The sequence below is a fragment of the Agelaius phoeniceus genome, chromosome 3 (genome assembly GCF_051311805.1).
Source record: "Agelaius phoeniceus isolate bAgePho1 chromosome 3, bAgePho1.hap1, whole genome shotgun sequence".
Classification (NCBI taxonomy): Eukaryota; Metazoa; Chordata; class Aves; order Passeriformes; family Icteridae; genus Agelaius; species Agelaius phoeniceus.
The window spans coordinates 57,312,636-57,600,993 of NC_135267.1; the positions used below are offsets into that span (position 1 = coordinate 57,312,636).

Sequence of the window (288,358 nt, forward strand, 5' to 3'; positions counted from 1 at the left end):
TTCACTATCTTAGATGATTAATATGAATCACTGCTGCTTGGGTTGACACAAGCCATAATGAAAGTGGTAGTATTATTTTGAAAGATATCTACTGCATCACTCAGTATCTTTGTTAACGTTTGCTCTCTAGGTATGATGTCCTTAATAAAAATTTACCCACTCTAATTTGCCATCATCATATTTAACTGTGGGGGCAAAAAGGCATTCAGTCTGCACCCTTGCTGATTGCTCTCTTAGAGATGCAGGGATACAATAAAGATACTGGAGTGTGGGCAACAGGAGCTGCAGTGTGAAGAACTAACACAGTGCTGTGCAGAAATGTTTCCTAGAGAACAATGGCCCAGATGCTGAGTAGACCATACAGCCATGTGGACCATGGCCAAACTTCAAATAAATCTGGTTATGTATGATGGAGTCAGACAGGACTGTCACTGGCCTCTGCATCTGACACCACTTCTGTGAAACCAAACACTTTAAGGAGAGCTTTTTCTCTATTTCTCCATTACTGGCAGCAGAATACCCCTATGGCACACTGTTACATTTTTTTCTTCCAGTGAAATTTTAGAGGTCACTGCTCTGGCTGATCTCAGACACCAGTCCAAGAATCTGTCCTGAGATATCTTTCTAAGTTATAACCTGGCTGCATTTGTTTTGCACACACAAAAATTTAGGTGCACTTCTATTTGTATCACCCTGTAACAAGAGTAACTTGCTTGAGACTGACACTGATTGTGTTGGTACCGTAAATATCTCAGCAAAATGACATTGCAAGCCACACTACTACAATGTGGTTTGCTAATCCAGCAGTGTGTTTTTCTAACTCTGTGATTTATGTCAAGGCTGTATCAATCAAGGATTGTAAATGCATAAATCTAATTGGTTTTGTGATTTGTTTTTGGAGAGTGCACTGAATACTAGCTGCAATAACACACTCCAGGCTACACATTTCCAGAGGATTACTGAACTTATTACTCTTCTTGGGTGGTTAAAGTCAGTCAGTCGCACAAATACCTTTATAACGCTGCATATAGAGGGCCATATTTTTATGGTATAGTATATGAAAGAGATAATTTCAACGGATAACGGCCTCACACCACTTCATAAATGCTGAGGACTTTATTGAAAAAGGAAATTGATCTCAAGACAATATTCTGTTGTAGTTGCTGAAGATCACAGCTATGTTATTGCAATATGTTCAGCCTACTATTTGACAAATGAAGGGGAGCTAGCTAGCTCTTGTGGACTTCAATCTGCAGAAAGAAGCCTAAGAGATGGTATATGTAAGTGCAACTGAACCAAAATACTCACGGTGCTGTGGAGATGAAGGACACTGGTTCTGTGTTAATAAATATCCTGCCATGGTGCTACTGTACTACTCCTGTGTGCAGCTGAAGGAGGAAAGGCTAACAGGGCGTTCATTTCAGTGGGACAGGCAGAATAGATACAATGGATAAAGTCAGAGATCCAGTGAAAAAAGGGAATTTTCTCCTTGGACTTTAACCTACAACTTTTGCTAGTTTCCACTCCTACAGATGCCTATTCGTGCCTTTCTCAGAGATAATGTCTGAACAAGAGGCAAAGGCAAAAGCCTGTTTATACTCTATGCAGACACCCTCACACAGACATGCATGGTTGTGCAGCACAGCTGGGCCAAGGCTTTGCACCTCTGGCAGCCCCAGTCCTGCGTGTGGGCTGCAGGAGCCAGGCACACTTACTTTTCTAACTTACTGTCTTCAGCTGGGCTGCCTGCATGCCACACAATTAGGGGCCAATCAATCTCAGAAATACATATCTGATGATGTCCTCCTCTTGAGCAAGAGGAGGGAGTATAGGAGCTGTTGCATTGGATCTGTGGATTGGGTCTGACCATGATCCCTGACAGGTGCTCAGCAGATGCCAGCGTACCACAGTTGGCAGATGTGGGCTAATCTCTGCTCCACACGCATTAGGCCTCATCCTGATCTCAGGCTTATACTCTGAATCAAGAGGTTTAATGGCTGGATTGCTTCCAGTGGGCCAGTATTATTTATGTAACTGAATTGGGGTTTGTCCACACAGCAAGATAAAAGCAGGAGGGCATCCTGTTTTGGAAGCACTGGGTTAGCACAGGGACTGCAGCCAGGTTGAGGGAGTTTATACTAAATGGACTAGACAGCTGAGTCAGGCCCTGACCCTGAAAAATAATGTGTTTGAAGCAATCCCACTGAATTTTCCCAAGGAATTGGAGTGTGTCCATGATATTTCCAATGTTTTAGCATGCTGGCCAGCTCAGACTATGATGCATGCAAATGGCGGGAGCCCTTCCAGCGCCTGGTAACAGGCACCTCCCTGGCCTCATGCCCTGCTGCCCAGCAGGACAGCAGCTGTGCCCCATCAGCCTTGCCTCCACTGGTGCACTTCCTGCTGGATCCAGACTGCAGGGAGGGACAGGATCTGCCAGTTTTCCTTGACACAAAAGCCCATATCTGGAGAATGCAGGGTCTCCAGCACAAGTTTTAGAACTGACTCAGTCTAACCCTGCAATGCATACAGTGATAGGACTTAGCAGGTTGTTTTACCAGGTTTAGGTAATCAATTATCTTGTTGGGAGAAGTCCAGTAGGTACAGTAATACCAGACAGGTGTTTATTAATACTAGAACCATATTTCCTCAGGGCATTTGATCTCATCAGCTCCTGATGTTGGCTCCTTAGCAGAGACAATTGTCAGCTGATATCCTTTGTTTGACACATGAACCCATTGTATTTCACCTCCCTGCTCACAGGTACTAAAATAAAACAGAAAGGGTAAAGTAGGGTTTACAAGGTTGTCCATGCTGAGCAATGGGAAAACTGTGTGAGGTTGGCCTCATTTTCCATTCCAAACACTCCAGAGCCATGACTGGGATGGGCACCTGGGGTGGCTGATACTAGGGGGAACATGGGTGAGGGGACCCCTAACTTCTGGTGGCATAGCAGGATTACAGGCCTTGGAGACTCCTTTTCAACATTGTTGGATTTGATAGAAGTGTCATTTTAAGATGATCTCTGGAAAGGCCCATGAAAAGAGCTTGAAACTGTAAGATACAGGAAGTATAGCCACTTGCAACCCAAAGTGGCAAAGATTTATCTGTGTGTTTGATTTTACACACGTGATCAGGAGGCTGGGGAGAGACTGGTGGACATAGAGGATTTTTAATGAGATGCATGAATGTTTCAAGCATCCAAATATTACAGGCATGGAGTCATAAATATTTGCCTTCTTTTTTTTTTCTTCATTTTTTCAGAACTTGGTATGAACAAATGAAATTCTTGTTCTTGTATCTATTTTATCAAATTAACCCTGTATGGATTTTTTTATGGTTGCTGTTCTCCAGTAATTAAACTGTTCTGCTATCAATATGTGTTCAAAGACAACTCCCTCTAGATTACCCAGATTGTTTGGGGTTTTTTGCCACAGTGTTATGCTACCCTTTACATACATGTTATATATTAAAACATATGGATCCTTGAGGAATTTGTCCTTATGTCTTCCTTCCTGTCTAGTTGAGGTATTATTGAATGCTTGTTTGTTGCTGTAATTAAGTGGAATTTAGGTTGGCTCTCGGGGTGATTAATGGTAGAAGTAGATGTTTTGTCAATACAAAGGAGAGAACTGGAATAGTTTTGTGGTTTGTAGGGGTTTTTTTTAATCATTATGCATTCAATTTTGCAAAATTTAAGTTATTTCCAGAGAGATAGAATGGAGGGAAGAACAGAAATATGTTTGTGCCTTTGGAGGAAAAATACTTTTTATTCATGATGCAGTAGCTTGGTGAAACTTCATCATAGGTCGAAGTTTAAGGAGAGCTCTTAAAGGATAAAAAATTTTCAGGCAATGTGCATCCTGGAGCAGTGCTGAAGGGAATACCAGTCATGTCAGCTGCTCACTGCCACTGTAAAGCCCACCTAGGCTTGGTGAAGAGAGACTTCAGGATGGGATGGTTACTTGGTGTGACATTCAGTGACAGCAATGCTGGTTCTTTTCGGTAGGTGTGTGGCTCACCAAGTCCTTGCCTGTTATTGCCATGTTTGGTGAAGGCTTGAGTCCCACAGGCTTAAAGCTAGACCCTAAAGGATGGAGGAAGTGAGCCCCTCTTCCCCCAAATAGCAGCCAGCGTGTGAGTTACCAGAGGTGTAAGGCAGGTGGGAAATTAAGTAAAACCAAAAAACCCAAACAAAAACCAAAGAAAGAAAAAAAAAATCACTGTTTTTCCATGCACAGTGACTTCCAGCAGATTAATCCTGAATGCACAATTGTATACCTGCATTATAACACAAGAAGCCCCCTTCTCTCAAGTGTCTGTTTCACAGCCTTCAGGAGGAGACTAGCTCTGTAACCTAGAAGTCTGCAGCCATGAACCTATTCCGCAAACCTTAGGAGAAGGATGTGAAATTCTCCCCCTTTCATGGCTGCAAAGAGAGCAGACATTTGTACCTCTATGTAAAAATCCTTTGGATTTCTTTATGTATTCAGAGCCTGCAGAGCCTTTATTCTACTCTTAAAACAAGGTCAATAGAAGAAATGAAAATGATAGGTGTACTCATCTGTTCCTTGTGTTGTTATTCTTCTTATTTCTACTAGATCTCACCTCAGAAATTATATCTGGCTCACCCACTTGACAAATCTGCTTTCCTAGCTACTGTGTTTGGTGTGTTGACTATGTGATAATATTATTTCTTTGTAAATCTCATACAAATTGACTCCATTGTAGTATCAGAAAAAATGTCTGAAACACTTTCATTGACACAGGAAACTTTCACAAGACCTTTCATAAACAAGGAAATTAGTTGCAATTTTTAAGTATGGGCCTTTTGTGAGATTAATTTTTTCTGACTTCGTTCTGACACTGCTTCTAAAGTATCTCGTTTATCACTAACCTGGTAGAAATTTTTTTGTGTGTGTTATTTTAAAATGATATATGTATAGACATAAATAATTTCAGGAGCCAAAAAAATGCCAGGAAAATTATTACTTCCAGTGCTAGTGTTGAAACAGTGCCAAGACTAAAGTTTTGTAAATTGGGCTATAAGTGTGAAATCCCTCCAGCTGTTAAAAGTATTCCATATCTAATTATATGTACAGTTTTTCAGACTATTCTCTCCATTTGGATAGCCCTGAAATTACATACTGTATGCCTGGAAGTGAGGGCCACATGTGTTCTGTGAAAACATCCAAAAACATAAAGAAAGCAAATAGTCAAAACAGATAAGCCACATTTTTGTATGGTTTTGTATGGTTTTGTCAGTGTTTTCCTATGTGGCTTTCTTTGTTTTCAAAACATTTCTTTCTAAACACCATTTACTGTAATGTGCCTACCCTGTCATTCCAGATGGTGCCAATAGTTATATGTAAGGAAGTGACTATTTTTTAAACCTATTTGTACAGGAGACTAAAACAACAGCTGCATGAGAGCAGAGAAGCAGCAAAAGAAAAGGAACTTTTTTGTAGTCAGTTCTCTAGCCTTCAGAAACCAACTGTGAAAGCTCTTTGTGAGCAACAAATAGCATAGTCAGAAAGGGGGCAAGATGTCCATTTCATGGAATAACTTAATCAGACTGATGGGAATTGCATTTTTTAAAATTAGTTGCAAAACTTTCTGGTTGTATCTGACCCTCTGCATTTTCATATTGCAACAAAAATTATCAATGTTTTTGTCACTCAATAGCAAAGATACTCAGTGCAAAAGTGGGGTGCCAACCTAAAAATTTGCAAACTTTGCTGGATTGATCCAAAACTAAAGCCGCCACCAATTAGGACCAAGCATGCCCTTTCAGTACCAAACACCACCTCTGAGCTGATACCCAGATCCTGGGGAAATGACTTTTTCCCATGGAAAATGGCCTCTGTTTGTGGCCACTCACACTGGCCAACACTAGGGTGCCAACCTAAAAATTTGAAAACTTCACTGTGTTTCTCCAAACTAAAGATGCCAGTAATTATAACATAATGGCAATTATGGCAGTTGTGCCAGCAATCTCCTGAATAGGAGCCTAGTGACAGAAGCATTAAATAAAAACTGAGTCCTCCTTTGCCCAGTGGGGAAGAGTAGGGAGCAGAGGCAGATGTCAGCAAGGAAAAAACAGTGTAAAGGGGAAGAGCATGTGTGAGAGACAGCCTGTGGTGTCAGCAGGGACTCCAGAGGCACAAGGGACAGAGACTGTAAATTTTGGGGAATGTACCTGAGAACACAGGAGTGCTCAGTTTTTATTTTAAGGAAAGACAAGTATAGGCATTTAGCTCAAACAGGTTTTGAAAATCAATGCAGATAGTAAAAAAAAATAATGATATTTTCAAGATGCTAAAGGACAGGGCTCTGTACAGCATATCTTCTCTCCATATAATGGTCAGGTGTGGAGTTGCTGTGCTGTTTCCATGGACTACTGCTCTCCTCCTTGCTGGAGTCTGCACCATCTGGAGCCATGCCAGACAAACCTGAAGATATTCTGAAGCTCAGTGAAAAGTATGATGGTTACCTGCACTCCTGATACGTGTTAAACGGAGCTGGAAAGCATTTTGAATTTTCCAGAACTTTCTGCCTCTGGCAAGGCCAGGAAGTGTCATGACTAATATTCTTTGGAAATCTCTGATCTGCAAAGGCAGGGCTCACCACAACCAGAAAGCAGAGCAGTATTAAGAGTTGGAGGAGCAAAAAACACTTTTACAACCTTCCATGACACATCTATGGGTTTGCACATAGCCAAGGTTGTAGCTAAGTCAGAATTACTGATGTGCCTACACATGTGAACAAATGGAAAAGTTTTGAGGGTTGAAATGTTCTGAAGTAAAAACATTTGTCACGTTGACCCAAGGGTCCACTTATTATTCAGGTTCTTCTCTTCTACCAAGTGTGACATTGAGTTGAAAATAAAATTCTGAATAATGTGTTCACCCTGGACTTGGTTTTATTTTTTGCTGCAGTGTAGTAACTTTTGAGCAATCCTGTTGATGTATCTTTTTAACCCTCAGAACACTGCAGAACTGACCTAGCTGTTTTCAGCAAGACCAAATTGTTCTCAACAAAATCTCATGGTAATTAGCATATTTTTGTGAAGGATTTCATTGTTAAGTCATTTTCAGATAGAAAATATTCAAATAATAATTTAAAAGAACTGGACATAGAATTTTTTTCTTATTTTAATGATCTTATCCTAATTTAGAACATCTCACCCGTGTTTTTACATGCAGTCACAGTATTTATTTTGCTTTCCATGATTCCCATTCATTACAAAAAAAGAAACAAAAAACCAAAACCCCAAGCCATCACCAGCCTATACATCTGGACTGCAAAACCACAGCATTCCAGGCAAATCCAATGGTGTAGTCCTGCCAGAGGGCCTCAGGAGTGCACGAGTATGCCGTGAAGTCAACATAAAATCACTTCAGATTTCATGCAAATGAAATTTGCCTGGTTGTTGACAATCAGCTCTATCTAACACATGGTATATTTAGTAGTTTTGGTTACTAACCTATGAAAAAGATTGTTGGAAGTGTTTGCTGGTTGTTTTGATTTAATTCCAATACATAAGAACATCTTTGTTTTGCTGCTGCTGTGGTTAATCATTGCCATATTGTAGGAGTTCCTTGATTGGTCTATATGTATTGCATTTCAGCTTTCTAATTCTAAGAGGGTGTTTTATTTATTTTCTTGCCACAAACAATAAACACCCACTATATGTGTAGACAAGGAGAACTGTACAGGACAATACCCTGCTATAAACCAACAGTGAAATAAAAGTGCATAGAGATAATTAAGACTTAATCCACAGGAGCTGGGGTAGTTAGGCACATTAATGCTTTAATCTGATCAAGCTCCCATCCAAAAGCTGTGTTTTAGAACCCTGGCAAGATGATTCAGGGTATTTTTACCAGATAAAGCATCAGGCCTTAAGCATTAAAACAAGCCTGCCATTTACAGCAGACTATGTCAACAAAAGTTTTCCAGAAGACCTAAATAAACCAGGGATGTCGGCAGGAGCAGGAGGAATATGAAAATGTCTACTAGGCTAAGTGTCAGGGGAGTCTGAAACTAGTTAGGTTGCTCTTCACCCATTCACTGCCATGAGTGGAAAAATTGACATTTCCTTGGATCAAATTCCTTTCATTTCAGATATTAATCTTTATATTCCAATATATAAAGTATAAAATCAAAACCGACTTTTTGTGGCAAAACTCAAAAGCACATGTATCTTGTCAATCACTTTGGAAACAAAATGTTTTTAAAATCAGCACATTCCTCAGAAACTTTTGATCTTGACAGAGCAGCATATCTATTAAAAATTTATAGCAAAAACCACTATGTAGCTATGTGTAGCCAGAATAAAAACTCATTTGACTTTGCCTTTTGCCATGCATGTAAATATTTTTCCCTTCTGTAGCATATGTTTATGCCACTTTCTTTAAATTTGAAAGTGTTACATCCCAGTCCTGCCACTTGCTCTGTGTGAATGTGTTATTGCACCTATGTTTCCTTTGAAGTCATGCCTGTTTAGTAGATTAGTCAAGCATATGTGACAAATAGATTTTCTTTGTGAAATATTTTATCTAATAAATCTTTGATATACTACAAAATCATTGGTGTGTTTCTGGTTGCCTTTAGTCTTCCTTTGAGATCAGAAAAGGAATGTTGTGATAAAATAATCAATCAAATACATCATAACTTTTTCTATCAAACTTTAATGTTTCAAGTGTGTATTAACCTCTACTACAGTAAAGGATAGCAAAAAATCTTTTTCCAGATTTTATAAAATTACTTTCAGCACCAAAGAACTGCAGCCATCTAAATCTTACAAGTCCATTTTTCATGGGCAATGAAAGTGTAATTGCTGCAACATTTACATATTTGGCAACTGCCACAGTGAGTCCTTAAAGCTCCAGAAAATGGATAATGTAGAAGTTCTCAAAAAGAACATAACTAATCATAGGATAAACAAAACTATAAAGCTACTTCTCTCAATTTGAAACATGGCAGTTAACTTTAAAGGAAAAAGAAAAGCAGAAATTTATCCTGTATATTGTGATGATGTTCATATAGAGTAGGTTCTATACAGCTTCTATGAAATAGGTTCTGTTGGTGCCAATACATTCTATATGCCCTTAATTCAATGAAATTCTTGTTTCCTTGATGATTTTCCTTTTCTTATGCCGGAAGTAAAGAGCTGTAACAAACTTGGAGACAATAGCATGGTCCTTCCTCTGAGGCTTACAAGTGTCAAGTTGGCAGGAGATGTCAGGAGCTGGCAGATCCTTTATAATGCTAGAAACTGGGAACAACTTTCTTTTCCTAGCTGCATTCAGTTCCACAAGTCCTGCCCCAAGCTTGTACCAGAGTTGTAGGTGGAGTCCAAGGATGAGATGCTGAGCACATTCTCCTGAGGGTCATGTCTCCTCCTGTCACACAGGGCTGCCCCAAAGCTCTTTCTGTGTACCACATGGTCTGGAGCCAGCTCCTCACCTGTTGCTGAGTGTATGCAGAATTGTACACGTAGGGCAGAGATTGACTCTCTTCCCTCGAGACACCAGAGCTCACTGGGTACGTCTAAGCTGCTTAATGCTCCTTCCAATTCATCTTGTCCTGAGATCCCTGTCTCAGATAAATCAGATTATTTGCCTCTTTTTTCTTTCTACTGCCCATAAAGGATGCTTGATAGGGTCAGCATTAGAAAATAAATTGAAGTATTCTCTTGCAAGAGTAGCAGACCAGGAGAACAAAGCAGTTTTGGTGCTCAGCCCCCAGCATCAGTACTGCATGCTCGCAGGATTCACTTCAAAACCATGCTGCTTCAAAACCAAACCTGCAACTAAAATGCTGATGTAGGCACAGTCTTAACCAGCCAATTTGCATAAGTCTAAAATTACATCAGGTAAATCTTGACCAATTAACATAAATTTGGACCTTACCTAAACACCTGCCTCTTCATGGATGCATTTTGAGACAATCTAAGCTAAAGGAAAAGAACATCACCCTTATTTTAGGTTCAGGTGCAGCAGTTAAATGGCCTGCCCTTGTCTTAATCAGCAGAGGGAATGTAGAAGCCATATACTTTTTTGGGGGACCTTTAGGACCACCAATATTCCTGATGGTGAAAGAAAAGCAATGGGGAACTGAACAGACTATGTAAAAATAAGAATTTATTAAAAATGCAGCATTACAGTTTATAGTACCTGTTCTTACAATCATCTGAGGGGAGGGGAAAATTTAAAATTATATATGGAGCACAAGTCCTTAATATACAGGACAGCGTACTCTCTGAGTAAACCATGGAGTTGAGCTTAAATTGCATAAGCCCTTGAAGTAGCAGCTTTAATTTCTTATTCATCCTTCTCCACTGAGTAAGACATCTTAACATAACTACAGAGTAGCTGTGAAAAATAGTTTGCTGGAAGAGACAGGCAGTTAAGGTAGTGATATGCAGCCTTTATCTGGCTAAACTGTACTTTCTAAGCCTATATGCCAGCAACTTCCTTGGAAACTGTGCATACATTTGTGTCTATGCCTGCATAGCCGTGTGTAACAGAGCCCTGGAGATTGGATTACATCTGCACATCCTTATTTGTTTGCCGTGGCTTCTGCATCTTCAGAGGAGGAAGATGTATGTCTTGTATCTCTTTCTAGTATAATTTGCAGGGCTGCTTGGTCATAGGAGAAGGGCTTTGATTCCACTCGAATCATAATTTTTTAATTGGAAAAAAATCTCTGAGCACGATTTCATCTGCTCTAGCAGGCAGATCAGCTATTTATACACACAGACATACGTTTCCCTTTATCTAATGAGTATGCCATGTTGTGGTCTCTGGCTGCATGGCCCAGCCCAAGATTCTTTGAAGCCAAGGGAAAGACATTTGTTCATTTGGCAGCAGCAGGATTGGGCTAAGACATAAAAAATTGTGTAAAAAGACCTTTCCTGTAGAATTCCTGGTTTCGTCTGAAGGAAGTAGTGCTAAATATTTCACAAGAAAGCCTGATCCTGCAATCTAATTTTAGACATGATGTAATAGGAGCATGTACTAAACAACAGGAGAGAAGGAGGGGAATTAAGGACAAGGATAGAAGTAACAACAGCATGTCTTTCTCCAGCCTAGATATTTGTGCATATTGGCAGCTCTGCTCCATAGGAAGATGTAGTTACTAACTTATTTATTTAGGAGTTATTTTGTCTTACATAGTAACAATACGTGGAGACTATGCCTGCTGTTGTGAAATTTATTTTCCCCTTTCCTGAGGGACAGTTTCTTTACAGGTATAATGAATAATATGTACAATGTGTAAAGTGTTCTGGACATTGGTGCTGACTCCCTCTGCCAGGCCCTGTGCAGCACCCACCACCCAACAACATTTGCTTCATGTACATGGCAGATAGGAAGGAGTAGGCAGAGCAGGACCAAGCTTTTGAGAGAGCTTTTTTTCCCCTCTCACATACCAGCTCACAAATCACAGCCTTCAGCTTAGTCCTGGAGGTGGGTACTGGGAGCAGTGGTTGCAGAGGACCTCACAAAAAGCCTGTGGTGGCTGGGAAGAGGGCAGGCTGTGGAAACTGCAGGTGTTTGGGGTGCAAAAGCACAGTGACTGCAGCACCCTTGGTGACCAGTAAGACCACTGTTATCATGTCTGCTACAAGTCTCTGTTTCCATGGCTTGGGAGTGAATAAGTGCCAGTTTCCACTTGCAAAATAAACCAGTTCTTTCTTCAAATGAGCCCGCGTTCCCTGCCCACACCTACAGCAAGTGTGAATGCTGGGTTAAGCGTGGTTCTCATAATGTGGGAGATGCTGCTTCACACAGAAATCCATGGAATGGCATTCTTTTTTCAAGTGAATTTTGCAGTTCTCTGCAAGCCAAATCAAACATTAATAACATTCAATCAACATTTCCATATGTAGATATTTTTATCAAACCACAGTCTCTTTCATTGTTATTTTTCAGTATCGCTTTGGTCTCTTGCACGTACTATATATTGACCAAAGTAAATAGCAGTGTAACTTTATGAAACATTGCTTCACATTTATGGGTATTTTTAAAAGTTTCTGATTTTGTTACTCTTTCCAGTACCAGCAAATGTGTTTGAAGTCCTTCACATGTTGCTTTGTTTATAGTAGAAACACATTTTGCTGAGGAGCACATCTCCCTATTAAAAAAAAAAAAAAAAAAAAAAAAGAAGCTGAAGTTTTATTAAATAAAAGGATTCAGAAGACTCAGTTGCTCCAAAACATTTGTGTGCAGGAAAAAAAAAGTTTGTGTCCATTTTCGTTAATGATCTCATGAGTTTTACAAGTTAAAACTGAAAGCAAAGAAACCAGGACTGATGCTTAACTGGCAAGAAGCCAGTACAATGAAATTAATAACATATGTTGAAGAATCCATTTGTAACAATTTTTCCATTTAAAAAAAAAAAGAAGTGGCAGCTTAAAACCACTGACAAGACTGTCTTTTATTTTTTCCTTTCTTTCTCTTCTTCCCTTCCCCCTTTCCCTTCACTACATAGAACACTTTGGCTTATATCCAAGTGTGCAGTACCAAACTTGTCTCAGAGTTCAGATTAATGCTTTATGCAATTTTAAGTGATCCCCTTGCAGCTGCTGCTCAGGGAAATATTGTACTGGACATGTTTGCTCTGAGGAACTGGTGGCAAAACCACAGATGCAGCAGCCATCCCTTGGCAAGTAACAGATGTGGTGTGTGCTGTGTTCAGCCCATCCTCGGCACTTACCTTACTCCTGAGCAATGTGTGGGGCACTGACCCAGCTCACTGCCATCCATGCACAAATTCAGCCTCAAAGTCCTTGGTTTGTGAGACTTTTGTCTTGATTGTTCTCTTGTCACATGTAAGCAAATCTTATTTATTGATACCTGAAGTTAAGGTTGAGAAGTGAGGACCTTGGCCTAAAGAAGGCTGCCTCTGTCATTACCATCTGGGATATGTCACCTCCCTGTATTTTTATTTTCCTTCTCAGCCATTGTGTGTTTTGGCTGCTGTTGGGTTTGGTTTCTTTCCTCACTCCATCTAGAGACTGTTGTATGTCCTTTTGGGCAAAGCATTCCCTTTTGCTGTGCTCCCCATCACATTTTCTATGTGAAACTCCAGGGTCACCAGGGCTTCCTGGCTGTGCTGGGATTCTCCCACTGAGAGTCTTGAGTGCCTTCAACAGGAAGCACAAGGACAAATTGTTTTGGTCACTAGAACTGACAGGAGGAAAGCATTGTGATTTAAGAAATCATTGCTTAGCATAGGGGAGACACCTTGGGTTTCAAACTGGCTAAGGGAGTTGGGGAGGTTCTTGAAGGATACCCTGGTGGTTTATAACCAGGGCACAGGGAATTACAGGAGAATTCCCAGCTGTGGGAGTGCAGTGAGATGCCTGGAGATAGCTGGGTTTTGGGAAGTGAAGTGAGCTCATTAGGTAAGGAAGTTAATGAACCTGTAGATGTCCAACAGGTTGGAGGCATTGAATAGCACTGAAGATTATTTGGGAAGTGAAGCATTATTTGGGAAGTGAAGTGGGTGGAGACACAAAGCAGTCAAAATAAGGGAAAAGAGAGTTAAAATTGCCAGATACTATAAATGAAATGAAAGCTTTCAAGGCAATTAGTGTTCATAGTGGGCTGGGAAAATAAGTTAAAGACTTTGTAATACTGAACTGAAATCCTCTTTGTATAATTTCACTGACTTTATTGGCTTGTACAGGGTGGTACTATTCTGAATTTGGCCCAAAAATCAAAATAAAGTTAAATGCAGCTATCATGCTGTGCCCAGACTTGGAAAGAAATTGCAAGGATTGTGAATAGGAAAATCTTCAGTCATCAGTTCATTGTATGACTTCAGTAGAAAAGGAAAACAGGTGTAGCAGAGTGGGGAAAGAAGACTGACTGTATGAATGAGGAGAGAAATCCAAATTAGTTCCAGTGTTTGGAGACTGTATGAGGTGCTAGCTCCATTTCCTCCACAAAACCGGACATTTTGGGTCTTCTCACAGAAAGCATACTATTGCTCTGGAGATGGAACAACGCTTGGAAAACACTGGAGACTGAAACTGTTTTCCACTGGAGAAGTAAAAACAAGATAACAATGTGCAGTATTTCTATATTTTCATGTGTTATAGTGTCTGGGCATAGAAAATCACCTTCTATTCACTGTGACTTACCACAAATATTCAGGTTTAAGCCATATTCCTATTAATTTTCACCTCTTTTTTTTGTTACTTCATGGGTTTATTTCTGAATCTATTATTCTGTCTTAATCTAATGTCTGACTTCAGGAGTCTTTTTTCCCAAGTTTCAGCAGTAAGTTGAACAAACCACACTTCTAGGTGCTTGTGCATTACTATATCTAAGTTGTAAGAAGCTCTGTGAAATCAAAAAGAAAAGTGACTGAAATCTGGACCTTATTTGAGTCATTGACTAAAACTTCACTGACTGCAACGTAGTCAAAATGTTGTTTATGTGGTGAATTATTCACAAGAGCTCAGCTCAGTCATTATCTGTTCTCGTGTCCTTCAGCTGGTCACAGAAAGTGCAGGCACCACACTTGATTCCTAACAATTGACTTCCAAAGTTAAATTAACCCAACTTTTAAAAAGAACTCTGTAGAATAGCCTTTTCATTTTCAGGGTAGCTAACCTGATGAAAGTGAAACTGAGGCTCCATTATTTTACATTTTACTTTGGCAAATTTTAGTCCCTCTTTTTTTCTCTTTACTTGAAGAATGCATAGCATTAACTTATATTCACAGATTTGCAAATCTCTCCTTTTCTATAACCATTAAAACAGTTTTTCTTAGACTTCTGCACATTACATAAAACTGTTTTTATAACAGTAATTTATTAGGTTAAGTTGGAGAGCTTTTACTGCTCTTTATATAAAAAGACTGGGCTGATTTTGGATCTCTTTAATGTGGCCCTTTAGATGTAAGAGCTCTGACATTAGAACTTTCTGGGAATGTATGCCCAGTAGCTTGGTAATATGCAAAATATTCCAAAGAAGCACCATTCCCTTAAGGATAAAAGGGCATTGTTCTCATTCATTACTGTACTATGTACAGGAGTAAAAATGCCACTGTGAATACCCACAGAAAATGGGTCTGATGCCCAAAAGACAATTTTTGTGGTCTTCTGTGCTGAGATGGATCTGCAGGCCACAGTAAAAAGGTTGGGTCAAACTGGAAAATGATCTGCTGAGCAGAAAGGCTGACTAGATTGCCTTTAACAGTGATGTTGGCATACAACTTCTCCCTTTTAGGAATTTCTGTAGTATTCCAGGACCCAACTTTCTTGGTCTCCTTTCAGTTGTTTGTGGGGTTGTACTCTAAAGTTGGGTCAGTGATGTGATATTAGTTCAAAGAGGCCCTAAACTTTAAAGTTGACTGAGCTGTACTTGACTCTAGTCAAGTACTCCCTGCTCTTACGTTTTTGGGAATCTGTTTAACCTGGATTTCGAAGACACAATGTGCCATCACCTTTTTTCATGGAAAACAGTTTGAGAGCTAAAGTTGTGCAGGGAGCTGGAAAATGCAAGCGAGTAGCCATGTTTCCAGCTTCTGGTGTTGTGTGTGGAATGATTTAATGAGATGTTTGTGGGTTACTTTAGCTGGGGCTGAATTCTGGCTTGCACTTCTTTGTGGTCTGGTTTGTAAGCATGGAACCAAGCTGTCCAGAAGCAAAAGTCAGCACTGCACAGCATGCATGATCTAATATTAGACTCAAGTCATTTTAACTTTTGCTGAACTCTGTTAACTAGCCACTTCAGGGCAAACCCGCTATAAATAATACAATTTGCAAGGTGTAAATCAAAGCTACAAACACTCATGTTAGCCATTCAACCTAACAAGGAATCAACTACTTCATACTGTAACTCACATGAATAACTAAATTACTTGGAATGTGCCTATAGTTCAGCCTTATGGATGAAGTTGCCTGACAGGTACTAAAAAACAAAGTGAAAGATTGAGATAAAATATAAGTATGCTCATTCTTTCTGGCTTTTGAAATTGCTGAAATTTTGAAAAGTGATAATGAACTATATAAGCACTTCCTACAGTATTTCACAGTCTGTATTTCATTTTTGTGTTACAGTAAGTCTTTCAATACAAAACATTTGATTGCTTTTAATTGGTAATTTATTTGTTTTTAATGTGAAATTTATGACTTGACTAATACACATCAATATGTATTTCTGAAAAGTGAGTTGCCCTTTAAAGAAGCACAGGAAGATTTATCACAGAAGTTGTGAATTTTTTGCCTTTTAAAAACGAAAACATAGGGTGAGGGGTTTTTAAAAATTAAAATTAAAAATATTGCTACCTAAGTGGAAAAACACAACACATACTTAAAAAGAATTACTAATTTGGGTTTTGTTGAGCTTTTTTTATGCCATGAAGTTACATAAAATATATTAAATATATTAAATTGAATAATAATTTTAAATATTAATAATTAATATTTAATTACATATATTTTTGGATCCTCTAAATTCCTTATGCAGGAATTCCTTGAGGAACTAAAGTGTGGTAACAAGGATATTATAACACTATCACTTTAGTGCCTGAAATGCTAACTACTATTTCTCATAGAAAATCCATTACAGTCATGTAAAGTGCCATCAATTTGATTTGATTCTGCCTCATATAGTTCAGACCAATAAAAGCTGTAGTTTTATTAATACTTTGTTCACATAGGTAGGCTGAGCTAATCCTGTCTCCCAAAGGGGTGTCTTGGTGCTTGGTGTCTTGCCTCCCACTGTCACAGAAATTGTCCATGCAACCCTTGAATGTACCTGGGGTGACTTGTGAAATTTCACATAATTTTCAGACTTCTTCTTGAATCCTAGAGCAGCAAAACGGGCCATGAAGAGGGGGTTCCATTTGACAGCTCTGTTGTACATTACACAAGGATTTACATGGACAAAATATGTAACAAAAGAGTAGTTTCTGAACTCAAAGCTATGAAAAAAACAAATGTCAGAGCTTTTCTCATTTACACCTTTGATGACATCCAAAGACTTGTGGCACAGTTTCAACAAAGCACTTTGGCACATGGTCAGTTAGAAGAAGGCAAGTCCCTCTGTGCTCAGCCAAACATTTGAGTGTATGCTTAACTTCAGCTATGTTAAATGGCTTCACTGAAGTCAAGTGAAAGCAAAATGATTTAGAGTGAGACTTAAACTTCATATTTCACAGATTGATAGCATTTAAAGTCAGGAAGAATCATAATAGTCATGCAGCCTGACCTCCTATGTAATACAGGACCAAAGAGTTTTGCAAAGTGTTCCCAGTATGAAATCCATCTCTGCTGCCTGAACTGTAACTGTGCTTTCTGAAGGACAGGCCACTTTGATCTAGGAACTTCACAGGAGAGAGAATACATTGTATTCCAAGATAAGAATTAATTTTTTTAATCTGTGAAGAATCTTCATTAAAAATGGCTGTGTCCTTGAATGCTGACCTAAATTTGATGAGATCCAGCTTCTATCCACAATAACCTTTTCTGTTTAGTTAAAAAGATTCTCCCATTTTCTTTCTACAGAAGTATCATCAGACTGTCATCATTCAAATCTTAATCTGAACTTTTCAATTATTAAATTAAGATGCTTTTTTCTCTTGCTTCTGTGACTAAAGCTTTGTTTGAAAATCTCTTCTGAACATTTTTCAAATAGCCAAAATGCCTCCAGTCAAAAGTGGAGAGAGTTATCCCAATAATAATCTTACTAGTTTCAGTATTCCCCAGTAGTAAAGCTCCTTTGTTTCTATCTGATAGTCTCCTCCCATATGTACATCCAGGACAGCATTTGCTGGCTCAGCCTCTCTGCTGCCCTGGGACCTCTTGTTCCTCTGTTTGTACAGCAAAACCACCAAATCCTTTCCTGAGTCACTTTGTGCCTAAGGACTGTCAACCATTCTGTAAAAACAATCTGTATTTTTCATTCTTAATGAGAAGTCTTTTCATGTAGGCCAGCATTACATGTGGCATGTAACAGTGATACAGGTCAGGCCAACTTACCAATCAGCTCTTATTTCTGTGCAGTGCTGGTATGTCTTCATCATTACCCATATTTTCCAATTTTGGTATTATTTGCAATGATTTTATATTTTCTTCCATATATTTTTAAATAACTCAGTCCTATTGATTAACAAATTTCTGCTACATTTAATAATTATTTATTAAGTATATTTCCTTTTTTGAGATGCATTGCCTATCAGAGGGGAGGAAGAGAGAATAACATTTTCTATGCTCTTTGCATAGGAATAAAATTAACTGGTCAACCCTATTGAAAGAATGAGCCAAAAAAGTGCACAATGAAAAGTAAAATAGACCATAAAAACATCTTTCTTATGAATTAATAATGTTGGTGGCAAATTTTTCATCCTGAACTTAGTTATTCTGCTTTAACATATTCTGCTTTAACAGTAACTATTTCCTTTGGCTTTCATCGCATGGCTTTCCATGAGAAAGTGAATTGGGCGATTGTGGGTAAGTTTTCCAGATTTAGGGACTTCAGTTCATATCACTGAGAAGGACTCTTAAAAAAATGTGGAGATTAAAGATTCACTTGATTTCACTGCAGATTGCTGATTAAAAAGAGACAATGTGACAATGTAGCACTGAGGCATTAATTTTAGTTTAAGAAATAGTTATGTCCCAATTGGTTCATTTTTAATTGCCTTTCTTAAATGTGATTATTTCCCAGCTGGCTGCTTTTCCCTTTCATTTTCTTTCTAAATTAGAACAATTGGCACAAGAAATGAAATGGACTCTTACATCATATGTGAAAAACAGGCTTGAGCCTGACTGACTCAAGACTATTTATGCAATCCCTCTTTAACTGGTGAATATCATCACCATCAATATATGAACAGTAAAAGCTCATTTCTAGTTGAGATATTTAGTAGAGCACCTTCTAAATACAACCCTGACACTTGAGAGAAAGGAGTTTTATAGTCCTTTAAGTCACTCGCCTCCTTGCACAATTTGCTTTTTCTCTTTGTGACTGAATTTTCCATTTAAAAAACCTAAGAATAATAATCTTACCTTCTTATATGAAGTGCTTTGAGGTCTGTCATGGAAAAGTGCTTTGTCAAGCAGAATTATTATGCAGACCCCCTGTAGCTTCAGTTTTTTTAGAAGACAATTTTAGTTTGGCTAAGGACACTTGTGTGATGACACGTCATGCCATCCTCTATTGGGCATCTTCTGGATGCTTCTGACCATTTACCTCAGCCACACAGAGGGAAACTGGCCTAGGGGACTGGCAGACAGGTTTGTAATTTAAAAGATTAATTTAAACACAGAAGCAGTCACTTATTTCCCTTTCCAGGAGGTCCAAAACTGAGTGCAAGGGACCATGACATGCTCGGCTTAGTTTTTGTACAAATCCCCTCTATCCCTGAGTAGGTGTGTTTTCAAATAGCAATTATTATTCACTGAGGGGGAAGGAAGGAGTGTGAAGTAGATGAACACTGGAGACTCAAACAATGTCCAGAGAACTTTTATCACTGTAGGAGTGCAGGGTGGAAAGCAATAAAGGTTGAAATCCTCAACTTTTACATTAATTGTAACTTACCAAGTAATACCTTTATCACAATCACATAACCCCAAACTCCCTCCCTGCTTCCTGCTGTTCCTACAGCCTCCAGGGCTTCAGTGGCCTTTGGGTTTTCTTTTTTATTTTTCTTTTCTTTCTTTTTTTTTTTTTTTCCTTTAGAAACATATATCTTAATGTGTTTTCTTTCTTTTTTAATATAAATATCAAAGACATACTTATCAATGACTGAGTAGGGAGAGCTGCGGTGCAAGCTATTTTTTAACTGGAACACGCACCATGCTGTGACACACTCATCCAGGAGCAGAAGATTGATGGCTAGACATGTGGAGAGAACTGCCACTGATTGAAATCAGACAACTGCAAGCTGTGAGGGAGATCCAGGGGAAACCATTTTAACCACAGCAGTCCAGTCTTAGCACACTTGGACAGGGGCTTTCCTCTGTCTGAAGTCTGCGCTGCAGGACACAAAGAAGCTAGGCAGTACACTGAGACCAAAGGCAAAAAATAAAACTATGACAACGTGGAAGATATATGTGTACATCTCTATCTATCTCACCTCGGCAAATTATTTCCTTCACTAACAGATAATAGATCAGAAATTTCATTTCTCAAGTACCAGTCATCTTCTTACACCCTTCAGGTTCTTTCTCAAAGACCAGAAGAAAGGGAAAAAAAAACAACAAACCAAGCTTTTAAATCAGAAAAAAAGAATGGGAATTGTACTAGAAATCTGATTTTCAGAAGTGCTAAGCACCTGGAGTGTCAATTACAATTCCTGTGAACTGGAACTGTTCACCATGTCTAAAGACATCAGATTGCTGCCGCACAAAATCGTGGTTTATTAATTCCATTTTGGAAACATACCTCTTATTTGCTGCAAAACAGGGAGAAGTGAAAAGCGTGATGCTGGGGAAGGGCATGTTCCCCAGCACCCATCTCCGGGGCTGCCAGGGTGGGTGTTGGTAGCAATTGCACAGCCGTGCACTTGCACCGAGACATTTTTATTTCATTACCGGTGTCAGTTTACAGCCATTAGCTAAGCAGATTGGCCTGGACCAAAATGCCTCCTTTTTGTGTGCATGCATGTGTCTTATCGCTAGATCTTACTTCCATTATTCAAGTATTTAAAAAAAAAAAAAAAAAAAAAAAAAAAGGAAGGAAGGAAGGAAAGAAAAGACGAGAAAATAAAAGGGAGAAAATAAAGGCTTTACTTGCATTATATTTTGTGGCTTGTCCCTGTCCTCTAGTCAGAACAGTCTGAAATAGATTTTATTGGAAATCATTACCTAAATTCCAGCACTGAGAAGAATATTGATCTCTTGTACGTAATGGTTACCAGACTGCAGAAAGTAGCAGAGAGGGCTCCAAGTGGGCTGACAGAATGTCAGTGACAATTCATTTTTTTCACTAATTAGGATGCTGGTTTAATATCCTGTAAAAGGCACTTAATGCCAGCCTTTCCACAGCATCTGTCCGGCCCTGGCGGCGGCGGGGGGCTGCTCCTGGGGTGGTGGGCTGGCAGATCAGCACTGGAGATCAGCTTGGCAGGGCCCTGGCATTCCCCCGGCACCCCGCACGCGCTCACCAGCTGTCCCAACTTTCCAAGGCCCTTCTCAATTTTCTAAATGTGTGTCACATAAAAATAAAATTTTGGACAGTGATGCTCTGAGGAGCCCCGTGCCTGCAGTGCATAATTCATTCACAGCGTCCATAGCCCATTATTCCCACATTCCTCCTGCAGAGCTATCAATTTCATCTCTGGCCAAGCTGGAATCTGAATCTTGGGAGAGCAGTGAAGTGGTGGTGGTGCGGGTATGCCACTGTTCTTTTTTTTTTTTTTTTGACCCACTCTTTTTTGACTACCCAGTAAGAAATGTTACATTCATTTCGTGTTTGCACACATGAGTTGCTTAGAAAGAGACACATAAGTAGCTCCAGATTCCCAGATTTCGTAGATTTCAGGGGAATAAAAATATGTGACTATCCAGGAGATGCTGAACCACACTGGGAAAAATATGATCTTCTTCCCAAAATAAAACTGCCAGTTGTTCAGTGCATCTCTCATCCACTAACTCTCATGGGAAATCAGTGCTCTGCTAATGAGGTTTCTGCTCATCTCTCCAAATGTGTGAGGATTCCTATAGATTTCCCTGTGTTAATCATTTCAGTAACCAGAAGCATGCAACTTCGCAGAGATTTCAGTGGCAGTTAATTAACACAATGCCTAGAACACCTGTCCCAGTGCTTCAATGACCTGTGGAGAATGGTCTGTACTGCATTTAACCAAGACAGCAACCAGTGTGCTATGAGCACACTCAGAAGGGTAACAGCAAACTACAGTGTAAATTTGTGTCAATTCTCCTAGATCTTTTATCCCTCATCAGCCATCCTGAAAATAGTTGTCAAAATACTGTCGCAGAAAGGCTAATCCACTGCACTGCACAAAAAATAGCAAAAGGCTGCTCATATGAAAGAAATTAGGACAAAGAGATTTTAAGGACTAATGAAGGAGCTGGTAAAGCAATGTCATAATGGAATTCAAGTCTGTTATCTGTACCCTGATCAATTCTCTATTTGCTGTGTTTAGCAAAAAAACCCTCCTTTTTTCTGTCAAAAATGAACATTCTTAGCTTAAATTGTTCTACCTCTTTTTTCAATTGTGGTAACTTAAATATTAAATTAATTTATATTAAATTTATTTATGTTAAATTTATATTAAATATAAATCACTGTGATTAACCAGTAATAGAAAAATTGACAGCAGTAACTCTATTGAAAATCCATCTGGACACTGTCCTGGGCAGCCAGCTGCAGGTGGCCCTGCTTGAGCAGGGGAGTTGGAACAGATCACCTTCAAAGGTGCCTTCCAAACCATTCTATGATTCTGTGAGTCATATATGTAAATTAGTATTAAAGTGTTTACATAGAACTATACATTTCTGACACAAGAGCACTAAAAGGTCACAGTTAAATGCTAATAATTTAAGGCAGAAAAAACATTATTTTTAGTCCTATTTGTCAGTGTGAGAAGCATGTAGAGATGCAGTGTTAGAATTCATCATGTCTAATATCAGCCATCTCAAATTTGGGTATGTAGTCTAAGACAGTTCTTTTGTAATCATGCCTACAGAAATAACAGAGGCTGCTGGTGTGCAACCAAACACCTATTGCATGGAGCAGACCCTGAGGCAAAGCTCTCCATTCATTCATGCTCAGGGCTTGTCTTAGAAGGAGACTGGGAGAAAATTAGCACTTATACAGAGTATCAAAGGCATACAGCTAGATGAGATACAGTCCATGCAGAATCTAGAAAGGGCAGTGAAATTTCTTCTAGCTGTAGAAAGACAGAATGTATGAGTAGGTACAAAAACTAACCTGGGGAAGAAATTCCCTTTTGTGCTGGTTTTGGCCAGAGTAGGTTTAATTTTCTTCATAGTATGGGGCTGTGTTTTGGATTTGTCCTGAATACAGGGTTGATAACATAGAAATGTTGTTGGTTTTCTTTTCTTTTCTTTTTTTTTTTTTTTTTTTGCTGAATAGGGCTTACACAGAGCCAAGGCCTTTTCTGCTTTTAATACTAATGTATGCGAGGCTGGGAGGAGACACAGCTGGGACAGGTGACCCAAACTGATCAAAGGGATATTCCAGACCATATGGAATGCTCAGTATAGAAAGTGGGGCAAAAAGGAGAAAGAAGGGGCATTTGGAAAGATGGTGTTTGTCTTCCCAAGTCACTGTTACATGTGATGCAGCCCTGCCCTTCTGGAGATGGCTGAACACCTGCCTGCCCAAGGGAAGCAGGGAATTAATGCCTTGTTTTGCTCTGCTTGTTTGCATGGCTTTTGCTTTCTTCATGCTTTCTTCTGCTTTATCTGATCCCATAGGTTCTTCAGCTTTTACCCTTCTGATTCTCTCCCAGTCCAGCTGGTGGAGAAGTGAGCGAACAGCTGTGTGGGTCTTGGTTATGATTGGGCTTAAACTGCAACACCATTCTAGACAACAAAGTCAGGTGAGATGGATCTGAATCTTGATGTCTTGCTTGAGACAGTCAATTGCTTAGAAGGTCCAGGGCAGAAATAAAACCTGCAACTACGTAGAAGGTCCAGGGCAGAAATGAACCTGAACTATGTTTTCCACATTCCAGTCTGGCAAGACAGACCTTTTGCTACCAATGATTCTCCACTATGAATATCTATAGGTTCTTTCTTATCATTTTCCAAAGAAGAAATTCAGCAATTTAATGCAGTCTTTTCTGGTTTCTCTTTGAATTTTCTTAATTGTCCTTCTGAAACTGAGAGGCATATAGAACATGTAAAGAAGAACCCATATGCTATTTCCAGGAACAAACATATTACAGAATCAAGACACTATTAATGTCTCTTGAGTAGTCCTCTAAAAATCATTACAGCTTTTAAAGAATTCTAATTAGGCATGTCTGAAGTGCCAAATCCAGGTGGATTTTCACCCACTTCCAATAATATGGCCACTCTGAGCCCTCACTGAAATAGATCATATCTCTGGAATCTAACTGTAATGGAGATCAGGTTCTGACTTATCCCATAACCTCCCAAAATAAAGTTAAGTTGCTCTGATGCAGCATGTTTTAAAGCTCTGTGGGGGTTACAGCTGCATGCCTGTTAACATATCCTCCAGTTGCTTTCATTTAGTAGCTACAAAACATAGCACTAAAGAAGAGAGGAGAATGGTGAGATGGGTCATTCTTCTCCTCTCTTTCCCCTGATTTTCTGGGTTTTCTGTGTACTCACATGGTACTTTCCTGCACACATCTATGGAGTATTGTCAGCATCTGCTTCTCACCTGAAGTAGTATGGGACTGCAGCCGCAGCATGGAGGGGGAAGAAACATGATTTCTATCCATGACTTTGTTTTTTCTTAACAACTGTTCCAAGATGAATATTTTAAGGTAAGAAAAGTGCCATTTCCATAAAAAGGCCCTGCCTAATCTATATTTGGTCAACAAATCTCTGTCTCTACAACATCTTAGGAGCTAAACTGAAGAAGTCTAAGCACTTCAACATGGCCAGGTGAAAGGAATTCAGTGAAACAATCTCAGTGGATTTGTATTCTTTTGTACTCAATGTAAAGAAGAAAAGATCCATTTCAAAAATCTAAACCACTGCTTAAAGTTAGGCAAATTCTACATACCTTGCCAGTCAGATACAGTCTGCAATATTAAGCAGGTCCTCATTTAAAAAGATATGTCAGTGCAGATGATGTCAATCAAGACACAATTTCAAATATTACTACTATTACTATTATTTATTATTGTTATGACAAAATATGAAGAAATCTATGACGTTTGGTATTCTGAATTAGGTACATCTTTATATAGAAGTCATCTCAGGTAGACAAGAAGACATAAGCGATTTTCTTTGGACGATCATTGTCTGATCTGATTCTGCTGTTGCCTTGCTACAAGATGAACTGGGTGTGGGCAGAAACAACTTGTTTCTGAGCTCACCAAGGATGTTGCAGTTTGGAAGAAGCTGTGATGGTTCCTCCTGACCCTGTCCCAAATCCCCTTCCTATGTTTAAAGAACACACATTTTTAAAACTCTCATGTATTAAAACTGATGATAATTCTGCAAAGTTAATTTCAATAAGGCAATGAAATTTATAGTATATTCATAGATATACTGTGAATGCACTCATCATTGTTTGCTTAATAAAAACAATTAAAAGCCAGAAAAAAATTACATTGGTTCAAAGTAGTTTTGGTCAGGACACATAACCGTAAATATGATAATGCCTCTTTTTTATTCACCAAGTTGACTACATGATACACACTGAAGGTGAATTTCAAAAATTAAATCTTTACTTAGTGAATCATTTGAAGGAATGAGAACTGCCTAAAACCTGGCAAAGGCTACATTGTTGTTCACATATGCTGTTCACAGTACTTTAATGAGGATTTTTAAGTGTTTGGAGGTTATCAAAACACCTGTTTGTGGGTCAGGAATAGACTGTCTAGTCTGAAGACATGTGAGCCTTTACCAAGCAATGCTTGCAGGACAAAGGACAGCATGGGGAAATATCTGTGTTCTAAAACTTACTTAGATATTAAACTTTAGGGGGAAAAAAATAAAGCATTGAAATTATACCCATCTGAATGCTCTTAAAATGGCCCTGTAATGAGCACAGCTTAACCAGGGATGCATACTGGATCATATTGGATTTGATTTTGGAACAATTTAGTCATTAAAGGCAATAACAATGATGATCATTGTCACCAGATCATCCCATGCTATTTTTCTTGTTTCTATACTGTACAAGAGATACATATTGAACTAAACCCCAGTGCAGAGAGAATCAATGCTGTAATTTAGATCTGTGTGGCCAGCAGGTAAACAGGTTGAACTGCTGTGGGTACAGCCTGTTTCCCTGGAGGAGCTGAAATAAATTTCATGCATCCCTGTGCAAACTGAGATTGGAAATGATTTCAAGGTTACATATCAAGCTGATGTCCATGCTATAATCATTCTATGAGGCTAAGCTGTACGGCCTCCAGGACTTCAAAAATGGAGCCCATGGTTTTACTCTCAGCTCTGTGACCACGCTACTGAAATCCAAGAACCAGCAGGAATTACAGTAATTGCAACAGGATAAACAGCTCCCCAGTGATTCTACTGAAAGGAGAGTCTATGTAAGTGCAAATGAATTAACATTTCCTGAAGATAAGGCTCAAGGAGTTAGAAAAAGATACTCTTCCAAGGGTAAAGATTTGAATAGGTAAAAACAAAGCTGGTGATATATGATCTCAGGGGTTTTTTGACTGAGATAAAGAATGATTTTTAGGGCTGTTGTCTCTCTCTATTGCTCCAAACACTATTAACCATTTGATGCAAAAAGGCCCAAATAACTAATAAAATATGGTTTCTAGTGTATCTAAATATCCAGTCCTATCCAGCCTTTTTTATTACCTTGTGAATAATCATTAGCTGAAATGGCATCACTGTTTCTAGGAATATTATAAGAAGAACACCTCAGATTCCCTTTGCATATGAAAGTAGCTTGGCAATTTTTAGAAGTTCTGTCAGAAAAGATCAGATGGCTGCATTTTACTAATGAAGGGTCTCTGGATGTATAGCTTCACAGTCCCAGGTCTGAACAAATAAAAACAAACAAACAAATGCTTTTTTTTCCCCTAAAATTGAGGTAGACTTTTGCATGTGTCGTACATGTCAATGAATTCCAAAGGACGTTTTACCACTTTGTTCTGTGGGAGTAGAGCTGGTGCTCAATTTTCCCATTACTCTGAGGGATACCTTGTAAAATATTACCATGCTTATGGTAAAAAAACATGTGATGAAACATACTGCCTTTGCCCCTACCACTTCTTCCACTGAGAAGAGTCAAGTGAAAAAATGACAAAGCAACAATATTCAGATTTTCACTTTAGTCTTTGTTTCTTACAGAAAATTGTGTTAATGTATTCTGAAAGATTGGGTTTTCCACAATAAGACAAAAGAAACATTAAAATGAAACAGTGAAAATAGTATTTTCTCTCCCAGAATTGTCACAAAAAGAGTTCTCTAGGAAAAAAAGTGTTAAGTGAAAGTGTGTTATCTTTGAAATAAAGACTTTAATGAAACAAAAAATTTAATCAAAGTGGGTTTTAATAGAACAAGTAAAAATTGAAATAGGCTTCGAAGGAAAATTTGCAATTGAATGAGAAGAGTATAGGCAATTCACAAAGTTACATTAGATGGGATCAAACTAGACTATGTGTTCTGAAAATGTGCAAATCATTGTAAATTCTTCCCACCAAGAGATAAAAGAAAGTAAATGAATATCAAAGGCTACATAAACACTTAGAAGAATAAGGTACCTATCATCCTGTTTATAAAACACCTATAGGTTGGTGTGTTAAGGTTAACCTTTATTCTTTCCCAAATTTTCAGCACCTGGAGCTTCAGCCAAGAAGTGGAGCTTCTGCTCACAGAGATGATGCTTTAATGAGGCATCTGATGGGGCAGTAAGACAGCTCTCACTGCTGTCTTGCTGCCTCTTGACGCTCCAAGAGTCATGCAGCCACATTACCACTCCTTCACCTGGATCACTCCTGGATTGGGGAAAAAATCAGAAGGGTAAAAGCTGGAGAACCTATGGGATCAGATAAAGACAATTTAATGAAGAAAGCAAAAACCCTGCAAACAAGTAAAGCAAAACAAGGCATTAATTCCCTGCTTCCCATGGGCAGGCAGGTGTTCAGCCATCTCCAGGAGGGCAGGGCTGCATCACATGTAACAGTGACTTGGGAAGACAAACACCATCATTCCAAATGCCCCTCCTTTCTCCTTGCCCCCACTTTCTATACTGAGCATTCCATATGGTCTGGAATATCCCTTTGGTCAGTTTGGGTCACCTGCCCCTGCTCTATCTCCTCCTGGCCTCCTGTGCACCCCCCACCCCCTCAGCATGGCAGTATGGAAAGCAGAAAAGGCCGTGGCTCTGTGTAAGCCCTGCTCAGCAATAAAAAAACAATATCTCTTCAAACCTTTTCAATCCAGCACAAATCCAAAACACAGCCCCTTACTCACCACTGTGAAGAAAGTTAACTCTACCCCAGCCAAAATCAGCACAATCCCAAACTAACTTTCAATGCAAAGTCGCCTAAGGATTTGCATAAGTGACTGATTTTCTTCTCCCTCTTTCTTCTCTTCTATTTGGCCCACCCATTTGGTGGATCAAATAGGAAAATGTGAGCTGTCACTAGAGCTGGAGGGGTCCAGAGGAACCGACATGGGCATGTGGTCTAGCACTATGAGGTTAAGTAGTCAGGTCAAGGTCCATAAAATCCAACCAACCAAAAAATCATCCATTAATGAAACATCTCTTCTACCCAGTGGACAGGCTGATCCAAAATCTGTGTAAACCTGGCTTCAACAGGCTTGAGAGCAAATTTTCATGAGCTTCCTAAAACCCTGCCTTATAAAGCCTCTCTTGCAGGTCAAATTCTTAAGGGAAAGATACTGGGAGATTTGATCAGCAAGAGCTTTAATCAGATTTCCTAGATGCCAAAATGTAGTGAATTGGAATATCAAGAATTACAGGTCTGAAGAGCTTCAACTGACGTCCTTGTCTACTCACTTTACACTGTATATTTCCCATAACATGAGCTCTCATTGGAACAAATCACTGCTCTTGTCAACAGCATCCTACAAAGAGCCTCTTATAAAGTGTGAATTGAACAAAACCCATGAGTACTCTCAGAAGTAAGAAGGCACATGGCAAATATTTCTCATTTCCTTGCTCTAAATGTAAGTTAAAATAATTTACTCTGGTTTGCTTTTAAGATGTATTTTGTCTTCAAGTCAGAAAAAAAATCTATTTTTAACACTGCATTTCTAGTGCTTTTTTAGCAAGTGGATTTAAAACTTCTTTATTGTTGCTTTTAAATGGAATGATTTATGTTTAAGAGCACTACATTTGAAATACATATTTTTAGACATCTGAAGTGACATGTAATGCAAAAAAATAGCTGTCTGTTTTCAAATGAGCTCCAGGTTGGAGAAAATACTCCATTGCCTGCCTATGAATCAAGCAGTGAAAGAATAAAAAATAAAGTACTTTCTGTCTCAGCTTTGGAAGCCAAATCTTGGATGCATCTCTGTTGCACACAGCACCACAGCAAAAGAAGGAATAGAGTGTCTCTGTGTATTAGGGAGCATTTTTCATCTCATATATCACTGTCATTTTGGTGTTGTAATTCCAGAGAGTCAGCTAATCTTCTTCTACATTCACATCAACACAGATAATTTAAAATAATAATTTGAGGTGTTGGGGTTTTTTTATGATTTGTCTTCCCAACCTCTCCTGCCTGTTCTTCCCTCCACAATAGATGGATAAAGCAGATGTGTCAGCAGTGAGCTTTTTTTAGCCAAATTCCTTGTTGAGTTCAACCCACCCTGTCTGCCTAACAATGAGTAGAGCATTCCTTGCAGTGGCCTTGCATTACAAAAGGATTTAGTGTCACCACTTTCCAAGCTGCATAACAATTTCTTATAAAATATTACAGCAAATAACAAAAGCACTTTCTTGTGCACACCTCAGCTCAAAAGCAGTCATCCAGAAGTAAGCAGAATGACTGAAAGAGTTACTTCAATGAAGCATTTTCTGAGATTTTTTTAAAACACCAACCAAAGTCCACTTGTCACTGGCCATGCACAACTTACTTCTTGTGAAGATTGCTGGAAGAGGAAAATTAATATGAGAGTTGCTGGCAAGAATAGTAGAGAAACAACTGCTGGCTACAGAAATCTGCTTAGGACTCTGAAAACAAGAGGTAATGAAATGGAGAGCAAAGAGAAAGGGTCAGTTCTCTGTGGCTGGGCAAAGCTGGATTGAAGAGCAGGGAAAAGGGAAGAGTATTCCTGAGCAGTTTAGATCTAAGAGGGAAGATGTATTCTTAGATGCATGAGAAGCACCAGGTTTGTCAGGCAGACAAAGATGAACCTGGATATTTATAAGCAAAAAGCTAACAGAAGATTATTGTAGCTGGTGAATCAATTATCTCAGTGGGAAGATTTAGGCAGTGAAGAGCTGGAAGAGATGATGGAGGAATTCAGCAGTTTTGACACTGGGAAATTTTTAACTGCAAAGACTGGAAAGGTGAAACAAAGGAGTCTCAGAGCAGAGACTCAGTGGAATTATAGCAAGATGGGAAAATATGCACTGTTGTGCTCCTCTTATGTAGAGGTCTCTGGGCTATTTGATGCCTGAACACTTTGCATCTGATTTCCAGAACCCCGGTGAGTTTTACTTTGAAAACTTAACACTTTTCTAAACAGCACAAGTTAAAAACAACAGCAAAAACTTCTAAATGGAGCAGCAAATTTGAACCTTTCAGGTAAAGGGGACAAAATAAATAGGGGTAAAGGGTGTATCCTTGGAGTTGTGGAGCTTCCCTCAGAGCTGCCCTAAAATGCACAGAGTCTTTCAGGGTCAGCTTTCAGCCTGCACTGTGCAGAGCAGCTCTGCTGTACTTCAGGGCATGCAGGGTCTCTGCCGTGCACCCAGGCTCAGCCTGCAGCAGTGTGACCTGAAGTGACACCCTGATGATTAGTGAGCTTCAGATTATTGGACTCCTCAAGTGCCTGCTGTGGGCTGCAGGGGGTAGGCAGAGCTTGGACAGCACACATCTGTCTATGTGATCAGAACGACCAACCTACCTTTATGAGATTCTTTTAAAACAAAGAATGATCTTTGTTAGGCCCTGGGGGGCCCTTACCACCAGCATGAAGAGTACTTATTAACCATAAAAGCATGTTTAAACTGATAATATTCAATATTCCTGCAGGGGAATGAAAATCACCAGGCTTGCTTGGACAAAGGTAACTGTGACACAGAACTAAGAGACAGAACCAAACTCCAGCCTGTGGCCCCAGGGACTCCAGACATGACTGCTGACTCCTGGCTTTGCTAGACTGGCTGCATCAGAAGTGGCCTCCTCATGTATATTAGGGTAAAACTGGGTTCTGAATATTGTCAGTTAATTCTCTGATTTAATGCCCGCACAACCTCTCTAGGGGTATACCTGATTTTGAAATCACTTCTGTACTTTTATTTAGCCTCCACACAGATAATTACACCAGTGTGGTATCACTATGGCTAGCCACACCATATTGGCTCCCCTGTGTAAAAGGGAAGGAGGTTTTGTCCTCTTAGACTATTTATTTTTCCTTTTTTTTTTTTTTTTTAAATCCTGAGCTTTCAGCAGCATTGAAACAAAGAACTGAAATTCTTCTAAAAGTTACATGAAAAATTCAGGCCTTCTTTTACCAATTTCTCTTTGTTTTGTGATCTCTCAGAGTAGGGTGGGGTCATTGTGGAAAATATGGAGAAGAAATATTGCATTAGGAGAAAAATACAAACATGATAAAATTAATCTAGAAAGAGAATAAGAAACAGGGAGTCATCAAAATGAATGATTTCCAAAACATTTCTAAATGTGTACCTCTTTATGCCATACCATTGTCAATGTGTGTTGACACAGCCACCAGAGCAGTCTCTTGGGGATTCAATATTTTACAAGGTTAGAAATTCTGTAGAGAAGAGACTTGTGTCTGTCTCACTCTGCATTTCCTTTGAAGAGGAATATGAACATACAAGCTTGGATAGACTTGGATTCTCTTTAGAGGGAAGGAAGGTAAAGCAAGACACAAAAAATTATTTCACCCATCCCACTTAAATTTCTGATTATCAAACCTCCTATACCATAAGTTCTTGCACACTTAGTCCTACTCAATACAAGTAATCTCTAGAAGGGATTAAGGATCAGAGTCCCAGAAAAGCACATGATTTATCTGTATAAATAGGAATTAGGGAGAAGCCCCAGTAGCTATCCTCCACAAATCTGTGTGCAAAATAGTGAAACTCTTCTTCCTGAGCTCAGAATTAGAAGCATTGTGACATCATTTTACAGTACCTGGGAACATTTTCCAATAGACAGATCTGTATAATATTATTCCATTTAATCTGAACCAAACTTCACTGGTGGGCTGGCAGTTCTGTAGTAGACTTCTTTATGAGTTTGTGCTGACTCTGACATTTTGAATTTTCTTTCTTCACTGAGGTCATATAAAGGCAGACAGGAGACAACACCTACAAATTCCCAGCATGGAAAGGGAAATGATAGCAAAACTTCCCTTATTGTGTAACACTAGCAGTGAAGGAGTATAAATGCACAGATATCTGTGAGTCCTCCTTGAAAAATAAAGAATGTAATCTATAACTAGCAGTTTGCTTTCCTATGAGAGCGCAGTACAAGTCAGAGTCAGAGCTGGAGGTGACACATAGACATTTCATGCTTATCTGCATAGTTTAAGAGGCTTTTGAAAATACCTGAAGCGTCCTCTAGTACACTTTAAAATATTACAGAAAGCTGAGCAGAGGTGGGAAATAAAGTCTAATTATTAACAATTTAGGCACATATCTGTGTATGTGGAAGAATGTCTACACAGTTATTAAAAGAAAATGCTGTAACTATCAAATATAAAAGCACCAATCATAATAAAATCCAAGGTCAGATATTGAAAGGAAACCACAACAAAGGTCAAGGTTAACTGCCTAAATCCTAAACAGATAAATCACTGACAGACACAAAAAAATTACTTAACTTTAGGATAGCTCATTTAGTTGTCTTTGTGCATGTAGGAGATATCCATTTCAGTCAGCTGAAATACTGGCTACTCTTAAAGCCAATTTTTGCATTAGACTTCCTTCAAAATGTGGACAGTGCCTGCTATTGTGTCGTGGTGACACAAAGCGTACAGGAGAATGAAGATGCACTTTTTATTTGTGCAATTGCCAAACAAAGTCAGTGGCAGTGAAGCAGCACAAATTTAATACCAGGAGTGGCAAATAGTAAGTGAAATCATCTATTCATAATTAAAAAATTATTGGAGACATAGATTCCTGGTGGTTAAAATAAAATAAATCACTTCATGCCTAGCTGTGAATGGAGTTCAGTTTGGCAGTGTCTGAAGACTGTCATGTCATTAGCCCTTTATAATCCTAACCACATGCTTCCTCTCCTAGCTCCATCACAAAAACCCCAACTTGGTTAAGCATTAATTACCTCCTTCCTTCATTCATAGGTGCTACAAAGAAGCAGCGCCCACATTGCATTTTCATTGAACTGATGGAACTGGAAACTGAAATACATAAGCAGGAGATGCCATAATATTGGCACTGCACTGCAATGGTTCAGGAAAAACTAGAAGGCCCCCTAAAGATTTGTGGGATTTATGTAGGAGGTTTTATGGCAACACTATATCCCTCAGCACATGGTGAGGAGCTGGCAGAAGCTCCTTCACTCCCCAAGTGCTGGGCTGAGCTTCTTTATGCCGGAGACCTGGTTTTGGCCAGGGTTATGTGGCTGCAGGGCCCCCCATGGCTGTGGGCTGGAGTGTGGGTCACCTGGACACACCAAGCTCCTCATGGCTGCCATTTAGGAGAGAGATGGGGAACTGGGGAAACTTGCTCCCCAGAAATAATGGAGAAGAAAAATGCACTTTCACTTCTGGGTTTCTTTTGCATTTCCTTTCAATGAGACAGGATTTGAATGAGTCCTCATCATCCCTGCTTGCTCCTAAAATCTTTTCCACATGCCTCCCCTTTCCCTCCAGGGTTAGTCTCACCACTGTGTTCATATGATATAAAAACCTACCTTCACTAGTGCATAATTTTCAGATGTCCAAAAGGCTCTTTCTTTGCACAAATGCCTGCAATTAGGGTTAAAAATAATGAGGATTAATAATTTTATTCCTAAAGCACTCCCCCTGCTGATGGACTCTGAGAGAACCGTACTATATATTTAAGTATATGATAAAATGTAGGAAAACATAAGAATGGTCACTGAACAAACCTTGATAACCTGTAAGAGGGAGAAAATAAGAGAGTGAAAAGGGACTGAATCCCAAGAAAAAAGAGCAAAGACTGTGGTAGGAAGACATGAATGTGGAATAATCATATAAAAAATTAGCACTTTTTTTTGCTAATATTTTTTTAAGAGGTAAGAGACCTCACATTTCTCAGTTTGGAGAAAAATGGATCTTTGAATTCAGTGCAGAGCAACTTCAGTAGCTCAGGACCACTCCAGCACTCCTCACTGCTGGAGTGAGGCATTCCCTGAGGTGGCAGTGCTGCAGTGAAGGGCTCAGTGTCAGCTGAGGGAATTCAGTGGGAATGAGCTCAGGGAAGATGCCATGGATGCTGCCAGAGCTCAGACTGCTCTCAGCTCCTAAAAGCCCTTCCCTCCCTACTCAAATCAAGAAGTTTCTTCTTAGGCAGTCCATGTAAAACAATCCCGTAACACACTAATGGCTAGAAATGGAGGCCTGAGCAAGCATGCATGTTGACAGCTCTGAAATGCAGAGAAAGGAGTGGAGAGCATGGGAGAAGTGTGGAAGGGGCCCTTACTGACAATCATGATAAATGTTTGTGGCTTTTCTTTCACACTTGGAAGTGTAACAAACACCAGATTAAGTATTTGCAGGTAGGAATTTGGGCAGTCTTTATTTAATGATGCTCAATTCTATGTGTAATACTATTGTGTGGCTTTATTATTACAATCTGTTTCTACCTCTCCCTCTCCTTGCCTACTCCCCCCAGCTCCCAGTGCAGTCAGACATGGAAACTACGGATGACCTGTTCCTACTGACAGCCTTCTCGCACATCTTTAGAAACAATCAGGCACTTTTAAAGGGCTGTAAATATAGTTCTTGTAGTATTGCTTAAAAATCTATCCAGCTTTTATTTTCATAGGAACTGGTTTTTAACAATATCTAACAGTCCTTCCTGTTGGTAGCATTTTCAAAAGAAGGAAGTATCACAATGGTAAGTCACCAGAAGGGAAAAAAAAATAAAAAAGAATCGGAAAGCTTTTCCATGGCATTACCTAGATAATCCAGTCCACATGTAGCTCTGCACATGAGCAAGTGACCCCATGGACTGGAGCAGGTCTCCACACACATGTGTAAATCAAGGCCACATAGTTCTGTTTGCAGGATCTGGGTTCTGCTTCAATTCTGAAACAGAGTAAGATTCACATGGTTGTGATTCACATTGAATTTGAGCCTCAAATTTGAACATGCCAGCTTGTCATCAAGCTAGCTGCCTTTATTTTATTTTTGGCTTTTTCTTTGTCAGTGTGAGCTTCTTGTATTTCAGACATATATATATTTTGTGAGGCAGCTCAGTCTGTTGAGCCAGGATCTTTCATCAAGGAAAGAAAAGTGCATTGCTTGATTCCTAGAGAAAGAAGAAAACATTGCTTGCTTTTTGGAATACATCCAAACTGTCTGTGACACCTTAAAATACCATACAAGTAGTGCAATTTGTCATAAATTAAACTATAAATGGGCTTTAAAACACGCATAGTCTGATTAGCATGTGACCGAGTATAGCAGTCAATAACATATCCTGATACAATTCTACAGCTCTAGTGGTCTCTAGGCATTTTTACTGAATCTTCTGTGTTTAAAAAGAGTAATGGATTCACTGTTTTGCAGCATAATTCTCATTTTTATTGCAATATCCCTCCTAATTTTGTCCTCAAATCTTCTGAAAGCTGTGGTTTGATGTTTTTTCAGCTTTGTTCCTCAGATCTCCTCTCCAGGCAAAAACCCCAACACCACAAAAAGAATCCTCAATCCCAAATTTTGACTCTGTCACTAAGACATTAAACAAGCAACCAATCAATTAATATTTTCTTCTAAGGAAGCCAAAATAGTTCAGATATTTCCATAATGATGGATGAACAAATAGAAAGATGGTTACCATTTCCAGTTATGCATCATGTCCACAGTTTGTCCTCTCATTACAGGCTGAAGGCTGTGGCAGAGATTCCCATTTCAGGCACCATGCATCACTGTCATGACTGTGTGGCTTGGGGACAAGAGTAGGATCACATTTGGACAACCACATTAAGATTAGAAGCTGAGAAACTTGCTACCATCTCCTGTCTCCGAAGGCATGACCAGTAAAAGAAGGTGTATTTCTGCTTTTCTTCTCTATCACAGCCCTATGGAATAAAGTGTCAGTTAAGGGATGTGAACACAATGTGTGGCCTTGTTATATTCCAGAGTTCCAATCTGTGCTAGGAAAGCTTGCCTAGTTTCCTCCAGGTGGGGTTCTCTCCCCCAGATTCATATTGAACATCCAGGATTAGCCCTGGGGAAAACTTAACTCATATTTTAGTACTAAACAGATATTTTTCTTTTTACAAGAACTTTAAACTAGAGTGAAGAAAACTGAAAATTTCATCATGAAGCTGCAAACTGCTTTTCTGCAGAACTGCTTTTATTAAATTTGTCCATTTCTTACAATTACGGTAGAAATAAAGAAAATACTATGACTGCTATGTTTTATTTTATTTTACTTGAAGTTTCATGAGCAGTTTTCATTATCACTAGAACACAGAAAACTGAGATGTTCTTCTTAAGCTACACTAATGGGATGATGGAAAAATTGAAGAGTCAAAAGCAGAATCTCATCTTTGCATCTCCTAGTCAACAAAAACAATGCAATAAGTGCACATTAAAACAAGAACACTTTGCTAACTTAGTAGTATCTATGTGAAATGTCCTATGTGGTCAGAATGCTTTGAACTATGAAATATCTTTATGTGTTTAAAGGATAGAACCGTACAAGGTATTTCATGTAGCATTTTATAGCATACCAATATATCTTTTAATTCATGTGCCAGGCAATCAAAGAGATCTTTTGACTGCATACTATGTGATGTTTTCATTAGATACTTTTATAATGTGGTGGGTATTTTAGAATTTATCTCTCTATAGGATAGTCCATTGCCTGGCTCTTTTTCTCAACAGCTTCCTTATGGCTAGGTGATGGTTTGAAAACTTGGGATTACTTCCAAAAAGCATAAGCAGAAGAGAGTTTTTCTAACTGAAAACAATTTTACTAAATAAAGAAGAATGCTTCTATAAATATATATTAACTGTAGACTTCCTTAATTTATTTGTTTTCAAATTAGTTCTGCTTTTGTGTACTGGATACTGTAGAATACTGTACAAAATTCAGCCCTTTCATATGTCTGTATTGAAATCAACACAATGGGACAATTGTGAAGAGTTACCAGCAAATTATATGAGCTTAAATTAAATAACACTAGGATAAATCAAGCCCCTAATTAGATAATTGCAACTGCTCCTTCCCTTCCCTTCCCTTCCCTTCCCTTCCCTTCCCTTCCCTTCCCTTCCCTTCCCTTCCCAACCCATCCCATCCCATCCCATCCCATCCCATCCCATCCCATCCCATCCCATCCCATCCCATCCCATCCCATCCCATCCCATCCCATCCCATCCCATGTAGGCTGAGAGGATGATGATGAAATCGAAATTGAGCCCCATACAGACAGAAGCCTGTCAGTTATGGCTGAGTGATTTCACTACTTCCAATAGAAAAAAAAATAATGCAAGCTAAAGCAGGATTTGCACAGAAGAAGAGTCAGCAAAATTGGAAACAACTCACAACTTCTAACCACACTCACCAGGGAGAATACAAACAACAACTTTGTATTCTTTGGTTTGCTCTGTATTTTGCTTTGGGAGCTTTACAGACACCAGACTTTGATTTTTCCCAACCAGGAGTAGGTATATGTGGAGTTTTTTAAGCATATACTTAGGATATTTATGGATATCGCTTCCATTTCAAGTCAAAACAGCACAGATCCTTCTCAGGTATGAAACGCTTGTTTCAGAGAAGAAATGCCAAGTAACACTGGTGATTTTCAAGTCACATTTGGGATCTCTGCCACAGGTCATACAGCTGTCAAATTTATTGGTGCTCCAAATCAACAAACAAGGCACACATTTTCACATCTGTTCAAACCACCAAACCAATGGTTTTGTCTTTTGTTTGCTTTCAGACTAAGGCTCAAAATGCAGTTAAGGCTCTGTGCCCCAACTATGTCAGAACTGTAAGAGTTAAAAGCATATCTGATGGTAAACTGAGGAAAGGCTTACAAAGATGAAAACATGGGGCATCATTTTGGTCAAGCTCTGCTTCAGAAAGAAGAAATTCATGATCTACAGCCTGGCATCTGGCCTAAATTATTTAATCTGTGAGAAGGTTGACAGTTTTGGCATCTCTGTCTTTGATTGTTCTTTACAAGTTTGCAATGCCTGGGCTGCAGCCATTCCTGGTAGGCTCTGGAAGCCCTTCCCCACAAGGAGGCCGTTCATCATCCTATCTCTGGGCAGTCTGAGGTCTCCAGCTTCATACATAGAGCTGCCCCTGGAGCAAAACACAGACTGTGCTGTTAACTATTTAACTGTTACCCAAATGAAACTCATATATTACAGTCTTAGAGTAAAAGTAAAACAGAACAACACAGTTTTAATTGCTATTTCTACAATAAAATTGTGGCTTATTTATAAGTTGGGATTTTATTACTTACTGCAATTTATACACACTTTATCTGGAAGTTCATGGTGGGCAACAAAGGACTGCTCACATTTTTTTTTCGTGACTTTTCCATGAAAGCATAACTTCATCTTAAAATATGGTAAAGTAGTTTGTAAGTAAAATGAAAAAAGCTTACATGGAAGATTACATAAAATACATCTGTCTTTTCAAACCATTGAGATACATAAACAACTCATTAAAAATTGAAAAAGCCAAAGAAAAGGACAAAAGACCTTTTAATAAGAAGCCGTTTTGAACAGATTTTTTTCTGCTTTTCAAAAGACAGGATGTTACATTGTTCCTAGGAAGATGATCTCAAATGATTAGGAAAAATACCAAAAATTTCAGTAAGCACTGTCCCTGAGAGAGATTATGCTAGAGTTTGCAAAAAAAAAAAAAATGCAAGTGGAGATGTCATTTTAAATGGAATCCAGGCTCTTATTTTTCCATTGCAAAGAGTTTTCTTTTATGTCAAATGAAATTTTAAGATCACCTATGAATTTGCAACTGAACCCTTTACTGCCAAATCTGATTCCAATCCCTAAAAAATCTGTTTCTGTAATATGGCCAGCAATGCAGTAACTTCTAAAAGGTAGCCAGACATATTGGCAAAAAAATATATGTGGTTAATCAACTAAAACTATGTAGTAGTTTGGGAACAATCAATCAATTTCCAGAACCTTTAAGGCATGCAGTTGCTGTGAGGATATCCAAGAACAATAGTAATACTAATGGCTAATGTACACAGATGTTTTTGAGATGGTCTTGTCTTTATTTTTTATTTTCAAGATGCTTCTGTACAATTTTAGGCTCCACTGTTAGACAAAAAACAAACCCATCACAAATAAATTCCAGATAATAATACAAATGTAGAGGGACAGTAGGTGTCACTTTGCACCAATGTAAAATAAGCACTACTAAAAAAAGGTTTGTGTTCAACCAGGGGTGTTTTCTCAATCTGTGCTTACCCACATAATGGCTTGGAGACTTAAACAGAGACTTAGGCAAAAATGCAGAGAGCTGCATACAATGATGGGATACTGAAAACTCCCTGAGTTACTCCTTGAGGCATCATAGCTGGCAACTTGAAAGATGCTTCAGCAACTTGAAAACTGTTCTGTCTAAAAGCAGAAAATGTCTCATTTTTAGTAAACAAAGCTGAGCTGCTCACTTCCACCCTCACAGTCCAGCCTGCCTGGCATCCAGGAATTCTCTGCTAAATTCCTTGAGGGGGTCATTAAAATACGTTGCACAAAGTCACCCCTGAAACACGGCAGTAAGGAACAGTAACCCATAAAACACAGTAGCACTTTCTGAAGTTCTTTAGAATTGCTGGGGGAAGATTCCAACCTCTCTTATGCTCCCTTAATATTGTAATACTGTGGTCTGAGCTCTGACCAAAGAGATGTGTGACCAAGGTTTACCAAGGTTTACTTCCTGGCTATATCTCAGAGGATTTTAACTCCCATTTACCACTTCTTGACTCTTTATACATCAGGTTGCTGGCTTCCATCCCGAGAGAGGTTTATGTATGTATATTACATTAAACTCATCTTGGATAAATTAGCAGACTCAGCAGAGGAACCAAGAGATAGGCAAAAGCAGCATCCATGTGAGGACAGTACCCAACTCACTGTGTGTTCTACTGTAAATTATGGAATTTCCTTTAACCTCCTTAAAAACACTTTTAGAAATCTGTGATCAAAGTAGACATAATAGCCCTGTCACATGAAATGAAAGCCCAGATTTTTGCACTTAAACCACCATAATCCTATTTAGGTCATCTGAGAAGGAACAGTGTTTGGGGCCTACAGTTTTGCTTTCCCTGATGAAACCAGCTGCTTTTCCATTCTAGAATCCTGATGGGCTACTTGCTCCTTTGGCAACAAGTGCTGCAGAGATGGTCTTCCCTTGAACTGGCATCATCTGGTTGTTTTGGGCTTTTTATTGGGATCAGTACTGGATTGTGCCTAGCATGCATATGAACTGAAAATCACTGAAGTATTTTTGTTAAAAAATCCATTAAAAACTATGCAAACACATAGCTTTACTTTTCTGCACAAATTTGACAAGTTGCATCATTGTTAATATGATTCATTTTAAAATTAGTGTAAGATATTTCCAAAGCTACTGTGGTCACAAAGATCAAGAGGAAGATTGGGTTAAACTTTACCTGAGCATTTTGGAAACACAACTTTTATGGCATAGAACCAAATTAGTCTTTTTTCATGCTTTTTCTCTTGCCATAACTGCATTTGTTTCAGAGGTCACAGTGAAAATTTTAAAGATTTTCAGGTGATTTTGATTGATATTTCCCTGATAAAGTTTAATAAAGCAGATTAGATTACTCTGCCCCATGAGTCAGTTAACTATGCTCCTATTTATTTGAGAAGCAGTTCTTGTCTTCAGGTATGTAAAAACATTTTATAACCTCGAATATTTTTTCTTTTCTCTTAAAGGTTAGCAGCAATTCTCCTGTACATGGAACATTTGTGATCCCAAATCATTAACAGAATCTGTGTCTAGACTAAATACTACATTTTAAAGCAAAGTATTTAAAAAACCAGCTACTCCTCGATTTACATACCCAGGCTTAAATTTTAGGTGTTTGTTTCCACTGTAGCAAATGATGATGTCATTAACACCTAAATCAGGACAGAAAAATGCCTGGTTTTAGGTGTTAGTGACATCATAACTAATTCAGGGAGCACATTGCACCCAGAACTTCTAAGCCTGGCAAGAAAAAGAACTGATGTCAAAACACACTTACTTGTCTAAAAGATACTCATGTCTAAGACAAAAACTAACCAAGATCTTGCTGTGGAGATCTTAAAAACTTTGGAAAAAAAAAGTTAAAAAAATATATTTTGCTGTTCACAAAGAAAATGGTTGAAAATATGTGTAAAACATATGTTTTGGTGTTTTGAAGTGGTTTGCTTCTAACAATAGAACTGCACACTCATCACTGGTCATGGGATAAATGTGGTTTGGGGGATCTGTGTTATGCCAAGACTCAAAGCATTTAATATGAGCTTTGTTTTGGAGCAATGGCAACAGCAAAAGTGAGCTGACATGCAGACAGTGGTGACTTCAAGCTTCTGAAAGCTACATAATCACTTAAGATCCAGTGCTTCAAAAAGTCCCGTGTGACACGAAAACATCTGACCCATTAACCAGCTGCAAGACTTTCCCACACTCTCATCAGCACATGCACCTTTGTAAGATCTGCTAGAGCGCAAAGGAGAGTAAACTCTCTTCCTGCACAAGACTTTTGCCACTCTTAGGGCTGTGCTTTATCTCTTTGCATAAATTGACTGGTTTATGTCTGATACTGGCTTTGCACTGCATCTCCTCAGAGGAAAAGCTCAAGGGCTGCTGGTGCCTACAAGAGTTAGCTAACAGAGTGTGCCAGAAAACACAAGTACACAATTATTTTCCAAAAGCAATGTACATTTTACACAGACTTAAATATTGTCTGGCTGTGGATATAAATCCAAACACTTAAGGATATCTATTCTATCAATTACTTATTATATGTATTCTCCATTTGCTGTGCCCCTGCATACATTCACACACTCGCAGAGCCACCCTTGTTATTTGCACATTTTCCCTGTTCAGGGGGAACAGGGAAATAAATCTGTTGGACATCAATTTCTATGTCTAATGGGAGATGATCGACACAGACACAGAGCCCTCAAGAGTGTCTAACATCTCTTAATCCAGACCCATCTTTTCCTCTCTAAGGCTCCCTGCCCCTCACTCATACACCTTACAACTCTGCAAAATATGGCCACGGCTACAAAAGCTGGAATAGACTAAGAAGAAATTTAGGGTCATCTGAGAAAATGAAACAAAGATATCTAAAAGTCTTTGAGTGGCTCTGCTGCTGTCCTGTGTCACCCCTTAAAAGTAATAAAAGGAGCCAATGTAATCTTGTTTTTTCATGAGACTCACATTTTGCTTTATATTAAATTCAGTTAGAAATGCTAGAATTGACAAAACCAGCAAAAGCAGGTCATCAGCACAGCCTGAACTTGCTTGCCTTACTCAGGCAAGTAGATACCATAATGTAAACACATAGTAAAACCCCATTATTCCCCATACATCAACCGCTTACAGGCTTAGGTCTGCCACTGGAGACTCAAGTGCTTCAAAACAAATAAATAGTGAGGAGAGACAGGAAAGGAGAGAAAAAAGTTCTGATGAAGCATGAATGGAAAAAAGAGTGGCAATAACATCAATTGTTGAAGTACCATTTATGTTCATGATATAAGGTCTCACCCATCTGTCATTTCATTTAACAGCAGAAGGTGGGGGCAGCCCCTCCATGTCCAGTCCTGTACTCTGCATATTTCTTTAACCTTTAAAATCACTTCCGCAATTTCTTTTAAACAGGGATTACCAAACTGGCAACAAACTATAAAAGTAAATGCATTTACAATATGCCCTCTAGATAGCTTTACTGTCACGGAAATAGTTTTGCTCTGACCATGGGCTGTAGGAGCAAAAGGCTGGCAAAATTGCATGGTTTGCAATGATAAAATTCAGGTTTCACCAAACATTTTGCTTCTAACCTGCAGCCATCTCAGCTGTGAAGTGCTTATTAAGTTCCCTTCATGACTAAAGGACCTGCAGTTTGTAAATGCTGCAGGTGTGAAGGCATTGTGTGGCACTTTAAGGTTAGTGAAAGAAGATTGTTATTCATGGGTGAAATATTCTATTTATTCAGTGGAAGAGAAGTAATGTGTGTGGGGGTGGAGAGTGCAAAGCTGATGATAGAAAGACATAAATAGAAACAGACTTCCACAGAGCACCTCAGCCATTCCATCGTATTTGTGCTTCAAGCTTTTAAGTCTCCCCACAATGGCCAAGCACTGGGATTTTTCCCTTAATGACACAAATTTGCTGTATCTCCTGCCACTGAACTATTTTTAAAAGTTTACCTAATCTTACTTAATTGTCATGGAGTAATAGTGCCAGACCATACTAAACCAGTGGCTTTTATATCTTTTTCTATATCTTCCATAGAGTTGAGTGTGATTAGACTGTCAACTGCTCTCATTCACACAGGAATACATCCCCAGAAAGTTGTGACTGATAGTGGGCTTCATAAATACAGTATAATTTCAGAGTTATGTACTTAGAGGTTGGTGGAGGACTTCCAATGGAGTTTTTTTTACTTTGTTTTTTTTTTTTTTTCCTTTGTTTTTTTTGTGGTTTTCTGCTTTCAACGAGATCCTGACAGTGCCTCTGATGTATCACTATGAAATTGTTAAGATAGAATACAGGAATGTTTACTGAACTTTTTGTCAGGACAGCAATATTACATGTAAATGTACTACCTGTACACTAAAAAGTAGTTTTCGAGAGCTGCACTTAATCCCTCTTTTTTTAAATTTTCTTTTCTAATTTGACTCCAGACATATGGAAGTCTGAATTTTTCAGCTCCAGGTATGAGACATTTTTAAATCAACTGGGGAGGCGGGAAGCAAATATGCATGGGTTGTAATGCTGGCTGACATACTGCATTATTGACAAACCCTACCAAAAAAAAAGCTAGCATATCAAAGTAGATGATGTAAACAAACATCTAACATAAATTCTAAGACAATTTTTTCTTTAAAGAGAAGTTCAGAAAACTGAACTGAAGCGGGTTAACACTGGAACTGCTCCAAACTGAGTAACACAGCAGATTCCCTTGCTTACACCTCTTCTACATTACTGGCAGCTGCTGAGTAGACAGTAATATTTCTCATTACTAATATTAAATGGAGAATATTCTACCTCTGTGAAGCCAGGAGAAACTTAGGCAACATCTGAATTCACCTAGCATTCAAATTAAGCGGGGTGTTGTCTTGACCAGGGCACCAGCTTATTTTCTGCTAGATCATGAAATCTTTACAATTGTCATTGCCTCAACACCTCATTCGCAAGACATGGACATGATTAAGTACCGACTCAAGGAGACTAATACCTCCTCTCCAGTTACCAGCACACATCCCCCTGCACCATTTGCAAGACCCTATGCATTGAAGGGAGCAAATACTGATCAGCAAGATTCCAGCAAATCACCCACAATAGCACTAAAGTTGGTAGATAATAGTTATAGCAACAGGAACAAAAATGGCAAATTCATCTGTTTTTTAGCAAAGGGGTTTTTTTTTAGCATTTAAATATATAACAGTACATTACAAGCCTGAATCAAAAGACAAGTGGAAGAGAATTTTGAACCCGCATTTCTTTCAGGCACACATTACTTCAGGCATTTGAAGAAAGTGTCGAACAGCTTCCCCACCCACTTTCTCAAAGTGGAGGAGAAATTGCTCTCAAATGTTGGTTATAAACTTGTAATCTGAACTCCAGCCACTCGGCAGGGCTGCAGAAGAATTTACGATGTGCTAAATATTTCCTTTGTTCTTCCCAGTGGTAGCCTGCTGTAGCAATTAGAAAGCAACTGACTGCACATGTAAACCGTGGCTCTTTTCTAAAGAATTGTTCATAATTGTTAGAAGCCTTCCTAAGCAGGACTTGTTCTGCTAATACTGCAATACTTTAGGTGCGTCTGTATTAATCGTTTGTATGATTTTTTCTCATCCTCTAATCTTGGTCATGTCCTCTAGGTACTGGGACAGAAGGCAGACACAACTGTTGACCACTGCTATAATTTAGCCATTATCAACTGGGTACCTGAATCCCTCTGTCTTTATTGGGCACCTAGGTAGCTTCCATAGGAACGATGTGTTTTTCATGTAAATGATCCAAACCACTACCACAACATTTGTTTCCATTGCTGCATGAACATAATACAAAATAAAATGTAATTCTTCTTGATTCCAACAAAGAAAGCAGTCTCCTAAACCATTCTATGGCATGCTGAGAGCACAGGATGTTGAACCCCCCGGTGGCAAATTTGATGTAAGCTTGCTATGAAAGAAATTGCAAAGAAACGTGCCTTGGAAAGACTGCAGGTTTTGCAAATAGGAAAGATGGCTTTGGGAGCTATCCCACCCACCAGCATCCATTGCCTTAGACATAATTACAGACAAGGTAAGAAGCAGGGCAAAGTAGATCAACTGGTACAGCTGCCATAGCAGGAGCACAGGACATGCTGAATGTGGAGGCTGCTAGTGGGATGATAAACAAATGCACTAAGCAGTGACACCACTGCTCTCCTGGGAGTGAGAGCTCATGGTGAGGAATATGTTAGCCCTCCTGGAAGCAGCTTTAGCCAGCCTTTTGCAGTTGGTCACCTCCTGCCCAGGGCTCAGTATGCAGATGCTGGCCAGGAGCCAAGGGCAGCCCCACAACCTCGCTGCCCGTCCTGCTTCTGCAAAAGAGGTTGAGAGCAGCGAGCAAGCCAGAGGGAAAGCTTCCTCTACATGCCAGCAGCAGGATCCATGGGATTTGGCCTTGGAATTCCTGTGGAGCCTTAACCACTACATCAAAGTCAGCTCCTTGGCATTTGTATGCTATTGCTTAGCCCCCTGGCTTTCCTAATCCTGGGGATGGTGTACCATATTTTCCCTCTGAAGCCTGAGGGAAACACAGTTCCCTAGTCAAAAAGCAACCAACATCCATGGAAAAGACAGCAAAATACCACCTCTGGCAGGTGACCTCCAACATAAACTACCGGACATACAAATTGAAAGCAAGCTTTCGCATACAGGCTTTGATTCGAGCACACTCTCCTCTGTGGTGGCCTTCGCCCTGTTGCACCACCTGGCAATGTCTGGAATTGAGTTATTTATAGTCTATACAATGAGAAGTCGAATGAGTTGGATGGTTCAGAGTTTTGGTAATGAGATACAGAGGTTTCTGTTTTGGGCTTGCTGTGTCAGACTCAGGCTGGACTGGTGTAAAGGAGTGGAAGTCATTGCCATCCAGTTGTTTCTCAGCAATACATGTGAAATGGACTTTTGTTTGTGCACCCTTCCTTTGAAGGCTCTGCAGACAAGCGAAGAAGGAAGGCAGACTGAATACTCTCTTTCTTCCCTAGATTTGACCCTAACCAGGCAGAGTGAAGATGCTCCACAGCCAGTGCTTTAACACCTTCCTAAGAATTTGGTGAGACACATTTTCCAGAACAGATCCAAACTCCTGGTGATAAAGCTGGCAGAACGGATCCCAGCTTGTGCTACTGCCTCCTATACTTTAAATGTAAGCATGAATGAAGAGACTCTCCAGACAGCACTCACAGCCATACCTGCCACAAGAACAAGTCATGCTTTTACTCTATGATATTGCACTATGTGGTATTTCAAACACAGCCCTGCCATCAATTCTTTCATTCAAGACAACAACCAGTTTACTTTTTCAACTGGCCAGCTTCTTATCACTGTTATGAACTTGTATTTCCTTGGATTTTTAGGGCAAATTAATAACCTCTGAGATCAAGTCATCCTCTGTGCCAATGTGAGTGCTGAATATTGCTGTGGTTAGCTGTCACAGGACTAAAGGGTTCATCATCCTGACACTCTAGTCTCATAAGATGCCTTGAAGCATAACCCATCCCCAGCTCCCAAGTTACAGGGAGAATCCTGATGATCCCATCTTTTTACAGTTTTAGTAGTGATATGAACAAAAACTCAGTGTTTTCCTCCTTTTGTGTCATCAGCAAAATATTGATGTATGTGTCCTGGATTGCTTTTAATATTCAGCTTTCTCATATATAAAAATAAAGATACACCAGGTGATAGGAAGAAATCAGAACAAGGAACAAAATTCAGTGGGAGTTGAAGATAAAGGTAACACTTAGAGGCTATGTTCAAAAGACTGCAATCAACATATGGAACCAAGGGGATCTATTTGATATTCTTAGTGCTCATTTATTACTTGTTTTGTGGAGATGTATGCTTCTGTCTCAGCTTTGTATTGCAGGAGCACTGCCACCAAACACATTCCCTCGCTCTTTTTTTTTTTTTCCTTGCTTTGACCTACTGAGAGGAACACTTTTCTGCAGGCTCTGCCAGTGCAAGAGGATATCAGTTGTCTCCTGGACTCTAACTTTCCATCAAACTGCAGTTGTAAATCTAAGCACTAAATTGATTAATTTTTAGCACTATGTGTTAAGGCAGAGCCAACAAGGCCAAAATATGATTAACTCATTAGGTACCACAGGCACATTGCAACAGTCCTTGCTGCAAAGAGCTTCTAACTCAAACAGATAAGACCTGCCACAGATGTAAGGGAAAACAGAGGCAAAGTGAACAAGTTAACTCATCTAAATTCTAGAAGGAGCTCCAAATAACACAATAACATTTGATGATAAATCACCAAAAAATGTAAATGAGATCCTACATTTTGGCTCTTTTTTAGCAGAACTGCATAAAGATATCTGAAAGACATTGTGTTACATATTTCCTCTTATAAATGGATTCTCAATATCATAGCATTTATAGAATTAGTCTCTTACCCAAGGATTTTAAACAACTACCATTTAGTGCAAGCTCCTCATTGTCCAATGCTTGGATAAAATACTGATCTCAATTTACATATTGAAGCCTAGAAAGTCAGGAGACTGGCTTAGCATTCTTCTAGAGAATTCAAGCCAAGGCAAGATTCCAGGAGCAACATGTGTGGTTTTGCCTACTCAGTAGGTGACATTTGCTCTGCATTATACTGACCTATTTTGTAGTTATTCAGTGTTGGGGTCATCACTCTCAAGACTTAAAGTGTGTTGTTTTAGGCTCAGAGGTGCAGGAAAACTGGACGGAGACAGAGGAGGACTAAGTCACTGTCTTTCACATGAAAGAGCTATGGACAGTGGCAGAGAAAGCACAGGTTTTAGCATCAGTGATTAACAGCTTTTACAATGAAAGAAAAATCATTCCCATTAGTTTTTAAGGTGGCTCTGATAAAACATGGTCATACAGTTTATTTTTACCTCACTGATCACTGCATTTAGAACATTAGCAAGAAGCACTGCAAGAATGAAATTAAAGTTTTCAAAGTGCTGTTAAATTTCATCCACTTGAACATCAGCTAGAGTCACAGTAACTTGTGCCAACAGCCTCTGATTATTTTTATACTTTGTTTGACAGACACTTCTGGAAATGTCTTCTTGTTTTACGTCGTCAGCAGGGCTCTCAGGCTAAGTTCCTTACGTATCTCTCAATGCTGCTAAGCTGATTGGCATTTACTTGTACCCCCTCACTGTAAGAATCATGGAGTCTGACTTGGCAAGACTCATCTCCTCCCCTTTTTTTTCTTTATTTTGTTTTGAACAGAACAGCTGCCCTCCAAACTTAAGCCCATCGAGTCTTATTTGAAAAATGAAGGGGCAAAAATTAAAATCAGTTCTCCCTAATTAGAGGAAAGTTGTGCATAAACAATTGAAAGGTCTTTTCATACTTATGGCCTGACATTTCCACAAAAAGCTTAATTGCTTGCATGGGCCTAAAGGGTTATGTTCTTTTTTTAAGTTGCATATGCTCTCTGCCAAATACTAGCTTGGACATGCTGTGAGTGATTTTTGGATCACCAGCAGCTCTTGCTATTTTAGGCTCTGTCACAGCTTGAAATTGTAATTAATTTTGAGGATCCTGACAATCATAATTATGACCATCCTGGTGTCTGATAAGGCTCACTTTCCTTTTTTTTCTTTTTTTGGTAGGAAATCTTTGGATTTAATATTGGGAAAAAATTCCATACTGCAGACTATCGTGTTGCAATAAATTTTTAATTTAAAAATTAAACACCTGACACATAAAGTAGGGCAGGAAACATGGTTCTTGTACCATGAAACTTGTAATGAAACTTGTTAAGTTTTCATGAATGTTCTTGACATGAATTCAAGATTCTCTGAAGCTCTATTCATAACATCATGTAAAGGAAAAGACAATCAAAAGTGACATGTCATTGCAGTTTTGGATGTTTAAGATGCATAAAAGAGACAATTACAGGTTTATCTGGGAGGAATTATCTATATTTTTGTAAAAGTAAACACTAACTTGAGCTGACTCTTTAGACAACTACTTTCTCTGTCTCTGATTCAGTTGCTTTTTGCTATTCTGGGATTTCTATCACTCTCTTTTCATCATATCCTTCACTGTATCTCTAATTTTGATTAGGAAATCAAGTTTTGGACACAAGAGATCCCCAAAATATTGTACTGAACTGGTGTTCCAATTGAGAGTTTCCATTCCCCTGAATATTTTCCTGTGGGATAAAAAACATAAAGTTTTGAAAATTCCTCATCTGTTCCCTGAAACTTAAAAAATACTGTGTTCTTTTATGATAGATGAAAATTCATGATGCTTACAACTTCCAGTATGGCTTACACTTTGACTTCACATCACTGGCAATTTGTAATAGCAAGAATAGCAGGAGTACTTTTCCTTTCTGTATTTTAGGGATATTGAACTAAAAATTCACTGGAGTGAAACAAGTATAGAGTGAAAAGAAAATATTTATTGGACCTTTGGATTCACTTCTGATTGCCCTGGGAAATAATGATGTCCCTCAGCTGTTCTGTGGCCCTTGAAGAGAGAAGAAGCAGACTGCATTTGCCTAACTGCTTAAGTAAGGACATGCGTCATGCTGTGGTCACTGTTTTCTGAGATTTATCCTCCCTCTTTAGCAGCTCCCATTAATAGCAGAAGGAATGACACAGAGTTACAGAAGGGAGGATGTCCCTTCTGAAAGAACACTGTTGTGTGCTATTTGGAGTACAACACTCAAGGCCAGCTTGTACCTTGCAGGTTTTGGCTGATTTGGGATACTGCAAAGCCCCAGTATAAGCAGGGAAGCACTCAAGGACCTTCCTAGGGTATAGATTCCTAGCCTGAGATGACACTTGGTTAAGGAAGTGAAGACAGGCAGTTCTGTGCAATCCCCTGCCTGTGAAAACAGACAGCTTGGCTGCCTCAGAGTACAGGAAAGAGAGAAAAGCTATGCCTACCTTCTTGTCTGATCCCGGGGCATTTCTTCCATCACTGGCATCAGCACAGCAATACCAGTTCCATTCCCCCAGCACAGCAATACCAATCCTACCTGCTTTCGTAGCATCCTTTTGTTTTCCCTTGAGAAAGAGTTAACCTTTAGGACACAAAAAATAGTTCTGCTTTCCTATTTGTACTGTATTCAAACAGTTCTTCCAGGAACCTAAGCCCTAATATCATGCACATTTGAAAGGATTATTTTAATTTTTTTTAATAAACACTGGGAGTTTTCAGCTTCTCTTTCTTCACCAAGAATTTTCTGGTGTAAACTAAATAGATACTAATTGCTGGGGAAAAAACACCCTCAGAAACAAACAGGCAATGGATCCCATTACTTGTTAGGGCTTTTAAAGGAACTTTGTGATTTTGTTTGAACCCAGATTTTTCAATGCCCAGAACTAGTCAGCCTGGTTAAATATTTACTAAACAGAATTAATGCATTAAAAAACTCTCATAATTTTATTTGGAATGGGTAGGGAAGCTTCAAACTTACCATTTTTATTCAGTGAAAAACTCAGATCTAAACATGCCCAGCTTTCAGGTCTAAGCATAGATGTGAGAAATTCATAGGTGATGTCATGGATCCACTTCAGAGCTACAGCCATGAAGAACCTGTCAGAGAGATTTTTAACCTCCTTCTCAGTTTTTGCCCAATCCTATTTAAATGTTTTGTTTAAAAATTTCTAAACAGCCAAAAATCTGCCGCTGGATATGCCCAGGAACCTTTTTTTACAGGACTGAGCAGATTGCTATTTTTCTCATTCATGACGCTCAATGGGATTTGCAAATTAGTCGTAGCCTCACTGGGTTCTGAAATGAGATTTGCTCTGGTAGCCAGTTCTTTAATAGCATTAAATATTCAAGCCCAGCAAAACTATGACCACCAAAGAGATTTGTAGTGGTTACAATATTTATGCAACTTTGGTTCTATCCTTTATCTGCCTATTGCATACACAAGTCTACTGTTTGTCCTGGAACATGAATTCCCTCCTCTTAATACAACTCCAGGCTTTCAAATGAAGCCATCACTAGTAGTAATACTGGAAACCAAGGTTTCCTTTCTTATCTCAGGTGGTCTGCCAACATGTCTGATTGTACTCAAACTTTTCCTTTATTTAGGCCAGTATATTAAAATATTTATTTTTGTCTCCCAGTGTAGCTTCTAGACTGGCTGTTGTAACATTTTCTTGAGGATGAAAAAGAAAATACTGAACCCAGAGTGAGAAGCACTGGAGCCACTGGGTGACTAGAGATAAAGAAGGAATGAGATGCATGATAGTCATCAGCTCTAAGACTGTACTTATTGAAATGCCTCTTTAGATATTCCACTTTATTCCACATATAATTTTTACAGGGTGTACTGATTATGGAGCAAGATAGTGAAGTTTCACAGAGATACTTTAGCATCAACTTCTGGGTACTTTTCCTCTTCTCCTCTTCCTCTTCACAGCTGTCCACTCAGTGTAAATGTTCCATCAGGACTGTCACTTCACTCTGTTATACTTTGATTTCAGCCTCAAACTATTGCACTGCACAAAGATTAACGCACATTCTGAAATATCTGAGAAGCTTCTGGCATGCTAAACATCAGACATTGTGGATCTCTGCATATGTGTTTTGTCAAGCCTGCAGCAGATTCTGCTGCACACAGCCTCTGAACGTGACTTTGCAAAGCCTTTGGGGGCACCTCAGCAGTAACAGTGACAGATGTAAAAAAGAGGCATAGCTACACAAGCACAGCTCTGAGGGCAAATATCCTGTTTCTTGCACTTTCACATATATTTTCAGATTGGGGAATTCCTGAAACATAAGGAGTACCATCAACTCCTCCTATCAAATCTTCAGAAAGGATTAAACAACTAATCCTTGGTTGTCAAAAAAAGAAAGAAGATACCTTTTCCAGGTACCTCACTCCAGGAGGGGACACCACCAATCCTGCTGCCCTGCAGCCAGGGTAATGCATCTGAGCCCTGGAAAGTCCTGACACCTACCACACATCATGGTCCCTGCTCATTGTGCCATCTGCTGCAAATTCCTCCAGGCCCTCAGGCAGGCGGACACTGCCATGGAAAGAATTACAAGGCCAAAGTTTCTTTTTATGCTTTGGCCTGAGGATGCTTGAGATTAGGCAGAGCACCACCCTGTGCTGCCAAGGAGCCCTTTGCAGGCTTGCCTTTAGAGTACAATTTCCCTCCAGATGTAAATGTGTAACAGGCAACTTAGCAGGTAACCACTTAATTGTCCTTTAGCTAGTAACTCCCTGTCCTGGTCATTAAAACATTTTATATACTGCTCAGAGTATGTACATTGTAGTAGCAATTATACTGAAATAGATAAAATAAAACAGACTGATAAACTTGATTGTTTGTTTTCCCTTACTTTTCTTTCCAGACCTGCCGTAATTGTTTGCTATAACAGAAAGAGTAGCAATAATGCTGTTCACAGGGTTGTTGTTAAGGCATGGAGTGGATACTGCTCAAAGCTCACAACTAAATTCCCATGTATCCTGAAACAACACTCCCAGTCTTCTTGTAAAAAGAGGAGAACACTCCATTTTCTACCTATTTTATGTGTGCTTTGTCCCCTGAGAAGCATTGTTTTGGTGATAGATCTTCAGACCTGCTGTGGAAATCTTCTTTAGAACATTCTCTGGTTGTTCAGAGCTCTTTTTGGGCTCAGAACTTCACTTTACATTGCAACTCCCACCAGTACTTCACTGTGCTTGCACTGCATGTCCAAAATCCTTGTGGTACAAATCCAGATGTAAAGCCTTCCCTCCCCTATAGAAAGAGTCTGCTTGGTATATCCTATACCCAGTAATTCATTTCAATCTAAATTATGCTCAGCCTACTTGGAAAGTTGTGGAGAAATGCTAGCTGAGTAATCTAACATAAAAGCATTTAAAAAGGCACTCTATTTCTTTTACTAAACCAGTTTAATAAGATAAAGCAGTGCCTCAAACAAAACAAAACAAAACAAAACAAAACAAAACAAAACAAAACCCCTCAGTAGTATTAAATTTTTTGTTCTCACAGGAATCTAACCATTCACTAAAACATCAAATTATTTTTATTATTATCATCCGTATTATCACAAATGTGTCAGATTCGTAGACTTTAAATGTAGAAGGGAAAATGGTGGCTGATGACCTCAAAAGAATATATATATCCTAATTATATAATTACATATAGCTGTAATTCATGAGCAAAATAATGCTTTTCACTATAGCATTGAGACTTGTTTAGAAAGATGCAAAGAGATGGTGCAGGTTTTATTTCCTCAGGGAGTTTGTCCCAAGGACAAACATCCTTTACATATAAAAATAGGTGGGTTTCAACTTCAGTGCATTTAAATTTTACACATTTGTTCTTCCTAATTCTTTTTCCTACCACATGCAAGAGGTATCTAGTACTCCTCTTTATCAGAACATCACCAAATATCCCTGGACATCAACAACATGAAGCATACCACCAGTGATCTCCACAAATGCTTAAAACCAATTGGATTTTCTGATGTACTCCTGGAAGGAGATCTGTTTCCAACTACTTTAGACTGTGCCAAAGTCCAAGGCTCTTGAGGATAATGCCTTGCATGAAGTTAAGGACAACAAAAAAGTTCTAAGATTTGAAAAGCCACAACTGAATAGGAATTAATATCTTGAATTTATGAATAAGCAAGGTAAAGATTGGAAATGTATTGTAAAAGAGCCTGTGAAATCATTATTTAGCTCCATTATTCATTTATAAATGGCATCGCTCTTACTAATTTAATTTGGTCAAGTACTCTCGAATATTTGCAAAGAAAATGAAAAACTAATTCCTAAGTTCAAGCTGACACCAGAAGGCATCTAGTTTGTTCTGTGAAGAGAGATCAGTTACATGTTTATTTATAGCCTGTGAACCAGGATGACAAAATGTGGGCCCATAATTCGAATGGGCTCCCAACGCTTGCTGTCAGGGTATTGCACAACATCTCACAGAGAGCATGTGGTTGCCCTGCTTTTCAGGGTAAGAATGCAGCTGCTCCTCTGTGGCTGCCCCAAACAGCAAAGGCGTCCAAGCAAGCCTGGCATGATGTAGCAGTTCAACTTCTCTCATCTTCTGAGAGCTAAAGTCGAAGGTCTAACTGCAGTTATTCTATTCTATAAATACAATATTTATATTTATTCAGTTAGCCTTTTAAACTGATCCTCTTTTTCTTTCATTTCCTTTAGTTTCCTTCCAATACAGACTTTTTTTTGTTGGGTTGTATAGCAGCTTCTACTTTTTCAATCATCTGTATATCATGTAGTCACAGAGCAACATGAGAGAATCCCTCCATCCTCAAGACCCATGTTCCTTACATGCCTGTCTGGCTTTCAGCTATGATTTGCTTCCTATTTGCACTTGGGAAATAGGGCCATGGTGAAGATTAAAGGCTGTGCCATAGTAGAGACACACTGCCTAGATGAGACCCCATACTTAAAGAGGTCTTGTTAAAGGTAAATTCCAAACCAGCATCATGGGTCCTCCTTTTCATTTGATGTGACAAGGAGTACCTGAAGAATCCACATGTGATTCTTGTTTCTAACATCACCTGATGCTACCTTACTCCTGCCTAAGCTTTTGTCATCTCTTTGATCTTGGAACCAGAATCAGGGCTCAAACATTATAAAAGTAAGCAGTGGCCTTACTAACACTACTGTTTTCCAAAGAAAAAAGTTTGAGGTGCCACTACACCTTTATAAGAACACTGTTTTACTAAGCCATGGTTTTTCTAGTTGAATGAGGAATGAAATTAACTACTCATTTTGCAATCCTCACATCAGCAAAAGCCACATATTTAGAATTACCAAAATCATAGAATCATAGAATCATCAAGATTGAAAGAAACCTTTAAGACCATCGAGTCCAACTGTCAACCCAGCATTGCCACAGTAACCCCTAAACCACATCACCACACCAACCAGAGACAGATCCAGACACCTCTAAAGCATCTCCAGTTGTGCAACCTATTCCAGTGCCTGATCACCCTAACAGTGAAAATTTATTTTCTAATATCTAATATGAACGTCCCCTGTCTAAGGCCATTTCCTCTGGTTCTCTGGCAGGAAAAACCAGCCCTCACTGTAAACTCCTTTCAGGGAGTTGTAGAGAGCAATGAGGCCCCCCCTGAGCTTCCTCTTCTTGAGAAGAACTAAACAGATCCAGTTCCCTCAGCTCTTCTCGTACACATTTTCTAGACCCTTCTAGACCCTTAACCTCTGCTGGATCTATGTTACCTCATACTTGGATTGTGTGAGGGGCATGCTTGAGGAGAAAATCTTGGTATCCCTAGGACAGCTGCTTTTCCTGCAGCTTCATGAAAACCAGTAGTTTCAAAACCATTTGTTCATATTGAAAATTCATGATGCAGATTAGCCTGGATGCAGATTAACCTGGGGAAGGGATGTCAAAGGGTCCTGCTAGCATAAGGTGGCTCTGCTTTGTGATGAATGTGCTGTTATAGGCCTGTACAGTCCACCAGTCAGACTGGACCAGTGTGGCTGCAGTTCATTATTTTCCTAAATATTTCTGAGCCTATAAAAGTTGAAGAAGTTTCCTGGCCGGCTCTGGTTTTGGTAGTTGCAGGAAAGTATTCAGAAGTGATGACGGTACTTAATTTTTAAGGGAAGAGGCTAGAAAAGAGCACAGAGATATTTCTTCTTAAATAAGAAGTGGGCAGGATGTGTGATGGGTCCTAGCCAGGTCCTTAATAAAAAGGATGATGTCTGTGTTCCCCAGAGGGCTCATGACGCCACTTTGGAGTTTGCACTCAGCAAGAAGCAGCTCATGTTGCACACCGCATGACACTGGGATAGGACTGACAAACATCAGGAAGTCCCCAATGGCTGTGAATTTGGCAGTGCTGTCTGAACCGGCCCATTGCAGTCTTCATGGCCCTTGTGAGCATACTTGGGCCCAGTTTCAAACAGATAGCAGAACCCTGGCTTTTTGATTTAAGGCACTTCACTGTTTTCAGAGAATGTGGAAACTGAAATAATGCAGGTTGCTTCTGAAGCCCAAGGTGCACCGGCTAAATCATAGCGAGCTGAAACTTGTACAATGACTGTCTGGTTTAAATAAGACCATTAACATTCCTCACTAGCAATCATATGCATGCATTCATATTAAAATTCTAATAAAAATATTCAAACCACATCTGGGAACTAGTACTCTAGGTCGGCACCACTATTGTAAATTTTCAGCTAAGCCACTGACTTCTCAAAAAGAGTTTCTACTGGAAATGTTGACAGGCCATTAGCTAAGTACAGTGGTGAGAATGGCACTGACCATGAGGCAGTTTAACAAATTTAACAAATAATAAAATACTAGTAAACAGATGAGGCTTTAAGCCTATTCATTAGGCTCACTTTCTGATGAGTTAAAACAGACTGCTTATTTCTTGTCCATAAACACTGCCAGGCAGTGAAAATCTGTCATGGATAGGGCTGGTGTGACAAAGTTTGTTTAGTTCTAGAATACAGTAGTCAGAAATATGCAAGAAACCGCATATGGTGACACAGCGCCCTTAAGTCTGTAAAGTTGGAAGGAAATTTTCTGGTTAAAAATTCTGACATGTTATAATAGTGTGTGTTATCCCACTAAAAATTAGATATCTGTGGGACTAGTTTAGAACAATGGGACTGCTAAGAATATAATTGCTAAGAAGTGAAACCATTGCCTGAAACAGTCTCCGGCTGGAGGGTTGTGTGGTGGGAAAATATTTTAACGGGGTTTCCTATTAGTGTGATTGTTTTCAAGATATAACACTTGTACTGGAACACAGTGGAATGTTCACCATGTGTGTCTCTCTAATAGATGGTAAGTACTTCATGGTGATTTTGTTTTTAAAACCCCCCCTTTCTGATTTCTGCTCCATAAATTCACAGGCTAACACAGTGTGTGCTCACATGATGTATTTACACTAGAGAAGCAAATGTTAGAGAGCAGGATAGGCAGATCTGTTGAGAAAAGAGGAAGCCTCAGAGCTTAAGATATATACTTAGAGAAAAGACTGCATGGTATAGCTCATGGGATCCAAAACCAAGCCTACCCCTGCCAACAGGTCTTAGCCAAAACTTCTTAGCCTGCAAATCCTGACAATTTGCAATTACTCATGCAGAAAATATTTGCAGTACAGCTCTGCAAGTAGATAAAATGCAGGTAAAATCTGGCAAAAATAGGAGGAGAAAAGAAGTAAACTGGCACATTTTAATTAGTTCCATTCTTCTGTCACTTGTCTATTCGTCATAGTATATAAACTTGTAGCAAATATGGTCCACTAATAAGTTTATTTGTACAACAGTGTGTTCAAATCCCATTTTATATATGGAGTGGATTTTTATATTGATGGTGGATTTCTGTGCAACAAAGCAAATACATGCTATGATTTTGTAAGTTTTGGTGTTAATGAACGCTAAGATATTTCCATGTTACAATACTATATTTGTGCCTAAGGCTTCTTATACCCTTATATTTTTTCCAACCCTGTGAAAATAGTTTTTCCTTGAATAGGAATGGCAGAACTGACAGTTGCTCCAGTGGAGATCTTAGGTGTTACCCACTTTTAGCACTTGTTCTTACAAAATTAGTAGCTTTGGTGGGCTATCTTAATTACCCTTCTAAGACTGTGAAGTGGAGCCTTTTTGTTAAGGCGATCTTCCTCAAAGAGATCTCCTTTGGGATGACAAACTGAGCGGTTTCATCCTTTTTTCTGAGCACTGGTCTTCTAAGTGGTCTGCCTATACTTCTCCAGCCATGGGGGTATATTTAGGATAGACCACTATAATAAAGGACTTTGAGTTGTCTCTTACTATTGAGATTATAAAAACCTAGACTGCAGAAATGAATCATGCAGATGTTTTGCTACAGTTCTATCTTTACTTTCCCTTGCCTTCGATTTCACTGTTCATGTAATTTATGGAGGGATCTATGTTAACTAAAATACAAATGGTATTTGCACTTTACATATACCAAAGTATCAATGGCATGGCACTTTCTCAAGTGCAAATTACAGCATCTTGGCCTAGTTAGCATATACATAATTCAGTTTTGTTTACTCTAAGTTCATGCTGAGTGAAATTCTGATCCAGCAGAAGTCAATGGTAATTCTGCGATTTTTGTCAAGTGGCCCAGGACTTCCTATCCTGTGTTTCCAGTGGGGTTTTGATTTCTTTTTTCAGAGCTCTGTTACTCTAATTCCTTTTCTTGGATGATTGCTTGGATGATTGGATAAATGATTCCTGCTTTGGTTGTTTAATTTCTAAGTATTATGGATCATATGCCATGGGGAAAAACCCACTGTTTAAAGTATTAGTTTCTCCCATTAATTCAGGTTTCATCAGTATTAGGAAAACTTAAAAAATAAGCATTTTTTAAATGTGAAATGTTTCTCAGACTCCCTCCTGTGTTAGGACATCCTATTCTCCTTCTGCAAGTATATGCTAGAGAAATTGCCAAACATCTTCTCTAGCACCTGTCTTCATAATTTCAGTGCTTTTTACAATGTGAAATATATCTCCTTTCACAACTCAAAGCAGTTTTAGACTTGTTTATTAGAAAGAGAGAAGAGCAGTCCATCTGTGGCGAATATTTTCAACTATAAGGATACATCTTTGAAGTTTGTTTTCACAGTTCCATCATGGCATAAAGTTTCCTTTAATATAAATGTAGTCCTATGGTGTTAACATATTTCAAGAAGATACGAATTTAGCAATAAGGTAGAGATTTAAAAGAAATTCTCTCCTATGCCAGATTCTGCTTTGCTTCTGTAAGACTGAGGAGATTCACTTAAACCTAGGGGACTGTTTACAGAACAAGAGCTAATGTAACTAAAGCTATTGAGTTGTCTGGCCTGAGTTTTGGTAGAATATCAGACTGTCTTACTGATCAGTGTTTGCTCATATTCAAGTTGTATACTCTGTTGCTTTTTGAGTCCTGAGTGCCCTCTTCTCCAAATAGCTGGCAAAAGATGACTGGCCATCTCATTATGGTTGTCAGAACAGTAGCTCTGTGCCTCACTACAAAAAAGGTATCAAACCTTTTCAGATCTCCTGGTTTTGCTGAAACATCTACTAAAGATACCCCTCCTGAATCTTGGGGCCTGGTGGCAGTGGCTTCCACCAGGGACAGAAAGCACAATCTTAGGTTCTTATGCAAGGACCATATGAGATAAAAGTGCTCTAATTTCAGGACAACTGAACACTGAGGGCACTGCTTATGCAGAATTTTTACCCAATTGCTTAACAGGTGAAGAAAAACATCTTAAAAAAGTTCTTAGGATAGTTCCATTGTTTAATCCCATGCATTTTTTGTTTACACGCATACTCAATCCAATACAAGGACCACACTCTTTACATTGTGGAAGTGATTGAGATGCAGTTTAATATCAAAGCACTTTCAGAGCCACAGTATAATTTCTTCTATACTATTACTTTAGAGAGCCTGCCTCCATCATTTTTCCTTATTAAACAAATCCTTTGTCTTTAGCATCATGAATCCTAGAATGGCATGTGTTGGAAGGGATCTTAAAGACCATTTAGTTCCAACGCCAGCCCCTGTGCATGACTTATGGATAAGTGACGCTGTGCTGGTTGTCTTGGATCACCTCCTCGTCTTCCACTAGCCTTGTTGTTTCATCTGTTTTTCTGAGAAATAATGGCAAAACATGAAGTTAACAGTAATTTTATATATGTAAAAACATTAGCAGAGGCTGTTAAATAGAAGACTGGCTACTGTATGCTCCTTAGGCTTCCACTTCCTTAGGAGTTCTTTGCAAACTTCAAGCTTGTGTACATTTCCAACTCTTTACACCCTTGACTTTTGAACTGTCAGTTGTTTAAAGATGGCACTACCTTTCTACATTTAAGTGAAAAGCAAGTGAGAAAATTTGGTTTATTCATATTTTAACAATTCATGGTGACTTTACTAGATGTACTTTTTAAAATCTCTGACTTAGAAGGGAAAAAAAGAAGGTTAAGCACAAGAATTTATAAAAATCTTTTCCAGTTAGATTTTTCTATGCATGGATGGAAATTAAAGTGCTTTTTGTGCTGAAGGGCAAAATAGAGGTGTTGTGATGATGGAAAAAAAAAGAAAGCAAAAGGCTGAACAGCCTTGGTAGTAAAACAACTTTTCTTTGTTTTATAAAAACAAAATCAAGAATTTTATGGAGACTGAAAAACATCTTGGACCTTTGGTATTCATAAAATTACAAATGATTATTTTACCAGACAAAAAATTAGATCAAATCAGGAATTAGAATTGTATGTTTTCAAGAGTATTTTTCCACAACAAAAATTAGTAGTTCCTGTTTTTCAAATGGTTTTTAATCAGTCTGTAGAGGGCAACTCCAATGGGGAAAATGCTCAGCTTCAATAAGAATATTCGAGGATGTACTGAATAAATTTATCCTACATATAGAAATCAAATATAGCCTTTCTCAGTGCAGTATACACTTTAAGAACTAGAATTGCTGCTTTACAAGAAATAGCCACTAAACCTGTTGATATCTGAAAGATATTTTTTTTACACATCCGTGGCTTTCTTTTTTCTCTTTTCTTGACTTTTGACACGCTTACTACATACACATACTGTTTACCACTTGCCCAAGAAGTAGGGCAATTACTAACTTAGAATTCCCATGGAGGTGTAAGAAGTCTTGTTGACAGCATTCACCACCTGCCTCTTCTATAAACAGAGGATTTGTTTACAGCCTTATGACATGCAGTACCTGGGTAACCAAAACTCTGGACCTCTGCAAGGTTTGCAAACTCAGGTTTTGTAGTTTCCTGAAAATAATCTTTCTTGCCTTATTCCCTTGTTTTCCATAAAATAATGATAGAAATATTTATGCACATTGCAAGGGATACACTTTACATCACTGATGTATAATTGTTAGGGAAATATCTAAGAACTGTTAAATATTCCTTTAATTAAACACAGCTTCTACATTATGAAAGTACTCACGGAATTATGTTACAATGTGAGTGGAAGATGCCAAAACATAAAATGAAAAAAAAATCAGAGAAAAAAGACAGAAAATGAACTGGCTGTACTCAAGAGACTAAATTAGGGTATAAGGAATGGTGCCTTAATCTCAAAGGAAATCCTACTAAATGTGAAGTATTACTAAGCTATCGAATAATCTTGCTAAACTGACATAAAGTTCTAATTAAACTGAAATACAAATATAATTTAGAGAATTAAATGTAATAAGGTCTATAAATCTCTCAAGCATTTGTGTACAAACTACAGGTGTGATATTTGCAATACAAACATGATACATACTGAGTCACTTCAAAGAGAAGACAATTACAAGGGTAATAAGCATGGGCCAATGTCAACACCTTGTTATGTCAGCATTATAAATTTCACCAAACTCAGCTGCTACAAGACTGCAATTTCTTCTTCCATGGGCATTTCTTGCAGATAATATAATACAGTCTGCAAATACTACAGAACCTCAGCAGAATTCAGAGCAAGTCCCACCAAAGATATCTTTTAGTGTTCTCCCTTAGGCCTGTTTCTCCACCATTAAAATCTGCAAGAATGTAAATTGCCAAGTAGTTCCCGGAATTAAAATTATGAAGATCACTTTTTCTTACTCTAATTTTAATCCAAATATTAGTGACAACAGGGGAGAAACCCTCACCACATTTCTACTTAATGAGACTGAGAAAATTATTTTTTTTCTGATGGGGGAAATCTACCCCTTCTATAGGTATATCTATGTAACTAGTATGTAACTAGCAGGTATGTCAGGGCAACATTGCTTTGCTTTTTCGGATTGTTCTACTTGACAATAATTGCTGAAATAAACCCCTTTTTGTAATAAGTCCTTCCTTTAAGAAAGTATTAATTAATTCAGCAGTACTGCTCACTTTTAGAAATTCTGTTTCCCATTATGTTTCATTTAGAGCTGCATGCATGATACCAAACAGGACATCTAAAAAGGGTTCTAGACACCTGAGCACTTGCCCTCTCTTAATCTATTCCTCCTGAAAGTCTTTCATCACAGCAAGACTTTTTGGAACTTTTGAACAGGTGAAAGCAAATCTGATACAAGAACTTTCCTGATCTTCTCCTAGCACTCTGACATAGATACTCTTAGCATTCATCTTCAGAAGTAAAGGTTCCAGGAAGGAATGAGAGAAAACATGTCTGTCCCATCATCTGGAGCCAGGTGGATGAAGAAAGTGCTCCAGCACTGCTTGCCCTCCTTCTTACCAATTCATCAAAGTAAATTCATCTCTGACTTTGCATAACTAACTGCATGTTTATACAACTGAAAAAGCATCTCCTCTTGCTGCCAACCATGGTACTGCCATATCTTCTTAACTCTTACACTCTTAGAGCAAAGCCATGATACCATACATCTGAGCATTGTTAACTGTGGTTTATATTACCTAAGATAAGAAAGTATTTATTAATTAATTCCCACCCCCAAGTCAGTAATATTAAATTCTATTCATAGTACAGTGCAATTAATTTAAAAGATGTTGCCAGTTTTCAAAAACAAAACTTAAGGAAAATTGATACATTAAAAAAAAGGATAATATTATTAATAAGATACATGATGAGGAGGACTTCTATAAGGATTTACTATTTGTCTGCTAAGGTTGAGTAAATTGCCTATAAATTCTTCAGTCTTCACAAGCTCTGAGCAGTAAAACTGTTATTACACTTTGCACACTATGTACCTGTAATATCCAATCTGAAGCTCATTTATCATCAACTACTCTTGTGTAAACAATCCATGAAGAAGCCTGACTTGTTTTCACTTGTTATTGATGATCTTTCAAAACACAGAAATTGCCTCCTCTTCAATTTCCTACTGAATTCTTAGGTAATCACCTCATCAATAGTTCTCAACAAAAATAATTGTTTCCAGAACAAAACTTTCCCCAGAATTTAGGTCCTTTAAGCTGGTCCCTCTCAGAGCTTCAAAAGTGTGAATAACGAAAATGCATATTTAAAAAAAAATCTTAGGATGTGTATATGCTTTTATAAAGTCAGAAGTGAAGAAAAGTTCTCCCAGAACAGGATATGGGGCAGTGAAAATGAAACACAGGTCTTTTAGGATATGTGTTTAGGTTTTTCTTGTTTCCTTTTTTACCATGAAGTTCAATCTTCAGTCGCATTTACACAGGAATACAGGTCATTCAAATGCTAATAAAGCACTCACATTCACAGTCAGTCCCAAGTGTAGTCAGCTAATGGAAAGGTGAGGAAGAAAACTTTGTATGCCTTTTAATGAAGTGGTGTGTGCTATAGGGCAAGGAGTGCAGATTTACACTAACTGCTTTGTTCTCAACTGAGGTCCACTTCCCTAGTGTCCATTTCCTCCACTCTCTCTTTTTCACTGTAGTAACAAAGATGTTCCGAAACCAGAGCTGAAGGAGCCACTTGTAGGTCTCAGAACAACTCAGAGCTGTGGCAAAACCTGCACCATTTGGTTTTAATTGCTTAAAAAATGCTAAGTATTTGTTACTTCGGAAAAGAAGATTATAATGGGAAGGGTGAGGGAAGATAAAGGTATGAGAGAACACATTTACCTCGATGAACTTCTGCCTCCTGTTTTAAGCTACTCAGGACTGCTTTGGAGACAGTTGTTAAAAGCATCCTTTTCCTGTCCCAGAACAGCTGTTGCCCAAAAGCAAACTAATGGTGAGAAAGATGTGCATGTACCATTGCATCAATACTCGATCACACAGAGCCATCTGTCTGACAAGCTCTTTTACCCCAAACACTAAGGCACATAATCTCTATTCGTCCAATTTGGGAAAAAGTGCTGCTCAGGTAGCTCTCACAGCTCTGGATTTATTAACATTGTTATGTCAGCTAAACCAAAATTACTATGGCCTTACCTAGTTTCATATAAGTATCTTATCTTGCTTAGAATTAGGAGCTGGTGGTTTCAGAATGTGCATTGAACAATTAGCCACTTCTCTGCTGAAAGACTGTCCCCTCATCTGTGCAGTCCAGTAGTTACAGTAAAAATGCCTTCCCAAAACCTACAGATATACATCAAGGCATGTTCCAGTTAATACTAGAACTGAAGTGCTTCTTTACATCAACTTCAATCAGTGGATTACCAGACAGAGGCAATGATATTAGGAACCTTTTTTGTGTGGTTTACATGGGGCTAGCTGGTAGGATCCCCAGGGCAGAGACCATGCCTACCTCTGCATTTACCAAATGCAGTAAGGACCTCCCAGCAGAATATATAAATGATGAGTAAATGTTAATAAGTAACCAAATGAAAATATAATAACCACATTAATAACTACTAATATATTACATAAACAGTCTGGACCCATTGGAAGAATGCAGAAACCGTGAACATTACTGAACCATTCAGAGTACACTTATTACTTCACCACCAGGACAAAACAAACTTTCCTCTTGCTGGAGATGTTAAGATTTCACTGCACAAAGAATGATTTAATAGTGCAGAAGTGTAACCTCAGGATTAACTAACAGACATGAACAAAACAGACCTACAACTTCTGTTTAAATGCCCTTAAAATAACCACTTTATTTCTAATTTATATATCTGAGATTCAGTATAAGGTGCTCACAGAAACCAACACCTAAAGAGTCTGGTCAGGAGTATCCCAATGCAAGAAAACATTGCAATACTTGCTATAAAGGAAGGGTAATTGCCCCTAAATGCTATGCCTGGCTTTCTGCCTACTACCATTCTGACAGTGCAGCAAATAAGCTAGCAGTTTAAATCCATAAATGCTTATAGATTATTCTGGAGCTGTAACTTACACGTTCAGAAATGTCTGAAGACTTTGAACAGAACATTTTAACAGGAGAAAGGAACTTGTACTTTGAAATAAAACAGGTTTTCTGAAAATACTCTTTGACATAATTTTTTTTGAATCTCTGCTTTTCATTTTATAGTTTTTCTCTGTTTCCTTTCTCTGTTGCCACCACCTGCAAATAAATGAGTGAAATTGCCTGAGCTTCATTTAATCTTACACTACTAGGAGAGTTGGATGCAATCATGCTTCTGGAAGTAACAGAATTATTTTTAGTGTAATGGCAATATGTACTGTCATTTGTAGCGTCATTTGGCAACGACATTTTTACTTCTATAAAACATGTTAAAAAACTTTTGGCGAATCATTCCTTGCTGACTATATGTTATTATATTATAATGCAATACAGCAACAACACGGCGTTACAGTGTTGTAAAAAGATCTTGGTATGAATCTGTATTTGAGTTTATTGCATAACAAGCTCTATCCTGCTGACAAGGGCACTGATGAATGCTTCGTTATTGGTTTCACTGGAAACCTCAACATGCCTGCAAGTTGACTAACACACACAAATACTGACTTACATTTCTGATCAGTGACAGTAAAATGAAGTCTCTGGTTTATGCTACCTATATCTGTAATCAAAAAACATTTTCAAAATGCCAAGTTTTACATCCCACAGATTTTGAAGCTGCTTTAAATAGATTTTTAGTAATATTATGGTGGCTATCTCAGAGTTATTCCATTGAAGAATCTTGTAAATGGATAAAAATAACCAGAGAGAAGTTTTAAAAGATGGTGGAAATTCCTAGAAGCAATCAGAAGTGAAGAAAGTACATCAAACGTAAAACGGATTAAGAAAACAAATTCAAGGAATTACACTAAGCAGCAACATAAACATTTAATGGTACAGCTTAAAATGTTCACATTTTTACAAATCATCCAAGGATTGCTCTTCATTTTATTTGTAATGAAATGAAATCTGAAACAAGTTTCTACAGCCAGAATAAACACGGATGGATGTGGGGCACACCCTCAGTCCTCCCACCGTGCCAGAGGCTCTGGAGGTGAGGTAATGCCAGCCCTGACATTTCTTCTGCCTCCCCAACAACCTGACACGATTGTCTCTGGAACATGTCTGAGAGTGACTTTCAGGCTACATCTGCACAAGGAAATTTTCTGAAGATTGCTCTTCTGACCTAAGGCCATCTGTCAGAGCAGTGTTTCTGTAAGGCCAAAATTCTCGTTATCAGCTCTTTCATTCTCCAGCACAGGATAGATGCCTGGCCTAGACAAAGAACCAGAATGGTCCTTTACCCACACCACAATCTGAACTGGACCAGGGCATTTTTTAGGAGAATACTAACTGGTGAGAACAAAACTATGACAAGAAGTAGGCTAACAGATCCGTGTGCTAGCCCTGATCAGTGCAGACACAGTTTTTCTATCCCACAGTGATCAGGGAACACTGTGGGATAGAAAAACTGATGGATCATCAAACAAAAACGTATGGCCCAACGTTTTCCCTGGGTCAGCTCTGTAGATCACTTAAATGAACCTTCATGAAACTTCCATGAAACATGATGGAAAGGTATATTGCAGGAAGCAGAGTGGCTGTCTCCTAGGAAAGAAAAAAAAGATCCCGGTGAAATGGCAGGATACAAATTAAGATTATCAAGCACACCTCATTCCGCCTGCACAGGCAGCTGAAACAATGCAGATTTTTCTTTGCACTTAGCCAGCTTCCTTTGAAGCAAGCTTTAGAGACAAAACTTGCACTAATTTCAGTGGGGCCTTTGTCTGTGTACGGTGTGCAGAACAGAGCCCTCTCCTGGTAAGCCCTGAAGATAATTGAGGACATCCCTGGCACCGTATTTGGCACTGTCTGCAGCACATATCTCTGTGATGAAGTATTGAACGTAGGCACTCAAAATAAAATATTAGAAAAGCTAAGCTATTTGGAGCCATGGAACCTTATGATTGAGGTCAGATTTGTTTGGATTTAAAAATATATGAAAATCTAAGTAACACTGAAATGATGGCATACCTGAAAACTGAAACCAAAAAATAGGTTATATAACATACTTAAAGGCACAGTTGGCATTTCAAGATCACAATGACTAGCCAGTTATAACCTGTTTTTGAACCCACAGCTGAACCCTGCATGTCGAATTACTGAAAAGGGTGGGTCACCTTCTTTTTAAACCTGAAATCTGATAACCAGGTCAAAAGAACCCCCATTCATTCTTTCTTTTTATGACTATAAAGCCATGAAGCACCAATAATAACCTTAAGTATATAGATCAACACTCTTTGCTTAATTAACATGCTTTTGGATTTCATACTTGAACCTGAAAATAAGAAACCATATTTCAAAGCCCTGCTTTTGCAAAACAAAATTTGCAACAGGTACCTCATCTGGATGCAGGACATGGTAGGCACTTAAATAAATCATAATAATGATCCATTGACAAAATAGTGGCTCTCTGTCCTTAGCTTTTCTCAGAATAACTTTACCATAATTCCTTTGCTTAAACAGCAACACAACCTTGTTGTCACTGACATGCAATGCAAAACAATAAATAATTTTTAAATTATTTATTAATATTCCAAACCCCCTATTGTTTTTAGCAACATATGCAAACATGATTCTCTGAAGCCACACTGCTTATGGCTGTAACCTCACTAGATTTCACAAGGTAAGTAGGGTTGGCTCTGTAGAATTTGCATGGAAGACTTCCAAGGAAATTCCAGGTTACTCTATGAAATGGTATTTGTGCAGCGTGGCATTCTTCTGCTGACGCAGTATTGAACTAGCAGAAAGAATATGATCACAAGTGCTGTCTTTAATTAAGAGGTAAAACCAAGGATACCAAGCACTTGTGGGCATTAAACACCCTGTGGCAGTTTTTGCCAGTGTAGGAGTGCCTGGTCAAATACCAGTCCAGATAATTACATCCTGCCTACTTACATTCCCATGTTGCTTTAAATGGATAAGGCATTATTCTTCTATTCTGGTGTAAAAGTGGATCCTGCAGCCCTTCCTTGGGCTCTGTTAGGACTATTTCTAGCATGACCTTCTCTATGGTCATACAGAGTCATTTATGTGAATCAATGCATTTTTCTACATTTTGGATTTGCCACCTTCTGAAATCACTTCCACTGAGCTCATGGGAATTTACTTTGGCCTAAACATATTGATTTAACCAAAATCACCATTTAATTACTGCCCGTGAGTCATACTTACAATAAATCTCTGCAAAAAAATTGTCTGATTATCAGATCAGTTTCTGTAGGACTCCCTTCAGTACATGGGATGCTCAGTTTCGGTGTGACCCTGCCCACCCTCGCCAAAACCAACAGCAAAACAGCAGCATGGCTCAATGGCATCAAGATCAGGCTCCTTACTGGGAGATTTGCCTTGGGACCATACCATGTACCAGCAGTGCAGGCCTCCCACACCTCCTCAATTTGAAGCAAGTTACACTGAACAAAGATACAGACAATCTTTTCAAGTCAACTGTACATTTTAAGAGGGAGTGCAACAAATGGTTAAGAGCTTGCTTTAAAGTGATATGTCCATTAAAACAACCAATGTTACTGCAGGGCTGTTCCCCACAACAGGAATTGGCTTCATTGAAGTGGAAGGAAACCAGACTTCACAAAACCTTCATTACCATGTTCGAGTACCTCACAACAGACCACTGAGCTGCCACTCACCAAAGTCCCCTGGAAAGGAAGGAGTTGTTAGCATGTTTTCCCCACAGAAGGAGCCTTTTAGCAAGATGGGTGCTGGCATTAGTCACAACTTAGCCTATGGCAGGGTTGTCAATCATAATTATTCACAAATCTGAGTTTTCTCCCCTTCCAATTACTCTCTAAACTCTTATTTTCAAAATTCATTTCCTATTCCTGGCTTGTCCTACAGTATGTCAATTTGAAGGCTGGCTTTTGGACGCTTTTTTAGTTTAAAAGTTTTTCTAGCTGTATTTGTGTAGGTCAAAAGAGTTTTCCAAGTCTGCTCTCTTTATGAGTGGCGAGTCTCCCAAGACAGCAAATACAGGGTTTTTATAGGCCTGTTTTCATGAAGATTCAGTCACCTGAAATCTGAAATTCTTTAGGAGAAACATGACCATGTTAATAGAATTCATTGAATGCAAATTATGAAATTCATAGGCTTGAGTAAAGTTAAATAGCTTAAATAGTATCACCAAATGCAAAGTGAGAAAAGAGAAGGCAGGTAGGAAAGAATTTTCACAAATCCATACTTTTTTCCCCCTCCTTTCTGGTGACCTGCTGACCTCAAAAGCTTCTAACATTCATGACTTCTGAAGCCCAAGACTCTTCTCTCACATCTCTCTCCAAATATAGGGCCTGACTTTTGCCTCCTCTTTTAAATCTTTTACTTAGGACCCTTTGGAGAGTGAAGTTAACTTGACCGAAAGAGGGAGATGCATCTGGTTGAACAAGAGCCACTCAATCCACTCAGTGAAGCTATAGTCAGAAGATAATACAAGGCGAATAGTAAGAGTATGAAATGTGACTAAGCAATTAGGGATTTTCTTCCGCTTCCCCACACAATGGAGCAAAGAGGACCAAATGCAGCTGCTGAATTTCTTGCAGAGAAGAGTGTTCAGTTTCAGAGCAGGAAAGGACTTTGCCTTCATCCATGCTGACCAGCTTGAGAGAAAGGAAACAAATGTATCCTATAAAAGGGTATGCCAACCAGTCCTGTCATGTAGCACTCGATCATACTTGATCATTCAAACTCAGGATTACTTTATAGTGTTGGCTTCTTCTAGAAAAAACAAAGGGGAAAAATGGAGTGCGGACTTCACTACCTGTACTCCAGCGGATTGACACTAATCAGTCCTACCCTTCAGGGCCCCCTCCTTTGCTCCCATCACTACTAACTGCAGATGTCAGGGAGTAGCGAAGGCAAAAGGTCCAGGCCCCGGGCTGTGAGGCCGGGGACCGCGGGAGGGACACTTTGGAATTGTCTGGTGGCCGGGTCAGCCGGCGGTCCGTGCCCGCCGCGGTGTTCCGAGCCCGGGGCAGGTCAGTGCCGGCGAGCTGAGCGGGGCAGAGCGGGTGGGCAGCGGGGCTGCCGTGCCGAGAGGGGCCGGCACGGGGAGCAGCCCCTGCGGCAGCTCCCGGCACAAGTGCGGAGCGGCGCCCCGGGGCTGCGCTGGCTCCCGGCTCCTCGCCCCTCACCTCCGCGCTCCCGGGACGGCCTTTTTGGGCGGGAGGGCGGGAGGGGGTTACCTTTTCTTAGGGAAGTCCCGTCCCTTGCCAGGGAAACTTTTTGCGTTGCTGTGCGTGAGAGGCAACTAGTTGCACTCACTGAAGTGCGAGGAGTGTTTGGCTTCTCCCGTACCAGCCTCCTCCTGCAGCTACCCCCCACCCCCGCCCCGAATTTCCCCTCCCGTTTTGCTCCGAGTTGCTCTTTATTTGTGTGTGGAGAAAGGGGTGGGGGGGGACGACTTGCAGGGGGGATGTTCTGTTTTGGCCAGAGGAACAGTGCAAAAGGGGAGCCTTGGCTCGGAGAAGGTACGAGAATAAATAAATAAGGAGCGGCCCTAAAATAAAGGAAGCGGCATATCCCGGCAGCGAGAAGGTGAGTGTCTCTGACTTCCCCGTCCCTGCATCTCCCTCCCACCCCTTCTGCTCGGAGGTGGAGGAAACGGGTTCCCTGTCGCATGTGCATGTGTCCGTGGAGGGGGTGTGTGCGTCTCCTTGTATTTAGCGTTTATTTAGCACTGTTTTCATGTCGGTTCGATGACAGCAGCAACAACAACAACAAAGTTGCTGTAAAACAAGTGTGATGGGAGGGAGCAGCGGAGCCGTCCATCGCGGGGTAGAGACGAGCTTTTACCCCGGCCCCACGCGAGTTTAATTGCAAAAAAACCCCAAACTGGTTTTCCGTGCGGACGGGGCGACTTTTTTCAAGCCCAGCCGGACTTTCTGCCTCAGTCCAGGTGATGTTCCCTGCTATTTTGCCCTCACCGCTCTTTCGCTGGGGGACTGCTGGGGTAAGTCCCAAGACACAGGAGCAAGCCGCGACGGCTGCCGTCGCACTGTTCCCCGCTTGCGCCTCCCGCCCACTCCCGGTGCGGCGGAAGCGGGGGGCCCGGGCTGCGCCCCGCGAGCGGCCGGGGGCTGCCGGCCCGCCCGGGCTGGGCGACCGGGCTCTGCCGGCCGCCAGGTCGCTCTGCCGGCCGCCTGCCCTTGCGAGGGCCGGCGGTGGGGCCAGCGGCGGCTTGGCCGGAGGCTGTGAGGAAACAACATCTCTGGTGGCGGCGTCCCCTCCGGATAGAGCGGCATGAAAACACGTAGGGATGGCATTCCCTTCCCGAAACCCCCGCTCCTCCAGCGAGGGTCCGGGCAGCGCGGGGCAAGGCAGCCCGGCCGGGACGCCGAGGGGGGCAGGGGCGGCAGCGGCGGAGGAGCCGCTCGGTTCCGCTCGGTCCCGCCGCCCGCCCTCCGCCCCGCGCTGCCCCGGCCGCGCTCGGGGGTCTCCGCTGCCCGCCTGCCCCGGGGCGGAGCGCTGCGGGCGTGCCGCGCTCGGGGTACCGGCGGACGGGGCACGCTGCTTCCCACTGCCTCCGGGCCGGCAGCCGTCGCGGGGCTCCGGCGGCCACTTTTTCGAGTGTCCGAAGGGACCAGGGACAGAGCTGCCCGGCGTTTTTGTTCCTCTCCGTTTCCTCTCCCTGGGGGATGTCTCTTGCCGTTCCCCTCCCCCGCCCTGGCTTGTTTTTCTTGTGGTTTAAAGACAAAACGTTGCATTTTCGGGTCGTCCCACCGCGCCCCCGCCCCCGCCGCGGTCTCCGCTGCGCCGGCGGACGGGGCACGGGGAAGCCCCGGCGTGGGGGTCCCGCCGCCTTTTCCACCGGCGATGCGGGGACTTGTGTTTTGGTTAGAAAGCGTTTCCACGTGGGTAAGCCTTGTGTGTTCATGTGTGTGTGTGTGTGTGCGGGTGTGCGCGCGTACTTGATCCGCAAGGAGGTAACAGGATTCTTCGTGTTCAAAACCAGCGGGCTCTTAGCCATTAATCTCCTTCTCCTGCTGTCATTACAGACACTTCCAAAGTCAGATACCCGCGGAGAGCCGCCGGCTGCGTTTCACACGGCGGTTCTCCCCGAGCCGCAGGGGCTCCGCGCCGTGCCCGGCCGGACACAGGGCTGGCCGGGGAGCAGCCCCGCGGCGCCTTCCGCCGGGAAGGGAGAGCGGAATCCCACGGCATCGCCGCTGCCAATCGGTAGTTGGCATCTAAAGTTTCATTTACATTTATGAAAGTGGCGCTCCGAGCCAAGCAGGCGCGGTGCTGCCGGCTCCGTACCCGCGGGCAGGGCTGGCAGCCGAGCACACGGAGGGACGCGCTCGGTTCGCGCGTGGCGGTGGGAAATAGCTGGTGTTCACAAAAACCCTGGGACGCACGCTGAACCAGACAAGGGAGCGACCTGGCCGGTTCCAGTTTAAGTATGAAGTCATGCTAGAACAGTAAGGAACGAGTATTTGCAGTTTTCTGAGTTTTGTTTTACGTGTTTCATTTGCGGAGACTAGAAAGCGTATCTAAGGTAAACTAATCAGCAGTTTAGATTTAGAGGGAGTTATATGAAGAAGGTATCTTTTCTGTTTGGCAGATAGATTTTCTGGTCTGACCTCGGAGTTTGATGTTAGAAGCATGTACTTTGCAATAAAGCTCAGGCCGTATCTTTGTTTCATTTCCCTAACACTCAAAAGAAGTTTTGTAAAATTGCTGCGGGTTTGACTCTTCCCCTAGCATTTCTGAAAATGCTGCCGAATAACAAATGCTTGCATACTTGCAATATATATCATACTGTGAGTAAAGTGGAAATACAGACTGACATTTCTCTCTCTTCCTGGTGATTCTTTCTCTGTTTGACATCTAACATTAGCTGGGCTATGTCTGAAACAGCTCTTTTTGCCCTTTTTTTTTTTTTTTTCAAGAGCGGTATTTATGTTACCAAATGTTCTTCAACCAGATTTAATAGAAATGAAAGTGGAGTATGTTGACGAATCTTTTATGCATCTTTGTTCAGATAATTTGTATGCAGTTATTAATTGTTACATGTATATGGTGGTACTGATAATAAATTTAGTTGAAGGTTACTCTTGCTGGATTTGTATTTATTAATGGCCTCACAACGCTTTGCAGTATAAATTTATTCTGTGTGGATAATGTCAATGGAAGAAATAAACCCTAAACAAGCAGCGTATTGAGGAGGGCACTGGTTGGTTCTTATTTGCAGTTCCCAGTTAAAATATTTCAAACAAGGCAACTGTAGAAATACAGCTATAGATAGTATCATGTGGCATATTTTTAGCATCTGATGCAAGTGTTAAAGTTTAACTCTTTAAACTTTATGCAACTCTTTAAACTTTATGCAAGTCCTAGAATTAATGTTAAACATTGGCATTTGGTGAGGGAAAGGTACCTGTCTGTTTCCTTGGTGAACTGGTGGTATTGGACGATGTTGTGTGCAATCCTCCAGTGTTAAAATTTAAAAAGCATTTTACTCTCTTAAATACACAAGTTACCACAGAAAGAAAAAAGAAATTCCTGGAATTTCTGTTGAACGCTCTAGGACACAGCTATTCAATTTTTCCTGTGTTATCTTTTTCCTTCTTGAAAGTAGGGATTTTATGAACTCAGGGTAAAGCAGGTCTCCCTTTTTATAAGGAGCGTTTATTCAGCATACTTCTATATTGCAGCTGCTGATCATATTTCATAGAGCTGTTAAAGCACTTAAAACCTAAAATTAGGTACTGTCTGGTAGTAAATATTTCAAATCGCTCCTTGAAGAAACAGGCTTAAAAAAGAGACATTTTGAAATATATCGTTGAGTAAAAGTAATCTTCCATTGCTTTTACTCAGGGCAATAGCAATCTAAATCACTGATTTCAACACAGTGTACTTTTTCGTTAGGTTTTCTTAATCTCCTGGATTTTTATTGTGATTTTATGCTGGCTTTATTTGATATCATAACCAGCTACTTTGCTCAAGCTATGTTTATGATGGCAACGCTTGAATTAACAGGTGTCGAATTAACTTCTAACATACCTGTGCTTCCAGTGAGTATTCTTGTGATACTAAGAACTGAAATGTAAGTTTCCTCGCTTCCTGGTGTGCATGTTTCTGGCTGTTAGTTGCAGAAGGTGCACACTTGCTTTTTTCCAAATTTTGGATGAGTTAATTTACAGATTATTTACAGTATTTTCCAGTTGAGGGGTGGGGTTAGGTTTGTTTTTTAGTTGAGCATAGGAATACTTGCTCACTAGCTTTCATTTTTGGTACTGTCAGTGTTTGCAGGAAAAATGCAAGCACAGGGACGTCAGACTGACAGACATATGTCAAGTTGATCAAGTATTTTTAAAGCTTTTTGGAAGTTCACCACTAAACCAAGTCTGGTAGCAGCAACACTCAGATGTCTTTGCTTTTTTCTTTGTACATGAGAATCCAGTAGTATTTCTGCTATCTAATATATCTGTAATATTCTTGACATTTTGTGTTAAAAAATCCCAGCATTTATGGCATGCAACTGGAAGAAGAGTGTTGATATTCAGTCATTGATTGAGAGGTTTATAAGTACACCTAATAAGTGCTATTTTTCTTTTTTGGACTTAAATATTGTGTAAATGTGTGTCCAACTTAACCTTTTTCTGTCATTGAAAAGCGCTAATTGATCTTGCTGACCCTGACATAATAGTATAGTTTGATATTCGAAACCTTTCAGCTTTGGCATGGCCTTTTTATCACCCCTGAGATTTCAGGGCATGATTCTACTGAAGGTATAAACTGCTTCTCTTTGAAAAATTAAATAAAAATGGTTATTAAAAATAAATTATTGTCTTTTAAAGTTAGTAGATGTTTTACCTATCAAAGCCTCAGGCTTTACAATATACATAAAAAACTTTCTGAGGTACTTGTATGTATTAGGTGACATTTTAGACATTGCTGTACAGAAATCAGATTTTTATGAAATAATTTTTGGCCAATTCCACATTTCTGTGTTGCAGTGTTATTAAATCTGTCATTAAATCAGAAGTGGTTAAAGGAACTTGGACACAATTTGCAATGCAAAAGCTCAGATAAGAAGAGCGCTCATATGTCAAATAAATAATAAAATCTTTTTGAAAAGGCAGTAAAACTCACATTTTTAGTCTACATTGTAGTTTGCAATGCTGCCAGAAGGATTGCTTTTGGGATGCCTGTAATACAGGACCTTAAAGGCAAAAGCTATTTTAAAGAATTTTCTTCTTTTTATCTCCAAGCCTGAAAAATGTGTTGAATAGCTGGCTGCCTTTTCGTTTTAACGTTAAACAGTGAAAATTACTTTGATGATTGATTATCCTATATTGAAATGTATCACTGGGCAGTCTCAGTCACAGGATTGTATAGGCTAGTCATTAGGCTTTAGAGCAAAATGTCAAATGCTAATGGCTGTCTGAGGAATACTAAAGTTTAAGCATTTTATTTTCAATTTGTTAAAATTTTCCTTATTTCTCCAAGGGAAGATTATAATGACTGGTGATTATCTTCAGAGCTTCTCACTCCATAAGCCAGTCAGACCTTTTTGGCTTTAGGCTGTTAGGCTTGGGTAGTAGACACTAAAGTTTGCGTTAGGCTGCAGTTACCATGGGTTTGAAAATAATTAGTTTGGAGGATTTCTATGCATAAATTAATTTGGAGATCTATATCTTTTTCCTAAAACTAACTAAATAAATACTATTACAGTGACTTTTCACTGAGCAGCTCTCTGTAGAACTGCAGCGGAGGGCAGTTCTGTTGGATGTAATTTTAATGCTGTCTCTAAAGAACTCAGTCTGCCTGGGCGGACTGAATACTCTCTTTGCACTAGGGTTGTGCCAGGCTATACAAAATTTGACTAATTTGGAGCAGAAAATTACAGAAAAGACCTCCCAAGGCAACCTGAAAAATATTCGCACAAAGACTGATTTTTTTTGCATAGATGTTAACTTATTAGTTACGTGATTTAGTTAATATGCACTAGATTTTTTGGCAGCATTAAAATGAAATACTATTGTGATGTGACCCAGTATAAGCTCACATTCTCAGCAGTGAAAAATTACTGCTGCCTTTTTTTTTTAATTGGGTAGATCAGCAAGTAACTAGTCTACTCTTGACATATATATAATTAAACCACAAAAACCTACATTAAAATACCATGGAAGGTCTGATTTAGACCATAAAAGTAAAAGAAACACAGAGCTGAGTTTGCAATTTTTCAAATAATTCTCCTCTATGACTATGTGTATATAACTATTGAAATCAATGCTGGTGCATGAGGTAATTGGAAACTTAACTTGATGTTTTGTGCCAGATCCTTAGCTGTTGCAAATTGGAGTAGGAATGCTGAAATTATTGGAGTGGTCTCACATTATGCCAGATGAGTATCTAGTCCTCTATTCTTAGTTCAGTCTGCTCTTTTGGTGGGGTATTGCAATATACATTATATATGTGAGATTACATGCACAGAGAAGTGATCCTGCAATACTTAGGAAAATAAAAAAGAGAGTTAAGTGTAAATGTCCAAATTATTTTTTTTTTTCCTTTCAGGGCATTTTCATACTCCTATGTTTCCTATGTTCGAACTTTTTTTTTTGTTGCATTTTATACATGACGACAGAAATGTTACTTTTACAGTAACTGTACTTTTGAAAATGATGCGGTTAGAAATATTGCTATAATTGTCTGTATTTTTTAAAATTCTATTAAGGCAACATTGTTGCTCAAAGAAATGAATAATTAGGTTGTGCTTGTTCAGGGACATTTCATGAATTCCAAGCCTATTCAATGAAAGGCATGAAGTCCATATTAAATCCCATCTGGATGTTTCTTTTTATTCACTGTAGTATATTCCCAGAACATCACAGAAAATGAAGTTTACCTTACTCCTAAGAGAGAGCAGCTAAACCAGCTTCTGTACACTTCAGTTTATGCATCCTGACATCATGCTGCATATGAGGTCTTTCTTCCAGCTCTCCTGAGTGTCCCAGCATAGATGTGGTCTCACAAAACCAGGCACAGCGCAGGAGATTATGCACATTTCCTCGCCAAGCAATGCAACTCAGACTCAACCTAGCGTTTCTGTTCTGGTCCTCTTAGCACAGAGAACTAATAAGTTGAAAACTAATAGGGCTGAATGATGTAGAAGTTTTTGCAAATGCAGTGATTATATTCTGGGATAGGGTCTTGAAAATAACATTTCTTGTTACCCCAAGGCAAGATTTAAACTGTGGTAGGTTTTCTAAATAGGAAGATGAAAGTAATTTTCCACTCAGCCAACCCATTTTTTATGTTTATTCTAATCAGGCACGGTAGAAGGATGTAATATAATGATCAAATTAATTTTTTTTCAGTTAATTGCACCTTCAGAGAAGCAATTTTTGTGTTCAAAAAGTATCATCTGAATCCTGTGCTCACTGTGCAGCAGCATGTCTAGGAGTTACCTGCAGTATGAGGTGTTTCAGCTGAAATGGCTAGATGATATGTTTCCTAGTCATTTCTGGTATCTAGTTAGCTATGTTTCGGCTTGTTTTCCAATTTTCTGACTAAATGATAGTCTGATTTCTCCAAGGGCTAGATGAGCAGTCAAATTTTTGGCACAAAACAGATGAAATAGAAGAGTTTGCTCCCTGGTAGTTGTGAAACTGCCCAGCTTTTTGAAGGAAGTCCAGGATTGAAACAGCAGCTTGCGAGATGCTGTCAAATCAAGACTAAGTCTGAAATAGTTTGATTGTAAGGTCTGTAGGAACAGATCCAGCATTTTGCTCTGTTTTTGCATCATTATATAGGGGTATTGGTTCATATAAGCATCAATAGCAGTAACCTCATCTGAAGTCCTACCTCCATCTGTGGAAGTTTCCTGCGGCAGAGGACAGAAAAGCATGAAGCCATGGTTTCACATTTGGTGGCAGCACTTCTAAAGCAGCCCCTTAACCCGCCTCTGCTGGCCACTCGTTTAAGTTGGATCCACTCTTGCTGTGGTTCACAAACAGCTGTGCTGGCAGCGAGGCAAAGGTCGGAATGAGTGGCAGCACTCGAGCTGCTGAGCCTGGCAGCGGTGCTGCAGAAATAGCTGCAGAACCACAGACTCCGTTACCTAATCTGCCACTTCTGTTAACTGAACTGCAGGGTCAAGTCTGTGGGATAGGTGGAATTTTTCAGAATGAAAACATTGTCTACAAAATCATCCCTTGATCTTTAATCAAAAGGTTGTGTTGATGCAGGGATTTTTGACTAAAATTGAAGTAGCTGCAAATAATTGGCAGATACACGTGCAAGTTAAAACAATAGGAAAGTACTGGGGCCTTTGGAGGGGACAGCTGTGATTTTCTTGAAGGAAGTTCAGACGTGATACCAGACGACAGAACTTTTCCAGATCTTTGCACTGCGTCCAAAAGCTGGGAACAGGCGGAGCATAACCCCTCTAGAAGTGGGACGTCACTGCCAAGGGCTGCAGCGCTCGTGACAGGCTGCATTCTTTTATCACTATTCCTGGGGAAAGGAGTGCAATAATTTCTCAGAAGTGGCCATTACATAGCTGTCACTGTAGACAAGTGCTTAATTTATGGCAACTATTTTTTATTAGTCTCCACTGTCACAAAGTATTAACTTACAGGCTATCATGTTCCAAATGCCTTTTTTTATGTTGTTCCCATATAACACTGAAATATGCATACTGTACCGCATCATGGGTTTATGAACACTCAAGCAAGCCAAACCAGTGATATTATTTTTGATGTGAGTACAAGTTTGATTTCCAAAGATAAGTGTAATGATGTAAGAAAGTTCTGTAAGTCTGTCTTGAGTTGACATGACTTTTTGATTAATAAAGTTGAGGGATACAAAATCAACTTGGCACAAATGAAATGGATTAAACAGCAAACTAAAGCATAGATTTCACAAATAGTTACTTGTTAACGAGTCTTTAAAAAGCGTGTTATTACAAAGGGTTTTTCAGGGGGCAATCATCAAATCAAAACCTATTTATTATTTTACCAGTGACACCAAGATTAGTAAGTTCTACAAGAAGTAATACCCTTGATTAGAACAATTGCTGACATAATAAAAGATGTTTTTCTTCTTACAAACTTCCTTATACTTCTGTTGTTAGACTGTAATGCCTAAAGTACTGCTACTACAAAGACTGAGGGATGGGTAAATAATGATGAGAGCAGATTGATGAGAACAGTCTGGCTCATTGAGCAAACTGAGAGCAAGCAAACAGTATGTACTTCACTACATGCCAGCTGTTTATTAAAAAAAAGCCAAACCAACAAATAAACAACAAATGGAGGCCATAGAAAATTATAATGATGGTATTGTAACCATAAAAAGGAGTAGTAACTTAAACTAAGTACTCAGCAGAGTAAGAGGGATTACATTAGCTGTGTAGGTGGTATGGGTGCAACTACTAATGCAAAGCTGTACCCTTTCTTAGCTTTAGAAAGGAAGCTTTAAAAACTTGGAGGTTTCAGATTTAATACCGCAGGAGTAATTAAACATTGGAAGATGTTTCTCGCAGGGAATTAACAAATTTTAGTTGACTAGAATGTAACATAGTTTGATCACAGCTAATAAATATGTAAATGAGGAAATGTGGTAAAGAATGCATTGTCAAAGCAGTTGTTTTCATTAAAATCTGAGAATACCTGTTTTTTACAATTACTTTGTGTGGCACACTTACTGCTGGCTCATAGTAAAAAAGATTTGCCTGTAGGATTGCAAGCTGTTCCATGGATGTCACAACATTTCAGTTGCCTGTTGGTGCTGGATCCGATGGGGCAGGAGTCGAAATGTGTGGAGACAGCTCGTGTGAGGATCAGCAGCATAAAAATGTAGATTACACAGGACATCTGGTATGGGGTTTTGCATTTTCTTTGAGCTGGACAGAGATGGTACATAGAAAATTTTATACTTTCAATCATTGTGTTCTGATGGTTTCAGTTTGACTTGATGGCTGGGGTGCAGCAGTGTTAGTTTTGGCGAGTAATAATTTTTCTGTTCCATCAGAAAGCACCTGAGCTGCATGCTGGCACCAGAAGGAGTTCTGTATTCTGGGACAGTTCTGCATTCACACTATTTGTTTTCCACTGTTCACGGAATGAAGAAATAACAGTTTCTAAAATGCTATATTTTGGAGTTATTGTCAACTTCAGTTAAGAAAAACATTTCATTTCTTCTACCAAACTGGAACCAAAGTACCCAAGTTTATTTTCAGTGAGTTTACTTTGTATTTCTTTCTGACATTTCAAAATCTTCCATTCAAGAATTTCATGTGAGACACTTGGCAGTAACAGGGATAGCAGCTGCTGAGCAATGACTCTCACACCTAAAAAGGATGGGCATGCTGTAAACTTCCTTCTTCATCAGGATGTTTCTAGTATGCCTAGCAAGTAATTTGAACTACTACAGTAACTCTGATTGCATCATACTGCTGAATACACTCTTCAAAGTGTGGCATGATTTTCAAAGCAGGTAGGATGAGTAGATAGGATGCTGTCACAGCTTTCATGATACCATGTGGCTCAATTCTTTGCATTAAGTTTTTCAGCCTTGTAAAACGGCAGTTTGGTTTTACCATGTGGATATGCTCATTTTAACGTTCCCCTAAATTCTAAAATGTTTCTGTTTTAGAAATAATATTTATTGTTATTTTATGCTTATTTTGTGTCACAAGGTTTACAAGGTTTTTGAGGGGTTTTTTATATGTAAAAGGTAAATTAGACATGTGTTTTAGGGAGAGGGAATAAGAAATAATTAATATTTTCAAATTGACGGTGTGTCTTTAAATATTCTAGCTAACCAAGTATAGACTTTCTATTTTCAATGGCTTGTTTATAAATAATTGAAATGTTTTCTTTGGTTTGTTCACAGCTATTTTCTAAAAAAAAAGAGCAGAAAATTGTCTCAGAAGTTAAGCAAAATACTCTGTCTAGTAAAAACCAAAATTCTTCTCCCTAAAAAAACCTAGTTGTTTAAAATATTGAAATGGCCAGCTAGTAGGAAAATAAAACAAAAATTTTAATTAGAAAATTGGAAAGGGTATGATTCTATCTGTGGCATCTTTGCATTACTTGTTTGGGATTTGTTTCTTTTCCCTGGGAACCACCTTTCTTTTCTCTTTATTTTTAGGGGAATACTGTGGGATTCTAGATTAGATTTGTTTATAAACTGAGGCCAGAAACTGTATCAGCATTTGTTTTATTCATTTCTCTCTGGAAAATTCTGTAATTGATTAATTTGGAATGAGATAGATGAAGTCTGTGTAGCTGCATGCCTTATCTAAGCAAGAGTGAAGAGGTCTCTCACAGCTGAGAAGCCCCCAAACATCAGTGGATTTGTAGCTCTGGTCTCAATCTTAGTAATTTCACAGTGTGAAATTATTAGTATGTTGCCAGGATAAGGGATGTATTGTTGGGGCTAAAATTCTGTATTCTGAAATTCTCAAAGTTATTCATTACACAGTTATGGGATGGGAGGGGTAGGAAGAGTAGGGGAATCAGTTTTAGTCATATTTGGGTACCTGTCAAGTTGGAACCCAGAGCTGCAAAAGACAAATGCTGCACCAACATGTTCTTTTACAAAACTAAAGTAAATGAGATCCAGTGCTTGCAGTGGTTTGCCATTTGCCAGGAAGTCTTTCTGTTTTCCCCTTTTTTATTTGTTGTTGTATGATGGTAGAATCAGCAGGCAGATCTGTCACAGACCCTTTCTGTTTCTTACCTGGTTCACGTACCTAACTGATGCAGGGACCTCATGGTCTGTGTTGCTCTGCTTTTTATGTTTTGGTGCCAGCTTTTGGTACCAGATGGTTTTGTGGTGCTGTGACTTGTTTCTACTTTGGAAGTACCTGATGTAGAGTGGCAATACCATCTTAGTTTTTTTAATAAAATGTCCATAAATGCTACAAAAGCAATGCCATCTTCAGCAAAATCAGCTCAAGGAAGCAAATTACCCTAAACTGACAATTATACAAATATTAATTGAAGACCATGCAGAGTTTGCAAGACTGTGTCTAACAAATGTATAGTGACTTGCATGAAAGTTAAAAATTTGATTTGAATTTTGAGATGTTCTCAGTGTGTTGTGGTTTGGTGGCATGAATCATGTCTTTATTACTGTATTTATTGTCTGGCATATTTCACGTGCTCAGAAATGAAGATGGAAATAAATTATGTCACAGTTACAAATTTATTTTTTTTTCAGGAGAGGGAGAAGGTAAAAGGAAACTAGACAAGCTCAGAACTATAAATGTGTGGTGGATATTGACAATCCCATGCCTATTCTTAACATGCATCCTAACCCAAGATCTGAAAATAAATGTTGTGTTAGCAGGAGCAAACACTATTTCATCTCCAGCAGGGATTGTAGCAAGACTCTAAATCTAGTAATGATGTCTGACATCACACCTTGAAGCTTATTAATTTCAGAAGCACACTTTCTATATACATTAGAATATATACCATGTACCCAGGTTAAACATATGCATATTCTTATGCACATCCATGCTGGATATGTGCTGGGATGAGGACACTGAATGGATCCTAAAGGGTGTCCTGTGCAGCCCCCTCCAAGTAATCCATACACTGTCACCCAAGTATTTACTGTGAAAATGAGGGCTATTTGTAGAGAAAGCAGCTGGGTGGGCCCATTTGCTTGTCAGCTCATCCTGGAAATTGCTCGTGTATTCCTTCCCTGTTCACAACAGTATATGTGGCTAAAATAGGATGTTCATCTGTGTTAAGTTGCATTAATTGTTCTGTGAAATCCCAGCATAATTAAGATTATTCAAAATAAGGAGTAATCTACCTTCTCTGTTTAAGCAATGCATCTGCAAATGCAAGTCAATGTAGGCAGGTGCTCAGCAGAACACAAAACCCAGGGAAGACAATTCCATTCCATCAGGGCTTGCTGGAAGTGCCTGGAGCTAAAATTGGTGGTACATGATGTTATGGCTTGCTGCATACCAAGGGCTCGGGGTGAGGAAGGTGCTCCATTTTTTGGAAGTCACTAATATAGAAGTGGGAACTGGATGTGCTACAAAGGCTTCCAGAACACTCCAAAACTTCTCTGAGTGTAAAAGTCTCATCCTCAGCAAGCTAAAAGTGGACTGAAATCAAACTGATCCAAAGACAGCCATATTTAACCCGCTACAGAGGAGGCCCAAGGAAGGAAAAAAAGGTATTAGAAGAAGAGGAAGGAAAAGACTATATTCTCATAAATTCCCTAGTCTATGGAGCAAGATTTGTTTCTGTAATAAAATAGGACTTTTTCAGGAGGCTCATTTTACTCATATTGCTATCAGATAGTAGACATCAGCTAAGGAAAAGGCCTCAACTAAAGCTAAATAAACATACAAAATTCCTGAGCCATTTCTGCTTTCATCAAGAATCCTTCTGGAATAAGAAAAGTAAAATTTGAGCATTAAAATAATTTTAAAATTCTGAATATGTTTCTGTCCACCTGCCTGTTTTCCTCAGGGAAGAAAATGCATCCGTGAAAAGGTCATACTGTCAGGATGGCTTTGTTTGGCAGACAAAGTTGAAGTTCTAATAAATCAGCATTTGGCTTCCTTTTAATTTAGGAAATTAAAAGGATATTTTATCTTTTTCAAGATATTTTATCTTTTTCAAGGTACTTTATTTTATCAAGTATATTTTATCTTTTTTACATGAGACTTTCTGTGATAGGCATACAGACGACCAGAAGGATGTTTTCTTGGGTAGGAAATTACTGAATATTAGGTAGTGCCTGTTTGTTACTCCCCATTCCCTTTCCCCTGTTCCTTCAAAGAAGCAGGTTTCATGGGAAACAAATAGCATGAAATCATCTAATTTAATGAGATTGCAGTGTGTATGCACTAGATTCTTGTACTGATTCTAATGCAATTTTCTCATTACCTGCCTTGCCTAATCTTTCACAGTGTCTTGAATGTGCTTTATTCTACTCAGATGTTCTGTAGGAGCGGTGCAAATCCAAAGCAAGACTTGCCTGAGAGACTGTGAGAGTTTGGGCTCTGGAGCCCATCCTCACTTACTGGTTCACATCCTGCATTAATTCAGTGGCAGCTATCAGCACTAAGTACTATCACAGATTGCTGAAGTGGAGCACTAGAAAATAAGAAATTACTCTATTTGTAACTGCTGCTCTCTAAACATTTTGACTCCCAACCTGTGGCTGTGACAGAAATGAGTTTTTTTTTGAGGCTGAAGGAATTGTGTAAACCACAGCAGCATCCTTCTCCTAGGCTTATTACCAACACGTTTTAAAATGTGTAAAACAGTATAGCATATTTGCCTGGGAACATGAAATTTCTGAACTATATTGCCAGAGCATCAAATGATACAGCCTCGGAAGAACTAGGGAGCATCACCTGATATAATCTCAGTAGAAGTGGATATTCTTAAGATAAAACAGAATAAAAAGAATGTGAAAATGTGCCCAATACTATTATAATGTGAAAAAATGTGATAGAAACTGAGGACAATGCTCCCCCTGCCCCTGAATTTCATTTCAGAAGACCGATTCTGAAATGAGAGGACTTTTCTTCCCAAGTTCTTGTGTTGAAGTGAAATGGGGGAGGTTTGTTTTTTTTTTCTGATGGCCAAACTCCTCTTCCATGTGATGGATTCTTCTTGGAGATCCATATCCCCATCTGGCCAACTGCGGGGCCTGAAGCAGCCTCTGAGATACTCTTGGGAAACTTCAAGTGTTTTAAGGCTGGTTTTTACCTGTAGGTCCCCAAATTCACATTCTATCTTGAGCTTGTGGAAGTTGCAGCCCAGGATCATAGCAGACATCCCATAGAAAATAAAATTGCATTACATTTTCAGTCATTTATAATGCTGTGTGCAGCAGATCCTCAAGTAGTTTATTTTCTTTAACTTATGTGTGTATCTCTGGAAGGAAACACATGTTTCTCCTCATAGTCAAGTCCTGGAAGTTGCAGTTTAAATTTGATGAAGTGTTTTATTCCCCCAGATAAAAACAAATAAATAAAAAATTAGATTTAAATGCATTTGTTGATGAAGAAAGTCAGGAATCCTCCTAATTAAGACATTTCTTAGAAAGGTAAAATTTTTATCTGGGAGCATAAAACACTTCATCAGTTTTAAAGCCACATCTGCAAGGAGTGGGTAAAGAGGAGAAACAGACATTTTTCTTCATTCTGGCTTGTCTGTGAGTTTAAGACTTTTAACAACAGTTTTAAAAATATTTAAACCCAGTTAGAAACACTTGCAATAGAGTAGGGATAAAAGTGCCTTCCCTCCCTCTGTTTTTAATCTGGTTCTCTTGATGGAATAAACTACAAGGTTGAATTGGTAACTGGATTATTGCCTCATAAAACAGCACGAGGTTACTATTATCCTTTAATTTTATATCTTTATTAGGGAGTAATGTTGGTCTTATTTAAATCACTGACTTCTCTAATGGTTTTTCTCCCCTTTTACAAATTTATAAAACTAAACCCTAAAGGATTTGGTCTAAGTGCAGTTGGCATAACTGCCATTATAAAAATCTTTGTGTTAGCAGTTGGTTATAATCAGCTGCTTTAACTGGGCTCAGAATGAAGCAGAATTTAGCTGTTGATAGGTAGAATAATACTGATAAAATATTATTTCTGACTTTTATTTCAAAAAGCTCCATTTCCAGTAAGGACTTCTGAATTTTGAGGCAGCGTAAAGATGAACAGCAGTGCCCCAGAAACTTAAAATTTAGCACATTTGTGCAAATGATGTATGAAACATATTTTCTATTTCTACAAAGACATAAAGAAGCTTGTCTTTGTCTTGAAATTCAGTGAAGTAACTTTGAAAATTCATGGAAGTTAGTTTTTTTTGGAAGGTGACTAATACAAGTGGCTTATTTAATGATGTATTCAGTGAGTACACCCTCCTGAATTTTGGGACACAACACATACTGTGAGTGAATCATTGGCAGTTCGTTGTAGTAAAACTCCTATTGGATTTGTGTCATCATGGTGTATTTAAAATTTTGATACTCTGGGTTTATTTTTGGAAAAATGTGACATCCATTGGTTGATGTCAGAGTGCTTTGATTAAGCATCCATCAATAGGGAAAGAAACATGGGTCTCTGTTCTGGTGTAGCTCTGTAGCTGAGTTATAGTTGGGTTTTATACAGAAAGTGAAGAATCTGCCACCTTCAGTGCCTGACTGACAGAATTAGAGCATTTGCTATTTGAATGCAAGCCAGTTATATATATACTGACTTTTCAGCCAGTATACTTAGAAACTGGTCAAATAATTTTCTACAAATTTTGTATTTTGACCATTTTTTTCTGAGAGCAATCTTACCAGTGCAATAACATGAACACACTACAACCTTTTAATTAAATCAAAGCAGATTTTATGTTTAAGTTATTAATGGAATATTTTAGTATCAGTCAGAATCATCACTGTGTTTGCAGTTGCCTCCTTTGATTGGGACTGCTGCAGGCAATGCCATGTAGAGCTGTTTTCTCTTAAAATATTCACTGTTCATGGCAGGCTCCTTTCTAAAAATTGCCTATAGTGGGTATTTTAAAGAAGCCCTTCAATTCCTCTTTTAGCTTCATTGAACAAAGACTGAAGAAGATATTTACAAATACAGGAGTGTGGGCTCCACATTGACCAAAAAGTAATGGAAAGTGATTACAGTTTTGGTGAAGGCACTGTGGGGGAAGACATCGATGTCTTGGATCCTTCTGAAGTTGAAAGGAGATTAAAACCATTTTGAAAAGCATTAATTATTTTCAGCTGTGTGATATGGTGAAATACATGCAACATGATTTTCTTGAAATTTGTCTTTTCCTTATGTAACATCATAGCAAAAATTAGTGAAATGTGAATGAAATGAAACTTAGGCAAGAGGGAAGAAAGACAGAAGGGTGTCATTTGGTGTCAGGAAAAATCCAGGTGAAACTTGAAAGCAAAGTAGACTGAGGCTGTGCATTTGTGTGTGTTCTAGAAAATATCTATGTGAAACAAAATTACTTTTGGTGAGTAAGTGGAGGCATGGCAAGTAAGTGGCACTTGAGATTAGGAGAGGAGGTACTCAGACGGCAATGCAGGGCAGTGGGTGAGAATATGTGGGTTCCACATAGGTTCCATGGATCGAGTTCCTTTCAAATACTCTGCAAATGCCAATACAGCTGCCCATGTTATACCCTTGGTAGTGTTTATTAGTGTTTGCTGGTCAGAATTTAAAACAGAGATCCATAATATGTTTGTATTATTGAGCAGAGTCCCAGGGAATTCCTTGTGGTGCCTTCTTGATAAACAAATCTAGGTAATATTGATAAGCAATTCCAGGATGTTTGGGTTCTTTAACATATGTGTTTACATACTGGTTTTTTTTAATGTAACATGAGTTTTGGTTAATGATATGATTATTGCATATATTAAATATCTCTGTCACTTTTTTTTTGTTCTAAATGATGAAAATTTGCTTAACTCCAAAATGGATCTTTTCTGAGAATGGAGACTGTAAAATAATAGTGTGGCTTTTTAGTTAGGGCTACCATGATCATTCAGAGGCAGAACTCCTGGAAAATAGAATTTTCCTATTGAAGATCTCCATATTTGATGAGAATGATTCACCCTATTAGAGAAGGTATAGACATAGCAGATAATTAGGATAATGTCTCTCATTTAGCACTTTGTAGGGAGCCACTTGTTAGAAACCACTTTGTGTATTTAATTTAATCCCAAAGGAATTTAATGAACCTTAGAGAGGGGACTTCATGCTGATAATTGCATAATAACCTGTTTTTATGTCAGACACTTAATGGCTAAGAGGTTATCATTAAATGTGTATTAAGCAGTTCTGTTCTATAACTGTCTTTCTAAGATGTTCTCTCAAGGGTTATCATTTGTTGACTACTTAAACAGCTGCCTGTATTCAACATTTTAGCTTCTTTATTGGTTTGTTTTCAGAGCTATTTTTTCTCTTGAAGGAGTCAAAGAAAAGTCCCTGTTTCTGTTGGTATATTTTAGATAGTTCCCAGAATAATACTGAAAGTGTTGAAGCACTTTACATTAAAATAATCTTCATATGGGAACTTTGCTTCAGGTTTTAGTGAAACCACAACCTCAGTTAGGGTGTTTGTTTATTGCAGATTTGTCTTAGAAGTGAGGACCATAGAGTAACATGTTGTTTTTTAATCTTCTCTTTTAATTTAGACTGCTGAGCTGTAAATTGAAAGGAAGATAATTTCTGCTTGTGGAGGAAAAGAAAGGTGAATAACCTCAATGGAAGACTCTAAGGATCTAAGTGAACAGTCAGTAAGTATAAATGTTGCTAAATTGAATGGAATAAATTGAACTCTGTTCAACCAAGTTGTGTGAAAGGATTTTACTTTGGATTTGAAAATTATAGTAAGATCTGGGGAAATCATCCAAGCTCCTAGTTTTAAACCTTTTAGTTTGTACTTTAAATGGTAAAAGTGGTTTTAATCTTTTTTCCCTGTTGAAAGGAACAAGATCTTTCTTATGTAAGATTTTGCGGAACTGCGATTGTTAGAGGGATGTAATTAAGCTGCACTGGAAGAATAAAATGTTAGAAACATGCACAATGGTATGCCTTGTTCAAATAATTGCATTAAAATGTATCTCCATAGCGGTCTGTCAGTTTTTTCAAATCAAGGGTTACCAAAAACAGAAGCAAAATGTTTCAAATGGTCAGACTGGCAGATGACATACACTATTTTTTTCAGGATTGTGAGAATTGGTAGTCTATCCCCCATCCCATGTCAGAGACAGATTCTTCTTTTCACTGATTACATTTCTGGGAAAAATGGGGTGGACATTTCATCTCCTTTTCCTTTCTTATTTTTCCTTGCCTTTAAGGATATCATCTTCAGATCTCCTCACCACCAGACTGCAGTTCTGAGGGGACAGAAGGCTGTGAGCAAATTCAAAACTATCTGGGCTTGCCATCCAATGTTTTGGGCTTTTTAGCATCTTAATTTTCTGCTGTTTCTTACTGCTCACAACAGGGACATATTTTGCCAGTACCATGATTCCTGTGATTCTCAGCTTGGACTTAGTGTACTAAAGATGAACAAAGGGATTTAGTATTTCTATTTCTGACATGCTGAAGGAGGTTATCCATGCAATAAACTTGAAAAGTTTGAATATATATATATATTTATTTTTTTAGAGACTTTTATGGGTAACACAAGTGCAAGTAAGTGGGGGAAGAGTTGCAGTGTTTCTAAAATGTCAGTAATTTTCTTTAATAAGGAATACTTTGCTCCTGGCTGGGTAGCTCCTATCTGAGACTTTATCTTGGACTAGAGTTTTATTACCGATTTTAAATGGTACAGGACTGGAAAGTCTTAACAGTGTCTTAAGTCCCCATGGTGGCACTACCTGGGACAGCTGCACATATTTATGTATTTAAAGTGTTCCCAAGCAAAACTTTAGAGCCTGTAAAAGCTACATGGCTTCATAATTTAATAAAGTTTTATAAAGGTCATAAAAGATTAGGCAGAAGTTCATCTCTTGTAGTCTGTGAAACACTTTTTCTGTGGACTATTCATGGTGTGGTTATTAACAGGAGGTAGATGAGCCAGTTTAGCTTACTGCAAAAACATATTTCCATAGTAATTAAAATGTTTTTGCAACACTGGATGTGTGATAAATACATATTTTAGAAGCAATTTTATGACCCCATCATAGTATAATCTCTGTAGTATTTCTCATAATTCCTACATAGTTTTATGCTACATGTGAAAATGGTCTGCAGATTGCAAATTGGGGTGAAATCTGTGCTGTGTTGCCTATGAAGGTGGTGTTTGCTGTCTTTATGCTAGTATCACAGAAAGTAATGATTCCAGACAAGTTTATTCTTCTTACTCTTCACTAACAGTGTCAGAACTTGAAGGTAATGGGTGGGAGAGCCATTTCATCACTCCCTGTATCCAGGTGGGCACTGAGACTAAAATCTCACCTAGAGCTTGGGCACTGTCCTGGGAATTCTGTGAGGCCTCTCTGCCTAGAGCAGGCACTAAGCCTTCATTTCCCAACTTCAAAAGCCATTTCACTGTTACATCATGGTTAAACTCCTCTCTTAGCCAATTTTCAAAAAAGAAAATAGCACCTCTGGCTTAGTTGCTTAAAAGCGGCAGGGCATCTCTGTGGGCTAGAGATCTCAGGAAGCAGGAGGCTTTGGTGGTTTAAACTCTAAGGTATCAGATGTATCTGCTTGAAGTGCAGCTGTGCTGTTTTGTACTGGTTAATGTATTTTATACTGGTTAGCTCTGGGCAGTTTCTGCCCATCAGGCAGGATTTCTAATTCTTGATGTGCTCAGGGAGCATAAGTACTTCATGCCAGCCTCAAAATTTCTTTTGGGAGATAAATGCATAATATTTAGATCATGAAAATTCATGGAGCATAAGGATCTAGCCCCTGTTGCCTTTGTATTAGATTGTGTGAATAAGCATGAGTGTGAGACCTGTGCTCAAACTCGTTCTGGTACCTTGGCTTCGAATAGTCTCGTCCTTGGTTACTTTAAAGACTGCCTTTCTCTGCAGCTGGGATGGGTTAGAAGGTGTTTGCTTTTGCATGGTGTGTTTAATGGACAGCTGAGTTTTCTAAAGAGAAAGATTCCTTTATTGGATTAATTTCCCAGGGAATTCTGTCAAAGAATCTTTCATCCTTGGGAAAAGAAGCCAGGCACAGTTCCTTGGTATAGTGAACAAGAATAATTTTCAGGTTTTTATTTAAAGAAAGGAAATTATTCAAACTTTTGAGAGTAGATCATCCTCCTGAAGCATGATATACTGTAGTGTAGCTTTTATTCTGACAGTCTTCTCTGTAAGTTTTAGATTATTATTATTTTAACTCAAAAAATGCACCAATAAGAAATGATTGGTTCTGTGATTCCTATCCTGAAAGTATATCAGTTAGGTGAAACTTATATCATCATACCTAAGAGCAATTTCACAGCATTCCTGTTGCCACATGAGAAATAAATTATTTCCCTTTTGTCTCAGTGCAGTGACTGCATGACCACACACTGCTTCAGGAATCTGTGCTACCCTGTTCTCAGAGCCTCTGAAGAGTTGTTTTTGACTGAATTGAGCAGCTGCTGTTTTCTGAGATGCCAGCTTGATTAGATTTAATATATATATATATATATATATATACACACATATATATACATACACATTATGCCAGTAATTTATTTCTTTTTCCTATTTTTGACCAGAAGTCAGTATACTTGTCTAATTGTTGTACTGTAGAGCCTCTGTATTGGTAAACCTCTTGTGCCCCCTTTCCTCTGCCTTCTCCTTGTTGGCAGAGGTGGGGGAATCAAGTCTTAATCAAGATCATTCAGCAGGAAAAAGAGTCAGAATCAGAATAGAATTTATTATACTTTGGCTTTCCTGTCTCTACTCACAAGTGAATAGGTGAATGGCTCTATTTTGAAGACCAGTAGGAAGATGATGCAATTTACTATCTGATGCAGAGGTGAGCTGGGATCCATCAGGTGCAGCTGAGATCCAGTGGATCCTTGCAGCTGGCATGGAGCTGTCTGGAATGGGGCCTATCATGCTACTGTACTTTCTAGGGTGGGTGTGTGTCCAAAAAAGCTCATAACTCTCTTTTCCTTTCCAATTCAGATGCAGAATATATTTGTACATCCATGCATGGGATTTTCTTCTACTTTATGGGAAGGCTCAAGTAATAGTATTCTGAGTCAAAAAGAGGAAAATAGTAAGACAGGTATTGCACAGATAGAAGAAAATGGCCAAATGGTCCTTTTCATGTTCTGGTGTGAGGTTTGTCATCAGGTGCAGGCTACTACTTACCAAGTGAGAGAATACTTAAATCCACATCAATTGGTCTTACACGGACAGATGGAGCTACGTTATAAGTTCTATTTGTTTTGAAATGGATGAAAAGGAAATTTTACAGATCTTGTATTTATGAAGAGTCTAGCAATAGGGATACAAATGTTTTTCCAGACTGATCTTGGAGGTGATAAATAAAACTATAATTTTTTAGCACCTAAATAGTTATCTGCCATGCTGCAGTATAGCAGACACACTTAGGATTTTGAGAACTACAGGTTTACACTCTTTGTTTTGTCACTTTCTGTTCAGTCTGTACTAGTAGAAGAAGAACAATTTGGCTGCTAACTTGCTAGTTTAGGGTTTCAAAGGGCCTTATTAGAAACTGGTGTAATTTCATCCCCTGGCCCTTTTATATAACAGCCTGCATATTTAGATTGCTTCATTTTAACCTAGAATTAAACAATAGATTGCAATGCTGTAGGACAGGACACTAGCAGATGTGAAGCTAAACTTGAATGAACAGGTTTTTATTTTTGTGACATTTGGACAATCATCCCCCTTGTGCCCTGGGTAAGTTATTTGTTTTTTATCAGATTGTACAGACTGTTATATCTGTTACTTGCATTTATGGCCCACTTGCAGATGGACTTGCAGATGGATCCTTGGCAACCTTTTTTTGGACAGTGCTGTTTCCCTGTTTTTGTTTTGTTTTAATGTGTGAAGCTGTCAGATATGATCCCTTTGCAGATCAGTTTTCAGCTGCAGCTACTTCTCTGTTGCATGAGCCCTGTACCTGCAGCACTTAATCTTCCCCACATCTGGGGTGGGCAGCCTGCTAGCGCTTTGGCTGGAGCTCGTTGCAAAGAAATAAAAATTAGTTTTAACTCTTTACCTGAATTTTAAAATGCTTTCTTTCAATGTACTGCATTGCAGCACAGCATGTTGTGGTTCTTATCTCTGTTATATCAGTATTAGTAGGACTGGTATTATTACAGGCAATTTATCTTCTCAGGTTAGTGATGTAGCTTGAAAGAGTTATTTGGAAGTTACCTGGTCTAGCTGCTGGTCATGAAATGCTGGCAGTATGCACAAATACTTCAGTTATGAAAGCAAGGAACATTTAAGATAGGTAAGTGAAAAAATTACGGATGCACTAAGAAAAAAATAGTTTTCTTGATGAGTGATTATTTGCTTTTAATTAAAATCAGTCATTGAAGAAAAATGCCATAACTTCAACTCAGCTGTAATGGAAAGTAGTAGAAAACCAGCCTGCCTTTTTGAAGGTTTATTTCAGAGTATTATTGAGAATTGCTTATGTATTTTACTACCTCCTTTCTACAAACACAGTAACTGGCACAGAGAGGTGGTGTGCCATAGAGGATCCAAAATTGTCACCCAGTTTGAATTACAGTAAATAAAGAATAAAATGTAATACGATTATTCCTTGTCCCTCATCTAACAGGAATTTGAGGTAGAAACATCAATGTTGTTCTCTCTCAGCTGTAAGACCTTTACATATGACATTACAACTTCTATGAACACACACTTTTTTTTGCTCTTTCCTTTGTGCTCTACCACCTCAGCATTCTGTCATTTCTATACAAAAATTCACCACTGCTAAATTTGAAAGCACTTTTTTCAAACTACGTAGTAGTTTTATATATATTTTATTTCTATCATTTACCAAATGGGACAGTCCAAATGAGGCAGCACTCAGAAGCAATTAATGCATTTTGACATGCAGAATAAACTGAGTAGACTTGTGTGTGTGGTGTGAATTGCATATCATTGGAGAAATAGTTTGGCATGAAAGATACAAATGTTCACTGTTGACATGCATGTGATAGAAATATGCATTTTTTCTGAGTTGATTAAAATTCTAATTTGAAAGCACATTCCTTTAAAAGCTAAGTAAGCAATCTCTTAAAAATGTATCCAAGAGAATTCTACAGAATAAGATCCATGGCTTGTAAACTTGCAAGATGGGATGAGAACAGGGGCTGGCAAACAGAAATGCCCCTATCATTGTCGCTGTCATGTTTCCTCTGGTTCAGCTCTCTTCCTGTCTCCTGGAAGATGTTACTGTGTCAGTATCAGAGGTTTAAATGGAAAGACACTGTATGGGCTTTATTTAATAACAAGGAAAACCAATAAAAGAAAATGTTCTGCTGTCACACACTGTCCTTGGACTGCTGACAAGGACTGACACATAGCTACTATATAGTTTGTTATGGCTGGTATTTCTGGCTCCAGAGAGGCCCCAGACTAGAATTTTAGGGATAGAACTACATGGGAAAATTGCCACTGCCATAAGCTACATGAACTTTCCTCAAGGTAGATACCATCTTCTGCACAGGGGTCTCCAGGGTTCCTGGAGCATGAAATTCTCTATTACTAGTGATGTAACAGCCCTGATGTCATATGGATAGCAGAGGTGACTTCTATTGTATTGTAACAGATAACTTCACTAGGAAAAATAATGACAAAAATTTCCAGGTGGAAAAAAATTGTCGAGGCCTGAAAACAGGGCCAGCCTAGACCTTCTTTGAATCTTCCACAAGGACCCATTCACCTAAAAAAAGGTTTGTATCTGTGCATGCATACATGCATGATTTGGAACATATGAGTCAGTGTAATAAAACTATTATGTCTCTCTATAAATGTTGCTTTTCTAGAATAAATCAGAATGTGACAGACACACTCCAGGCTCTGCAGATGAATTTTGCTTGTAGGGTATTATACTTGTTCAAGCATTTAAAATACCACATTTATAGATCCTATACTTCTAATTGATTTTAATATTGAATTTTAACTTAGAATTACTCACAAAATTTCCAAAAGTGTCCACATTTGACATATTTGTGAATGCAAAATGGAAATACAAGTTTCATTAGCAAAGAGATTGTACATCAGCTTAGGCTTCTGATTTTGACAGTGTCCAGGTGAAGTTAACATGTTCAGAAATACTTTCTTCTTCAGTAAAAAGGGGTCAGGGTTTTGTAATGAAAGCAAAATATTCAACAACATGACAGTAAATCAATCTTCTCTAGCTTTTTCATTTTGCCAGGCTAAATGCCCAGTGCCTTCATGCCTATTAAATAACTAAGTCTACATTTTCACATGAAAAGCATAGTTTACACTGAACATGCATTAGGTTTCTACTAATTTGATTATTATAAAAAGTCCAGATGCAGCAGTGTGCTGAAGAATGTGTTGGACTTAGGGGATGTGATTAAGCCCACTTAAATCAATGGGATTTTTTCATGTGCTTTAAGTTAGGCATGTGCTTAAATACTTTTCTGGAAAAGACTTGGAAATACAGTACAAAATAAAGGCAATAATTTCAGAAATATTTTACTAGCAAATACATCTGAATGATTTGTGGCTGCGGCTAATATTTATTCAGCATCATGTAACAGTCACGGTTTCTTTCTTCTCCTTATAGTAGCTTTTATCTGAGCTCTACCTACATAGCCAAGTGGTTGACTTGCAAATCAACTTGTATTAAAAAAGAGAAGAATGACAGGGAGAAATATTAAATAATTTTTAACTAATAAAATTATGCTAGGCAAAGAATCTAATTTCCTATTTTATAAAGTATGTCTTAAACACATTGGGCACATGCAGACCATTAAACCACACTCACATCCTTGTCCTCTCTTATATTTGGTTACATTTTTAGCAAGGTGAAGAAGACATTAAAATCAATGAAATGTTTTGGCTGCAGTGAATGGAAATAGTTTTGCCATAATATAACTTAAGGCAGAATTTTTCCCAGAGGATCCCATTGGAATAACAATATGAAACTCATGTTTATTTATTAATTTATTAATTAGCTAAATAATTCATTTTAAGAATTGTCCATGCTCCTCTATGCTCTTGAAAGCAACACTTAATGCTCTGAGAATATTGTCCTGCAGCATCCTTTGCCTTGTTTTGCACTTGGACTTCAGAAGTGATTGTGCATTACTCAGAGAGGTCACCAACCCAAATATGAAGCAGGTTGCATCTGAGAGACCCAGAGATTTGTGTTGGAGTGCTACTTTATATTATAAAGGCAAACTCTAGCTGAGAAACTAAGAAACTAAGTGTGTTTGAGCGAAGGCTGAATGAACCTCTTCTTAAATGTGGCAGCAAATCTAGTTTACTGTATCTCTCACTTTCTTTTTTTTGTGAGGAATGAATGTTAGCTGACCATGATTTTTTGATTCTTTTTTTGTTGTTGTTGTTTGTTTTTGGTACTGGAAGCACTGGCTAATGGGATCTCTGTCATGAAAAAGAGCATCTTTTATAGTTCAGGTCTTTATTGTTCCTGTTTTTGTGAAACCTTACCTGGCTTTAAATTTTTAGTCTTTGGTCCTGGGCCACATTAAACTTTTCTTTATGTGATTCAGTCAAAGTATACAGGAGAAGGAGCTAAAGGAATCATCACTTATTTCTGAAATGAAAAAGAATGTTTATCCTATTTCAGTCAGCAATGCTGTTAAAAAATTATACAGGTTTTCAAGTTTCAGTTTGTCATGCAGTCACCTTCCCTGTGGGACTTCTTATGGCTTGCAGAGAAATGTGCTGGGCCACCACCTGAATTTTGGGGATTTACATAGTAACAGCCCGCAGCCTGATGTTGCTGGACAGGGCAGTGTAGATACTAAATTCCATCCAATAAAAAGTCAAACCATCCTTGTAGTCCAAAGTCCAGTAATCTGTGCTTCAGCTGTTTTTCAGGGATCCTTTTACTGACTCTGTGCAAGTAGGATTTGTGCATTTACCGGCCCAGATCGGATCAAGTGTGAGAAAGAACTTCTCACTAAATGGTGATCCTCACAGTGGCTCTCGAGCAGTTAGGAAAACCTCTTCTTATTCTTTTTTCCATTCATTCAAAGATTCTTACTCTGTAAAAATTCTTCCAGCATCCTGTGCCTTGAATGCATCAGGTTGCTTTCCCAGCAGTTCAGGCCTTTGCTTGAGTGGAATGGGCTGTCATTTCCTCTCCTCCTTTTTGGTTTGTTTTCTTTCAGTTGTGAAATAAACTTGATGGTACAAAGTTTCAAAAACAATTTTTGAAACAGTGAAATTAAAATAATTCTTTAATGAAATGTGTGGAGTACTTCTATCATCCAGTGGGTTTTACCATCAGAGGGAGCAATGTGTTCTCAAGTTAATGGTTAGTTATATTGGTATCCTCTGTTTTGCTTCAACCACTATGAACTGCATTTATGTAAATAGCCTGGCCCTGACAGGCCCTGATGCTTTAGGGGCACCTGAGCTTCCCTTGCTTTCCCTGGTTGCCATGGACCATTCCAGGAGGCTTTTAATTTCATGAAGTGGATTCACTCAGCCTTCACTGAACTGGACAGAGGAGCCTCTGTTCTAAGGAAGTCCAGCACACAGGAAGAGTGAATGCTGTGCACAGTCAGTCAGATGCTGCATGCAGGGGTACAAGTGTTCAGGACCTTGAATCCAGCTACAGTTTCCCTTTACATCCATTTAATCAGTTTCTAATATACACCCTGAGCTACTGGTTATCAGCTTCCATTATCTATCTATTATCTACTTATCAAGAGATTAGTTATTCAGGCTAAGCTCAAGTCATTAGCACATTCACAAGTTCAGTTTATGCTAAATAATCTTAAGAGCTGTATTTGTTTACATCCTTCTGTATGTAGTTTTTCTTCCATGTAGCAATAGTGGTTGTGGTGGTGCTGGAGCTTTGGTGGGCTCTGGACATGCAGATATTCTGCTGTTTATCCTGTGGTCTAAGTGCTTGTCTGCCATGTTCTGAAATTCATTGCCCAGGTTAAAAAGCTTTGATAATGAGTTTTTAGTGGGTTTTTACTGCATCAGTGTAAAACTGATGATTAACTTGTAGCCTCTCTAGTGTAGCACCTGCATCTAGAAGTTTCAAAAAAATAAAACTAATTTTATCCCCTTATCCCATAGCTTTGAAGGTGCAAGACTGAGTTTGTAATTTCAAATTGAATGCTTATTATTAACTGTAGTAAATGATAATTTAAACCATACTCCTTGGGGCATCACAAGTGAAAATCACAGGCTTTCAAGAAGCTGATTCCATATTGCATTTCATGCATAACTTGCTTTTAAGTCAAGGAATCCAGAGTTTAATTAATTGAAGGAAAATTATACATTTTCCTTGCAAGATAATAGATTTAATCTGAAGATGACTGCAAATTGAAAGTAGAAGTAGAGGAAATAGTCCTTGTAGGATCAAGGGCAGTCTTGTGATGCACCATTGGCTGATTGTTCATAAACTTGTCAGTTCTTTCTTCTTAGTACTAGGGTTCAACAGTATTCAATTTTGATGAAAGCAAACACATGATTGATCTGAACTTCCCAGGCTGAAATAATGCCTAATTTTAGATTTACCAGGGTAGAATTAGCTAGCATTTTGAGAACTGAAGTATTTACTGAAAATCTCTCAGTTCATGTAATTAAACTGTATTTTAAAGCATGTCTATGGAAGCAGATGTATTGCAATAATGTTACACTTCATCTGCTTTTCTGATGCTGCTGGATATCTTCTGTTTTGGACATTAACCATATAAAGAGTTCTGCTGAAAGTCCTGGTGTTGAGCTGTGATAAATAAAACTGAATACTTGCATAACAAGACATCCTACCAAGTATAATAGATTTGAAGAAGTGACTTGCTCCAGTTGATAGTCTATAGATCTGCTTTGTATTTTTGTCTAAATACCTGTGTATTGATAAAATAAGACTTAGAATTGCTTAAAATATAGGCATTTGGAAAATTTTGTAGCAATGCAGCTGTAGTTAACCACTTACATCTACAAAAATGGAATGGAAATCTAGAGCCTGATTCCAACATAGTTATGCAGCTGTAAAATTTACCTATTGTTGAAAGCCCATCAGTAGGGTATCAAGCAGAGCTGCCTTTCAAAAAGCTTATGTCAGCAATTTAAAATAATAGAAGAAAAAAACATATGTTTAGATTGTGCTAATTACTGCTTTCATGTTCTGTGGTGTATGGGAAATTGTGTATTTTTTCAGACAAGGAAATCTTGATGTGATCAACATGCTAAAATATATAATAATAAAAAACAGACTATAATGGTCAGGAAGCTTGTATTACATGCTCCTTAATGGATGAATTAATTTCTCATGCCTACTGTACAGATCAAAAAGACCCCTGTAAAATTTTATGTCTACACTGAGTTCCATTTTTAACTGGCCTTGCAATAATACTCAGTCAGTACTGCAGATATGACCTGATTGTGGATCTGCAAATCAGGCTGCAAAATTCAGCATGCTTACCTGTAGGAGTATGGAGCTGAGAAATAAATGTAATTATCCCAGGGGCAGTGCTATATTCCTTGCTGTCTGGTTTCACCTAACATGACGTGCACTGAAGAAAGTGGCTGGGAAAGAGCTGCAGCCCAGCTTCTTTAAAATCACCAGTTACAGAAATCCATCTGGCAGATGCCAAGAGCAGGAGCTGACCAACTTGCTGTCCTGTGATTTCCAGCAGTCTCAAGAGACGTTCTTGAGGTATTGAGTGAATATGTGATGCAGTGCCCAACCAGGAACACTGGAGCATTTCAAAACATCTGAAATTTTCAGCTGAGTGCTCCACAGTCTTCAGAAATTATACTTGCTCATAACATGGCTTCAGAAAAAGATAAGAAAAAATATCAACATCTGCAATACTTACCTCAGTTCTCTTGGAAAATTTACATTTTCACAGAGGAAATCATCAATGGAGAGTATACATAGGAATGCATGGGTTATGGGTGATTATCCTGCAAATTTTCACTGCTGAAAGAAAGCAAAAGATGGAAAATAGCATCCATGGGGAAAAAGATAACCAACTGTATAAAAGAGGAGTGTGAGGATACTTTGGCCAAGTATATACAGTTATGTAGAAAAGTGAAATGCAGCCATGCTGCCTGCTGGGGTGAATAATATAGACAGGGCTCCGTAGCTGTTGGTTTCACTAAGCCACTGTGTTTACTCTTCATTTTTTATACTTTTCAGTGCTTCTGCTGTACCAAAACATCAAAGTTCCATGACTGAGTAATACTTGAAGAATGGAGCATATGTCATCTAGGAGAGGCCATTGGAATGCTGTCTGATGTTTGGAGCTAACTTTGCTCCTAGTATTCACTTATCCTTTACTACTAGTTGCTGGGAGAGAATGGGAGAATAAGTCCCTGCTATTCTGCTGCTGCTCAGTGGTAGCTTTTGAGCTTAATCTTAACAAAAAATATATCTCAGGCAAGCAGACCATTATAAAAGTTTTGAAGTTCATTAGAGGCACAAATATGTTAGTATATGCAGAGAAAATCTCCAGCTGCCTAATCTTTATTTTAGGTTGGGTTTGTTTTGGTTTTTCTTCATATCTTTCCTTCTGTCTTTCTCAGGGGAGCATAAACAGTTACCCTTGTAATTTGGGGTCAGAAAACGGTCTTCAACGGATGCCACAGTGCGAAGCAGGGAGGGAAGGTTGGTGTGTACATTTGTGTAAAGAAGGGTGTTTTATGTGGTGATAAAGACCTCTGCAGTAATCTTTTCTTCTTTTACAAATACTACTACAGACATGAGGCCTTTGTATTTGGCTACATAGAGACTTTACTGTCATGTGAAGACCCAAAAAGTTCCTGCCATTTTCTTCTACTTCTTGGTCTACAGTAAGCTTTGTCCAGCTGGGGGAAAGGGCTGCACTGTCTTTTCATTTATAAGTGTTAGCAATGTCACCTGGTAAGTTTGCATGTATAATTTTTCTGCTTTTCCAGAAGAAAATGCCTCCACTCAAATTAGAGGAGCCCAATGAGTGATTTACCCAATTCCAGACTAAGGTATGCTTGTGAGTTTGAATTCATGAACTCCACTGGAACTTGGCTTTATTCCCAGAGCTTCCCATTTAACATCATATGGTACATACTGTGAAGGTATAATGCCCTGTAAGTCAGAGACTTAATGATGTCAGATTAAAGGGGAAAAGGGAGAAAAGATCCATCTTAGAAATTAAGAGAGGCTGTAGCTGCCTTCCACATGGAAAGCGAATTATGGAATAAATCATTCTTGCATTCCTGGAACAGACTGGACTATTCTGCATTAATAAAAAGTGAATACAAAAAGTGAAGTAATGGTATAGATGTTGTAGATGTCATGTGGGCTTGCAACCATCCTTCAACTTTTTTCTGCTTTTTGTACTTCTCTTAGCTGCCTGAAGAAAGCTACTAATACACACTATTCTAATGACAGTATTTACTAAAACACAGGAGATTACTGCTGTGCTTTTTCTGCTCAGTACTTAAACAAGGGATGTGTAGCCAAGAAGATGAGCCTTTTTGTTGCAGAGAAGTAGAAATCATTGTGACACAATTAGAATTAAAGGGTTCTGGTTTAGGTGGTATAATAAGAAAGCACAGAAAATATGTGTCTGCTCTACCCAACCATCTTTCTATCCCTATCTACCTCCGTACCATATAAAGAAATACATTTTTCACACTTGCTGTCAATGTAAATATTTTGATGTATAATATTTAGTGGAGATGGTTTAAAAATAGGTTTTTATGAATTGGTTTTAACATCTGTTACATCTCCAACAAAAAAAAAAAATCACTGTTTAATTACTGAAGTATGTTAATATTTTAAATATTGAATTTTGATAAACCAGTAAGCATCTGCTAACTCAGTAGAAAATTCTTGACTATCTAAATAACAGTAAACAAAGAAACAAAATACATGGCAACAAAAGCAAAACCTACAGATACTTAATTGTATTATGCAATGGAACTAGCAAATATGTGCACTTTATGTGCCAGTGTTTTGTAGTTCATACTGGAAATATTTGACATTTGAGCAAATTCAACCCAAGGATGAGAGAAAATCAGGCAAATTTTTTGAAATATAATCAAGCATTTTTGCATTGCAATAGCATGTGTGCCTAGCATGTTTCAGTAAATTCTTGCTAGTAAGAGAAATAATTGGTGCAAAGAATGAGTTGAAGAGAATCATGAAGAAAAACGAAAATCCAACCCAGAGTATTTGTAATTATTATGGCTGTAGGACATGATGGGCTTTGAGCATCACGGAAGGAAACAACCTCAAACAGAAAAGCTGTTAGACTACAGTCTTCATATTTAGAGAAGAGGAACTTCTGCATCCTTATTTGCCATACTAAAAGCACACAGTAAAGAAGCTGCTGCATGATTGCATGGGTTTATGGCTGGATACATGATCCATTAGAGATCCTTCAGGGATTGTGACATGATGTAAAGCCTTTGGAAATTCTAAATCAGACTGTGGTAGCAATGCATTAATTGGAACACAGACTTTGCAGCCCTCTGCTGTTTCTGTCCTACCTACTTGTCATATTGCTGTGACTTGAAGAGAATCTTGCTTTTCTCTCTGAAGTACATCTGCAGCCCTGGTGTTCTGCTCAGGTTATGCACACCTTTCCATAATACAGGGTTGGGTTGGCCATCGGGATCTCAGTTCATGAAGGCTGCCCATTCAAAAAGCTGTTGTGATGGTTTAGTTACATGATGTTATGATTTGGTAAGTGTAACTAAGAAATAATATCTCATTACCATGGCTTTCATCTTTCAAGATTCATTTGAATAAGTATGCTTAATAGCACTGCAACTGAATTGTACAAAGCCCTCTGCATTTTAATAGATGGACTGATTGCAAAAACATGTTAGCAATGTTGTGAGAGTTTGTGTAGCTTCTGGTTTGTGAAATACAAAGTTTAGAGTATCCAATACTTAATAAAATTTCTGCTGTTTTTCAGTGTTAATAAAAATTGCCAAGGCATGAAACTGCAGCATATATTAAAATTATATTTCTCTTGCATTGAAGGAGATTACAGATCTAGCCTTTATCTCTCGTGGGCAGCAGAATATTTTTGAAATTTGAAATTTGTGGCTCTTAGTGTAAAGTTTTGAATGGATCTGCTGTTACATACTTTTATTCAGCTTTAAATTATTTTTTAGTCATAGAAAGTCAGTGCGAACTAGGTGAAAAAGTTATTCCTTTTTAGCAAAAGAGTTATTTGAAACTAAATGAGGGGTCTGGTATTCCCATATATAAGCATAATTACCATTCTAAGACTTGGGTTTCCCCAGTGCAGACCACAGGGTTTTCCTGCTGGTTTATAATCACAGGCAGATATGACAGCATATCTAAACTTGGCGTTTTTCAGACCTTACCAGTGGCTCTTAGTCCATCTGGCCCCTTGTGTGTCCTCGGTCAGCTTCCCGCTTTGCCTGGAGCAACTGCTGAGCAACTTCACTTGCTGGTGACCACCTTGTTTTGCAGCTTTGGATTTCTCAGAGAGCAGGATTGAAAGGAAGGGAAAATGCAAAGTTTTTGCTCTGTACTGCTGCTAGTGAAAAAGGAATGTCCTTCTTGAAATCTTCCCTGTTGCTTGATCAAGACATCTGGACTTTTCTCTTTCCTTGCCTCCCTGTTTGTGCTGGCTCTAACTGAGTGTGCATCAGTAGATTCACTCCCTGTGACAAACAGCTCTTTGGCCACCAGCCGTTTATCCCCATTTTATCAATATGCCCAAAGATGTCCATCTGCTGGAAAATTAAACAATGTGAACAAAAGGGGCTCTGCATCTTTTCCAGCACTTTTCTGCAGTGGATTAGGTATGTAAAGATACTAAATGGGTGCCGGGATCTGATTATACTCAGGTCTCCTTTTGTCCATGCTGCATTTTACAGAGCAGTATGCTCAGCTGTTCTGCTTTAAGCAGCGCATCATATCTTAAAAAATATAAAGGTACATAAATGAAAGCTTATGCTCTGGAGCTAAGTTCCCAGTGACTTTTACTCATGCATTTTATGTCTGTTATACCCATTTCCTATGGTACTATGGATCTGATTCAGAAAAGCATATAAGCATGTGCTTAATTAAGTGCTTTCCTGAATAGGTATGCTTTCCTGAATTGGAGCCCATGAGTAACTGGCATGTGGGCTGTAATCTCCCACCTGGGACATTCTGGGGGTGGATATTAGAAGACAAACCAGGTTTTTTCTGCTTTTCCTGCTTTCTGGAAGTCTCCTCCTCCTCTAGATGATTTCAGATTCTGATAAATTACATTCATCTGTGAGCTGAATCAGGCTTCATATTTATGGTATTCATCATTTAAATCCCTTTGTTTTGAATCAATACAGGTTGTAATTGCTAGAAAATATATTTTCATTTCATGTTAGAAAGCTAGATACCATGGATACTCTTAAAAGAAATTAAAGAAAGCTTTCTTCTCAATTTGGAAATTACTTTCATAGCCTTAGTTTTGGTATTTAGTACAGCTTAGGGTTTTTTTACAACAAAATTAATTTAGTTATTTTGAAGATCATGTGATCGACTGCCCAAAGTGTGTTCTTTGGCACAGGTTCAGATTCTTGTTCTCTTTTGGAAGTGTTACAGCTGCAATAAATTTGATTTCACCCTTGATAATTTCTATAATGTGTAGTAATAATGTATTGCTGATTTAGTGTTGCTGCCTTTCTACTCAGGAAAAAAAAGGTCACAAATCACAAAATTTCAAATGTTATTATATTTACCACACTTAAGTAGTTGTATATACATGAAATTCAAATATGCTTCAAGATTTGTTTGGTGTCTAGTTTTGGGAGGTTATTCAAATAACATAAACTCTGCAGTTTGCATGTTACTTGTCACTTCTGAGAATTCTAGTAGGTTCCACTGTTTCCTTTGAGGTCTCTGTTGAGTATTTAATGGAAAAAAATGCAAAATAATCAAGAAGATTTGCCTCTATATTCACGAAACACATAATATTCTTTATACTTGGCAACGTAATAGAATATTACAAAGTACATATATCCAAAAGGATCTTTAGATGAGCGGAAAAAAAAGTTGGCTTTTTATTTTGGTAAGTTGTTTAATTTTATATATATATGTATATATATTTTGGTTTTTTGGTTTTGTTTTTTTTTTTTGGTAAAGCTGCTCTGTGGTCTTGGTGAGGTTATGCTCATTTCATAGTTGTAAAATTTCTTCCAAACTGCCTTTCTGTTGCATAGTTAACAATCTATTGCATTGCTCACACTGACACATCTTAACATTGTAAGATTTTTTTTTTCCTGGAAAAATGTTTAGTACTCTATAAACTTTGCTAAAGAGATTGTCTTAGAAGGGAAACTTAGCCTGGGAGCAGAGGGGAAGACTACAAAAAGGAGAGTGACCAAACCACCCCTCCCAGGTCCCAGTGTTCTCTGTGGTAATGTGGGACTTTCTCCATGAAGGCTGGTAGCACTTGCTGGTTGAACATTATCACCTCTGTGTTAGTCTCATTAAAGAAAATTTTTGGCAGGTAAGATGGATTATGTGCTTCCCCTGGTTAGCAGTTGTTAATGAGTGGGTTTGGACACTGCTGTGCAGCCCTCTGGAGCCCAGGTTGTTCAAGGGCTTGGCGCTGTCACTGGTCCTCCTGCCATGCCCATGTGCCACCCCTGTGTGGTCATGGACCCTTTTTTGGCATATTTAAACCTGTCCTCTGCTGAGACCCCTGTTTGTAGCTCATGTGCCTGGTAGCAAAGAAAGGGCTTTGGACTCCTCCCTTTTCATGGTATTTCTGCCTGCTACCTGTTTTACAGCTTTTTAAGAGGAGGTATCAGTAGAAAAGATACAATTTCCTTATTCAACCTTTCGGGCATGAGGTGCTGTGGTCACACTGCAGCAGTAGCCTCATTTTTGTAACCCTTGAGGTGCAAGAGCTACTAAATATGAAGAGGATCACGAGACATTATATGTCAACATAACCTAGAAAAATAGTGATTTCCTCTCAGGAAGAAATTTATTTCAAGACAACACCTCTGTGGCTTCTGTTCCACCTATTATTTTTTTTTTTATTTCTTTCTCTGTAAGTAGAAAAATAAGGCAAAAGGCACAAAACAACCTTTCAAGGGCATCTTTCCTCAGCTGCCCATTCAACCTGACAGGTTTTGCGAAACCAGAACTTTCCTTTGCTTCATTAGCTGCAAAGGAAGGTCCTTCTTTCCTTTGTTGTTCAGAGCACATTTTAAATAATTTAATACGCACAAGTGATTAAGGCATTAAGAATTAAAGTAGCTTCAGAATGAGACTGTGGTAATGGAGAAGCATTGCCTAACTTCCCAGCTGAGCAGAAAATGGGAAAAAGCCTTACCTATTCACCTAACTCCTGTAAGAGGGGCAAGGGATTAATGGAAAGGACCTGACTCAAAACCACATTTTTAGAAAAGATAATTCAGAACAATGCTTCTTGAGTTAAATTTTCATGCTCACTCCTCTGTGAGTTCATCCTTAGGAAGCAGGGCATATTTTTGGCAGCATATATTTTACTAGAAAATCCTAAAATAAAAATATCAGTCCTTACTTTTTCAAGATTTGGGTCATCAGTGTCACCCTAACGTACTTTCAGCTCTTCATTAATAATTAAGCTTTCTTAGTCTTCACAGAACATTGCTAAATAAGTAATAGAAAGACTGTTAATGAAAATGCTGGTTTTACTATTAGATGGATGCAAGAAAAAATTGGGAAAAACATTTACACCAAAATGTAAATTAATTATTGTTTCACTTTGTATCCAGTGGATACAGAGCAGTGTTCTCTCTGTAACACTGAATGTCAAAACCAACATCTACTAATTTCTTGATCTGCAGCAGAATTGAGGTAATATGAACAATTCTATGAAGATATAATTTGTATTAAAATAGTTTCATTTATTTGCTGAATTGCTGAACTTCAGGAAAGTAATTCAAAGAAGAATTGGTAAGAAGGCAATCTATTCTTAGTCGTGGTCCCATAACTATAAATAGTTAGAAATATAATTATTCCCAGGGAGACAAAATCAAAAGGAATCATAATCAATACCATAGGAGATGGAAAACTTCAGAGAGGTGAAATAAGCTTTCCTTTTTTAAATAGAGCTTTGAGAGACTGAGCAGAATTACAGAAGCAAGTGCATTCCCTTCCTTTCCAGTCTTTTCGCTCTTCCTCTTCCACCTCTGTTCCTTCTAATTTGTGACTCTGGCAGTGGAAAAGAGTTAAATATCTCATTTCAGTGGTGAGCACTGCTCTCTTGCCTCAAAGGGCCTGGGGGAGGTCCTGCGGCAGTGGGGTTGGAACCAGGTGCTCTCTAAGGTCCCTCCAACCCAAACCATTCTAATAATTCTGTGATTCTAAAGGAAATAAGGGCAGGGAATGCCTAACAAACCCAAATCCTTCCCAGTAAAGCAACCTGAAGTACCAAGCATCAACTGCTGTTGTCCTTGTCTGACTGGTCCAAGAAATCACTCAGGTGTGTTGTCTAAAATGTGGCATCTCTCTTCCTTTGAATTTTCCTTCAGTAATTATCAGTATAAAATGGTTTTTGTGCAAGAGAGAGCAATAATTGCAATTACTGATTTGAAGGCAGGTGGCTGTGGGGTCTGTAGTTCTTCTCCCTGTGTCTTTTGCATGCTTTCTGCTTGTGTTCAGTTGCAGTCATTCCTTGCTGGAGAAATGGCTTTTCCATCAGAAAAATACAAGTAGAGATAGAATCAAGAGTGAATGAGGTATGTAAGGGAGAAAACAAATTCAGATCTGCTCCACTTTAGTTTAATGACCAGAGTGTAATTTCTGAGACACCATTAGACTAGTGATGTCCAACCATTTTGATCTAAAATAATGTAGATTAGTAGTTGCTGCTCTCTTAAACCACTAGTACAGAATTCTAGAGATGGTGGGCAAAGGAGACCATTGGTTCATGCAGGCTCAAATAAATGGGATTAATGCACTTTCCCCTAACTTAACAGCAGTTAGGTTGGTGTTTAGGTATCATCATCTTTAAAACTCCACAATAATACCTCAAAATGTTTTCTTAGTTTAGTGTAAGGTTACCACAGGGAGCACTTGATAATTCTTCAAGAAAATAGGATGACATAGCCCTGAGCGCGCTACTATATATCACATTTTCATTTCTTTTTCCTACTGTGCCAGAGGAAAACCAGGTGTGCAATCTGGTGAGTACAAAAGCACTTTGCCAAAGGCTTCTTCAAGAAAGAGAAGAAAGAATATAATTTTGTCTGCTCATACTACATTATCTTAAAAGCACAATAAGATATAGAAAATCACTTCTCTGTGCGTTACCTTTATTCAACTGCTCTGTAACAGGTTTATTTTTTTTTTTTGTCTGGGTTTGGTGTCAATCCAGAATGTCAGTTTTGTTTTGCCTTTATTTTTTCTCCTTTGCAATGACACTTTTTTAGAGAAGTTACCTCTCGAAAGAACTGGGCGTGCCTGCACCATGCAGTGGTACAAAGCAGGAGTACACAGCAGTGTCTGGGGTACTTAAAAGGCTGGCAGCAACGTGCTGAGCCCTGCCTGTTAAGATGTGTGCAAAGGTAGATAGAGTGTGAAACTGGACACATGAAGAAGAAGCTTTAACAACTCTAATTGTGGTGAAAATCCCAGAAATGGAATGTTATGTTTTTTCTATAAAACTACTAATAACGACTAGTAAAATTTTCAATAAAATTATTGAAACCAGAAGAACAATTAAGTGGGATTTTTTTCCCCTCTCATTTTTCAGAGGAATAAAGCCATGAAGCCATGGAATTTCAGAAAATAAGGACATATCTGCCCCCCCCCTTTTTTTTTTTTTTTTTTTTGTGGTTAGTGTTTTCAGCAGAGAAGTTGTAAATTTGATAAAATTTTATAAAGAGATACATATTATCATATTATATTATATTATATGTATTATAATGCTTAACATTTGACAATTTTTGATGGTGAGATGTTAAATGAAAATGTAAGTGAAACCAGTCCTTCAGAATAACTAAAATATAGCTATAGAAAAGAAGATGCTACAACATGCAGCAGAACCATGGAACTGACAAAATTAAACAGTGATTTTCTGTATTTCCCATTTTAGATAGTAGTTTGTTGCTGAGAATCTAGTCAAAAGGTGTTAAAGGACTGATACATTGATTTTGCAAATGCTAAGAAAAGGTTAGAACAGATTTGTAGAACAAAGGTGTTTGTTTCTGTAATATTTGAAAAAAACATTCTGTATGAATGCTTTAAAAATTCATACAGATATTTTATGATTTAGATTATATATATATATGTATAAAAGCAGTTTCCAAAGCTGCTTTGTAGTAATGTAATTTCCCTTTTACTTTTTTTTAATAAGGAGGAACAGTTGTATGTTTTCCATAATTTTGATAAGGAACAAAATGGAATCTATGATATTTGCAAGAATACTGAAGATGTACCATTCCATGATGCTTCATGGAGCTAAACCAAGAGAGTTTATCCGTTTTTCAATTTAAGACATTTCTGGCTTTATGCAGAATAAGAGATTCAACATCAAGAAGAATAACACCTATGAAGTAGGGGTTTTGAGCAGTGCAGTTTTACATGTTGGCACTCACTAGCTGTCTCACTTTTGCATAAAAACCATAAGAAAGCTCCAAAGGAGGGCAATGGGGATGGTGAAGGGCCAGGAGGGGAAGCTGTATGAGGAGTGGCTGAGGTCACTTGCGCTGTTCAGCCTGGAGGAGACTGAGGGGAGACCTCAGTGCGGTTACAACTTCCTTGCGAGGGGAAGAGGAGGGGCAGGAACTGATCTCTCCTCTGGTGCCCAGTGACAGGGCCCAAGGGAATGCCCTGAAGTTGTGTCAGGGGAGATTTAGGTTGGAAATTAGCAGAAGGTTTTTCACCCAGAAGGTGCTTGGGCAGTGGAACAGGCTCCCCAGGGAAGTGGTCACAGAACCAAGCCTGACAGAGTTCAAGAAGCATTTGGGCAATGCTCTGGTGTCACACTCCGTGTGGTTCTGTGCATGGCCAGGAGTTTAACTCAATAATCCTTGATGTTGTTCCCCAGCTCCAACTATGACTTCATGGGGCATAGGATATTAAGGCCCTTGGGGGATATATCTGCATATGTGTCCAACTGTGAGGTTTTCTCATTCCTCTCGGACATGAGAATTGAACATACTTCGTGATAAATTTTTTGCTGCATATCAGTCAGACTGAAAGCTTAAATATGTTTATATCTATTACAAACTGTCTCTTTACTTTTCTATTTTTTTATGCTAGGAGTACACTATCCTAGCATAAAAAAAAAAAAAAAAGCCAGTCTTCCCTAGGCACCTTACTGGGCCAGGTGGGTTATAGATAAGAAGCCAAGCCACAAAGTGGTGGATCACTGATTTAACTGGTAATTACGAGGTTAACAATCAAGCCCATTTCACCTGACCAGGTAGATGATTACAGTGTGCTGACTGCCTTGGTCTCTATACCTCTATGGATAGCAGATGGAGCCCAAAAAGTAAATTAGGACTCAAGATTCTTCCTAATTCTGAAAATCTGAAATGGATATTCTAGATTTAACTCTTGGTTACAGTTTTGGTAACAGCCAAGAGGCTGTTCAGTAAGATTGTCTGGTGATCAAAACAGCTACCAGATCTATCACCAGTGAGTGAGTACTACCTTGCTTATTCCAAATAAGAAACAGAAGCAGTGGTGGTGTGTCTGCTGAGGGCTTTGTTAACAGCAGTCCTGTGGCAGAGTTCAGATGGTTTGAATGGTTCAGGGGCAGCCAAGGGAAGTACAGCTTCTGCATTCAAAGTGTTTTGGGTGGTTTCGTATCAGTACCAAAATATTTCAGTTCTGTGGGATAAGTTGCACCTTTATTTTGGAGCACTCTGGTGTGAACAGAATATTACTTCAAGTAGAGACTTTGACTGTGCCTTCTCTGTGCCCTACTCTCTGTGTCTGATATATTCAAAAATTCTTTGGTGATCAAAAATTCTTTGGTTTCTTCATTCCTCCCAAACTCACATAAACGTACCATAAGAGCAGCTGGACCTCATGTCGACTTAACAATTGCATTGAGCAGTGGAAAGAGCAGAAATGAATTTAAACATATGTGGTGCTTTTCATGTACTAAATTGTGTTTTGGTGGAGTAGTAATATGTAGCAGATCAAGAGCAGGCTGCTGGTCATGCCTTAGGAAAGTGCAGTTGCCTAAAAGTAGCACTGCTGGCCCACAAATGCACATATTGGAGTGGTGCATCCTAGTAATTCAGCTTCTTACTTCTTCATTTTTCCTTACACTAAGACTTTTTAAAAAGGTCTGTGAGATTTTCTGGAATGTAAACTGTCACTTTGACATATGGGACACTGGAGAAATAATAAAGAAAACACTTTTCCACTGTTTTGAACCTGCATTTGGTGTCACTACTTGCTCTTTGTTTTGTTTGCTCTGTGGTTTATAAAACACCTTCATTATCAAGCCTGTTCTGATTGTGCTGATTCACTAGCAGCTGCTATTCCATCAAATTATTTTAAATTTTTTTAGTTAATTATCAAGAGAAAAACTGCAAGCATTATGTAAAAGATAGTGGGAAGTTGGATACAAACAGGTTCATATTTCTCTGCTATCAGTGACAATTCTTGTTTTTGGTTGTCTGTTTGCTGCAGTTCTTGAGACACTGAATTTGCAAATCTAGAGTAATTTTCTATTAAACTATCTGAAATAGATTTATCTGCAGCTCAGCTGCTTTTTGGTACAAGGGAGCACAAGGGCTTACAATACTGATATGTAGAATCCTCACAAGTACTGAGGTTAGAGTTCCTTTGAACAAACTTGGAGCTGACCTTCTTATACTTCCTCCTGCCACACAGAGACATCCGTAGACCTTTGTTTATACTTGGAAGTGCCTGTCTCACCTCATGTGAATTATATTTCATGCTGTGTGCTTTGCTTATGAAAATTGCTATAAATCGGTCACATAATGTAGCTTTTCAGGTTAGGACTAAACCCTTATAAATCTGTGTCATCAGCAGCATCTTTTAAAAGATGGCAGAAATGGTGACATCTGGGAGCCAATTCATCATTTAATTAAATTATCCTGTAATGAAATCTGCCTTAATGAGATTAATTTTAATTATTAATCGGGAGCTGACATGGACACAAGGCACCATAAATAATAAATGGGAGCTGTGTCTGGTCTGTTTCTAAGAAAAGACCTATTTAGAAGAGCAGTGCTTTTCATGAAGCTGTTATGGGGGGTTTTTGTGCTATCATAATGTTTATTTTGTTGAGTTTGATTTCTGTTTCAAATTTTAAGGCAGAATGTTAGTCCTCTTTCTGTTGAGTAACTGTTCTTTTAATATTTCATTTGATTCAATACTTATATAACCAGCCACCTTCATTCTTTAAGAAATAAACTCTTATTTCTGTACCTAATTATCATAAGTATATTTTAGAGGTAACCAGGGTGGGTTTATTTTATTGAGGCTCTGCCCAAAATGTGTGAGGCTTTGGACTAGTCTGTTCTGTCACACCTATATTTATTCATGTGCTCATGTATGCAACTTCTCCCATCTTCTTGTCCATCTTCTTGTGGACTACATTTGTGTTTGCATTATGAATGCTGTTTATAAGGACTTCTGTGCTTGGCCATACCAGAATTTTATCAGGGAAATATGGATGGCATAGGAGAAATGGTCTTTAAGGGTACCAGCCACAAATACTCCACAAGTCTTGCATGAGGAGTGAACCTTTTACTTTTATCTCCATTAACAAGCAGAACACCCCTGTGCACTCACTTGCCAATTGCAAACTGGTTCCACAAGTCCAGAGCTGATTATTTGCTGCTCAGAGAGTGTTTTCTTCTTTGGTCTCCTGGGCTAGGCTCACCTGCCATCTGTATTTGTTTTGAAGGAACTGACATTTGTTTTAGTTCCAGCATTTCATGAGTATTTGGTTTCCCTTCATTGTCTCTTGTTGAAAAATCATTTTGCTTCAGAAAGAATCAAAAGACCAAAGTTAGAACAAGAGCTGTTGTTGCTGAGGAGTGTAAGTAACAGTCTGCCACATAGAGCAGCTCTTGATTGCAATTTTTGTATGCTACCATTAGCCTGATAGCACAACCCACATTTGGGCCTCATTGGATGAGACAAGGAGCAAATACAGAGTCCCAGAATGTTCTCAGTTGGAAGGGACCTGCAAGGATCATCGAGTTGTAGGCTAAGGTAACTGTCATATTCTTCAGTGGCACCCAGCGGTTGTCCCCAAAGAATTTCCCAGCTTTGTTGGCGGTGGTGACTGGAGAAGGCAGCGAATTCTAGTATCACCTTTATGTAGCCTTTCCTTCCTAGAAAACTGCACAGTCAAATGATAACTATGTGGCTTTTTAGAAAGGATAAAGGGATTTGTAATCAAATTCTTTACACTGCTAGGTACATGGTAGAAGGTGGCTTTGTTTCTTCATTCCTCCCAAACTCACATAAATGTACCATAAGAGCAGCTGGACCTCATGTCGACTTAACAATTGCATTGAGCAGTGGAAAGAGCAGAAATAGATAGAAATAACAGACTGAAATTACTTCCTTTTATTTTGGGACTGTTGAAAATGATTTGTAACAGGAGTCATTTGCATTCCAGAGATTTTCTTGTCTGCATCCCGTAATATTCTCAAGTGCCAAGGATTTTGGGAAGGACAGTTTTCACTTTTTCGTCAGCTTTCCATAGAATCTAAGGGGATATAATTGTTTACATAATACAGTTATGTTTGGGCTGTTTGTTCTGTAGAATCTATAATATATGATAGGAGTAATTAAAATTATTATACAGGATAATCATATTATGCTTTAAATAAGTAGAGTATGCAATGTGATTCAGAAAATTTTGTAAGATGCAAATTAGAGAAAGAAACATATCTCAGCCTAAAAGAATTCTTAAAGAATTCTTTGTCTCATTTAAAAGTAAATTGTAAAAAATTGACAAAAAACATCAAAACTCGAAGCATGCCAAACTCTTGGTGAAATTATTTTTATTTTTTTTAATTAAAAGAAGATTGGTTTTGTGTTGTTTTATTTTTTTAATTAAAATCTTATAAATTTCTCAGTATATGTGACATATAGTGTATATTTTGGTATAATTCAAAATGAGCTTTTCATCCAGTAAGAATTTTAGGTCTCCTCTTGCCCCCCCCCTCCCCAATTCCTCTTCTATGGATTTGTACAGAAGAGAATTAAAAGGTTTGCATGCCTCACTGATGTTTTAGATTCCTCTCAGGTGAAGGAGATCTCGCTGATCTGTTTTTCATGTAGTTTCAAAAGGCAAACAGAAGTGTTCTGCATGGAACTGTTTGCTGAGGACATTTGGCAGGTTTGGGAGGAGAGGGTAGGTTCTCAAATGGATGAAGTTTTAATTTGAAGATTAGGAAACTAGTGAAATGATCAAAAAAGATTGGGTGACAATGGAAAGAATTACTCTTTTTAAGTGTCAGTTAGTTTAAATAGTTAACATTTGAAGGTGAGAGGATTGGAGAATATTTTGGGCAAACATCACTATGTGATTTCCTTGTTCTTACACATTTTCTGAAGGCAGGATGTTCAGCTCAATGCATATTTTTTTGGTATCTTGAACATACCTACTTAGGTTCTTAAACAGAGTTGACTGCAGAAAAGTTTACATTAATTTGGATGATGTCTGAGAAGCTCGTGGAGCACAATGCAATAGCACAGTCTCCCAAGCAGACTGCAGGGAGATCACACGTTCTAGGAATGCAGTGTGACTCACCCTGCTAGCACAGTGTGTATCCATTTGGGATCTGCATGTGCCTTCAAACAGAATACCTTGTGCTTCATTAGAGGGGCTCATTTCACTTGGTTCTGAGCCACTGAACTCAGTGGCCAGTTGGCCCTTGTGTCGCTGTGTTCTGTTGAAATGCAGGATGTACCACTGTGTGTCAGCAGACAGGTTTATTTCTGCATCTGGTGGATTCCTGCATACATGCGTGCATTACAGTCAAACTTTAAGTTGGCTTTGTTTTCCAGAAGCTGATCCAAAGCTCACTGATGCTTAGAGAAGTCTTCCAAGTAACTGCTGTAGGGTTTGGAGCAAGTTGAGTATTATTATAATATAGGGCTGGGAACATTCAAAGAAGTCACAGTTTCACACATGCACACACACACACACAAATTTAGATTTGTTTAAAGGATTCATTATCCAAAGGCTGTGGAGACTATTTTGTTCAACAAACTGCACATAAAAATAATACTATCCAGTCAGAAGAGAGAGAATGCACTTCTGGCACAGTGGCTTGGCAAAATCTGGTTTGGAGGGTGGGTGTGCACCCACACCCAGTGTGTCTGTGTTTGCAAAGCTGTCTGCTGATCCAATTCATCTGCAGTGTCCAGGGAGAACTACTATTGCAAGATTTCAGTGATCTGTGGATTTATTTTAAAGGTTGTAGTTTTCTGTCCAGCTTCTCCCAGATGCATTCACTAGATGACAGATTTGAGAGTAATACTGGCTAGTCTTTATATATTTAACACTCTATCCTATTCTTTCGTCAGGCACATACTGAGATCCGGACAAATGTTTAATATCATTGTTAAGTTGCAAAATTAAACCTTGGCCAGTGGGACACCTTCTACTTGGAAGAGTGCAGCTCTGTAGAACATTCTGGTGTTCTTGGGCAGGACAGCCATAATGCTGTGCAGTCCCCTAAAATTGCCTTGGCTCAAAGTCAGAACGGTCCCCATGGTGTTAACTTAGCCTTCCCTTAACTGCTGAGAAGTGCCTGCTCCCCACAGGATGTGGACCTAAACTCTCTGCATTTGGACTTGTACCCATTTACTTTTTTTTCCATGTTCTGTAGTCCCAGTTGCCTCCTACTGAGTATAAAATATGGCATTTGAAACCATGTTTTCATTAGGCTTATCACGCTTGCATACTGATCTGCTTTTGATCTCACAGGGTCTGTGTCTGTTCCATAATTGGTTTGTCCACATTTCCTAATGTATAAATGGATAAGGAGATTTTAGGTGAGATATCTAACTTGCCAAGAAATTGGAATTTGTAAGTTCAGCCAATCTAGATTTCCACCCAGTTTCTGCTGTATACATGTGAATGTAAATTGGTTTCAGTCACTTTAATTTACATACCAAAGAGCCAGAAGGAGGTGTAAGTTACTATAGGAATGGATAACTAACCTATTAAGATGTGCTCCTTTTAGTTGCATTACCTGCTTATCCTTTCTCCTCACCCTACCTTGTATTAGCGACATTTTTATAAGCTGAAACATATTTAGTAAATTGAATTCAGAAATGATACATATGAAGATGTAATCTATAATCCGTGAATGAGTATGGATATAAATTTGCCTATTTGATGATTGTAGAGTCACTCATAGCAGTGTTAAGGCCTGTTCTGCCACCCCAAGAGTTAAAACAGGATCTGGCCTATGACATCCATGGTAGATCTGCTCTTGAGATAATCACATGCATATGCTTTTTAATAGATTATGTTGAATATTTGTATTGACATAGAAACCAATATTTTTAAAAAATAATTTGCTTAAATGTGTGTCAGGGGTGGAAAATCAGATGTTAAAAATTTTAATCTTCTTGTTTTTTTATTAGACTGTAGAATTAACTTAAGTAATTCATCTTCGCAGCATTGCCTGGTGTCAGTCAAAGTGTTTTAACGAACAATTCTAACTGCAGTTTGAACCACCCATTAGAAAAAAAACCCAAGACTTTATCTTGCTTTTTATGAGTATTTTAAAATTGGATTTTTCTGAGAAAGCTTCTTCTTGACAATATATTCAAGAAATATGTACCTGTCTCACATGACTCCTGAAAAAGAACTAATTTTGCAGTCTTACACAAACTCTGATTCTCAGTTTAAATATTGTTAAAAACCACGATACTACATTTGTTATTTTGTAGAAATCTAAATTTGAACTAATTATTTGGATCAACTTGCAATTTGGATGCAAATCAGGATCCCAAATGCAGGAAAAAAATATTTAATTTCTTTTATTAAAATAAGCCAGTTGTAAATAGTTTGAATATATAACAAAAATATTTTCATGCAAGTCTAAAGGATTTGTTAGAGAAGAGAATTATTAATGGCAGATATAAGTGAACTAATTATCATATTTAGACAGATTTTCAAAGCCATTTGGATACATAAAGGTGTTGAAAGATACACAGGAAGATTTTCATATGTTACAAATTAAGTTAATCGCTGATCTCTGAAAAAATTAGTTTGAATTGACAATTAGGGTTTTTTCCTGCTTAGATGCCTTTGAAAATCCATGTATCAGAAATCTTCAAAATATTAGTTTGACTAGTAAAGCTCAGCTCAGCTTCTAATTTTTTGTCCATTATATGGATTGGAAAAGGAATAAAGTTCCTGCTTTTGCATATCTTAATTGAATTCCTTTACTTTAGAGGTAGAAGGAATTAATTTCCTTTGCTTTCCTGTCAGTCTTCTCAAACTGAAATTAGAAGTCTCTAGGAAGGCTCATTTCTATGCAGATGACAACAAAATATTTTCTGAAAAAAACCCCAATTATAAGGTGTTATCCATTATGAATTGCAAAGCAATTACAATTATTGTGTGTAGTTAGATTTGTAATTTACTTCTTGGTCTTGAGGTATAATTTTTGTTCCTATTTGTGTCTGAGATTAAAAATGGAAGTTCTTGTTTATACGTTTAATAATGTCTCATTAACACTATTTTTTAAAATTATATTCACTCAGTAATTGTAGTAAGTTTTGTTGTTGCTATGGAACCATGTAATTACAAATATAATTTAACATACTCGAATGCAAATACAAAACATTTAAATGGTAGAAAATATCTGTACTTTGTAATGTGCCTTCTCTGACAGTTTTTGCATATGTTAGACACAAGTCTTTTAGAATGTTTTGATACCTTTCATTATTTCTGCTGCCTTTCTGGGTACTCTAATAGCCCCTTGAAGAAGCTGGCCACCACTTTAGCAAGACAGAGTTGCAGAAAGATAGCCATATCCAGATAGCCATATTCACCCTGCCTTTGGGCAGTTTGCATGAGTGATATCGCTGCCTCAGTCTTATCCTGGTAGACTTTCAGACCAACTTAAAGTTGGAGTGGCACGTGAATGAGCTCATGAATCAGCTCTTCACAACCTTCCAACCTTGCAAAATTTAAACATGAAGACAAAATCTAAAAGATGCTTCTCTGTAACCTGTTGTATATTGTAATATACCAACCGCCAATGGCAGCGTGTTAGGGGCTTGGTGCTTGCTGGGGTCCTTACAACTCAAGCCATTCTTTGATGATGGTTATCCTGATTTATGCTCAAAGTTAGTGAATTTTAGTTGTCTTTTGTCAAAATATGAGATCTTTGGGGTTTTAAGTCACTCTTCAGCTCTAATTCTTTCATGTCGATTAAATTAGTTGTATGTCCTTTTATTTAGCCAAGAAGCAACTATGAAAACTGTTTTAATGACTGAAATGTCAAAAACCTGTGATTTAGTGCCCAAAATTCCTAGGTAAGTTTAAAAAATCTTCCAGACTGTGACATTTTTGTAGTACCCATTCTTTGCCTTTTTACTGTTAGCACAGCTCTTGTTCATATTCATTCTTATTTTTATTCACTTTGAGTTGACTTAACCATCTGAATTTGCTTTCTGGCCTTCAGAAAATGGCTTCTGTTTACCTTAATTTTGATGAAGAACTCCTCAGCTTATTTATTTATTAAATTCTGAAATCAAAAAATCTGTAATATTTTATTAGAAAAACAGAGATGTAATAAAAATATTTAATTTTCCATCGTCAACTTTTAAGGCTCCCCGATTTCATCTTTATCTGTGCTGAGGCGGTACATACGATCAAGATCCAGAGAAAGCAAGACACAGAGGTTTTTTCATGCAGTAGAAAGTTGTATGATCTTTTCACGTAGTGTCAAATGGAAGGCATGAGTTAATGTTTTCCAAATGCTCAAGATTGATTGTTCATTCACACATATGTTCTTTGAAACAGTCCTTCAGCTCTTATTTCTGTTTGATTCCCTACATTCTGTTGGGGTGGTAGCTGTTTGAAGCTACTTGTCCCCCTCCTCCCCAGACCTCCTCTTCGAGCTGGTGCTTAGGTTATTCTTAAACTTAGTGCACCTCCAGGTCCTGTTTGTGTTCCTCTCTCAATAACTAGCTCTGAGACAATGTGTCCCTCTGAGCTCTAAAAACTAACATAGCAATCGGTGGCTGTCACTCTCTTTTTGTCTATATAGTAAATCTTATTATAGAAACCAGAACTTTAGATTTTGTTTAACTAAAAACTAAAGTATCAGCTGCAAGGTTCACTGTGTTGGGTTTCTTCTCCAGTAAAGAAAAAGATGAAATCCATGCCTTGTGTTCAATTCTATTTGCTCAACATGCTAAGGATTTGGAAGAATTACAAAATTCAGATATGGGAAATGGAAATTAATAAAGATATTCAAACCCCCAACTTTCCTTTATGGACTGTGACAGATATAGTTGACAGATGAGTGCAGTAATGTGTGTGCAATAATGACTACAATAGAGACAGTGGGTCAAGTGATGCAATATAGGGAGTATGAAGAGAAACTGAAGTACATTTCAACCTAATAAAAAGGAATATTTTTCTACCGACACATAATAAAGATTTGCAATTCACTGCCACTAGAGAAGATGGATGTCTCTCTGCCTGAAATTATTTCATGAAAAATAAAACATTCACAAATATTAAATAGTTTTGGTTTGGTCATACAGAAATATTTGTACTTTACAACAACAAATCCATATAGTATAGAAGTAAGTTTGAACTTCTTGTCCTGGCAGATTGTTCCATAACTTCACCAGAACAGGGGCTGACCCTTGGATCTATTTTAAAAATCATCAGTAACATCCACTTTCATAAGTATTTCAATGTATACTCTATTACACAAAGATCTTATCTGGTAATCTAATTCGTAATAAAGACTGAAGGCAGAGATATCACAGTTGGTATCTTCTAAACTGAGCTCTCAGCCATCTCTGGAGTGCAGCCCTCACTGAGGAAAAAAAAAAATAGGTCTATTCCTTTTCTGTTGGCCGTGGTTCCCACTCCTGAAACTCTCACACAGGAATTCTGGGCAGGAGGACTGCACTTGGGACTGTCTGTTTTCCTACCCTGCCCTTATGTGCAGGCATAGCCAGGCATTCATACAATTTTTTTTAAATGCACTTGGGAGGTTGTTTCAATTTTCCTTTTATCTCTCTGTTGCTTCAATACAGTGTTTGTGCATTCACAGCAGAGACAGAAAGCAGAGCTGGAGTTACACCCAGTAACAGAGAACTGGTTAGGGTTATGCCCTGCTCTGTCCACAGTTTTGGGCCAAATCACCATAAACCTTGCATACATGCTTTTCCCAGTCAGCCACTCTAAATAGGTGATACCATTTTTCTTGTAGTGAAATAGTTCTGCTTTATTTTAGCTACATATTTTCATTGCCAAGTTGCATATTTTCTCTCTCTGCTGTGCACCTCAAGTTATTTAAAATACTCTTTGGTATTTTCTAATATTCCCTTGAACTCTTGCTAAAACTGAAGATATTTATAGCTGATTCATTTTGAATTAATATATGTGTGCTTGAAATATTTCAAATCTCTGAAGTAATATTTTCATCCACTATGTACTTTTTTAGTAATATCTCAAGGTGTTTGTACATCTCTAGAAATAAATGTGAGCAGTTAATTCTCATTTCTAATTGCACTTGCACAGTGCCATGTCTTTTTTGTTGAAAACAAGTATTACAAATCTGGATAGACTGAAATTCCTGGTAGAAACTTAACACTTTTTCAATTCAGATTCCATTCTTGTGGTGATTTACACATATGTCCTAAATGCACTGTGTGAATAAAACACTTACTAAAGCCAGTGAAACAATTCACTTGTGAAGAGATAATCACATGCATATGCTTTTTAATAGATTATGTTGAATATTTGTATTGACATAGAAACCAATATTTTTAAAAAATAATTTGCTTAAATGTGTATCTCCAAACCACTTCCTTGTATCCTAAAAATTGTCAAAATACAGTTATGGATGTCTGAGGGAGAAGAAAAAGGTTTATTTGTACTCTCCTTGGGCCAATGACCAGAATCACCACATTACTTTCAAAGTTAGGAGAAATTGCTTTCAGTTACTATGAGGAAATGCCATCAATGGTTTTTACTTGTATAGACCATTTGGGTTTAGTGCTTGGCTCCCAGTTAGGACAGAAGTTTTGTTTGCATGCAAAATTTACTAGGCTTTATTCTTTCATTTTGTGTGTTCATTCTTTTGTTTCAGTTCACTTCTTCCTCTGCAGAATAGAAAAAAAAATGAAGTCTCTAAATTTTATTCTCAGTTTTTAAGTTTTAGGACAATATAAATTTTAAACTATACAATAAAAAACACTCATTGTGGGATTTTTTTTTTATTTGAAGCACATTTGTGTAAGTTCTCATGGAACTGACAGAAACCTGATTTCATTAAAGCTGCTGAATCATGTTACAAAATACTATGATTTGTGATATTTTATTCTTCATTTATATGTGCAGATCTAGCTAGTTGATAAAAGCAACTTATCTGCATTTCTGCACTTGTGTCCAGAAATAGAGATGATGATGTAAAACAAGTAGTTCTTCCAAATGCTGATGCTGAGAGATTTGTTATGATGATGGAGGATGTTTGCTCTCCAGCTCTAGTCACTTGTAAGATGATCCACCTTTGAAGTTGTGGTTGGGAAAAAACTCTGAAACTCTATATTTTTGAGGAGAGTGGTGTTGAAATCTGTATCCTGATCCAGATTTTGTTCTCACAACAGTGCAACCCCACTGACTGCAGCTGAATTGCAAGTGTGGTGAGAAGAAAACTGGATGCAATGAAATAAAACTTTATGCACAGGAAGTTAATTATTTATACACAGAAATACTAGGTAAAAAAAAACCCCGCAGCAAGAGACTAATTTTACTACTGTATCATGGATAATTTTAGATGGACACATTACTCAAGGAGAGTGTTGTCATAAAGGGTCATTAATACCATTGTATTTCCAATTGCAAATCTATATGTTTGAAAAATACTGAGAGACTGTAGAATTCCTAGCTGTTTTACAAATTTAAAAAGCTTGTAGTGTTTAGTAACACTAAGTTAGTTACTTGCTACACTGTAGTGATCAGTTTAATGCCATGATATTTTGGCAAAACTATCCACATTCTGCTCCTGGTTACTGGGGTGCATTCCACCAAAAAAATGATGAATGCCTCTAAAGAACAGAATATGACCCTCTGTTTTCCTTTGTTTCCTAGGGATAAAAAAATTAACTCAGGCTTCAGCATGGAACAGCTTAAAGCAAAGGATGACATTAATAAAATTGAAGAGAGGGAGGATTGTATTTTGTTTAAGCAGTATGCTGCCACTAGAAGAGAAGGGAATAAAAGGCTATAGTTTAGCACAGCAGAAAAAGGAGCAAGCTGCTGAAAGCTTGGATAATTTGGGGATATAGAGATGTCACTTCCTCCATTTGCCAGGCTGTGAAATTTTTTGTAATTCCCATTGGTAAAGTTGCCAACACAAACAAAGGCAAAAATGGAAACTTCCGTCCAAATCCTCCTTTGATGAGTAAAAAGACATAGACACTCAAGGGAACAAATTTGTCAGCACCATCTTACCCAGATAAAGAAAGAATATAGAAACTTTATCAATTATTTATGGTGAAAGATTGTTAGAATTACACTTTTTAAGAAATTATTTTAGTATCAGATGTATATCTAAAAGTTACATTGTCATCTGTAGCTATGGGAGAAAGACGGCTTTGTGGTATCAGAGGATTTTTTTTTTTTTTAAACTAGCTGTTGGCCTCTTTATATGAAAAGACTGAGACCTCAATAGTTATTAGGCTCAGCAGGACTTTCAGGGTATGGATTCTTTATTAAAACATTTGTAACATATCACATAAAAGCTATAAAAACATTGTACCAAAAAAATGTTACATTTATTTGTCTTATTTTTGATATAGCTTTTGTTCAAAATGCTAAAGGACATTGATAGGACAGTGTTTGATAATTGCCTGAGAAAAGCTGTTTCCAGTAAAGGCTGAATTAACCAACCTGTAAGCTACATATCCCCCTGGAATGTCCAGACATAGGGATGGAGAAACCCAAGAATTTTCACCATGTAACTCATGTTTGCTGCTACTTTTTACTTAAGGCTCCCTTTCAAGTGTTGCATACAGCAAAAATCATATCTTTATAGAAGTTGACTGGCTTCCCTAAATTTATGAAACATAAGCTTCATTCACTCAAAACCAGAGTGGTTTTGTTTCTCTGGTTGTGTTTAATAGGGTTAGTCTACTGGCAATTTTTTTTTCTTCTTTTTTTTTAAAATATTTATTATTTTTACCAATTTAGTTTTAGTGCATGCATAAATTTTACCTTGTTTCATTGAAAGTTTATATTTTTTAGAAAAGGAAAATTGAATTTTTAATACATACTTACATATCAAGGGAAGTGCCCTGAGTAAAAACTGCTGACTTTATTAATCCTTTAAACTGAAGAAGGCCTAAAAGAGTTTATTTGCTAGGAAAGAGCCATATAGCGGATCTTTTTCAAAGTCAGCCATTCCTTAATTCCCATGTCTCCCAAGTCAGAACTAAAACACCATCTTTTCCATCATGCAAAAAGCACTTCCCCTGCCACACTGGATTTTGCTCCAGGCACAAATAAACAGTGTGAGTCCTAGCACTGTGCCCAGAAACGTTGGGATCTATTGCTGCTGCTCCCGATTTTCCTTGCCCCAGCACAGAAGTACCACCTTGAGGTGGTTTGCATACCACAGCATAGGAATCCCTGCTTTGGATGTCTCCAACCTGACATTGCTACAGCTTTCTGTTGAGAGGGTCTGTGGTAATTATGGAGGTGACAGCCAGCTTTCAAAATAAACAGTAAGTTAAAGCAGGGATACAGCTCTTGTTTTATATGAAAAATCCATCATGCCATTGCTCAGACATTCATTTTGGTTCATTCTGTGTTCACTGTAGTAATCACTTGTGCATGGGGGAAGGGGGGTTGAGGGAGGAGAGCTGGTCCTGTCACAGAAGCAGAAGAAAAGCTGAAAGAGGTGCTCAGTACAGGTGGTGAAGATCGTGTACACATGTGAAAACAAGAGAGATGCAGATGGACTGTATTTTGTGTACTCAAACTGGATGTTACCTACAGCAGGAGGCTTGACTGAGAGCAGTCAGACACACAGACACTCTCACTCAGTGTCTTTGAACACTTAATGGTTAAAAAGAGAGAAAATGGGACCTGATGACAAGGACTTCAAGTCAAAGTCTCTAATGGTTCAACTTCTTCCTTCTCTTGCAACTTCAAAAATTGAAACTCCTGAACTTTCACATACAGTCTCTCCTGTACTTCCTTAAATAAACTTTTTATTTGGTCATAAAATAAACTTGGAAGATTATACTGGAGTTGACTCTAGAGCCATAAATAAAACTAACTTTAAGATTCCAGGGTTGAGATCATATTTGTGCCTAGCACTGATCACTGAACGTGTTACTCATTTTGATTGTAACCCTAGAAAATGTGATGATAAAAGCACATAATTAGCAGGGGTTTGAATGAATACTCTTAACATTTTTTTTTTCCCTTGGATGCCTTTGAGAGGTAGGGTGTCATATATCAACTTTCCCTAATGAGAATTTACATGAAAAATCTTTTCAGAAAGTCTGCACCTTGAACTTGGCATGCATTTTGTAAAGCTCAGATTTTTTTTTATTTGTTTATTTCAAATGAGAATTAATATCACAGACACTTAAAATGGTAGATGTAAATGACATGTAGATGAGTAATTTTTAGAAAAAGATTCAATGAGACCAGTGGAAGTGGAAGATGGAGGCAAAATACTTTGTTGCCAGTTGCAACAATTTTATTGTGTTAGTCATTAATGTTTGAAGTCAAAGGCTTGATATTTTGGTTTAAAGGCTGAATTGCAAAACTGCAGAAATAAATCAGAAATTGCAGATGCTGAGAAAACAGAAGAGAAAGACCTCTAAACTTTTATTTTATAAGTGGTGTTTTAAAGCTCTTTCAGGAATGTTATTTGTAAATATGTATTGTTTGTTGCTCTTATAAATTTCTGTTTACTATGTGTAATTCTTACTTATGTTTATAAACTTTTTCAGTTACCACTGAAAATCTTACATGATCAGATGACTGTTTTTTCTTTGAACTTAAAATTTAGCTGGCTTCCATCAGTTTTTCAATTTTTTTACTGAGATTTAGGATTACAGAATCACATATCTTTCCATCTGTTTTCAATCCCTTTTCTGAGATTTACTCAGTTTTTAGTTTTTGATAGCAGTTTCAGTTGTGAAAAAAGTGCATGTTCTTAAATCCATCTAGTATCCACTGTTTTGTTATTATTCTCTGTATCCAAGAAGACTGTCTGCAAGGCTGAGGTGAACAATAAGAGGGAAACTGGTGGGAACTATGATGGAACCACAGACTTTGCTATTAGAAGCCTCAGGCTGGTCAGTGTCCAGGCAGAATGTAACACAGCTTTAGTGGTGGCTGGAGAATCTAATAAATACATCATCACGTATAGATAGAAGTATTAGAATATGAATGATTTTATTTTGATCCCTTGATTTTACAGACAAGTCCTGGAGCAGGTCGGAGGCACTCATGAAATGAATTTCAAATAGTAGTTTTTCTTTCCATAAAGTCTGATGAATTGCCAGAAATACAGCTCAGATAAAACAAACAAAACAAAAGTCACAAGTCAACAAAGCCATCTTGGAGAAGGTTGTAAATTTAAATCTAATTTAAATTTCTTGGAAAAGCACAAGAGTTTGGATCTGGGAATTTATCATTTACCTTTGAACTAAAAATACAAGCTAACAAGAAAAGCAGTTGAGTTAGTTTTTTTGGAAAAAGCTAGGCATGTTGGAGGTGCAATTATTACCATTATCCATTCTGTGGCTAAAATTTCCCCCCCCAGGGCCTGTGCTGACTTGCCAGAGCCAGCCAGCCAGGGAAATGTGGACAGATCCCAAAGAGGGGAGAATCAGAGGGGGGTGCAGCTCACTGGATCAAAGCATCTTCAAACCCTCTGAATGCAAGATCCACCAAAGATTTCAGGAACATACCTACATGTCAGTGAATTTGATATTCAGTTACAAAACTGTTGACCAACCCAAAATCTCAGAGGCATCCCTTTCTTCAAAAGTATCTCTACTTACATTCTTCTTTTTGTGATTTTTGTCATTCTATTGCTTGAAAAATAGAATCACTCAAAACCTGAAGGTGATGCTCAGGAAGTATTAGAGAAGGTTGCTCAATAGCAACAAAATGCACTGCTGCTGTGTGTTTTTCCCTGCAACATACATTGAGAAGTACTTCACATCCTATGATGAAATCTGAAGGAATAGTAAAAAAGCAACTTACTTGCAATTTGGCAGTGTCAGTTCATGACATTTCTTAAAATGTAAAGGCTTGCTGATGTGGTTTTCTGTTTGGTTTGGTATTCTCTGTTTGGCAGGCAAACTGTAAACAACAGCATCTAATACAAAGTTTAGAACAGGAAAAAAATATCAGAAGTAATTTTCACTACTGTGGCTCTGAACGAAGCAGGTTTGGTTGCAGAACTAATTGAGAAATTCAAAATACTTAACATTTCATGCTTTCGTATTTTCTGAAATTACTGCAATTTTTCTTTGCTAATGTGTGCTCTTTTCCCTTCTTACATTTGTTTTGTAAGAAATGCCACATTTGTGTTGTTAGAATGGTGTTGTAAATAAAGAGCATTAAGAAGCTTCTGATTTATGTGTCAATAAAAAACATCTCCCTCTTAGTAATCTCAGTTTGCAGAGAAGTTAATCCATCTCAGGGATGTTGGGACCCTGTGGTTTCCCTGAGAGTCAGTCTGACAAAGGAGCACATGCTGTAGATGTAAATATTTTCCCTGGTCATCTCTTGACACTAGTGGTTTGTGCACCAAATTCTGGCATAGAAATTTTTTATTGCCGCTATGTGATAAACACCTTCACAAGTGTGTGGGACTGTCCCTTGCCTCCAGGCATCCAGACCTGAGAAACAATAAAATTGTCTTGTGTAGCGAGGAAAAAGGAGGAATGCTGGTGGTTGTTTCTTTGGTCCTTTCATTCCTGGTGTTTGTGTGTGACAGAAGACAGGAATACAGAGGTGAAATGGTGGCAGGGAGTGGCAAACAATCTGCTTTGGTTTGAAGCTGCTGAGTGAGGACTTCCTGCACACAGAGGTGGGCAGAGGGAGTTGTGGTGTGCTCCTTAACTGTTAGTGGAGTCCAAGCCCAGGCTGGTTTTTCTCTGCCTGATGCCTGGGAGAGGAAGAGACAAATTTTGTTCTTTATTTGCTACTGTGATGACTCTTCACTACTCTGAGAACTCTTTGCAATTCATTGAGTAGGAGTGGAGCCTTGGAGCCCCTGTTTGTGTACATCCTGGTGCTTTCAGTCTTCTTTGGCAGCATTTTCTGCAATTGCTTTTTCCTTTGTTTCCTATCTTTTGATGCCAAAAACCCCAACCAATCCTGATTAGCCACCTTCCACATCGGATGTGTTGTTTGAGCATTCAAGAACGAGTTTATGTCCAAAGCTAATGTCAAAAACAACATCTGAAAGCCGATTATGTTCTCCCCCGTACTTTAAATATGCTTCAGTGGGTTTTCATTGTCAAAGAAGTGGGCCTTCATTATACCACACAATGCAGTAAAATGAGGATTACTTGGATTTCAGTGCATGAGATTATAGCAGCTGACAGGCACCTGTTTAAGGAAGTGTATTGTATTTATAAGCGCAAGTATTTTATAAAAATTGAGCAAGATTTCACATGAAAAAAACTTTCATCTTTAAACTTCATTAGTAGCTTTAAGTACAAAAAAAAGGCATCAGGGAATCTGGATGGATGTATTTATTAGTGGCCCTTATAGTCCTGACAATCCAATCTAATAATAAAGCGTGGAACCTGTCAAATGATGGCACAAATATCCTAATCTGAACTGACGTGTCTTTCTAGCCCAGTTCATCAATCATGGTTTATTAGCTTTAGCAGAGCCAAGCTGCTATCTGTCATTTTGATGCTGCCGTGGTGACAAAAAATGGTGCCGAAAATGTGCTACAGGTGTAACTTTCACTCAAAGAGCATTTCTGTGCAGCAGTCAGGCTTGTGTTTGCATGGGGAGAGAGTGCCATCTTCAGTTTCACATCCTCACTGAAACAAGGCTGAAATTCCTAATGCTGCCCGATGGCTAAGGAGTGAGGAAAAGTACTGGTAGAAATTTGGAATTCTTATTTTTGTAAGACTCCTGAAGGAAAATACTAAACATCATTTCCTTGTCCTCATTTTAAGATACAGTTAATTTAGATCTATCTGTTATGATAAACAATTTTCAGGTGGTTTATTCTTTTGGTTTGCAGTGCTGTATAAAGAAAACAATTGCCAGTTGGGTCACAAACCTGTTGTAACCAGTAGCATTTGTATGCCTAAAAAATGAGAGCTAGGAGGCTCTACACTGCTGCAGATGTACTGTGTTTTGTAAGAACCATCAATTCCATGTATTCTTTCAGCCCAGAACTGACTTGGTGTTTTCACTGGGGTCCTGGCACTTGACCCTTGTTTTTCTTGGCTCTGTATCATTTTACAGCAGAGCTCAAGGACGCTCCTCATCTCTTGTTTCCAGCATGTTAACATATTCAAGTAAATATTATCTGGCACAGGAACATGCATTATCCTTCTGGGGAGTATTTGTAAAAGTTTTAAATCCAGATCAAACAATGACATCCATCTTCCTTCCTCTTGAATTTCTTTTATTTGCAAGATGAATGTTACTGGCAAAATTCTTTGATCTTTAAAAAGACTTTCTGTTGCTAATATTCACAGACAAGGTAAGCACTTATAAATACCTGAATTACTTGCAGAATATATGCCCAGGTATGACTTTTCTGTATATTTTAACACTTAATAGGGCTTTGCACAATAAGGAGCAGATGTGTCATAGCGACAGCAGGCGAGCAGGGACCAGGAAGGTGGTTTCATTAAAAGGGCCTTGGGATAAATGCAGCACATTAGATACCCACTGAAAGACAGGAGCTGTTGATGGGGTGACCTCTGAATGCAAGTCATCTTACTATAAACAGGAGGGTGTGGAAAGCCATTGGACAGAGCCAAGCTTGTTTACTATCTAGATCTCCTCCTAGTTAACTTAAGTAACTGGACTGTGCTAGGCTCGGCATGACAGTTCAAGGAAGAACAAACTGTCTTCAGTTTTCCCGAGTTTAAAAAATCGTAGCTGACAGATGCAAAAGCTTTTTCGTCCCGAGAACCTGTCTGCACACCTTAGCTGCTCTACAGTGGAAGTTAATTAGTGTGAAAAGAAACAGATATTCTCTCCTTTTTTTTTTGTCCTGGAAACTGACTTTGCATATCTGGTTCTGTTTGGTTTCTTTTCTTCAGAGACCACTAAGGTAAGGTTATGATGGATTTTAATTTGCAATATTGATGTAAATGTTGTTTAATGATAAAATGGGAAATATAAAATGAGTATTAATTCCCATTCAGATGTTGCTCTGAAAAGGAGGTTTGATTTTAATTTCTGTAGTAACAGTTTCAAACTTGGTTTTGGAACAAGGTATTTATTCATGGCTCTAGAGTGCAGGAGTTTAGATAGATCATAGGACTGGATTCATCAGGTTCTTTCAGGAGCAGCTTTTGTTTACTACAGTTTACCACTTGTTAAGTAGTGTAGGAAATAAATAGTGTCATTCTATAATGTGCTGCAAATATCACAATTTGGCAAATCTGTGAGCACTTCCTTGGTGTGTTATTTGATAATATATTTATAAGAGACACTTAAAGGCCAGTAGGCTGAGACAGGTGTCTAGATATAAGCCGAATTCAAATTAATTATCTCTAAACTACAAAAACTGTGGATACAACAAAATAAATCTATTTTCCTAATACTTAATTCAAATCCATTTGTTTAATTTATAAGTTGATTAGACATGCATTTGGAACAAATAATTCTGAAGTGTAAATATGTTAAAGCATCTGTCCTACCTCCTCCAAAGTTTGCTGTCTCTGTAATGTCATCTATAATTTTTATTGCACTTTTTGATTGAACAGACCTTTTTTTTTTGTGAATAAATTGTGATTAAAGCTTTCTTCAGGGAACCCATGTGCATGTGCTGCTGTTGTACTCAGATGCTGTTCCCTGCTGTGGGGTCTGTGCAGCAGCAAGAGCAGCGGTGCGGAGGCCACGGTGGGAGCTGGCATGGGGATTACTGCTCCTTAAATGTCTCTTTCATTCAGGGAAACTCAGCCGGGGCTCACTCTGGGAGTGCTGCTTTATTATCCTAGAGCAGCAAGCAAAGTCCCAGGAAAGAAAGAGCAAGGCAGTTTCGTTCAGCTGTAAACAGGCATTTACAGCCTTAGGGATTTGTAGTAGGTAGGGAACCTCTCTGGAAGAAAAATATAAATTCTTACAGCCAGTAAGTTCTTCGATTTTTGTGCCTGTGGTCTGGTAAGCAGCAAGCAGCAGGATCCAGTTACATCTTTCTTTTCTTGGTCTGTTCACTATTTTCTGAAATACATTCCAGCTAAGCAGCTTTCGACTGTCTCAGTAACTTTTGTGCCGTTACAATATCTTCTAAAGTAAATCAAATGTAAATTTGAAAAGGGTATATAAACCAAGTAATATTTTAAATTCTTGAATTGAAAAAATAGTTCTTGCCAAAGCATTTTTCCAAGATAATTTGAGATTTATAAAGGTATATCTTGTTAAATGGTACAACAAATCAAATAGCAGCAACCTTGTGTGAATGTGGATAGTATCAAGCAAAAGAACTTGAATTTGGCTTTGGAAAACATCTGTATGTTTGTATGTTTGTGCGATCACGCACGCACGTATATATGCGTGTCAGAGTGCGCACACAAGGAAGCTAATTCATCTATTACAGGAATTAGAAGTCAAGGTTATTTTCTTGAACAGAATGTGGTTAGTGAAATGTCTGAACACACTGTTAAATAGGAGAAGCAGATGAAAAACCACACTGCATACTGTCTAGTTCACATGCTTACCTATCAATTTTGTATTTTTTCTCTGTTGTTTTCTTTTTTCATAAATTTTATTGAATTTACATTTGCTTTGGGAGAATAGAGGAAATAATTAGCACTTTGTTCAACTTGTTCAGTTTTAAGCTTTGAATTGTAAAACTTATTTAGTAAATGTTCTTAACAAGGGATTAAAAACTTAACATGTTTCAGTATTTTTAAATAAAGGGAGAGCATGGCTGTATTAAATTTATATACAAAAAGTGTGTAAGCAGTTTTCAGAATTTAATGCTGTAGCTAATATGCTACTTGCTTCCTTTTATATTTTGCTTTATTAAAGATATTTTCAATCATATTTCTGGAAAAAATAAATAATATACATTTCAGTAATAGCTTAACAGGAGAGATAATATCTATGTGGTTTCTTTCTCTTTGCAATATTCATTCATTACTCTGAATCAATACATAATTAAACAGTATTCAATTATAAGTAAATATCTGCAGAAAAGGTGAAGATTTTTTTAAAAGCTGATTTTAAGATGGATCCCTTTTTAGGCCCAGAAGGATGCAGTTAAAAGTACACATTGAAGAAGAACCTGGATTGATTTAAAAAGCATAATTATTGTATTGTTTGCATTAGGTTGAACAGAAATCTCAGGCAGAATCCCAGGATAGTAAAATTCACATATTATTTTACCTAGGATTATTTAATCAATTATTTGCTTCCTAGATATTGAAGAAAAGTCCTTTGCTTGTTCTCATAGTAAATCTGTAATTGTTCTTCACATTAATTTCAGGGATAAGTCATGACTTATAAGTCATTAAATAACCCTTACAATCACATAAGTTTGGCTGCTCATCTGGCATAACTCGTAGTAAAACCTTTGGAAGGCAAAATAATCTGAAGTGATTTAACATAAACAGAGATTCTGTGTGTATTGGTATTTATTTGCACACAGAAGTTATTATATGCACCAGAAGTTGCTTTTGTGTGTTTACATGAATGATTGAACAATTCTTTTCAACAGGGGCGTTCTCGTAGATAAAATGAATTGTCCCATTATGAGATTTTTGCTGTACTTGACTTATTTATACTGCTATCCCAGGTGAGCTCTGCATTCAATTAGAGCCACAGCTAGGAACCAAATGTCCATGTTGCTCTGAACATTCAGACTGTTAGCTCCACTGAAGCACAGTTTAACTTGATTGATACTTGGATTTTAAAGCAAATAAGGACTAACTTTTGCCCGTGGCAAAATATCTTTGAAGTTTCGTGCCTGTGCCGCGGCTGGATTAGCTAAGTGATAGCACTGGGGCTGGGACTGTGACCCTGTTGTGCTTGGCAGGTTGTGATAAATGGGGGAATCTTTCTTAACCTCGTGGCCAAAACATTCCAGGATCAGGTTGGGGAGACAGGAGAGAAGGGAGGAGAGTCAAAAGATGCAGGAGATTTGGCATGTTGAGCCGGAGACAAAGGACACTTGCTCACTTGTCTGGAATAGGGGTGAATTCACAGAGTCTTGTGGGAAGAATGGCTGCAGATGCATTAAAAATGTACTTTATTGTACCTTATTGTAAGTCCTGGGCATTGCCCTGGGTACGTGAAATTCATCCATCACTATGAACTGTCTCTTTATTTTTGTTTTGAATGCTTTGAGAGTTTAGGGAATCTTGGTTGTTATATTTTCCTAAATTAAAGAGGTTTTTTTCTTTAATACTTGAGATGGGTATATAAAACCATCCAAAATAAATTGGAAGAATTCCTTATTCCAAGTAATTGCCTGCTGGCTAAAGAATTTACTGGAGGACAGCAAATATAAACAAAATGGTATGAATTTGGAAAAACAAACCCCAACAAGTTAATTGATTGCTTCTGGAAAACTAGTTCAACTATTTTGTATATAAAACACCTTTAAAATCAAAACATAGTTTCAAATATTTTCTAAGTATGAATTTTAATGTAGCATTAATAATAATAATAATAATAATAATAATAATAATAATAATAAGAAGAAGAAGAAGAAGAAGAAGAAGAAGAAGAAGAAGAAGAAGAAGAAAAGAAAATCTCTTTGGATATAATAAAGATCTATAGTGAGATATTACCAGTCAAATTTTCAAACCTGAAAAAAGAGACAAAATTGGCCTACATGTGAGCTGAAATGTGATCTGTCAAGTGGTTCCTTCTTGTGGCAGTATTTTAAGAGCTGTATTGCCTCTGATGTTGTCCCCCTTGGCTAATAAAGAAAAATATATTATTAGCTGATAGTTTGAGATTTATTTACATACCTTATGCTGTAGATACAGCTATTCTGACTAGTGCTAAGAACTACAGCATAATGCAAGTGGCAAAAACAAAATTAAATATTTTTGATGTGATTTCTAATTGTGGCTGTTGTTGTTACTAGTATACAACCAAATGCATGTTGTATTCCTGGATATAGATGCTATTAATCATTTATCCTTTTATGATTAATTTCTCTGAATGATATTTTAGCCCTACAATATTAACAGGGTTTTTGATGAAAGTTGTGTTGTAAATGTTCATTAATATTTCAACAATCAAATCTAAATCATATGTATAAAAAGTAGTCTCACTACATAGGAGTTTGCTTCTGTGATGCTTAATAGCATATAGTAACTATAGTGCATAGTATGTGCAGTATATTTTCCTATGTGTTTATTAGAAAGGATTTTATCTGTAGTTTGCCTTTGCTAAATTATTATTCTTTAACTTATGCCCCTTAAAAAAAAAAAAAAAGAAGAAAGGGAAAAAAAAAGAAGAAAAAATAGGGACTCTTTCCTAGCAGCATTTTCTTCATTTTTACTGACATGTTCCAAAGGCACTGAAAATTAAAGTAACGAAAAACAAAGTAAATTTGGTTCCCTGATGATACAAATGCATGTGAATAGGTCTTTAATTTAAATCCAGTGTTTGTGAGATTTTACACTGCAGCACTGTGTGTCCTTTCATCTGACCACTAACAAATTATTTATATCCAGTTGGATAATATCTGGGCCACAAAAAACTGACTATTTCATTTTCCTCATCAAGTAGTTTGGAATACAAATAATCTTTTGAGTCCTTACTATAAGAGGAATAGGTCACTGAAGTTCTTAGTTATCTGATGTAGTTTATAATTGTTAGAACAGCTGCTAGAAGTTGTTGCTAAAATTCTAAACAAATTAGCTTCAGTAATGTGGGAGAACAGAAATGTATGAAGCTAGGAAAAAGCACAGCTGTTCACTGTTAGTGAACAGGAGATTTACTTGGTAATTCTCTAATTAGACTATGATGTACATTTATTACCTTCTCCTTCCACTTTTTTCAAAAGTTTTGAACACACTTTTAAAAATTATTTGTAGCTTAGTCATTTGCATGCACTTAAAGCAGGTGGTTTTAATTGGAATAGCCTCAGTGCATTGTGCAAAAATACTATTGTTGTACAATTAGCTGATGACTTCAGCTTAGGCTGTTTTCATAGACCAAATCATTTGTTCATGATCAGATTTATAAATATTATCTGTGGAAAAGTCAGATATTTATAGCTGAATACCTTTGATCTACTACCAAGAGAAAAGCTACCACAGAAGAGCAGAACCCTTTTTATTGTTGGGGCTTTGTGGTAGGTTTTTTTTCCAATTTTATTTTATTTTAGTACTGTTTTAACATAATTCCCATCTTCCACAATGCTTACAGGACTCTGCCAGCTGTTAATAGGTAGACAGGTGCTGGGCTAAAATCATGTTCATATTACCTGCTCATATTACCTTGTTCATCTCCTTCCAACCTGTCTTATTGCTCTGTCCACCTGTTGCTTCTTGGCATTAATTGAGCCTCCTGTCCTACTAAGGCATATTCAGACTCACCTTCATTATTCTGAATTGTTGCACTGACAGTAACAGGCCAAACCACCCCAATCCGATTTAGGCCTAAGCTTAAATCTTTGTGGGCTTGTGCTAAGGTTGGCAACCCCTCTGCTCAGGGAATGTCTTTTGCTGGAGGAGTGAACACAGCATCACCTCAGGCAGCTGTTGCTGAAGCCATGCAGAATTTGGCAGAACTGGATCTCACTCTGCAGTCATTGCAGTTGGTCACAAAGAGCCTCTTTGCGTCCTCGGGTCTCTGCACACGCACTCAGCATAAATGTGCTCTTGCCTTTCAGGGTTGTGAAGGAGCACAGTGAATAACAGGTATTTTTACTGAAAAAATTATCAGTGTTTAGATAATGAAGAAGTCAGATGTTCTTAACTATCTGTGAATAATGCTCAGTTTAATTTTCTCATCGTTTTGGTATTGTGTCACTTAAAACACTGTCAATTGAATATGGTTGTCTCTCCTGAGAGATGAAGAAGGATCCAAAAAACACAGAAGTGACTTGAATCCTTCTTACTAGCTGCACACTGAGAAGTGTACTGAAAATCTGCAGTAGTTTCTCTCCTTTTCTGAAGGAGCTGTGCAACGTTACCTCTGATTTTGTATGACATACGTGTGATGGACAGGCCACACAGGGTGGATTATGCTGGCAGACACTGCAGGTAATAACTGGTCTTCTACCACTACATCTGGCTCATACAGCTTGGGTAAGACGAAATGTGAAGAAAAGTTGGCTGAAAAGTATCTGAGCAAAATTGGCACCAGTGAACAAGTGGCTAAACTTGGAAGAGCTCATAGGAAGAGCTTACCGTGTTGTCTGGAATAATTCAAACCTCAACCTAGGAACTCTGGATTGCCAATAAATCAAGTTGTCATGTAGCTGAATCCATATACAATGCTTTCAGTGTGCCCAAAGTATTCCATCCCATTCTGTCAGACCAGGATCTGAGTCAGGTATTCATTCACTCTTAAACAGGTTGTACTTCTATGAAGACTTCAGTGCTTGAAAACTAATTAGTACAAAGGTCGCATCAAGTAAGGGTATGGTGAACACATTAGAGCTGTTTTTCTCTTCTTGAGCTTTTTGAATATAGTTCAAAACCACAATCCTTGTCCTTAAATCCTTTAAAGTCCCTTTAGCTCTGGGATGAAGAATACAGCTGACGAGTATGCTTCTCCAAGACAGAGAGGATAGTGAAACTGGTGGTTTTTTAGACTTTGCTTACTTAATACTGGCCCAGCGTTGGTGGGTTAGCTCTCAATGGAGCTAAGAAACACAGTATATTTGACCAAGAATAAATCATGTTTTTTGGGGGCTGATCTCCTTTAACCTTGGCACATTGCAATATGTATATTAAAAACACAGAAGACAAACAAAAGAGTACAAGGAGAGTAAAATAAATTCTTTGCTAAATCAGAATATTTTACATGTATGTATTTAATCATCTGTAGTGGGGATGAGTATTTGAGAGATGTGAGATCATGTTGTTTACTGCACTGGGGTATCAATATGCTCCTTGGTAAAAACCAGGATAGTGAAGTAAAGAAAGGAGGAGATGATCGACAAGGCCATTTGTTTAAATTTCATCTAAGTGAGGGATGGAAAAATTGTGACAAGTGTTCTTTGATCTCAAGGGGAAAGACAGATTATTTTCTGATGAGGCAAACGAGTCAGGAGAGAAGTTGTCCTTTGTTCCTGTGGGGGTCAGTACGTAAGCTCTTGGGTGAGCTAAGGGGAAGCTGGATTCCAATGAGACACCAGCATTGTCAGAACAGAAATGTGCCTTGAGGCAGAGATACTTGACTGGTGGTGGAGAAGTCAGCATTAGCAGTAGAAATACACTGTACTGTTTCTCATACAAGTTGGTTTCCACTTGAAAAGAAAACAGCATGTTTTATTATGCTTTATGGCACAGTACTAAAGGCCTTTAACAAAATAGCTTGAAGTATTTGCATGATCTATTTGCAACCTGGCCAAGTTAACACAGCCATAGGAACATTAACTTTTGAACTTCCTGACTTTCATTGCTTTAAATTTCAGCTTCAAAGTTTACTCTTTTTTTCTTTGCATTTGTTGGCCCTGGTTGGTTTTGAAAAACAGGAGGAAAGAAAATAAGTTCAGGTTTTCTGAGAAGATTCTGAATTTTATGCATATAACAGGAGATGACTTGGTATTACTTTGAATATTAAATGATACCTCCAAAGCTGCTTTGATACACCTAGTTTGCTTACAATATTTCTGTGGAGATGAGGAATCACAAGGTGAAATCTAGAAAACACTGCACAGCATAACTGTTTTCCTGCATTTCAGTATATTGGGGGTTTTTTGCCTGAAAAGAGATCAATGGTATTTGGGAATGCTGATATTTAAAAAGCAAACACTTAAATAAAAATGATGCGATTGCAACAAAACTGGAGGACATCATGGGAACATAACTGAAGTAAAAGCAGTAAGCATTTTCCATGTCTAGATTAAGAATGGTATCTTCTAACTATTGCCAGTTTGGAGATACCAGGAAGACACCAAGGGTATACTTGCAGATTCAGCTTCACTGAGATATAGTGCTGACTTGAAAAGGCAAAAAAAAAAAAAAAAAGCTAAAGGTTTGTATTTAGGTTGGTGTGGGCATTTTTTAAGAGATGGTGTGGGTGGGGGGGATGAAGAGAGCTAGGAAAATTATGAGAGAAAGAAAAGAGAATGACAGAAAACCAGTGTTAGTGCATTAGTATTTTTTCATGAATCTGAATTCTCTTTCCTCTCCTCTCCTCTCCTCTCCTCTCCTCTCCTCTCCTCTCCTCTCCTCTCCTCTCCTCTCCTCTCCTCTCCTCTCCTCTCCTCTCCTCTCCTCTCCTCTCCTCTCCTCTCCTCTCCTCTCCTCTCCTCTCCTCTCCTCTCCTTTCATTCTTTTTTTTTCTTTTCTCTTTCAAAGGGAGCCAGGCCCACCCTCCCAGCTGCAGGGAAAAGCATTCTGTGAGCTCTGAGCTATTAGGTAACTCAGGCTGAAACAAAAAGTGTCATTGTAGTATGGCATTTGCCCTGCCTGACCCACCATTTAAGGGAAGGCATATTTCCTTCTTTCATTGTACACAAACAAACAAAAAGGAAAAGAGAATGCCAGTTTTTCCCACAGTGCATGCATAAATGCTTTTCAAAATGTACAAGTTAGTACTTTACAGGATCCAATCGCTTAAATTATGACTTGACTGTTACGCTGTTACACCCTCTGATATTTTTAGTGCACTTGTGCCAAAGGCAGTTTAAAATGTGTTTTAAAAATGTTTGCAGGTATAAAGGATTTTAAAAACGCTTAGAGCTCTGAACTGTTTGAACCCATTAGTCATGTTGCAAAAACAAACACATAGGAAACCTTTCCACAAGCAAGAAATTACCAAGGAAGGAATGTTTAGTCCCCAACAACAGCATATGGATAAGAAAATTGAGGAGTTAAAGTTGTCTCAGATTTTATCAATCATGTCACCTTAATGATACCTTCATTCTCTAAAACTTCTCAATAGAAACAGAGTTTTATGTTTTATTTATATAAAGCTTTCTGATTTATGAAAGGCTTGTGTCAATGGTAAGACCGTGCAGTGTGCCCCAAAAAAATGATCATTATAGTCTCATTAGAAATATGAAAAAGGCATTTACCTGGATTGATTAAATTCCAATTAACTTTAGTGGGTATGTAATGTGCACACCAGCAAGAGCTCCAGTGTGTTACTGCTCATCATTCCAGCCTGGGGAAATAAGACCTAAATGAAATGCAGTGCCTCTTTGCAGCTCTTTGGGCTGTCCATGGACTGGTTTCTGGTTTGTCCACACTGTTCTCATCAGCAATTTGTACAGAAAACCCAAAACATTGTGAGAGTCATGACGATTGTCATCTCAAGAAGTGGAAGCATTTAAGATTATTGTACGCTTTTTAAAACAGAGCTCCTTCTTAAAATTATTAAGTTCAGTGACTGGTTCAAAGGAGCTGAGGCTCTAAAGCATGTAACTTCCATGGGAGACATCCCTCTCCATTGTCATAATCAGTGTTGCCAACAAAGAAGACTTCATGGAGAATGTCATGAGGCACACAGGCTTTGTCCCTCTCTCTTTTGCAGCACCATTCAGTTTCCTCAGTGTTTCCCAACTACCTGCGTTTCAGCAGGTAAGTGGAGAGTAGAAGCCATTAGTCACAGTTAATTTGGTGTAATTCCCATCTGCCTGAAATGGATGACTACTCTAGGTCCAGTGAATACATCTGTATCTTTCTGTTCGGTGTAAAGGAAGCCCTTATGTGACAAGCCTAGACTGATTTAGATGCCTGAACTGTAGGTATTTAATACTAAATATATCCCTTCTGGATTAGTATTCCTTGCATGTTAGGTGTACATCTCCAAGTGGTTCTGGCCAGAGTTACTACTGTAAAAACATGCAATTATGCATTTCATCGAGAACAAACCTATCTCAGGAAAGTTTTGCATGGAAAACAGAAGTGATGGTGGAACAGCACTGACTTTTCTTGTTCCCATACCTTGCTCTCACCCCTTAGGGGCATGGAAACATATCTGATGTCTTTGAATATGAAGTCTCCTCTACTGTGCTACATAAAATGCAAAGGTCAGCGTCAGCAGACTGCTTTCATACTCAAAACTTTTAAATAATTTGCACTATACTTTCATTTAAAAAGCTCAAACCTTAATCTTGTTTTGATTAGAGTTGTCAATTGTAGTTGATGGCATAATGAATGATTTCATTACTTAGAAGAGACCACTGAATAGCTAAACCTAGTTTAGGTGGTGAGCAGACATATTGTTTCCAGTAGAGAACGAGCTCATATAGACTTTTATGAAGAAAAACCAAACCAACAACTGAAAAACTCCTTGAACAGAGAATTTTAAATCAATTTATGTAGCATATTTTTATTCATTCTTCCATTGCAGTCAGAACTCTTGTTTTCAGATCTGCTGAAATATGACAGACCTATTTCAGGGTGTGATTCAAATATGTACAGTCTTTGCACTGTGAAAGATAGGGGGAAAAATCAATTTTCTATTGCTTCAAGTTCTTTCATTCAACAGTAGCATCAGTGTTTGGGTTTTAACTACACCAGAAATGTAATTAAAATTTGCTTGTGCACAACTGTGTAGTCTTACATTTTAATTTACATTTTCATATGGATTTTAATTTCATTTAATATTGTATTTTAATATAAACTTTATAGAATTTTAATATTGTCACTAGGTTTATGGAAGTGTGGCTGAATAATGAATTACTGTGAAAAAATCAGTTCAGAATTTGGGATTATTTAGAATTCTTTTCATATGTTTCTCTAGGTCTACTCAGCATATGTTTGATTTTGCAGAAGCTTCACTGAGATTTTGTCTTCACAGGACATACATAGTTGGAGTATTATTTGAATTCAGCCATCAAAAACTGCTTCACTTTCAAGAATATTTGTTGTTCGGTTGTGGGTTTTTTTTAATTAAATCAAAAGCACATAGATTTTCTGCATGGTTACAATTTGTGACTCAATCCCAGAGCTGTATCTGTAAGCAAAACCTTCCCCTGTTTTTGTTGGTCAAGCAAATGACATTATTTGTTTTGTGGTATCAATGACATCATGGCAGCAAAAGAAATCTTTGGCAAATGATGTGTACAAAGGCATTGTAAAGACAGTCTCCATTAAGGGTTTTTTGTTGTCAAGATGGTTATAAAACTCCATGTAAACACTTATCAAAGTCAGCATCCAAAAAACATTTGAGGAGAAATACTTTTCTTTACTATTCATACTCATGACAGTGTCAATATCCTGAGTCATATTTTTCTACCTGGTATTACCATCAAGTTGTTCCCCTGCCTGTGCCATCCTCTCCTGGAGTTGTTCTACAGACATAGTCCCTTCCCTGGACAGCGAGCAGAGATGGGTCAACTTCCTCCAGAGTAATTTGCTGTAGGGAAACATCCAGGCAGTCGAAGTGCACTTGCTCTGCCCATACTCCAGAGCAATCACACAGGCTGAGGAAGCACAAAGATGTGATTTGAGGTTGTCCTTGGGTCTGCCAAAAGTATTTTCCTTTCTGCATTCTTGTCTCCGTGATGTCAGAGTCTCCACAGCTCCACCATGCATAGCTGCTTCCTCCAGGCCCAAAGCACTGCAGGCTCTACTCAGCCCTGTTACAGCCCTACTGATTTAGGAGGGACCCTCAAGGCCATAATTGGTGCAGTAGATGAGGGAACTCAGCAGATTCATTGCCAGAGTAATTTAGTGCTGATGTGGCAAGATTTTTCAGCTGTAAGTGTTAGAAAGGATTTCTCACCTGTGTTGCATTATGAGTTTAATACCACCAGTGTGTGTGTGTGTGTGAGAACACCTCATAGAGCAGGACCATTTCATGGTTTAACATTTAGTGTAATGGGGTCCAATAAAATCATGTTAAAAGATGTTAATGTTGCAAAGAAAAGCATCAGAAGCAAGGAAATGCCAGAATTAATATGGCCTGTGGAAATTCTGCTTCTTGCACATTATGGTGCAGATCTTATTACCTGACATCTTAGGCTTTCCAGGGGGTGTCTTTTTTTCCAGTGAATGCATAGTTAGATTTTTCTTTTAATGTTCCTCACTCTATCTTTGTTAAACATGAAGCATCCAAAGCCCAATTAATAGAAAATCCTTCATCATGTAAATATTTATCATATACCTTTATTGCATTTACTGCCTAATAAATGCATATCTTTTTTTGCTGCCTAATAAATGCATATCTTTTTCACAGTGACCTCAAATTATCAGACACTTTTAACAGTGCTCATATTTGAATTCTGATGTACCAAGTCAGGTGAAGGTAGAAATTGTATAAAACTTTGATTATTTTTAATAAAAGTTTAGGCCAAGTGAGACTTTCATTTTTCTACATAAAAATAACATTTATACACAATCATCTAAGGTCAAAGTATATTTTCCCAGCTTGGATCATTAATTAGGTCTTCTGTACAGCTCGAGTAGCAGAACTAGTCCATTACTCTGGGCAGACTGGTCACTAATGACTTTTGTAATGAGTTTCACAGGTATCTGATGAGTGCTTAGGCATGTATTTGTAGTGTTAGGCCCAAATCTAGAAGAGAGGAGAGCAAACTGTGGTGTTCCATCTCAGCCAGTCCCAGTGTTCTTCTGCTGTCCACACCACACCCCTACATCTGTCACATTCTTTTTTCACTTGGCTTCTGCTCTCCTCTAGTTTTGCCACCATGGAGAGCCCATTCTTCTTTTGTGCCCTGATTTCTGTTCCCTCTCCCTGTTTGGTTTTTTGGGGTTTTTTTTTCCTCTTTTTCCTCCCTTCACTTGAGTCTACAGGGTTTTTTTTCTTTCATCAGGGTACTGCCTGGGTACCCTGTACCCAGGGCACTGCACAGTGGGGGATAGAACTAAGCAAAGAGGGAGAGTTTTGATAATGTCAAATTTCCCAACAACATGGGGTTCTCCTGGCACTCTGAAGTAATCCTAAGGCTTGTTCAGCACCAGCATCTTTGAGATGGAGAGTATTCAATGCAGATAGGGTCTTCAGAAATTGAGGAGCCACACTGCAGCAGGAGTTCACCAACAGTGTGACAACAGGCCTTTTAGTATCTTACGAACTGAAATAAATGTGGACACCATTTCACAGAAATTATCATTTCTGGGTATTAGTAACTCTCCCTCTGCCCTTTCAGTTCTGGGATTTTGCCCCCAACTTTCAGGTGCTGAAGCAATTAGCAGCATAATGATGTGACATTCAAAACATGAACACAGCAGTTTGTTTTCACAAATTTTTGAAGGTTTTTAGCTGAAACTTTGCAAATATTTTGTAGCAGGCAACCAGAGTAGGCAAGATCAGTGCAGTTCAACAGAATTCAAACTGAAACTGGAATCTTACTCTTGTGAATGATTCTCAACATGCATTTAACTAAAATGGTGAGAAGACCTGTGTAAACAGAGAGGGGGGAAAGGAAAACAGAGCAAGAGTAAAGAAAAAGGTTCTTTTTATAGCATTTAACACATGAGAATGTAAATAAATGTGGTGTTAGTGAAAGTTAATTATTTTGAAAACAGTCAGCAAGGCAGATTAAGAGGTAAAACAGTGCAGCTGAAGACAAAGGAAACAATATTTAGTCTTTGATCAGACATTTTCACAGTGATTTTCTGTTCACCTTCAAGGGTGGCATAATTTTATGAATAACAGAATTTGTTTTGCTACTTGAGTAGCCTTGAACAGAAATAGTGTTGATTCCATATGGCCACTTGAAAGAAAATCCCATGCCTGTTCGTTCTTTAAGAAATAACATTTTTATTTATTAAATCTTTTTTCTCATAGAGGGACCTAAAGATACACAATGAAGTTTACATTTAGTCTCAGAGGACAAGCCAAATCTCTGTGCTTCTGCACATTTCTTAAGATAGTGTTCATGGATGAACTGCATCATCTATATTCCAAGTGTCAAACCTGAAATACTCTCACTTTTTAAGCATTTTGCTTTCATTGCAATATTCTTAAATAAAAAATACTCACTTTTTTTTCCTCCCCAAGTTTGTTGCATCACACAGGAAGTGAGTCTTTTTGATACAATTGATCAGTGGCTTTTCTGCTGGGACCTTTCAACTTTTATCGAAATTTATCAGTTGGGGCTTTTGTTGCTAATTTTTTGGTTCTTTTTTTTTTTAATGTTTAATGTTAATTTGTATGGATAAAGCATAACCTTTCAGATATTTAGATTGCTTTGTAATGTTGGTCAAAACAAAATGCAGTAGTCATGTGAGCTATAGTAGGAAAACTCATGTGTGAGTACCGAATTCCTGCATCATCCCTGCCCAGGAAAACCAGGGGTCTTAATATATTCTGTATATTAAAAGTGCTTGGATTATGTTAATGTGTGCTGGAACTATCTTTGGGCTGCTGTGGTAGTTGCCCACCACAGGGTGTTGGGATGTCTGGGTGACAGACTCTCCAGCAGCTGGTTAAAGTCAGTGGTTGAACTTTCCTGGGGAGTGAGATCTGAGCCCCAGTGCAAATGTGAGAGACAGTGCTTCTGGTGGCAACCACAGAACAGAAAAGAAATTGGAAAGGAATGTATAAATTCCAGTAAATTTAAGAGCAAGGAGATAATAAAAATATGCTGGAAGTGAGTATGCTAAACGGACATGGAAAAAGATCTACTAGGGTTTATACTATACAGCTACTAGGCATATACTTCTTTTTCTAATTAATTTTAATTATGTTATTGTATTTTATAGCTCTAAATACATTATGTTTTCAATAATTTTAAATTATATTTTATATATTAAATGAAAATATTATTTTTCTGGTCAAAACCTTTGTAACTCAGTTGAGACAAGCTGCTCCTAAATTAAACACGTCCTGTCAAGGAGAGGCTGTTGTAATTTCAGTGTCTTTAAATGATCTTGAATATATTTTTTGAACAGTTCCCTCTGACACTGACACACTCAGGAGACACAATAATCTGAATAACTATTTCTCATGTTTGTATATAATGCACACTGAAGGCATTTTTCATGGCAGATGGTCATACGCTTACATATCTGAAGTATTTTACTTTACTTCAGATGTTATGCTACTTTAATAACAATGTGGTTAACATAAAGCTATAGCAATGATGTTTGCACCTGAAATACTGCCTGTCAGGTTTGGGTTTGTGTGAGCCCTGACTGTGTATCATGCTCTATGAGTGGCTCATTTCTGTGAGTGATGTTCCATGGCATTCAGCTGAGGTAACTTATATATATATATAAAATATTTAGCATTAGTTAAATCCTTTTTTCTGTTGGGCCTGGTGAGTGTTTGGTCATTTGTCAATAACTTCAGTAGAAGTGAGTCAAAGTCACTTTTTTTTTCTCTGAAATATTTTTAAAGTAGCAAAAAAGTATAGAAGAGTTTCTTGATGCAAGGTATCCTGAAACTTGTCATTGAACTTGCTGGTTGTAAAGGGAGAGGTTTTTTTTTTATTGTGTCTCTCACACCAAGTGAGCCTCAGTGAGCGATATTTCTAGGTGGCTTTAAAACTGGAACTTCAAAACCTCCCACAGAGCCCTGGATTTTACATTAGTGAGCTAGTGAGCAAAATTTTTTTTCCTCTGCTGAAAATGCAAGTAATTTAGATTACCAGAAGGTACAATTAAATTTTTGCTGGAAATCATGAAGATCCCAAGGAGATACCTAGTCTGTAGGAGAACAGTTTTCTAATTTTTTTTGACAGTGATGGATTTTATCACCTCCAATCAGCCTACAGCAGTGTATTGCGGAGATCAAATTGGAAGCTAAAATTTCTTTTATGTACTTATGTATTGCAAATATGAGTGAAAACAGTGCATGTATTCATTGATGCAATAGGAAAATATAGTTAACATACAGTTAGCAGATTCACAAAATTAAAAATACCATATGAATTATTTAACTAATGGTGCGCTTTGTCCCAGAACCTAGTGTTTATTATTTTGAGCTTTAGCAGGAAACAGAAGCAGTATCAATTGGGGAAACATTTCTTGGCCAAGCTGAGAACAGTATGGCTTTCTCATTTCAAAGTGGGGAACCTGGTTCTTTGGTTTCTTTGTTCCTAGTTAAGACTACTCCCCAAGCTATTTTAGCTGAACATTTAACCCACTAATGGAGCCTGGGGAAGTGCAGTTGGCAGCTGTTCATGGGATAATAATGAAACACACTGTATAGTACAGCAAACCGCTGCTGTAAAGTGCGGGAAATATTTTATAGAGATCCCGGTGAGCAGAGCAGGATCCGCTTTAAGTTCTGCTGGAATGGGGGGGGGAGCAAGAGGAAGTTGTGTTTCAAGTGAGACTAACCAGCACTGCTTTGCTCCTGCAGGTGAAGAAGCCGTGTCCAGAGTCCGATGGTTCAGAGCCGCAGAATCCCAGGTATGGTGCTGGAGGGCCGACGCCGACTGACTGCGGTGTGGTGGCAGAGAGCGAGGCTGAGCTGGGCCGTGGATTTGTAGCACCAGAGCCATGGAGTTATATTTTGCAAAGAACGAATGGTTGGATCAGTTGTAATGGTTTTCACTCTAGAAAAGAGATTTTTCCCTTTTCCCTGTCAAAGATGCAGCCTAGAGTCTGGGTTGTTGAGTTTAGATGATGGCATAGCACTGAATGGTCACATTGAATTAAAAAACAATACCAACTCTTAAATAGTGTAGGGAAATCTGTGTGATCGGATCTCACTTTCTTCAGTTATCCCTTTACTGCATATCTGAGTCTTGAAGTTTATTGAAAATATAGTCTATTTCCATTGTGGAAAACAATTTATTTAGGAAAATTTGCCCTTGCCAAAACTTCATTTTGTTTTCACATGTGAAAAACATGCTGTGTTCATAAGCTGGAAAGAAGCCGTACATTCCTTTCCAGCACAGTCATTTCCAATATCATGTACATGGGGAAAAGGAAAAGGATTTAACTTCCGTGTTCCACACATGTATGTACCTGTATGGATAATTTTGAGCAAGTGAAGTAGTAGCTGTTTTAGATGTGCGTCTTCCTTGTGGTTAGTAAACTGGAGGATAGTTTTCTTCAGTATTTAGTGAGTGCTCCTTGTCTTTGTCTTGCTTCTGTATAGAAGACTATTTCAGAAAGCTTCAGTGTCAGAAGCTTTCGTTGTGAGGGGAGAGCTACAAAATAAACCTGACATTTCACTAACATTGTCACTAAAACTCAGAAAAGTTAAATAATTCAAGGTTTGTACCCCAAACCCATCCTTACCTATATCTTAACTATGTTCCTTAATTATTGCAGCAGGATCCTCTGGGGGTCACCTGCAGCATCCAAGGCCATTATAGTATCTGTGCCTTGAGCTGCACTATGTACCATCTGAATTTCTTTGATTAGCTCATGTCTGTCATTAATATGTATTTTCATTTAGTGTGATTAGAACTGAAAAGGGATGAGATAGTTCAGTGTCCAAATATGCTTTCAGCATAGTCAGTAGCAGTTTTGACCAGGACTTCAGTGGAAACCCGCTTTGCCCTTCAGTACTCGCAACTTCTAAATGAAAAACTTATCTGCTGTGCTGCTGCTTTGGATTAAAATTTATTATAAAGGTCAAATTCCTTCTGACTATTTTGACACCATGGAGAATCCCAGTGTAGCATAACACTCATATACAAGTGTGTAGTTTTAAGTGTTGTGATTGCCAAATGAGACTATTGTATCTCAAGCCTTTAAAATCTATGAATTCCAGACTGATGTTATTTCATCAAAGCATGATGAAAACAAACTGCAACAAACCTGAGGACCCTGAATGCAATGTAGTGTTACTATCTCTGCACATCAGGAAATTTCTTACAAGTTATAGTTAAATTCTTCATGCTGTGTCTGAGGAACAAGATACTTTTTTTTTCTCCTGAATGTGCAAGAGAACCTATGTTACAAATAGTTAATCTGGTAGTTTCATTTTTTGAAATGCATTTTCAAACAGAAATACTTTTCATTTTGAGCTCTGCAACCTCAGTTGGAGGTTATATCAGACAGAGTTGAAATTAGTGTTCCAAGCCTGAGCATATGCAGTGCTGTGTATACAGCCTGAAGTGGGATTTTTTGGTTGCAATGTGACTTTTGGTCTTAGAGGGGAATCTCTGACAGACCTTGGGCTGTAGGAGCACTAGAGGGCTCTGTGTGGCACATCACACTTCAGAGCCTGGAGCAAGGTAATTCTTCTCTAAACAAGGCTTAAGTGAAAACACTGCACATAAAATGAAACATCAGCATAAAAATGAATGCTGGAGACACGCAGCCTTACAGAATAGCTCCTGGCTTGGGACCTAAGGCCAATATCATTCATTTATTTAGCTAGCTTTATAGTCTGTTAGTTTTGGATTTGAAACTATTACAATAAATGCAGATGGAAAGTGTTTTTACAGTAGGGAAGTAATTAAATTGGGTGTGGGAACTTTGTCAGGAGAATTCTTGGAGTGACATGTGTGTATCAGCAGATTCTTTGTCTTGCTTGGCCTGGGTTTGTCTTTTAGAAAGAAGCAGTCAAACTGCAGATGTGACTACTAAATTTTTAAGGGGTATACTAACCTATGCAGCATGTTAAAAAATGCTTTCCACAAGTGACCAGCTATACATGCAATAAAAATCAACCTTCCTGGCATTTATTTAGAGAAAATGCTTCTCGTCTTAATGGACAAGTAACTTGCACAGAGGGAGAGGGATCTGTAGTTAAGAATTGAAGTTATGGTGAATAGGCAAGCTGTAAACACAAAAGGAAACATATGACTTGTCAATGTCACTGACAGATATTTTGATTCACAAACAACTGTGTCTTACAAATTCTGTCATAGTTTCTTGGGAGTTTTTTAATCATGTCCCTATGAAGGAGTTCTGAATACTTCCTTTTATACCTAGGTGATGGCATTACACCTTACAGTGGTGGTGTTGCGGCTGTATCAATATTATGGCATTGTTTCTTCATAATTCTGTAGTAAAAGTCAAATTCACCCAGCAACCCTGGGTAGTTATCCAGTCATGCAAAATGCTTTCTGGGGATGTTGGTGTGTGATACAGAGGCAGTGAATACTTGGGACTTGCCAACTGTTCCACCACAAGTCTGGAGCAGGCAAGAGCAGCATGATGGGCCATTTTGACATGCTGGCCCTGTATCAAATTCACTAGCAGGGTTAGGGAGAGAAGTTCCTGTCTTCAGAGCCTACAGACATATGTTGCTCTTAATTTTCTTTTATGACAGGCAACTTTAAAATGGTATCAATCCCCAGTGTGCTGAACAGCTCCTTCATGAAATTCAATGTCATACAAGAATTGCTGAAGTCTAGTGCAGTGCTTGAAAGTTAACTTGTTTGCAATTGTCAACAATCTTCCTTTTTACTTAGGCAATAAAAAAGCCATTTTAATTCTAATAAGGAATAATTTTGTTCCCCTGAAACCTGTAAGCTACACTAAAAACCTCATACCATATGACCTGTGGAAATGCTAGAATATATGTTATTCTGAAGTCTGGTAAAATGCTAAATAGGAAGTCTGAGACTCCTGCTCCCACTCAGTAACAGCATATTCTATTTGGCCACACATCCCAGGGCAGCATCTTTCTTTGACATAGCAGTCTGCTTAATGAATGCATCTCTCCTACCCCCAAATCCTCCTTCTCATACCACCAGGCCTGCCAGAGATTCCACTGTAAGACAAAAGTCACATCAGGAATTGAGGCGTGAGAGTAAGTATTGGTTTTTCTGGGCTATAAAATTAAATAGGGAGGAGAGAAATGAAATGAGGGAGTGGAAGTCATTGCAAATGGAAATTCAGCAGGGTCTTCTACTGTTGCCTCAAAGTTCACTGATTATAGGAAAAAAAATGGGTTTTTTTACCATCTGGAGTGGATGGAAGACTGCAGCAGAATGAAGAGATTTTTCTGACAGTTTAAACACAGTTTCTTTTTTCCTGGAAAGGTAAAGGAAAATGGCTGAATATCTCACATACTTTCCTTCTTAAAGCTATGATATTTATGTTGTGATGAACCTATCTATAGGAAGAAAGGGAAAACTTGAAGGTTTTGATGAGTACTTTTGTAAGTTAGGGATAAAAGCTGACAAAGCAACTTAGGAATACTTAGGATACATAGTGTCAAAAATACATTACTTGTGTATGTACAGAAGGGCAATGGATTTTTGTATTAGTAAGTTAAAATTAAGCCCCATAGAGCAGGAAGCCCTCCACTTTATTGCTTGATTTTTACTACAAACCCGTGTATCCAATATTTCCAGTAATATCCATTCTTCTTGACTTTTCCTTTACACACTTTAAAAAAATATCTAAAAGCAAAGTAAAAGGAAATTAACCCAGTTTTAAGTAAATCCTCCCATTTAAAACTTTATCAGATGCTGTAAGAAGAGTGTAAATCAGGGGCACTACAGTTACTGCATTGATACTGGTTAGATGGGGTTTGTCCCTATGTGTTACCAAACTACAAATTCACCAGTGATGATCACTGGTGAATACTGAATCCTATGCACAGATCAAGTTGCCAGATAAAGCAGTTATCCAAAAAAGTGCACAGGGATTTTTTTATGTGTTTAAAAAGGCCTCCAGTATTTCAATTCAGGGTGGGGTTCAGTGAGGTTGCTAGCATAGATTGCAGCTGTTCATCAAATGATTGCTGTTCTGTTTTTCAACACCCATGCTTCTATGTGCACCACAAAGTAAGATTTAAAATATATTAATTCCTGTTTCTGTTTCATTTTAAAAGTCTTACTTAAAACTTTTGAATGAGAAGTAGGCTTTCACATTTTCTCACTGGTCTCATTTTGATACCTACTCATGGTTTTTAATTGGTCAGGATACAGAGTGCACATGCACATCCAGAGACAATTATTGTCATTAATGCATTCACCAGTAAATAGATGGTATTGAATGTCAGTGAGAGCTACCACAGTTTTCCCATTCACTTCTCTTGACCAAAGTTTGTTTCCTCTGCAGTTTTGGGCTCACTGTTGTGAATGCAGTATTCACTATGATCACCGAATCTGAGCTATGCTAATGCTGCATGCGTGCATTACCGTACAGTGTTTTCACAACCATTCATATACTTTAAAAAAATTAAAATAAAAGTAACATGTATCTTCTGCATGTTATTCCAAACACCCATCTGCATCCAACAAACAACCATTGAACCATCATGTTTCATTCTTATAGGTTTCAACTAAAATACACCTGAAATTTCTTCCACAAACTAATTCCCTCAACAAGACCTTAAGAATCTTATCTCAGAATGATCATGGTGATGGTTCATTCTTTCAGTCAGGCATTGGCTGGCCTGTATTTACCAGATCTAACACTGAGCCCAAATCCAGGCTTTACAGGCACCTGACAGATTCTGTGATGAAGCTTTCATGCCTTCTCCATGACTTTGCAAACCGGTGACTATCTGCATACGTGTTCCTAGTAGAGTGGGACCAGCAGTACCTTGCCATTCATTTGCAGTTCAAGAGATGAATATTATTATTGTTACATAGTAAAGAGGAGTTGCAGTTGAGCTGCTGAGCAAGAAAAGCCAGCAATAGGTATGAAAATTGTGATTAAAGTTTCAGCAATTATAATACAAAAAATAAATCGTATTCATTGTGCAGTGAAAATGAGCAAACCAGTCTACCTGGCTTTCTTATATGTTGTTAAACACATTAGGCTTCCTAATTTTGTTCTCATCCATGTCTTAGAAGCATTTTTTAGAAGGTAAGTGTTTAGAAGGTCTTGTGAACAATATATAGCTTATCTTGACCAGAGGATAATGCTTTTCTGAGTCAGAAGTGTAGCTCCACTGTATCCCATATTGAATAATCTGTAGATCATTATGACGTGATAAATGGCCTTCATTTGAGGAAATTAGTTATTGGTAGGACTCTGATTTAGACTTTGAAGGTGAGATTCCTCTCATCCTGAAGTAGACATGTAAGGTAGGAAATTTGGAAATGCCATTTGTTTGAACTTCATTCTATTGACACCTTACTGTTTCCCTCTTCCCCTGGGAAACCATGGAGACTCCACCAGCAATCACCTGTTGATCTGCTGATTTATTGTAAAACCAGGGAGATACACAATTTGACCAAAGGCAATGAAAGCATTTCTTTCAATTTTACAGATCAAGCATTTCTGCATAACTGGTCAATTCCAGAAGGGAATAACCTTTAAAAATAAGATTAATCTTTAGCCAGGGGAAAAGACTTTTTGACTAGCTTCTGGTATTTCTTGGACTTGGAGCATAGTATAAGGAGAAACAGCAAAACAAATTTTCTATGAAAAGACAGGATAATTAAATTGAAAGATTGTCACAAGTAATTTTGGAGACTAGAAGAAAAAATAGTCAACAAGAGGCATGGTATATGCCAGAGTATAGCATTCATGTCAGTGAGGCCACTACAGTTACAAGCAATTCACCTAAGAGAAATGTTTGGCAGGATCAAGCCCAAACTACTCAGTCAAGACAGTGACTGACAAAAAACATACAACAATTTTCCAATTTTAAAATAACTTCATTGTGGAATAAGATTTCTCATAAAGACTACATTCTGGGACAGACAGACTTAGCTTGAAGAGAATGTTTTATACAAATCTGGTACTTATTAGAGTTTTGTGCACTCATTTAGTCTGCATGCCACTTAGGCAGTTGGAATCAATCAAAGTGTTTGGGAGATGATTCTTCACATACGTGTAACTGAGTGATACACAGCAACCATGACAATTGCACTACAGTTTCTGCAAGGAGTAGTGCCTTGCTACGTGAGTTTTATTGTCAGGCATGTAGTTTTCAGGCAATTCAAGTCTCTCCTTTTTTTTTAGATCAGTCTGTGTGGTGTCTCTCTGCCTTCTGAGCACTTATGTTCTCATGCTTTAAATTTAAAAATATCACTCTTTTGATTACCCAAGGCCTATTGAAGCTGGTCACTGTCTGCCCGCCAGGTTTTGTTGGCTCAGGATCAAACCCCCAAAGAGTTCTAAAAATGTATATGATATGTTTACAGAAATTGCAACAATCTATTTAGAGTGCAAATACATGGTAACTGATGACATCACAGGGAAGTATTTTAATGGTTTATATTAACAGATCCCTGTGGCTTATAACAATAAAATTAATGTATTTTTTTATATTTCATGTCTGTTAAAAATTCCTGAGGTTTTTTGTTAATATTGGACATAACATATTTTCTGTGATATTAATAATAATTTATCCCTGTGATCCCAAGCCAGATCATGTCACTGTTAAGGTCTCCATTAACCTGAATCAGTGATGGGTCAGAATTCGGAATGAATGAAAGCAACAAAACCTAAGGGATTTTTTTGTCTGTTTGTTTGTGTTTATTTTTGGGCTTTTGTTTGGTTTTGGGGTTTGGTTTGTTTTTATCACTACATTGAAAAACTGGATAAACAAGATTCTAACAGAAATGTTAGTGGAAGTAATCTGGAGATTTTGAAGATCAAAGTGCCTTGTGATTTTTGAGTTTGCTAAAGAGAGCAGGATTTCTGGATTAATTAATGTATCCATCAAACTTACATAATTGCTGAATCTGCAGGAATATCTTAGGGTAAATACTGGTTTTGGGTGAAAGAAGATAACCTAGGATTACACCTACAAATGTTTTTGCTTGATCCAGTAGTCTCTTAGAGCCTTATCCTAAAATTTTAACTGGATTTTGAACCGTAAAATAAGTGTGTTTGTTCTTCTTACGTGTGCAGCACATGTAATAACAATGAGAAGGAGCTCTGTTTCTTTCTCCTGTGGTCTATTTTTTGCTCTGTCATATCACATTACAGCAGTGCACAGGAGAACTAATTCAGACTCTGTTCCAACTTCTTTGACCTCTTGTATACTCTAAATATATTTTACCATTGGTGAGCCTGAATAGTAAAAGTATTTGATTCCACCTACTTTGCACTTCAAATATATCTGAAAAAATTCTGAGAAGAATGTAGACAATAAAAAGAAAATGCCCATTGAGATCTAAATCTCCTGTTCTGAGATTGGTTGGCTTTTTACATTAATCACATTTTTTCTCAGATATTTTTAAGTGTAATTTCTTGGCTAGATGTTTCACATTTTAAATGTTGTCAGCCAGTCCCATGTACTCAGTAAACAGTTAACTAACACCATTATACTGTGCTCATATTTACCATACCAGAATTTACCTCTTTACCATCCTACTAGGCCCTGATCAGTCATTAGAGAAAAAAAGTAGGAAATAAAAATAGAATTGTCATGGTTTATGCCCAGCAAGCAACCAAGCTCCACGCAACTTCACTCTCCACACACCCACCCCAGTGGAATGGGGAGAAGAATCAAATGTAAAACTTGTAGCTTGAGATAAGACTTTGTAATAATTGAAACAAAGTAAAATATCTAATTATAGTAAATAATAATAAAAAGAAAAAAAAAGTGCAAGCAAGTGATGCACAATAGAGTTCCTCACTGTTTGCTGACTAATGGCAGACCCGGTCCCAGAATTCAGATAATCCCCACTTCTGGGTAATTCCTCCAGTTCTTAAGATGGACATGGTAGTCCATGGTGTGGAATATCCCTTTGGCCCATTCAGGTCATCTGTCCCAGCCATGCTCCCTCCCAGCCTTTTTTGCATACCTCCTCACTGGCAGAGCATGAGACACAAAAGAAAAAGGTTCCTGACTTAGGATAAACACGACTTACCAAAACCAAAACATTCTCGTGCTGAATCCAAAACAGCGCTGCTACAGCTACTGAGAAGAAATTAACTCTATCACAGCTAAGGACAAGAATGAACAACAAAAAAATCCAGATAAAAAGAGACCACATGCAAATAAGGTGAGACCACATGTAAATAAGGTAACTGCAAGTTTACTTTCTTTTTTCCTACCACCTACATCTTCCACACATTACACAAATGCATGTTAAGCCTGCTGTCATATTTTAGGCTTTGCCTCCCCTCCTTATGCTAAGACAGCCTTATCAGAGAGCAGTTCTGTGCCTCAGCTCCCTCCACACTCAGCTTAGTCTGAGCAGCAGTCAGTGTTGTTCTCCTCTGGGAACAGAAGTCAGAGGACCCAGATGACAAGGAGGGAAAGAGGCTTCTCCATAAGCAGCATCTGGCTCTTTGTCAGATTTGTCAGGCACTTCTGCTAATGGGTTTGGATTTGCCCAGGGGTCTTTTATGTGGTTACATTGCAGATGGTCTGTCTGTTCTATCTTCTCCTTTTGAACACTTTTATTAAAAAAACCCCAAACTGATAAGGTTCTTTATAGGTCTCACAAGATGCCTGTGCAGGCTCCTTTCTGTTAGTCATTTCAAAGCTTTCCATATATCCAAATGTGTGTCTTGAGTTTTTTTGGCAATTCTGGACTTAGTTCTCCAGTTTAGCTGCCAAGTGATATAATTTACTGTGTTCTGAGTTCGTATTATTGTCAAATTTCTTTGGGAATTTCTTAATGTCATTTGTAGAGCAGAAGTAACTTTACCTCCTCTTAAAAGCATGAAATATACTTGCCTTCCACTAGCCATCCACCTTTGAAAACATAAGTTTAAATCTGGTTTTGGTTAAATGTGAAAATTAGCATGATGGTCTCAATCTAATTCACTGGGGATTTGTGTCTGCCATTTAAGAGAGGCCCAGGACTGAAGCAACAAGTCTGTGGGAAGGTATGTTTGGCAGAGCTATGGAGAAACGCACATGCAGTGCCCAAATAAATAAAGCAATTCCACGGATCAACTTTTTAACAGAATTATTTATTGTGTGGTGCGAGTGCAGAAGAGGGCAGAGAGGGAGGACATCCTGTTTGGTGAATTCCGTTTAAGTTCTGTTTCAATGTACAACTAAATCTCTGTCACTTTACTTTTTAAGGGGTTTGGGATTTTATTTGCTTTTCAGCGTAGAAGTAATTGGCAGGTGACTAGACATAAGATCATGTTTTATTCCTATGTTATTTCAGGCTTATGTCTTATTTTCCTTCTAATTATGTAGATTAAATTAAATAGAAAATAAACCCCTGTGCTCTCAAAGATGTAGTGCTTTTCATGACTTTCTCAAAATAGTACCAGAGAAGCACTTTCATCCCTCTTAGCATTTCATTATTATACCATGTTTCCCAACAGCAATATTTTAACATTTGCTGAGAAACAAGAATAAATGTATTCTAAAAAGCAGTCATGTTATTATGAACATCTCACACTCTGCCCTGTCTCACAAACCAGGTTCTTGGGGAACCAGCGGGGAACCTGTGCTAAATGCAGTGAAGTTAGAATCTTGCATCCAAAGTATGTGGGTGGACATAACCAACAGCACTGCAGGGCTTGTTTCCTTTACCTTGTTTTTCCCTTAGTACTTGGACAGAGGTGGACACCTAATGATTTTAAAAGGCTAAGCATTATGTCAGAAGTCTTGGTGAGGTCCAACCATTTGGTGTAAGCCATGTTTTGAACAGAGGGAGCTCTAAAGGTGGGTAGCCAACAGAGAGGCTGGTTCCCAGGGCTGCTGTGTGTGTGCTGGGGCAGCGAGGGCTGCAGTGGTGGCTCTGCCAGTGCCCCACTCCTGTGGCTCTGGCCAGGCAGGCAGGTATGCCCTGGCCTGGGGGCTGGCTTATCAGCATGCAGGCTGAGCTGGAAATGGAGGTGTTACAGATTTGCAGCTGCTACCTGCCCCTTCTTGTGGCCCAAGGGGATAATTCAGGGGAGGGGAACTGTGCCCCAGAGTTCTCAGCGACACGTATTTATTAACTCTTAGGAAAATCACCTACTTCACCCCAAATGAAAAAGGTGTGTACGCTTTAAGTTTCAAATTATAAAATAACTTGGGGAAATCAAACAGCAAAGCAAAATGAAGTGTAGTCATTTTATATCAGTTGTGAAGAACATCCAGCATCAGTGCATTTATCAGAGCATCATTCTCTCTCTTGCTCAGGATAATGGAATTTGTTTTGAGTGTAGTTATGTAAAATTCTTTTAGGTTCTTCCAGGTACTAAGGTCATCCTGGGCAAAATGACAAGGGATGTGTGTGTGGCACACCTATTTTACCTTGCCATGCAGAATGGCTGTGCCCAGCTACCCCTTACAGTGGTCAGATGCTGAAGCAGTTAAGGCATCAGGCTGTCAGCAAGTTGCATATATTTGTTTTATATTCTAAACCAAACTTATTGTTGGGACTGCGATTAGAGAACAGAAATAATTGCTTTTGACACAAACTGTTTTGGAGCCAAACATAATGTGCTCCACATGAGGTAAACTACAGAATATTTGTCTTGGGAGCCAAGATTCAGATCAGGTTTAACTTATAAGGGGAACTTCACTGTTAAAAGTGAGATGTGTTAATGTTTCCCACGTTAAGACTGCTTGCCAGTAATTCTCTGTATATTGTATTTACCAAGAGAAGTTTCAGAATGTTTGCATTAAAATATGAATAGAGCATGAAAACTACAAGTTTTTGGCAACTCCTGTATTCTACCTACTCTGTCATCAAAACTCATCCTTTCTGGAAGCTGATGAAGTTCTTGCCAGGCCCCTGTACTGGTGGCTAAAGAAATTACATTGAAGTGAGGTATGGTCACTCTTCATACAGCACAACTGAAAGAGGTTTTTTTGCTTTGGACATGCTTTGGTGAAGAAGAACCATGTTACAATAACTAGTTTGAAATATAACAGACATCTCAATTTAGGGTGAGTCACAACCCACCGTTGCTCTTTTTTTAAATGAAAATATGAGTTCGCACTTACATCATGCTGTCCAGGTTCCACTGAAGCCAACAGCAAAATTCCCAGCCCTTCATCTCTGATTTCTCAATTTTATATTTGCTTAAATATTGTCTGACATGAATACAGTTGACATTATTATATTTAAATTCATAATATTATGACTGCAATAAGCAGTGTCATTTTGGAGGCTGTGTTTTACAGAAGACAGATTAGCAACAGACTAGTAATTGGCAGAGCAGATCATCTCCACATTCCTCTGTATATATGAGAAACAGTCTGTTGCTCAAATCAGACTCAAAACCACCAAAGAAGGACTTTGTGAGATCTTCAGTCATTGGGTTTGTTACCTGTTCCTTATGTCCACCTGCCAGAGATGTGGAAGGGAGTCTGAAATTTCCAGCAGATTTTTCAGATGTGACTCTGAGCAGTCATTGTACAGAAGTAGTGGCACAGGGGGGAAGGCCACAGGCTTGCTGTTTGCATTCCAGCCATCTCCACAGAAGTGTTTGTTGCTTTTTTATGACACAGCACATCATGTTGTCAGAACCACAGCACATCTGTCACATCTGGAAGTGATCAGAAGCTGTTGGGTGAACTAATCTTTGAAAATGTCGCCCTGTGATCCAAAGACTTTCATTTAGATCTTATGTATCTGTAAACTGGTAGTTTATATTTCATGTAAGTTGGATACTTGACAGCTCCCCATGGAAGTGTGTTGTCATTATCACTTTTGATTTGCTTAAATACTCACATAAGGACTTCAAAACCTACTTTAATGTTTTGGGTTTTTTGTTTGTTTGTTTTTGTTAAGTAGCATGTGCCTGTGTACCTTTATGTGTTTTCCATTCACATGCCCAGCCTTGGGATGGTCTCTACGTGGAGTCAAAGAATTGACCACCCAGCCCCTCATTCTGCTATTCCTTCAGGCCCTTGACACTCACTGGTTTAGATGTTCTCTCTCTGGCTCCTGGAGTGGTTTTCTCCAACCAGCTGCCTTTTTCCTTGAGAAGATGGGAATTATCTATTCAGACACCCACATTGCCTCTTTCCAGATACTTCCTCCAGTAATTGGAGTGTAAACCCTGAGCTAAAATTGTATCCCATCAAAACTGTGGCTGTCACATTAGGATAGCCCAGAAAAGATTTCAGAAAGGCTGGGACCCAGCTGGCCAGAAGGTATTGTTCAGCATAGCTTTGCCTTTTGTGTGTACATTAGTGTATTATATCAGAATGGAGCAGTTTCCCATATAAAACTATTATTTGCTTTCATCAACTCAAACCTATTTTAAACTTGAGAGTGGAGACATGATGTGGAATAGGAGCATATGGAAAAAAGTACCTCCTGTTACTTATTTTTTCAGTGTCAGCCTCTTTCCCTACTCTGAATCTGTGTTTTGTAATTGAACAATCTCCTGAGCATAGAGCATGTGAGCTGGAAGTTTATGCTGTGGTAAATAACTTAGTAAGTTCCACTCCCCCTGATTTGTCTTGATTTTTATTTATTTATTTTAATCGTTGTTGGCTTTGGAGAAGTCGGCTACATGTCCAACAGGAGAGTGCAGAAATGGCTCCTAGGTATTCTATGTTTTATCCAAAAGTGTGGAAATCTGAATTAATTTTGCATTGTCTTCTTATTGTGACAGGGAAATGACATTCATTCCCAATAAAAGTCAGAAAGCAGTGAAAAATTATTGTAATGTGGATTTGTGGCTGACTGAACTGCACTAGAATAGACAGTTTTCTGTGGTTTTCTGGAAACCACATTAAATGACATTAAACTGAAATAAAATGTCTCAGTCAATCAGAAACAAGGGGAGCCATGCAGTTACTGGCTTTTAAGCAAATAATAGTTTCAGCAATTATGTAGCACAACAATCCAAGTTGTCTAAATTAATTGGTGTGTTTAATCATCATAAGAGCAAAGCTAAACTTCTCACTTTCAGGCACAAGAAGAAAATACCAGTTTTTCTTTTCCAACTAAAATAAGCTTGAATTTTTAAGCAATTATCTTTCACAGTATTTAGTCATATCTTCTCACTAGAGTCAGAAAGAACAAATACATATATCCTTTTCAGTAAAAAAAATTATTATCAGCTTATTACTAAAGCAGTAGCCATATACTAGATTAACAAAATCTTCAACCTTTGGCAATTGTTCCTGCGGTGAGAAAAAAGGGAGGCATAGATTTAATAAAGACAAAAAATATCTGACACCTAATTGTTAGGAAGCACGGAGAAGCTCAAGGTGGCACAGGGTCACAAAAAGGGAGGGTGATAGCAAAATCTTAACTGGGGAAGTGGGAATGGGGGCTGGGGAAGATGCTGCAGTGCTGTTAAAAGAAATGTCTTTTTCTTTAGCTGTGAATGGCGTAAGGAGGCAAGCGACAATGCCGGCCTTTGTCACCAAACCTGCTCACCCACTTTCTCAGCCGAGCCCTCTGCATCAAGTGCATCCCAGGCACTGACACTGTCTGCCGGTCAGACAGCTCCTGTAAAGTAATACTGTCTGCAGGAGGGTTTTTTCTCCTGGTATTAGGTTTGAATAGCCAGGTGAAGAACAATAGGCAGGAAAGCAAAACTGAGATACAATCACAACTTGTGCCCTTTTATACCCCAAAGAATTACCTAAGGAGTCCCATCCTCTGTAAGACAAGCAGTTTATTCGAGATCCAGAAAAGCTGTTAAACAAAATCAGGCACTTTTGGATTTTCCTCAAATTATTGTTCCTCTCCACAGTGCAGTTATTGCAATATCTGGATATGGGTTCTTTTCCTGTGAGCTTGAACTCATGTGCTGGGAAGCTGCATGGTGATATTCAAACTTGTAATGAGTATTCCATAGAGAGTCTAGTACAGCTCTTACTTCATACTTACAGTTTTGCAAAGCTCAACCTTGTGATATTTTTATTTTTTTATTACCTATGTGGAATTCCTTAACATGGCAGAAAGACTTGGATGTTTTAATTCTTTGTTTCACTAAGGTTCCCTCTCTTTGGTACCCTCTGTCTGACATTGGTTGTAGATTGATGGGAGTATTTTTATTCTTGGAATATGAATGTGACTTTACTTTTGCCTCTTTCCATTACTTTTTTAATATGAATGTTGACACTCTGCTTACAAACACATAAGAAACAGAAATTATACAGCTATAATCCACCTCCTATCCCCAAATGATTGCAAAAAGGTAAGCACTTGTTTTCTGTATTGCTAAAAAAAAAAAGTAATAAAATAAAACTCTGACGAGCATTTGCTGGCTTTATCAATATAACATTACATTATTTTACTGCTTCTCAGCATTGTATTGTTTTACAAGTTAAGAAAGGAGGCCTCAAGGAGAGCAAGAAGGAGGTCTTGCTAGTGTCCAGTACTATTATTTGTTTTTAAATCTGGCAGGTTTTCAGAACTTGTGTGTTGGAGGAGCAGCTTTTGGGATATTGTGCCTAGAATAGCAAAAGTTCTGCTATTTTGGCCATCTACTAAGCTTAAGATCTATAGGTGGGTTTGATGAGCCAGGGTAAACAAGAGGGGTAGTTGTCTCAATGGAATAGATTTATTTCATTGGTTGTGCTCTTCCTTCCTTACCTTTTACACTGACAAAAAAATTGAAAAATACTGCCACAAACAGTGCAAAAGCATCTGGAAAAGAAAATATTTACTTTTATTTTGGGGTTGATTAAATGATTGGAAATATTACTCATTTAAGGAGGATTTTTGGCTGCGTGTTTTGTTGCATTATTGGTGGAGGTCTTCTGTGGAAAGGTGTTGGGAAGTTTTTTGTTGTGTATACACTTAAATGCGTGTTTTTGTGTATATTGAGCACCAAAGAATTATTATAAGGTTGGATGTGTCTGTGTCAGTGTACATGAATTTGTATACAATTGTATATTCTCTGGCAACCTGTCCATCATCCAGAATCTCTCTCTCTTCACCTTCTTTCTTAATGCCCTCTATAACCTTTGAAGTGTTGATGTAACTTCTTTTTAATTGCATTATTTACAGTTCTTGTAGGTGCAAGTAAACATGAAAAATATCTGGTCTAACTATGAATGTAATTTAAAAGAAAAACAAAACAAAAACCAAAAACCCGCACCAAACAAACAAAACCAAAACCCCAAAACAGTGGGGAAAAAAGCCTTTATAATTGTGGTGTTATCTAAATTATTGATTGTTTTAAACTTTTTTGAGGATTTTATGAGATTGGACAAATGACATTTGTGTGTGTGCATCCATTTTGATTGTTTTTGTCAGAATAAAGGCTTGTATGATCTAGTTCAGTCTGCATATTAAGGAGAGATGAGCTCACTTGTCCTGTTCAGAACATGGCTGAAAGCTCTGCCTAAAAAAAACTATGTAGGAAATGGAAAAAAAAATAATCTACTTGTCTTCAAAACAGTGTAGTTGGTCTGAGAGCTGAGCTGATACCAGTAGGAAACAGATTTAGCCAAGTTTGAACAGTTCTGTTATCTAACTTTCGTATTGCACTAAAATTTAATTTGAAATAAAGGGAAAGTTTGCTTAATTTCAGAATCTCCAGGGTAGCTGATAACTTAAATGGACAAGACTCCACGTTTCTGTGAGAAAGTATGGAGTATTTAAGAATTTGTGTTACAACAGGAGGGATACTAGAAAAACAGGGGTGAAGCTAACCTAAAAATAATAGTAATAATAATAATAGTAGTAGTAGTAGTAATAAAAACAATAATATCCATTTTTGCCTCTGTGAAGTTTCATGAGATTCTACTAAAGAGATGTATGTGGTGAATTTCCTAGCAAAGAATTTTCAATATTTTAAAAATTTTTGCTATGATTATTTACAAACTAAATTAAATTATTCAATTTTAAATCGCCTCCATCTAGTCCTTCTTTCAGTTCTCCTCTAATTTGGATTTTGCTTCAAATTCTGCACAAAGGAAATGGTATTTGTAAAATGTTCTGGTTAGGCTGAGATTTGAAGTACTTTGTTTTCATGTTAGAATATTTATTCTTTTATAAATCTTTGATAAATTATTTCATACTTTTGATCTTGTTGGTAAAAAAAGTTTGAACTCAATTATGAAGCAAAAAGTTTACATTTTAAAACATCACCTCTTTCAAGAAAATTATATAAATATGTTCTACTTGTAGAATTAATAATCAATGGAGTTACCAGCTGGGGAGGGACCCAGCTCTAAGTCCACCTTAATAATAGTTAAACTGGAAATGCAGATGGATAACACAGTAATAGCAACCCTGATTTTCTGAAAATAGATTTAATGTCTGCAGTGCACAAATGAATATGTGATTGTAATGAAGGGAGGGAAAAAAGAAGAATTTTAAAAACAACTGTAGAAGCAAGGCTTGGGCTTTTTGCCTTTAAAACAACACAAGTGAAAGCTGCACAGAAATAGAGAGATGCAGTTGTCACATGGCCCAATCATAATTAGTCCTACTTACACCTTCTGGGCAAGGTTGGGTGGTCTGGGGTGGGGCACAAGTTCTGTTTGTCCACACCTGTAAAGATGGGACAGAGGAGGGTGGAATTTCTCTCTTTGGATGCTGTTCCTTAATCTATTTCTGAGCATAGGCTTGAAACCCTTGAAAAGATGTAACCTCAAGCTGGGGAACAGAATATGCTCTAATGGGGAAGGCTCAGAATCCCCACACGGATTCTCAGACCTTCTTCAGTTGGGTAGGGTTGTCCACAGATTGGAGTTAAAGCCCACTGAGATCTGGGAGATTGATCTGTGAAATGGGATGTTTTAGAGACTTTTCCAGTAAGCCTCTGAAATGATCCACTAAGCATGTGCAAATACCAACTTTCAAAGGCTTTAAGCACAGCCAAAGCAGAATAAAAGACGAATCTGTCTTGCCAGGTTTCAGGTTTTGGCTCAGAAGCTGGGAATAATGCAAATCTTCTTCAAACAGTCAAGAGATAATTAAAACTTATTCTTATCCAATCCATTTCCTGACAAAATGCATCTTTTTATAAAAAGTAGAATTTTACTTAATTATTCTAAAAATAGCAGTTTGAGATATTGCAGGAGGGATAAAACTAAAGCTCAATTATGTGCGTGGCAGAGAAACAAAAGACGTAAAATAAAATTGTACAGTGTAGTTTTTTAAGGACCTTTAACAATAAACTTTATTCCACCTAAACTGGAACACACTGCATTTACTAGAAAGCAGTCTTTAATAAATAGCTGCAGAAACTCAGAAGTATTAATTACTCCTTCAGAGATTTCTTTTAAACTTTTTTTTAGTGCAGGAAAGCACATACTGAACCTGAACCTGCTTCTGATTAAGTCAGTGAAAGCAGGACTCTGATAAACATTTAGTTTGACAAAATGAATTCAAGATGTTGGAATTATTTTGTCCATTTTACTAAGCATTTTTCCTGAATCCTGCATTCACTGGAAGATAAGATTTTACTAAGTCTGTTACATCTTCCTGAGAAGTCTTTAGGCTAAAGGTAAACTAAATATATCCAGAAAAGTGAATTGAATTATATGTGTTACACAGAAGGCAACATGTGCACTTCTGTAAATAAATCACATAGGGATATATTAAAATAATCCCTGTACTTGTTCACACAGGATGGAGCACCCAGGATAATACAATGTATACACATGGTTTTGTGAAAATTTTATTGGTTTGGATATCCTTTTTATTCTGAATGGACTACCAATAAGTACAAGATGTCTTTTACTCCAGCAGAAAAAATGTCTATTTGTGAAGGCACTATTTAAAAATACTTTTAGTTAATTAACTCGCCATGTCTGTGGATGGGATGTCTTTTTTGTTACAGAAAATAAATTAGGATGATAAAAATACTTCTCTGCACAGAAGCTTTTGTGCTTGTTTGGAACAAAACATACTCATTTTACAAAGTTTGATTGGTTATATTCTTTGCCAAGAAAATGAGAGTTAGTGGACTTTGTTTTCTGATGAAAAAAAGATCCGATTTGATTAAGAAAACCTGATTCATTTGACTGTGAAAAGTACTTAAAATGGATACTTCTTAAAAAGACTAGGTAGGTGAACCAGTGATTTTGCTTCTAAAATGCTGCTGAAGTGTTTGCATCTGTGGCAATGAGGTATGTCTGTCTGAAAAGAAATTGTTGTAACTTTCTTGCAAACCAAGGGGAAAAACACACGTGTGGACTTTCTAAGCTGGAACTGCCCATTGGGTATCTGTGTGCTGATCATACTTCAAGAGGAAATCATGATATTTAAAACTGCCAAGTGAACACGTGGGGAGCATTACGCTGTGTATGCGATGAAACACACATTGTTTATTTTGTGTAGCATTCTTCTGCTCCCTTAAATACATACAAGATGGAAACCCATAGACTTTTTTTAACCTTTAGCTGTTTGACTTGTACAGAAACTGCTAAACAAAACCTGGCAGACTTGTAAACAACCTGAGTTCATTTTATTTCATCTAACACTGATCACATTTCCAGTAGACAACAAATAAAATGCACTGCTGACAGATGTGTAGAAATGTATATACAATTAGATGAAGAAATTGTGTTCAATGCAGTTCAAATCTCATCTTATGCCTTTTCATTTCCTTGAATATGGCTGTAAAATCCCTACCTGCTGATGCATGGCCAGCAGCAATATCAGTTTTTTCCTGCTCATTCAGAGTGCTTCTGGGCAGGCTATCCTACCAATGGCTTAGCCAGAGCATCTTATTGTTGACTGTGTAAATGGGATTTACTTGAGTAAATGGGATTCTTTGCTTCATGTGGCTTTGGGTAAAGCTTCCATTTATTTTCCCAGTTGAGATATAGTATTTCCTTCATTTTCTCAAATATATTCAAGACATAAAGCTCTGAATCTCTGTCTTGGGTTAAATTAATGTAATGTGAGGGATTAAATCATCCAGGAGATCAGCAGAATTAGGAGTATAAAAGCCAGATAATTTCATTTTCTGGAGGGGAAAAAATCCAGTTTCAGCCAGCAGACCCATATTTGATGGAAAGGTACTGGGGTTTTGTTTGTTTTTCCACAGAGCAGGATCTGTGGAGCACAGAAGATAGGCAGTTTCAAAGTGAAACTTGAAATAAATTCTTATGATGTTGGGTATTGCCCTTAATGATTTGCCATTGATTGTCCTGGTCAGAATATGAATACCTGGGAGCTATTGTTGTTACTGAACCATTCCAACTGTTCATCTCTTTCCTCTCCATCTCAGCCTTCTGCCATGTAATAGGGCTTTCACATCCTCTGTAAGTCAATCTCTCTGTTGGCCTTTGGAGTACACATATGGTAAATCATTCTCTTGTTACACATGGGCTGGCAACTTTGCACATATATAGGAAAATTGTTTCTCCGGGGGAAAAAATCTGTGTAATTAATATATAAATGAAGAAGGAGTGGGCGAGCACAGACTGCAAATTGGATTGCAATTACCAGTCTAACAAGAAATGTTCCTTGTCTGCTCTGTCTTTGAGAAAGGCAGATCTGTTGTCACTGCATGAAAGACATCTACAGGCCTCCAGTGTATCTGTGAGGCTGGAATTCATGGCAGCCTAAATCCACCTGAAATTTTGCAAGCTTCCCAGAAATTACACAGAAGAAAACAACTATCAAGAGTTCCAAGAAGAGCAGACACATTTGTAGGAGTGAAGAATTTTCCAGATGTACACGAAAGTTCTGTTCATTCCCTTGTATGGGCTGTTCCTGTAATTCAGCGTGGATGCAGTAACTGCTGGTGGTTGGAATACAGACAATGAGAGTTAGAAGTTCTGTTTCAGCTTTCTTATGCACAAACTCTGTGGTGTGTTTCAGGGGAAGTTTCTTAAGCCCGTGTCACTTCATAATATATAAAAGAAATACCTAAAAAAGATAATGGCCCTGTTGATGTTAACTACTTTCCTAGGTTTGGTAAAAAGCAAAGATGTCAAAGGGACCTGCACTGATTTGTTAATCTGGATGCATTGCAAACCCTCCATATTAAAAAAAAAAAAGTTATTATAGAAAAAGCAGATTATTTTAGACACTATCACAATGCATTAATACTGCCACCTTGTTTTTTAACAGGTCTATGGAAATGCAGGATCTAGCCAGTCCTCATAACCTTGTTGGAAGTAGTGATGCACCAGGTAGTTCCAAATTGGATAAATCTAATCTCAGTAGCACTTCAGTCACAACAAATGGAACAGGAGGTAAGTATAAGACACAGCTGGCACAGAGAAAGTTTTGGCTAGTTTTTAGTCGTAGGCATTTTTACCATCGTTTCAAGAATAACTGTACACCTGTTTATAAATCCAGCAAGAATGATGAAAAATTGACAGTCATACAAGTGTAAAGTTCTAATTCCAACATCACTTCTTTGATTTGCACCAACTAAAGTAAGAGGCAGAACTGAAACAAGGTGCAAAGTTGAAATAAGGAAAATTTTTGAATGCTTGATTTGGACACAGCATTACATTTGCTTATACCTGTTGGTAACTTACAAAATGAATTGTATTTTCAGTGTCATATTTCCTTGATGAGTAATAATTTACTCTTATACCCTGAGTTACTTGCATTTATGTTAAATTAAAATCACTATCAAGAGTAATTAGACTTAGGAAATATGGAAGGTTTTTTTGCTGATGAATTTCATTTCTTGGGAGGTAATGAAAGTTTGTAATAAAGGGATTGTTTGTTTTCCTCAGCAGTAACTGGTCACTACAGTATCACCTACTGCTGTAGGTGATACTGTAGTAGTGCCATGCAACTACAATATAGATATTCCTATGCTTGCAGATAACCAATCCTACCATAGCAGTGGGGGGCAGGGTGCCACATTCTGAGGTGCAGTCCATGAATGTGACACCATGGAAATGAGTCAAGCTAGAGTTCCTTCTTTACAGTTTATACATTACTGTCTATTTTAACAGTTGGTACTAAGAAAAATTTTTTTGGTTTGTTCTTTCTGGCCACAAGGTACAGCATTTTATTCACTTACTCTATTTAAATAAAAGTCTGTCAATGTTAATAACAAGTGGATGTGCCTGGGAGGGTAACTGAGCTCTGCAAAGAAGGGATGAACCATATTTTTAAACAGAATCCTTATTCCAGCATAAAAAGAAGAGAAAACGTCAAGCATGCTATTAAAGAACACTAGTAACTGGATGCCTCTATGTTATACGATGTGCATAAGTAAACCAGTTAAAATAATACTGATAAAACCAATACAGTTAAAAGGCTTGACTTAAAGTGCCAAAACACTGCTTTGCCTTGAAGACTATTCATTTACACTGAACAGACATTGGGAGAATGAACTGTTGTACCATTGCTGTTCTCAGGAGACAACATGACTGTGTTAAATACTGCAGACTGGTTGCTGAGTTGCAGTACTCCCTCCTCTGCAACAAGTATGAGAGAGCCTGGTACAGTGCATGCGTGTGTGGTGTGTCCCCATGACTGCTGTGTGACATCTCTCTCCATTTGCTCTGGTCTTCTCTTATGCAGTTTGAACTCACTTCTCATGGGGTTCCCCCTCACCCCGAGCATTTTTCCCCTACCCTTTCTCAAAGGCTTTTCCCACAGCCAGAAAACTGTTAGGAAGTTGCTACAAGCAGTTATCTTACAATGCTCTGAAAGTCATTTGATGAGCAAGGAGAATTTAACCCGCTTATAATTAGCTTAGCTGTCTACATGCTCTGAGTGACTGGGATTGTCTCGTGGTGTTCAGCATTGCTGGGAAGTGCCAGTAGTCGGCATTGGTGGAAATCAGACCGATGGAATTTTCACAGAATGCCCATTTGCTTTTCTTTTGTTTTTAAGTAAAAGATTACATGATTGCCTGAGCTCAAGTCAAGGTTGACAGTATTGTTCTTACTCCTACTAAGGCTTTCATTATTAATCAAAGCTTATGTCTAATGTGCTGCCACATGTAACTTGCCACTTTACAAAATTTTGGCCAAATTTTCCAAGCTGTTTTCATTTATGAGTTTCCTGACATGTATTATTAATTGTCAGAAGTTGTAAGGATTAATAATAACTCTGTATGTGACATCGTTACATTACATATGGGATTAATCATAGATGTAAACATGCCTCACTAGGTTTCTAGTCATTACAAATGTGCTTAAGTTGTGCAGGTTTGTACTAAAGTTAGGAAGACTTCAAAAACTTGTCCTTTTAAAAAATCCCTCAGAATCAGCTTGCCATTCATAAAACATATATGCAAAGAAAATTTACCAAAAAAAAAAAAGTTGACTTGAGCACAAAAGATCATTTGCACTAGAATAAGTTTTTCCATGTGAATGCTGCTGCTGAATTACAAGATTTTAAGTTTAAGGAAGACTGAGATAACTTAAACTGTCACCTCTTTTAACTGTTCAGCATGTTCAGGTAAATGTGGAAGGTAACAATTAAAGTACTAATTATGAGTAGTGAGGAAATACAATGTGTTAGATTTTCCATAGGCAGTAGACTATTTAGAATTGTGCTTCTGGTTGAGTATATTCCCAGGAAAACCCTTAAGGCCTGCTAAAAGAAAGAGGAAAGTCATTCCTATGACAAGCTGCGTGGTTTATTGTTCTACACGAGCTTTTAAAATCAGATTTGTTTGCTGTAACTTCAGTTGCACTTTCTTGTCCTCCTTCATGCATAGTATTAGCACCTCTTGCCCCTAAAACTCTGCATTAGTTTTCAGTCCTTAACATAGAGGAATGCTTTAGAGAAAATAAAAAAGTGGTCACAGAATAGCAGTCATTTTGATCTGCTAAGTCCTTTCATCAAGGTCTGTTGTAGAAGCTGTTGCTTGTTGGGAGCTGTATTCTGAGTTAGCCTTAAAATAATGAAGTTTGGATGAGATCCCTGGAGGCCATTTGGGCCAAGAACTGCTCAGAGCAGAGCCAACATCACTGTTAGATCACGTCGCTCAAGGCAGCATTGAATTTTCCTCCTACATCTAATTGGATTTTTCCCTTAGTGCAGCTTGTGTCTGTTCCCACCTGTTGTTTCCCAGGGCACCTTTTGAGGTGAGTGTGCCTTTGTTCTTTATCATCTTTGCACCTTCCCATTAGATAGCTGCAGGCAGCAATTAGCTCTCCCCTCAGCCTCCTCTTCCTGGGACAGAACAAGCCCAGCTTCTTGGGTCTCCTTGTACACCACGTGCCCCAGCACCTGATGATGTTTGTAGCTCTGCTCTGTCACTGTGTTGTCATGGTCTAAGCCCAGTTGGCAACTAAGCAGCATGCAGCTGCTTGCTCCATCCCATCTGAAAGCAGAACATGGGCAGTCTTCACTGCTAGCAACACTCAAATGTATTTCCAGTTAGAGGTTGCTTTTTATTTTATTTTCACTCTTTTAATACATTAAACAAAAAAAAAAATTAGTTCTCTTAAACTGATGTTAGAATATTTTCTTTTTCCTTAGTTAGCTTTATGCTTTTTCTCTTCTATATTTAATGACATACAGCATAAAGAAAAATAGGTAGTAGTAAAAATTTCCAGCTACACTGAGAAAGGACCTTGATGAATTCCTTACTGTCATGAAATCTGAATGCAAAAAAGCAGAACTGTTTAAAGTCAAGCACATATAAAAACAATTTCTATAGGTATTTTCCAACAAAACTCAGTGCCAATATAATGTTTTTCCTCAAGTTAAGTATAGGAGAGAGTTTCTTTTATTTTAGATTATTTTCTTGACAGGGAAAGAAAAAAGATTGTGTCTATTCATGCTGATGGCAGTGCAGTGCAGCTGGCATTGACCAGAATTTAGACACAATTCTAAAGTAAACATTTCAATTAATGACTGACGTTTTTGTTAAATATAACAGTTAAACACATACTGTCTTCTTGGATGCAGTACTGAACATTTGTGGCTGACTATGTATAATAGTGAAATACCTTCTTAGGCAGAAAGAGATAAAGGTACTAAAAAGTACTTTTTTTTCTTGTAGGTAGATGTCCAGACTTTGCAGAAGTGCATAGAGGCATCCGTATGTAGTAATCAGCAAATAAATTAATTTACATACTTTTGATACTTCAGGCAACCATACACGTTCCATGTGACTGAGAGGTTTAATGGAAACCATCATTTTGTGACAAATGGCCCTTGAACTTTTTCTTGATATGTGTTTTATTGATATGATGAAAATAAAATCACATCCTTCTCAAATAATTATAGAAATGGGAATGACTCATTACTCTATTGCTCTTAAGAATTACTTTTTTTCATTTTGGGTTGTTTTTGTCACAGCTTATTTTTTTTTTTAATTGAAAAGATAATAGCTAGCAAAATGAGGAGTGCATAACAGCTTGCAAAAACGTGGCTAAAATTCTTCCCTAATGATTCCATATTGAATTAATATCCCACTGCTTGCAGGGAGACTATTTAGTAGTTTTAACTACTATTTATGGTAGTTTTATGAAAGAGAAACAATAATGAAAATAAGTTTACATTCAAAAGACACACATTCAAAAATCTTTTAATCTGAGACAGCAGATGGAAAGATACAACTGTATGACTGAAACCAGAAGGTGCTACTTGGTTTGTTTGGCACCGGTAATGCTGCAGGGCACTCTAGCAGTCACAGAGACAAATGCATCCCAATTTCTCCTGCTTGATCCAAACAGGTGTCCCTCTGACTTCAGCCCAGGTCACTTGTACAGTTGTAGGCATCAACAGCATCCCATGTGACTTCCTGAAGTAAGATCCACTGGGCAGTGTGAGTGCAAATGAGATGTGATTTTGTTGGAGAGGTAGCTCACACAGGGCTTGTCACAGGCAGCTTTACTGGTAGCTGTGCAATTTCTAATGAACAGCTCATGGTGCTCACAGACACAGGGCAGAATAAAATGGGTCTGTAGGTGTTGTCCTGAACATTTTTCCCATGAGGAAACTAAATCCTTTATTTATCTCATGCACTGCCTTTTCCTCTGCAGACTGTATGAGGGTTGGTGGGCTTGAGGGCAGCTCAGGTCATACTTGGAATCAGCCTCTGGAAGCACCTCTCTGTCTCAGTTAAACATAAAGGGAGATCAGTGGGCACTTTTTATACGCTTGATTTAGGTGACTTGAATCCGTGCCACAGTTTTTAAATACATTGCCAGCTCAGGACATGAAATTCCCCCCTTTCCCTTGCTGTTGCCAGTGCAGTCAAACGTGGCTGCAGTGATGTTGACAGATGAGAGCTTTGGTCAGCTTAGCTGAGACCTCTCAGAGGCATCAGGTAACGAGCTGGCAGAGAACGCCTCTCCTTGGCCTATGTTAGACCTGCTAGGGGGCTCTGCCAGGCTGGCTGTCACAGCAAAGGCTTCTTCACAAATCCCAGGCTGTGCCCTTGGAATTTGGATACCTGGCAGGCCACTGTGGTGGTTACTTGTGCAGGTCTTCATTGCCTCTTCACTCTGTGGCCCTGGGCACCAGCCTGTGATATCTAGAAGCATGTGATGAGTGTCCATGCCCAGCCCTTCATGAAGAAATTGTGTTAATATGTTGAGGCCTCCACATTTGCCAGTCAGACAGGCTAATAGGAGCTGCAGCACATTCTCTACTGCTGTTTCTTACCACATCAACTGGATAGATGGTTCCCAAATTCCATTACAAAAATCCATGCCAAATGCTCTGTCCAGGTAACATACTTAATTACAGAAATCTGTATTGCTTCTGTGGTGCTTTTTGTGCTTTCAGTTACAGCTTGGTAAGACTGCATGATGATCCCTAAGAAATAAATTTGAGTTCAGAGTAGACTAAACTGTTTGGTAACCTCTGATTAAGAAGCTGACTTGTCATGGCTGTCATTTGTGTCCTACTCTAGTTCTTTGGCTTTTTTTTCTTTCAAACTTCTCTCTTCAGTTATGAAAAATTGCTTGTTGGTGGCCTAACTCAAAAAGACCCCCACAGACTGCAAAAGGGGAAGGGGAAAGGTAACATGCTGGCACTGTGAAAGTAATTTCCTTTTGTATTTTCATGAAACTGTATTATAATTGTTTTACTTGTCAGGCAAAACTATTTTTGTTATGTGCTACATCCCTTGACAGCTAATGTTTCCTTCCTCTATGCTACTCTTAGGATATTGTTAGAATCAATCAAATTTATGGTGAAATCTCCCCCAAAGATATTCCAGTTGATAAAACCAACAGCTGGATGAATGCACAGGTACAGAGCTGTGTAGATAAATGGGCATTCCTGTCAGATTCCTGTCAATTGTCTCGGTATGGTGCTAGAGCAAAGGTTGAAGCTGTTGCACGTGGGCTTGTTTGAGCTGGACTACCACTAGTGAGACTGGCATGAGGACTCCAGTACAAATCTAGAAGTAAAATCTCATGTCTACTTATTCTTCTATGTAGTGTCTCTTCTTGCAGTCAAAACAGAACCCATGAACAACAGTGAAACAGCAACAACAACTGGAGATGCATCGCTTGACACTTTTACTGGGTCAGGTAAAGCCATAATAAAATGATGTTTTGTTAGATGCACATTAATGCAGCATTTAATAACCATCACTAATGAACATTTGCATGGAAGCAATCTTTACAAAGCTACTATAAAATATTATAGTATTTTATACCTAATAATAATAATAGTACAAATAATAATAGATTTTTCATTTTTGTGAAACTCAGCAATTTATGTGAGGTGTGATCGTAAAGAATGCCTAATAATGATGCCTTAGACCACTGGTATTTGCAAAAGCCTCAAAATAATACTGTTATTATGGTACTGTAGATCTTTTTTCTCAGCATTAGTCTTGTATGATATTAGGGGAAAAAATGGGATTGTATTTGTAACAGCCATGCTAATTGGAGCAGTTTCAAATCTTAAGGTTTATACCTCAGTGTTAATCCTTTTATTCCTATTAGCAGTGTGTTACTTTAAACACTGACCAGATTGCCATGTTAGTCTCTTTCCACTGAGATGAGCTACTTTCTTTCCAAGAAAATGGTTTTACTTTAAAGAATAATAGGATTCAATTACTTCTCAAAAAAATCAAACAGTGATTTAAGTAGAAATTATTAAAATGTGATGAACTGTGGAAAAGTACAGATAATCAGCCTTCTAATCATTAAGTTGCATCCTGCTAATAATAATATTAAAAAGGAGAGGAGGAAGACAAAGTTTTGCATCTGGAAATAAGAGTTCAGTAATGGCCTGACTGAAACAAAACACCAAAGCCATGAATCACCACTCCACACTGATGCTACGGTTACTTTGGTAGACTTAGGTAGTCAAGCCTTATTTAAAATATTTTGGAAATCACAATGTTTCTGTGTAATTAATATTTTTAATCAGGTTTTGGAATTGTCTTTTAGCCATCAGTTAAACCCAAAAGTTAATTATTCAGAAAAGTATTTATAACTAATTTAGTGTCTGAAGAAAAGGTATTTTGTGAGTTTTAAAGTATTTACGATTTCTGATTAGAAAATTTTGATTTTGATTTTCATTGTTCTCATTATAATTATACTGAGAGGAACCTCAGCCTAAAGGCTAAAAAGTTCCATAAAAATTAAACAGTCTGGGCAAATATTTAGCTTTTCTTTTTTGCTCTGTTTTCACTCAATGCTAAAAATTTATTAGTAATTATTACAGATCATAAAATATCCAATTCTGTATAGGATTTTTTCATTGTTGGTGATGTTTTATCGGCTTCTGCCATGTATTTAAGGCAGCTGAGTTTTATTCTATGGCTAAGGCAATATTGGAGTGCCAAGAATTGCAGCCTTCAGCTCAGGTTTAGATAACTAAGTAACAGCTTGATTTCCCCAGGTGCCACTCAGCCATCAGCTTCCACTGACTTCAAAAGAAGTCTTGAGATCTCTACACTTTGGATGTTTGGAAAGTTGGTGCCTCAAAAAAAAAAAAAAAAAAGATCTAAAAAAAGGCAGGAATTTGAGCCTTGCATAATCCTTTTTTGCCTGTTAGCCACCTGCGTACTCAAAAGAAATACGAACCTGATTCTCAGTTTAGTGCACAAACTCAAGCAGTAAATGAGTACAGTCATTCTCAGTGGGAAATCAATAGTCTGCCTGTCTGGGTGATGTGCAGTCTTCATCATCAGAGCGAGACGCAGAGCTGCCCTGATAATGCACTCGGCCTTTCATAAAGATTGAATGTGTTACTTCTGTGCTTGCCTTTTACTTGTACTCCAAAATCAGACCATTTTTTCCCTCTAATTTTATGGGAGAAGTGTTAAAGAGCAGTAGAAACTTAGCAACACTAGGATTTCTCTGTGTTTTTAGTCTAACTGGTTAGTTGGGAAGTTTAGTGGGTTGCCAAAACCAGTAAATGCTGACTAGTAGACAGATGTTGTTTCAAACGAGTCACCTGTGACTGAAAATTGTGTAGCAGAGCCCAACACTGAGCACTGAGGGACATATATGTGTTATATATGTGTTACTCCCAACCATGGCAAAGTCATGATGCCAGCACTTCTCTGTATTTTACGAAATGAGCCTTTTCAGAAGGCTATGAAAAGTGAACTCCTGGTGCTGAGATGCATGTGAGAGTCTGCCATGCAGAAATCCTCTCCTTCAAACACTCTACCCATTAAAATTGATTTTCCCTGCTCCAAGAGCAGTCAAAACACGTGACCTGTCCTGGAACTGAGCAGAAGGCTCAACAAGCCATGTGGGGTGTAAAGCAGTCATCTTTGTCCCTAATGACCACTGTAAGTGATGGTCAAAGAGATTGTGTCAGGTATAGGACAGAAGAGACAGATTAGACTCCACAGAAAACTGCTTCTGTGAACTGTTGATTGAAAAGATAAAGCACACAGATCTCTTGAATTTAGAGTGGCAGCTCTCCTGGGATTGGCAAGGCCCTGTTCAGAGGTGCAGCCCATGAGTTGCAGCTCATGCTCAGGGCCCTGTTCCGCTGTGCTGGAGAGCTGCCCCTGGGAGATCCTGTGCCTCTGGGCATGGGTTAGCCAGGTGAGCAGTCCCATTGTGCACCCCCCTTCCTCCTCCTCCTCCTTCTTCAAAGAGCAGCAGTTGGTAATTAGTGTCCTCAGTTTGCAGCTCTGTGATTCTGCAGCACGCTCCCACTGGGGTGGGCATTCACAGGGCTGGGAGAGGTGCACAGCCCTTAACTGAGAGTTCCATGCACTGAGAATTTGTTGCAGCTGCTGTACTGTAATACTGTGTATATATTGCTTGCAACTGTGGATTGATTGAGAACTGTTTTATCATTTTAGTGGAGTGGAGAGAGAGGTATTTGATGGTCTCATTGTTTTTACTTAGTATTTATTACACACAGGGTATAGAATACAGTGTATAGGTATAGAAAACAATTTCTGAAGGCTATGAAGGTGAACTTAAGGAATGTCACTGCTGTTTGACCTACATTTGGTTCCTTTGTGCATAGAAATAGTGATGTTACTTAAATGAGGTCCTTTTAACCTAACCTTTTTGCACAGAATTTTTCAGATACATAATGAAAATATACAAAACTCCAGCCCATATTAATATACTGAACCGAACACATGCTATTAAAACAGCTAATGATCATTTAAATCCTCCACAACCACCTTGGCCATTTGAACTAAGAGAGTAACTGGTAAGAGCTGGCTGTCAGCTTGCCCCCTCTGTGAAACAACATTAATGGGAACTGGAGAGATCAAGGGTCTTATACCTGCCCTGAAGGGCATTCCTCTGGTAATTTCAAGTACTGAGGTCCTAAGAATATTTGAGTTTTTCAGAGAAGAAACAATTTTGGGTTTTTTTTGTTTTGTTTTTTAACATAAACACCACAAAAGAGCATTTAGCCCCGTTCATATAATGCCTATATAAAGGACCACAAAACCCATAAGACCCTGCCTCCACCAGCTCCTCCACTGCCAGCAGTCCTCAGAGAAGGGATGTCAGGAGGGTATCCAGCAGCCAAAGTTGTTAAAGTTTGATAACCCTTAGAATTAGCAGTTTCATCTGTGAGAATACAGGTGTGGTCTGCAGGCTCCACTCGGTCACAGTGTTCTCTTCTGATAGGCCTTACACCCTGAAATGTTTCTCAAACATCTCTGTTTGTAGTGGACAAATTGCAGGGACAAGCTACAGATAAACAGTGAAAAGAATGGATTTTTTAGTCTTGCCTCTTTCTCTTCCTTACAACTGGATCATCAGGGAAAACTGGGTATAAAAACAAGGAAATTTAAAACCAGACACATTCCAAAAGTATTTTATTTTCTTGTCTGAATTTTAAAAATAAGGTATATGCAGAAAGAATGAAAAGGCAGGCAGGACAGTTTTTGCTGAAAATTATTAGGTTTTGATAGCTCAAGTGATTTAAATTTATAGTAATTAATTTTTTTTTGCAGTTTACATAAGGTGGAGTGGCATGGTAAATGTGCTTTAAGCAAAGTGATTAATTGATTGATCTCTCATCCAGCAAATGATGGGACAAAAAGTGAAGAAATATGGCTAAAATGATCCAATAAGCCGATAATGGATCACAAAAGTTCCTTGCCCTGAGAACCACCAAGGTCACTCTCCTGCTATTGCTTGTCTTTAGAAAGGTCACAGAGCTACAACAGGGAAGATTAATTACTCATCAACCCTGAAATAACCAAGAGCATTCTTTGGAGTTCTATGAACCAGTTACATTGATAGAAACAGCTATAGGTTTGTCTGACTCTGGGAATAGCTGCCTGCACATGTAGCAGATTGCTCTAAACCACAGAAAGGCATTCTCAAAAAACCCCTCAAAAACAATATCCACACACAATGAAATTTATCAGATTTCCATTACAGGCAAACCCTCAATAACTTTTCAACCAGCGACTCTTTTATGAAATCTAATGGCACATGTTTTAAAAGTCATTATCCAATTCTTTACTTTCAAGCCACACTTAACTGCACATTTTAGAAAGAAGTTAATTGTTTTTCTTCTACTGTATTTTCCTTTTAAGTTCCACACATTCTAAATGCATTTGAACTATCTTTAAAAATATGAAGTTCTCTGTGTGTTCAAAGCAGTAGATCTGAGAGACATTAATTAGGGCTGGATGTAGAAATGTATCATGTTTCATAAAATAGTTAGGAACCTAAACCTATTTGTCACTTATAAAATTCAGAATGTTCATTTCTACTACCATTATGAATAACTCAGGAAGAGGGTACACTTTGAAGTACAACTATGATTGATTAGACTAAAGAAATTCCAGTGCTTCATTGTGTACTACTTTAATCTTTTGAAAAGTGAATGAACAGCAGATGGCCTAATAAAGACACTCTGTATGTTTGCCCAGTATGGATTTGCTCTGAAGGGATTGGTTCAACACTTTAGAGTACATATATTTGGAATACATTTGTCTTAGTCAAGACAGATGGCTAAAGGAAAGGGAAACTTCCAAACACTTGGAATTAATCCAGTGTGAGCGCTGCTTCTGGATGAAATTTTAATGGGTTATGACTATTGTTCTGTTAGCTTTCTTGGAGAATGCAGCTGTGAATAGTAAAGATACACACCATTTGGATGGCTACTGAACAGGACTGTATGCATACTTTAGAATAAAAATGCTGTTGTTAGGGGTTATATTCTAATTGTCCTCTTTTTAAAGAATGGTAGTTGCTTTCTAGTGCTCAATCCAGTATCTTCCATCACCTAAGCTAACTAAAATTAGTCACAACCATATAAAACATGGTTTTCCTAAATTGAGCTTCTTGTTAATGTGAGACTATAAAGGTATGTGTATGTTACTTCAATCCCATGAAATATGTTAGATCCCAAGATTCATTTTAACTACCCCTTTTAATACAACTTGCAAATTTGAAAGATCTACAGTGTGTGGTGATGTATGAAATACATGCCTCTGCAATATACTCAGAAATGTGTAAGTCAAGTTGAGAAAGCGTGACACACCCATGCTAACTAAAGAGTTCTGCACAACAGCAAAAGATTTGGAAGTTTTTAATTTTTTTTTTAAGATATTGTGGTTCTGGTGACATCCGCTTCCTTGAAAAGCTGTCCATTTCAATAGGCTTCTCTGTTATAATGTTTCTGCTTTAGTTCACACTGTGTGGCTGTGTGGGTCTCATGGTGTTTCTAACTGCTGTACTCTTGTTTTCTGTTTTGCAGTAATAACAAGTAGTGGCTACAGTCCCAGATCAGCGCACCAGTACTCTCCACAGATATATCCCTCCAAGTTAGTGTCTGCACCTCTTCTAGTCTTTCATAGACCTTGGCTGTGGGCAGTTTTGTGGTTTGTTGCAAACAAGTGTTCAGCAGGAGAAACAGAGAAAAAGGAAAATTCTTAAGCCACGGTACTGGCTCCGGTACTGGCTCCCTCTCCAACTTTTTTTTCCTCGTGTGTCTACAGAGTAAGATCCTGCTTCGTGCAGTATTGCTGCACAAGAAACACCCTTGAATATCAGCACACAAACAGAAGTAAAATAATCAGACTGTTGAATTCTCAGACATCAGCATTTTAACAGCATGTGCAGGGAATATATACAGATATATTTTGGAGAAGTCAGTTTATATATAGAAATCACAATTGCATGCACAAGTTGCATACTGGGGGGTAACCCTGTCCCTGACCCTTCCAAGGCCAGCATTGCCAAACGCTTCCAAACATTCCACAATCATGAACCACCCTTTCCTTGTCCCTCTCCGATATCATAAGATTTAAAAATCAAATAAATTGGATTAGCTTTTAATCTTATTATTTTTAAGCCAACGGATGTTGTTAGAAATAAAAAAATTTCTTCGTGCTTTTTTTTTTGGTGGGGGCAACTGACTCTTGGGCAATCACACAAATCCAGGAGTGGGAACTTTAGGAAGAAACACTAAAGATGTATGAAACTGCTGCAGTTGGCAGTATATTAGTTTGCTTGTCCTGTGCACAAGGGTTCTTGATTCCAGTATGCCATCTGTTTGTTTCCATTTATTTGATACAGCTATCAGTGTCACTTTGGTACAGAGAAAACATTGAATCTAAAGATTCAATAGCCAATTAAGCTCTTTCAAGTTTGTTTTTTTTTTAATCAATTTGCAATCTTATGATGGTAGCCCAAATTTATTAATACAGAAACTAGGTGCCTGAAGTAAGAGCCATCGTCCAATTTGAACAGGTTTTGGCAAACTATATTAGGTACTTTTGGCCAAATACATTACAAGGTTTAATAGAATTTTCAATCTACTGTTACAATTTTTTGGCATCTAAATTAATGAGTAATCCTTTTCTGATAGTTAAATGCTGCCAACTGTACTGAATTAATTAGAAAGAAAAAAAAAATTAAAAATTGGAATCTGAAATTTAGTCATGGCTTTTAATGGCCAGGTTTCAGTTAGCGTAATTCTGCAGAGTGTGTTTATTCAACTCTTGGTCCATAAAGTCTTACTTGACTTACAAAACAATCCAAGAAAAATGTTTCTCTGTATATTTTTGCAACTCTGGAGGGCAAAAAATTTAAACTTGATTTTATTCAATCTCTCTATAAAACCTCAGTGTTCACAAATAAAAGACCATTTTTATTTCCATTCTATTTTCCTAGCCCATATTTTCCGAACATTTAAAGCCCATCTGGTTACCAAAGTACTGGTGTCAGTATTTTTTATGCTGCTCTCCATGGGTAGAATCCATCTCCCATTGAAGCTAGAGGCTACATGTCTCTTGAAGCAGAACCTACACAGATGACATAATGTACTAGCTTCAACATTCACCTCTGTGTTTCCTCTATTCTTCCAGTCCAAGTTTCCCTCCACTGGATTAAAATCCTGGGGAGGCTTTTCTAATTGAAGCGTTCTGATCTCAGCTGAAAGATGTTAAATCCACATAAAGACATGCAGCAGTGACACAGCCCACCTAAAAGTGGACACGGTAGCTTAAGAATTAAATTGTAATGACGGGACAGCATAAAATATTCACTGTGCCTTGGGGAATGTGGGACGGAGTGTCTTTCAGCTTATTCCAGTGGGGGATGGAATAAATCCCAGAAGAGGAGCAGTTGGCAGAATAATGAACTGCCTTTGGACATCTTTAAACCTTTCTCTTTACTTTATTGCTTGAATCAACATACAAAGTATTTGTTGCCACAGTAATGCTATTTTTCCTGATATTTAGGCCCTATCCGCACATTCTTTCTACACCAGCAGCTCAAACAATGTCTGCCTATGCCGGACAAGCGCAGTATTCGGGAATGCAGCAGCCCGCGGTCTACACAGCCTACTCACAGACAGGACAGCCCTACAGCTTACCCACCTACGGTATTGGACCACTTCTTACTTCACCTTGCCTACAAATAAAAGCAATGCCGACTGCAATGCCATTTTTGCTTTCTCTTTTTTGTTTTCCCAACCGTAACAAAATATTTTAAAGAATCAGTTGAAAATTAATTTCTTATACAGATTTGGGTGTAATGTTGCCAGGCATCAAGACGGAAAGTGGGCTCTCGCAGGCCCAATCTCCTCTGCAGAGCGGGTGCCTCAGTTACAGCCCAGGGTTTTCCACCCCACAGCCAGGCCAAACACCCTACTCCTACCAGATGCCAGGTGAGTAGCCACCTCTACAATTTAAAGCTACATAGTCCTTCCCAGTGCTAATAGGCATATGTGTAGTCATTTTGATCATCTGTCACTTCAAGATCTGGGCATGGAACGCAGTCCCTCCTTGAGCCTTCTTTTGGATTTTTTAGTGGAGTGAAATGCACTAATTTTTTTAGTGGCAGGACTGGAACCCTTGTTATATTTACTAATATATAAAAGCCTCTTTTCCTTGTTTTTTATGTTCCCAAGTATAATTTGATACATATTGTTCCTGACATAATTTGATACTTGTTTCTCCTTGGATTAACATAATTTTTTAGAATTTCTTCTTAATTCTTCTTTCATTTACTATTCAGTTAATAATTCACTGATTACCCTCTGGTCATTGATAACCTGTTTTATTTGAATAATTTTTAAGTTTCTTATGCAATGGGTAATCTTCTGCATATTACAAACTGCAATATGAATCATCTGATTTATGTTGAAAACAAGGACATGCCTCATTACAGATTGATTAAAAACACCCGGGTATAGTCTTTTGAAAAGGTTTTTGTTTCGCAAACATAACACTAAAGTATTAGAAATGAAGGCAAAAGAGAAAAACAGTGTTTGAGAAGAGGTGAGAATGCAACAAACTGAAAAATGTTGCTAAATTGGTGAGATGACTTACTGCTGATACCTTCCTTGCATGGTGTGGAGAAGAATGTATGCCTGTAAATGTGAAAGTATTTAATTTCTTTTAAAGCTTTATTACAGTGCTTTATACTTCTAGTGGAAAATAAAAGTCTTTTTTTTTGTTCTGATTCCTCTACATCTTAGCATTGATTATTCTAATTAGAATTTTATTTTGATTCACTAACAAGTTCTCACAGATAATTGTATTTCTTAATTTTAGGTTCTAGTTTCACACCATCATCCACTATTTATTCAAACAATTCTGTTTCAAATTCTACAAACTTCAGTAGTTCACAACAGGTATGAATATTACCATTTTTATTTGCCAGTTACAAAAACATTTGTATAACTCAAGAGATAGCATGTTATTTTAATTTAGATCTGTTATGTTGAATGAGACTCACTGTGGTTTAATGCTATTTTCTGTGGAAAATTATCAAAATCTTACTGGAAGCCTAGTTACATATTTTAGCACTTAAATATTTCAGCAGCTTCCCTGTAGTCTTTTAGTAAATATCTTTAAATTTAAAGATACTAAATATTCTTAAATTAAAAAAAAAAACCAAAAAAAGAAAACTAAATGAAGCCTTCAAAGTACTAGCAAAAGTCATATGAATGTGCAGTTAGAAATGTTTGATGGGAAAAAATTCACTCATTACTGTCCTTAACTGAGTGCTCTGCTGCATCTGCTGTTTCAGGATTATTCTTCATACACAGCTTTTGGCCAAAATCAGTATGCACAGTATTATTCAGCATCAACATATGGTGCATATATGACCTCAAACAACACGGCTGATGGCACTTCATCATCATCAACCTACCAATTACAGGACTCTCTCCCTGGCTTGACTAGTCAACCAGGTACAGATCTACATTCAGGTGAAAACAATTTTTGTATTTTATTTGCTGTTTGTATAAAGGAAAGATTTCCATACTCAGCTGGCATGGGTATTGATATTTTATGTTCGTGCCTTTCAGAAAACTTTGTCATGTAAACCACCCAAAGTAAGCTTTTTTTACTGTTTAGTTAGGAAACCTGTCCAGTTTGTTTTCAATTAAAGAAAGCTTTTTGCAGACTGAGATGGTTTTCTGTATCACTGGCAGTAGAACAGTGCTGTTTCCACCTATGCATTCTGAATTATTGCTGGGAAGAATTTAAAGCAAGATACCATTTTTGATTCAAGAGCACATGGGCTTTATTCAAATTAGCAAGCCATGCTTGCTAATTCACTAATTTAAGTAACCAAGAACAGAGAAATTAGTTATTAGCACCACAAAGAAAAATTGTATTGGAATAGCTGAATTTGCAAGAAGAGCATTATCAGGAGACATGAGGAGGCTCCCTTTGCTTGCCCAGCCCTGCCCTCTTGTGCACAGCCACCACAGCACAGTAGGCTGCTACTTGCATTCCTAGGACATCCCTGGAGGGTAGTGGCAGTTTTTAATTTTTCTTCAGTGCTCTTAGAGCAGTCTGTTTCAAGGGAACCAGTTTCACTGCCCACCAGTGTGGGCAGTGTCTGCCATTTCTAAAAAGTCTAACAAACTGGCTTTTGATTAGGCTCTGAATAGGGGAGGAATTTTTGCTTAATCACAAAATCACCTTATTGCATAGATCTTCCTAACAACTGCAGCAACTTATTGAAAAATACAGTAGAAAGACTAATTTATTATTGTAATGAATTTGTACAAAGGAAAGGTAACACTGTTTAGAAAAGTATAAGCAAGGACTCACACATAATATAAACTGCTTGAATTTGCTAAAAACACTGGAATTTTAACTAAATTGGTTGAAATTTTTCCTACCCAGGTGTTTTCCTCAGGCTGATTTTTAAGATGTAACAGTGAATGTGTTTGTGGGTGTACGTTTGGGGTGGGGTATGGATATGGATATAGATATGGATATGGATATGGATATGGATATGGATATGGATATGGATATGGATATGGATATGGATATGGATATGGATATGGTATGGAAGAGTGATAGGGAGATACATATTCCCTTGATTTTTGATGAAAAGTGCAATGTTATTCAGTAGTCTCAGAATGCAAATCTAGGAAGAAGCTAAAGGTAATGTGAAATCAAGTGAAATTTCAACAGGTGGAGGATATCTATAACAGACACAAATCATAGGTAAAGAATTTTTAAGAGTATGGAGTGTAGTCACAAGTTACATGTTTTGATAACTGTGTATGTCCTGTGTACTTTCACTTGCTGCTTTGTTAGTCCTTCATATCCTTATTTGAGAAAATCAGACAGTTTCCCATGTTTCTCCCCTAGGTATCTGTTTCCTAGAAACGCCGTGTAAATGTATCGTGTATTTTTACAAGTACCATTAGTATTAAATAGAATTGGCAAACAAAAAGGAATCTTAAGTGGTTTGAACATGTTGAAAAAGTATTGAAGGCTTCACATCTGTGAAACAGTAAAGGTTTTTCTTAGTTGTGGATTGTTTAAGCATATGAAGTTGTTCTCTTGTAAAGTAGGTTGTGCATCTGAGTTTAACAAATCCACCCCCATCTGTTCCTTACTTCTGTGAAGGGTTGCAGTGATCATGTGGCCCTCTGCTGAGAGTGAAACACCCACTTTGTGAATGCATGACATGCCTGTGCCCTTCTGTGTCACAGTAAAAATAAATTTCCATTGGTGAGGGGCAGTGTCTGGGAGATAATTTCAGATATCATAGATCATACTGCAGTTCTTTAGCACTCACTGTGTCCACTTGCTGTCAAACAAGTCCTTAAGACTTACTCCAACAAAAACCTGAGACTAAACACAGCAAGGCACTTAATTCTTCTGGCATCTCTACTAGCTTTTAATGCAAATATCCAATCAAAGCCTCTAGTACTATTTGCATGTGCAGGATTTCTCATTTGCATAATAAACCCCCATCAGATCAAGAGTTAATACTACAGCTACAGCTACAATTTTATTTATTGACTGTGTAAAGAAAATGAGATGAAAATTGAAATAGACTTTACTCTTTCTGCTATTCATGACAAGCAATAACACGCTACAAGTCAGCAAAAAAAAGCAGGCCTGTAATGTTGGAGCTGTCTTCTGGCTGCTCTGTCTGGTAAAGGTATGTAACAAAAGTCAATCCATAAGGAAAGTATGAAGGAGGCTCAGAAATTCATCCATTCCACATTTGTGTAATGCTCAGCTCCTTAAACCAGGGACTTATCTTCCAAGCTTGCATTCAGTCTGCCTTACATTAAGATTTTTCAGAATGCACTCATTATGACAGAGTGTTTGTGAGATAAATGGGTGTCTCCTAGGGCACTTCATCTCAAATAGGGATAGCTCAGATGGACTGGGAGATGAGGTCTCAGGAGATAAGGACACTTGAGTATATTTGATGAATACATGAGTACATTTAATCTGGGGCAAATAAAGCTCTAGCAGAGAATATAGGCCTGGATAAAAGCTTCCTGTGAAGGCACCTTGCTATCATATATCCAGGGTTAGAGGAGGCAAATCACCACAGGATATTAGCTCCCATTCCATTACTGGGATGCAGCAAAGCTTAATTTGGTACCCACAATGAAGTTACCCTTTGCATCTTCTCTGGGAGACAGCATTTGGTTTTTATTCAGACTGCACAAACTCTTTTTTTCCTTCTTAAGTCATAGAACCATGTTTTAACAAGGAGGAGAGGATGTTCACATCATTGAACTAGAGGTGGGAAACAATGTCCTAGATATGAAAGACCACCTCCATTTGTAATGTGTAATTCCCTTTGTAACTTGGTGCTGTAATTCCCTGTCCTCTAATGGGAGCTGCTGCAAGGTCTCCACAGCATGAAAAGCTTAATATTGGACAAGTGTATTGGATGTGTAAGAACATCTGTGATGAAGAGGTCATTCAATATTCTGGTTTTAACATTTTCCTCCTGTTCTCTTGGATCACTGGCACTGCTCACAGTCCCAGTGGGAAGAGGCTATGAGGTATATTTATTAGGCATGTGTTGAATATTGAGAAAGCTAAAAAATTTCAAGCATTGTAATGAAAATTTCTGTCTATTATAAGCTGCAGTAGGAGCTGTTCATGATGTTAATGTTTTCAATACTCTTTGGTACTAGAATTTCTCACATTCTTTTATGTTACAGGGCTGAATTTTTAATAAGTTTTCATTTTGTCAGCATTGACCTCATTTCTAAAGCAAACAGAGGATAAGAAAAGTGCAGTTTCTCCTTTAGACTGCTGTAGGTAAAAAGCAAATCAAGCAATTAAGCCTACAGTTGTTTAAAAAAACAAGCACCACTGACTTCTGCAGTTCTAAAATAGATGCATACCTTGCATTCAAGTAAGAGACAGCTGCTCATTCTGATTTAGAGATTAGTGTAATGAAATAAAGTTGGCTTTAGATATCTAGATTTTACAAGGAACAGCGATTAGTTACGGTACTGATTAATAGATAATTATGCAATCCTGTACAGCATTGTCCCAAGCAGAAGCCTAGAGCAACTGGTAATGGCTAATGCTAAATGAAAATTGGATTTATTTACTTCAGTTGTTGGGTAATTTCAGAGAAGATTTAGAAGAGGAGATTTTTTTATATTTTATTTTTGGTAGATAAGAATAAACACAGTCATTGAGAACAGATGTTTTAATACATTACTGTGGAAATGAGTCTTGATTTTGTGTAATGTGTTGAAGTGTTATAAATAAGAAGACTTTTGTGGTAAGAATGTAAACATTCATCTTCACTTTCTTAGTTTATGCTTTTTCTTTCTGGGGGTTTGGTTTTGTACATTTTTTCTACTCGATCAGAAAAATCTAGGAAACTATTTTTGCACAGAGCTCTTGCACACTCAGAACTTATTTTGGAGCCATTGTAGGTTTTTGCTGCACAGGGATTCTGATTTGGATGCTTCTTATACATTTGTAATTACCCAAGTACATTTTGCTGTTCTTATGGGGAAGAGCCAAGATAATGTGATCCCTATTGATTGCTTCCCTGCCTCCTGTGACCTTGCTGACATCAACACCATGCCGGGAATAGAAATGAGGAGTCAACAAGAACTGTCTACTCTCCCCATTCTTTAGGGATTTCTGCCTGTGTGTCTTGTCCTTTCTCTGCATATCTCTATGAAAAGTCATTTAACCTCTTTTACTAATGCTCAGCCCCCTTCACTGTCATGGTGACCCTCACCTGGACTAACTCCAGTCTGACAGTATCTCTCTTCTACTTGGGGACCCAAAATTGCACATTTTTCCAGATGTGGTCTTGCAAGTTCAGAAGAGAGAAGAAAAATCAGTCTCCTTCACCTGCTGGACACTCAGTGATGCTCTTTAGTAAAAATGAAAAAAAAAAATTAGATTCCAACTCAAAACCAGATGCATCTTAGATGATTTTTGGGAAATGTTTGTACCAAGTATTAATTTATACTGCATATTTGCCATCATGAGCATTTTTAACAAATATTACCCATGGCCCGGGAATGCTCAATTACAGGCAGCTCAAGTACGGTCTTGAATCAAAATCTGTACTAGATGTCAGATCAAAGCTGTACCCTTTCCTCCTCTTCTGGAGAAAAATCAAATCATTATTAATAGGATAAATTAAGAAGGAGGTGTTTTTTGTCATTTAGCACTCAGGAACCTAGCCAAACTGCATTTATTTCTAGAAGTTTTGAAAGCTGAAGATGCTAAGCTTCATTAAATGGGTAAGTCAGGGATGGACTTGAGTGTGGTTAAGATGAGCTATGCCATACCAGGCCAAAGGCCCTCCCAGCACATCTCTGTGACAGCCCACAATGCCTCATGCTTAGAGAAAGACAATCAGAACACAGCAACTGCAACTTCATGCTCTTTCAGGTACTAACTGGAATATTGCATTTAATATTATGACTTTCCTCTGACAATTTATGGGCTGAGGTATGGTGAAGGAAAAAAGTGAACTTTACTTTACTTTAAAGAGCAGGTGACATGGGAGAAAGACATGAAACTGGAGGCTGCCTGGCTGTTCTGGATCATGGATTAGTGCCAAAGTGTGTTCTGGTAAAAGTAAAGCAGGACTTGGAAATAAGTCTAGCTGAACTGAAAACATGGGAAATTAACTGCTTTAATTAAAAAGCACTTCATGTTTTGAGAAACCATTAGTATGACTTCTAAAATACCCCTGTCTTGGATATATTGATATTTTGCCTGGGCTCATATCTATTTGTGTATATGCACATGTATATGTGTCATTTAATTTTTATCTTATTCTGCTAAGGTTTACAGTGTTTTGTTGGTAAAGCCAAATGTGTGTGTGTGGCATCTGCTGATCCCATCTACATAAGAGAAACCACATTATCATTATTTTTATACAACATTTTTACATGTCCCTTGTCATTGGCATACAGACACGTTGAACTTTGAGGAAAAAAAGTTGATTATTTAAAAATCCAGCACTAATTTTGGTTGCCTCTACAGGAGAGTTTGATACAGTGCAGAGCCCCTCCACGCCAATCAAAGATCTTGATGAGAGAACATGTAGGAGTTCTGGGTCAAAGTCTCGGGGTAGAGGGCGGAAGAATAATCCATCACCCCCTCCAGACAGTGACTTGGAGGTATGTCTGTGGTAATCGATGAATGTTAACGTGGAGGTTTCTTCTGATGAAGTGTAAATTCTGAATACTGCAGCTGTGAAAATAGCTTAAAGCATTTTAGAGGACATTATGGACTCAGTCTTGCTAACTGAATGTAACAGAGAGTAGTAGCTGCTTTAATCTGCATGCACAGTGAGACTTTACTGTTCTGCATTACATGTCTATCAGTTTCTTGTGCAATAGAACCACAAGCCTGTACTCAAAAGTGTCACATTTTCTTTTAGTTTATGAAACAGGAAATCTCAAATGTGTCCCTCCGCTTAATTACATGTATTTGTGGATGCAATGGAATATCCAGCATCACCTGGCCATAGCCTTTTAAATACTTGGGCACCAGTTTGTGCTTGTGTTTGTAAGTTATATCAGCAGATTTCAGTGAGGCAGCTTACCTCAGTGAAGTTATGGCTGTGCCTTGCAGTGGCAGGAGCAGCAGGAGGAAGCAGAGTGCCTCTGTGTGTGTGTGTGTGTGTGTGTGTGTGTGTGTGACACTCCAGCTGTGGCACAGGGACACCAGGCTGTGCTGCCTGCCAGTGCCATGTGTCCCCTGCTGCTCCCCTCCTCTGGGAGCCAGCAGCCCTGGCCTGCCCCACTGCCCTGCCTTCACTGACCAGCCCTGGATACAGCACAAGACAAAATTGTTGCTGGGACTTTGCTGGCTGAAAACTCTAACCTCTTACATTTCAGGGTTTCTTTTGGTTGGTTGGGTTTTTTTATTTGTTATTTTTACCAGTGAGAATCAAAAGGAGTGAAATTGAATTAATGAAACTGAGTTAAAATAATCTGTTATATACTACAGTATTATTTGAATTCTATATGGCAGTGGCAAATAGCACTTTCACCAAAGATTTTAGTTACACAGTAAAAATAAAAAGAATCTTGAATCAGTAAGACTTGCAGAGAAATATCTGAAAGTTCTGTTTATCCTTAACAATTATGTTTGACCCCCAGTCACATTTCTGAAATCTGTATTACAGAGCTTTTGTGAAAAGCTTTTTAGAGAACAAATAAGACATAGTTGAAGAGTTAAAAAGTTACTGCCTTTTGACTTTTTACAATGCACGACACACTGTTATTGCTGATTTTCAGAGACAACCTGCTTAATTAATAAGTACATGGTTAAACTTTTAGAGTCAGTTGACTTTTAGTCTCCCTGGGTGGTGTGGTGGTGGGACTGTGATGTTATTTGTTCAATAATGTTTTCCTCTATTCTGCTTTCAGCGTGTATTTGTTTGGGATTTGGATGAAACTATCATAGTTTTTCATTCGTTGCTTACAGGATCCTATGCACAGAAGTATGGCAAGGTATGTGAGCTGTGAATTTTGTGGCAATTCACTGCAGCTATCTGGCCTGACTATGTACATGTTTTTCACCTCTGTGTTCTTTATGGGTGAAGTTAGAGGTAAAGTGTACAGTAAACCCCATTTTCAGAGGGTTAATGTGAAGAAGTCTAGGAGAGGAATGAGACACAGCCCCTAAGTGCAATACATGAGGCAGGGCTGAAGCAGCGCTGCAAGTAAGAGGAGAATTTATAGAGGAAAAAGGATGAGGTTCCTGACATATGCTGGAAGAGACATTGCTGGGAGATAATAGATGAAGTGCATAAATGGAAAAAACTGACAATATCTGGAACAGTAGAGGAAGAAAGAATAAACTGGGCTGGTGGGTGAATTTACCAGGAAATTTCTGAATAGGATGAGTAAGAGTCTGACTTATTTCAATGCCAGCTGCAGATGTTGTTCTTTGACTCCCCACCTTTTTCACTGAATTTTTGGTTCCCTTGGCTGCTTCTGGGGTGAGTAATGCTGAGGAGTGAAACCCTCTCCCAAGTAGTTTTAAGCATCCTCTCCCTTCCAATGAGTCCAAGAGGAGTTCAGATCACAGAGCAGTGAGTGGGAGAGCAGGAAGAAGAGTGCGGGAGGCAAAGAGAGGCAGTGGCAGACTGCAGGAGCTCCAGAGCTGCTGCTGGCAGTCCAGGGAATGGCTCCTTGGACAAGGTGAGAAGGGTCTGGTGTGTAGCAGCAGGAGCAGGTAGAGCTAAGGGCCTGGATAAAACAAAAAATCAAAACAAATATGTGGAAGGAGGAAAATGGACGAAGGGGATGTCAGTATGTACATTTATTGTTTTCTCTGTGCTGTGCTGTTCAAGTGAAATTAATGCAAAGGTATTTCTTTTTAAGAACAAAATCATGTCCATGTTGTCTCAGATGTGGGGCTTGTTTAGCATGTTTTCAGCATCTTTATTCCAGCCAGAATCAGATGCTTGAGAAATGGATGTGAGAAACAGTACATTACAGAAAGGCTTTTCACAACCCCCTCCCCTACCAGTGGGTTAGAAATGTCCAAAGCCAGAACCTGTGCATTGTAACCAGAGAGGGTCCAGTCTTCCATGCAATCAACCTTTTTTGGTTATTAAAAAAGAAAGTTAACAGGAAAAGCCACAGGCCAAGTGCAAAATCTGAATTTCTGGAATGCTAAGATAAGGATAGGTACTCATGTCTTATAAAAATCAGCCTTCCTTGCTTTGCAGCTTCCCAGTGCCAGATCTGTGCACTTTTCAGTACTCTGTCAAAAAATCCTCTTCTTCTCTTTTTTGTAACAACGGTGACTTTGTCAGAACCATTTCCAATTAATAGTTATCAAAACAAGAGAGAAACCTAGCTGAACATGAACTTTTGTATCACTTTGACAGTAGCCCATAGACTACCACAGGACTTGCTGAATTGTCACAGTGATGAAGTTATTTTCAGATAAAGTTATTCCTTTCAGTCTTTTTTGATTGTGCCCTTTGGATGTTTCTGTAATCAACTGTAACACATAGTTTTAAAAAACACAGCACATTTTGTAGTTCACAAAACATCTGTGGATAACTTTGAAAACTGTCTTGGAAACAGCAACAGAAATGTAATTTCTCTGGATAAATTAGTAATGGCATATTAACAGATAGTAGTACTGACAGCAGATAAAGTCTTACATAAACCAAAAGTGTCTCAAGGCTTAGTGAAATTAATGTAGTTATACTGCTGAGATCAACATCAGTAAACAAATGTCAAATGCCATGGATGGCAATGAAGCAAAGGGTGCAGAATTACAGAATTCTTAAGTAATATCCTCTTTTTCTTTTTTCTCTCTCTCTCTTTTTTTTTTCTGATACTGATAGGTGACATCCACTCAAGTAGGTCATTTCCAGAGCCTATAAAATAAAAGTAGTAGACCTTTTCCTTCCTGCAGTGGCTGCCATTGCCATATTTACATAGAACTTGTGTGATGAGTTATTACCAGTACAAGTCAAATATAAATATTGTTGACTGCAAGGGAGCTAGAGCAGTAGGAAAGGGAATACAGGAATAGCTTATAATGGAAAGGCTTTAGCTTTTGCATGTCCTTGTAGAGTTGCCTAAATTTAAGGTGGGATGTGTCTCAGCCTAAGTGCCTAAGAGGTTAGAAATGGGAGAAGTGAAAGGTCCCACAGATAGACTTCACTAAGCTCTGGTACATGACATTTTTAGCACATATGGTCCTTATCTTTTCTGCATATTATTTCCATCTGTATACAAGGTCTTAATCCAGACTGAAGATGGGATTGTTATGAGAATTGGGTTGCTATGAGAGTAAATGCTCCAAGAATTGTGAGGTTGTCAGCAGAAGTCTTGTTATCACATAGGTCTTTCAAAATTTTTGAGAGAACAGTTTGTCTTGGATAAGGTGGTATAAAATTGTTGCCTTACCATGAAAAAAGAAACAGGGTAGTGTAAAATAGTGAAGATAGTAAATTATTTAACTGTGATGATTTGCTGTCTGATTTTAAAAAGTAAAGGCATCTAATGTCACGCAGATGCTCAGCTCTGAATACCATGTTCTTCCACATACATTTCATGAGCCCATTTTTTATTAAATAGTCAAGGAAAAAAAAAACCTTGCAGGACAAGCAGAATTTTCCCCTTCCCCCATTTTAATTTTTTTACATGAGAATAGTGTGTCGTTAAAGCAAACATTGCTTTAAGGAAAGGCAACTTCTTATACCAAGTGTTCTCACTTCATACTTAGAAGGAGTGAGATGCTGAGTTTAGAGCTAGTGGGAATATACAAACAGGCAAGAATATTCACCTTCAGTTCTTTCTCATGTACTCATTGACATAAAAACTTTCATTCCTTGTTTTCACCAGCTTATTCCTAATTTTTTGAATACAGGGTGAAAAAAAAAATCAGGAATTAGTCTTTTAATCTCTCTTTTTTGCTGCAGTTCAGGCTGCACAGGGATGCAGTGAGAGGAGGTGCAGCATATTATGGCCTGGCATAGGGATCCACATGTGAGCGCAGGAGCACTTGAGAGCTGCAGTTGTATCTGGAAATAAACACTTTCAAAAGATTTCTACAGTTTAACAAGTGGTTGGAGTAGAAGAGAAAAGGGAAAGTCAAAGCTGTATCTCCTTAGGCAAGGAGGGCTTTCATTGGCAGAGATTATTTGGAAGGCCTGGATCCAGTAGGCAAGTTTCAGGTTGTGTTTTTGCCAAGAGAACAGCAGATTTCTGACTTACGCCTAAGGATTTATGAAGCTGAGAATGGACACTCTCCTTGGTATATACTTGTACAGCACTTTGCATGGAATGATGTCAAAATTTTCTAGGATAATTATTTGATATCAAAATTTTATAATAACCATGCTAAAACAGAGTTAGTGATTTGCTGAAGGATGTGACCTTAAGCATCTCTTTAAAAATGGGGCAAATTGCTGCTGCTTATCTGGGTGCCAGTAGAGTATAGCTTTAAACCCAACTGAACTGGAAGAGATTTGGCCAGAATTTGGCCAGTGTATCACTTCTGCATTTAAAATATAGAGATTTCCCAGGAGAATATTCCAGGCCTTGCTGTTGTCTACCTGTGGCTGTTTCTCTCTGGCTTTTGATATATTGGTTATTCTACTGGGCTAACATAGAAAGAGAATAAAAACTACACTACACCTGTGTTAGGTTTCAGGAAAGCTGTGCTGCCTTCCAGCAGTAAGATCACCTCTCACTTTTCCACTCATTTGCTCATCTGCATTGTACTTCATGAAACCAGTCCACTTCTATTTTTAATTACTTACTGCAGTAGCAAATTGTGAACATTGGCATTGGAGCTGTTACATTATGACTTGTGTGGATGATGATGGTTTTTGCAGCTGAGCACCAGTTGACAGATAAGGTTTTCTACAATGCTGAGCTCTTAAGTGAGCATTTATGGATGTGACAGGACATCTGTTAGGAGATGTCATCATCTCTTAAAAGTTTATGAGGTACATTCTTATTCCCTGTGAACAGTGTGTATTCTTTGTTCCATTGCATTCCAGTTATTCTTGCTGGTTGAAGGATGATTAAGCTGGAGTTTTTCTAGCTCCAGGCATTTATATTTTATTCATTTCTCCCAGGTCAATCCAGAGGGCAAGGATTCCCAGATTAATGCTGTGACTCAAAAGTGCAACTGTTTAGAAGAAGAATAAAATTCCTTTGTGAGCTTAGAAGACGGAGAATGTGATTTCCAAGTGCAAAAATCAAAACAAATCCACACTTGATGATCATATTTGGCCATTTTTTTGTGACATTGCAAATGACAGCTGTCAGGGAAGCCTCATTAACCTTCTCTAGAAGGTGCACTTTTCTAGAAAGGGCTCAGAAGCTTTTTACTGCTCAGTGTCTGCTTGTCTGCTCATTAAACAAAAAAGCTTTGTCACCATTAACATCCATAATGGCATTCCCAAATTCACTCCTAAATATTCTCTTGTCCACTTGTATTAATAGTGTATCTCTCATCACCTCCAGTTATCCTCTCCATTCACTCCCTCCTTGTCTGAGACATCTGAGTTGATTTTCCTACTGCCTTCTAGAGAGCATGGAACAGAAACTCCCTATGGAGTACGTGAGTTTTCCTTCATCAGCCACCAGCTACGGTTTCCAAGAAGAGATGTGTTCTCTTCCTCCATCACCACCCACATGAATTTCTCCTGGGACAAGTGTCCCCTATGAGAGAATGAGGGCTGAACTTAGACCTAAGGTTCCTACATAATATAGAAAAGTCTCTTTAAGCTAAAATATTGGTACCTAACATTAGCATTTCCACTTTTTCCTGAGGTCAGTTTTGTTTTAAGTCTGTGCAGGACAGCCATCCAATGAAAATAACTCCTTAAAATTTTGCTTGTTTTCTTGCTTATTTTTAAGGCTTCATGCATGCAAATTCCTGTCACAATGAATCTATCTGGCAGTCTATCTCTTTGTTTTCCAAGGTTTTATTAAAGTCACTTTGGTGTTTGCAGTTTTTTTCCCAAGAAATGAAATTATTTTCAACATGTGCTGAAACCTGACATTCCAAGACAGTATTAAATACATCTCTTCCACTAATGGACACTGAGCTTTTGGGGCTTTATTCCAGTTACTCTCCACTTGATCAAAACATTTCACTATTGGTCCTCCCAAGATATTTTTATCTAGTCTCCCAGGAGGCATTCCGATGGATGGACCAGTCTGGTACAGAAGTCCACAGACAGACAGTCTGGCTCCAGTTTAGTGCCTTCATCTTAACATAACTAAAGTAATTTGTATTTAGGTGTACAGAAGTTGTGTAGCTGGTCTTGATTCTTCTGCACACTAATGATATCTGGCTAACATCATACCTCTGCAGGCCAAAGAGTTGTTCTTTGTTCTGTGAATTATCTGGAGAAAACTTCCCAATTTTTTATTAATCCTTTTTTCCTCTATTGTGTGTGCTTGTGCAGAGTAGCACAAAATACAATTTTGACAAAAATTCAGTCTGCCTCTTACTAAGTTTTTCAATTTGCTGCGCTAAGTTCTGTATCAACTGCAAGTTTCTTGCTTTCTTTTCAACACTCAGTCCTTTGTGCCACTTGAATCAGTCTGTAACTTCTGCTTCAGGCTGAAAGACAGAAAATGATGATTGGCATATTCCTCCATATTGTGCAAACACTATAAAGCCACAAGACCCTTAAAAATCTGCTTTCTTGTCTATTTTTTTATGTGAAGGAAAGAACTTAACCTGGCAAGAGCTGGATGGAACATAATTTTTAATTCTTGTTAAACAGTTGCAATGCAAAATTTTGGCCAATTTATTAAGGGAAGAATTGTTCATATCTTGAGCATTCAATTCCAGCAATTCTCCCTAGCAGAAGCTGTACAGGGAGATCCCCGAGTGATTTTATGCTAAGCTGAAATGAATTTCCTTTGCTTTGCTTTATTTTATTCTACATACCATACCTAGCAATAGCCTTCTCATGCCTTTGTCAAAACAGGAATGTAGGAAATATAATTTTAATAGTAATAGTCAGGCATAACTGGTTACAAAAGTACTATTAATAAGAAAATCATAAGAGCTTTGTCACATTTACATTTTTCAACTATACTAGGCAAGGCAGGAAATTGTCATACATAGTTGGTAGTTTCTGTAAAAACAAATCGAATTATAACAGAAAACGTTACAGGAAATTTCTGCATTCAAGTCTGCTTTTACCCAGGAAGGGGTAAAAAAGAGCCCGAGAATGAAATGTCTGAGATTCCAGCTTTGGAAGCACTCCAGTGAATAACTTTTATAAATAATAATGAGTTACCACCTGTGCATAAAATTATTCACATGCTTTAGTGTTCATGGGATTGAGGTAAAAAAGTGTATTGCAAATACTCTCTTCTATATTGTATCTAGAGAAAAAAGATTTATAGTTTACAATGCACAGAAAATGCAAATGAAAGAGACAAACACATGCTTATATGTGATGACATTTTGATGAAAGCATTATGGCTTGATGAGGAATCTCGTGAGTCCTGAGTATTTTGCTGATTTGTGTTCTCAGTGCCTAACATGAGTTTTGCTAATCTGTTAATGGTGTTCCTTAATCATCCTCTTGGAAATCTGACCTTTGCACTTGGTGCTGCCTTCAGCCATGTGACTTTCAAGTCCAGTTAACATTACTACAGAAGACAGAATGGATAAAATTCTGTTCCAAATTGCATTTGTTTTTTGCTTCTGAAAGGTAGTCTAGATCAGTTCAAGGGTCTACATAAAAATATTTCCTTTCACTGCCAGAGAATTGGGTTTAACTTTGGATCATTACAACTTCTTGAACACTATTCTCCCCTTCAAGTATGAATTTTTCATGAGCAAGAGTCAAAGTATGTCAGTGTCTCAGATTTTACCATTAGTTATTAAGTGCTTGAATGCAGAAGTCATCTTTTATTTTGTCATTGCAAAGCCCTGGAGTAGTGAGTGTTTGATCCTGGTTGGGAAGCCTTTAATCCTAATGCTAACAAATGATCATTTGAGGTTTTGTGAGATTTTGTTGCTACATGCTGGTAAATATTTAGACTTTAAATCTCAAGAAGGGATTTCTGAAAATTTGCTCATGTCAGTCAGAGATTAAATGATGAAATATTTTTTTCATATTTTGATGAGAAGAGGACCGCATGTGTTTTAAAAGTCCACTGCAGTTGTGTTAAGCATAAAAAAGTTAATGGAACCCCACAAGCTCAGGCAGATGATTGAGTAAACAACCAAACTAATTACTAGGTGTCAGCAAAGCACCAGGGACTGTTACTCTAAACCAACTGTAAGGTAACACAAATCTGCTTTACCTCTCTTCTAGCAAACCCAGACAATTTGAATTCATTACCTTGCCTTAGCTGTATGCTTAATGCTCTCAGACAGTGTTATTGCAGATCAGGAGATTTGTGGTGTCTTGCTGAGGCAGAGAAATTTGAGAGTGTGAAAGACGACCTACAAACAAATGCCACATTTTGAATGAATCTTATCCAGGGACAGGATTCCTGTGTTTCATCAGCAATGAAGGGATCTGTAGCAAACAACAAACTTATATATGCTTTTCACAGGAATATGTTCCTGCATACATCTTTTATAAAAAGTGCTGTCCCTATTTCCAGTCTTCTTTATACTTGTTTATGTTTATGTTTATGGCCACCAGATTTTTTCCTGTCAGTTCAGGCAGTTTGCAAATTGCTCAGCTTTAAAAAATTTGATTTTTTAACATCCACAGCTCTCTGAGTTTTCTCACAAACAGAGGTTCAGCAGTGTCTTATTACAGCATTATATTAAAATAGCTTAATACTGAAAGGATTTCAGGGAAATTTCTTACAGTGTTAATTTTTCAAAACCCTTTATATACATAAATTTTTTAAGTAATTCTTATATAACTTAGAGGTATGTAATAGCTAATCTTGTTTTTTGTTTTTTAAGGATCCACCCATGGCAGTGACCCTTGGACTACGAATGGAAGAAATGATTTTTAATCTTGCTGACACACATTTATTTTTTAATGATTTAGAGGTAAGAATCAAAGGAATGCTAGTACCAGTTCCTGATTTTTAACTTAGTGGCTTTGTTGTGCATTAGTGTTTATTGTGTGTGACATTTCTGACTATGTAGTTTTTGGGTTTGTCGTACTCTAATCAGAGAGGTTATCCAGTGGCACTGACTTCCAATGGCACCAGAGTCCTTCTGTGAAACTCAGTGAGAGAGAGAATCTGCAAACTACCCATTCCTTTCTTTGTACATCTTTTTTGGTTTCCATTTGTGTAAAGCTGTCTGCTGTCATTTCCAGGATGGTAACATACATGCCTCACGTTCTTCTCTTGAGGTTCTCCATATTCATTTGCTTTCAGTGGGTGCCCTCATCTGACTAGAAGAGACTATTCTTCTCTTGAGCAGCCTTTTGGCTACAAGCCCCTGTACTTGTTGTTAAAAATGTAGAATATTCTTCATTTACCTCAAAGAATGCAGCATCAGAGAGCTGGGACTGTGATAGATGTTCTGATCAGTGATCTCTTCCCAAGGTAACCAGGCAATCAATGTATTGTCACAATATAGCCAGGGAATATAATTTGGCAATTGGTCAGAAAAAGGAGAGACCTCTTCCTAGGAAGTGCCCTCTGTGGGCAGCTCACCTGTCAAAGGACATGGATGGACTCTCACAGAGAAAGTGGTCTGGGAAGCAGGCTTGTAGCTGAGCTTCACAGGCTTTTTATTTTACTCTTAGTGTCTGCTCTGTTAACATGGACATTGACAGCCTACAACCACGTGTGTCAAGACACAGAGTGAAAAACAGTTTTCAAATTAACCCAGGGGTTTTACAGACCTTCTGCTGGTCTAAACAGGTCGTTGTCTTACTAAGAGTAGACCCCAGACTTCACTCCATGGGCAGACACTTGCCATGAATGGGAGCTGGAAGACTTTGAGGTTTTGTTTTGAAACGTAGAGAAAGGTCTCTGGTGACTGAATAGGCAAAATAAAGATAAGTGAAATTTTTCCATCCACTGGGATGTTGATTTTGTCTTCTGTTCCTTCATCAAGAAGGTAGTAAGAAAAACAGAAGGTACCAGTTTGTGGTTGTCTTCATCATCCCTTGCAGATCTCATTTATTCTTAGCTCTTTTTAAGTCAAGAAATTGGAATCTACTTCACCCTACACCTGAACTGCACTTCCTCCTTGCAGCAGCAGAAACCAAAGAAAGTAAAGCCCTGGACATGCCTTTCTCAGTGTGTGCTTTATTGCAGTTCTAGAGAGGCATCTCTTGACAATGTAAGTACATTCAGTGAATGTCTCCTTCTGGTGCCCTGTACCAGGGAGAGGTTCCAAATAAATTTTTCAAAGCATCTCATAAGTTTCTTTTTAGCAGACCTTTGCCCCTGCATGTTCAGAGTTTATGTGGCATGAACGAAATTTAAGCCATTCTGTAGAATCTGTTCTTCAATGTTGTGCTGAGTTCAAGTGGAAGAGTTCAGCAAAATGGGGCTTTGCCCTCTTTCCATACCTCTTTATTCTACTTATGGCCTCTGAACCTTCATTCCTTTCTCTCATTATTTATTTTGTCTGTAGATCACAAGTTCGGCTGTCATAGGAGGATCATTATATTTTGGCTAATCTTCATAGGATGGTTTTAATACCCCTGTCCAAAAACTCATATCCCAGCTCATTCCAGAGCTTGAACAGTTCCCAGCTTTAGATAAATAAATAAATAGTACTTGGGAACTGTCTCAGAGAGTCTTGTAAATCAATCCGTTTGATTTGATTAAAAGCAATTTATATATATATATTTAATAATCTCAATTTCTACAAGATATTTTGTACTTTATGGCCTAGAATTCATCTTGGCCTCAAAACCAACTCTCTTACAAAATTACCAAAATGCCAAAGTTTGTGTGCTGAAATGAGTTGTACGCACACATTTCTCTGTGTGTGAGAAGACCAGGAATTTTCTATCTTCTTAGCAAAAAGGATAAAGTGCCCAAGCATGTAGAGGCAACCTTTAATATGCTGATGGATAAACCTGTCTGTTTAAATCTGTTTGCAGAGCACATGGCCATTACTGAATATTTAAATGCATCTGCATGATGAGAATTCTGAGAATTCCCAGAGTCTGACTTGGGTTCTCTCCCTCATCTCCCCTCCTCTCCCCAGTCTCTTTCTCTGTCTTCCTCTCTCTGTCCTCCCCCAGGGGAGCAGAAATGAGTGCTGAGCTGCTGATGATTGTGGCCATCAAGACACGAGACCTTCAGTTCTCACTGGAGGAAATGAGACAGGCCTTTACTTGCTAGGCAGACAGATTGCTTATCTGTTCATCATGTCACTTTTTCAGTGGTGAGCCCTCAGGTCCCACGCCTTCTGTCTTGCTTTCATCTTCAGCCCACAGTAAACCTCGTGGCTCTGGACATGACAACTGCGAAGTACTACTGAACCTGTGTACCTGTAATATTTACTCCAGTCCCTACATCTCTAAACTTTCTTTTTTTCCTGTCTTTCTTGGTTACAAACACTGGGTAGCAGGTTCTAGGAATAATAACCAAGTTATTGAAGTTACCACATACAAAAATAAAGTTTTCCTTTCTCTATGCAAATCCGTGTCACTGCAGCGACTGCTGGTGCAGAAATTCCGATCTGCTGAGACACTCCCTGCTGACCCAGTAACCCATGTTCTAATCAGCCAAGCTGCACTTTTATTTCAGGCTAGGCTGTTCTCCAGCTACTGCATTCTCAGGGTATAAATTTTAGTTAGCTTGAGAAGTATCACTCGGGAGGGCAGTTGGTGTTTTGCCATGAAAATTGGAGTCTGGTGTTCCAGAAAGTTCACGTGCCTAAACAAGGCTTAGGGATGGGACTCAGATTTATAGTAATGGCCAAACTAAGGCATTCTCTTTTCAACCAGGTAAGGAATAAAATTGAGTTTTTCTTCATATCTCAGTATTAATTCTAAGACAGCATTTAGAAATGTTGATAAGGCCTATTACACACACTAAAAAAACAATTTCTGCAAATTGCAAGTAGTAATTCAGACATGAATCTTCCAACTCCATTATTCCACTCCACTCTCAGGTCAATGAAAAGAAAAAGTATTCATTTCAAACACACTGAATTATATTTCAATTTTTATCATTATCCTATCATATTTTAGAGATTTTGTCCTTTTTTTTTCTCTCACTAGAAATAGAAATGAGAAATTAAAAATAAGATTTAGGTAAGTCTCAGAATTTGGGAGGCAGGTAAGACTAGTTTTAAGAGAGACTGAAGCATATATATTAAAAGGGCTTTTTGGCATAGCCTAAGAAAGCATAGTGCAGTTTTGTGTTCAGCGTGGTAAGTCAGTGTTTTTACTGGATAATGAAATTATTGTCTGGTCCAAGATGACAAGTTTTATGGATGATGTATTGATTCTTTAATCTCAAATTTTCAGGTTCTAAAAATTGCTGCAAAGAATTGACTGCATTCAGATATAATTTTAATTAGTATTGCTTCAAACAAAAGCTAGATACTATACTTAGATTCCTTTCCTGTATTTGCTCTAATAGGAAATGTATTTTTCTGTTTCTTAGTGTTGTCGTTGCACTGACAGCCACTGTGACTTGAGCTTAACCAGTACTGTAGCTGATGTGAAAAGTATTTTACCTTAATATTTAAGTTGACAAAGAGCTTGCTTTCTTTCCCATAACTCTTTGGTGTCATTTAAAGGCAAACTCAGACATAGTGTTGTGCCACCAGTTTCCTGTTTCTTTTGAGAAAAGTAGAGAACTGTCTCAAATCTGCTCAAACAATCTGCTTTTTTTTTGTTTTAATAGCAAGATTTTTCCATACAATGTAAGTGTACCTGTAAAAGGTAAATGTTTTAGTTGAAGTAGATAAGTAAACAAGAAAACAAAGTAAAAAAAAAAAAAATGAGTGATGGTCACATGAGCTTGTTTGCTGGTCAGAAAATGTGCATTGTCAGCATGTACAGAGGAGATGACCCATAGATCCAGAGGAGAAGAGGAAGGGGGAAAAAGAGGAAGTTGGAGAGTGCTGTTGGGTTTGATCTCCTATATAACTTATATGTTAACTCCTATATTAACAACCTCCTTGCAGGGACAAGGGGATGAGTAATCAGAAAACTGCATGGCCCCCTCATCCTGTTTCTGGAGTCAGTAACAGAATCACAATGAGCCAACTGTGAGACAAAAAAATTAAACAGCTGAGCCTTTGCCGCCCACTCATTTAACTTAATAATGAAATTATCAGCAGAACAGTTACCTAGAATTTTCAAGGCTGGAACAATGTAGCTGAAAGACTTAACAAAACCCAAACATCAGCAGACACTCCTTATCCATCAAGGCTTTTGTGTGCTTTCCATTTAATTAGTATACCTTTATATCCACAAGATATTTAAACTTGTAAACTTAATACTTTTATGAATTCCAAGGAAATCTGTGAATGTGATTAGGAAGCCAGATATTGCCCAGGTGTTGCAAAATACAGAGTCAGAATTTTTCCCAGCAGGTTTTTTTTCTGATTTTTGAGTTCCTATCCTACACTGGGTGAAGCATAGTTCCATTTTTTTTCTGGAGTGTAAATGATGAATAAAGATAAAGAAATTAATCTTTTATTTCAGCTGCCATATTCCCTTTACTTTCTTCATCTGCTATTTACATCCAAAAATATCTTTAAAATATTCTACAGCTCAAGATAATCTCCTCAGACTGATCTAAAAAATTTTCTTTCTCCAGTGAGGGGAAGAATGCTTCATTCCTGTTCCTTGAACACAGCTCTATTATGCTATCTTAATGGAATAAGCCACATAAGCAGAGCTTGGTAACCCTTTCTTTTAGCTTTGGCCCAATATTTTAGATTATAATTGCTTGTATGACGCAATGAAATTATGTATTTGAAAATTAAATTATTTGTTTTATACATAATTGCCTCTTTTTTTAACAGCTTAGTTCATTCGAGTAGAAGTCTCTCAAGTTTTTGCTCATTGCAAAGCAAACAAAGTAGAAAGATGAAATGATAATTCCCTAAATTCACACTCTAGGAACTTGTGGCTCACATATTTGGAAATCACTCCTCTGTTCAGATTTATCCTTTATCTGTACAATTTACCACTGTTATGAGAGAAAGACTGGAAACCTAGAAGGACATACCCATGCATGTCACAGAGAGCCTGAATTAAGTGCTGACTTAAAGGGACACTGAATTTCAGGTGTGTCTTTGGGTTAAGATGTTAGTTCCAGCAACTATTGAAAACAATTATATAACGCATGATAGCTTGGCTTATATATTTACTTTTGTTTTCACCACAATTTCTTATCTTTGTGCTCTAACCACTGTGCAGATAAGGATATTTGATAGCTGTCCAATTGTAAAACCATCTTGGAGAGGAATTCATATTTCCAATGTACCTCAGTTAGCTTGAGTTCTTTCCATCCCTTCCAAAGCCAGGAAATAATCAAGTTCTGTAGGATTGCTGATTATATGTGATTTTCCAGCCAAAGGCACTCACATAAATTTAAATAAGAACCTGATAAGTGTTCAAACTACTTAACATAAGTTTTGTGCCTGTTGAGGTTCACCATCAATTGCTTATAGGGAGTGAGAAAATAAGGTTTATGTGATTTTTCAAGTATTGGTACACTAGGAAGGCTGTAAATGAGACTTACAATTTTGGTGGCTTTACAATTAAGATAATTTTACTCCTAAAAATCACCCCAAAATTGTATATTGTTTTTTTAAAAGGTCTGTTTTAACTGGTGATTCACACTCTGTAGAAGTTGAAGTTTACTCTTTCAAAGGTGTTCATGGCAAAGGAAACTGTGGGTGTGCACAGGCTGCCACCTTCTGGTGCAGCCAGTGGCCTGCACTGCTTGTTTCTTCATCCATACTGAGCCTGTGGTGAGCAGAGAGTCGTTTGGGTTGGAAAATACCTCTAATATCCCCTCGTCCAACCATTAGCCCAGCCCACCGTGCTCGCCACTAAAGCGTGTCCCCAAGTGCCACATCCACACAACTTTTAGACACTTCCAGGAATGATGATTGCACTCTCTCATAAGATAAATTTGTCATTTGGGTTTGCTTTCTTTCTAACAGGAATGTGATCAAGTTCATATAGATGATGTTTCTTCAGATGATAATGGACAAGACCTAAGGTAAGATACAGAAAAATTTTTTTCTTTTTTTTTTAAGATGAAATAATTTGAGCATTTACAGGAATACATTGTATTTATTTTTACTGTATTTTGGGTGTTTGCAGTACCTACAGTTTTGCAACTGATGGCTTCCATGCAGCTGCAAGTAGTGCAAACCTTTGTCTGCCAACAGGTGTAAGAGGAGGGGTGGACTGGATGAGGAAGCTGGCTTTCCGTTACAGAAGAGTAAAAGAGTTGTATAATACTTACAAGAACAACATAGGAGGTGAGTTCAATTATCAAAACCAGCTTTGAATGCTGATCAGTCTAAGCTGCATGGTGATGAGCTGCCACCCAGGGAAGGAGCCTGGCAAGCCACAGAGGGAATGGAGAGTGATATGACTGAACCAATGGCTGTTGAAAGCTACTGACTGTAAAGGCAAAGCCACATGCTGTTCTGCAGGGGAAATGCAGTTGGGGAAACAAAGCAAGCTCCCATTTAGCTTCCACAGAGCTCGTTTTCCTCCCTCAGAGCCAGCTAGTCTTACCTTACTGATTTGTTGAACCACTTAGACTACCTCAGATTTGCTGTTGTTCTAAGAAAGATTTTGTGTAGTTTCACAGCACAAATTGGTTGTGGATGGCCATTTCCATCCTACATTTTCATGATCTGGTTGGATCATGAAACATAACAACACTGTCGCCTAAACTTTCTGCTGGGTACCTACTAGTCTGTTTTCACCAGAGGATGCAAGAAAATTCTATCACTGCCATGCCAGTAGCTCCTTTTGTTGACTATGTAGCTTACACAATTTTGTCTCCAATAAGTCCAAATCTCATTTGGGGACAACAACTTTGCTGTTACTGTTTTAATTCATGGACTCACATATGTCTGCACCAGCAAATTGTAGGCAATCGGGCAGCAGAGCCAAAAGAATCTGTCCTGGATAGTCCTGTGTGCCTTGCAGAGACAGACAGCCTTCTTCTGAGGAGGGAAATGTGCCGACTGACCCCCTCAACAATAGACTGTGGGAACAGAGAATACTTGAAAGTCTTCAATAATTGCTACAGTCACGTATTTTCACTCTCAGAAGTTCAGTCTTTCCTTACCACAGGGTGAAGCAATAGGACCAAAGTGTGGTAGTAGAGGACTGACTTTCACTTGCTCTACTTTGCCTTTCATTGGTGTTGTGAATAGAGTTGTTATATACTAATAATTCTTGAAACAGTGTTAACCAAAAGTTTACTGGGTTTTCTTGTATCTCCTGGTGCATCTAAGATTCTGAAGCTGCTGCATTTCATAAAAACTTTAACAGTGATAAGAGAACAAGTCCAAGAGCATAGCACAGGGAGACACACTGAGAGGAACAAAACATTGCAAATAGAGTGCAGATATGTGGTGCACTGGATTAAAAAAGGTTTTATTGTCTCCCACATATCCTGCATCTGAAATATAAGCCATCCGTAATGGGCAGGTTTCTTCAGTTGTCCTCCACATCTTAGCCTTTTTAATGATTTTTGTAGCTTATCTGTATTTGTTTATTTCAAAAGAGCTGCTAGAAATTATCAGAAGGCAAGATTAATCCATATATTTTTAGATTCTTTCACTTCTGATTTTTGAAGACAGTCATCATCACGTGCAGGGTGCGAAAGAGAAGAGGGAAACTAAAGGTCAGGAAACCTATTTCCCTGCTCTTCCAAATCTACACTTAAAATATGTTGGTTCCAGCAAATTCATGTCTCAACATTCAATAGGCTGGGTATTTTTAAATGTCTGACAATTTATACCCAAAAATAGATTTTTGAGGACTAACTTTTAAGGACCAACTGAGATACGAGAACATAAGATGTGCAGCCATTTCAGTCTCTAAATGCTGTAAAAGGAACCAATTACAACAGGACATGAAGAGCAAGTCATCAGCAAACAAATGTATTTCTGTATGTGTACTATCTGCAGAGTCATAAGTAGGTCAGTTTTAAACAGTTTTTTCTAAAGTATCTTCTTTTGTGACCATCTTCACCTCTGATCCCAATGACATGGATCTCCTTGTCACTGCCTGTGATAATTTCAGAATAAGGTATGTGGGAGGAGCTGGTTTAAAAATATGTTTCTGAAAGGAATACTTTGAAATGCAGCCTGATACATAAAGAAATGCAACTAATTACTATTATTATCTGAAATACTATTTGCCATTCCTTGACATAGTGAAGGACAAATAAAATCTATGATTTCCTGATCATTGAAGACAATAGATTTTCTCTTTGATATTTTTTTCAAGTTGTAATGGAATTTAAAATAGAAACAATGACCATAAATGCTATCTGATACAGAATTTAATTCTATTTTTCTCACTTTTCTTACATTAAAGGACTCCTGGGTCCGGCTAAAAGAGATGCATGGTTGCAATTAAGAGCAGAGATTGAAGCTCTGACAGACTCCTGGCTAACAAATGCACTTAAATCATTATCAATTATCAGCACAAGGTATGTATCTGGGTCTGCTGTAAAATAAGTTTCTAGACATGTAATGGATATATTTGACATTTTAGATTAAAATAAATTAGTGCCTTTAAAGAACAGAAAAGGTCTACTATGACTTTTGAGTAGGACACAGGAAAAGTGGAAAGTGGCTTAATTTATCCTGATTCCAGCATTTACTAAAGATAGTATGAAATGTCTTCTCAAATGTGTGTACATTTAAAATGTATTGTAGAATTCTGAGGCAGCTTTTAATTTATTACCTTGTGGACAGCATTCCCTGAACTCCACAGCTCTCTGTTCTGTCCTTCAGTGTTTGTGCCTGTTTGCAGTGCTACCTAAATACTCCACAGATACCAGAACATAAGAGCATTTTTCTTCTGTCCTTCCAAGCAAACCAGTTTATCTTAGTATAAATCTTAAGTTTTCACAAGAGTAAAAATCTCTTTTTAACTAAAAGTCTGAGTTCCCAATATTGAGACATAAAACGTATTGTTCCTCTGAAACAATAAAACTGTGAACCCTGCTGCTGCTTAGTAAGCCATGCAATATGTATCTTACCAGAAATCCTAAAAAAAAATAGTTTTAAACCACAAAAAAGAGCAACATTAAGTCATCTTGCTTCCTGATCATGTCTGGAAAAAGACTCAGTGTCAAGTGGAAAGAACAAACTTGGAAAGACACAAAAACAATTTCAACATAACAACTTTTACAATATGCTTATCTCTTAATTGTTTATTTAACAATGTGTGAAGCACTTCACGAGGAAAAAAGTAAAAAATTTGTGTAAGCTGTTGTGTTTAGCTCTGCATTTCTTTCTGAATTGTTACTCTTCAGAGAGAATTTTGCAGTTGAGCATTGGTGGACAAGTCTGGAAGACTGTTATCCTTCACTCAGGATTGTTAAATAGTAGTCTTTTGTCATGTCTTCAAGTAACTGTACAACTGTAAACCTTCAGAAGCTACCTGTGAGTCAGCTAAACATTACTGATGTGTTATAACAGGAAATTGAGATACATAAAGGTGAAAATAGCAGCCTAGGGCCTTGCTTGGAATTTGTGGAAATGCCAGGAGGAAAACTCACGAGCATTTACTTTCAGCTCCATGTCCACATCATGGTCATGCTCATGTTCCAGCCTGTGAGTGCCTGAAGTAGCTCAGCTCTGAGTTCTCTGGCCTGCACAACTTCTCCATTCAAGTTTTCATCCTCACCACTCAGTGCTAGCTTATTAACATGGTCATTCTTATCTCTCCCTCTCTTCAGAGATATTCTTACTCTTGAAACTTGAAGAAAGCAATGCCATTGTGGAACAAAGTGTAGATAAAAGATAGATAAAAGAGTAACAAATCATGTTTCTGTATTATCTAAACTCTTTTATTTTGCTGGTAGCTACTGACAATTAATTGCCAGCATGAAAATTATGCTTTCAAAGCATTTAAACAACTTGTTTTGGAGGTTGTTTATGGTCTTAAATATCTGTATTTATCTATATTAAATATCTGTATTTTACTAGACTCATCTTCAAAGACCTGGTTTTCATAAACCAGTATGGAATATTTCCTACAAATCAGGCCTATATATTTTAAAGGCTTTCACCAGGGATTTTATGTACATTTTCTGAAAGAGATGATGCTGAGCAGCTGTAATGGGTGAATGGAAGTAAATGTTGAGGGATCCTTAATATGATCTCCACAGCTGGTTCACCTCATCAACATTTGGGTACTGTTTTAAAACTATTTAAACTTAAACTGTTTCTCTTATTTTAGGAGTAATTGTGTAAACGTGTTGGTAACAACAACCCAGCTTATCCCAGCACTTGCAAAAGTTCTACTATACAGCTTAGGTGGAGCTTTTCCTATTGAAAATATATACAGTGCAACCAAAATAGGTAAGAAAATTATTCTTTCATCCATTCTGACTACAATGCATTACTTTTTTTTTTTTTCCCAGTAATGGATGTATTCCAAAACACTTCCCTGACATCTAGCAGTTTTAGTTAAAAGATTTAGGCATTGCATGTGTTCAGATGTGTTTATGTCAAAGAATTCCAAATTCACCTTATTTTCAATGATGCCTGAAGGAGTAGAGATGCTGATTAAAAGCCTCAGAAACTCCCCAGTATAGTGCAGAAAACAAAGAACTTGCAGAAAAAGAATGAAGAAAAGTTTTTTGTGAATTCAAATCTGAGCAGAAATTCTGTTAAATTAGCCTCTGCTCTGACCTTCAGCTCTATGCAAGCCAGGCCACAGCTTCACAAACCTTTTCCTGAGGCATAGTCTGTCAGTGATGGGAATGGTAGCTGTTCCTGACAGAGCCTGTGCTGCTGGATAACAAAAGGGCACTTCCCCATTCTGTTCACAACCGTGTGCCTTTTGTGCATTATGGTTTGGAAATCTATGGCTTCTGGAAATGGCATGCAAAACTGTAAACCAAGAAAAGCTGTCATTCCTGTGAAATGTGATGCAGCATGCAATGACTGATAATTTTGCAGATTTTACCAATCATCAGTTCAGGAATGCTTCATTTCTATAGTTATGACAACCTTTATAGCATGGAATGTGTCACTTCATTGACAAAAGCATTGCAATATGTTTCATAAATGATTTTCACAAGGGAAAAAGCAGTGCATATTCTAGCAGTCAGGCAGAACTATTACCTCAATCATCATTTAATTTTTTCATTACTACATCACTCATTGCAGATACATTAGAATTAAAATTTCTACTTTCCTTGTAAGAATATTATTACAATCATAAGGAAATATTTAATTCAATTATTCATTTGCTAACCTATTCATTTTTGCAGTGCTGCTAATTCCTTTGTTTTAGTGGCTTTCATGTAATGACTAAGAGATCTAGTTTTACCTGAAACATCTTGGTGTTATTAAGGGAATCCATTGCTTCTTACCAGATTCAGCTCAAAAACCCAAGGCTGGGAACTTCTTAAAAGTAGTAGTAGCAATGTCTTACCACTGCAAAAATCCTCTGTAAGGCTTCACCATAACTCACTTGATAGCTTGAATAAACAGTGCATTGTTTTTCAGGCAAAGAGAGCTGTTTTGAGCGTATAGTGTCCAGATTTGGCACTAACATAACTTATGTTGTGATTGGAGATGGCCGAGATGAGGAACATGCAGCTAATCAGGTAACTTCACTCTGAACTCTTATCTCATTTATCTTCCAGGAAAAGAAAGTTGCTTTGAACGAATAATGCAAAGGTTTGGCAGAAAAGTAGTATATGTTGTAATTGGGGATGGTGTAGAAGAAGAACAGGCAGCAAAAAAGGTAACCTGTCTTCTGAAATGTTGGTGTGATACATAGCTACTAATGCAAGCCTTTCTGTTTGCATTTCTGTCAGTGTTGCACAAAATGACCAATAATTTCAGTCCACAGATGCAAGCCAACAAGAGCATGATGAGATCAGCACTTAGAGTAAAACGAACCATTTGGATTCTAGCATTTGCTTCGCTTCACTTTGGAAAGAAAAAAAAAGAATTATTTTTTAAACAGATGGAAAAATAATGCAGAAAAAAATGTCTGACAAACTTCAAGCAAATTAAAAGATAAACAGAAGAGATAGAAAGGGTTATGATATGATGGTTGGGGGATGTTTTGGGAAATGGGGAATGTTTCAAGAGAAGTTTTACAGAGAATGTGGAAAACTTCCAAAGGACTGTCCAATTTTTTTTGCTAAGATAGATAAAGATCCATAGTTTACTGGGGCAAATATGATAAAAATATAATTTGCTTCAAGAAAGACATATCTGCTAAAGGAAAAAGAATACAATGTAGAGATTGTGCAACAAATCTGTGTTTCCAAAAAGAACTGTTTCCTAGTTTCCTCATTATGATAATTCAACTCTAATTTCAGCAGAGAAGTTCTTAATGTTCAGAAATATTAAATTAGTAATTTGTGCCATGCTTCCCAGTATAACCCATGGAAGTGTGCAGAAATTTAATTTTTTCCTCACAATGTCTGTACAGGACCAGTTATATAAATCTTGTTGTGCTAGATGCAGCAAAATTGAGCACTATCTTAGCATTGTAGTTGGAGTGGAAACAAAATGGAAATAACCAAAATGCTCATTCCAAATGGTTCCTTAATATAGGTACAGTACTGGTGATGGGTCCTTTATAATTTTTGCTAAACAGTGGTGGTTGGATTGTGGGCTTTCTGATTGGGCATGCTTTTTCCTTAACATTGGCTATTTTGCATGGATAGATGTAGAATTCAGAGAGATGGATGAATATAGCACATTTCAAATAGATCTAAACACAACATGGAAGTACGTGGTTTTTTTCTGTTCTGATGAATTATTGAAGGAGAATAGTGTGTATACCTGCATCTCTCACAGACATTGATGCTTTCTGAAACACAAATTATCTTTTCTTAAACTAGAAATGTGTTATTTTCTTATCCAAAGACATTTCTTTTTCTGCCTGGATGGAGAAAAAATCTAATTCAGCTCTGTTTTGAAGTGTTGAGTGAGAAGCATCTTTTCATGGAAGTGGTATAGTCCTTTAAATGATTGTTCAATATTTTGCAGTCAAATAAGTGGAGCATCAAATGATTTCCTATTAATGCTCCTTTGTACGGGCTTGCGTGCTAACAATAAGCAAGAAGCTCTTACTAAGTAACAGGCACTTTCCAAAGAAACTATTAAGAAAGGCCATCATCTAATTATTTTAACTTCAGTTGAGCTACTAAGCTCAGATCTATTTTGGTCTGACTTTTGTCAGTACTTGAACAGCAAAAATCAATCCAGAAACACAGTGGTGTAAGATAGGTGCTGGTAATCTCTAACTGTGCTTGTGTGTCATATCCTTGTGTGCCTCCCTGTGTCACAGTGTTCATCTCTCCTGACCTTTTCCCTCCTCTAACAAACACAGCACAACATGCCTTTCTGGAGGATATCCAGTCATTCGGACCTCTTGGCTCTCCATCAAGCACTGGAACTAGAGTATTTGTAACTGTGTTCTAAAGCTGGTGATCCTTTTATATGTATATATATATATATACACACACATACATATATATATATATATGTATACATATTTCAAGTACACTGAATTTTTATGTGTGATTCAATGCCTCTGGCTTTACACATATGAATTGTCTTAAGAAGGGAAGAAATATTTGGAATTAAAAATTCCAAATTGAAGAATTCAGATTGCTGAATGGAGTTAAAACATTAGTGCTACGTAAGAAAGCTCTATGGTCTTATATATGCAACGTTTTTAAATGAATTAAAACTGTGGAGGTTGCTGGTACACACCAAGTGAGCCCTGACAGGAGTGAACAAAGGACTCGAACTGGCAAAGCACCAAAACGCATTTTCCAGCCAACAAGGTGGTGTTCAACAACATTCCTCAAAATGGGATATATTCTCAGCACTGAGGTTTGAACCAGACTTTAGCCTACCTAACCCAAAAAATCTGAATTGGAATGCACTCAGACTGTATAATGACAATCCTGTCTAGACGTGTAATTTGTGTAAATTATTGATGAAAATAATTTACTGTGACTTTATTAGCAGCTGATTTTGGAAGTGGATGCAATTTTTCTTTCTTTTTTTTTTGGGGTGGGGGCAGGGGAGGGAAAGGGTTATATAATATTGTCTCTTTTATAAGTTTGGCAAACAGAATGTGCATATGATGTGTTGTGCCTTAAAGAGAAGACTGTGTTTGTGTGTTATAATGTAATTTTGGTTAAAAACTCTGTAGATAAACAAAAAACCTTTGTGATAATTTTTGACATGACCAAATTTGAAATTCAAAGAAATCAAAGAGCAGGGCTGCACCAAAGAATTTAAGTATTTGTTGCAGTAAGAAAAAATAATAAAGAAAAGTTTGTGTTTTTATTTGGATTCTGAATAATTCCACTGATTTTTTGAGAAAAGTTAAGAAAATATTGGGAGGTTGATACTGGGGACCGCTACTTGGAAAGGTAAAAGAAGATATAGGGCTTAACACCTTCAGCATCATTTCTTGATTCTCCAGCAAGAGAACTAAGAGCCATATTCATTAATTACCGAGTCCATTGATAGCCATACAATGAGTGCATCTGCTGTGTATAGCAGAGCAAAGTTCCACCCAGCAGACAAAGTGTTCAGGTGGCATAACTGGAAGGTGAAAATGTGGAGTTAATCCCAGATGGGGAATAAAACACAAGTTCATTAGGAATTAAAAATTACTAAAGAAGCTCTTATTTGTCAGATGTGGAAATGATGCTACATTTAGCATATTCAGGATCAACACAAGCTGCTGAAATTGCTGGCTTGATGACATCGGCCATTTCAGGAGAATAATCCACTTTGGTAAAGAAAATAGCACTTTGCTAGCTTTTGCATTCTGTTCCACATTTTTGTGTATTTTGTTTTGGGTCAGCATGATTTTTCTCATCCATTTTTGATTGCTCAACATAATTACACAGGGACAACCCTAAATGTTTTTGTATCAGAAGTTTCAATAGCATGTCAGGCATCTGAGGAGAGGATAAGGAGGTGATTTTCATGAAGAAACATTGAGAAATATATCACCTTAACTTCCATAATTTCTATTGAAAGTTATGGTCTGTACAGCAACAATTACCTTGCAAGTTTTGAACATGCTGCCATATGGAAAATGAGCAAGATCCATATTGCACACAGTGCCCTAAATGTTCCATGTGCAGCTTGAGCACTCTATAATAATAACAAGTGGCTCATCTCTCATGGCAGAAGGTGGAAACTACTTTTTCAATTTTTAACACTGTATGTGAAGACACCTGAGGCTGAATGTGCACTGTCTGTATGAAGAGGTATTTGCAAGAGAAGATGTTAAAGGCCAACTCCAGGATGTCTGCACGAGCACAGTAATCAGCACCGAGGTGAAAATCCTCTGTCTTTGTGCTCTGAATCCATCATATGCCATAGCTACCAGGCAGTAACTTTGTTCATTTAAACTTTGTTGAGGTTTTCAACAAAGTTACTTGGTAGGTGAGAGCCCAGAGCCGCTACAAGTCCAGGGTGAAACTCCTCTATAAATTCATAAAAATGGATTTCATTGCTGTCTTGGAATTGGATATACAAGTCACCACACAACAAACTAACAATAATTTTTTATTACTGGGCTGTTTAAAGCCATCACATGAGACTCGCCACATATCACTGTAGACTAGGTAGATATTTGGGTAATAGATTTGTGTGTCCAAAACAAAAATAATTATGCATACCTTCTTTATATTTTCAGTACCTGGAAATACATGTCATAAAAATCTGTAGTACAGCTTTTTTAGTTTTTCAGGTGGGAAAAAAAGTGTTTCTACTGGAATGCGAAAGAATTTTAACCCCTTCTCAAGTTCCAGCATTACATAAAAATCTCAATGTAAAAGATGTGATGAAACAAAAAATTTGTTTGGTTAACTAGCTTTTTTCTCTTCTCTTTTTTTTTTTTTTTTTGACATGTCATATTGTTATTTAAATGCATGAAGTAATATTATTTCTCAAGTTATTTGTTCAGCTTTTCAATGTTCTTTTCCTAATCAAATGAAAGAACAAAAAGTAGCCCAGCAACAGACGTTGGTTCTTATTAAAGGTTTGCAGTGCCTTCTTTGGAGTTGTGCTTAGCTTTCTGTGGCAGATATGGCTCAATTAATATACAGACTTCTAGAGGGGAGATGGAGGCAAAAGGAGGGAACTTTTACAGACCGTGACAAGGTTCTGTGTGCCACCATAGCAGGAGTTAATTGTTAAAACAAGTAATCCACACAAACATGTATCCAAAAAAAATTCAAGGATGTAGCTCAAAAGGCTTTGCAATACCAAAACCCTAAAACAAAATTTCAGAGAATCAATACCCTCTTGCTAAGCAAAAATTGCTATTTATCTTTAAATAAAATTGTGTAGTACATGCCTGTCTTGTAGAGAGAAATTAGTCTGATATATTTTCCTGCATGAACAATACAGAGGAGAAAATAACCAAGGCAGAAACAGTCACGCCAGACTGTTCCAGATGGGCCTAAGGAGATTAAACTGAAGGTTGGTCACTTTGACATTGAGTGCATTTTAATTCAGAAGCATATTAATCAGAAACTACCTTCCCTTCAGCCTCTCCTCAACAACAAGATTGAGCACAAGGCCCCATTTGCAAGTTTTTTTGGCAAATGAAACAGAATAAATGCCTCTAGTAGTTCTCAATACAGAACCTGAATGTTCATTAGGCATTTGGGTGGTCAGCTTGCAAAATACAAATATTGTGTGATTACAGTCATGGGATAGTATCTTAGGCATAACTCTGTGCAGTTCAGTAAAAGAGGGCAGAAAAACCTAAAAATTGAGAGTATTTTTAGATGCCTGTGGATATGGTGCACAAAGATATAGGTAGCACCTAGCTCCCAGATCTGTTCCCATCCAAATCCAGTGTGAGCAGCAGTGTTTGCATCTGAAGCAGATGCAGAGTGTGTTCCTGTAGAAGCATTGACAAGGGAGATGAGGCCAAATTAAAGTCCTCTAAACAAGCACTCTTCATCTTGGGGCAGATGAAATCTTACATCCCATCAGAACTGCACAGTTTGTGGAGAATATAGGCTTGACCCACAATAGGAAGAGTAGGTTTTAGCAGTGAGGTTGTATCCAGATCCAGGGTTTCAGTTCAAAATCATCTCTGCTTTATAGGATTGACACCTGGCATATGCTGTAAATGAATATGGTATTTAGTATCTCTGAAGAGGAGCTGAAGTGACATTAGCCAAAATCCCAGCAACAACAGCATTTTGGAGATTTGAAGCCAAGGGTCTCTGTCATGTATTAGCAGATTATAGTTTATTAGGGCCTACCTAATTTAAGAAAAATGTAAATTAAAATTAAAAGCTTGTAAAATTATGTACATCTTTACTATTTCTCAATAAATACACATGGAAGTGTCATTTTCTGCACTATACAATGTTGTAAGTTGTTTGGTTTGTGGTTGAAAGATGCAGTGTCTCTTACAGGAGCCCAGTGTGAGCTGGGGCTCTGACATCCACACTGCCCTTGTCCCTCATGCCTGGAGAGGCCCTGAGCCCATGTATGGGTCTGGTAGGCACTGGCTCACCTGTGGGTTGTGCCTTGCTCCACATGCAGCCTGAGAGACAATTAGCGGCTCTTGCAGTGTCCTTGAGACAAAACACAGAAAAAAACAATTTGATGATGTAGACACACATTTAAATCCCCATGTCATTCACTCACTAATGTTATGCTGATACCTTTATGGTCATGGGTTGTTCAGGAGACAGACTGGGCTACTGAGGAGCAAGTAGCCTGTCCATTTGAAGATCACCCTCGTGAAACTCTAAATGTTTTTCAGAGCAGTACTTTGTTATTTTAGTGAGTTGCTGAATTTCATTTTGAGGCAGTCCCTCCACAGTCTGCTAGCAGAGGCCAAAGTGGGATCACAGAATTGCCAGCACACTTAGATGTGACATTATGATCTTGGGAACTGTGTGGCAAGTGGCAGAACCTTCGTAGCCCCAGTGATTCAGCCACAAGAAGCAGCTTGTAAGTAGCAGACTTCTTTGCAAGAGGTTAGATTAAAGCATGTCTCTTACAAACACAGCTGTTCTGTCTGTACATCTGCTGCCTTCTCAGTTTTAGGAACAAATGAGAAAATCTGTCAAAAATCAAGTGGACAAAATACAAAGAAATCTCATCTACTGAGCAGACAAACCCATAGTAAACAGTTTTACAGTGTGTCTCCCAAATGGGTTTGCATGTGACTCCAGAGAAGAACCATTCATTCAGTAACATTTGAGAAGAGTGAGATAAAAGGTAGTCAGAAATTGGGTGATAGCACATTACCTTCATTTCTCATTGCTGAGAAACTCAGTGCTCCACATGGCTATCATCGTGCCCTGCACATGATGTTCACAGTGATGAACTAAAGCAAAAATATCATACTGAGAACATTTATGGGTGGACTTTTCCTCATTTGGGTGCAAAAATGATTCTTCGGCATCATCCATTACCTATAAAACTCCCCCAGAAAAATGCACTTTAGGGTTGACTTGTTTGATTAATTTTCTTTTGTTTTTTTCAAACAAAAATTTATTCTGAAACATTTTGGAAATGTTTGTAAGTTTTGGAGAACTTTTTTTGATTTTCCAAAAGCCCAGGGAGTAGAAGGAATTCTGAGAAAATCAAAACATCACGAGTTTGTTTTTCTATGTTAGTTTCTCTACAAATTTCAAGGTCTCATTTTCAAAGGACTGAATATCTAACTTGAAATAACTAATAAAAAAATGAAGAATTTGTTTTTCTGGTTGGGAAGTAATGATAGAAAAGAAGAAAACACCAGAAAGTTTCAGAAATCAATTTTTTAAGTGGACAAGCAAAGAAACTCCTTTGGTACACAAAAGAAGTGTTTCTCAAATTTTGTGGATAATTTAGAGATCAGACGTCTATCTAAGCATTTTAAAAATTTACATATTAGAAATTAGGCTATTAGAAATTCACATAATTCAGTGAACATGAAGCATGAGAGCAGAGGGGTATGAAGGACAGAATTTATAGGAATTATATGAAAGAGTCAGGCTAGAATGGAGCTTTATTAGAATCCATTTTTCTGCCTTGCTCATAGTGTCTGGGAGAATGGAGTGCAGCAGAGAGGCAAATGGAAAGTGATTCATGTTTCCTACACTACTATACTACTGTGCCCTTCACCAGGAAGCACACACTTTTTCTACGTAAAAAAAAAAAAACCAAAAACAACTGTAGCTATTTGGAAAATATTAGAAATTGTTGACTCATTGAAACCAAAATGTGTTTTGGGAGTGCACACACCAATGCCAATGAATGGAACATTTCTAGTCCTATTTATAGAAAGGGTGAATCAAGGGCCCACCACATCAGCCAGAAAAACATCTGAGCCATTGCAGGAGTCTGGTGCCTGTAGCTCTCTGCTGACATATCAAGCCCCTGTTCTGTGCTTTCAACTTATCTGAATAAGGGTCTTGGTTTTTAGCTTTTTTTGACTCAAAACTGTTCCAATTTGGTCCAATCATGAAGAGTAATGTTTCTAAAATTGGGGGGGGGAAGAGGAAAGATAAGAGAAAAAAAGAAAAAAAAGAATAAGCATAAGGAGATCATGTGTAGTATTGTGAGCCTCCTGGATAATGGAGCAAACTCAATATCTTTCTCACGTGCAAAGTTTTTAGTTTGGTTTGGTTTTATGGTACAAGCCATGACTGGAGCATGTGTTATAGCTCTGCAGCTCATGCATACCAGAAACCCTTAATGAGAGCTGTGCCTCATGATCACTCATGTTTAAAAGCAAAACAAAACAGGGAGGAAAAAAAATGGGAGAGGGAGAAAAATGGAGCCAAGTGTGGAGGGCTGTTCCAGTCAAACAGCATATACACACTGATTGATGAAATGTAGTCCAAGTCTCAATAATCACCACAGACCACTGACGCATGGCAGCTGATGGAGGTAGGGTAATTAGCAAAGCCCAGCCTCTCCAGTTACTCACTGGGAGCTAAAATGAATTTATTGCAAGCTCTGGATAGTATTGGTGAGGAACATGGTAATTAATGTTCAACATGGAAGTGCCTGGTGGCCAAAAGAGATGCAGTGTAGCCACCTGACCCCCATAACCAGTTGAAAGGGAAACAGCCAGTTCTGCACAGGGCCCTTCTCAAGAGAGGCAGTCACTCCACTCACCTGGCCCCTCACCCTGCCCACCACAACCTTGGCTGCCACAATTCCACTGGGGAGAGGCAATGACCCCAGAGGCAGCATCACGTCTGGGCGTAGCCCCTAGGGAGCAAGGGGTGCAGCTCCCAGAGCTTTGCTGATTCTGAGTTGCTTCTATATCCTCCTTAAACCAAGTTGGTTCTTGGTGGAGCAGGTATCCTAGCTGGGAGGAATCTATTCACAGAGGAAAAGAATTTGGGGCCTCAAGAGGTCAAGAACAGCTAATCTGGGGCCTCAAGAGATCAAGAACTGCTCACCCCAAAAGGTATCTAAGCACTTGCCAGTGTTTTTATTTTTCCTCTTCACCTAAATGCTTACAAATGAGTTTTCTTCTCTGGTTCAACTGCAGTTCCTCAAAGGAAGTTTACTTATAATTGAAAGGCTGACTCAACTTTCACTCTAATAACCAGGAAAACACAACAGTAAAATGAAACAATAAATCATTGCTCTGACAGTAATGAGGCACTTGCTTAGACATTCATCTGTCCTTTTACAGGGCAGTAATTTTATGGTTGAAAAGCCTTGGGTTAAACTTAGTGTCTGCAAAGAAATTGCCAAGCCCTGGCCAAAATCGCCTCATTTAGCAGATGGTAACATTGTACATAATTAACGTATTAATTTTCATTCTTAAAAACTAGTAAATGCAGCATATTTGAACTTCCTCCTGAAAGCTAAATTTATTATCTACAAAACACTGAGACTGTGCCAACTGTTTAAAGGAGATTATGTCCTGTCTTCCCCCTGTTTTCTAACAATTTTCCACTAATACCAGCTGGGTGGCTCTTGTCTATAATAAACTTCAGTGCAGACAACAGCTTTCTCCTGTCCTTTTTGTTGTTTCATAATGTTTTCATGATAAACATTTCTTTCCTTCACCTCCATCTAAAAAGTGGAGAGGCTCCCACTTGTTTGCTGAAAATTACTTTAAATTCATCAGCTCTCCCAGACCTAATAAAGTGACGTGTTTACAATGCTAAAGGAAATCAGGTGTTTTAGTGTTAAAGGAAAAAAAACCATATTTATGTGGTGTTACAATAATACTGTTTGCCTGGCCTTTCTCAGCCTATTCATCACCCAGCAATCTCCTCACAAAATGCTGTGGAGTCTGTGTGCTTCAGTGCCATGCAAGAGTAAGTGCAAATTCACCATAAATCACATATTGCACAGCCTCCCCCTTGGCTGCTGGCAGCTGCTGCAGTGGGGCACATGTAGGGAAAGAGTCATTCCCTGGGCACGTGGCAGTGAGGATGGAGCAAAGGGAACCCAATGGCAGGTGGGTAATGCTGCTGCATCCCCCCTCTGCTTCTCAGGTAAATCCCATTCATGCCACTTGTCCCACTACACCCCACCAGGAGCTGCAATGTTCTACCACTGAGCAAGGCCAGGTGAGAGCTTTGGGGGAGACAGGCACAATTTCCATCTTCCCTATTGGGTGGAAAGATGCTGTTACTTTGTTCTAACACGCAGGTAGCTGAGGCACTAAGTGATCTTTCTTGACACATCATGGCAGGATATGAATCATACACCTGAAATGAATCTCAACTCTTTGCCCTTATCTGTTGAAAAATTCTGTATCTATTATTCTCTGGCCAGGGCCCCATGAGACTTCATTAATCCTTGTTGAAATTTTCCATTCTGCTCCATGTGCAGAGATTGGTGTAAGTCTATAATGAAAGGGTTCTGGATTTTAAGAGGAAATAACACTCCTTACATATGAGCAGAAGGAGATACTGAATTTCTAACTAGTGTTTCAAACACTTCCATAGAGGAAGGCAGAACATATAAATCTTTAATTGGTAGCTTTCTTTTGTCCCCAACCCTGTTGAACAACAATCAGACTCCACTGTGTGGTTTTATGCTAGAAAATATCTGGAGAACATGTGGTTCCCTACTTTCTTCAGCTGGCTGTCTTCACTGATTTTCAATCTTCCCTGTAATTCCAGTGGTAGTTGTGAGTTTAAATATCTTTTCTTGCACCTGTAGATATCAGAGCCAGCAGGTCCTCCATTCAAGTATGCAAATCTACAGACACTCGGCACTCAAATTGACTGCTGGGATTAGTAAAGAAATCTTGTCTCTGCTAAGAAGACTCTGTGGTAGTGATCTCTGCAGTGATGCAATAGCAGTGACCTCTGTGGTGATACAATAACACCACAGAACAAAACATGTGGCTATAGAAAGCAGCCACTGGGCTCTGGGACAACAGTTCCTTTTAAACAGTTTTAATAAGATGAGGTGCATAAAGAAGTGGATGACATTGTTTTGGCATATTTCTGAATTAAAAGAGGGTGAGACTCTTTATCTCTGGTAACCATGGATTTCAATATTGGGATGCATTACAAGAAAAATATTGCCATGATAAATCATCACATTATACTCCCAGCCTTGTAACTGGAAGTCTTTCTTGACTCTCACAGCAGTAAACTGACAATCTGTCTCCATGATGTTCTGTCATCCGGAGGGGTGGTGTTTTCAGAGTTTTTATCATTGTGGATTTCAGGATAGCATAATGAATAGAAGAAGCCAGAACTCTTGTCACACTGTTGGATTTATTAGAACATTAAAATACAAAACAAACGTGTTGATATTTGCTTTGTTGGGAAAATCAAATTGAATAACACAGCAGACTCTCTAATGTAATCCTGGCTGATAAGTTTCTTTCCTGTTTCTCCAGCTTTGTACTTAATCCAGAGTTCCTCAGTGCTTTTCAGCATGTAGATTACTCCCCAATGCAGAGCTTTTCTCATGGTCCAGCTCACAATTCCATGGCTGATCAGCTACTTCCCCTTTCACAGCAGCTTAGTGCTATGTAACACTAATGCCTGGTTTGGAAAACCCACATACTGTCATTTATGTTTGGCTTCTTTCTTCAGTGTAATAAGGCTGACCAAAGGAAAGACGACTGCCTTATTTTCTACAGATGTAAGCAGATGCTTGGAGCACAAATAGGAGTTCCAAAGCTGTAGCTGTGGGAAAGGTTGCTCTCCACTTGCCTGCTTGCAATCATTTCTTCAGATAAACCTATCTCCCCTGCAATTGTCCATATCAGATCTGATTAGACCAACCATCCAGGAGATCTAGACTGTCTACTTATATCAAGCAGCATGTCAGAAAAGGGTAATTGTACTTGGCAATGGCAGTGCATTTTTCCTAGTCCCTTCTTCCTACTCCCACCTTTCATGTGATTAATTTTCTTGAATATTCTGTAGTGCATAGCTGTGCATTCAGCAAAGATGCCTAGGATAGATGAAACCCTTTCTCAGCATTTGCTGATGGAGTATCTCTGTTTATACAGTATTTTTAGAATTTATTTTTAGACTAGTTCTTAATGCACTTGCTATTCTGCTTTGTAACTATTGTGCATTAAAAATTATCTTAATTATAATCAAACATTTGCATTGTTTCAGGATTATTGTTTTAAAACCAATGTTAAACGTTTCATTCTACTGATGAGTGTGCTAGCTGCTTCCAGTCAACACAGAACACTGAGCCCAGGTATTTAGACAGATTTTCAGCTGTTTTATGATGGCCCTTGCAGTCTGAGATTGAGGGATGCCAAAGAATAATCTTTTCATAATGATTCACCAAGTTTAGTGGTCAAGAGATATGCTGGTTTTGGTTGAGGTAATTTTTTTCTCAGTGGCAGGTATCGGGCTGTGTTTTGGATTTGTGCTGAACACAGGGTTGATAATACAGAGATGGTTTTGCTATTGCTGAGCAGGGCTCACACAGAGCCAAGGCCTTTTCTTTCTCCTTTTGTACTGCCAAACTGGCAAGGGGGCTGGGGATATATGGGAAATTGGGAGTAGACACAGCCAGAACAGGGGCCCCAAACTGACCACAGGGATATTCCAGACGATATCACATCATGCTCAGTATATAATATTAGGAGAAGAAGGAGGAAGGAGGGACATTTGGAGTGATGGAGTTTGTCTTCCCAAGTAACCATTGCAAGTGATGGAACGTTGCTCTCCTGGAGATGGCTGAACACCTGCCTGCCCACGGGAAGCAGGGAATTGATGCCTTGTTTTGCTTTGCTTGTGTGCATGGCTTTTGCTTATTCTATTAGCCAGTCTTTATCTGAACCCATGAGTTCTCCAGCTTTGGAGATTCTCTCCCCAGTCCAGCTGGTGGGGAGTGAGTGTGTGGCTGCATGGGGCTTGGCAAGGGAGTAAAGAGCCATTTAGTCTCAGGATTAGTACACCTTTAGGACTACTCAGACATCACCCTAGAATGTGGCAATAATGTTTTGGAAGCCATTTAGAAAGAATATTGTGCTGCTTGACCCATTAACTGAGAGGTAGCAAGTGTCTGAGAGTTACTTGAGAAAACCTCCTGGAATTGCTATCTCTAAAGCTGCTGGTCGTCCAATAAATTGAGATTACTCGTGTGTAACATTACCCAAGTGTCAACTCTACAGCATGCTGTCTGCAGTGAAAGTTTCTCAAAGTTGTGTAAGCAGTCTTGTGATTTGTTTGAGAGATGAGGGAAGATGTGCACAGTAACATTTGGCCTCAGCTGCAGGACGATGACTTCAGTGAAGGCAGACAATCCAGTAAGTGCATTTGTTGATACAGTATGCCTCTCGGCCAGGCAAATGCTTCCACTGTAAGCCAAATTTATGTCTCAGACAAATTGCTTAATTTATCAACAAACCAGACCAGACCTATTGTTTCCTACAGAAGAGAGCCTTCAGAGATGGCAGGAGTGTGCTCCAAAGAGTTTGCAGTGCAGTGTGTGTGGCTTTTCCAGCTCTCCCAGCGTTAGAACAGGCAGAGATAGATGGACAGATTGGGATCTCTGCAACTTTACCACCAATGAGTTGGCCATAGAGACAATGCCAGGAGACATTCCATAAGCTCCCTGGAGCCAGGACCGGATTTTCAATGAAGCCAAGATTAAAACACAGTATTTTCCATGAATGAGTTTCCTTTCTACTGAGGTCATAGCATACTGAGAGCGAGTAATTCAGCTATCTGCAAAATGTTCCTGCCCTCTCCCTGGCTTAACAAAAAGAGCCAGCGTTCCCATGCTCTTCCTGCAGAGAGACTTTGTGCAAGACAAATTGTCAGCAACTTTAAGAAGCTGTGACCCTGTCTGTTTTTATGCACCTGTTTGGGGTCACACATTTTTTCTGTATTGATTCATTCTAGAAGAAACATGTGAAATGGAGCTGGTAGGACAATTTCATAGGTATCTGGAATTCTCAAATTCCTTGGACCTCAGCCATTTAAATAGGCTTATTCATAGCATTATTCACAGCAGTTGAAGGTCTCCAAAGGACTTTGCCAGTGCTAGTGCATCTTTCAGCAATCTTCAGTTCAATTGATCAAGAGCATCTGTTGGGCTGAAGAGAGATGGGAGGCCAGATATACTGAGATGTTTCCTGAAAAATAGGATAGTACTGAATGCCTCCTTCTCCAAAGGTTTGTAGCTATAGTGACTTCTTGAAGTCTTACTGCTCATCATTTTGGTAAAATTGGTGGAAAGAACAGCAAACCAATGTCAGCTGCAGTGTTTCAATAGCAACACTTCTGGGGTTACTTTACAAAATTCACAGTTGTTCCCATGTTTTTCCACTTTCCATTTTATTCTGGAAGCTGACTGAAAATTATTGGTAGTAGTAGGTGCTTAGGTGTTCTGAAACAGTGAATAAAATTTGTACTCGTAGGATATAGCAAATTTCTGTGACATTGTCTTGACAGAAGACATCCATAAAAGTTTTGGATAAATGTTTTATAAGTCCCTAGATCCTCTGGCCTCACCACTGTGCAGTCTCTGACACAAACACATTGACACAAATGGAAAACATATTAAAACTTTTTGTTATGGAAGGAGAATTGATCTTATTATCATAATGCTCCAGCACAGAATTTTGTGAAATGCTGTGTCAGCAGACATCAAACAAATAATAGTGAAAGCACAGACTAATGCGTCCACTCACTTTCTGGGCAGAATAATAGCCTCAGATAGGAACATTATTGGTATCAGTCAGAAAAATGCCATTTCTGTTTCTCAAAGGTGATGTGGACTCTCTGTGGAATCACAGAATATTCTGAGTTGGGAGGGACCCAGAAGGATTACTGAGTCAAGCTCTTCAGTTAATGGCCCAGACAAGGATCAAACCTACAACCTTGGTGTTATCAGCACCATGCTCTGACCAACTGAGAGTCCAGAGATATTTCAGAGGAGTAAAGGACCTGATAAAAGAAGACAAATCCAGAGATTAATTTCTTGCCTTTGAAACATATTTCAGGAAGGAAGGAAGGAAAAATCTTTTCAAAAACCTGTTGTTCTTATCATTCTTCAAGAAAAGATAAACTAGAGTATCCCAGAGGCCCACTCACTTTCACCCTGTGAGTCCCCACTTTTTACCCTTGAGGATGTGCAGGGGAGGAGATGTGACATGGGACCAGCTAATGGAGGAGAGGAGTTTGGGAAATGCTTCTTATTGCCAAATTGAATCAGGTGCACAAAGAGCTATGGGGATGAAACAGGGATGGGAAAAGCACAGAGTGGGGCTGGGCTATGGGTTGGTACAGATCGGGGCTATGGGTTGGTACAGATCAGGGCTTCACATCCATATAGTCATTTTTTTTGTAGCAGTCCTTGAGGTATGAGCTGAGTACTAGGAATATTAGTATCTGAACTTCTGTGATGCTGAAAGCAGTTGTCTTCTCCAGCCATGGGCTAGTGTTGAGATGGGCAATGTCAGCCTCCCTTATCTGCTTCACACTGAACCCCCCCAAGAAAAACATGAGTTATTTCTCCTGTCACTCTGCCCCTGGTAGTAGAGATGAACCATCATGGGTGGCAGGTGAACAGTGGTTCAATGTGGTTGTTCTTGCCTAGAATAGTGAAACCTATGAATGTTTGTAGTCTATTTCCCCTATTATTTTTTTTCATATGGGCTGATCCCAAGCAGATGCTGCTGCTTTGAGGCAGCTTTTCATTCCTCTGTGTCACTAGCACAGAGTAATTTCATCCTGCTTTGTGGCCTGTGCAGGTGCCCGATCCCGAAGAGTGCGGAGCAGGGAGTGGCACGGGGTGGGCAGGCAGTCTGACGCTGGAGAAGCGGGAGAGATGCTCCATTGCCCGGCAAAGCACAGGCGGATCGCCACGATGCCACAGGCTGCTCCCACTGCTGCTCCCCAGCCTCCAGACACCGAGTTTCTCCTTCAGCGCCACCTTTCCAAGAAGGGGTTGTGCAAACGCGGAGCTGAGGGTGTTCCGGGGCAGAACCAGACGATCTCTCGCCGTGGTTGGGTTCGTGCTGCCGCAGCCGTGCGAGCTCCGGTGCTGTCGGCGGGGAGACACTGCCATCTCCCGGGGCTCGGCTGATGGAGCGCTCCGATCCCGCCTCCCGGGGGATGCTGCGGGGAAAGCAGCGCGGCATGAGCTGCCTGGGGCCCCGGGGCTGGCTCATGCTCTGGTTTCAGGGCGGGTTCGGAGAGCCGTCCGCAGGCGGCAGCAGGAGTCCCACTCCGGGCCGCGGGTAGGAGCGGTGCTGGAGCGAAGGAAGGCAGACGGAGGTGGCACAGCGGGATAAGCCCGAATGCAGCGGGAGCCTGGGAGGCACGGAGAAGTGCCTGGAGCTGGAAACTGAGCGGTTTGTCACAGGCCATTCCTGGCACCATCATTAACAGCAGGGTAGGCAGGAATCAGTAAATTGCGTGTGCCCTGCCCACCTTCCCACTGCACCTGTTCCACCTTCCCGAAGGAGAATGCATTTAAAGGAAGCAACAACGTAATTTTGCACTCCAAAAAGATTCTAATATGTGCCGGAAATCAGCAGAAATTCATGCACCTTTAGGTTCAGCTATTACAAATAGCATTCCCACTGAAGCGAGCCGAGCTTGGGAGGCAGAGCTGGGGAAGGAAAGGAACGCGTTCAGCCGCTGTGCCTGTCGCTGCTCCAGCGCACGGGACCGTCTGCGGGACGCCGCTGGAAATGCGGTCCCGTGCTAAACTAAGGGCCAGCAATTCCCAGCAAAAGCACCAGGGGTCATTCCACTCTTTAGCTTCACCTTACAGCCACCATACAAGCACTAGCAAACACCTCTCTCCTTGTCCTCTTCCTCCCGACTGCCTGCGATAAACCTGAACTGCAAATAAGGTTGTGTTTAGACAGGAAAGTGGTGGGAATATTGTCTGAGTAAAGACAGGAGGATCTATCCCGGTGGAAAGGCTTTGCAATGGTTTACAGTATTTGCCTGTAATTGTACACATTCCTTGAACAAATCACATCCACTCATTTATTATCGTGCTAAACAACGCAGTAGGTCCAGTACACAGGTGTGTCACTCACCCTGCTTCGGGCCAGAGACATCTGCAGTGGAATGTGATTTTTCCACACAGAGTTATGTTAATGCAACATCAGAGGTGACCAGTTTGGGGAGATGAGGAGAGAAGGAAATACAGGAGGAAAAATAATCTGAACAAAATGTTCACCCAAACATGGAATAAAATTACCAAGAACAGGTGTTTGCTTTCTTCCCTGACATTAAAAAAAAAATGAAATTAATAATTACTTTTTAAAATTTAATTATTTCTCTAGCTGGTGATAGTTTGATCTGAAAGGCCTGATAATCAATGGGAACTTTACCTGGGCTTTAGATTGTCTCACGTGTCAGCTGGATTTTTTTGTCATGGCAGTAGTAATGAGGACTAAATTGTTTAAGGCTAGAATGCCTAGGGCTTTGCTTCTAGTTAAAGCAGGTTGCATATGTGAAAAATGTGTACCTCCTGTCAACTACTGTGAGTGTTTTCCATGTTAAATGCAAGGTGCTTGAGGCCCACAGTCCCACAGGAATAGAGGTGCAGGTTTGGGGGAAGGTAAAAGCTACACACACACACAAACATGTTTTGTGCCACTTTTCTATGGCTCAGTATTTCATCTCATACATGAGCAATGTAGTACACAGGATTGATGTGCTTCGGGCAAAGAACTGAGTGCTAACCCAGTCATACCCACCAGAAAGTTAACCCCTTCCTTCCTGACCTTCCTCTGCACTCCACCTACCCACTTCAAGAAAAGGTAGGTCACTCTTCTCATATATATTTTTTCCCCCAAGAAGAATCCTCAGTTCATACCAATGTATATCAACATATGAGTTTTGCTGTTCTCACAGTCTTAACGCTTATTTGCTGTAACAGGCTTTGGTACCTCACTCCATGTCTGTCCAGCACTTACCCAGATAATATAGCCTAAAGTCCTTAATGGATACCTAAGATTACACCATGTCGGCACTCACTCCTTGGCTTGTCTGAAAGTTTTTCATCATCTTGGCCAAGAGTTTCCATTCTTTTTAGTCTCCAGAAACATCAGGCAACCCCTATGCAATTTATTGCAGTTTATAGTTTCTCTATATGAACGTCACTTCCAAAATATTCATTAGAAGAAGTAGTCATTTACAATAAATGTTACATTTTTACAAGAAAATACAGCAATTCTTTATTAAGCATCTGGATTTTTTCACCACCACTTCATAATGAGGATGAGCCTGAACTGGAACACCTGATCTAAACCCTCTTTTGACTTTTGGAGAATGTCAGATCCAAGTTTTTAAGGCTGGGATTGTCTTCATTTTGAGTCTTCCACAGCTCTGAGCACATAGTTGGCACTTAACAAATAAACAATAGTAATCCAGAGCTGGACCAGAAATTAATGGCTAGACTGTATCTGTACTTTATATAAAAATGTATATGTCTTCCACATTACCCATGCTACGTCAAATGCAATGCCTTCTTTCTGTTGTAACCATACATGATTGCAATTAGAAATATAAATTCAAACCCACAGATCATGAGGCAACTGGGGGAAAACAGCATCCTTCATGTGGCATGAAGGACAGTCCAGAGGTGTGATTTGGAGTGATGAAATGGCTTTTAGACAGTGACATTGTCACAGAGAAACAATAACTTGAACTGTGGTAGCACCGGCTACAAAGCTCACCTGGGCAGAGGCTCAGTCTCTGACCTTGCAACCACACCTGGCTGGAAAGGAACAAACTGTAAATGACAGCCCAAGGGAAATATGAATTAGTGACTGTGTCTTATCATGGAAATTAATCTGTGTCTGATTCATTCCAGCTCTCCAGGAGGACAGAGAAGGTGGCTTACTCAGGCTGGATTTACATGGATACAGCTTCATATCAGCACTCTCAAGAGAATGAGTAACAGTCTCACAGAGCTTCCCCTTGCAAAGTATTGCCTGCCAAAACGTTCCTACTAACATCACTGTTGTTTTACATGACCTGGGGTTTAGGCCACTGGAAGTGTCCAGAATTGTAAACTATAAAAAAAAAAAAAGAATGATTGAAAAGCATCTCACGTTGTCCTCCCTCAGGGAAGAGAAGTGCAGGGAACTTCTTGAACAGGGAAATACAGTAGGACAGCAGCATTAGTTGCAATCTGTATTGCTTTGGTCAGAAGCCTATGCTACATTTTCCTTAGCATCTGCTTTTGGGTGTTTGGTCTTCTCTGTGCTTCACAGTGGAAATGAAGAAACTGTGAAAACTTCTGGCAGCTTGCATAGAACAGAAGGAGAGAACATACATGGAAAAATGCTCCAACAGGGATGGAGTAATGGCAACTGATATGCAAGGGGAAGTCATAGGAAACAATGCAATCTAACTTGTTCCAGCTGCCTGAGCAATCACAGGGACAGTGCCAGATGTAATATAGCTCTGGTTAGCATGAGCTGAGATCTGGGATAGCCTCCAAAAGCAAGGACAGGGAGAAGAGAAGCAGCAGCTTGTTTGTGAACAAAAGACTAAACTATTTGGTTGCTAAAATATACGCAAAGGAGGTATCCCTTCCCTTAGCTCCATGTGCAAATCACATTTAATCTGGGAAAAAGACAAAGAAAATAAATCCCATTTGTGGTTGTGCTGAATTTCATTTGATAAACATTGGAGACCATGCTAAATGGAGAGGAGAGCTTGGAGAGTGTTATTTTTGTTGGGCAGCAATTGAGTCTGATGTTTTTAACAAACTACTGCTACTCTGTTTGAGAAACTGCGTTTTTAAAATGTGAATCAACTGGGACAATTCACAACAAGAGAATGATTGTGAGACCCCCTCCATTAAGTGTATGGTCCATGGATGGTCAGTCCCTTCCATGGTTATGCTGTGGGATGTTGAGCTTGAATTACCTTGGGACTACTTACCTAAGATGCAAATTACCCAGCAGTGTGGTAACCAAGCCTATGTGACAGGAAAGAGAACAAATCACCTTATTCTGAACTTCCCTCTACTGGTACTTATTCTAAATCTATCTGAAATCACTTTATACCATGTGCAATCATGTCTATGACTGTTGAGTTTACCTTTCTCCCTGAGCCATTCAGATGATGAAGGAAACCTAGGGGTACTCTGTAGACCAGATTGCCTTGTCCATTCCACTGCCTGCCTGCAGCTGTTTCCCAGTCTGCAAGAGCATGGGCAGAACAGCGTCAGTCCTCTCAAAGACAGCACCAAGCCTGCAGGATTGCTACCCTGTGCAAATGCAATCACAGTTTGTGATTCACTGCTTTGCTCCAGCGCAAGAGCTATGCAAGAAAATGGGCAAGACAGGCAGCAATTTGAATGTCTCTGCAGAAATGTTTTGCAAAAGAGGGCTGCTGTAAGTAGGGATCCTTCTGACTTGGTTTCCAGAACACATTAAGAAATACCTTCCATTCTTTTTCCATTTTTTCCGTTTTTAACTTGCTTGTGTTTTCCCCATGAAGGTCCAGCTATTCAATTTGCGCAAAGTATCAAGTCTATCTGCATGAAATGGTTTGAAGGAAAGAATTCTGGTTTGACTAGACTAAATTTCAAAACATCTAGAAAATAATTATCGTAATTTGTTTATATTAAATTGAAAAAGAAGCAGGAGATAAACAGCTTTATAATCCCTGTTTTACAGAAAGAACGGAAGACCTGGGGAACTCAGACGATTTTCTTACTTCAGGATCTTCATCCAGGTCCATTCTTCCTCTGACACAGAAGTCACAGCTCTGAGGAGGACAGCATACACTGCACTAGCATAGGCCAGCCACTCATCACCATTCTCAGCTAGGAAAATGAAGCAGGACCAGATCACTCAGTTGTGCAACCACTGAAAAAAAAATTTGAAAAGCAGAGTTAATTCTTCAATGTAGCAGCAGTGTGGGCTTCCACAGAAAAATCTCTATTCTATTTGCAATTTCTGAGCACTGCTTCAGTCATCCTTCTTGCAAACATGATCAATTAACATATACTTGTTAACATTTGTAGATGTTGCCACATAATGTAGATATGGCTGCTCCTTGCCCTGCAGACACAGACACAGTCTATTTGAGGGATAAAACTGCTGCTTTCCTACAATCAAAATGCCATCAGTCTTACCAGTATCAGATCTGTGTAGAGTTCTAGCCACAGAAGCACTTTACATTTATCACCTGGCATGTGCCACCTCTGTGCCCTTTCTCCCAGGGATATAATTTCTGTGGAAATATTAATAGATTACAAATTGCATTTGTGTAATCCTGTGAAATGTTTTGACTACTAAAGTTATTCTATAGCAGTTCATTACAGGACACAAAGTATTTAAGTTTACATTTTATAAAAAGATCAGGAATGCTCTGGCTGATAGCTTTTTTTTCTATTGTGCATCTGTTTCCTATTTTTTAACAGTTTACAGCAGTGGTTGGCTAATTCTGTACTAAAAGTTGATCTTAACTGGATCAAAACATTGTAATTTCTTAACAAAGGTTAGAGAGTGTCCTTTTAACACAGCTTCCTATGGCTGCAACCAGCAATGCCTGTGCATCAACATCTGGCTACAAAATATTAAAAATGATAAACACTTCCAGATATAATCCATCTGGTCTCACAAAATTCTACATCTGCATAATTTTGCTTTCTTTTTAAAAACCAAACACAGATTTAGTTTGTCCCTGTTACATTACTGAAGAATCCTCCTCCTTCTGAGTGTAGGGCAAAGCCCATGGTCTAGTTTTGTTGGAAGCACACATCTGTATCTGGCTGACTGTTGTGTCTAACATCGGCTGTGTTAGTAAGCGACAAGCAGAGATTCTTTGTTTGATTGGCATACGGTATCTGAGTGAATCAGAAGGAAGGCTGCAATGAAGAAGTCCTCACAAACTGAAGGAGCAGTGAAATTTGCAGTGCTGGCTAAGATCAGGCTTTTGGAAGCTGTTTGCTTGCTGCCCATCTGCATCGTGTCAGTCCCCTCGAAGACAGCACCAAGCCTGCAGGATTTTGCTGCCCCGTGCAAATGCAGATGCAGTTTGTGATTCACTGCTTTGCTCCAATGTCTCAGACTTTCCTGAGCAGCATACTCCTTGGCTCCAACACCTTGCAGATAGGTCTGCAGCACTGCAAGGGTCAGAGCATTGGAAAGGGGACCACCCCTCTCGCTTTTGGCTAGAGATGCTTCCTGTGGGATGGCTGCTGCCGCTGTGACTAAACAATACCGGACTACTTCCTCTGGCTTCTCTCCCCTTCCTTTTCATTTTACATGCCAACTCAAGGATCTCTTGTCCCTGGCTGTTTTACCCAGATGGAAAGGTTATTTGTATTTCATATGCACAAAGAAATAACAAGTCTTTCTTGCACAAATAACTGTGTGCAAAGTACAAAACGTAATTGGTTTCTTGCATTTTTAATTAATGATTCTACTTAGTGTTCAACATTATGTATATAAAGAAATGGTGAAATGAAAAATAACATATGGAAATTAATTAATGTGTGGGAGATCAGTCTTCCAAGTCAGAGGTTCATCTTATCATTTTTGTGTCCCTCAATGGTCTACTTTGCAACGAAACAGTATTTTTCCCTGAGCTTTTAAAAAGTTAAACAGGTTCCAGTAAGCTCTGAAGCCATGACATTGAACAGGCCTTTCACCTCAGATAGAGTGCTCTATCTTAAAGCTGAAGAGCTATCAAGTTGGGAATTTACACTTCTTTCACTCTTTCAAGATTTTACAAGCTCTGATGAGAGCATCTTTATGCTAAAATAGCAAGGATAGCATTTTTCAGACCAGGATAATGTCCAAGAGCAGTGACTGCCTACTTTGACTTGGTTCAGAGATACCTGTGACCCCACAGTCTGTTGCACAGTGCCAATCAAAAATACAATAAGTGACATGGTCATAGCCTGAATGGAATGGGTGAAAATGGCAACAAAACCCAAAATATTCATTTCATTAAGGAAAAAATTCCAGTCAGGCCAGCCAGTCTAAATGCTTCACTGTGTTGTCATGCTCATTAATTGCATGTATTTCTAATCTCAGTTTGAGGCCAACCTTCCTGAAAAACAAGACAAAATGAACACCATCCTAATACTGTGCCTAATCTGTCATGACTGATGTGGGTGTTGCTAATGTTTCCTGGAGTGATGATGGCTTGCCAGATGCTGAGAAACAAAGCTTAGTCAGACCATGGAGTAAGCTGAGTAAAACAGAAGTCTCCTGCTGCAGTACTTACATATATATCTATACAACTGAAAAGCTTGGGTACAACAAATCAATGAGAAAGCCCTAGAACAAACTACAAGAAGTTAATGTCAAAAAAAAAACCCAAACAATTACCCACAGCAGCCACCAGAAAGCCAGACTGAGAGGGCAATTCTTCTTTCTTGACTGAGATCTGTCTGAGGCAGCTTTTTTTATACTGTTCACACCAAGCACTTCCTTCCCTTTCCATTCATATTTTAAAAGACATTGGAGCACGGCTAAGCCTTATTTTGAAACATGCAATAGCTCAGTCTTGACAACAATTCTTTTAATTTCAATTTAAGCAGCCATAATAGAGTTTGCCCATTAGTGAAAGAAATTCTCAGGAAAATATAGGTTGTTGCCTTGGGGTTCTTCATGACCCTGACCTGCCATAATCACAGAATACAACCATCCCAAAAGTATCACTGTGTTACACTAGGGTCTAACTAATTTGATCATTTGATAACAAAACCATTTCATAACCTTATTTATAGGATGACAAGTGCCATCATCATATGCATTGTCCCTTGTTTTCACCTCCTACACTGAACATTTTTAAAATGATAACCATTGAAGTCTTTTCATTCTTTCCTCCTCATTCCTACTTTCATCTCCTTCAACTTTGTCTTCCCTTGTCTCACAAGGGGCATTTTCCTCCATTGCAAAGCCGATATTTTATTGTGATAGGAGCATGTGGTTAGACAGAAATGATCATGAAACTTGTTTCATATCATCAGCTGAAGAAAAAGATGTCTTAAGATGTCTGGTTAAATTGACTTAAAATTGTCTATAAAGGATGTCAGAACCAAATCATGTTCTGTATTTTTTTAAGAGGAGGTAGTAGATATTCAGTATAAGTTGTGACCACTGCTTCTGAACACCTGCCATCCTGCCTCATTCCTAGGAAGTGCATAGGGCTACACTCTCTCTGCCTTGTCTGGGCACCCATTTCAATGTAAGGGAAATTTCTGTTCTTGGGCAGAGTTCCTGTTGATATGAGAAGCAAGTGAGAGGTGTGATGGCTGTTGTCAGCCCTGCCAGGAAGGGATGCCTACAGTCCCTAAAAGGAAGATACAGAAGGCTGAAATTAGGAATGAGGCTGCAAGATGAGTCAAGATTCCAGGTTCAGGATTCTGAAGAAACCATAATTTTAAGCAGTTATTTCAGTATTGGTGTGAGGGTGAAGATCCTGTCTTCCCAGGTGGAAAGCAAAGGTTTCATCCTCTGATTCCTGAGAAATAACACTGCAGTAGTGAAAGCAGTTCTTGCCCTTATTTTAAGACAGTCACTCACCACAGAAAAACACCTTGAAGAAGGCACTTGGCAAATCCTAATACTTATATCTGTCTTAAAATATTGGTAAAGTTATTAAAATAAAAGAAATAAAAGATTACATTGAATAAAGTAGTCTTACCCCTTAAGTCTGACTCACAGATACCTTTATCTATTTGGCATGATTTCAACAAACTATGATTGACCTGCATAGAGGCAAGTAGCCTGTATTGAGATAGAAGCTCAGTAAGTCTGAAGCTACAGACCTACTACCAATTAGTTTGCTTTACTACACACACCAAAAAAAAAAAAAAAAGAATAAACTTGAGATTGGCCAATTTTACGGTCATGATTTTTTTTTTTTTGCTGAATAAATTTGCCACCATCCATGTTCACTGAGAAAAGGATGTAAAAGCAATATTAAATGTTTTATTTGATATCACAGAATAATCAAGTACAGCATATTGAATTGTGTTGACCTTGGAGACAGGAGTCTCAGAATTATTCATTGAATAAAGACAGCCAAACTTTGGCACGATCTCTATTAGAATAAATGTTGTTGCACAGTAAATATGCCAAAGTATCTCTAGAAAAGGCATAAATAATTGCATAATTCAATGTAGCGAACAAGCTAAGAAAATAAAATAGTCTCAGCAAATAATCTGTTTTCCCAGGCAGCTTACAAAGAGGAAAAGAACCAAATCAGATATTTGCATTTCCTTATTCTCTAGCTCTTAAAAGGCATTTTTTTTTCCCTTTATGAAACAGGAATAGTTGAGTCAGAATCTGGTTTTGTTTCTGTTGAGACTAATAGCAATAGCATGACTTCCGCAGTAAGGAAGCAAATCCATTTTGCCAAAGAAATGCTGTAAGAACTTATCCATATTCTCTGACATGTAGATAACATTAGCATTTGGCTTTTCTGTCTGATAGAATTGTTTTAGTATGAACTTCATATTGCTTTGGAAGTTTCCTTGGTCTGACCTCAAGATCCCTGAAGAGTGAAGAGCTAAAATGATTTCATATAAGGATTAATGAAAAGAAAAGCAAACAATAAGAAAATTATACTGGCTTCAGATTTATCTGCTCAAGTGTCTGGGCTGCTGCAAATCAATTTTAAATTGTGCAGAAGCATGTAAAAAATACATTGCCTCTTTAACTGTAATTTTCCCCATAAGTCTTCACTCAAACTTTAGCCCACTAAATGCTGGAAGACAGAATAATATTAATATAGGAACAAACAGGATATATATGCAAACATACAATCCAACTGGTAGAAGATTTTATGGGTGCTTATGAGTATGAACAGTTAAGGTGGTGTTAAGAACTAAAGCCCTTTGTTGTTCAGTGATGCACTTAATTAAGCTCCTCAGTTCCATTTAGTAACAGATTTGTGTCCATTCCATTTTTATTGCATGTTTCTTCAATTGTGCAGTTCAGTCTTAAAATAAAGGAGTGTATTTCATGTTCTGGGTAAATATGTAATCTCTGTGGGATCACTTACACTTGAAAATTAGCTTGGCACAAATGCAGAGCAGAAACTAAACATTACCTTTTTCTGTGTAATTCCTCCTGTAGATATTGTTGCACACTGAAATTGTCTGCCCATGGATTATTCAGGAGTCTTGATCCAAATCTTTTGCTTCGGTAGAACTGTTCAGGTGCAATATCATGTTCAGAAAACTCTTTCTGATCTATATTCAGGTCACATAAACCAGAAAAGGAGTTAGGACAGACAAATTGGCTGGGTTGACAGAAAATCACTAACAGAGATGCCCAAAGCACAGCCAAGCCTTGATGTTTTAATTCCAAGAGATTTTACTAATTTTTGCAGATTTAACTTCAGTGAGCAGTGATAAGATCAGAACTATGCTTCCTTGAAATCAGCTCTGCCCTTGCCTACTTGCTTGTTACCTCTCCTCAGGATAGCTAACAGAGGCAAATGAGAAGATAAAGTGTTTGTACCTCATACACAGAAATTCTATTGACTAGTATATTCAAGTAATAAAGGGATGCAATTTAATCTCAATTTTAGGGGCAATTGCTCAGAGAAGTGAGAAGGGAATCCTGTTGCAACACTCCACTGGTCCCAGTTCTCTGTCATCTCATCTAGAAGGAAGGGTTCCTATTCTTCCCTCCCAAACTTTGAAGATCTGATCTCTGAGTTAGATCAGATCTCCATGGTGTGAAGAGGGTTACTGAGATTTCACGTTGATGAATCTCAATGATGCATATGTGGCCAACCCCTGGACTGGATGAATTAAAGATCCCTGATGGCCTTAACCACCCAGAAACTTTGCTGCTCTCAAAATGCTCCTTTCTTAGTGGGAACCTGGAAGAGGGTGAGTTACACAGTGTTTTCTGCAGCTTGTATTAATTCTGAAATGCAAACACAGACTTTGGCTTGTCATGGTGACTGCACTGTCTGCAGACATCTAGTTAACTACCAAGAAGACCTGCAGAGTTCCAGGGCTGTGACCACAGTGGAGATACAAGCATTGACTTGAATGTGTTACAAGGCCATAAAGAACTACTGGAAGTTAAAGCTTTGCAGCTGACTGCTGGTCACATGTGCCCCTCTATTGCCCATTTCAGCTGGGAGGAGTAGCAGGAACATTTGTGGTTCTGGTTGCCTAAAGACAAAAAACTCTTTGTGAAAATATAAAATCTGGAAACAAGCCGACTGGTGAGGTCCTAAAATATTGGCTGCAAATCAAACACAAGAAAGGTATTGGTGAAGGCCGTGTCACACACAGAGGAACACAGTGATACTCAGCTTTGGAACCTTCCTTGGGCTGTGGAAACAAATCAAGCTTCATTTAGACAAAATATATTCCCAACTAGACAGAGTTCTGCATTGTTTTTGTGTCTTAAATGTAAGCATTGATGTAAGAGGGCGTTGATGATTAAATGAAACTGTACTTTTGCTTTTGTACAAAGCGACTGTATTTTCCTGACGCCTATCCCAACAATATTATTCAGCAACTGCCCTTACAAAGAATGTCTCCTCTTAAAAACAAAAACGGATGTAATAATATTCATATGGTCACTCTTGCTTCAGATGCTTCTTGCCCCTACAAAGTAGGGATAGAACTATAAAAATAAGAGTTGTACACTAAATTGACCTTGACCTCTAAAGGTCAAATTCATCATTAGTTTAACTTCTCTGGAAAACATGCTCACACCAGCTATCATTTTAATTGCTGAGTGCTTAACTAGGTTGAGAATATGGCCAATCTTTTAATTTCAATGAAGTGACTCTCAGATTATCATGTGGGTAAATATATGCCCCAAATGTCATCTTTACTCTCCATTAAAAAAGAGTTAAACAAAATGTTTCAATGGAAAGTTTAATAACAAAAGACATTTATGATGTTTACTTAAATTTTCTGGACCATTAAGTCCAAATGACATGACTTATTGGATGCTATATCTGGCCAAAAAATCTTTTTGACCAGTCTAAGTTTTACTACGTGCTGAGCTGCCAGCATCCCTATTAGAAAAATAAAAAAAAAAAAATTAAATATAAATCTATGGTCAAATCCTAGTTTTCCCAGTGAAATCTGGATTCAGAATAGCCATTCATGCCAGAAACTACCTTTTGAAGTTTACATTAACATGGATATTTATTTATTTTCCCTCTGTAACAATGACAGTGGTTGAAATAAACTGTTTAATTCTAAATAGAAAACACATCTGCTGTTTCTGCATTGTTTGTGGTTGCTGGAGGGGTGACAATTTAAACCAAGTAGCACACATGACATTTTAAGTGAGATGTTGTATGAGGATTTGCAGCTGCTGTACTTTCCTATTTTTCTCTCGCCTGACGGCACTGCTCCATTGCAGGGCCTGCAAAGTTTTCCATCCCCAGCACAGCTCTCAAAGGGAAAGTTTATACACATCCTTTAATACCTGCATGCCTGCTTGCATAGATGTGATATTTTTGACATGCTCGTGTTCATCTCTTTTGGGGGCAAGAGCATTTTCTACATTGGCTGGGATCTTGGAGGTGAGAACATGACTGTGGGGCTCAGATTAGGCCAGACTTTGCTGATGACTAGGTGGTGAGCAGGAGCCTCAGAAGTCCAAAAGCTACCTGCAGTTAAGTCCTGACACCCTGCCATTGGACAACATGGCCCTCTTGGAGATCAGTGTGTTGGAAGGACCCTGGGCAGTGAATTTTTTGGGGCTGGAGAATAACAAAGCAGTCCCTGAGCTGGTCCTGTTCTCTCTGGCAACCTCCCCATTATCTCAAGGCTGCAGCACAGCATTAAACAAAGAGAAAGTGCCATGGGATTGGACTGAAGAAGGTAGTCAGAGGTTGGGAAGGCTGGCCCTGCTCCAGCCAGGGAAGCTATGAGAATGGACAGAAGCCCTGGCTCCCTGCTAGCACTTCATCTTGTCTGTGGGGGCTTTAAGGTGAGGTGTCATCTGCCTCCACCCCAAGTACGTGCTGGCTGAGAGGAGACTTAATTTGTGCCCAAGCAGCTCAGAAGTGTCAGCCCTAATCACAAAGGGTGAATTGTACCTCTGAATGCCATGCTGCAGTCCTGACACCTAAACTACAGTTAATTCTTTTTTTTTAATTCCTGTGGGGGTTTAGTGTCAAGGATGTAATGATTCTTTCAGGTTAATGAACTTGGGCCTAAATAAATGAATTTCTAAATTCTAAATACATTTCTAATTACTTTTGATAATCTTTAAATTTTGCCTTTTCACTAGGCTGAGACAGTGAAATTCCCTTCACTTCCCTGTTCCCACACTGGTTTGTGTTTAATAAACCCCTGAGGTTTGACAGTACAATCCATTAACCATAAAAATAGTGTGGGCTGATATTTGACTCCTATATTATGGCAGAAGAGACTAAAATACTCCCGAGTAGTGTGAAAAGCTTAGGCAAGCACCTGAAGGAGGGCCAGAGCCCATGAGTTCCACTTCATTTCTGCCGTTTTTCTTTTCAGTTCAAAGAAGGGTATTGGCATTTTCTTTTGCCAGATCTTAATAGAGAGGAGGCTTCCTCTTTCTCTGGAAAAATTCCTACATCGGATCCAAACAGAAATTTATGACATTTTCTTTGCTGTTATGGGATATTGTGTTTATTCCTCTCTGTTGTCTCTCAGCAAAGTAAGAACTTCTCTTTGGGTCTTATGAAATGTCCTGAGTGGAGCAAATTATTTCCCTTGGGAGGGACAAGATTACAACAAACTGCAAATATTAAAAAAATAAAATTTCCAGGGAGGAGCCTCAGTATCAGCCTTCAGGTCATCTTCCCCCACAGCCCTCTTGGCATCATACAAACTGAACTTTGTCCTGCCCTAGTTACTAATGTGCCCAGTCCAGTCTTTAGAAACAAAGCATAAACACACCCAGCCAAGCGCAAGCTTAATATAAATGTTCTGCCTCTTCCTCTCGTTACACTTGTGAGAAATTGTTTGTCTTTTAGGAGGGAGGACAGAGAAATCAGTTCCCAGGTCAGGTCTCACTGTAGCCCTGCAGGCAGGGAGGACAGAGGCCAGCTCCAGTGCAGGAAATCTTCAAGCACTGAATTGCCACACGCTGACAGGGATGTGCAGGCCCATGTGCTCTCACAGGGTCATGGCATGTTTGGGTTTTTTCATAATGCTGGCCCCCACACAGCAGCCACAGAGAACGAGGCCATGGTTCTCTTTCAGTTCAAGGAATCACTGGACTGCCAAAGAAACCACATAACAGCTACTCTGCAGATGAACTCAAGTAATGGCACAGCACTTGGGTGGCCATATTTATATTGGGCTAGCCAGGAATGTCAGGATTTCAGCATTCACAAAAAATGCACTTCTGGCACAAACTATCTCTGTCATTTCAGCTCCACTCCTCAGTCTCAAATGATCCATATTGTTAGGAGAGCTCTAGTGTTTGGAGTAGCATGTGTTTCCCCTCTCCATAGGTTTTGGGAGTAAGGAAATGAATCCTGCCCAGCCGCTCTCTTTAGCAGTTCTGCTTTCCTCTAAGTAAGCAATGGCAAACATGAGATGGGAGAGAGATACATCTGAACTCATGCAATCTGTCACAGCACAGCATCTCCCAAGCACAGGCTTTTTACCCTTGGATCTGTCCCATCTCTGTCTGCACAGCCATATTTCAAGGATTTGTCATGGGTCACATCTGCCAGCAATCATGTGGAAGAAATATAGAAAATGAGCAGCGTGCATTAGCTCCGCTGTTTTCCTCCTGCAGCACTCCTGGGCTCTTGACAAACAGACAAACTCCCATGCTGAAGACAACCAGCCTAATCCCCACCCCAGAGAAGTAACTGGGGAGTCACCATGAGCCTCAGCAGATATGATCTCACAGGAACAGAAAGCTGTGAACCCCACTCGCTCAGGAGGAGTTTAGGAGATGAGGCATAGCCTCACAGGTCCCCAGAAACATCAACCCAGCAAGGAGACTCTGAGCACTGCAGCGAGCAAGGCCACCATGACAACTCACCCAGAAGTGTTGTCTAGGAAAAATAATAGTGAATTTTGGACTTGTTCAGGATTCCTGGGCATCTGTCAGGCCAGGGGAATCTTATCTCCCTCCTACCTTGGTGTCTCATTCTTCAGAGCCCTGGGCCTCCTTGGCCATGCAAGAGCAGATTGGCTGTACCAGTCCTCCCAGTGACTCCAACAACTCCTGGCAGTATCAGTTTAATTGCACTTGATCTACACGGCTCATTTGCACTTAAGCACAAAATCTGGTGTGCTTTGAAAGCCTCAGATTTAATGCATGTGTGCAGTCTACCTTCAGATCAGACATCTCCTGAGGGAAGCATGTTCTTTTGGTCTTGGTTTCTAGACCAGGAAATCCCAGGTAGGAATACAGATGCCCTGATTTTGGTTAAAATGGACAAACTGCTGTAAACCAAAAGAGGATTGACATCAGCCCTTCAGAATAAGAGTATTCTTGTAGATCTTTTAATCTCAATGCCCTGTCAAGTTGGACTGTTGTTCCAGACTGCTTTTTCAGAATTGTTCAATTTCTCTGGTCTATGGACAAACTAACTAAGGAAGATTTAAAAACAAAACAAAACAAAAACCACTTAACAGTCTTGGATACTTGAGTACCAAAATCAAGCAATTCCAAATGAAGATTAATCTAATCCTTCTAAGTAAAGTTTTACCATCACATAATACCAGCTCCATAAGATAGTACTGATGTTCCTTGTGACAATATAGGAGCTTTAACCATATCTGGAAAACTTTCTCATTGCAAAGGTTTTTAAGTATTAGAGGACTTGATAGGACCTTTTCTTTGTGAGATCAATAAACAACCAAAGCCACCTGGTGTTGACACAAATATCTTTTTAAACGTGGAGGCCTAACACACAAAAACATCTCTTCAGCCAAGGCACTGGGCCAAGTGTTTAAGATACAAGATTTGCCAGAGTGCTTAGAGCTGAAATGGAACCAAGACCAGAGAAACACTCAGTCTCTTTGCAGTAGTTTAGTGTCTCTTCTACAGGTCTTCTCTTTGTTTTTCTTATTTCTTTTTTTTTGTTTTGTTTTGTTTTGTTTTTCGTTTGGTGAATTCAGTGTGGAAGAAAGACCTGAACATTTTCCATTGAATACTTTTCTCAAAAAAAAAGAAACTGTAGTTTAAAGTAAGCACCAAAGCTTATTAAAAGATTCATACCAAGGCATTATTTTCTTAATAGAAAATGTTTCATAGACATGCCATGAACAGGAAATATTGAATCCAAATCACATACAAACAAACAAAAAATCCTCAAAATCCCAGTGATGGGAAACTGATCCCAGGTCTATTCAAGCTAGTGGTAAGTTTGCCAGGTGTTTCCAAGGAAATCTAGATTTCATCTGCTTCATAAAGGGTCAGTCATGAACCATGAAAGACAATTAACTAAACCTCTGGGCATAAGGAATGACAAATGAAAATTAGGGAAATCCATACACAGTTTAGTGTCATGTTTACAAATGTTATTCTGTAAATAGGGTTAGAATGGGAAGGCTTACTGATTCAAGCCAATTGCAATGACTAAAAGCCAGGGTTAAACTCAGCAGTAACAGTCATGCATCAGCCACCCAGCTGATAATTGACAACACAGTTTGCAATTTCTGTTGTTTGCTCCTCTGAGGTTTCTTCCAGTCAGTAACAGTATATTTGAAGAGTTGGTAGATAGAAAAAAGGGACAGAAGCATTTTGCACAAATCATAAAGTCCTTTAAAATCAATCCTTCAGAGCATTCAATGGTTTTACATGTGACCCAGCCCCATGGGAGTCTTAACTTGTGCAGTTCAAGTTGCTCCAAACAGAGCTGTACCACTAGTAATCCATGTGGTATGTGAAGCAGGAAAATTTTGAAACATTTGGATTTCTGTTAAATCTCTGATAATATTTAGATTAAAATCCCTTTGAGATATGGACAATGTCCTGCTATATTTATGGAGAGCCTAGGAAAACCTGTGAGGGAGTGGAGAGAAGACTGAGGCAACTTCCCTGGGTCTATTCCAATGAGAATTTCTGTTTCTCCTACATCTGAAAAGGATGACTCAGATTATACTGCAAAAAAATCTAGGAGCAAAATTGGTTAACCATGGGCTTTTTCCATATATAGGTTGGATACTAATATGACGTAAATTTTATAAACCTCTCTGAGTAAAGAGGTATAAAATAGAATGGCTGCACAGACCAGGATTATCTACAGAGGCTGTTTCTGCATGATACTTCTTTTTCCCAGGGCCCTGCAAATTTGGGACTAAGCCAGAAGTAGATGTTTCCTCTTTGCACTGGGTACACAGTGCCAGTGAGAGCAGAGGAAGCCTAGGACCTTCTTTGTGCTGCTGCTCTGGTGTGAGCAGATTTCATGTTGTACTGCAGTTGTGTCCCAGGTAACTTGTTCAGTATTCAAGAAAACTTCAGCTTCCACCCTTGGTCTTCCTGGCTTGGTACTGTGAAAGTGAGTTGCTGCTCCATGTTAAAGAGAGTGGAAAGGGTGGGTGTGACCCAGGCTTACAAATTCCCCCACACCTGCTGCGTATGTCTCATGAAGAAAGCCTTGCTGAAGAGGTGCAGCAGTGGTTTGCAGCTCCAGATAAGTGGGAGCTCAAGGCATGCTATGGAGCAGGCAGGGCTTCTTAGCCCTCAGTTAATACAGAGGGCTCCAAGAATTACTCCAATAAATCCAAATGCTTAAAGTTTCTTTTCACCCTAGTACCTCCTTCTTGAGAGCATGTCTTCTTCTGAGCCAGCAGTATGGAAATACACTTTTCAAAGTCACATCAGTTGTTCTAGTGATTTCATAATTGTAACAGAAGTGGAAATGCCTTCTCTTACAGGTACATGACACTACAGAGACTGTAGAGCCAGTCAGACTGAAAAGGTGCATGCAATTGTTTGGACATTATTTGCATAGGCATGTGTATGCAATTGGTTAGATCCATGCTCCCAGATCAAGGCACTAGGCAAAACGCCCATCCGTGGAGTTAGCTACCCATCCTTTTTTTGCCTGATCTGAATTATGTCCTGGAAAAATCAGGAAAATTCCTTTGCACCAAGGTATTTTCTCTGATAACTTCAGAAATTTTGCACATCAATATACACTTCCAGTCAATGGAAGACATTTGCTCCTGAGTGGATGCAGCTGCCAGAAACAAACAATGACACATGAAGCTCCAAGAGAAGACTTTTAATTCTAACAGAACAGTCCAGGAAATACCAATCAATTCATATGGTAACTGATCATCTTCACCCTTAAAAACTCAAGCTAACAGCTGTGCACTGTCTCTTCTTCCAGAAATGACTCCAGATCCCTTTTGACCTGATGTATACTATTCACTTCTATTGTAGATTTTGGCAGTTTGCTTCATACTTTTAATTATACCCTCTGAGCAATGAAAGTCATCCTGAATAGTTTACAGCCCATGCCTCATCTGCAAGCTGTAACCTCTTTCTTTGGAATTAGCAACAAGTCACACAAACTTTTATTTGAAACAACCCATTCCTTTTCTGGTGTATACTGGACTGTATTTCCTGCAAATTCCTATCCATTCCAGCTGCATTAGAACTTGTCTCCATTCACTTGAACCCAATGCAGATATTTACTCCACGGATCCTAGATTTTTAAAGCCTGAAAAACAACTGTATTGTCTAATCTATCTTGCTGTAAAATTAAGGTGTTAAAATTTCATTTAGCTATTTGCAATGTGAGCCTTAACACATTGCACTGACTAGAAAGCATATTCTTCTATTTTCACTAAAAGTTAATATGAATTAATACAGTCATTATTGCATTCCTCAGCTTCCATATTCCTTAGACAGGCCTGTACATGACTCCACAAGGTATTAGGCATTGAAAAATCACATCAGAATCATCAAGGCGTTGTAATCCTTCCTGACCAGCTTTCATGTATCCCTAGAGGATCACAGCAACTCGTTGCAATGCTACAGTCAGGGACAGAGTATCTGGAAAGATGCCTGGTAGGAGGGGACCTGGGGGTGCTGGTCAACAGCTGGCTGAACATGAGCCATCAGTGTGCCCAGGGGGCCAAGAAGGACTATGCCACCTTGGCCTGTATCAGCAAGAGTGTGGCCAGCAGGACCATGGCCATGATTGTCCCCTGCACTTGGCACTGGTGAGACCACACCTTGAATCCTGTGCTCAGTTTTGTGCCCCTCACTTCAAGAAAGACATCGAGGTGATAGACCATGTCCAGAGAAGGGCAACAGAGCTGGTGAAGGGTCTGGAGCACAAATCTTGTAAATCAGGAGTGGCTGAGGCAGCTGGAGTGTTTAGCTCAGAGAAAGGAGGCTGAGGGGAGACCTTATTGTTCTCTAGAGTTGTCTGACAGGAGGTTGTGGTGATGTGGGGGTCAGTCTGGGGAATGAGCCACAGGACAAGAAGAAATGGCCTCAAGTTGCACCAAGGGAGGTTTAGATCAGATACAAGGACAAAATCATTCACTGAAAGAATTGGAACAGGTTGCCCAGGGAAGTGGTTGAGTCACCAACCTTGAAAGAATTTAGGAGACTTGCAGATGTGGCTCTTCAGGACATAGTATACTGATGGGCTTGACAGTGCTGTGCAAATGGTTGGGCTTGATGATCTTAAAGGTCTTTTCCAACCTAAATTATTTGAAGTTTCTGTGATTCTATACATAATGGTTTAATTTTCTCTCATTTCAGATTTCAGTAGAGTTTCACTGCAGTCTGTATGTACTCTCTGGAATAGAAAATTAAATTAATTCATGGAAAATATTATTATCATACTCTTTATGGAGTTTGGAAGGGATCTTGCTAAACTCATTTTCAATTAAAAATCTTTTAGATGGAGTTTTTTGGGGGTTTTTTAATGATTTGGTTGTTATTGTTGTTTATTGATAAAAATACTCATCTTCAGATGGGAGAAAGCATAGAATAAAATTCATCTATTGGGAGTGAAAAAAATCTAAAATGGTCCCAAAAATGTGAAAAAGATATATTGGGGTTGCTTTTGAAGAGGATTTTTACATCTTTCATCTGAGACCTTGCACTGCAGACAGTATCTGCAAAGGTGGCAGCCTCAGATACTCAGGCTGATGTTACAGACTCAATGAGAAATTTCAGATTGGCTTTTGAAAAGCTATTTCACGGTGAGATACCTTTTCCTAAAAAGCAGAGACAGTTTATGTTGACAACAGAACAGAAATACAAAAATTATCACTCCCTGTCCTGTATTTAGATCACAGTTCTCAAGTTACCTTGCCTGAATGTGAGAAATGTGGTTAACAGCCAAAAGCAGGTTCTTGTAGGATTTGGTATTTTTGCAATATTTGCTGTAACTAGAACATAAAATATTCTGCTTCCTCCTCTGTCTTCCACTCCTGTGTTTTATTTCCTCCTTTGCCTAAAACTTGAAAGCTTAGATAGCTTAATTTTAGGCTTGATTTTAGAAGCTGCTTTGATTTCAAATAATTTTCAATGCTTGAGGAAGTTCTGCCAGTAAGTTGGAACTTTGGACATTATCTCCTGCACAATTTAATAAACAAAGCCATGGCATAAAAAAGTTGCTTAAATCTGCAAGCTGCAAGAGAAGTAAATACACCATTCCAGCTGAGGGACCCAGAGAGCTCATTGTTATGATCAAGTGGGTGAATTGCACAAGTTATTTCCATATCTAAAAGTTGAGCTTGTTCTAATTTATTTAGGAACTTGGAGTGAGTAGGCAGCATTTTTGTATTAACTGAGGTATAACAATCTATACAAATGTCCATCCAAAGCCATAGAAATCTGATGTAGGTATGGCTTAGTCATGCAATATTAGAACAATTTCTTCCCTGGAGGAAGTATCTATATAATCTCTCATAAAAATTCTTTAGAATGATCATTTGCAATTCTGTTATTTTCTTCTTCTTTTCTAATATTGATATGAACTGGTCTCCCCCAGATTATTATGTGATTAAAAGAGAAATGTAAAGAATCATAGAGTATTGAATTATTATAGACTGACTCTTGCCCTCTATCCTACTTGTTGTAAGCTCTGTTATGCAATTGAGTGTAGTGACATAAATAGGATATAGGCTCTCTTTATCTTTTTGGAAGAAGTTATAGTGTATTCAAAAGATTTTTGGTATGTGAGTTGCTTTATCTTCATTATAAAAACAACTTGGATGTGGGCTCTGGGGGAATTTATAGTTTCTCCATGACACAATTAAATTACAAATGTCTCATTAGAGACTGCCAGTGTACCTCAGATAACGACTCTAAAGTATCCATCTTAAAGCTCATTTCCAGATTATTTTTCTTTTGAACTCATTGTACTTTAGGATTGTACTAACTTTTATGAATATGTTTTTAAGGGACATTGTCCTTTAGGGCATGCCATAAATATTGGTGTGCTTGGAAGAAAAGTTGTTAAGGGTCCAGAGAGCAGAATAAGGGCAGAGGCTGCAAAAGGGAAGCATAAAACCAATCAAAGTAGCTAAGCCCAGTTATGAAAACTTTTGTCAAGTACATGGTCAAGAAAAAGTTGTATTGAACACACAGATACTTTATCTATTGCAAACTGCAGTTATATCACAAATTCGGAAGATGAAACCACTAGAATAAGAGAATATATTTGCTGTGATTCACTTCACAAAGGAAGTTTGAAACCAGTTATTTTCAATGCTGACCAAGTTTTACAAAGTAGCCCCTTCAGTGAATGTTTTCTTATATTTTTGGATTTTTCTTTTGGCACCAATAACACACTTGATTACTGAAAAAGCAAATATTACTGAATTGGAAATTAACTCTTTTCTCCAGACTCTGACATTAGGTAATGAATCTAAACATCTAACAGAATAGACTTAGATTGCTTATTGGTTTGGGTTGGGGTTTTTTCCTAGCTCCTAGAAAATACCACAAAGCTGTATTATTCTTTCATGTATTCCAGGAAATGGATAAATCAGAACAGTGCATCCTTTGTATGAAAGCTCAAGAAAGAATTTCTGATCCTCTTCATATAAAACATTATTTTTACTAAAACTGAGGCTTTGTTTGTAAAGAATCAACTACTGTTTAACCTTAAGTAGAGGGAACCTACTTACATTTAGTTCTCTTCAGGATGATGGGTGAGGGAAGACACCCATCATCCTGCTGCTTTCCCTTAATGTCTCTGTCTGAAGGGAGCATAGCATACCTACATTTGGTGTAGAAAGGAAGAAAGTAGCTCTGGGTTCTCTAGAGAGGAAGAGGTTCTTCATGTCCTAATACCTCTGTTCCCTTCCTCCTGACATCAAGGAATTGAGCCCAGAGCAGTACACTTCTCAGAACTCTCAGAAAGAAAATCTGTAAGTCAGCAAGCTTGCAAAAGAGCCTTCTCTCTCAGACTTCAAACAGGTGGTCCCTCTAATTTTGTAATGGTCTCATCAACTACAAACAGAAGAGTGCTTTGCTCTTCTGCTTCTGTATTTCTCCCTTAAACTGGATGATACCATGCACACTGGCCACTCTATGTTATCTGTGACACACACTTGACAATCTATGTCATCAGTCATTTCTTGAAACAGTTATAAATGAATATGAGAAACACTATAAAAAAAAAAAAAAACCTTCCAGGTCGTTACAGCTGTTAGGATTATGATGTCTTAATTCTGTTTGAAATTTTCCATGAGTTCTTACACTGTTCAGAAGTCACATGCTGGAAATTTTAACAAAATTTCCTACTGTTAATTCAGGTATCAGCTGTTTCCTGAAGATGAATAGTGTGAAAGAACAGGCACTGCTTTTTGCAACAGTTTATGACCTCTGTTTTTCATCCATCCTTTTTGCTTCCAGGAACACAACAGGACACAAATGTTCAACCAAAGTAACAGGAAAGAGCATCCACACTTTTAAACTTATTCAGAGAGTACAGATATGAAAATAGAAAGTCAAAATACACATATGGGGGGGGATAATGATTCAAGAATACCTAATACACAGCACTCCATTACCAGTAACTGTTAATATCTGGTGCACCCTTAGCCCACATGGCTGTGGAGAAGAGCTGACACATACAACCAGTTAAATCTCAGAAATCAGCAGGCAAAAAGAAGGAAATAAAGGTACTCCAGACTCATAGCTATTCCCCAGTCTGACATATAAGTGCTAGAAGCCAGCAGCACTGTACTGCTATCTCTTAACACAAAGATAGCTTTTGCTCCCCTCCCCTACATTTGGTAATTCCAGGAGAGGTTGCATGTGCTATATCATATTGTGGCTTGCAGTGACAAGAATGATATAGCAGTAGGCTTTGTTAAGGACGATAGGAATGTTTAAAAGTGCTAGGCAGGCCAAAAGCACATTTAAAATATTCCAAAGGCAAGCTAAGAGAAATGGCCTTTTGGACGCTTTAGAGCAGATTCTCCAGAGAGCTCAGTATCCAAGAGCTTCTTCTTAGGCACTTAATGGCAAGGCTGGGCTTTCCAGAGTACTAAGCTCCACAGCCTGATCATGGGATTAGGAGCCCTGCCCAGCCAGAAGCAGGATTTTCATTTTTCAGCCCTAAATTTCTTTGCAAGTCCAACATTGAAATCTCAGGGAAATATTTTCCAATTACTTGCTATATTAAGAAAATTAAACAACCCCCCTGTGTTTCCTGGAAATCTGGCAGGACTCACACTGTAATTGTAGACAGATAATGTCCCTGAAGATCAGGTCTTGCGCTGTAAAGTAAAACTATACAAGGTGAGAGTTACCTGCACTACCTGGCAGTAGTATGGCAGTATGATTAGGTATTGTAATATTGTCTTTAAATATTCAGACACAAGCAACAATCTTTCCTTTACATTTAAGCAAAGGAAAGATTTATACAGCTCTAAGTGAAACCATTCTTCTGGAATAAATACGATTCTAAAGTTTAGAAATCCTCAGGCTATTTTCTAAACAAAGATGTGGGAAACTATTACTGTTTATATTAAATATTCCCATGTGGATCTTTTGGTCCTTGTGGAATATGAATGGCAATCTCTTGTAAAATCCCTACTGTAGCTGTCAACACTTTTTATATGAGGCATCCCAGACACAGAGAGGAGTGGAGCATGTATGTGTGTGGGACATACCTGTTTCCCTCAGAATTCCTCACCCCTCTGGTGGCAGATAGGTTTTCTGAGGCTACACAGATATCAGAGCAAAGTCACTAAAGTGATTTTTCATAGGGGGGGAGATAATAACGTTTCCTTATTGCCAGCTTTTTGAAACCAGAGAACTACTCTTGATTTAGAGAAGAAAATTGAGACTAAAAGGTTTGCCCTGTACCACAGAGTGACTCCTCATTCTCCCAAGCCCCATCTTCTACAGTCAGAGCACACACTCACCAGCTTCGCCTTGAACCTTCCCATTTTATCTGCTGCCTTAATGTAAGCCTGACCCAGAAACAACCTTCTTCTTTGAAGCCTAAACTAATTCCTGGACTGTTTATAACTATTTCTGCTTGTGACAATATTTTTCATCTCTTTAAACTTCTCCTCTTCCTTCTTAGTGTCTTTGTGTAAAGTAACCTCATCCTCCCTTAGGTTTCATTGGGTTGCTGCCCCTTGCCAAGCTCTTCTGGTCTCTTCTTCTAGGACAGTTCAGTGGCCCTTTGGTAGGGCTCTTAATCAATGTGCTCTTACTCACTCCACGAGCTCTTCTCTGCTCTTGCTCCCCGCTCCTGTGGGTCTACTCACAGATAGTAAAAAAAAAAAGTAAAAACAAAAAAATACATTCAAAGTACACCAGAGGATCTCCTCACACTACCTTGGAGAAGGCCAGTCCTTACCAGAAACTGATAAGCTACAAGTTTGTCTTCTCATGGTCATGAATTCTTTACAGTTTCCACAGTATTTTTTCACTCTTCTATTATTTCCATATGATGAGATCTAACTTTACAGCACTTATACAATTAAGTGAGAGGTGAATCAGGGCCAGGTTTTTTGCCAAAAAACAAGTAAAACTCAAACACTTCATTTCACTGTTTATTTTCACACTCCTCTTGAAGAAATATCTAGGTCAGCTACACCAAGCTTTGACTTCAGCATGCCTTGTATAAGACTTACTTAAGCTATCTTGTTTATACCTTTTTGGATGAATTCTCCAGATATATTTGTAGCCCAAAGTATACTTCCTGGTGAGAATTAAAATAAAAATCAAGATTAAAAGTTCTCTGTTGTTTCAGTATAGAGAAACATAAAGTACTACTTATATTGTGCATATCTGATATTATTATTTTACATCTACACAAAGAGATGTTCTTATTCTATAGGAAATGTTGTTCCCTGGAAATCAATGGCAGAATTCCTGCTGAGTTCAGTAGACCAAGATTCTTTCCAGAGCCTGATTTACTAGCTCTCTGCATGAGTTGTATGCCAGGGTAGCTTTGCTGAAATCACTGGAATTCCCTTGGCATGAAAGCAGTGAACTAAGAAACAATCTGAGTACAGAGAATCACAATAATTTTACTGGAATAAAAGGATTACAATTGAGGGATGGCAGTTTTGGTAAATGTCAGCTGAGATATTGTCACCTGGCTCGTTAGACAGTCACACACCGCTATAAAAGCCAAATATAAATACATTTCACGTATTCATACCATTTTATAAAACTGGAATATTGCATAGACAAAACAGGGAAACTGTAAAGACTTACATCACTGCTGAATGACTTTCTCTTTAAAAAGTGATCCATGTGTTTTAGACCAAGAGCCAAATTCTGCCCCTTGACATACACATGCAAATTCCATTAAGGAGCTGGAACTACATATTTGTGCTTGTGGGAATCATTTGGCAGTGTAAAGCCAATTCTGGGAGCATTGACTGTGAGGGCTGCCCAAGAAATCACCAGTGAAAATGCTTTTTTGTTTTATTTTGTTGTCAAAAACTGTTGATTTGTCAAAAATAAACATTTCTGCACAAACATATGTAGCCTGTTTGACAATGAGCACATTTGTGGTCAAGGAAAAAGAAAAAGCTAATATCCACAGCACAGCCAACAAGCACTTAGGCCAAACTGAGAGCTAATGTCCATATATAAGCTTTCCCAGACATATTCCTTTCTCTTCCAGTCCATGATGAATCCCTTGACCAGGAAAAGTTGTCATCAGTCTTCCTTGCTGGAGCTATTTCACACAGATTTATAAATGCAATATTAATTGGACAAAGAGTCTGCCTAATCACCACTTCCCCATCTCATAGCTTTATGCTCCTATTATTAAAAACAATTACTTGAACTCTTCCCCCCTGCCAGAGGATTGTTCTTTTAGCAGACACTTGCCTTTAATTGAACAAGGCATTGGCATATCTAATATCTGCCACAGAAGGAGAAAAAAGGATTTTTGAATTATCAGAAATGAGATGGTTTTTTCCTGTAAATTCCACTCACCTCTTTAAAAATGCTAGCAAAATTGTGCTTGGTTTTGGTTTTATTTTGAAAATTTACATATTTGCCTATATCAATAATAAATATATTTGCTTCCCACCTCTAGTAATTCAGAAATTTAATTAATACTTCACTGTGCTCTCAGCTTTCAAGGTGCCTGGAGAGACAAACTAAGTGACAGACTTTTTACATTCATACGTTCAAGACCAACAGCAGGAGAGACACCATGCCTTTGCTGTGCTGTTTGCCAAAGCAGCTGACACCATTGGTGGGGGGACAAGTTGGGAAGAGAGGAATTTAACACTAATAGTGCATTTTATGGATGGCTTATCTGGTTGACCTTTGGGAGGCAGAGTGATGTATTAAAACGCAACTTGTCAGGAGTGCAGCCAGCAGGTTAGGATCTAAATCCATCCCCACGTCAGGGAGTGAGGCTAAAACAAAGCCTGCATGCCAGTCCTGCTTAGTCCTTTCTGCAGGACTTTTCCAGTGTGCGAGCCCCAGGGTGGTGATTTCATGCCCCCACAAAGGGGAACCTCCTCAAGGGAAGTGCAGCAGACATTATGAGACATGAATATCATTGCACATTGCAATAAATATTTTCTGTGACAAATGCTGGCGCAATCATATATGTCTCCCATTTCCCAATTCTGGCAGCTCAGAAAGTCTCAGGCCCTGTGAACCACTTTTGCTGGCTGACAAACACAGGGGACAGACCTTACAAAATGAACAAGTTTAGTGCTAGTTCTTTGCACAGGCTGAATTTCCCTCCATGCCATTAAAAGTAGAAATAGTGACTTTTGGCCACTATTAACCTTTTTAGTTACCACTGTTTTCAAACAAATCCTTACTGCTTGTAAATGAAGTTCAAATTAAGCATTTTTCCATCTCTCTATTTTTTTTTCAAAACTGTTTTCTTGCTCTGGAATGATGAAATTTCTTTTTTGTACTTTGAAGTTCATTTATTTTTCTTTCTTTCTTTCTTTCTTTCTTTCTTTCTTTCTTTCTTTCTTTCTTTCTTTCTTTCTTTCTTTCTTTCTTTCTTTCTTTCTTTCTTTCTTTCTTTCTTTCTTTCCTTTTTTCCCTCTTTCCCTCTTTCTTTCTCTTCGCATCTTTTCAGTTTTAACAATTTCACTTCTTCTACAGTCCAAAGCCTGTAGGGAAATGCTTTCCCTTCAGCTGGGCCTCTTCCTATCTTATCAAATAATATTAGTTTGCACTCCATTTATACCACATAGAGCCTTAGAAACTCTCATAGCTTTTAACCTGTCATGCAGATTAAGACCTCATTAAATTTCTTACTACCTTCAGCATGATCATGTTACCTAATGCTAAAGATTTTGGGGCAACATAATGAGTACTGATGCAGAATGAAAGCAGAGGGATCTTTCATCATGTGGCTTCATTTGCTAGAAAGAGAATTTACTGTCTGGTAAATTCAGTTCAGTTTAGTCTGTGTTTCAGCATGTGTTCTGCCTGGACAAAACATGCCTTGCATTTCCCCTCACAAACACTGCATGACCTGTGCTTCTGACTTTGAGTGAGTGTGTCCATGTTGATAGGTAAAACATGGGTATTTCAGAATTAATAAGGTGTATGTGTGCATGTACATATGCATACACATGCACATATTTACTTCACAAATAGGTACCAGACAAATGAGCATACATAGGGACAGGAATAACATTCAGCAACACCAACATTTTTTTCTGTCTCTTCTCACATGCTTACAAAAAAATTAGTTCAGAGAGAAATAACTGGAATCAAAAGGAGGAATATGCTCTTCTCCTGCATGTTTGCAGCACAGTAGCTGCCATAGGTGACTATTTCCACACTGGCCATTTTTGGTGTGAGCACTACATACACAGTGTAAAAGACAAGCCCTGTTACAAGAACTTTACAGTTGAAGCAGGTTAAACAAGATCAAATACTGTCAGTCTAGTTTCATTAGTGAGAATAAGAAATACCAAATGTCTTGTTCTCAGTCTCATAGAAAAACAGTGACAAACTCCTGCCACAGCTAATACCTCTGCTACTAGCTCTGTCTTTGAAGTCTCCTGTCCTGGCAATGTTTGTAGTCCCCTTTCAGAGATAGATGCAGTCCCTTTTACAGATAGAGAAAATCCTGAGAAAAAGGGAAAAAAAGAGGCCTCAAACTTACATAGCACTCAAACTTACACAGCACATGTCCCTCATAAATATGAGCATCTCACAACAGTTCTGTGTTTGTTCTAATAACAAGCCCCTTAACTGGGACATAAGACATGGCTGACATAAAGAAGGGCAGCAGAGGCAGAGACCAAGGGCAGGAGCAGCCCATGGCAGTTGAGGAAATGCAGAAGTTGAATGCAAGTTTTCCCCAGGTTTGACCTGGAGCTCAGGCATTTGGTTCAGCCTTTCTCACTGGGTGCTTATCTAACGATCTAGGAATCCTTATCAGGGCTTTACAAGACCTCCCTATAGGACAGCATTGACTAATAATCACTTGGATGCATTTTTCCACATATTTTCTTTTACCTTTAAAATTAATTTTTCTGTTCCAAGGAATTCTGCCACATAATTGCATAATACAATTTTCCTCTTGGATGTGCACTTTGTTGGGTTGAGGGACTTGTTTAGGGAGGCGAGCAATGCCAGCTTTCTCCCAGCACATGGAACAATCCCCTTGCTGGTGGAGGTGCAGGGGATTGCCCCTCTTGATGTGCCCCCTCCCAGCCCCATTTCCTTCCCTGCTGCCTGCCTGCCCAACAGCAGCAGCCTTTGGACTGGGCTGGCCAAGGCTCTCCCTCCACCAAGCCCCGATAGCCACTCAAAGGACTTCCCTGTGTCACGTCTGCTGTAAACTCCACCATGCTTTTCCTGTGTCTGCACAACATCTCAGCTCATTAGGGAGACACGAGATAGCAGAGGACTCGATAGGGAGCGTTTTGGATCCCCCCAGCCCGGTAGATCCTCCTTCCCGTACCATGCATGGGACCCTTAACTTTAACCCAGCTGTGCCTTTTGTCTGAAAGGGAGAGACTATTTATGAGGAGTCATACAAAATAAACACAGAGAGTTCACCATAAAATATGACAACCACTTTAAATAATGTTGACTTAATTAAACTTTAAACTTTATTTATATATTTTATGGCCGTAGTGTGAGCTCTTCTCGGATGTTTACTTCAGTGAAAAATCCATCATGTGAGGGCCTTGAAAGGAATTAATCCCCTTACCCCTGGCACAGAACTCAGCTCCAACAATTCAGATCTAAATATTTAGTGATGGATGATACATGTTTATAGAACAGAGGGCAGCATGACATTTAAATGGGATTTGGGGTTGCTATAGTGAGCGGACATTGTTGAAAAGAAACTGGAAGCTGAAGCCATGCCAGTTATCGGAAGCCAATAAGTCAGCCCCTTGTTGCCTGACTTTTCCCTTCCATCTATTCTTTCTGGGCTTTCGAAGGCTTCTTCACAGAAAGTTACAAGCAATTTTCAGAAGGAAAAGTTCTGCTGACTCTTGTACATTTGGTAGTGCATCCCATGGTTAAACTAATAGCCTCGTTGGGTGTCAGCCAAAGGTTACAGGCCTCTCAAAATATTCTTGGAAAAAAAAAAGAGTTTATCACTGAACTGAAGTTTCTCATTAGTAACCCTGTGTTGTCTAATCTGTGAAATTACATGATTAACTCTTTTGCAGAGACAGCTTCAACCAGAGTTTGCAATCCCACAGGAAGTTATTAAAAGTATCACCGAGATAATTTCCCTGCTTTGTACTTGGCCCTTAGGGTAAAGGAAATACATCATTAGATGAGTACTTTATAAAAAAGCTATAGATCATGAACAATTATTAAATGGCTGTCAAGAATGATTATTATTTTAAAAGTTGAGCACTGTGCAATTTGAAAAAAACAAATAAAAAACCTCAAAAGAAATTACTTCCTTTGTTTTTGTATAGAAATTAGAAACATGCCTTTCCCCCCACCATTCTCTTTGAAGTGATTATTGGAATATAATCTTTCTCTGTACACAGCCATCTTACCTTCAACACTACTTTCTGAAACTCTAAAAATATGGAAAGCCACTGCTTGAGATTGCTCAGTGATGCAGAGGACAGCAGGGTCTTTTTGCATAAACTGAGAAGAACACCTCAGTCCATGAGCCCTGAACCCCTGATGCCTCCAGTTACTCAAGTGGAGGTGGTGGTTCCCACCCAAGAGCATCCTTGGTTTTTGGTGAAAGTTGAACTCAGAGCTATCTGGAACACAGAAAACTCTCCCATCATGTATTATAGCTGAAGTCACTTGCAGATGTTTTACATGATGTGTAAACACTTGGTTTTGGCTTTTGAATGAGTTCCTCCCTGATCAATGGGTGGTTAGTTTGCATCTTTTGGGAGGAGAGGTAAGAGTTCATATCTTTATTATCTTCCCCAGCTACCCAGCTAGTCACCGAGACCTTTTTTTTTTTCTTAACCCATTAGTGAAAAAGTGAAGTGGTGAGAAGCAGGAGATGCATCAGGCTGAGTCTCAGCTGGTGACACAGGTGCTCTGCAGGGATGGCCATGCAGCATCTGGCTCTATTGCACAGAAGAAAAATAGTCGTGAGAGGTTTGACAGAGGTAAAGTGTATGGAAGCAAGAGCCAACAAGAACTCTGCTGGAGCTCAAATCATATCAGCCAAACAATCCTATGGAGTTCAGTTGTAAGCCAGTTGAAAACTAAGCTGGAATTTGAAAGAAAATCATCTGGGCATCCAGGAAAGGACAACTGCTACCAGACACCTCTGAGAAAGCTTATTTGTGCTTGTGTGAAAAAGTCAGATCTTTAAAAAAAGTTGTGTTTAGGATTTAACATGCAGCCCTAAAGGCCCTGCCCTGAAGTACACAGCAGGACCAAGCTCACAGGACAGCTTTTGTGATTGCATCACGTTATGGTGCCTCACTGTGACCAATGCACCCACTAGTTTCAACCTAGGTGTTAGAAACAGTGCTTTGAATCAGAAGAGATGAAATCTAATTTCAACTGAATAAATGCAGATGGAGAGAATTGCTGTTTCTAGGCTGCATTTTTTATTTTCCCTAATAACTTTTTCCTGACCTTAAAGAAGCCATGATCTCCTAGGAGAGAAGTTGGTTGACTCGCATATATTATAAACAAAATCCATGTTTATACATTTTCGGTATAAGTGCAGCTTCAGAAGAAGGAAGAACTTAGAGACCATTCTGTATCACTTGAAGTGGTTACAGCTTGTATCCTCTTTAGGAGTTTAGAATAAAATTCATACCAATGTTCTCATTCTCTTTTGTTAGTAATGCGGCCAGACAATGGCTTGGATTAATCCCTAATGCTTTTAATGGTCAGCCTAAGATCTACATGTCTAACTCCTTTCAAAAACCTTGAATTGGTGAAAAGAGTTTTTCTAAATTGTTGCCTACACATGAAAATACTCTTCTTATTCTAATTCTAGCTTCAAAAAATAAGATGACTGGAAGCAATTCGGAAGTGCAGGGTAGCATAACCCAGTCTCTGCAACCTTTCATGACCTTCAAGTGACAGAGAAATGTTTTTTACTGCACTTTATAGTAAAGAAAAAGAAGACTGATGCAATTTCCCCTAATGTTTCTTAGCCAATTAATAAGAGACAACTTATTTTTTTCCTCAAGAACTTCAGACACAAAAGGTTCTGGTATATATTCAAATCATACTTAAATAAATGCAATTTGAATCCTTTGAGGTTTGTTTATTACCAGTGTAAGATTGGGTTTTTACATGAAATGAGAAAATTCTTGAAGAATTGTAGGGAAGAAGGTTACTGTGGGTATGAAAACCAAACCTACAGCCAAACAGGAGCAGCTTAAGCTGTCTATGCAAGCACCCATATTTCCATGAGAGAAATTTCTGAGGTCCAGAAACTGGACCTCAGTTTGAAAATATTGATGTACATTCTCGGTGAATACTTTCAGAATGGAAAAACATCACAAAGCAAAAGTGACAAACATTAATCAAAAATCTCTCAATCCAGTCTCTAGCTTTGAACTGGAATGTTATGTACATGTCTGAATTTCTAGAAGATAATGAAGCACACACTCCAGAGCTGATCAGGAAAGCAATATAAACAAAATTGTGACTTGGGAAATGAATGAAGAGTGCAATTTTCTTCATGTAGATACCCATTCTCAGGAGATGTGTTCTGGCCGACATTAATGGCAAAACACTGCTGTACATGCACTTAAAGAGATCCACAACAGCATATGGCAGAATAAATGCAATTTGTCACCAATAAAATTCCCATTCTTGCAGAGAGAAGTTTGCCATCTTTGCATGTCATGGCAAGTACCTAATTTCACTATTCATTTCTGATAGGCATGGGGTATCTCTACAGGAGATACATGAATTTTCCTTTGGTTTTACTGTGAAATATGCCTTTATGTCTCTGGGACCAGTTTTTGTTTGGATTTCATTTGAAAACCAGCTTGTCACAGATAAGAACTGAGCATTATGTTCCTTTTTGCAGTACTGACTTGTTTTTCCTTCTTGCACTACTGATTTTTTCTTATTTCTGTCATCCAAGAGATAACTCTTGACACACAGAAAATATGACTCCAATATCTAATGAAATTTTTATTTTAAATCACTACTGTTCCTTTTTCAGGAGTCTTGTACAACTACTCTTTCACTAATTAATGGGTATGGCCCTATTAATTTTAAATTGACTTTCTGGGTCCCCATTCTAATGATTTTGAGATGTTTGGTCTGGCTACTCTTGTCCTAAACACAATTTTATGAGCCAGTGAAAGCTCATGCTCTGTATGTATCCATGGCATTTGAAGAAAATGTTTATTCTGCTGAAAAAGGAGGAGGACAGCTCTCCTCAGACAGGGGTGGATGTTTCCAAATGCATCTTTTTTCCCTGTCACCAAGTGGCTGCTCTGCATTGCTGAAGGCAGCAGGAATGCAGCAGTTCCCAGCTCAGGGTCACACCTCCCATCTTCTAATCACACCAATTCAAGTAAAGATGAAAATATTCTAATCATACCACGGGCTCATTCCCTAAAGTGTTAGCACCCTTTTTGCCACAGAAACATGAGAGAATGGCTTTCTTCTCTGCTAGCAGGGACCTGGCACCTTTCAATGTCATAATTTGAGTGAGGCTTTGAAGATTAAGAACAGTGGAAGAGGAAGATTTAAAAAAATAACGGCTAGAACAGATGTGCAAAAAAACCCCAAACCCCGAATTCTCACTGAGTATTTCCTTTACACTTTTTGACTTTGCAGGCTACCCATTTTCCAGAGCAGAGGTATTAGTTCATTTCTGTGCTTTTTTGCCAAAGCAGAAAAGAGAATCACGCAAAGCATGATCATTGCCTGTATTCATATTTTCAATTACTCTTACACTTCAGATGTGGGGGAAATCCATTATTCATAATACTGTGTTTTAGTTGGTAGAGCACCAGGCTCACAGATGATTAGTGATAGTTGACAAAATGAACTTTTTCTGAAGTTCAGGGGTCTTGCGTTATATAAAATCGAATTTCTGAAATCAGTGCCTTTGATGTCTTCCCAGTACAAACATTTTACTCACAATTAAGTACTTGGGACAAAAGTCTGGGAGAAGGGAGAGACAGAAAGGGGAGGGGAGATGTGGTTAAAGGCAATCCTCAGCAGGACAACTTAAAAATATGACTATGATTTCTCAATAACTACTACTTACTTTCTGGTTTTTGTGAATTTGCCAAAGGTGTTTCTTTGGGTCAGATCTTACTTATCTTGCTCACAGAAGTATTCTTATCAGCTACCCTGCAGAATAAAGAAACCCAAATTTTGCTTATTCTTTTTGTTTTGCTAATTCTCTTAGGATCAGTTCAAATAAACTGGGGTCTATGTTGCTGGATCAGTCAACAGACTATGAAACTACACTAGTGCTCACATTAGCAAAATTTTTTAGGGGAAATACATGTGTTAATTTCCTTGGTTCTCGGAACAAAACAAAGCAAAACAAAACAAAATAAAACAACAACATCAACAACAACCAAACAAAAACAACAAGAAAATAAGAAAAAGGTTTGCCTGCATTTAGAGTAGAAGCTCTGCTACCCACAGTTGAGGCTTATCCACATGCTGCGTCTAGCCCAGCCCTAAACAGATGCTGCCACTTTTGCTGAGACAATTTTGTTTGGAGTTTAATAACTATTTTTCTTTCTTTGTTTAGTCTTTGGTCAAATTTTTCATTTTCAGTGCAAAATCCAAAGGTGGTCTACGTGAAGGCTAGCTCTGCATGTAATAAATTAAGCTTTTGCACATCCCAGCCTCACAGTGTACCAAATATCTGTCACTTGCATTTATACCTGAATCTGTGTGCTTACTGCATGTCTACCTATACCTGTATTTTCAAAGCTTCTTTTGTGGTTCTGTATGCTCTATTTTGCACATAATACCAGTCTCAGATAGTTCAGGCTAGCCTGCTGAATCTGTTTAAGGCAAAAAAAAAGAATTTGTAAGGACATAATGTATAGCCTTCATTGCAAAGTAAACTAGGAGCAAGCATGATGGATGAGTTAAGAGTGCAAGACTGCAGAAAGATGTGAGTCTGATTGGGGGGAGCTGGGTTGAAATTCCTGGTATATGGGTGTTATTTCTAGTGCTTCTGGTAGGAAGACTGAAGAGGCTGGGTAAGTGGCTTCTCACACTGTTTTAAATCTTGCTTTTCCTGGAGTTTGAACAATCTCTCACTCTGTAAGCCTGAGGTAGTGTCATGAACACCCAATTTCCAGTGTGTATGTCTTTGGTGACATGATGAATTTTTTTTACCTCAATATCACCATTCTCTTTGTAATGCACTGTGTAGTGTTTTCAGCCACTGCTGATTCAAAACCTTTTGAATTTTTTTCTAAATTTTGCTCTTGTCTGTGTGTTATAAAATCTCATTAGGAGGAACTTTTGCTCCTTATGTAGATACAATGCTGAACTGGTCAAGACATCAATTTATATTCAAGGATATTCATCACTACCTGCAATTAGATCAGACCAAGGACTTTGACCTTTACTGGAACATTCTGTCTTGCCCTTTCCTCCCTTGCCTAGTGAGAAGGTCTGCTGCAGACATGTGCACATCTGGAAGAAGGCCTCTTTTTCTTGGGTGGTAGGAAGTTTCCTCCTAACATCACACAAATGGCCACATGGATATTGTCAAAATCCCACAAAACTTGCCCTGCAGAAGAGATGAGTTCAACTCCCAATTTTTGCCTGGGGACCTGTTACTGAGCTTGGGGCAAAACAGTATTCAGTCTGTAAACAAAAAGTTTGACCTGCTCATCTTAGCCAGCTTGTATAAACAGATCAGTTCAGCAGAGAAGTGATGCAGGTTTCAGGAGGAAACAGGGCACTTGCTGCACGCCTGGGACAGATTGTGCCTTGCTGCCCTGCTCCCCATTGAGCAAGGGACAAAGCCCTTGAGATGTCTCATCCACCAGGTGAGCCTCTGCACGGTGGGAGAGGAGAAAGGGGAACTCCCTGAGAGTGTCTCTGGATTTGTAGGCACTGACTGCCAAAAAGCTGGGAGGAGGAATAGCCTCAGGGTACTTGGCTTTCAGCATTCTCAGAGGGAAATGGTCACAGAAGATGGAAGAGGGGGAGTACCTGTTGCCAAATGGCTGTGATTACAGCGGTGGCAAACTTCCAGGGGAACGCAGCCTCAGTTCTATCAGGATCCTTTGTAAATTGCTATTAAGAAGTATTTTGCAGCAATCTCATTTTTATTAGCTGTTTGTGCCCATTATAGTTTTCTAGTTGCTAGTTTGTTATGGCTGTAACATAAATAAAGTTCTAAAAATGTCTCATTTGAGGAATTGCAGAGCTGGGCATGCCATTTAGACACAGATAAAAGCAGATGTAAAGGGTTTTCTTTGGTCTATTTTATATTTAATAGAACTGTCATATAAACCTAGACTACCATTTAAAATGCAGTTTCTAGGCTATAAAATAAACACCATTTCTAATATTGCTGTTGGCTTTCACCTATGTGGTGCACTTCATTAAAAGCTCTATAAGGCATTTATGTGGGGTTACCATATGATTTACAGTCTAGGAGGCACCTCAGGCAGCAGATATATTTCTCTCCCAGCTTAGGAAACAGTTCTTCAAAAATATTAATGATACGTGCAGGATCACCCAGCCATGTGTGATTTGCTTGAGCTGTAGTGCAGGGCTGGTGGAGACTGACACAGCTTCTGTGGCAGCAGCTCTGCTAGGTGCAATTGCTTCCTTCAGGAAGAGTAAGCCTGAGAAACCCTTTCACATTCATCTCTCTTTACTGAAGTTTCTAGGACAAGAGTTACCACAAAAAGAAATGTATCTGGCTTGGGCTTCTGTGGCTGGCCTGTGCTGGGCTGGGGGATTAACTTGTTTGCTTGCCAGAGCTGGGATTAATGACTCTCTGGAGGAGTCAACTTCTCTTCTTTAGCCATAGTAATGGGCATCTGGGTGAGATGGTTAAAATAAGGTGAAGCACCTGAACATGAATTCTGCATTACTGATCTAATATGAAATTCCAAGTTTATGGACATTGCCAGACATGGTTTCCAGTTTTGCCCTAGGATTGAATCCATTTTTCTTAGAGGATTACTTCTCCAAATGTCCCCTTGCTTTCCAGGAGGCATTCAGGCTTGGTAGGGAAGGGGTCCTTTGTTCTGATCAAATGTGAATCATTTTCTAACAAGATTCTACTGCCTTGAAAAATCAGACTAAGTGTACTGAATATAGAGTTGGATTTTAGCAGCTAAAATTTTCTCAGAAATACATTATCACTAATTATGTCTGATTGCAGATAGGACTTGATGATCTTGGGGCCCTTTTCCAACGTCAGAGATTCTATGTTTCTGTGATTCTATGACCTCTTCACAGAAGAAATGGTCTGGTACAGACCAGCTGATCCCTGCACCTTACCCAGTAACATCAGGACCTTGCCCAGCAATGCTGCTCTGTGACTGGTATGACTGGGTGGCAGGCAGGATCCTGATCTGCAGGGTGGCACTCAGTCCCGTGGGCCCTCACTGTCACAGGAAGACTGGACATGGATCTTGGAAGGGTAGAGTGAGATTCAATGAACAGAAAATCAGCTAGGAATGTGGGGGGAAGTCAGGGGCTGGCACAGTGCACAAGGACTATTCAGGAAAAGAAACTGGGAAGATATAGGAAGGTCTGAGGGTTCTTGATTGGGCAGATATACAGAATAAAACTGAATGGTGGATGCAAGCTGTGCAGGAGAAAGAAGAGCGCCTGGAGGAAGGGGAGCAGCAGAGAAGAGGTGAAGACTTCAGCAGGTGGAGTAGGGCCTAAGCAAACTGAGTTTGATGTCCTAATGACTTAGATCCCACAGGCAAAGCACTTGTCTTATCTTCTGCTAATAGTCATCCACAAGGAAAATATAAAGCAACAAGTTCTATCTATCTCTCGCTAACACAAATAAGTGAGTATATTCCATGAAAGAAGTCTTCAAAAATCAGATACACGTCAAACTACATTGTGGTATTACAGAGATCTTGAAATCTGACGTAGGAACACTTCCATAACTGAACTTTATAAAAGGACTTTTAAAACTGTGCCTGTATCAAGCAGTCATAAAGTAAAAAATGCTAGTGATACATTGGTCCAGAAAACTCCTGGTAGGGTACCCTGTGCTTATAATAGGTTGCTAAATACATGGTAGTGTCTTAGCAAGACTTTCTGAGTAAATGAGACTGCTGGGCAAGTGCATGGGTGGGCACAGGTCCATACGTGTGTACATGTGCATCTCTCTATGCAAGACACTAACCCCATCACCTGGCAAGCAGTCCCTTGGTTTATTTGAGCTTTATTTGACTGAGTGACTGCACCCCTGAGATATCAGCTTCACACACAGTTGCTGGAAGTGTATGGCTTCTGCCCTAGCCTCTAGCACAGAGATGTTTGAGGAGACACTGCAGGTCTAGCTACAGGTGCACTGAAAAATTTCAGTCAGAGGGAGCTCTGTTGTGACAGAAAGGAGAAAAGAAAAAAATTGTAAGAAAAGTTTAGACTCACTAATTTCACACTAGGCCCTGAAGGTGCATGGAAACTTATGTTTCCACCCCTAGGCCCTCAGTTCCCTATCTATCCATTAGGTCCTGTCACAGAACATGAGTGTTGCAAGAATAATTTAGTATTTGTGGGACAATACGCAATCAAGTCAATAAACTTTCAAGTTAATTCATAAAGGAATTCATAGAGGGAAAATCATCATTATCTTTCCATAAGACTATTCATATGTGAAGATAAATAGTTTAAAAGCCTGTTCACTTAACCTTAGACACTTCACAGAAATCCACTTGTTAGGATCCATGTTGTTTTCAGCTCTCTTTAAAGTGGGTGATGATCTCAAGTGGGCTGACACTCTCTGGAGATATGTTTCTCCTCTAATTACAGAGAGAGTCTATGGTGACCAGACACCTCTCTGGAGTGCCTGAAGTGGGTGGGATGAGCTCAGAATGCAGCAGCAGCTCTCCAGGCTCTTCTTCAAACATTCCACAGATGGAAAAATCTGGGCAGTGGTGCTTGATGCCAAGTGAGAGGGAAAAAAAATGCTTTCCAGAAATTATATCCATCTTGCCATAATTTTTAATCTTTTCACTTGGGAAGGACCTTCAAAGTCTCCTCATTGCAAGTGATTTTTGTATTACACAGAAGTTTCTGAAAGCCTCCAGATCAATTGCCCCAGGTATTATACAAACCGAGCTGTGACTTATTTTCCATCACCAGTGGCTGCATATAATTCTATATTTATTTGGATTAAGTATCTTCATCAAAAATAGCCACGCAGCCATTTTTGGTCACACACAAGCACCATGAAGGTTCAGAAAACTTACTTGTAAAGATCAAAAAATCAGATTAATTTTATTTACAACTGTGTATGCCAGGACCCAAAGCATGTGCCACAGATTTGGCATATCCATAAGTCATGTTGAAATTAATGCACCATTAAGAGACTCACTTGAGATGTAATATAGGACTGCCTGGCAAACAGGGGAAATGGTGCAGAGACCAGGAGTGCTCACAAAACTGGAGTGAGTTCTAATGACTTCCTTATGACCCATCTCCAAACTGTCCTGAGTGGAGCTCTGGCACAGGGGAGAGTCTGGCCCATAGTATGTAAATAAATAACAATGAGCAAGTCAAAGCAAAGGCAGAGATTAATGAAGTGATTCACAGAGTGTGGCAGCAATTCTACATTGTCTCCAGGCTATGGAAGGCAACCCATTAGACTTTGGTTTAGGTTCTCAAAATCATTTTTAGTGCCATAAAGGGTGGAGTTGTGGGTTTTTTTTTTTGCTTGTAAATGAAAACCCATAATCTGGAACTGTCTTCTGAAAATAAATAGAGCCAGGAGGTATAGCACTTTCAACAAAAGCATAAATAAGTGACTGTCACTACATGTACAATGTAGTTTTGGACTGAAAGCAAAGTATAATTAATTTTAAATTAATAGGTCAATCCTTAATTTGATTCATAAAATTTTAAAAACAGTCTGTACATTAAATTTTTTCTAAAACTTGCACAGAAGCCTACTTTCCAAATGGATCAGGAATATAACTGCCAGCAGGACTAAAGGAGAATTTATAAAAGGGTAGGTTTTTAAGCAATTGCAAATCAAAATTGGCAGTTTGTTCTCATGGACTGTATGAATTGCATGCCATATTCAAAAACTGAGTTCTTAGACAACTGAAGTGGGGGCATTAAAATTTTGCTTGCCAGCAATGAACAAATTATGTTCAGACATCTTCTGTAATCCCACCAGCATGTCCAGGGAGGGGTGACAATCAAGGAATACACTTCAAAATGTTAGGAGGATGCTGTAAAAGACATGTGTGGACAGACGGCAGACAGCTCAACAGCAGATGCTTGGTATCCCCCAGTGTGGAAAGAGGGAATATGTGTAAGAGTCAAGAAAGATGGGTGGTAGATTCCTCTGCATAGGAAAAATTTATTTTAAGTCTGTGCTAGCTCAGTAAAAATCTACTGAAAGAATGTAATGTGTTTTGGTTCTGGCTGAAAGAACTTAAGGGGAATACAATCATGGAATCATACAACAGTTTGGCTGTTTGTCTTGGAAGGGACCTTAAAGATCATCTAATTCCAACCCCCCTGCCATGATCTAGCAGGGATTCCACCTGCTAGATCAGGTTGCTCAGGGCCTCATCCAACCTGGCCTTGAAGGAATGAGGCACCCACAACTTCTTTGGACAACCTGCTCAAGTGTCTTACCACCTTCATCACCAAGAATTTCTTCTGAGGTTAATGAAACCTCCCTGTCCAATTTTTCATCCACTAGAACTCCAAATTCCTTCTCTACCGGACTTCTCTCAATGGTTTCTTTTCCCATTCTGTGCTCATATCTGGGATTGCCCTGACCTAAGTGCTGCACCTTGCACTTGGATTTGTTGAACTTCATGAGATGCTGATGGGCCCACTTCTCAAGCTTGTCCAGGTCCCTCTGGATGGCATTCCATTCTTCTGTTATGTCAACTGCACTGCTCAGCTTTGTGTCATCTGCAAACTTGCTGAGGGTGCACTCAGACTCACTGTCGGTGTCATAGATATTAAAGATATTAAAAAGCACCAGTTCCAATGCAGATCCCTGAGCAGCACTGCTTCTCACCAGCCCTCATCTGGAAATAGAGCCATTGACCACAACTAACTGGCTGCATCCATCTAGACAATTTCTTAGATGCTGAATCCTCCAGATCCTTCAGTTCATCCTTCAGATCCATGTCTCTCCAATTTGGATATAGCTGTTGACTGTTATTGTGTCAAAGGCCTTATGGGAGACCAGGTAAATAACATCACTTGGTTTTCCCTTATCAAGTGACTCCCTTGCAGTCACTCCATGGGCACTATTTACCACCAGTTAAGCCATGATGCTCCATAGACCATCTAAAAGTTTCACCTATAGCTTTGGGGCTTTGTTAAGCCATGGGTGCTGAAATGTGCCACTCTAGGGGCAGGGATCTGGGCTCCATCCCTCCACTGAGGAGTTCACTCAGGTGACCCTCTGGGTTGTTACCCCACATCTTCTTTGTGTAGCTGGCTTGAAGATGGAAGACAGGACTGAAACAAACTGTCAGGTGCATGAACTCAGTCCTCAGGATTAGAAATAACTCAATAACACACAAACAGCTGCATGGAACCACAGAAAGCAAAAATGTGCATCATCCATTAGACCAGATCCCAAATAACTGAGACCCCTAAAATGCCAGGAAGATACTGGGTTTTGCTGCCTGGTGGCTGGCCAAGGAATTAACCCAGTAAGAAAAAACTGTGAAGGTCAGCCGAGATACAGAATCGGCTTCTAGGTATTCTCAGACTACAGAAAGGGCTGTCTCCTTCTAGAGGGAGCACATGGAAACTGTACTGTCCAGGGAATTCTGCAGGCAGTTTGGACAAAAAGAAGAAAACAGAGGCACCAGCTGGCATTAGGGCCCTGATGGTTGGCCTGGTAAATTTGGAGTAAAAGGGAATTGTCTTCTGGCTTAGCACACTTACAAGCTCACCAGCACATTTTTTGTGTCTTTATATCCATTCCCAGGCTGGATGGAAGGGAGAGACTGTATTTTCACCTGGTTGTTTTGGGGTTTTTTTGAGGAAGACTAAGGGAAATTAGAAAAAAACCTAAAAAGAACCTCCCTGTGAGCTGAGGAGTGGAGATGACTGAAAGGCTGGGCTGGGAGAAAATGACTGCTTACCAGAAATAATGAAAAAAATTAAGGACTAATCTGACTTGTCTGTATGAATGGACTTCCAGCATAAGGGAGCAGTGAAATAGCACATTTCCCCAAGGGGAGCTCCTGAGCAGGGAAGTATAATTCTTGCCTGAGAGTTAAGTCTCGGCATGGCTCTTTGCTGTGAAATTACTGCACTGCTGAAAATACACACACAGACACACACAGGCATACTGACACTGGAAGAAAAGCTGTGCTGGCATTTATAAGATTGTAAGGTCAAAGTTAATTTTGTCAGATTTACTAATTGTTTTCAAACTGTGTCTTTTGTTTAAGCTTATTTAAAAGTAAACTTTGACATAGTGTGATTTGATTTTAAATACCTTTTGGTAACAGTCATTCTGAATTATAAATAGCTTCATCTTTCTTTCTTCTTATCACACTTTGACATATGCAAGATAATAAGAGGGATTTTAGAAATATTGATGCAAACCAGCCACCTCTGAGTCATGTCAAGTCAATAGTCCCCAAGCGTTAATGCTCAGATCATAGGGAGAATGTGCAAAAAGGGGTTGGAGAAGGGAGAGAAACTTCTATGGATTTTGAGCCCAAAATGATTAATTATTCACTCAGTTTAAAATTGTTAAAGACATTTCTTTTGTAAGCATGCATCCATTTCCCATCTGCATAGAGAGTATGGCAGTGTGACCACAAGTGAGCGCAGTTAAATGAAGATAGACATGTCTTAGTGTGTACTGTAAGTGGAGTGCTGTCATCACTAAAACTAAACTAGGGGGACTAGGGGGAAGATGAGATTTCATACAAGCATTTTTCTACACTTGTTGTCCCTTAGGTATTTCTGAGTTTTGCTTTGTTCCTTGAGGTAATAATGTTTTCATTCTCTAAATAAAGATTGGCTAGGTTTGCTTTTCTGCAAGAAATCTTCCAAGGGCTGGATGAGGGCTATCCTGTCCTTATAAATAATATGCCGGATTAACAGAAAAGCAGTGGCACTAGAGGCAATGGAAATCCAGACTCCCATTTGGAGTTTTCCATTGTGTTTTCTCTGAAATATCTTGGTCTCAATCCTTCAATCACTATCACGCAACCAAATTTTTTACACATGACCGTGACCATTCATTTCAATGGGAATGCTCCCATCTGTAAAATAGTTAATATAACTTAAGTATTGGAAGGACTGAATCTTGTGTAAAATTGAGGTATTTACCACAAATTCTGTCTTCTGAATGCTTCCAAGCCATGATCAGTCATTCTATTGCCATGTCAAGCTTTTCCTTGACGAACCAATGGAACTAGGAGACCGCAAGTTTGTTCTTGTCTATTGAAAAAAGATGTGATGCTCCTGCAGAAATGAAGTCTGCAAGACTTGTAAAATAACCCTTCTACCCCACCTCAGCACTCAGTTTCAGTTGGAGCCCATAATTATGGCCATCGTGCTTCAAAAAGACTACAAATCAAATAAAGAGAGAATCCAGAGATGAGCAAATCAAATAATCAGAAGCCTAAAAAACATTACTACATTACTGTAGATGCAAAGGATGTGGCATGAAAGGAATTTGCTTAATCTAGAGAAAACAGAGGGAGACATGACAACAGTCCATAAGCATGCAAGGAGATGTCACCAAGAGGAAAGACTTAACCTGATTTCCATGTAGACATAGCAAAAAGAGATGAGGCTCACTTGAAAAATGGAAGATTGATACCCCCTCAGTATTTTTGTAATTTTTTCATTTTAGAAAGAGGATAGTGGTCAGCCTTTTTTTTGCCTGGAGAAGAAAGATGGAGATAAAGGAAACTTCTTCACAGAAGACCTTCAAAAAAACATTGCCAGCTATGAATAGTCAATCCCATGTACTGCAAGGGGATGGTTAGAAGACCTCAGAAGGTCTCATCCATTCCTATCTTCTGTTAAAGTGATCAACAAAATTCACAGCTACATACTAAAGGCAGGAGTCTTATTACTGGGAGTAGAGAAAAGGCAGAAAGCATCAAAATATTGCTGTCAGACCTCAAATGGAGCTTGTAAAACATCAGTAATATTCTGTTTTGATCAGGGAAAGACAAAGACATGACTTCAAAAGAATAAGCACAAATCTCTAATATGAACTTCTGGGAAAATATTTTCTTCCTACTCCAGCACTCCTTGATCATTTTTCCTCCTGGCCTTTGGATTTTTATCTCAAGGTGGAAAAGGGAAAAACAATCCCAGGACAGCATAACAGCAGCTTCATACTTCAAAGACTTTTGTAAAAATTTTTTACAACTATTATTTGTAACAGTGATGTTTTTAATGATAAAACTTATAGTCTTTGCTATGTCCGAAACACAAGTAGAAGAACTGAGAACAAGCAATATCCACTGTCAAGCTACAAAAATTCTGCAGGAATAAAACCTTGCAAAATATTTCCAAAAGTGAGTGAAATGGGATCTAATGACATTCAAGTAACTTACTCAGGTTGTTAAGGTTGAGCAGAAGATACTTTTGATGAAAATCTCAAATTGAACATGTATTTAAAAATACAGAAATAAAAATCTATTTTTTCTTTGTTATTGCATGAATTGGCATCTGCATAATGCTTAGGGAGGAAGAAGGCTGCAAAAAACTAGGGAGAGAAACTAATGCAAAAAGACTATAAAGAAATGGAGCTGCCTTGCTCCTAAAAAAAAAAAAAAAAGGAAAAAAAAAAAGTTCAGCATGGATCCATATGGTGTGAGATTTCTCTTCTGTGACATTTTTATTAAGGTTATGTATATGACCGTTCATCTTCATTCTGCTGGTGCTAATTGCTGTCTATTGGGCCCTTCGCTACTGTGTACAGAGAACACATGCTTCCCCTCGACACTGCCGTCCCTGCGAGAGCACTGCGCTGCTCTGCTGTCCTCAGACGGGAACCTGCTGCTGCTGCCTGACCACAACAGCTGGGAATATTCTGCTTTTAAAAGCTTATCTTGTTGATACTTGAGTTGAGCTATTACACAGTGGAACAAGCAAACAGAATGAATGGACCCTCTGCGGGCAACTTATGGTAACAGAAAAAGCTTCCATGTGCTTTTGAATGTGTCTCTTGTCTCAGAATTGACAGTGATGTTTAGCATAGATGTTTCCTGCAACAAAATCATGACAGTACAGAGCCAGAAGCAGGCTAAAAAGAAACATCCACAGAAGACATGTTCAGCACTTAAGCTTCTTTGCAACTCTAAGCAACATCTAGAGACCAATCCTGCAAAGGTTTACTCATGCAGACAGTCCCACTGAAATGCAAGGGACTGTTTTGTTCTCTAGAATGGCTAATTTGATAAAGAGTTACTTTGAGCACAAAATCAGTGGGTAAAGCACATTTCCTCAATCTTCTATGGGGCTTTTAAGTAATCAGTCTGAGAATCAGGTTATTTATTTATTAGCATTAGGTCCATACACACACATATATATTGCATGTACAAGCAGATCAGAGCACAGAAACACAAATATTCCCGTGTTATGGACAGACCACCCAGGGAAATACAGAAATCTATTAATTTTGCTTATCACTTAGACTCCAATTTAACAAAACATCTAATAGTGTCATGAATTTTTCTGTCATGAAGGAAGTGTTGCAATCATCTAATCTGACTTCCTACATAATCTAGACTAATGTATGATTTCCCCAAGCAATTCTGACTTGCACATCCATACATTTTAGTTGAAACTGTAAAAGCAGTGGCAATAAAAATAATTATCAGACTTACATTCATGAATTAGTGATTCTTAAACTGTTACCTTAACACATTGCCTTTTGTGAATGGTGCTGCACTTAGCCATGCCCTGAACTACACACCAGTCTGCCAACAGACTCCACATGACCTCTAGGCAGGAAAATCTCTCTTCTGAAGTCTTAATGGAGGTGTTGTCTGAGCAAGCACAGGCCCTGAGTGACATGTGCATTATTCTGTGCACGGATGAACATCTGAAAATTTGGCTCTGAGACCACACTGGGCAATCTGTGAGAGTTGAACTTGACACCTAACAGCCAGAGCAGTGGTAACTTTGGTCTCACAGTGATGGTGATTCTTGCTATCTGACCGCTGGTTTAACCCATTAACATCAGTTAAGTGGCCGGTTGTAATTGACACGGGCGATCCGTGGGTACATGGCCTTTTCCTGCTTTCTTGGTGGCAATTTTGACTAAAGGAAAAGCTATTCTCTTCCCCTTCCCTACCACTTTTGCCTTGTACAACTTTCTTATTCCTGCTTATGCAAATGTTTATATGAAAAAATTGGATGCAGCTTGGAAGTAAATGCACATATTTCCCTATGTTATTAATAAGGTGAGAGATTTCCTTCTAAAGACATAAACAGATTTTTAATAAAAGATAATTAAGAGTCAATGCAAATGAATTTCTGTTTTCTGATTTTATCACTCTAATGAAAAATTGAAAATTATATCCATCTAAAAAATTAATTTGAATGCATGTACCCACTACTTTCTGTCCCTGGTACTATTTAATCACTTTCTATTTATTATATTTAGTTCACATTTGAAACGAAACTCCAAAGAAAGTGCTGAGAAAACTTGAAAATGGAACATCCCAAAGTCCTTCTATTTATTTTCTTAGCTAAAAAAAAAATCAGTCAAATTCAATGAAAAATTACAAATTTTTTTACACCTCCTCTGAAAATAACACCTTTTAAACATTTATATTATTATTACAACTATTATTTTCTAAATCTCATTAAGGGTAAGTAGCACCTCAAGAGGCTAGCCAGCAGTAACAAACAAATATATTTTTGCATATGTACACACATAAAAATATATCAAGATAAATTTTCAAAGGATACCAATGTTATGAACAACTCTAGAAATTACTACCAAAACAAAATCAAAGAAATAAACCCCAAACAAAATTCCCTCCCCCCCGCTAAAAAAACCCAAAACAACTAGAAAAATAACAAACTATTCAATTTAACTGTCTGCCTGTAGTCAATAGCTTGCCTTATCCCTTTCTGCACACAGCTCTGGGGTCCTGGCCAAATTCTTGTGGCACATTTTGTTTTTGGGGCTGTGATATGCCCAGGTGGGTCTAGATGCAGCATCCCACACTTTTTTTATAAAACCAGTGATTTTTGTGTGCTATCTAACCTCATGTCTGCCAAAGAGTTTGCTGCATTTTAGATGATCAGGGAAAGTTGTTCTTGTGTTCACATTTTTATTTAGTTGGACAAAATTATTTGCAGTACATCTAGGAAAATGCCATGCAATCTTTTAAATTTTGTGGCTACAAATGCACCTAAAAGTTAGTCTTGAGTAATATTTTGCTGTCCTTTTCTTCATCTTCTCTTTTTCTTTCTTCTCCCTATCATAATTCCGTCTTTGTTCTTGTTTAAACACTTCTTGTCCCACAAGTTTCGGACATGACAAGTCAAATTACTACCTCTCTTTGTTCCTATGTACAAGAAAACAAGGATGTTGTCCTTACTTGGGGAAGGGAGGAAGAGACAACACATTCATATAAGTGCCTTGCCAGCTTTGAAATATCTTGCAAAATTCTGTTAATGTTTCTCTGCCATGCATGAGGCTTGCATCAAGTGCCTTTTTCAACAGCATCACTGTAGACAACCATTTATCAGGTGTATATTGTATGGCAGTGTGGTGTTTGGAAATTCCATTTGCCATATGTTATTCATGATCCTTGCTCACAGCCTTCATTTGTCAGGGGATTTAGAACTCAGCTGTGTTTAGTTTTTGGGGCTTGAGAACAAGTTGACCCACAAGCAGACACCTAATGATATAATTTGTTCAGTGCAAAAGGTTTGACTGCCCTCTATCAACCTTTATGCAGACAACTCCTTTGAATACAGTAATGGATGACAATATCAAAAGCATAAATCTCGGCAAACTTCAAGGTTTCCTGGAAAACATGACTCTTAAACTCTAGGCACATAGACATTTGGCACGATGTCAGAAACTTTCTGGACTATTCATTTATCCAACTCTGGCCAAAAATAACCAAAGACTCTATGTGTCTGTTGATTTGTTTTGAAATCCATTCAAAACGGCAAAGAAGTTAAAAAGTAAGAGACCAGCAATTGAGAAACAAGACTTCTGAAGTATGAAAGATCCTTTTCTCTATCTTACAACATGTGGTGCTAACAAGCCAGGTCATGTCCCTCTCACAAAATGCTTTCTGTGAACTTAGTGTGGCTAAATTAGCGAGTAGAAATGACACAGTTCAGGTTCCTTATGGGTTTAGAAGGTAGTAAATAGAGGCCTTGCCAGAGGACCTGCTTTAGAGGAGTAGAAAATGCTGATGACTGTGGGCTCATGCCCATGGGCATGAGAGACCAGCCAGGGTAATGGTCTTCTTCATCCTGATTGGCTTCCAGGGTCACAGTTTCCCTTTTTGTAAAATCTGTCCAATTCTTAATTTTATGCCTCCTCTGTTACATTCCCTGGCTTGTTCTTCTTCCTCTTCTACATCTGCCCCTTCTACTTTCCCCTGTTCTACCCCTACCAATGGGAGGCAGAAAATCTCATCTTCCTCTTCTCTAGTCAGCCCCCCTTTGTCTTCCCCCTTGCATCCTCCTTTCCTAAGCAGAGTGGGTTGTCAGGGAGCACCACAATGCTACACTTTCTCTTTCTGCTTTGTCTTTCTGCTCATGCCTCTTGCTGCCCTGCCTGGGAGGACTTGTGGCTGTGCCAATGGACATCCTCAAACCCAGAATGGAAATGTGCCCTTGATAGAACATGATGTCACTGTTGTGACTTCAACACTTCCATCACTATTGGGTTTCAGTTTAGGTTTCAGTTTAAACTATAAGGAAATGGGAGAAAATAAGAGTATTATTATTATAATATATATTATTATTATTATATAATTGTTATTATTATTATTATCGTTATCATTATTATTAATATTATTATTAATACAGTGTCTTTAAGCAACTTTAGTAGCACCAGAGACATATGAAGTTGGCTGCACTGTTCCTCACCTTTCCTGCTATATATCCAGCATCACTTTTAACAGCTTGAGGTTTTCTTCATTAAATCCTTTTGCACTCTTTCTCATGCCAGAATGCTTACATATCCCAACAGGAGTGATCAGAAAAGAAGGCCAATTATTATAATTTATGAAAAATCTATTAGCTCTGTTACTGCTTCATGCTATTCCTCTTGTTATTGTGCAGATGAAGAGTTACAGTATTTTGCATTTTAATTTTTATCTATGCAGTGTCTACTGAGAAAAAAAAGCTCTTAGTTCTTTATTTCTGTTTGGGGCCCTTGGCTGCACTGTATAATACCTGTAATAGTGCCAATAGGAGTAATAATACAACAAAACATAGAGAAGTTTTCCAAAAAACACAGCACACAGAAGGCACATGTGCTTGTAAGGGGTTTGTGATAAACGGGCTGGCAAAAGGAATCAGACCTTCTGATACCATCTTCTACAGGTGCAGATCTGAAGGTGCTATGAGGTTTCTCTCTGAAAGCCAAGCTGCCTATGAAAGAGGAAGGAATCAAAACTACACTCTGCTCTTGGAAAGAAAATATTCTGTAGGCTGCAAACATTGGAGTACAGCTTTTAGGTACCTTAAGGGAAGTCACACTTTTTTTAGTGTGACAGGTCTATGTACATGAAATGAAGGTGGCCAAGGAAGGACAGCTGGCTGTGAAGAATAGGAAGTGGAAAAGATGTAAAGACAGAAGAAGAATGGAAGGAAGATATGGAAAGAAAAGGGAAAGCAGGCAGCAAGTTTTTAAGACAGGGCAGTAAATCCTGGCCAGTATGTGGCTTGGAGACTTCTGTGTCTGCCTTTGAAATATACCTTCAGTGCTGCTGAAGATAATCTTCTCTTTTTCTTCAGCTATAGGAGCTCCTTTTCTAACAACCAAATGAAAACCACTTATTACTACTTCCAGCAAAAGATGAATAAAAATGAACATGAAAATTATTTCAATATTCATGTAATGGCAATACACATGCATGAGAGATGTCTACTCTTACTTTTCTTCAACAAGTGCTTACTGCAGCTATACAGCTGTGTTAACAATACATGAACACAGGCAGGCTTATGAAGGAGTGTGACATCTTCACTAAAGAAATGGTCTGGGTCTTACAAGGGGTCCAGGAGCAGCAGCATCATGCTGCCAAACAAGAATATCTGTCTTGCTGAGTGGTCCTATCAGGTAATTCACTTCTTTACCAAAAAGTCAGATTTTGAGGTGGAAAGATAATGAAAAGCATCATTGCTGCATTTTGATGTTTGCAACTGGGAGATGTAGGGTTCCAGAATTTGGCTCATCTGAAACAGCTGAACATGTGCGTAGTTTGGCTCTGCTCAGAGCACAAGTTATCCCATCTTCTGCGGATTATTTGGCAGGCCTTCTTCCCCCTGCCCCCACAAAACTGACAATTTTCAATAGTAAATCTCAGCTCTGAAAACTCCATCCTAATTGTGCATCCAAGCTTGATATAAATCAATTCATTTCTTCCAGTGGACCTCTGCTGGTTTCTGCCAGCTCAGCATCCGGCTTCGAGTGTTTCCTCATCCTCATTGTTCCTTCTGGTTTAACCAGTCCTTGCTCCCCTCTCTAATGAGGCAGAGTGGTAAATTGTAGCAGACATGCCCTAATTTCCTTATCACAAATGAAACTCCTTTTCCTTCCAGATTCCCTGTACAGTTTGGCAAGACCTCCCTGCCCTTATTCATCTCTGTCTCATCTTGAAATCACTACTAAGGACAGTATTGCCAGGCAGCTTTTATATTTTTGGGGAAAGCCTGTCCCAGAAAACAGATGACTCTGTGGTAGTTGGTTTTGGGTAAAACATTTCTGCCCCTGGCTAATCCATGTCAGGGCAAACAGGAGGTGCACTGAGATGATCCACTGCAGAGCCTACAGAGGCTTCTGTAGGAGTTTGGGTGCTAGCCCAAACTCCTACAGAAGTCTCTGGTCCCTTCCAGAGAAAAGTGGAAAACTCTCTAAAAAAAGAACCCCTATTTATCCCTGTAAAAGTGAATGGGAAATCTTTAAAGTGAATCAAGATGAGATTTGAAGGCTCTTGCAGTGTCTGGTTCATGAAAGACATTGGAAGTCCACATTCATACAAGGCTTCAAACACGAAAGCTGGTGGAGTGACAGCTGGTGGCAAAAGAGATTTTATGGACTTTTTTATGGTGGTCATGGCAGATCCTAGCACTAACAGTGTTTCTTTGAGGCTTGACTACTGTCTTCAAAGGAAAATTATGACAGCTGCTACCTGCAGCTTACAAGAATTCCAAAGTGAAGAGAAGAGAATCTTCTCCTGAAACACCTTTTGGAGAATCCCAAAGTGAGAGGAGTGAGCACAGTGGAAGTGGAGGGATGAGAAGAACGGTCCTACTCAACATTTCTGCTGTGGACTTAGTCTGCCTAATAGACCTGAAAAATACTTGGCTTGGGGCCTACTTGCAATTATAAACAAATATTTACTCAGTCTTGACAAGTTCATTAACTTTTCATGAACATATCCTTATGTAGATTACAGCCAAATCTTCAGAAGCTGTTGGTTGATTTTTAACATATATTTATGCGTGAGGAAAGTGCAAACTTTTAATTTCATTCAGCTTTTACTTAACTGATTTGGCATCTACAGACTATGGTCTGTAAATTGGCACAGGAGCACTGCAATCAATGGACCGAGAAGTTCTCAGTAATGCAGACTTTGGCTCTTCACCTTTTGGCTGATAGTTACAACTTTCAACTCAAATACTTCGGATTGCAAAGACTGTTCCTTTGGCTAAGCATTGTAAGTCATGACAAAATACAGAAAATGTGCCATTATAATCTATAGAAAATCACAGGAAAATATTTTAAGGGAGCCATAACCATGCAATTTTATCACATATTTTGGGTGAGAGTGCCTAGGAACAGACTGTTACATTGGTCCCCAATTAAAAAGTCCTCTAAAGAAAAAAATTCATAGAACAGGACCTATCTTAATGACCTGAATCTTTGAAGAAGTGAGCATCAAGAAGCTTTGCTGTGAAAATAACTCAGCACCTCACCCTGTGTAAGGATTCTCTAACAGAAGAATATTTATTTTTCTGTGTAATTACCTACACACGAATTCAGTTGGGTGCTATTTTTGGGTGCTGTGGAGGGGTGAATGTATTATGCAAGTACTCTGTACTGAGTCTGCTGCCTTAACAAGAATCTTTAAGTTCAGTTTTTCTCCAGATTCATGAAAAATCAAATAAGTCTTTCCATCAGAGGTTTGGCACAGGAAGGAAGCATGGCAAGGCAAATCCTCAGGGCAGTGGCACAGAGTTGTTTACAGCCACTTTTACTAAAGGAACAAACTATAGGCAACTTACATTTCACTTTGAAGGAAAGGACATTTTGAAGGAAATTCCATGGGGTTGACTGATGTTTTCTCTGTGTCTCTTTTGACACAGAGATCTGAGCTAGATTTTTTATTATTATTATTATTCATCTTGTTTGAATTGGCTAATTCAGTTAGAAACAGCTAGGATCAATTTTTTTTTTTCTAGAAGATGCTCTATGTCCTGCTGTCTCTGAAGCCAAGCAAGTAACAGGATATGCACAGAGGCTGCCAAAGTTTTTGGAGCAATGGCTTTAGTCACTTCAGAAATGTATTTTAAGCTCCCTCATGAAGAAAACTTTCAGTAGGGCATACAACAAACAACAGAGCTTTTCTGCCACAGCTCCTGTTTCTCTCTCTATCTCCAGCTGGTGCACCCTGCTCCTCCTCACTTTTTAGAGGTAAGAAAAAGCACTTTAGAGCCCAGCTGAGTATGGTGGAGGCAGTATTGCCATGCAATTAATTGGGTACGTGTCACATCTCAAGGTATCAGTGGCAGCTAAAAAGGAATTTTTGGGGCTGGTGACTAAAATTTATTTACCCTCTTAATAAATCTGAGGCTGCAGAATACCTACGTGCATAGGCATTATGATCAAAAGCCCTCTGGAAGATCCCATTTTTAGCATCTGGCCAACTCCATAAGAGGAGTTCTGTGTGGAAATGGGGAGGATGTGTGGGTGATGTGACAAATGGCTCTGGTTCTTGAAAAGGACAACTCCTCCACACAGGGAGAGGAAGCATAATCAGAACAAAAGTAAGTCACCATATACATTTAATATTTTGGGCAAGGTGCATTTTTTTTCCTCATGGCATTCCATAAGCCTCTGACTGCCCCTTGTATCTTCCCAATCATCTCACAAAAAAGGCAGCCACCCTGCCTGTGAGCACCAAGGGCTCTGCCTCCTCAAGCCAGACTGAAGGGGAGAGAGAGGGGAAGACAACATGCTGATACAGGGGAAGCAAAGGAAAACAGAGGGAGAGAGATGTGAAACCTGATCCATCTAATAACATCAAGACAGATAGTGATTTTCCACTCTATCTAGTAGGTCAAATGATCTTATAATGCAGTGTTAGAAAGAAGATGGAAATATTTTCATTTTCTCTCAGAGTCAATATTTCCCTAGCTGGAAATTAATCACTGTAAAAGAAGTTTAAGGGGAGTCTGTCAAGGTTTATTTAGGCTTCAAAATAACTTTTTAAAACACTGGCTTTTGTTGTTGTTGCAGGTTTAGAGGTCAGAGTTTCCCTCCACAGCATTCTTCTCTTGACAAATGATCTTTTCAGCAGTCAGCCAGGTATTTTTTTATTTTAAAGTGACTTCTTGTGTGTCCTGCCATAAGGAAAACTGTGCAGATACAGGGGAAAAGGTAGAACAACCACAGTCAGCTCTATCGGTGTCTCATGAATCAAACAAGATGTCTTATCCTTTTTTTTCTGATTTACTTTTTTTTTAAATACAATTGCAGTGAATCCTCACTCACCAACCTGTCATTTGATTTTGAAGCAATTGGATTTTTAATTTAGGTAATGCCTTATGAAGTGACTATTGCTAAGTTATGGAAACTTTCAGTAAAATGCCTGGATTAATGGGAGCTGGCCATTACCTGTGGATGTTCAAGTTCTCTTTAAACTAGCTGTAAATTGCAAGATGAGCCAGAAAGACTATATCTGAAGAAAGGGTGAGAATAACTTTTTCATCTACAAAATAGTACTAATCTGTCTTTTCACTTGACTCTCTGTCCCTTCTGGAAATGCAGGATGAAAAGATACCAAAACAATGATTCTCTGTCCATCAGTGATGTCTAAACTGGGTTACTCAGGCAAAGTTTGGGCTCTGTGATATGGCTTTCAGAAGCAGCCTGGATCTGAGAATGAAGGGAGTGCTTCAAGGAAGCAGCAAATAGCACAGCTTTCCTTTTGTCACTTCATTTGTGAAGCTGAATCAGATTCTGTCCCACACACCAGAAATAGCCCTCAAAAATCTGAGCAATTCACCAGGAGGTCTGTTGAGATGTTGAGACCCACAGCGGGAGCAAAGCTGGCTGCACCTCCCTGTGACTTAACCACACTGGAAGGCAGGAGCCTCACTGAGGGCCTGTGACTCCAAAATGTTATTTCTTCTTATCATACATCAGAACACATCTGTAGATGCTTTCTGGCAAAGATGCCAGATGTTTTGGTTCCCTTTATCATCATGCATTGATTATTTCTTGTTTGTTCAAGGCTTGTTTATGGTTTTACATTTTGTTTCTTCAGTGACAACTTTAATTATTCAGTGATAGGTACTTGTTATTTTGCTAGACATGTTTAATGCTCTGCTATTATACTCCAGGGGAGCTTTGCAAGTTAGTAATAATAAAAATATTAATAAGCAAATAACGTTTTAACTCTGTTTATTCTTGCTGCAATTTTTTTGGCACTCCTCATTTAAGGAACAGCTTCCCTTAAGAATTTACCTAAGAACTACAGATTTTGGATAGTATAGATTTAGTTCACTGTAAACATAATGGTCTCTCTTTGTCCTTTATGCACTGGAAGATAGCAGATCTTTCCCTGGGAGGTAACTCAAGCAAATCACTATGACATCCCTTATCTGGAGGCTCAGAACCAAGCTGGGACACAAAGTGTCTCCCAGACTGCCAGAGCCTCTCTTGACCACAGCACAACTCCATACAGGTTGGTATAAAATCTGTTTGCTACAGCCAGCAGACACGGCTTTACACTGAGGGACTAAAGTCTAACCTACCAAAAACCAGCTACACAAAAGATGATTGCACGTGCTTCTGTGCGTGTGTCTGTCTTGTTTTGTAAATACTTGACCACCAGTGAATTACTGACACCAGGAAAGGAGGGCTCTCTGTCTGGTAGGCTTCAGCAGAGCAGCACTCGTGGTTGCTGAACACACTCAGTGGGTGGAGATCTGGGTGAGCTGTTTGCCACAAAGCCCTGTTAACTCTGTAAGGAGTCGTGTTTGTGGCTCTCTGCAGTTGGGTGTGGGCAGGGAAGGGTGAAACGGGGAGCAGGGGAAGGGTTGAAATGGAGGACCAGACTGAGTTCTTTGGAAACTAGGGATCACAAGCCATGAATCATCCAGTAAATACAGAGCCAAACGTTTGGATGAACAGAGCCCTTAACAATTAATTAATTGTTGACTTTAACTGCCTGTGCTGCAGATGTGCTATCATTTTTACAGAGCAGTCCCTCACCAATCTCTTTAAGCTGTTTACAAAGTAATTGGTAGATGCAAAAAAGAAAAAAATAGTTCTTGTATGAAAGTTGCTTTCACAAATGCACGGATGCGTAGGCGTGCACACAATGAAAATAGGAGAAAGGTTGCAGTCTGCATGATGTTTGATTTTATGAGAGTTTATGAATGTCCCTTGGAAAAGACTTTATGTCTTATGCTCCCATGCTTCCTGGATTTTGATGTTTCCCATAAAAAAGCAGAATATCCCTTCATTTACAAAATGAGTTGGATTTAACTCCGTAATTTGTAAATATTTATACATATTTCCAAAGAATACATGGGCTGAACTGCATTTTTTCCTGATTACTTATATGCCTCAATATATCATCTTAGCTCCCACATCTTGTACTTGCAAAAATGAACTTTCAGATGGAAAGTCTGTACAAGATTACAAGAAATTGGCAGACTGTCGCAAGAGGAATAATCTAAGTGGCATGAAATTCAGACCTTAGCAAATGCAATATGAACTGATCTTCCCCTAGAGTTTTTCAGGTTTGTTGGTGGTGAAGAGGTTTCTGATATTAGACCCAAGCCCTACAATCACTTGCTCACGTGCTAAACATTTTACACTATTTTCTCAGACTAAGTTGTCCCACTGCACTCAGCAGAATTAATTTTATTCAAAGTTCTTCAAGGGTAAAGCTCAGTGTTTGAAGCTTATGTGCAACATGGACTACAGAACATTTTTAGAATATATTTCTTCCATTTATATTTCTTTTGCTGCTACAGCACTGAGCCATAACTGTTTTTTTTAAACTTGTAACACGCTTATGCAAATGAAAAATGTTACAAAGAATAGCAAGAGAAAGTTGAACCACCCAAAGCTCTTTGAAGGGAAGCTGAAGCAGGTGTTCAGAATCAAAGATGTCACGTATGCTCAATCCAGGATTTGCACATAAACTCTGTTACTCGAGAGGATGTCGGCTTACACCACTGGATAGCCTCACTGTAAGATCTTAAGGCACTTAATTCCTTTTTCACTGAGACACTCTGCAAATCCTTCTGAATGGGATAGGACATAGTAATTAAAGCATGTACTGAAGAGCAAAATCCTTTCGCTTTGACTTTTTACTATGACCCTCCTTTTACTCCATTTTTTTTGTTTCTTTGAATTCATGTGTTTTCCCCTCACTCTTAACCATAAAAAGAGTATCAGTGTACATGTACATAGATGTGCACTTCTGCCAGATTACCAAGACATGTGTAGAAATTTCAGCGCTGATTATTCATCTTGAGAGGTATTCATCAGCTTTACTTAGTAGAGACATGATTTAAAGAGCGCTCTCAACATTTGGAAAGTCAGATCATATTTGCTGGTCAGTTTGGAGGCATTTAAAAATAGATTAGAAACCTATACTTCTAATCCCTTCAGAGAGCTCCCATCACTATCTCCTTCTTTGTCCCCCTGGGTACATGTGTTCAGAGCAGGAGACATCTCATGACTCAGGACACTTGCTGCTGGAGCTCTGGACTGCAGAAAAGTTCACTGATGTTTATGGGATGTTTGTGGTGACCCCCGGGATACAGACTTGTAATGAATTTCAGACTGTCTACCCAAGTCTTTCGACTATCTATCCAATCTCCCTGAATTCTTAACCTCACACTTCCTCCTACTTCGTGTCCTTCTGGGAGACACTGGATACTTGGGATGAAACATTTTAAAGCCAGTGCCTGCAACCTTGTCAGTACATCCAACACAAGACCTGACTTTGTTGTTTATTTTAGTGCAAATCTCCACCCCCTTCACTTGCTCACAGGAAAAGCTTTTTCTTACGGATCATAGCCCTTCACTTGAGAGAAATCCTTCTTCCTTTCTTTTTGTGGGTCTTCTATTTTTCTCACCAACAGAGAGAAAATACTCTGTAAGAACAGTTTCAAATCCTGTTTTACTGGGACACAAGTAAAAATACACTTTTTTTTCTGCTGCTTTATGCAACCCCAGGGTTAAACTTAGAAAAGAAATAACTCCTTACTTCTTCAGAAAGCCAGCCCTTAGTAAGCTGACCTAATAGAAACTGGAAGCCCTAACTAACCCCTTGGCTGATTCATGATTTATCTATGCCAGGGTGAAGTGTTCCACATATTAGCTGGAGGAAATGCACTTCTAGTTTGTAATCTTGATAAATAGTTACTGAACTTATTTATTTTTTAATGCTCATTTTAACCATTCATCATTATTTTGAAGATCTTTTACAAATACTGCCTTGAAACTTCCGACAAGTGACTGTTTGTAAAAGGAAAGCTGCACAAATGAGCCAAGTTAGAAGGAACTCCCTCAAATGAAAGAGGGGTGCCAACCCACCAGACAAATGAACATTAGCACTGGATGAAACAAACTGCACATAAAATATATAAACATTGCAGGTGGTTTGCTCTGACTATACTTAATGTTCTGTGCTTCTTTTTTGAATGTCTTATGAAGGGCTAATGGACTACTGGAACAGCAAACCAGATTTTTTTAATTCCCCCCCAAACTCCCAAGCTAGGGGACAGGATTGGAGTGCAGGAAAAGGGAAGATAGGTGACTCTGGCTTTATGGAGAATAACTCATGTGGAAATGATTAAATGATTTCTATAGCCAGGACTACTTTTTTTTTTCCTTAATGGCTTGTTAATAAACATTCTTGGAGTATGTTTATCAGCATCACCTGATTTCAGGAGAGTACTTATAAGCATGAGTCATCTGTGTGATTGATTAGCAGGTTTTCTGAACCTTTTAAGATGTGTTGTCCCACAAAGCACAATTATTTTTTCTTCTAAGATCACAGATTTGAATTTGCTCTACTAACCTATTGCATTTACAGCAAATGGTGCAATAGGGATGATGGAAAGTCTGAATGATCCAGTACAATATTCAAATCTCTGTCCAAAAATCACGTTTAACCTATTTCTGGATATGAAAGTTTCTAAGCAGAAAGCAGTGGAGGGGTTCTCAAGCCATTATTTTCAGGGAACACTTTGCTACCTGATATTTAAAAGGTGGTCATAAATAACTCCAAATCATTCTCTTGTAATTAACTCTGCAATAATAGGGAGAGGAGCTTAGACATTAAGAAGGACTTTTTTTTCTCCTCCACCAGGAATAATGAATTGGTAAAATGACCTCAGGGGCAAAGTTGTTGGGACAAGGCATAAGGTCAATCAAGGAGCAATTAAATGCTGTCCTGTGGGAAAACAGTAAGTGCAGTCCCAAAGAGTGAGCTAGAAAAGGGCTGAGAGGTAGAGGAGGAAACATCCCCCTGACAGCAACATTATGTAGGCTCACGATCTTCCAGGAAGAAGCCACAGAACAGGCGGTCTGTTAGGACTGTAATAAATACTGAGTTATCAGAGTAAGAGGGAATTCGGATATAAACTCCAGATGGATTTAAAGCGTAGGCTCATTACTCTCACCTCTCACAAACTGTGCAATAAGCCAATGTGTGTGAGTCCAGGACTTCAGTCAGCTGTAACTGTTCATGTTGGCCTGCCACAAGCAGGTAGTTGCCTGCAGATGCTTGGTCTCTCTCAGTCCCTCCAGTCTCGGTGACCTTGCCAAAGACAGCATCCATAAATCCAGAATTTTAAAGCATAGAGCAATGGCAGATGCTGTTTCTGCTGCAAGGAAGAGGCTAAGGCAAGTCAGTCTCATTTACACTGAATTTGCTTGCCCCAAGTTACACCCCTGTGCAGGGTATGGAATACCAGAGCTATACAGAGAAAGGGCATGAGGACTCTGCTGTCTGTGTCCCCAGTTTTGTGGCCAGATCTGAGTCAGTAAATCAATGCCAGGCACCCTTCCTGCAGACACAAGTCTGGCCTGCTGTCTGTCCCTGGCCATTTGCAGGACCCTGACACAGATGTTACCACTTTTCTCTCATCTTGGGTGTTATTTGGAAGCCATTGTGTTGGAGAGCACTCCCAGCCACCCTGGAGGGGATGGTGGTGGTGGATGAAGTTCAACTCCTTGTAGGATCCATTCCCAAGGACTGGATTTGCACACTTACTATCTACCTGCTCATGCACAGTCAGAAACTCTCTAGGAGATAAAGCATTATGAATCTGGGTCTGAAAGTGATATTAACCTCAACAAGAATGGAGACATTATTCCTCTTTGTGATGAAAGACATAGGGCAAGAGAAAAAATTCCACCTGGAGTTTGAGGGTTTGGTGTGGTTTCTTTGTTTTGTTGAGGATGCTGAAACATCTGCAAATTTTTCATGCTGGTAAATCTGATACAGAACTATCTTTGAAAAACAAAAAAAGCCAGCAACACAGCATTACTTTAAATCTTAGGAATAGCAGGATGGGCAAGAACACCATAATCAGGCACCACTTTTAGATGGACAGCAAGTCTGGCTTCCTCCAGCCAGTAAGTGTAGTTAGATCCACAAACAAATGAGCTGCAAAGCCCAGCTGAATAGAAGCATGTACACAGAAGCTTTGACTATTCCCCTTGTGAGCAGCTAGCAGGGCCTGAGCTAGCCTGGATCAAAATAGGTTAAGAGCATCTCCATTCCACTGTAGTACTGGTACGCCTCAACAGCTCTGGGTTTCTTCAAACCAGTTGATACTTGTAAGAATGATTATAGGCATACTTTGGATGAGCAGACTCCTGAAATAATATTTATGTATGCACATGTTAGCTTTCTCTCCATTTTTCCCCCCATCCAAACAAAAACTGAATTGACTTAAGAGTTGGACCCAATGATCCTTCTGGGTCCCTTCCAACTCAGACAATTCTGTGATTATGTGACTCTGTAAACTAACAGAGATACATGTTCCCATCAGGCTTCTACTTTCCTGTGGAAAAGGAGAACTTGATGCAGGGATTCATTGACTCAGCTCCTTGCTAAGTTTTCCCCATGAAAGTTCAAGGGCAGATCAGCATCTGAGAAGGTAGATGGTTACCCACATGCTGTTAAAACCCCACCAGCTGCAAGAAAGCACACAAAAGAGAGAGCAAGAGTTTGAACTTCCTACAAGCATAATTCTACTCTTGATATCTTCCATTTTCTTTCTCCACCATTTTTCTGGTGAAAGATATGTCAACCCCAGGCTAGTATAATACTCCATCAAAACTAACCCCTTTGACCCAGGAAACCCTAATACAAAGATGCATCTTCATATTTAAACACTTCAGTACCCATTTGTCAATAAACCTTCCAAATTCTATCTCTTATAGTCTTCTGGAATTTAAAAATATTTGAAAAATAATAAGCACAGAGAGCAGCCAACAAACAAATGCAAACTCCCTTTATTATCTGAGGTTCATAAAAAAGCCTAAACAAGAGTCCTTGCCCCTAAACAAAAATCCAGGCTCTCCCTGCCAGCACTCAATGCAGTTTCATCTATTTCCTTTTTCTAATCCTCCTTTATGCCCATTAGCTGTTCCTTTTAGTGTAACATGGTCCAGCTGCATCTGCACCACTATTATTTAACCCCTCATTGCCTAGTTCTATACCTCAGTATGTACAGCAAAGAGGAGAAAGGTAAAGATCTATGGATTGCCATGAATAGTCTTATCTGAATTATAGTCTTTTTTAAACAGCCTGAACATATGGGCTCTTTTTTTTTCTCAATTTTTAGTATTTATAGAAAGAAAAAACAACCAGTATATTTTGGGATAAAAAAAACCAACTTCAATCCGAATCAAGAGCATGAGAACTGGGTGCTAAATTAGCCAGTGTTTACTCACAGACTGGTGATGCTCTCAAAACCAGGAGAACTTAACCACAGATTTGGCTGCTGGAGATTATCTTTAATTCAATTTCTTAGTCTAAATATGCTGCTTACATGCTTTAAAATTTCTTCCCTTCTTTCTCTTAGTTACAGATTTACCAAGCAGAAAATAATCAGTCATTAGAATATACTTAGAATATAGATATCTTTTGAGGATTCACTAGGCAATTTAGGTCCATTTAGACTCTTTCCTGGGAGGAACCATTTGAATGGTTCTTTGAGGCAACCTGGGATTTAACAACTTTTAATTGCCCAAACTACAGTGAAGTAAACATTTCATGTATGGCTATAAAGCACTGACCTCTTCTCACATCATTCTTGCTTTATTCTAAGGATTTTATTAGTAATTCAGAGACTACAGCAAACACACACTGATAGTTGATTAACATAGCATTTAACTAATTGGATGAGGTGAGATGTGAGGATTCCTGGGGTATGCTAGTCATGTAATTTGGAAATCTTTACCATCATGTCATACCATACCTGAAAGTGATTAATTTTTGGGTGCAGTGTTTATGTTATCCCAATTCAAGGAGCAAATTTTCTGAGTTTTATTATCTCAGATTGTTGAGATAATAATTGTTGATTTTTGATAGTGCTAGAATTCCATAGCACAGATTAAGAAACTTTGAACAAATCCAGAAATACAGAGCTAGCCCCAGAAGTGGTAGCTTTTGCTCTTCATTGTATAAAGACTCACACATTTGCTTAATGTGTGGGTTATGAGGAGTTCTTTTTGCCCACCACAACACTCCTCCTAATTTGCAGGGTAAATCCATGTATGAATATAAGCAGAACTTTAATAAGATAGCCAGAGCTACTGCTTGGACTGAGCTCTAACCAATGATTGCTGTTTGGTGATTTGCACATTTTTAACCATCAGGGTACCTAAAGACAGGTGGTATTTTCATGAGACTCCAGCACTGCTCTAAGCAATCTAAAATTAACCTTCCTGAGCTATTCTGAAAGGTAGTCAATGCCAAATGTTTCTCATGTATAGCTCATCACTTGATTTTTTAGACATGTGGGTGTGATTATATTCTTCCACATTATTTTTCCCTCTCTGAAATGTAAAAAGCTCATGTAAACAGGTGAAGTTTGATCATCCTAACATGCATAATAGTGAAAATTCCATGCCAAGAACTCTCCCATACAGAAAGAAAGCAAGAAAGCAAGAAAGCATGAAAGAAAGAAAGAAATTTCTTAACTATCTAATTTATATTTATCAGCATTTTTATTTATAAGATAAATGTTAGTTCTGTTATGTTTATCTTGTGTTCTATAAAACTATGGAGTTATTCTAAAACTTTTAAATAAACTGAATTTAATCCCAATCAAAAAATCACACTTTGAGTCAGATGTGATGTCAACTTTGAAATAACAGTGTTTTATGATGAGGTATTGTTTATGTTTTGTAGAGTTCATAGGATCTTTGTCAAAGCAAAAACCATGAAAGCTCATTTCTGAAAGCATTGATGTGTATTGTATTTATTTTAGAGCTATGCTTTTAGTTGCTTTCCACTGCTCTTTTCATCAAAAAGAATGGCATATTCTGATTTGAACAGCAAAAATATCATACTGTCTGAAAGGAAGGATCCAGCTTCCCATTTGTAATGAGTAGGACAAAGTCTGTTGCAAATATACTTGTGCAGAGATTTAATCAGCTCTTTTCTAGTAAGTTATGAAGAAAGATACTCTCATCAAAGCTGAGACACAATATTAGAGTGTGATCCACCCACTCACAGCTGTCTTTTAAGCCATGTTTTCTGTTCAGAAGCTACTCTTCCACTGAGGCAGCATGACTTGATGTGGGCTACCTTTTGTTTCTTGCCTTTCCTGATTTGTTCTGCATTAGAAGGGAAGTGGAGATAGTGGGAGTCAGTGGAAACCATCCTGAATCATTCGAGGTCACAGTACTGCCACTGCCCATATGTTAATAAGAACTCAATATATAAGGCAGGACTGTAACAGAGCTAATGTTTGCCTGAGTTTCTGAAACAACTGTCTCGTTGGAAAAAGCTGAGTGTTAATCTATAGAGGCAGAGATGGCCAAAGGGTTGTATAATCTGAATGAGAAGAATTTATGAAAAGTAAAACTTGAAAAGAAGCTGTTCCAGAGGTTTATGTAAGCAAAATGGTATTATACCCTATGCTGAATTGTGTACCAGTATTTGGCAAAAAAAAAAAAAATCCCACAAAGTCAGTTTATTTTAAGCCTTTTTTGCCTTCTCCTTAGTTTGTTTTTTTGTTTTTTTTTTTTTCTTCTAGGAGCAGGAGGCTAACCACCAAGCACTGGTATCCTTACTTGTCTGCTAAGAAATGCCCTGGTGAGAAGCACAGAAACAAACAATAGTTCTGAAGATTTTTAAAAAATAGGTGAA

At 38.6% G+C, this 288,358-nt stretch overlaps 1 protein-coding gene and 1 long non-coding RNA gene across 9 annotated transcripts in view; one reads left to right on the forward strand and one right to left on the reverse strand.

Moving 5' to 3' along the window:
• The first annotated feature begins 70,594 nt into the window (after positions 1-70,594).
• Positions 70,595-211,215, forward strand: EYA4 (EYA transcriptional coactivator and phosphatase 4). 4 transcript variants are annotated; one of them, XM_077175346.1, is made up of 20 exons: positions 71,907-72,168; positions 88,465-88,566; positions 145,722-145,771; positions 166,093-166,217; positions 167,346-167,429; positions 172,344-172,436; positions 178,066-178,132; positions 180,053-180,195; positions 180,337-180,480; positions 181,370-181,449; positions 181,848-182,028; positions 187,571-187,707; positions 188,965-189,048; positions 196,976-197,065; positions 203,126-203,184; positions 203,289-203,449; positions 205,533-205,647; positions 207,408-207,529; positions 208,825-208,925; positions 210,531-211,215. In XM_077175346.1, exons 2-20 carry the CDS (start codon positions 88,534-88,536, stop codon positions 210,609-210,611), a joined length of 1,950 nt encoding a protein of 649 aa, XP_077031461.1. In that variant the 5' UTR covers positions 71,907-72,168; positions 88,465-88,533; the 3' UTR covers positions 210,612-211,215. The 4 variants fall into 4 exon arrangements, with proteins under 4 accessions (XP_077031458.1, XP_077031461.1, XP_077031459.1 ...); XM_077175343.1 differs by lacking the exons at positions 71,907-72,168; positions 167,346-167,429 and adding an exon at positions 70,595-70,848; XM_077175344.1 differs by lacking the exons at positions 167,346-167,429; positions 208,825-208,925 and adding an exon at positions 208,685-208,785.
• Positions 211,216-219,878: 8,663 nt separating this feature from the next.
• The window catches only part of LOC143693563 (uncharacterized), a 71,086-nt gene continuing 2,606 nt past the window's right edge, over positions 219,879-288,358 (reverse strand). For 2 of the 5 annotated variants that reach the window (XR_013181369.1, XR_013181367.1), the window contains 2 exons: positions 234,658-234,799; positions 219,879-229,451 (listed from right to left, as the gene is read on the reverse strand). This is a non-coding gene — a long non-coding RNA (uncharacterized LOC143693563). Of the gene's footprint in view, positions 229,452-229,720; positions 229,819-234,657; positions 234,800-288,358 lie in introns of all 5 variants that reach the window. The other 3 variants (XR_013181371.1, XR_013181368.1, XR_013181370.1) reach the window with 3 other exon arrangements.

Excerpts from the sequence above, each read along its gene's own strand:
- EYA4 (XM_077175346.1), top strand. The coding sequence starts at position 88,534 with ATGGAAGACTCTAAGGATCTAAGTGAACAGTCA. Across the intron at positions 167,430-172,343 it reads AACAAGTATGAGAGAGCCTG|TGTCTCTTCTTGCAGTCAAA; the intron begins GTACAGTGCATG and ends TCTTCTATGTAG. Across the intron at positions 207,530-208,824 it reads ATACAGTGCAACCAAAATAG|GAAAAGAAAGTTGCTTTGAA; the intron begins GTAAGAAAATTA and ends TTTATCTTCCAG.